Here is a 288,358-nt window from a genome sequence, read left to right on the forward strand (position 1 = left end):
CACCAACCAAAGGAGAAAAAAACCCAACCAAACAAACAACAGTCATCACTAACATCTTACATATTGTCTTTGGTTGTTTAATATCAAGAAATACTTTTTACAGAATATGTGGAGACTATTCCTTTGAAATTCATTCTGTGTCAATACCTTCCCTGTGGCCTCTCTGGTAAACCAGAGGACAGGTTTTACTTTCTCTGACAAGTTTGGTTTTTTCTACATTTTTATTATATCTCTCTTCAAAACTCCAATTTCTTCCATTTACAGGCCTTTTTACCAAAATGGTTTAACTAGAACAGACTTTACATTGTGTAGTGAAGGTATTTTTCTAGCATTAAAAACTTAGAACCTACTAAAACAATTTTCCACAAGATACTATTAAACTTACAGCAAGATTTAGAGACAGGAATAATGAACATTTGCAATAATAATAACTAAAATAAAAACCAACCCAAAACTCCTAAAGTTACATTAGCAGGGATTAAAAGTATTTTCTTTTTAAGATTTTAAAATTACCGCTTTAAAACGTCTTGTACCAGAAAGGAGTTTTCAATGCCCAGCTAGAGGTGCTCAGTAGTTGAAGAAAGAGGAATGGGAGGGGAAGGGATGTTTAGGGTTTTCCCCTCATTCCCTTGCTGTCTGGCCAATTAAGCTCAGAATGTTTACCAGGTGTATGATCAATTTAAGGAATGGAAAGTAGCATACAAATTTAATGGTATTTCCATTGGACTATGTACAGCATCTCCAGTGTCAGAATCAAAAGCATTCTGAGTAAAATCAGATAATAGTCACTAGGAAAAAGAAACCAACAGAAAGGTTATTAATACACCTTTAAAAAACGTAACACAAAAATAATTAACCACTGCTTCCTTGGCATGTAAAAGTTCTATACAAATTTTAAAAATTTTATTTGCAGGTACTAACCTCTTCAAAAGCTCACTCTGTATTTACACTAATTCTTTGAACAAGTTTATCTCAAATTAAAGCATATTTAAAACAATCATGATTGCATTAACTTTTCTGCTTTAAATTATTACCCAATTAGTGCTTTATTCACATTTTAAAAACTTGTACAATTTATTACAAATATAAAACAGTGCAGTTTTTCATACATTATCCCAACTCTGAGACAAACACTTAAAAGACATGGAAAAAGATTTTGATTTCTATAAACATAACATTTGCATTACTCATACCCCTTTCTTCACTGTCCTCCCATAACCCCAATTTAAAAAGATCAAACATACAACATACTGTAGGTTTATTTTTATTCAAAAAGTTACTGTCTCAAGACATAAATACAAATCAGAAAACAGTACAATTAGGACAATAGAATGTGGAGGACAACAGGTTAAGGTAAATATATAAAACATTTTTAGCTGGTTGAAAACAAAGCTGTAAGAACTGCTTTCACAAAGAAACACTCCTTCAAGAGTAAGAAAAATCAACTTAAGTTTAAAATCATATATACAGTCCTCTCAGCAGTTCTATTAAATGCAGTGGTGTGGAAAACAATGTAGGCAGTACTTTTAGACATGAGAGTATTTATTTATGTAAAATGAGTTAGGCAGATCTAGTTTTGATTTTGTTGTTACCCCATGACCTAGTAAAATAATTATATTTTATCATGATCCTTTAGATAATCTATGGTTTTTGGCTACCACAGCCGAATGTTTAATTTCTGAGTCTAAAAACAGGAAGCCTTTTTGTATTCACCCATTTGGGGAGATTCTTGTATTGCAAGCGTATTAAGGCATGGAATGATTAAAATAATATACCTCAAGAACTGAGAGACAACTGACAAAAAATATACATATGTAATATAAGTTAATATTTCCTTTAAAATGATGTCTAGCTGCCTAAGCCTTGCAAAATGAGTCAATGTCAAAATGGCATAGATCCACTTTCTATTTTAGACCAAATTTAATTCATTTGTGAATGGACACAAAATGAAGTTTAAAGCTTAGCTTTCAAAGAATATTATGGGTTGTTTATGAGTTTCTATTATCCAATCTAATTTACATATAGAGGAAATGTACTGTAACCTGTTAGAAGTATCTTTAACCTGAAGACTGCTTGCAAAGACAGATAGATAAAACAATATAAAATACAAATTTAAAAATCATTTTTAAAGCATGAATTCTCATGCTCTTCTATTTTTAAACATTGTTAAACTTTCAATATATTTCTGAAACCTCATAATTTTAAGTTGGAATTTAAAAGTAAGAAAAAACTAAACAAACTGCGCAATTATAAAATCAGCACCAATTTATATATATATATAATTTTATTTAAAATTTAGATCCCTATTCCCACACTCTAATAAGCTGTATAATTTTTGTTTAGAATTTTTCTGCAAACATACTACAATAAGCTTCTTTTATTTGGAGACAAAATACAGTGGCACTACTGGAAGGAATTTCACAACATTACATTTTTCTTAAAGGACAAGCAAACTTTCAGGGTTGGTAATGGGCAAGCAAGAGTGAAATCTGTTATGTTCTGGTAGCTTATAGCTTACAGACCTTTCTGAGAAGGCTAACATGAAGCTTTTGGAATAAAAAGTGTGTTTCAGATCAAAAAGCTGTTAAAATTCTGCTTTATGTATTTTTTTCCATGATTAATTAATACAAACCTTCTGTTGCTGAAGTTTGCATTCAATTGAAAATACTGACAACTCTTCTGGTTCATTCTATCACTGTGAGAAAACCAATCCACCTACTATTACAGTTCGTGGATGTGAACAGCAATCCAGCAGAGCTCATGATTATTTAGTATAGCCAGCAAATGTATAGAGAGGGGCTCAAATCTGTACCAAACACCTCTCAGACTGTTAAGATTAAAACTCAGGGAATACTTCTTATGATCCAGAAATAAACTGATAGCACATAAATAAAATATTGATTTTTTTTTTCCCAACAAAAAGTGTAGCTTATCCTCAAATTGTTTACTTGTCCTTTACATTTCTTTTTTTCTTTCAGGCAAACAAAACTGCCCCTTCAATGCACTTGATCTTGAAAGCATGTCATTCTCCTTAGAGAAAAATCTGTTCAGAATTTCACTGTATCTACCACAATTTTGTATTGAAAAACTTCCTCTTCCACTTAGAAAATGACTTCACCACTGATTTATTTGCTGCTCTGGTATTAAAACATTGACACCCCAAGAACCTAAAAAAAAAGTTAGAAATGGTGTCAATTTGTAGTCTAATACACATTTAACAAATAACAAAGCAATTAGTATATAATTTAAGATTAAGACACTTCAAGATATATTAAGGCATTATTAAGTTTATTTTTCTTCCAAACCAGATTAACCACACTTCTGATTTAGATAATAATATGAAAAGGGCTCCTCATTCATTAGAAATATTTTCCTCACACTTGAAATTAACTAGACCCAGAATGAATAAAGTCTGTGTTTTAATTATTTTAGGTAATAATTGCAAAAGAATTTTTAGTTAGGTGCCTAACTCAGACTTCTTCAACAATGACATTCTATTTGCGTTAACCTGAAATCAAGTGTGTTATTACCAGCACTAAACCTGGGACAAAACACTCCAAACACTGGCAGCTGCTGTGTCTGTGATCACATAAACCACAGGCAATCCCACATCAGCCAACCAGGACACAAATTTCACATTTCCTAAGAAATGTATTCACTCTGTCAGGAAGACAGTGAAAACTCAAACAATCATCAGATAAAAATTAAGCAACTGTACTTCAGGAGATTGTGTAACTAGAGAAAGAAAAAACTTTCCTGAAACAAAATCCTTCCCGTATGAGAACAAGCCATACAGTTTTCTATGCCAATGGAAGTATGTATGACAACTGATGTGTTTAAAAAAAAAAAAAAAAAAACACCCCCAGAAGATCCAGATTTTGTGACTGTCTTAGCTTTTATAGGACTTTATAAAATCAGCAAGAGCCAAAACAGACTAAATTTTCCTGACCCTTAACACCGTTGTTCATATTTATCTGTGTACAAACCAATTTTTACTCTTCTTTGAATTAAATTCACTTTGGGTACCTCCTATAACAGAGCACACAGACAGAACTGCCTCTGGTGTGATGAATAACTGGGCACATCACACTAGAAATCTGATCATAAACCATGTGCATCTGAATAAATTAAACAGCTTTATTACGTCTGTGCCTATTAAAAACAAGTGCAACAACTCCGAGAATAAGGGACCTCTGAAATAAATCATACGAATAAAGCAAATTAACTTTATTCTGTTTGCACGTATGAAATGGTGTTTTCGCACCGAACACCGAGTGCCAGATGCAGCTCTGCTCTCCTGTGTGCCCGTGCTCCTCCCGCCGGGGGCTCCCGTAAGGAAGCGGCTGCGGCGCAGCCCCGGCCCCGCCCGGCGCTCCCCGCGCTGCGCTGCGCTGCCGGCGGCTGCCCCCGCGCGGCCGCTCCCGCGCACTGCAGCGGCGCAGCGGGGCCGGGGGGAACCTGAGCCTGCTAGAGCGGCCCCCAGCTACTGGTACAGCTGGACAGCTAAAAGAGTTCTCGAACCAAGTAAAGCAACCTGGAGAAGGGCAAGCTTTCAGCATTGTCAGATTAAAAAGTGACTGGTACTTCACAGATCAGTCCAGGAAAAATCGAGACGAGGAGGGGAAGAACTATTTTAAGACAGAACGTCAGAGAACAGGCAAGGTATTTTCTTGGTGTTACTTCAGGAACAGAATACACGATAGCCAGATGCACAACCTAACTGATTCATTATTACTAAAGCAAAGCCCTCCTGGTACAAAATATATGGATTTGCATTTAAAACAGTATTTAGGACTTCTTTCTCCCATAAACAAGAACAGGTTCATGCTGCAACAACACTGTAAAAAAATGCATAACCATCTTCCAAATTCCACCAAGCTGTCCAAGATTCCCAGGAAGCCTTGTTGTACTGTCCTCTGCTGGCTTGCTGCAGCTTGTTATTTCCAGTGTAATTTGTACAGCTACCCAAGGTCAAAAATGGCTGCATACTTTACAAGTGGTTCAAGACAGAAGGAATCCCTCATGCAGATTTTAAAAAGAGAATAGAGACTGCAGATTTATCAAGTCGGATAAAGGGCAACTGCAAGCAGAAACTACAGACTTCGGATGTTTTGGACCTAAAACTTCATATGGAAAGAAAAAATACCTCTCATCTCATCTCTTATTTTCTCCATTATCTTACTTATGCACAAAAGTAAATATGCCAATTAAAAAAAAGACCACAAAATGCAAACCATCTAATGCTGACATCGGTAATGACATCAGAGTCACTGAACTAAGCTCAGCACAACAGGAAACTTGCCTTTAATACTCTGTATGCACATTTCTTTACTTTTCTAATGCTCTTTGCTACCAGCTTCTGCAAGGGTCTTTTCTGTAACAGATGTGTTTTCTGCTCAGAATCATAGGCTTTTAATTTTTACATAGGCAGATATAGATATTAAGAACAAAAATCCTATAAAATTTCAAGGAACACTGACTATCCTAGAATGTATGGAGCTGAATTACCGTACCAGTCTGTCAAAATAAGCTAACAATGATAGCCTGAAGATTGCATTCTTTCCATTTAAAATCTGAAGTTAGAGAGTATGGCAGCCTTAAGGCTGATTTGCATTACTTTCCCCTTACATAAATTAACCTACCGATTCATCCATGATTGAAGCGGGGTCAAAGAAATCTGGTTTTAGTTCCGTTCTTTCTCTCCTGTTCTTTGATGGTGGCTTTAGAAAGCAAACAAACAAACAAACAAACAGGTTAAGTGTAATTGCACCAGAAAAACAGAGGTTTCACACTTTAGTCAGTGAAGCTGAACTCTCAAGGGGTAAAAATACACAAGGGATAAATGTTACTAGTTATGACAGGAAGTGTTCTTGCTTTTTGTATGGCAGTTGGAGCAGATGGCTCTTGTATACAGACAACAGCACAGTCCTTTAACAATGCAGAAAGCAACCAGAATTATTTTTGTTTTATCAAAAGGAAAACTTAATTCAAATGTCTTCCTTTAAAAGCAGAAATACAAATCCCAAATACAAATCTTCACTAAAAGAGAAGCAAATTTCTTACTAGGTCTATGTCCATGGTGTCAAAATCCATGCCTTCATTAAGATCTTCAATCCGTCCTTCTGAAGACATCATCACATCTTCAACAATTGGCTCTTCATCATCTTCCATTAGACTTGTGCCACGTCGACTGAAATTAAAAGCAATAATGTTTAGCACTAAATCAAGTTAACTTTTATCTATTTAAAAAGCTAATGCTCAGTAAGGACTCCCAACAAATGATAATCCCATTAGATAAAACAGAAATGAAGTAATGAAATAAATGCATAACCACTACTAAAGAAAGTTGGCATTTAACCAGAAGATACTGACAGTGTGGGAGAATGCCTAACAAAGGTCAGTTTAGATAACTATGGTACATTGCTAAATGGGTATTCAGAGAGGGTGTAAGAACTGAGAAGCAGATCTACTCCATACCTAATTTATGCCCAAGTGAGAAAGAACTTAAGTTTTGCCACCTAAAGAAAAATTGTTTCTGCCTTATGATAAGGCCAGGAAATGTCTTTGAAATAAAGCAGATGTGTAAAACCACTATAAATACCCCCACACAGTCCTTCATCCTCTTTCCTCATAAATTCTACATGAAACATCAGATCTTATGAGAAAACTAAGGAGTCACTCTAATTATACTAATTGGTGTCACTGTATTAAAAAAAGTCACCACTGAAACTATGTTACATTAAATACTGGAAATGAAACAATCAAAAGTAAGCAGGGGAAAGATGTAAAGTTCCACAATACATATGGCCACAGTTTTTGTTTGCAACCTGCACTTTTTTCTGTATTACTACACAGTCTTTAAAAATGCAAAGAACTTTTAAACTTACCTCTTAAACCTCTTAAAAGGTACAGGTGTTATCACTGCATTTATAAACCCTCCCCTCCGGACCCACTGAAGGAACATTTCACTCCACTCACATGGCGTGTTGCAAGTTGCTTCTCAGCTTGACGTAGTTCATCGCTGCCCTCTCCTGTTGTTGTCGCGCGGCTTCTTCCTGTTGCCTTTGAGCCAACATCCACGTTACTTGCGTGCTTAAAAAGACCATTATTCTATTTTAAACATGTACTGGTTTTGTGTATGAACACTAACACAAAGCAGACCTACTCGTGTACGTACTTGTAGTCGAGCGGTGGTTGGTGGTGCTCGGGCTGCATAGGATAGACACCCATGTAGTTCTCATCAGGTCGCAATCTCTTGGGCTCCCTCATTATTGTGGAAGTGAGCTGAGGTGTCTGCATCATGACTGGTGTGTGCATTGATTGCTCCCTGTTCAGCCACATACTGTCACTACTGCTGCTTTCTTCAGCTGGAAGCAAACACAGGAAGAACATCCATCAAGTTGTGTTTCAATATTCACATTTAGCCTAGTTTGAAAAAAAACTAAATGCGTGATACAGACAATCAATTGCTTTACTTTTTGCCACAAAGTCTTACATGTGCCTCAAAGGTCCTGGATTTATAATCACTGGCTGGAGCATTTCTATACTTTTCTACTGTAAGACTTAACACCGTGTAGTGCCCTTATTTCCTCCTATGAATCAAATGAATACCTTTCCCAATAAGACACATACACAGTCAGAAGTTGCCTGTTCTGAGAAAATCACATTAAGGCATACCAGTACAGTCACACTAAAAAATACGGAACAATATGGGCAGTTTATATGAATATCTGTTCTAGTAAATTTTAAAAAGAGAGAAGTTCTACCTTCAGGTACTTTCCGCTTGCCTGTTGCTGGCTTTGTCTTCTTATTTCTTACTGTAGATCCTCGACTACTGATTCCACTAATGACTGACATGGTATCATCATCCCCACCAGCTAATAAAGAGTTTCGGTAGGACATGAGAGGAAGCCACACATCTTCTCTCCTTAGAGACATCTGAAAGGTCATGAACTTCTCCAAGTAAACATACCTTTAAATGAAACAAGAAATAGAGATGCAAAAAATCTGTAACAAATTGTTACCATGTCAAGATAAGAAACTACTGAAATTATCAGCAGACCTTTCTCATCTAGTTAACAGAGAGGCCTGACACCAGCAGATCTGGAATACAATTTCTTTCTTCCATCATAAAACGAAAAATCACAACGATAAATGCAATTTACCCTCTATGAGTATAGTTGACTACATTAGTATAAACTTACCTTGATGTGTCAAAGATTTCACTTTAGATGAATACAATGCACATATATTTATTCTGATGCACATCTTTTGTAGCTATCATTATGAATAATAAGAATATTAAGAAAATACTTACACTGTTCTTTTATCTTGTCTGAGAAGTTTCGAGGAGAACTCACTGAGAATATCAAGAAACGCCAAATTTAATGGTGGGTGGCTCTCACCTTGTGGATTAGGCTCCTTAAAAGCAAATTCTATGCCATCCCTAAAGAAAAAATTAAAAACTACATCAGAAAAAGAACAAACAGAAGTTCAAAGCACTGTGAGCTACCAAAACCAAACCACTTTCCTTTATGTCAAGAAAGCAATAATTTGATGTTTCCACATTCCAGCAGAAAAGTGAACACTAGCTATCAGTTTGAATCTGGACACACTCTTTCTGTCATGGAACTTCTACCTTGCATTGCAAGTTTTCTGCACGATACATTATCCAATGTGATAACCACTGACAATGAAGCGGATCTGTTCTTGGACAAGACATTGTCCATAACAAAAAGGCTTTTTCATTACAGCATCGACACTGCTATCACTTACATGCTTATACAATGATACTGGAGAATACCAGCGATATTAAATATTTAGGTTATACTCAGAGACAAAACTGCAGTCATCTTCTAATTAATATAGGGGCTATAGTATCTCTAGGGCTGATGAACTTAGTATTAACAAACTGATTTTCAATCACTAAAAATATTATCTTATGTTAATCAAGAAGTGTTTATAAAAATGGAGTAATACAAAGCACACAATTACTTGTGTAACATAGCAATTGCTTCTCTTGTTTTCAACTGATCCAATCCAAATGTTAGAGCAAAACGTCGAGCAAGTTCCTTTATGCCACTGAATGTCGGTGATGATCGGTCAAAATTATAACCATTTTCTTGAATCATTTCATTGAAGAGCTGTATGGAAAAAAGGGAAATTTTCATGTACTAAAAGATTATGCCAAGGTTTGGACCAATACACACAGAGTTAAGTTTCAATTTAAAAGTATGTTTCACAGCTCTTTTCTCCCCACTCCTAATCTGACAAGACCAAGAGAAACATGGATGTTTTGGACAGCAAAGTGAAAGATACTCTTGAAAAAGTCTGCACCCCAGAGATAAACTCTGAAATGCACTGTCCAAGCACTCAAACTGTAGATACACCGGATGACAGATTTCAGTGCTTCACTAAACCAGGTGTTCTAAAATTGAGAATACAAAAAATTAGTAGGATTCTCTAATTACACGCACTAACAGATAAGAAATAAATGGGGCAATTCTCACCTGGTCTTTACTATAATACTTTGTCAAATTACAAATTCCCAATTTTTTTTTTTTTCTTCTCAAAATACAAGTATGAAGAAGAAATTCTAAAATGGAAACATGTCTTCAGGGAAATTGTCAAAGACACCAGAAATTCTGTCACCGATTATGAGATTTTTAAGTACTCATCAATAGTTGTCAAGGTCAAATACTCTGAACTTTTAGTCTTTTCTTCGATCAATCCTTTTCTCATCCTACTACACTTGACTGTAATTCACTTCACTATAAAATTTCTGTTTTTTAAAATTTTGTGTAACACATCCTTTACACTTTTGTATCACAATGAATAAAACAAAGAGTATTGAATTACATATTTAACACTGCAGTTCCACCACCTACTCAAGAGTCATGTTGCTATCAAAAGGAAAGGCCTCATCCTCTCCTGTGTTGGCAATACCCATACTGATAAACCAGTCCTTACTTTAATAAGGACTATTTTTGTTTGGTCTCCACCAAGATCAATATCTAGATCTATATTCACTATGTAGCTTTATAACCTTTAGTCAAAAAAACAGGGATAGATAACATAAATTTGGGTACATTTTCCTTTCATGGATAGCAGTGATCTATGCTGTACTACAGTGTTTTGGAGATATATGTCCCTACTGTTCTGAGAATGTGAATAAAATCCATGCAGGTTTATGTGAGCAGATGAATCAAATGCTAACTTTAACTGAATTTATCAGGTTTCCAAACAGACAAACTTTACTGAAGAGAGTATTAAATTATGTTTTAATGTCAAATGTGTGAAGTTTCTACTAAACATTAAGAAATTACTATAATCTCAAATTAATTCCCAGAATAGTTAAAAAAAAAGAAAAAAAAAAAAACAACACACAAAAGGAAAACAAAACCCTCACAAGGCAGGAAGTATTTATCTGTTCACAAACAAGCAAACTGGCCATTTCACAATATATATCTCAACACATTACTTAATGCTTTAGAGTTATGAAGGTTTCATAGAGTTACACTCATTTTGTATTTACTGGCCTCTCCTACATTTTTGTGGTACAATATTTGGTAAGTATAAGAAGACCTCTGGCAGTCTTTCACATAGTGGCAGAAAATGTGTTTCAGTTTAGACCTATTTATCCCTACCATCCATAAAAATTTCTTCATCAATATCTCAAACTAGTTACTCAACAACTGGACATCATCTACAGTATGGAATTTCATGCATAAAAATACTGTAAATGCTTACCTGCTGCAAACTAAGAATAAGTGTTTTAGCACACTGGATTTTGTCTATTTGTCTTGTTTTACTCATTGTTTCTTTAATAATATCACCATAGTCATTGTAATACTAGGGAAAAAAAGGAAAAGGTTAACTGTCAATGTTAGTTGAAAACATTGTAACTACAGAATTCTTCTGAAAACAAAATCTAGGGTATGCTGTTTTAAAAAGAAAAATCAAGTATTATCTAAAGGAAAAAAAACCCAAAATGTTCGTGATTACACCCTATACCACCTCCAGAATAAAAATGTTTTAAAAAACTAAATGCAGAAATAAACCCACTTTTCATTCTTGCAATGAGTATTACTTTAGAGGGAGAATGACCTGTTTATCTTCAAGGTCACGACATATTTGTTAATGACACGTGTTCACCCCTTCAGGGTACAAGATTAGAACCTAAGCTTTTTAATAACTCCTGTAACTCTGGTGGGGAGTTTTATTTTCTTTGGTGAAAGAAGGCACTTATACACAGCATCATAGCCATAATTTGTCCAACAAAGACAGCTGTCTGTTCAGTTTTTTAAGTATTTCAGGTTCAGGAAAGACCCAGTTGGTTATCTGGAGAATCAAAATATATGTATGGCACTCAGATAAAAGCAGGCTGCCCAAATTTTAAGTTTTCTAAGCAATCACCAAGGAACAAAGCTTTATCATGTCCATAAAATGAGAACTCATATTAGTGTGTAGCTGTGAATCCCATGAGCCAGGAGAGTTCAAAGTTTTAAATTTGAAATAGATAGGAAGATAATGGGGGAAGGGGTAGAGGGGACTCAAGTTTACTTCTCTTCTACAAACTCTAAAATTAAATTATTTGATGAGGCTAGACATCATGGAGTTGATCTTGGGAAGAACAGTCTCAAAAGGCCTACTAAACTAGTAAGTGAATTAAAAATACACCATCAATCAGAATAAGCAAATAAAATAGTAAAAACAACGTTACATTAGTTTCCCTTCTTGGTCCCCACCACCCACACACTGGAATTATAAGACTTATCTCAGTAATTTTTGAGTTCTTCATATTTTGAACCTTTTATCTTGGAACACAAAAACAAGTAATAGTTGAAAATTCTACAACTACTACTGTCTTCTAGTAGTTTAATGAAGTGCCACTACTAAGTTTCAAATTTACCTTCATATATTGCTTGAATATGTCTGCGGCTGTGTTCATTTCCACCACAGTATATACAATGAGCTTACAGAAAGCTGCAAGTAGGTTTCTTCTTTTGTGCAATGCTTCAATTTTGCTGGCTTCATCATCCTGCTGTCCATCTAGACAGAGTTTGGAACAGGAAAATTGTCAGGTTTAAAGACTCCATGTTTTAAATATTTATATATCAAACTGATATGGGCTAGTGGTCATGATTCAGAAAAGTCAGATCACGCTCCACTGACATGTCTCTTACCTGTTACAAATATTTGAGCCTACTAAACCAAACTTTTACTGCAATTGTCTTACATGTTCCCAATACAGATAATCCTTTAATCAGTTGCTGATATTTAAAAGCCACACCCACCTCTGTGCACATGCACACCTCTCAATGACAAAAGAAAATTAAATCAAAAAACAACCAGGCAGACAAGAAAAAACCCAACAACAATACCACCACCACAAAAACCCAGAAATGCACAAGGAAACAAAGATATTAGTTAGAAAACATAAAGGCAAGTTAAGTTTTGTACAAACCTGCACTATTGTTATCATCATCCTGATCAATGAAGACATGATCTAAAATAAAACTGAGTAGTTCGGATTGCAAGGAAGAATCAGGAGTGTAAACAAGTGGCTCCAACATGTCACGTCCTCCTGTCATAATCTGATGGCTGAAGATCATCAACACATCACACAGAATTGTGAATGCCTGTTAAAAAGAAACCTTAGTAAATACTTGCTTGGAAAGTAGATTTTGTTTAGAATAATGCACTTGCGCTTGACAAAATACCTAAGATCTCAACAGCGTGCACAGGTCAATAAAATCCTACACAACTACAAAGGCCAACTGAAGTCAAAATGTGCATAGCTTCACAAGCAGGTTCATGTATCAATTCTGCATCCAAAATATTGCACATGATGATGCCAACTAAATATGAAAATACTGCATAATGAAAACATGAGGAGCATGAAACTTCCAAATTCTACCTGACAGATACTACATTAGGTTACTACAGAACTTTGTGGACTCTGACTATAGTACAATCTCCTTTTTGCTGCCTTTTCTTAAAATTGTTTTGATTTTTTTAACATATAACAGTTGAGATTATTCAATCCCTTTAAATCCTAGCGTCCAAAAATCCGAAAGTGTAACCAACTTTTTGTTTTGCCGGCTAACTTGTGCATCTGATATCAGATTTAAATGTCTGTACTCACTGCCCCTGAAGGCTCAAACACCTTAGTACCTGACAGAGACTGGCATTTTTCAAATTAACAGACCAAGGCAAGAAGCTGCTTGGACCTGTACCTTCTCTTTGGTTCCAACCTCCCAAGTACTTCCAAACAGGCCTGTTCTCTAAACCCTCAAAGCAAACATTACTAATTCTCGGCCACAAAAAAATACACATGCTCCTCTGAAGTCTCTTGTGGTCTTTCAGTAGATTACAGGAGGGAAGTGGAACCAACCCCAAGTAGAACACTGTACACTATGTGGCAGGTACCTGTGTAACTAGGCAGTTCTAGTTTCTAGAGCATTCACCAGAGTCTGACAGTCCTACAGACTCCTAGAGAGACCTGTTCAGAGCTTCAGTAATTTTTGTTACTAGCACTTTCACACCCTACACCTTGTGACTATTACACTAGATAGCTCTTTGACGTAGAACATGCCTATTAAGCTACAGGAATATTCTTGTTCTAGTAAGAGTTTCAAAAGCTGCAATTGTGCGACTCAGTGGACCAGATTTTCCACTTTAACCAGGTTATTATTACCTTCAGCAGCAAAAAGGCTCCTGGCTTTCTATTTCTTTAATTAAACTGCCTACCTAGAAGATAATCTGGTCCTTTCCCTGTAGAGACATACTTGATTTTCTTTCATTTTAGCATTTTAAAGCTTGTTAAGAGCATTTAACATAGACTTAACCCTGCTATCAGTAACCAGTGCTCATCACTTGAGCCTCCAAAATCCTGAGTGTCCTGGCCAAAGAACTATTTGCCCACAGATGGAAGAGACTCAGTCCCTAATTTTTTTTTTTTTGACTCTGTTATCCTCAAAACTCAGGACAAGTGTCACCCAATATGATGTCTCAATTCTTTTTGAAACAGAATCAAAAACTAAAGGACAACTCTTCATGTCAGCATTTAAAAAAAATCAGGACTTCAGTTTCCTACCTGAACTGTCATGCATTTACTTTACTTACTCAAAATTAACATCTACATATTTTTAATGTCTGAAATACTCAAGAACTTAGTTCCAGCTAAAACTCTCACCACAAAGGACAACTGTATGAGGGACTAAATACAAAACTTCTCACATCTTTTCCAAGCAGCATACCATTGTTGAGGCTTCCAAGCAATAGTATTCTAAACAACACTATTACCAAGAGAGTAGTGCGAGAGCACTCCTAAAGGTGACTACAAAAAATTCCCATTTCCCAACAACAAACTCTCACAGGTTACAGTACATACTTGTGCATGTATAAACATATACACACTCATCTTTTTTTCCTCTTGATTTTGAGACCCCCCCAATTCTTGGGACTCTGAAAAACTAGGAATGTATTGTGTTATGGAGCACCACAGATACGGAGAGAGGGGAAGCTGCACCTGCATGCTTTCCAAGAAAGAACCAAAAACCCCCTCTTTTAAATTGCCATCCTTAGCTCTTCCAGTTTTGAGCCTGTGAATCCACAGCTCCACAGGAGATGTGGGTCATTAGCACTTGGTAAGCAAGAGGTTTGAAACTGAAGTCACTCAAATTACACCCAGAAGGCTTCTCCATTGCACCCGCAGAGTCATTACCTAAAGAAACAAAAAGTTTCTTTGCATAAAACATTATGCTGCCTAAAGTTACCAGAAAGGATCAAGCTTAAATTGATTCTGAAATCCTTTGAACATAAGGAGGACAAGCATACAAGTACAGAGTGTATTCATACTCAAAGAGCACTCAGCCTGAACATCCAGGACATCACATTCACTCATAAGTGCCAAAAATATTAGCAGGAAAACTTTTCAGCAGCTTTAAAAGCACAGTATTAGAAGACTCCAAGTAACACCAGCCACTAACCTGTTCCTTAACAGCAGTATTTACATTGGTCAGATAGTGTTGACAGATTTGGCAGAAAACTCTCATCTGCTTCTTCAGACGTAGAAGATCCTCCTTTAAAGAGAATGATTTCATGTAACAGTTCTGTTTTTTCAATTTTATAGTCTCATTTAGTGCATGCACTTTCACAGAGCATTCCACCACAGACCTCAGTGGTGGACTTCAAGTCTACTGCATTATTTTAAAAAAACACTATTACAAACAAAATTATCAAGTGGTAATTTCTCTAATTTTGTCATTCTGTGTAGCACAGAAGAGATGGTAGTTGGAATGAAAATAGTATTATTTTATAAAAAAATTAGTGACTAAAAAACCCCACCAACAAACCTAAAAACTTTAACCTCCCCTCACCCCTCAAAAATTCCAGAGCACAAACCATTGTCTCCTTAAAATACCTACATTTTCAGCCTCAAGCATAGATTTTAGGCAGCTGTTCATAACTAAAAAAGACAAGCCTACACAATATTATTTTATTTTTTTAATTCATTGATTTGGGATGAAGTGTAGTATCAGGAGTTGGATTTCTTATTCCCTTTCATTAAAAAAAAAAAAAAAAGAAAAAAAGGTAGCTTTCTGAGTTGCAGTAACTTCTCAAAAAGTAGATTACTGAGCAAACAAAGTATCAAATTGGTGTAAGTACCACCCACATGTGAAACAGTTGGTGTTACTCAATCATGTGAAGATTTAGCTATGTAGAACTGGAGAAGCTGTAATAAAAGGCCACCTGTGTAACCAGCATCAGTCCAAAGACAGAATACACCTGAGGGAAGTTTAAAAACTATGCCTGTAATCTGAACTGAAACAAGTCTCTCCCTTCAAGAAAGGGGGTAACACACTGGGTACAGCACATCGCTTAATCCCAACAGGATTAACAAAACCTACAGCTACTTCTTGACAGGAATTAAGTATAACATGATTTTAGAAATCCTTTTCTACACAAAACCTTTTTTTTCAACATTTACCATTCAGATTGCTACACTGATGCTAAGAGAGTTATACAGGGGATATTTTCTTTCCTTTATACAGAATTGTTTACCTTTTTACTAAAATTGAACAATTTATATAGCCTTTTAAAGAGCGCATGTATTACAAAGCTACTTCCCGTACTTCACAAACCTGTTCACAAAGAGCAAAGTTAGCAGATGTTGACAATGTCAGAGGCCAAAAAAAGCCCAAATCAACTAAAAAACAACCAACTAAATCTTTAGGCACAGTACATGTCTTTCCTTTCTGTTTCTGTGCTGATTTTTTGCTGTTGTACATTCCATTTCCATTGAACAGAAGTCAACAGAACTTCTGTAGGTACCAGGCATATTTGGCAGCAGTCAAGCACATAAATATAATAAAATAGTTGTAATACAGAAGTTAAACCAATGAAAGCTTTAATTTACCAAATTTAATTATGTAGGAGCAGAAAAGAGTCTCAAAAGGGACCACTTTTCAATTAGGTTCTTTTCATTCCTGCTGAAAATATTATGAATTACATCTTGCTGCAAAACAGGTAGGTTAACTTCATTTCTAAACTAATTTGTCAGTATTTAGTTCATCTTCTGCCATTAGGCTTGTGATAAAGCTTTATACACAGATACCTCAAAAACCTCAAGACTGCTGTCTACCCTTCAAGGAATAAGGTAACAAAGCCTCCAAACCCTTCAGACACCTACACGCCTACCAACAACCTGTGCAGCCACTTCTCATCAGATATTTGGGGTTGGAAATGTTAAAAACCAGTAAAACACAGATGGGTGAACTAGCCAGTCAGTGGTCAAGTTCCTACTCATCTGTAACACCTTCAGACTATAATTAATCACTGGACTAAAGTCTCAATAGACAGGGGAAAAACCACCATAATCTGATACGGGGGTTCTCTGTTATAAGATCATTAGTACAAGTTACATAACATGATTTTCTACTCCTGCATCTACCAGAAGCTCAAATTACCATATCCTAAAATAGAAAAATAAAAAAAAATTAAAGGAAAAATATATGCATTCTTAAATTAAAATGAGAGCATTGTAACAATGGATTGCTAATTACTAATACATTATTAATGCCTTGAGTTCCCTAGTAAACTGTGACAGTCATATACTTCTTTTTCTTATATTAATTACAAGCATGATAATCAAAGTGTTTAAAAAACTTGAAGAATTTACTTGTCTCCACTCTGACATAAAGAAAGGAGTGTTAACAGCAACTCCAATAATGAACTGCAAGTCAAGCATAGATTTCCAGTAGAAAAAGCCCTCTTCTTATGGGACTGCAGAAAAAGTCTGTTTGATTACAGGGTTTACATTTTTACATTTTAGATGGAGAAATCATTAAAATGTTTCAGCACTTATAAACTCCATTCTAAACTACCTAGGCCTCTCAAAAAAAGTCTCTTTTCATTTGGCAGTTCACACAGTGAACCACCTAATCAACCTTTTCAAGCAAGGTTGGATACAGGAAACCTTAATCCTTTCTCTAAGATTTTTCAAGAAGTGAAATTGGAAAGATGACATTTGCCAGAGCTTTGCCCTTCAAGATTACTGTACACAGAACCAGAACAGGGCCTCTCATCATTCCCTGAAAAAATCTGAAATTTAACTTTATCATTTCACATTTTTATTTAACACTAAAGTAGGATTGCAACATACTGAGCAATAAGAATCCCATGGTAGTGTACAAATTCTTGGATCTCACTGACTTGTCACTGATACTTCAAGGTTTCCAAACAAATTCAAACCCACTATCTGAGAGTAGCAAGACTGACTATACTGTGTTTGGTAACTTCCATTCTACCTCTTCGTAGTACTGTTACTGTGCCTGACAGGTATCATGTTTATTTACTATTACTTCAAAATGCCATAACATTAAACATAATACTGACATTTAAATAATAAAAACAATTAAAGGAAGTACTAGGTTTGTAAGTAAAAATGTCACCATTAATCAGAACAACTTGTAAAACAACCAGGATTAGGTAGGTATCAATATAAAGAAAATTCCTAGTCTTAATTCCATCACAGTTTCCCACTTGATGATACAGCAGCTATGTACAAATGTTTATTTACTAATACAATTGGAACAAGGCATACCTTTGTGGAACTGCTTTCAGTAACTTTTGCTAGCTGCCAAAGGATTACATAATGAGTACACTGCAGTGCATGAATAACAATCTGAAATCAAAAGGGAAAAAGTGTTAGATGACAAGTACCAATAAAAGAGAGCAGCAAAAGCTATTTGTTGTTGTGCCTAAAGAACACAATTCAACTACAGACCTGTTCTGGCATGTCTCCATTTTCAATGCCAGTTTTTAATAGCTTGTAGTTGCAGCCAAATAAGTCCCATCTTGATAGGTCATGAGCACTGGAAGCATTAGAAATTAAGGAAAAAAATTAATAATTTATTTATTTTATACTTTTTCTGCAATTCAAGGTTAACAACTATTAAAAGTTTAACTGGTTAAAAAAAAAGTGTTTAAAAAACCCAGCCATTAAATACTCCCCACTGACACCAACACACATACACAAAAAATAAAAGCAAAAAAATCCCATGAAGTTGCATTAAAAAGTAAGATACATCATATTAAAAACAAACAACCCTCACCACAAACCCTGATACTGAATTAAAAACAAACAATCCTCAATCCCCCACACCACAAACCCTGACAGACACGTGCAGAAGCCAACTTACTTGTGAAAAGCAGTGATTCTCTTCAGTGTTGACAAGACTTGGTATGCATCATCTTCATCAGGTTCCTCCCCCTATTTAATAATCATATATTGAGTCAAGCAGTGTAGTCAAGTGAACTGAGAACTTACTAAAACCAAACACACTCTCAAACTGGGGGGAGAAGAGGGTGCAGACCTCATTCTAAATTATTTATCATGTCACATATGCTTTTAGAAGAGTTAAAAAGAGACAAGGCAGTTCACATCAACAGATGGGAGTCAATGATGTGGAATGTCTTTTCCAACCTAGACAATTCTACAATTCTATAAAATAGTGGTAGAGGAAGAGAGGGGGGAGGCGGGGCAGGGAGGAAGGAGAAGGGAAAAAAAGCCTAGGATAGCAGAACACAAGTATAATGTAGGTGCTTCTATTTTCTCTGAAGAATCCAGCAGAGGCCACTGTCAGACAAAAGACACTGGACTAGATGGGCCACAGGTCAGTACTTCAGTCTTACTTTAATCACAGAAAAGTCTTTGAATGAGGTAAGGGAACTGGTTTGTTTAAATCTTCCCATCAAACTTCCATTTAGTGAAAGAAGAGTAAATATAAAAGGGTCAAATAGGTATCTACTTGTACATAAGATAACCTGAGATCAAGAAACTCCACTTTAGTCTAGCAGAGATAATGCAAGTTTTACAATTCTGTAGTTGCACAATCAAAGAACTAAGGATTTCAACATTTCCACCAGAGTATTTGCCATTCCTTCAAGCCAACTTCTGACATCTCATTTCCTTGCTTTACCTCTCATTCTTTCTTTTCATCACAAAGGGAAACAAATGGACACATTTCTTATTTAGGATTTCTAGAATCGAGTTCTAGATCAGAACAAGAAGAGGAAAAAGGAGAGCTTGGCATGCATCTAAGAAACGCTGAGAATGAAGCTGTCAAAAAGACACTTCCTATACACCTTACCACAGATAAAAAGGAAAAACAAGCTTAGTCTGAGTATCAGAGATCCCACATAGTGAAGTTAAATACTCTATCAGAAGATTCTCACTTTTCAGATCAACACAGTAGATCAAAAATAACTTTGTTCCCACACTAACTGCATCTGCTTGCATTCAGGAAGGGAGGAGGAGTGTTTTCTAGAGATTTTGATATTTAACAACAGCAACACACAACCACAGGCAAGTCTAGCTACAGTAGTACATCTGAGGAGAATCCTAGCGGAATTACAATACTACAACTCTCAAAAATGTAAGCCTCAAAACTGATGAGTAAAAAGTTTATGTATTTAAATGTTTACTGAAACTTATCCTAAAGGACCCATGCCAAAAGGAGATCAAAATTAAAGACTCAGTGTCTTAATCTAAAAGAATAGTCTGTTCACACAATCACAGCAGTGACACTGTTGCATTACTGCACCCAACAGTTTTGAAAACCAGAGGGAAGCTTCCACCCCTAGTTCTGACTTGCAGAGAAAGACAAAAAAAATACTGTAACATTTACAAGGGCAGGAAAAGTTGATATTGCACACTAAAATACCTCTTGCAGGAAGTCTTCAAGAAGTCGATTAAACTTGTCTGCCAATTCATCTATTAACTGACTTCTTGCAATGTCAACCCTGTTAAAGATTGTGAATTCTTCATTACAGAGAGCATGGTAGGTTTTTGAACAGGCTTCCAAAACATCTATATCTGTGTGCTTCTCCACAATATCCCGGATTTGTCGCAGTAAGGCATCCAAATGCTACAAGGAAGATGAGCCAAAGAAGAAAATACGTATTTTAATTTTCATATAAATATAAATATATACACAAATACACACACACAAGGTAAATCATATTTATTACTTTTGTAGCTATGATACAGAACATAAACACGTTCTAGGAAATGAGTGAAGCTTCTGAGAAATTAAGTCTATCAAAAATTAAGTTGGAGCTTGTCAAAGACCAAATCACAGAAGTGATTAAAAATTTGCTATTATTGGTATGGTCTTATCTAACACTTGAATTTGCAATGACAACTGAACAACGTGCAAGTACTTACCTCCCACTCACACAAACAGTTATGCATGTTTGTGTGTGTCTTAAAAGCTGTATAACTGAAGATTTAGTTTTGTAACACTCTACTGTCTGCTAACTAAAGCCAACTTCAGCTGTTCATATATTCTTTCCCTCAACCTGAGTTGCTCACTGCTGCTTGATCGCTGCTGGCTATGCTGCCAACTACACATTTCATCACTTTTTTACTCTAATGATTTCCAGCTACTTCCTTCACAATGCAATAGCACATCTGAGAAGGAGACAAAAGAGATGAGAACAGCTTCAATTTCATCATCATAGCAGATAAAATGAGAGCAGTAACTACATCATTCGTGATCTGGTATTCTTCCTCTTTTTTCATGCAATGATGATGGTGGTTTTCTAGTTTCAGTGACAGAAAAAGAAAACTTACCGAGCTGTTTCTACAAGCTTTATCTGTGACAGTTATCTCAAATATGACCATAACCCAGCAATAAATGTTCTCAATTTAAGTTCATCTAACTGGCAGGATTTTCTGTTAAAACTGGCCAGACAGGTCTGCAAAAACTCAAATTTTCAGTATCTCTAAGAAGAGCATCCAGTCATAACTCTGAAATCAAAGCTGCACTATCAGTAAGAGTTCCAATAAATAAAATCTCCTTTACACAAAAAAAAAACACTCCTAAAATCATGACCACAATTCCAGTGATAAAATCTAAATTCTAGGACTTTTCCTTTTATATTAATGTGTGAATATTACTGTACCTTTTCTAATCGCCCCGTTGTATAAATTTCCAAATCAAAGTACTGTGGCAACTGCAGTAAGTTGGTCACCTTTTCTGCATCTACAGAATACTGTAAAATTGTCAAGGGAAAAAAGTTTAGATGAAAAATTCTTGGACAACACAATTCATTATAGAACAAGTAAATATAAAAAAAATATTACTAAGGGAAAAAAAAACCAAAAAAAACCAACTTGTGGCAAGCTGTATCATTAATTACAGAAATACACTAGTAAACATTTCAACAATCATCCAAAAGTGAGAAATGGAATTAAACCTACCTTTGCTAGCAACTGAGGAAGTGCCACTGCAAAAAGCTCAGTAATTTTTGTCCTGTCATCCAACTGGGTTTTCTTTTCCTTTGCTGTCAGCACCTAAAATATTGGAATTGTGAGGATTTTACAGCTAAAAGTTCTGGTGCCAAGTTTCATTATCATTAATGAAACAATGACTAGATACATGGACCTCAAAATCACTGTAACATATCAATGTAAAGCAGGAGGGAAGTAAGCAATTTTAAAAAAGGAAAAAAAACCGACATTCAGCATTCAAAAAATGCAATTCAAAGTCAGTCCTAACACTTTTAAGACTATCTTGAAAACTGAAGCAATAACCTAGAACAAAAGGTTCCTGCAACAAAATACCATGACTGGAATGACAATATAAGAACGGGAACCCCTTCAGTTTACAATTTTTAACAATAGTTAATTAATTTGTCAACAAGGTTGATATACAAGGTTTCAACCTGTTCTTAAATGGGTTTCTTACCAAAATATGCACCAGCCTTGAGAGAAGACAGCTTAATGGCTCAGCAAAACAGGCTGCCTTAACTCTGTACAATCACAGAAAAGCCACTTGGTGGACTGGCCTTCTTCCAAGAGACTATGGAGTGTGTTTTCCCTTCCCTCATTTTGCTCTTTCAAACTGAAAATAGTTTTAGCTTTTCCCAAACATTGATTCTTGTCCTCCTTTCAAATCAGTACTGTTTTCAAAATCAATTTTTATTATCTTTAATAGAACAAGCAAATGCAGTAGTTCAAACAATACTAAGCTCCTGCCAAAGCCCAGAAAAGAAAACTAGCCAGGGTAGTCAGATGTGCAGACCAAAGCTCAATCTCCAATCTCAGTCCCTTCAGCAGCAACAGCCTACCATCTTCTCCATCTTCCCACAGAGCCATTCCCACATCTCTAGATAAGTAGGTTTTCTGCTTCCTACCCTTTTCCCCGTTCCTCTTCCCACAGGAGGATGACATTCAGCCGCTTGCCGAATTGTACAAAGCATTATTTCAATCAGTGCGCTTTCCTGTCTGTCTGTTAAAGCTGAAAATTCAAGAAACAGATGTCAACACAAAACTCATTCTTCATTTTCCACAAGGATTAAGATATGTTAGGGTGTTTGAGATTTAGGGTTTTGTTTCTTTTTTGTTTAAGGCAAAAAGACAGACATGTAGACCAGCAGATCATTTCAAGAGTTGGGGGTGGCAGAGGGGATAGAGGAAGTAAATACCTTATAAAATAACACTAGAAAACACTGAAAAATTGAGGAAATATCACTGGATGAGTCACAAGATGGAATGAACAAACACTAATTTTACTTCCCTTCTATTTTTCAGAGGTCCATTTACTAGGACCTATAAATTACAGAATTATGCCAGGGGTTTTGGGTCTACTGTCATCACAGAAATTACTGTATTTTTCCACATGGTAGTTGTAACAATAAATAAACCAGTTTGACAAGCAACTCTTGTTTCTGCAATGCCAAAAGTGTAGCCTGGATTTGTGGAACACCAAGGCAACAGTGCATGCTGATTCCTTCTGTTTTCTTCTAACCATTGTTCTTGTGTCACACTTCCATACCAGATGGTGATCTCTTTCTACTCTCCCTCACTTTTCATTATTTTATAATTGGTATTAATGACTTCTTACAGTCACAGAAATGCAGAAAATATATGTAAACATGTTTTTACTTATTTCAAGCCTAACAAAAACTGCACCACAATATAAACAAAGATCTACAAAAATCTTACGTTCTTCTCCATTGAGAGGCTCCTCCAACAGAAGACTGTTCATACATTCCCAGTCCTTCAAGAGGTCTGTTGCACAGTCCCACATGCTGTCCACAAGATAAGCAGCATGTTCATGCAACTAAAACAAGAACAGATGAAGTATTTTATCAGCAATGAAGATTATTATAGACTTATAATACAGAGTATTGCTTGCACTCGGTTCCTGCCTGTGGCAAAAATACAGAGCGAGTTTTGCCAGCTCTCCAGTTAAACAGAAGAGTTTTTTCCCCAATTAACTTAAAAACATTAATCCAGACCAACAGCTACAAGGAGTAGTGCTACAAGATGTCAGAACTTGAAGGGTACGGTAGGTAGGTGGGTAGGGATTGCGGTGTTTCTTGCTTTTTCTCCTCTCTCCTTTTAAATCTATTAAATCACAATTTCTTTGCACAAACATTGTCATGTTTGTTAGAGTAGCACTCAGACCCTGTTTCAACACTGTATACTGACAGATCCTCCAAATGAGCACAACCACACAAGACAGTCTTTTGACCCTTCAGTTGCTCAAACAACAGGAAAGCTAGAACAGATTCATGGTTATTAACCAACGAGTGGGGAAAAGAAAAATAAACAATAAAATTTAACTGACCAAAATTAGAACCACAACAACAATAACAAAAACCCACACACACCACAAAAATAAGGACATCCCTGAGACACAACTTACTTCACTTTCCAAGAAGAAAAACACTAATGTCTTCACAAGATTAGCATTTGGACTTTGTCTTCCCCTCCTTTTCAGTATTCCATCATCTTCAGCATCTCTGCGGCTGAAAAGCCTAAAAGAAAAATTATTTCTTGAAAAGTTTCTTCTTCATTGTCTTCACCACAGTCAATTCACATCAAGATACCCATTTTTTTTACACACTAAATACCTTGTTGCTTGACTCCATATTTTATTTTGAAAGGCAGTAATTAGGGACAAGTATCATTTGAACAATTTCATATATTCTGAGTTAATAATATTCCACTGACTGTTTCCAGTGGGATGTATAATTATAACAAAATGCTTTACAAACATCAGTGATAATTGCAGGTAGTTGAGGTCCTATGCTCCTTCTCAACAAATGGTATTTTCTGAACCTCCCTACAGGAGACTTTAAAGCAGTTAAGAGATATTGGAAGGAGGTCTGAAAAGTATTAGATGGAAACTCTATTTTTTTCTCCTACACACCTGACATGTTGGATTTTTAGTGGATTTTTTAAATGAAAAATATTTTATGAATGGTCATATGGGACAATGGAGAAGAGGTGGGCACAGGGGAGGAACTACAAATGGGAAAACACTCATGATGCAAGCCCAACTTTCAGGCCCCAAACTACACAAGCATTTTAAGACATTTCACAGGAAGAATAGGAAAGGAAAAGACACAGGAACATTTTTATAACATTCCCTGAAGGTAAAAGTTTTCAAAGTGCAGTCTTCAAAACTGCAATTTCCCATATAGAAAAACTACAGCAGTTTAGAAAATACAGTAATGTTACATTGTCTCTTCTTTCTTAAGGCCACTTTATGATTCAATTTTTCCTTTTATTGATTAAATCTAATAAGAATCATCATATTAATGCACACAAATGCATAACAATCTACATGAGCAAGAAGTTAACTGTAATTTCTCCGTCTTACTTTTTATAAAGAAATTCCCCTGCGGCAACTGCTACTGGTCGATGAGCTGAATAAACCAGGTGGTAGACATTTTCACAGTCTTCTGCAGTCAGAACTTCTTCACTACTCCTAGGGGTAGGGATGGGAAGAAGGAAAGAAAGAAAAACCAAAAAAGTTGAGTCAACAAAGTATGAACTCTAATGAGGGAGATGGAAATGAATGAGAACCTAAACCTTTTCCTTCAATTTATCATCCTAAAATTCCAGAGTCTTAGGTCCAAAGTCCTCCTGAATAAAATACACTGAAAAAGTATGAGCTATTGCTAGAAGGCTATGCTCAAGAGTTCAGCTACTGTGTAATGCTCAAATTTTCCATGTTCTTAATTTCAAACATTCCATGATAGCTTTTAACCCTAAGGCTGAATTCAAAGTTCCTAGCCTTTACACCTACTGAACTGTGGGAGATAAGAAATAACACTGTTCTGGACAGATTACTTTTTCTCTGAGTGTAAGATGCACAGACATTTCCATAGCCTTCAGATTATGTGAAGTGTCATGCTCCTGGCCTCACCCACACAGACAAGAAACATGTAGTTTCAGTATTTGTTATATGTTAGATAAGGAATATACATGTACTTACTGTAAAACAAGAGTGAGTAATTTTATTGCTTGGACTGCAACATCATATTCTTTGTCAAGAGTCATAGATACAATTCTATCCTAAGAACACAAAAGAAAATATTTTTGAAGAGGAAAGAAGTGTAATCCAACTTTTAAAAAAATGATATACACCCAAAGTAAGAAGTAAGACTAACCTTGAACCGACTGGTGAAGAGTTCCAATTTGGAATTAAGCTCCTTATTATAGTAAAGCCCTTGCAAAGCAGTTAGGCATTTGAGTCTTACTTCTCCTTGCTAAAACAAAATTAAGAACTGAATTTAAAGTCAAGTATAGGATACAGATGTGATCTTCATGTCATAGAAGACAAGTTTCTTTTACAGTCAGAATTAATTCAAAAGCAAAGATTAAATGCTGTCACAATACACTACCAATAATTATGTTAATGATGTAAGGATATAACCTTGTTTGTAACAAGGCAGTGAATCAACAAAATGAACAAAACCTCCTAAGGTCTTATTGCAGTTACCATCTTCATAAATTAAAATTCACCAGTTTCATTCTTTCTTTCTAAATACTCAAGATATTTCTATCACTGATGACCATCCCTTGTTCACACAGAATTACAGAGTAGATAATGAGAGAAATGTTCCTCCAGAAATACAAGATCTGCTTCAGCAGAGAACATGTTGCAAGGTACAGATGACCTCACCCCACTGCCAGAGGTTACTGGGCTTTTACACCAAGCCCATGAATAGCACAGCAAGACTAAGCATCCCTCATTTATTTCACTTAGAATTCAACAGTTTGAAGCTTCCAAGGCAAGAACTGAGCCAATGTGCTGACTCAATAATGAGTCACGGAATATTTGTAAACTATATTGACCGTTCCAAGCAGAGAAAAGTCTCTAGGTGGTAGTTGGTAAATAACAGCTTGAGGCACTGAAGAGCACAAAAGGAGGCTTTTCCCATGCTTTTCACAGCGAAATGAGAATGCTAGAGAGTTTTGTAACTTGGTAAAACAGAGTACTGCCAGGCTATAGGGGTGATGTGAATTTATTTGCAGTAGTTAAGCACTATGAACTAAAAGTTTGCATCAGCAATAAATAAATAAATAGAAAAGACCATTTGCCTACAATACCAGTTCCTTTAAAAAAATCTATATGTACTCTCTGAAAACATTCAAAAGATTCAAGTCTAGCTTATATTTTGAAATGCCAGTATTTCTGAGTGATAAGGAAAGCAGCGATCGATTCAAACAGTTAAGAGACCCAAACCTAGTGTGGAAAGATCAATAACCAAAACGAAGGAGTTCTGCTCCCTTTGCTCAGTGCAGTTTACCTTGTCATGCATAGTCCACCCCACATATTTTAAGTAGCTGTCATTGAGAAAGGCATCACTGTACATTTTCATCCATATTCCAATCTCCTCAATGCAGATGGCTCTTATTTCAGCAATTGCATCTCTGTGGAGGGAAGTGGAGCAGCAAGTTCAAACACATGAATAATTAGAAATAACCTGCCACAGCTTCCAGAAAAAATTAATGATGCTACACATTACTTACTATGAGAAACTTACCGGTATCTATGCACAAAAACACCTTTAAATATTGCATTCATCATGTTTTCTATTTCATCCTGATTTTCTTGAAGCTGAAAGAACACAGAGAGTACATGAACAGTGACAGCACTTTTACAGTCAGATCAGATGGTACTGATGGTAGACAAACTAAATTAACATTTACAAGTGTGACCATTAAATCCTTTCTGCTGAGATCATTATTGACATTATAAAAGCAGTATTTTGCTCCAGGATCACAGAAACACTCTACATTTACAGTAATTTCACGAATACAAGCCGCACCAATTTGACTAAGATTTTGCTCCTAAACCGGAAATGCGGCTAATAATCAGGTGCGGCTAATACAACCTCAGAAGTGCCTGCCAGAGTGCTGAGCCGAGCAGCTGCAAAGTCGGCATTTTGCGATTGTTACAAATCGCTACTTTGTTGCACCGCGGGTGGAGCCTGGCACCGTGTAGGCAGAACGGGGGGCGGGGAGAGAGGCAGGAGAGCTCTCTTTCCTCCTCTGCCACAGCCCAGGGGAGAGACGGGGGGGGGGGGGGCCCGGCGCCGCCATTGCTGCAGCTCGGGGAGGAGAGGGGGGACCCGGGCCGGCCCTACCGCGGCCCGGGGAGGAGAGGGGGGACCCGGGCCGCCCCTACCATGGCCGGGGGAGGAGAGGGGGGACCCGGGCCGCCCCTACCGCGGCCCGGGGAGGAGAGGGGGGACCCGGGCCGCCCCTACCGCGGCCCGGGGAGGAGAGGGGGGACCCGGGCCGCCCCTACCGCGGCCCGGGGAGGGGGGGGGAAGCCGGCGCCGCCATTGCTGCGGCCCGGGGAGCGGGGGGGGAAGCGCGCGCCGCCATTGCTGTGGCCCGGGGAGCCGACGGGAGCCCCGCGCAGCCATTGCCGCGGCTCAGGGAGCCGACGGGGTGCTTTGTCCCCGCCCGCCGCCGCCGCGGCAGGAGCGGGGAAACTCCGTCCCTGCCCGCCGCCGGTGCCACGGGCGCGGGAAAGCTCCGTCCCCGCCCGCCGCCGCTGCCGTAGGAGCAGGGGAAGCTCCGTCCCTGCCTGCCACCGCAGGGCAGCGCCGACCCGGGGTGACCGAGCCCAGTGGCAGCGCCGGCCGGCCCCGAGCGGCAGCACCGTGCTGGCCCACCTGGCCCCGTCAGCGGCCCCTAGCGGGCCGAGCCTGCACAGCCTTAGCTCAGCCAGTAAACCCCGCCCTCCCGCCGTTCTGTTAATAATTGCACGCGGGTCCTCGCTGCGAACGACAGAGCGGCTTATATTCGTGTGCGGCTTATCTATGGACAAAAACCAAAATATTTGCCAACACCCAGAGATGCGGCTTATAGTCAGTGCGGCTTGTATTCGTGAATTTACTGTACTTCTTTTTACAGAAAACCAGACAGTAAGAAGCACCTTTCCAAGTTTTTTAAGCATGAAACATGAACAATCTGAAGAGTTAGAGAGACAGATAACTACCAAAACCAATTACAGAACAAGATTAATTATTAGTTGCCACTTCCAAACATTTATCATATGCACACACCAGCTAGAGTTGCACTAACCTCCTTTCTCTTCTGCAGTAAGAGTTCCAGCCTATCATTAGCTCGCTTCCCAATTATTTTATTTCGTTCTGCTTCATACTGCCGTTGTGTGTTGTCCATGTTAATACTTAGATTTAATGCCACATTCACTAAAGCAGTCATCAACTTCATGGCTACAAAAATAAGTGTAAAGAATAAGGATTATTTAAAAGGTTACCTGATCTAAAAAAGCTTAGAAGAAAAATCTTGACACCTCTTTCTGTCAACCCTTTTTGTATCTATGAAAATACATACACTGTAAATTTTTTGATACACACACTTATGCAACGTTTTACCAAGCACTGCATCATTATTTATCAAGACAGTAAGTGCAATATCGCTATTCTATTATTTTTGGTCACTTCTTTAATGCTATAAGCATTATCTTTACTATAAAATATATTATTATTGTGGAATTGAGATATAGGATCTGTTTCCTCCCCAAAATGAAGGTAAAACGTAAGATTTACAAACACAGCCCAAGAAATACTAAGACTTCTGTTATCAGGTGAATTGTGTACTTGTTTGTCTTGTAAGCTTCTGTAACAAGGCATAAAAGGGTTTGCACTGGTAGAGCACACAGAAAATTGTTGTGCATGTATCACCAGCATAAAGCTTATGAGCAAGGCTTAAAGATGCACAGTTGTATTAAAACATCATCTCACACTGTCATCTCCAAGATGAAAGAACAAGTCTGAGTTAATCACAGAAGCCAGAATTACCAGAAGTACCAGTAAATATGGATACAAGGATTTTGCTGGCAGTCTTTTCCATACAAAATATAATCTTCAGCAATATAAACAGTAAAACTCAGATGAACACATAAAAGCAACAGAATTGGCTACTAATGTGAACAAAGAACAACATGAGGCTTATAAAAAAATATTTTGTTTGACAGAAACTAAGATGCAACAGGGCAATTTCTGCAACTTTTTTCAGGCACCATTAAAAAAAAAAGACTATAAAAACCTGCTTTTTAAGACCTAGAATTTGTATTAGTCATATTGTACAACAGTCAGAACTGATGATCCTGCAGAATACGTATATTCTCCTGAAATGAAAGGTCTTATTCCTCTCTCCGTAAGAAATGCGCCGGCTGGAAGAAATCTCACACAGCAGCAACCCCATCTGCAGTGTGCTAATGTATATTCAAGAGAGCTATCAAGGATACTAAAGGACTGACAGGACAGTTAGGACTGAAGCCAGCTGTAAATCAGCCAGGTCAAGGGAAGCTAACAATAATTACTTCCAGTGTGCCAAAAACCTCAGTTACATGCACAGGCTAAGTTCAAAGTAAGTTGTTACAATAACCTCACATAAACTGACAGCCACACAATGCCATTCACAATCCTTCCTCAGTAATCAGTGCAAGTTTAGGAGTTCCTTATCCAAGAAGTTCAAGCCTTTGCCCATACAAAGACATATTTCTTTGAAACACTCCATACTTAACTCATAAAAATGTAACACATTGGGGAAAACATTACGTGAAAAGGTCAATTACATAAAACAAAGAAATTTAGAGACTGTATTACTGGTGAAAAAATTTTAAATTATTTCTAATGTGAAGACTGGAAATGCTACTTTACACAGCACCATGGTCTCAATATGTAGCACAATTTAAGCTTGTAGTAAAAATTGCATCCAACAAACTACAGCTTCTGTTTGACTTAATGCACAGCAGAACAACAAGTTCAACTGCATTTGAGACTAAAAAACACCTACACCTTTATTTATGACCAAAGACAAAATAATAGAAGCAACTGAAATTTTTCCTTCTATTTACTTCTCTACTAAAGGTAATAAAAATTAAGTATCAGACAGCTAGCAAAGAATGCTTTAAATAGTGCTGTGTTTCTCAGTAACAGAAATCCAAGATAAAAAGTTGTCCCGAAGCAAGCTGCGTTAGAAAAAAACTGTATCACACAATAAAACACAAGTTGAATGTTGAATATCAAGAAGTTTAAGCAGAGTAATTCTGTCCCATGCAACACAAAACACAAAATGTAAGCAGTACCCAAATTAATACAATTCACTGACCTGCCAGCGTGCTGGTGTGCCGAAAGGCTCTGACCTGCGAGTCTGACAGCCCCGTGAGCAGAGATATGACAGTATCCATCATGTACTCATCATAGATGATGCTGTATTGACATTGTCGGACAAGTACGCCAATGAACTCACAAAAACTGGATTTGAACTTTTTCCACTGGGGGCCAGCCATAGTTAGTGGATAATCTCCACTATCCTATTAAAACACACAAAAGGAAACAGGAAACTCTTTCAAACATCTTAGAAACTATTTCATTAAATAAAGATTAAGAAGAGGTGGCTACAATTTTAAAGCCAAAATCTCAGAGGCCTTAGAAATGATACCTCAGAAGAATATGATTCCATAAATATGAATATACTTTGCAGCTGAGACCTGTTGTAACACAAAGACAACATTCTAACTAGTTTTTCTCTTCTGTTTGATTAAAAAAACAAAAAGGGGAAAAAATATTTATCTTAGAAATCTGCTTCATTGCACTAGAACCATCACATGAACAGTTAGGTGACAAGTTCAGGAACAGGTTGGGATCATAACAAAGTCTACAGGGAAATGCTTACATATCCAAGTGAAACTTCTGAAGTCATAAAATTACCTACTACAACACCTTGAATATAACAAATGTGTGTCCTGTCCTGATATGGGAGTCTTCATAAATAATTGTAAAATGACAGGAAGAAAAAAATAATCATCTGTGGCATTGCCTTTGTGAACCATTTCTTTAAGAGGTTGAACAACAATACAGGTTGAAAAATAAAGCATCCATGAAAAGGGATTAGAAATTTGAGAGCTGCTCATTAGAATTCTGTTACAAGAAAAAGTGAGCATAACATAGTGATTCAGGAAAAAAAAAAGCAACATGTACCAACAGTCCCAGGTGTGGCTTTACAAATTTCACACAATATTGCCTTAGAGTAATCAAATCTATTTATGCATTGAGGTAGTTTTAAGGAACACTAAAATCCTTTTAAAGAAAATGATATTACATTTTCCCCTCAGTTGAAGTTATGGATTTTTTTAATTATTGGAGGGAATTGTTTCTGTACGAGACACATTTGGGGAGGAGGTTTTAAAGCTACATTTACATTCTCTGGAACACAGGATGAAAGGAACACCACTCAAATCCAGGAAAACCACAAACAAATGAAAGCCAAATGAAACCAACAAAAAAAACCCAAAACAAAAACAAAATAAAAACTACAACAAACAAACCAAAAATAACCCCACCACCCACCAATAAAACCCCCCAATATATCCCATTTACCAGAACACTCTATGGAAGAGAAAGTGACAACTTAAAGGGAAAAAACCTATAAATGCCATGAAAGAAAAAGCACTGGTCTTCAACTGGAGAATAATTAAATTTCCACAATTTGTAGATTAATGAATGCATAGAAATAAATTTAGTGACCATTTCTAGAGATAATTTAAGGCCTTATATAAACAGCAAGATAGAGAGGCATCCCCACAGCACCATCACAGTAGGGAGTTCCCACTATTTAAAACTTAAAAGTCAACATTGATTTCTTAAACCATTAATAAATTGCATACATGCAGAGCTTTACTTCCTAGTCCTATAAAGTTCAGTGACATAAGAGAGTTTAATGCTTTCTTTCATAAAGATCCTGTAATTTTTTTAAGTCTTTTATCTTTGAAACAAATGTCTAACAATGTAATCCAGCAAGATTAGGACAGGTAAAAAGAAAATAAAAATTAATTCATAATCACTTCATTAAATTACCTCATCAAATTCTTCAGTCATTTTTCGGATTATTTCAGAATTCTGCATATGTCGGAACATCTCTGCTGTAACAACTCCTACAATTTAGACATTAGGTCATTAGCACTGTTAATAAGAAAGCTGTAGATGGCAGATGACATACCTCCTGCTACAATGTCAAAATAACCCATTTTCACCTAGCCTACTGATTACACAAGTGTATTTTTAATAAATTTCTCTCTTTTCTTCTAGCATCCATGTATAACAAGTATTTAGCAGCATTTCTTTATGTGGGGTTTATCCTTCTTAAGAAGTATGCTTGTGTGCATGTACACACACATCTATTCATTCACTCATGCTCAGAATTCAAAGATACTTGTGCCAGACCTCTCTATCAGTGAGCACTACACCATCTGAAGTGACCTTTTGGGACTCAAGATTCTAAATGATGCAAGACAATTTTGAACAGCTGTGTTACCACTTATTATCTTCTGCACTGTAGTAAGCAGAGTGCCTTCAGGCAATTTCTATTTGCCTTGGTCTCAAATTGTTAGAGCTCCCAAAGTTTACTGTAAAATTCATGACAAGGATCATCCCAGAAAACATTAAAAGATTCTGCAGCTTTATCTTGTAACAAAAATCAGAAGGTCACTACTCTTGAAAGCGCAGATAACCTCTGAGGAACACTGTTAGCTTTCTGGAGATTTATATGTTAAAAGTTTATCAGGACAGAGAAACTTGAGCAGAACAAAGTACATCCAGTTCTCCTCTATCAAGCATAGTGACATTGCAAGGCAAGTTCTCTTGCCTTCTCTTCAAAAGAAGGTGAGAGGTAAAAGAAGGGAGGATGTGGAAATAAGGAAAGAAAAACCAGAAAATAAAGAAAAAATACATGGAAACACAACCTTACTGTAGACAGGCTACCATAAGGTTGTCCATAATATCTTTTGAAACAAGAATGTCTAAAAAAAAGCTATGAAGTAATCTTTATGACAAAAAATAGGTACATCCAAATTAGAATTCCAAGATTAAACAAGTTGAACTAACACTGATAGGAGAGAGGATTTTCTGAAATAAGGAAAGCAGGAACACAGGAGGAAGCACATGTTAAGTACCAGTACTGATTTCTATCTGCTGTAAATACAAAAGGCATAATCAACACTTTAAACTACAGTATAAGATTTCTAAATCTCCTGCTCCCACCTTTAGAAATACTTGCTTAACTTCAATAACCTGATAATGTAAACTAGGCTCTGGGGATTAAGCAGTCTTACAGCCTCAGTAGTATGAAAGCAAAGATAGAGAATCATGCAATAACATTATTTAAATGAATGAGTAACCATTTCAGCATCTTACCTTTGCAGCCTGAACACTGAATAAAGAAGTTAATGAGATCAAGAAGTGCTATATCTCGGTCATGTTTGTATGACTCTATCCAGTCATCCACTACAGACTGAAAGAAAACAAAAAAAGCACTGCTCAGTTTTCATAAAGTGAAGACATTGTTATTACCTAACTGTTTTCCAGTAAGTCATTCTTCTTCATCCCTTTAAATAACTGGGACCCTCTTTTTTGATTACTACAGAACTAAATGTTTAAATGATATTTTACTGCCATATGTTCTCAAGAACTCATTCTATAAACATATACCAGTACAAAACTGACACATGAACATGAAGCACAGGAATACCATATACTCCTACAGTAACATTTTTGAAGGCAGAATGGAAAAATAATTGGGATATTTTACAGAACCAGGTTTTTTATTTACACCTTCCCCCTGTTCTGCCAAGCCATTGACATTTCTCTGAAGATACTATTTGTCCATTCAATTCCAACAGCTACAACTCCCTATATTCTTTTAAAAATGTGCCCCCTTGATGAACTTTGCTTCATCCACATTTGCCATAACAGGATGAACAGCACTGCCCTCCACTCCCATGGACATTAATTACTCTGCAGTCACTAAGCCAAATACGAACAAGCACATTTTATTAAAAGACCTTAATGTGAAGCAATTAAACCTGTGATAATCATTTTGAGAAAACAGAATTTACATGCAATTATGTTTTAATCATCCATTTGTAGAGTACAAACCATCTACCACCAAGGTCATAAAAGCACAGGTTTAAACAATTTTATTAACACAGGTAACAAGAAACTTGCTTTAGTTTCAGGTTCTCAGGTCTGACTTTTTTTAATACATTAGTACCCTTCACTATATGATGGAATAATTCAAAGTTTCCAAAGATAGTTGGACTATGCAGAATCTCCAAAGCTTCCTGTCTGAATTCTCAGTGCTTACTCTCCCAGGCAATATTGTTGTGAGAACAAATAAAGCACGTCGCCATCGAAAAAAACTTCTGTACAGAGATACAGTTAAATCCCTCTTCCCTGAATCTCAAAATTGTTTCTAGTGTGATGCATAACTCGTGAGCACAACAAAGAGAATGAAAAACTCAAAGTGAAACTGTCTTTCCACTAGGAACAGAACCTATGAACTGGACCTGAGTGCATTGAACTGAAGGGAAGAATTGACTATGGGGAAAACAAACTTGGGTTCTCAAGAAGGTCACTATGCAAGAACTGAAGAATGATAGGAATGGAACAAATATTTCAATTAGGCAGCCTTGTTTTCAGAATCTATTCAGTTTAAAGAAGTTCCAGCAAAGCAGTTGTTTCTTGAAATATTTTGTCTCTGTGAATTAACCACTTCTCTTTGCCAGGGACCAGACACTAATTCACAGAATCACAGAATGGATTAGGTTGGAAAATATCTTTGAGGTCATTAGAGTCCAACCTATGACTTATCACCACCTTGTCAACTAATTCAGAAGGTACAGAACGGAATTAACTTAAAATAGTTAACGTAAAATCATTACCAACATTTTTCGATAAGCAAACGCTGAGGGTCATGGAGAAAACTTTGTACTCTGACTGGTGAAATGGACTTTAGTTTAAAAACAATTTGAGAAATTTTTTCTACTGAAGTTTAAAAAATTGACAGAGATTGAGGTATCAATTTTTCAATTCAACAGAGTAATCAGACCTGGCAAAGGTCCATTTTGCCCTTGGAAAGCAAAATATTTTGACTGTATATCAATTCAAACAGTTAAAAAGTCATGAAGATACAATTACTGGTGACTGGTTGAACAAGGTGCACACAGAGCAACAGTTAGAGAAGTATTGTTTTTCAATCTGCTTTGAAATAGAACAAAATGATAGGAGGAAAATGATGGGAGAATCAGAATTTCTCTGTGCAAATAAATCCAAGTAATTTGTTCTTGTCCCCAGCTGTAAGGCAGTAGCCTGCAAACCTTGAGAGGACTGCACACCAACCCAGCTTCCTGCATGTGTATTACAGGAGAAACTTTGGGTTTCCACTCCCAAAGACAGCCTTTCTTCCACACTGCCAGGAGTCCATGAGTGAGTCAGCAGGAAAGCTTCGTGGCTGACAGGCTTGTCTGTGAGTCTCTCAACTGGGAGACTCACAGACAAGCACACACTTTAGTGACTTTATTAATTTTTTAAAAAACAACAAAAACAGTGCTGTATTTCTTAGCAGTCTGACATCAGAGTGGGGTAAATGCCTAATGTAGATACTTGAAGGGGTTACATTTCCCCTAAGTTGACTTGGTCAGAGTATATTGCTATACTGTAATCGGCTAGAATTTGGGTCAGAAAATTTAAAGAGCCTATAAGTTGTAGCTAGTGATTTTACTTTGGATGAGAGAGGCAACTATTTATTTTCAGATAATCTAAGCTCTACGGAAAATGCAAAAACTACAGATTCTTATTAAGTTCTATGACAATAATAAGTCTAAACCACATTTGTGTTTAGTTACCACAACTTGAAATTTATGCAATCTAAAATAACTTTTCTTCATTCAGGACACTTTGAATTGTAGTATGAATTTATTCACTTCATATGTGATTATTCATTAATAACATTTAGAAATGAAAAATCAGTTAATTCAAATTCAAACATCAACAAAGCACAACCACTTTATTTTGATTCTTATATACAAGTAAAAAGAGCAATCTGAATAAAAAAAATTACTTTGGATTTCATTTGATTAAATTGCATGTAGAAGAAAATATTATTATATTTTAAAATTAAATTCTATCTGCATCCAAGTCATAGAGGTATCCCAGGTCTTACCTGCATAGCACTCTTGCCCATTTTAACTACTTCAAAGAGCATCATGTTTTCCACACCATTCTGTTGGTGATGTCCATTCATCCGATTCGGACCACCAGGTTTCCCTCCTCCGTTTCCACTTTTTCCCTTCTCTGCTGGTCCTTTTTTTCCTTTTTTACAGGTCTGCAATCACAGACACAAGAGGTTTTACTTAAAGTATCAAAAAAACAAAACCCACCAAAAAACAAACATCTATATTGACAAGGCCTTTGATTTTCAGCAACATATTTTTAAAATGTTTTATATAAATCTATGTGTATGATTGTATAGATATATGTAAAAAAAATTCAGAAGTTGAGATCTGAGTTGAACTCAGCAGATCCTGAGTGATACAAAGACCAGCAAGAACTCTACAGGTTCCTCTTTCTCTCATTTAAAATCTTTTAGCCACTAAAAATATGATTAGTGATAGATCTGTGTTATGTACTTTCTCTTGTTCCAATTGTAAAACAGATTATATGTATTTCCTTCAAAACAGCTAAGGTGATTCCCTTAACACATCACAAAGCCTCCTCTTCAATTCATTAATCTTTTGTTTTTTCATTTCAATATATATTGGCAAGTGGGGGATGAGGAAGAGCAGACACGTGTCATTGTGTTTGATTTCCCAAATCAATTATGACTTACAGAAAGAAGAAAGAACATTTAAGTACAAATTATTTGACTGTTGTATAAAATATATCACCAGCTCTCAACAACCAGGTGCTCTGCACTGGTTCCGGCTCATGGGGTGTCCAAAGAGGGATCACAGCCCAGGCCAGCACTGCAGGGAAGGAGCCACACGTGGTGGCTGTGAAATCTGTAAGAGGCATGGGGGAAGGACAAATGTCCAAGGAAGGGAGAGAAAGGCTGGGTTTAGACCTCCCACTCCACTATTGTAACCTCCTTTTGGCAACCTGTTAAAAAACCCCTTTTAACTGAATTACTGTCCTGTTCACTTTTCAAACTAAGAGACACAGAATACATGATGAATTTAAGTAAGGATGGAAAACATGCCAAGAGACTGATCAAATCAAAGCTTATCCTTTCCTCCCCTACCTCCCTCATGCCTTCAGAGCACTAATAAAGTATCACAGAAATAGTCAAGATGAAGCATTTCCACGCAAATACAAATATGAACTCTCGTCACAGAACACTTGCATTTTCAGAAAATATTCCTTGCTCATTCAACTTTAAAGCAAATGTTAAACTCTTCAATTCATAACACTAAAAATGTTTCAGTATCCCTAGAGATCAAACATACTTTGCCTTTGCCTTGTTTTTGGTTTTTTCCTTCAATATCCTCAAAGTCTGTATCAGAAGAGAAGTGTGTTTCAGACTCCCTGCAAGGATAAAAAGACAAATCATTCACACATTTCATCAAAAACATTCTGAAATATACTATATAAAATCACAGTATACTCTTAGTCCACTAAGTCAACACCAACAGTGAAACTTTTCCCAAGCCTACTGTTGAGGAATAGAGCATATCCCCACACTGGCAGCCTATCCTGTCTCCTCCAAACAATGTGCCTGTGAAGAAAGCAAGCAACAAAGACTAAAAGGTTTGAGGGTAGGTAGAAAATAGCAGCAGGTTGGGAACCATGTCTTTGACATGTGACAAACATGACAACATCTCAAAAAGCAAAGAGCTTTAAATATTGGCCACAAATACTTAAACAAAATAGAAGGAGAAAAAACTCAAAACCATCATTTCCCCTGACAACCAAAGGGTATCAACAGATTTCTTCATGCTGTTAGAAACTTTGGAAATAATTAAGAAGTTGGCACTTATGTTGAAAGGTACAGAAAAGTAGTTTAGGTGAGGTTCCTCATCAAAAAGATAAGCTGTAGATCTGTTTAGGCTCATAAGGTAAAAACATACTAAATACACAAACTCATTTGTTTTATTTTCTACATATTAAAATATACTGCATTGATACACAAATCCTTGATTTGCAACATTGACAGGAGGTGTATGAAATGACCTGAACTATTAATAGAGAATGCTTGGCTTGTGTATTCTCTGCTTCTACATTTCCTACAGAAATTAACTGAAATGATGCTACGAGAGATCATTTTAACACAACAAATGCAGTACAACGAATTTCAGCTGCTATCACAAATCTCTGATACATGCTTCCTGGTTCAATTAACAAAACAATCAGAAAGATGACCAGAGGCACAGGAGACTCATTCCTATGGATTAATTTATAACCTTCTGAAACACTCTAGAAACTTAGTCTCTCACTATTGCAAGTGTCTGAAAGAAGCATGCTGCCTTTTGACATGGATTCTGCCGTGTCTGATTTTGCTGACTATGTAAGCTCATAGAGATTGGAGAAGCTTGCAAACCAGGACATTGGGGGGAAGAATGGAAGAAAAAAGGTGGAAAAAATTTCCTCTTTGAAGATTCCTAGATGTTCTTATTTTCACAGGAAAAAACTAAATACAAATTTCAAATATTTAACTAAGCAATAAGCTGTATCCACAGAGTACAAGACCATTATAAACAGTTGTAAAAACATTATTTCATATTAAACCAAATTTATTTCTAACTCAAAAACACCCACACAAACTCATTGATACAAAACTGCAGCTTTGCATCTTTTTAGACTTCATAACCAGGTTAATCCATTTCAACAGCCTAGAGGAATGTATCCATGCCAATCCCTTGACAATAAAAGGGGATGCACTGGATTATTTTGGCCTGCTTAAAATAATCGCTTTACTTCTGTATCCAAAAGTGTAATCTGTACCTAATTCTAAATTGCAGAAACTCAAATGTCTATTTCTTAAAAACTGTGGGAAAACAAAAGGCTTAGGAAAAATACAAAAACACCGAGAAACTGATGCCTGAGGGAAGCCATTACTTTGGCCTTAACTAAAGCATTTGGCATTACATATTTTTTTAATATTAAGTGACCCACCCCAGTGGGTGCAAATATTTCAACTACTTGATTTAAAATCAGATTTCTAAAAGTATTTTTTAAATCTAAGTTACTGCTGAATACTCAAGAAAAAACTTAAACAATGATTTTATCAACATCTCAATAAAAAAAAAAATAGAACACTACCCTTTATTATCCTTCCTTGTTTCCAAGAGAAAGTAAACCCTAACACAAAACAGAGACAGTACATTTACAAATAGAACTACGAATTTTTAAAGCACTTACTGAAGGAGAGTAAAATCAGTTGGTATTTCTGGAGCTGCTATCATTTCTTTATCATCTTCTGGAACACCACTGTATTAGAAATATATTCAAAAAGCAGTCTGAAGGGCAAGCTTACTTTTCTTTCTTCCTTCGTAGCAGACAACTTCTAGAATAAAATAAATCAAAAAATACAGTGAAAATTATTCCACATATGGAAGGATAAAACAGTTGGAAACACAGAAAATGTAGATCACACTATCATGTTTCCAACTAACTTTTTCCTGTTAAAAGACTTTGAGTCCTCATTATCCTACTACAAAGTGACTCCACAAGTGGTAAAACCATTGCAGTAAAGTAGTAACACATAAACACTGTAAAAAAACCCAACCAAACAAAATGTAACAACAAAAACTCCAAACAAAACAAAACAAAAAAAACAACCAAAAACCCACCAGCCATTTTCTGAATAGGATGGGCAAACTGGCATGCTTTTCATTAACACCTCTAAGTCGCAGAGCCCAAAACTGACAACACTGGGTAATTTTTAGTTGACAAAACCAAACTTGATGTTGAACTTGAAGCACAATAGATGCACATTTCAGGATATTATATACAGCAACTTTTTATCTCCATTCTGCCAACTTCCGTGCAATTTTCCATAAATATAAGCTCTTGCAACAAGTTCCTATACCCACAATGCCTTCCAGAGCTGATAAACTAGACTTACAACAGGCTTAACATTTGAAGCATTTGTCAAGTCCCTTAGGAGGATCAAGGAAGATAATACTATCCACATAGTATAAAGGAAAACACTGGAAACAATTGCTTGAGCAAGAAAACGAAAGTTTATGAAATACTTGTTTTAAACTTCACTATAATACTGTTCATTATAATAAATTTAGGTTTTTATCTTATTTTTCCTATTCTAAAGGGGGGGAAAAATCACCCTGTATACTTCAAAAGCAAGTTTTAGCTATCCAGGCTAAAGTTTTCTACATCAATTGGCTCCCCAGGAAAACTCTTACACAGTGAAATTAAGAAAGCATGACGTTCAGGTATTTTAAAGACAGAATACCAAGCAGGAAAACCTTCAGAGTCACTCTGCTGACTCTACAGCTTTCTGGAGTGATTAGGTATTTGAGGGAAAGATTTAATTCTGGCATGCTAAACAAATGTTGCTCAAAGTCTGGTAGCTCTGCTCCAGAGTCTGCATTTCAACTGAGCATGTGGCAGAGAGGCTGGACAGGTTTTCTCCTGCAAGTGCTTATTCTGAATGCTAGGGGCCACTATAGCTTCCAGGATTTAGAGAGATGAGAGAAACCATAAACCCAGAACTTATTACATTCTCTTTCTTCACATTTTATATAATTACATTAAAGCGGAAAACCACAGTGGAAATAAATAGTGGCAAAGGCAAGGAGGTTCAAGCTGATCAGTCTCAAGACAGTATGCAATTACTAAAGCATGCTCCATCCAAAACACGACAGAAGATAAGAAGTTTCCAGAAAAATCATGCTGCAGAATGGCAGCAGCCTCTGCCACTGCTTTCCTCCGTTCTCTAAAGGCACCACACAGGCACATGACCAATGCACTCCATCTACATTCCCTGCAGAACCCATGTGCCAGGCATGGTAACAGCCCCTGCCCAGCCATTCACCTTTGTAGGCTCTGCCAATTCAGTATCATCCAATTAAAGTCCCCACTAAAAAGGGCAAAGAAGTGTTTTTCCCCCAGATTCTCAAATTAAACTGGTTCACCAGCAGATATCTAGAGTCAAGGCATAGGAAACACAAGACTGCATAGCCACCAGCAGGGGAGGAAAGGGTAAAATTCCCTTCTTTGGTGGCAATGTGCTGTTAACCATCCAGGCAGTCTGTGAAATGCCATGCTCAGAAGGTAACACATTGCAAAGTCCTACACTTTGGAATTTTTAAATGTATTTATTTATCTCTTAATATTTACTTTGATTCCAATCAGCAACTCAAACTTGGGAAAAAGGTCACACTTTAATGCAGGCTGACACCTACTCAGTTGTCAGTTGTACAGGGAGGGGGGAACAGGAAAAAGAAAAACACAGAAGAAAGGTAAAATCTACACAAATTCTTTTTGAGGCATGCTTGTGATTCAGTCCCAGTACAAAGCAGAGATGCAAACCTCAAAAACCACACTGCCCAGCTTCAAGTTCAACCTGTCTATCAACATGTTAGCATTTGATTATTTCCAGTTTATGTTTTCTAATGTTAAGAGGCAAGACATTTACTAAAGTGACAATCAGGATTCTTACATGCAAATTGGCTCCTTGTATGAAACCTAAACATACTATCCTACCAAACTTAGCAAAAATTTCAATGAATTCTAATAATCACAGAAATTAAAGAAAAAAACCCCAAAACTATGAAAAGGAATGGGCAAACTGTTAGAGTACTTGTTCTCTACATCAAACGAGACAAAAACTGTCTGCCATTCACACCAACTTGAACTTCTTGTCAGAACTGTTCATCTTAGTACAGACCACAAAGCATGAGAGAAAACACGGCATTTTTAGAATCATCTCCTAGAACAGAACAGACATATCAAGTTCATGCTTGATGCTGAAGCATTAAACTACTGAGATTGATTTTTTTTTTCCTTGAAGGTAGAACTTAGCCCTCATGAATGCAACTATATCCTGGTGTTCTGGAAAACAAAGAAGCTAGAGATGAACACCCAGCAACAGTGTACAAAGGAAGAGTGCAAGCGATCTCAGGTGTCAAGCTTAAGTCCCAGCAAAGACCAGAAAACCCCTTGCATTTGTCCTAGTAAAGAGCAATTTTACAAGATTTACACACATCCAGAATGAAGTCTTTTGATGCTCAGCCAGCAAGGTCAACCCAGTCCAGTAAGCCCTCTCCGGCAGAGCCAAGAGAAGCTGCCCAAGGAAGAACACTATTTCCTTTATAGCAAAGCTTCCCTGAATACCTTCCTGGCATCCAGAAATAATCCAGGGATTTTGCTGGCCAGGGAGGCTTTCCCTATACTTCATACCACCTTATTTTTTCCATTAGTATTTCCAAATAGTTTTTGAATTTAATACTCAATGGAGGGTCTTCCATCCAAGAACTCCCACAGTCAAATTCCATACTACAAAAGGGCATATTATTCTTTGCCTTGACTTTATCACTTTCCAATTTTATGTCCTGTTCTCTTGTTTTGTTATGGGAAAAGAGTGACACTGGTCATTCTCCAAAATCCATCATCTCATGAAACGCCTTCTGGAAATACAAGACTACCACCAGCCATGTCTTCTTCATGCCCACACTGGATGACTCATTCAAAGCATGCAGTTCAGGAAGCCAATAAGAAAGGATGCTTATATTAATGATTTTCCTACCAAAACTTTTAAAATATATCAAGTTCATAGATCACAATGAAGTCTGAAAAGAAAGAAATTAAAACCTTGCAGATGTCATTCCAAACAGTGCAAGTCCATATTATCTAATAAATGTGTTCTAATAAACAGACTGTTTTATGAACTCTAGGAAGTTAACGCTAAACCAAACTGCATCATAAAAATCAGCTCTTGAGTTTCTTTTCTGACATGTTCACAGAATTCAAACTTTAATTTTCCCAAGCAGATACTGAAATCTCTCAAGCCTGTGAAGACTTTGAAAAGCATTCGACTTTGTGAAATCATAATTAAATTATTAACTATAAAAAGAAAATGTATCCTGCTGAAGGATCACAAGGTGGAGCTCTAGCCTAAAGCTAACTGAAGAAACTCTAAAAGACAGGTCATCCAGAGGTTGACCTAGTTATTTCTCTGCAACAAACTTTACAACAGATTCCTAAAATTACAAAAATATTGTAGTACATTTCCTTTAGATTTGTATTTAGATTGGTAAGACACCAGAGGATTTCTTCATCTTTTGTGAAATAAAGGCACATATATGTTTGATTCCAATGACTTCACAAAGACAGAAATCCATATAGCTGCTATGACTAGTCTCAGTATTTAGCTTTCAAAACAAGAACTTAAAAAAAAACATTTTAAGAGCAGAAATAATGTATCCTTTTATTGTACCTTGCTATTTAAAACTCTGTTAACAAAACATTAATGAATTAAAAAACCTACTGGAACAACAGGAGCAGTCTAGCAACAGTAATCATACATAATGCTTCCAACTATAAATGTAGGAGGGATTTCTACTTAAAAGAATTTGACTGCTAAAAGCAAGAGACAAGCACAAAACGAAGACTCCAAAAGCATATGCACTGAAAAGCAGATTTAAATCTTAAAGGCTATTTGTCTCTATTACATGAATATTTAGGTATGGCTCTGATTAAATCAAATACACTGGCCAAATGTTGACTCTGCCAAAAGCTGACAGAATTCACCAGCACAATTCACACAATAACACATATGCTGTCATCAGCAGTTGCTGAAGGCTACCTGTCCTCCCACAATTTCTATTATATGCACAGATTTACTAATGCAAGTCAGTGAGCAGCATTTGCTCTAAGAAGGTACTTAATTATATACATATATATACACACACACTCCATAAAGAATCACAAAAACTTTTCAAAACGTCTTTGCTTTGTACACTTGTGCAAATGCAGTAACTCCAGTGTTACTGACCAAGCTCACTGTGAGGTTTCAGGTAGATAGGTTTTGGCTGGGGAGCATTTTCTACACAGGTTGTCTATTTTGGTTGCTGTTGGGCCTTTGTCATCTATCATCTGGAAGTTTTATAATGCAAGTAAGTAAAACAGTTTTTTTTGTTTTTTTTTTTGTGAAGGCAGAGATGCAAAGTTTAAAAAATGGCTACATGGTCAGGACAAAGATTTGGATAATGTCAGAGATGTACTGATTTTTCCCCTGTAATTCAGCCAGTCACCTGTAAAATCAAGAACCTCACTTCATTCAGAAAATTAGAACTTCGCAAACAGTGATGTTGAAGAGTATGGTTGAAGTTAATCTCTGAATTATTTACCTATCCATGAATGAGAAATGCTGATGCTTCAGGATCAATTATGCAGCAGCAACAATTAAAATGCTAGTCAGATAAAATTTAAATAAAGGATCAGAAATATGTCCAGTATTTTCCCTTAATTATTTCAGAACAGAAAGGCAATATCTGCTGCACTACACTTCTCACCCTTTTTTCTGATTAGCTAGAATGTGCCTAACCTTTTGTTTGATAAAATTAGGTTTGGTTATTCAGGGGAAAAAGAAATAACCAAAACAAACCCCAGACAAATCTGCTTCTTCATACTCCTTTTGCTTTTATCTCTGTAAGTGGACTTTCAGCAAGATTTTGAACAAGTGCATGACATTCCCTACAGACCTCAACGAGTGTGTTATTTCTACTAATAGTACACAGCCTAATATTTCAGCTGCCAACAAGCATCAAAGCAATTCTGCAATTTGAGTAAAATACAGAAAAGATACTTCAAGTATAATTCTGTAATGTAACTGTACTTTAATATTAGTTATTACCTATCACCAGTTTTGATCATATTAAGAAGTTGCAATCAAGACTAAACAGAACAATAATGCAATTAATACCTTTATCTGCGTGGATTTGTGCTGTTTGCTTAGAAAATGAGACTTGCAATTCCTTCACAGAAAGACCTGAACTAGACACAATCAATCTACATTCTTCCTTGCTTACCAAGGGAGACACAGTCAATATACACAGGACCAGCCCACTGTGCCAAAGCCACTGAACAGTTAACATGTCAACAACCTAAATGACTGAATTGATACAGCTCTTATCTTTTCAGTCTCTTTCTTTACTTGTTTTTTCCCTAACTTCCACTTCCAGCTGTTACACCCTCTCCACACCACTTGGGACCATGTATCTCTCCATCTTTCAAAAAATTTTAAGCCATATTATGACGGTTGTTGACTTTATGCCATCGCTACAGTTCTTTTTCCCGGTCTGCTCTTTATTCATTTTTTATAACATTTGCTCTTAAGTTCATACAACAAGTCTGCTGAATAAGTGGGAAAGAGCAATCTTAGAACATGCTTTCCCAACACCGTGGGCTGTTACTGAAAGCAGTAGGTTTTCCTTTCCTCTCTAAACACACGGGAAAGTTTCTGCTCCTTCCGGCACTCAGGAAAACCAGCAGCAAGTAAATTATAAAACCAAAACCATTTCCTTCCCCCATGATTAGCCCTCCATTGGATCAGCCAACCAAATCAACACCTCCTGCAGCCACACAAGTCACTGGATGGGCATGGGCAGCTGAACTCTACCTTCACAACAAAACCAACAAGGAGCTTTTCCAGGGTCAGAGCATCACCACCAGCAGCAGTGCTCTGCTGTGACACAGGACCTCTTAACAACGTGGCAAATTGGTGGACTTGCATGGTTCCTGTCAGGATTCCTACTCTTCTGTTGGGAGAAGCCAATGCCAAAAGCCTGCAGTTCTGTGGGGCTAAGCATGCACTAGACCCTAACTGCTCAAGCATTCTCTCACACCCTGCCAAGGGGGCAGCAGCCCCGCACACATCAGCTGTGACAGTACCCTCTGTCTCAAATTCATCGGGCACCTGCCCAGTCTCAGCTGTCTCCTCAAAGCTTTCTCCCTACTCCTTTTCCACATGCATTTCCTCCATTTTTATCATACAGCAGACAGCACATGTAGCTACAGAACCATTCACCTCTCACCACCCCTCAGACAGAGGCCCGGTTGAGAGTAGCTGAGGACCCTCAGAACCTCAGAGAGTCAGCCAAGAAACAGTCAAGGACATGAAAACACAGGCCCCCAGAGGTAATGCACACACTGGTCAACACAAAGTAAAATTCATTTTCATAGTTTAATGCTGTGAAAGGAAAATCTTGAGGGGGAAGAAGGAAGAATTAAAGAAAAAAAAATGAATGAAATCAAAAATGGCATATGAAAGAAGTCAGACTAAAATTTAAAGTGCAGGTTGAGACTTTATCCCAATTTTAGAGACTTGAAAAGTGAGTAATATAAAAGGACCTTTCTAATAAGTCTGGCAATCTCAGCTACACCACCAAATAATCCTCATTGAGAACTTTTTGATTTTTGCAAGTTTTATTAAATATGTGGAACAACTACTACAGAAGTAAAAGAGGTTGCTACAGTGAGTGTTTCACGGTCATAGGATTGCTCATTAAAGTACCATTAATAACATCAATATCTTTAATGAAGTTAAATGTTATTTTGAAACAGAAGTACACTGTTACTGCTTGAGTCCTATGAAATTTCTATAGTGGTAACTAGTATTCACACTGACCAGTCAGTGGCTTTAAAACACTCAATACCTGCATTACAATATCTGAAAGATTATTGAACTGTACAGTAAATGCAACTATTATGCTTATTACAGGTGAAAATACCTGTGTTAGTCTAATGATCCTGCCCAACAATATTCCCAACCTCTGCTAAAATGCACCTGGAACTCCCATATATCTTTAAAATAGTTTGGGCTTGGATGTCTTAAAAAACGCAAAGGTAAGATAACAAAAGTAGAAGTTACACCTCATTGTGTTTGTCACATCTTTCCTTGCCAAAGAATAGATTGCTTCCAGATGTTGTAGTCTGACTGAGCAGAAAATGAGGCTCTTAGGAAGAATAAAAGCTAAGTCAGATAACAACCAAGACTTTAAAAAAATAAATAATAAATAAATGGGGAAAAAAGTGGGGGGAAAAGCCACATATGCCTACTTCAGTCAAAAAAGGAGTACTGGTTCATTTATGATACAAGGCAAGCACATCCTCCAACCGTCTAAATGCTGTAAACTTCCAAACTAAACTACAGAATAGAATAAAATGCCTCTTCACATACTGATTTTTCAAAAATGTACTTTGCACATCCCCTCAAAATCTTTGCTCTTGTAAAAACCAGGGATGAAGACATACACAGTCCACAGCAAGCAGGTAACCTGCTCCACAGCAAATCCCTGAGCAGAATTAGCATTGTTGAAATGTACAGCCAACAGCAATGAATTACTTCAGTACACAGGGTGGAGGCAGGGTTTTCCAACTGACAAGGCATCCCCCATCTAGCAAGTTCTATTTTTTGTTCTGCCACTAATCAATACGAGCCTGCAAGTTGCCTCACTTTAGTGGAGCCCAACTGCACCCCCTACTACCATATAGATTTTCCCATTAGAACAAAGTCCAGGTCACTAGGGGTTTGTGCCCAAATCTTCGGGCATTTTTAAGAACAAGTGCATTTGATTACAAATTCTGGAGGAGGGACTATAAAAGTGCATATTGCAATAGCTTCAGCTGCTATTCTAGGACACAGTATTAGATGGCTCAAATAAGGGAAAATCCTATAAAATAAAACTACTGAATAGTGGAAAGTAAAATCTCTCAAGCACATCTCCCAGTCAGCTCGTATCAGCCCAGGTCACAGCACACTTTGGATAGTCCTTTGTAGAGCCCCCTTGTACTCATGGTGATCCCAAGCCTTCCAAGATCAGAAGGAAAAAAAGACCAACTCTCTTCTATGTTTGGTCAGCTGAGATTCACAAGTTTATTAGCTGAAACTTCACACTATACAAAACTGTTTGAACTGCCTCCAAACAGTAACAAAAAGAGACTCACAGAAAAAAACAGAAAACAATATTGACACAAGTCAAATTACAGTAATTTCACGCGTCTAAGGCGCACCCTTTTGACTAAAATTTTGGTCTGAACCCAGAAGTGCGCCTTATACACGGACAAAGTTCGGAAATTTGCCAACCCAGAAGCACAAGCCCACAGCGGCCCCGAGCGGGGCTGAGCCAGTAAACCCCGCGATCCTGTGATTCCATTACTAATTCGTTACTTTGCTGCGCACAGATCCTCGCTGCAAAAAAAAAGTGCGCCTTATACTCCAGTGCGCCTTATACATGGACAAAGTTCGGAAATTTGCCAACACTCAGAAGTGCGCCTTATACTCGTGAAATTACTGTATTTTACAGGTCCAGTCTCACCTGGACAGCAAGGGCATCAGTGCCCAGGACTCCCCGGGCTACCCGCAGCGCCTGGCTGTTCTGCACCCAGCTCTGGGTGCACTCCCACCCACCCACTCCATCACCGCTGCACCACAGTCCCACAGCAGCACTGGAAAATCCACTGAAAGTGTGGTTCCAAACACTGCCATTAGCTTGCCATTGGTGTCCATCCTTCCCTGGCCCAAATGAAAATCTATGCCATCAAAAAGGAAAAGGAATATTTAAGAAAAAATGAAAGAAATATTGTGTCACATTCAAACCAAGCAGTATGACTGCTAAAACCTAAGCCTTTCATAAGCAATAGGCTCTTTCAACAATCAACCTAAATAATCATCCTTACCAAATAAAATTCAAGCAAACTACACATGTATGCAAAAGTTGGTTTCGTTTCTAAAACATAAGAAATAAGTATAAAAATCTTGTTATCTTTCATTAAAAACTTATCTCAGCAACTCTGCCAACCTCAGAACATCTGTGCTCCATACATCCTCAGTAATAACTTAAACATTTTTAATACCCAACATTTTGTTCTTGTTCTCCCTCCTAACATTTGGGCTAAAAGCCCAATTGGTTTGTTTGGAGATCTGCAGTACTGAATACTAATTTTATATGAAACAGCAGTTGTGATGTGCATGGCTTTCCCACATACAATTTAAAGAAATGAATATATCCACAATGAAGAATATTCATAACCCATTAATTAATTAATTACTGGATGAAAAAAAGCATGCATTACCATTACTAAGTCCAAACACAACTTTCTCCTTTTTTCTTTATCCATTCCAAAACAGAGTTCTCTTAAAATAATTTTGTGGGAGAGATGACTGATACTGAAACCTCATTTATAGAGACCTAGAGTTAACTACTGACATTCAGTGAACATCCAGAGGAAAGCAGCCTGGGCACTTGTATATGTCTTGAGAACATTGCAAAAATACTGGCATTATTTAAGTTAATCAATTTCTTCAACTCTGTAATTGCTTACTTGTGGCAGGGAAAAAAATCAAGCCAACTGAGAGTGTTCTAAGAAAACAGGCCTGTTTTATTAAAGCTAATATGAAAAAGATTGTCAAACCCAGTTTTTGTAGAGACCAATCTCATTTTACCAAGTAATCTGACAAACACAGAGCAAGTCTTGATGCTTGTAAAATATTCTGAAGAAAAGGTTACTGAGACTTGTCCTTTTGAAATTATCTTCCATTATAACTGCCTCTATTACTGTGCAAGAGTATCCTTTACACAGGAGCATCTATTCTATACAGACCTAAAATACACAAGTAAAGCTTGTTAAACCAACCAAAATTAAATCGTCAGCTTCTTCATTTAATCTGAAAAGAAAAAAAAATCCATAAAGCTGTACCCCTACAAGTTTGCTCTTGAGTAAATTCATCATGCAAATAAAGCTAGTAGTTCCCTCCTCTTTCAAGACAGTTACACCCTACAGCTAAATTTTTATTATGTTAAAAATTTACTGATGATATTATACATCATATACATTGTATGATAATTCATAATAAATATTTTATTTGAGCTATGTTCAATACACTGAAAATATTAAAACTACAACTATTAGACTTACAAGCTCAGCAACACAGTAAAAGCTGTTGAGATAAGGTACTTTCAGCCTTTTTCCTGCATTTTCTTTAAAAAAAAAAATAAAAGCAGTAGTGCCAGATGTCTCTTAAACAAGCTACATGTGCTGATTCCTCCCCCTTCCCCCACTCCAAGAGAGCATTCTGGAACAGGGTGCACCCTATAGCACCAGTGAGCTGAATTCCCAACTGCCCCATGCACTTGGAGGTGTATGCAACCTGCACTTTCCCAGCACCTGGAGGTACCAATCCCCTCACCTCCAGCACACGGAACAAGGCTCACATGCTAAACATTGCTTTCTCTTTTCTTCCTTCCAGCTGAGACAAAAATGCTATCTTGGGCATAAGGAAACAAATCCAGCTATTGTTTTAACCTCATGTCAAACACAAAAAGAACATCCTTTTTTAGCCATCATAGTTTACTAGCTCACTCACTATAGGGCATACCAAAAACCATTTCTGCCTGCTAAAAGTTATTTGGTAAGTATACACAAAAGATAAAATAATGTTACATTGCAGCGTTGACTGAATTTACATCAGCTGCAGCTTAACTTGTACAGCAGTTTCATACTCATGATTTTGTGTGGTAAATTCAGATACAGTTACTGCTGACAAGCTTTTTCTAGGACTCTTAACAGGATGGTATTGGGGAGGGGAGAAACTACTAGATTGATAATTACTATTCCACTGGGGGAAAAAAAAAAAAACATAAAAAAAAAAATACCACACCAACCCAACTCAAAAAAACTAAAGAAACTGTTTCATATGCTCTGGCATACAGTCAGATCTATTAATGGCAACTCATCGGCAGTGACAATTAAAGCTAATATTCTGAACCTGCAAACAGAGAACACTGAAGAGCTGATAAATCCTATCCTGCTTTCTTTCATAGCATGGGAGGTAACCTCTGACAGAGGGATGGAAAAGTCAACTGCCACAGAGAAAGTCTTTTTCTTTTTTGTTTTAACTATGAATATTGTGTTGATAGTTTGGCTAACTTTTTGTTGGGTATATTGAAGTAGGTAAGTTATACATACTATAATATTATCATGATAATTAGTACATGTAAGTTCGGGGTTTGGGGGTTTTATTACAATGTTGTGAGCTTTAGTTAATTAGACAGATTATTTAATTATGATTCTTTTCCAACTTTGAGTTTGGAAACTCAAAAAAATACCAGAAGGAAACTAACAAATCTATAGCTGTCCAACAATTGCATGGAAAAACACTTCATTCCCCATAGTTTCAGCCTTTAATTTATAATACAAGCTGCATCACTTTCTTGTGGTTTTCATATGATAATATTTGCTTATCAGTTTGCAATTACCTCTAATTATTAAAACAAGAATGACCAGAATGCAAGTGCTGTATCTCTCACCATGTCTTCCCCAATAATTGCTTTGGTTTTGCAATTAAATGCACTCCTAGCAAAGGTTTCTCTGTTTTGTACCAAATACCTGCCCCCCATCTCCCCACATGCAAATCAGTTAACTCAGCAACTGAGAACACAACATACTGTTACATAGAGAGTTTTTCAATTCTCATTCTCTGACATTTCTCAGTAAATTAAAATCCAGGTATTTTGAACAGGTGAATAGAAGAGGGTTTATTTAAAACAGGCAATACCTCTTCCAAGGTGCTTTGATCTTTCTACTCCATTTTATGTTGTGCACTGATGCAACACTGAAATAAGTCCATAAGTCAGTATATTTTCTCTAAACATGTATTTGATTTTGAAATACAATTCCAATCTTGTTGAATCCTTCATATTAAGTTATTCAGTTCTCCTAGATATCTACTTAACAACAGTGTTTCCTTGACTTAGCCATCAATTATAAAATTATTTATTACTCCTGTGTTGAACTCAGCAGGCTCTGCTCTTACTCATGTCTAACACATTTAGTTCTCCAATTACTTTTACCAGAAATCTGTGATCACCACTCAAGACTTTCACATCAAATCATAACACCTAGTGGCAAATAAAAATTTCTTAACAAGGTAAGAATCTGCAAAATCATTTAGTGCTTACACCAAGTTCACAGCTCCTGAAACCATGATCTGCTTACAAAAAAAATTGTCATCACAGGGTTGGCTCATGGGAAAAGGGAAGACATTTAAAATTAGGTAACTGGATTAGGATTCATGCATGTTTAAATACCTTTATACAGAAAACAACCTAGGATGCTTCAGTATCATCAAGTAGCAAATTTTTTCAAGTCATCATTTTAATGCCCCAGGCACCAATTTCAAAAGAACCCTGGATGAACAAGGAGCTTGTTTTACTATCGTACTATAGTAATATCTTTACTAATGCAAACTGCCAACTTTGTGCTCTTACTCAAAAAGTCATTTACTGTTTAGAATTGCTCTGGCAATAAATCAACAGTATAGAATTCTCATGCTGTTGTACCACTAATTAGGATTGGTATAATATCTTGTTTCAACTCAAATGGAATTCCTACGCAGGCATGCCACTGGAAGTTAGTATCACCTGACAAAGTAGCTACACGTACTGTTTAGTTACAGTAACAGTGCTCTGACTGAAATTCATTTACCATCCTTCCTTTAGTTTGCCCGTATCACATTTAACGTTTCAGAGTACACTTAATTACTCATCTAACATATATTACAAAACTGTCATAGTGTAACAGATCATGACCAAAACAAGTGTCAAAACATGGTTACTAGTCAATCACCTGGTCTGGAGAAGTAACCATATAAACCTTATTGAAACATACTTAGCAGGTATGGCTGGGAAGACTCAAATGTTAATATCAAAAGTTATGTCTTTCCAAGATTTTTTCTTCTTTTTCATATTTCAGCATCATTGACTGATGCTTGCATATGGACATCACATTAAGAAGAGTTCATGTATTAAAATCACATTCTGTTTGGAGTAAGTTTCCTATCCCCCACAATACACAGGGACCATTGATATATATGCCTATGTCCTCTGTGATCCCATAAACTTGAAAGGCAAGACTAATATTCCATTCACAGGATGCTTTCTTGGCATCTGACTGCCTTGGTCTTCAAACAATATAAAAAACAATTTCCAGCACGAGTTAAGAAGAGGTAATATCATCCAATCTAATTGTTAGACAAGAACATTTTTATCCGAGTGTAAATCAGGTCTGGCGGTTGTTCAGCTTGACCTACACTTACAATAATCTTGCCCTAGGGTATGAAAATCCTAGATCATTAAATGCTACAAATTTAGTCTTGCAAGCAACCTAAAATGAGCCTACAATCAGAGCCACAGTTTTCAACTGCTGTTAAGTGTTGCAGACAATAGTGATTACAGATAACACGATGTCAAATTGGGCTCTTCTTTGACAGATTTTGAATTTGGGTTTTTTGATAGTCTTTTTTTTGGTTGTTGGTTTTTTTTTTTTTTAAAGAAACATGACTACTCTCTCTACCCTTAGTATATGATTTTTTTTTTAATTTCAGAGTGCTTTTGAGATTAAGGGAAAGTAACTATCCTTTAAATTCAGTGATCAAGAGAAAGACAACCTACTGTTTTTTTAAAATTTAAATAGAGAAATTTCAGTTGGAAGTTTTTGAAGTTTCTCTGAGAAAAGATGGGTTAAAATGAAGCTACCCACTTCTTTCAGTTATGAGAAACATTTTTAAATGCCAGCTTTCCTACAATTCTCTAGACAGTCAACAGACATTTTAGGAACTGCTACCAATTCATTACTGTGAAACAGATGCCTGCCAAAAAAATTAATTACAGAACATAAATTTTATTACTATGTGAATTAACTTAAGACTTCATATGCTAAGTGCAAAAACTGTCCTAGAACTGGAGATCCTGATACAATACACAGTACACTAAGAAAATAAGGCAGAAGGAAAAAAAACACCAGAAAGATATGTAAGCACTTCTTGCAGCTGATCATAGCAAGACAGACCTGCCAGGCCACAAAGTAGTAAAATTCCTCTTGTGCAAGTCTTCGCTGCAGGGAAGGAACAAAGGTAAGAGCAGCAGCCCAGCAGAGAGGGAGCCAGACAGCAGCACCGAACCTTTAAAAGGTCAGAGAAGACTGATGACGGCCCCAAACAAGCAGTAATTAGGTCCTCCTGAACTTAACTTACATGGTAAGGAAAGGTCTAAGGACACAGCTGGGGTAGTTGAAAGACTAAAGCATGAGAATAGCAAAGTCACAGCTGTTCAGCAGCAAAAGAAAATCACAGCACACAAACACCATCTGAGAAGTAAAAAAAAACCTTCGCCAGACCCAGAGGTATCATTCAATTTACAGAACTCTGCATAGGTCTACAAGGCAATTAACTCTAATTAACATCCATGTTTATTAATAAAAACAAAAAAGCATAGCAAGTGTTAAAGTTTAGGTATCAAATGTAAGTATGCATTTACACACAGTAAACATACCACCATGACAAGCTCTAAATGAGCCTTTTCAGCTTCACTCCCGTAGTGAGTGTACTCCATCAAAACTGTTCACACAGCTTTCTCACAAGCAAATGCATAAAACTCTTAAAACCTAGGACATAATTAAGGAAGTAACTCTGGCATTTTAAGACTACGAAAAAATCCAATCCACAAAGGACACCTTATCCTTTTAGGCCTAACACACTGTCCTCAGGATTCTCTGTACATATACAAATACACACCTCTTCCTTCCAAGCAAAATAATTGTATAATGAGTACAGACTAGCAAGATACATTCTGCAGCAAGGAAAGTTCAACCATTCTTTACATTACAGTATTTCTGTATTTAATTCTGTATTACAGCCCAACCTGAATATACTCTTTTTAGAACAGCAATCACAGCCCCCTAAAGCCCCCAAAATAACATTTAATGGAGAAAATTAAAGTTGCTATAATTGATATGTTAAGCACTGCATAGTATAAATTAAGAATTTTTACAGTATCAACAACTTGACTTCCCCAGGAATCCATATCCTTAATTTAAATAGAAGGAAAAACATTAATTTGCAGAGAAAAAGACAATTGTCCAACACTATTTCCAGAAGCAGATACCAAAATATTTTCATGTTCTCCAACAACTCTGAAGAAAACAGAGTGCTCACCAAGCAATTCACTTTACATCATCAAGCATTTCAGTTTACATACAAGGTACAACCTTGGAGCAACACATGCAGTAATTTCCAGCTCAAGAAATCTCCAAGTATTTGCTGGACTGCCATTGACAACCCTCAAGCACTGGCATAAAATGATGCTATTAAATGTTTCCCCTTTACCAGAACTATGTTCTTGTTCACAATGGTAGCTAATTTTTTGCAGGGGAGAGAAGACAAAGAAGTGCTCTGGCTGCCTATTTAAACCACATCTCTCACCAATTAACACATCAGGGTACAGACACCATGACAATTCAATTCCCTATTCTGAAACTAGAAGATAAAATACAAGTTTTAATACTTACTATTCCCAAAATCGCCATTAAAATAACACACTAAATAAATCTTATTTATTATTTACTAATAAATGACATGGTTTAAAACGTGCATCTCCTGCACAGTAGCATAATGTAAATTAAGTATGACCATATGGTGTGCTGGAAAAAACAAAACCAACGAGTAAAAAGTATTTCAACTGTCCAGGTAAAAAATACCATTTGATGTTTTCTGTGTTACAGTTTCTAATGTTCAATGCCATATTACTTCTCAGCAGTTCTCATCCAGGCAACATGGTGGTAAGAACCTAAGAATTTTTAAGTGATTTTTCCAGTTTTCTGAAGTACACAAGACTAACGGGGGGTCAGGGGGAAGAAACAACATAAAGCATCCACAGATTGACTGGTGACTAGAAAAAAAGACAGAACTTTTATCTTCCTCAGGAAAATTAAGCAAATGCATTTTGTATAGAGATTAATTTTGTAAAAATCTATCAACATGTCTGTCAGCAAGATTAACAAGCAGACAGAACTCATACTGGAACAATGAATACAAAAAAAACATCATAAGGACTAAACAGAATAGAGAGATCTTTAATGATGAACAAAAAAAAAAATCAGAGATGAGAAGGGAAACACTATGTAGTGACCATGTTTAAATATTTAGCTCTAATGGCTGATAATCATATTCTGTAAGCAGCAGGATCAGAGGTGTGATGTTGCAAATGCAATAAATCCCCAAGGAAATAATATGTCTTAAAGATGTTCTCTTGAAACTGCTTGTGGTTGATTGAAGCAGCATCAGTAACACGGATGCACACACAGGTAGCAATCCCTCCCCACTGTCAGGGAGAGAACAAAAAGTGAACAACAACACGACTTGGTTATCCTTCCAGTTCACATTAAAGGTGGGATATACAAGCATTCTGTCATGAGTGGAGAGATGGAGAGAACTTACTATTAAAAACCTTTGTTGAGCCATAATTGGCAAATTTCTCCTCTTACACAGGAAATACGGATATTTCAGTATTTTTAATACAGACAAAGTCATTCACAAATATTATTTTAAGAAAAATTGATATAATTCATTAATTTTCAGTCATGTTAAACAAACCTTTCACAAATCTTTATAAGTGACACCAGACACTGATTATCTGTGTTCCAATGAAACTATTTGAAACCAGAAATAAAAATGAACACAAAAAGCCCAAAGAAAACTGTAAACCTGGAACATCTTCCTAATCTTCCTTCAGTATTTTATAGCAGACAATTTTTTTGGCTATGGCTGCTTCAGTGCTGACTGTATTTTCATGTGGGGAGTAAGAAAAAAAAACCATTGTAAGAGATGATATCTAGTTCTTCAAAACCTTCTTGAATATTAACATATAGACAGCACTCACACTTGCATCCCTATCTATCCATCCTTGTAGCACAGGCTCCTTTATAATCTCTTCCTGATCAGAAGAAAATCAAGAACCAGGCATTCTCACAAAAATTTTAAATCTCACTTTAGCCTGTAACAACTGCTATGAACTCCTGGTAGGCTTCTGCAATTCCAAAATTAAAAATCCTACAAATGCATGGAGTATGGGCAGTCACATTACAAATCCAGGTAGTAACTCATCAGCTGCTTCATCAGTGGCTCTAATACCTTAAAGAGAATGACATTCTGTGAAATCCATTTGGAGAAAGTGTATAAATTCAAAAATATTGTCCTCCATAAATATTTGCTAATACGTAACCATTATCTTTATTAAAGTTAGCTTTTTAACTATATAAGCATAGTCTTTAAAACAGGTTGTTATCCTAACAGTTACCATTTAGACAAAGCAATCTTGTATTGCTTCCTAAAAAAACAGAAGATTGACAGAAGTGTTCTCAATAAATACTGTAAGACAATAATTTTTTTTTAAATTTTGTGATGGTTTTGAAAAGCAAAACCAGTGAGACTCCAAGTCAGAAATACAACTTAGTAGGAAAAAAGAGAAAAATAAAATACATGCAATAGTACAAAAGAAAAAAACACACAGAGTCAGAATACAACCTGACACCCTGCTAGTTAAGGTGGTGGTAGCAGTCCAGATGAAGTGGTCTTGCTGAAGCAGTGATCCTGTAGAAATCCTGGCAGTGAGATCCTGGTAGCTCTTGCCCTCTGTAAACCAGTGGGTAAGGGCCCCTTGGGTGTTCCAAATCTCAGTTTTTATCTAGGTAGGAAATGTTAGGCTCCTCCCCCTGGGTGGAGCATCTCACAATGGGATGAAGTAATTTTATCAGTCATGCAGTGGCCCATTAACAGGAGATACCCTCCTGGATGAAGGATGGGTCATGGGAAAGATAAAGAACATCGCCCCACCTGATTTTTAACAGATGGCCCATTAGCAGATGTAAGAATCACTGCCCCACCTGGTTTCAGCAGATGGTGACAGAATACATACTTTTGGGTACATCTTTACATTGTAACCAAGGACAAATTCAAAGCACAAAATTGTGGAAAACACTATGGAATCTTTTAGTAGCTACCCCCTGAATCTCACATGCTTTATTCAGTTATGTGAAAAAAACACTAAGCACCCGATGCACGCAATTTTTTTTCCTCCACAGCTGGACACCAGTGCAGTATAAATGCTACCTGACAAGAAAGCAGAGGACTTTTTAGCAGGATGTGAGTTTTACAACAGACCTTTAAGCAAGGTATATTGTACAAAGTTAAATATGGTTGGCCAAAGCCTAGGGAGTTGGATGACTACCCTCTACAGTCAATCTACTTAGGGGTTTTTGGCTACTCCAAAGTTAACTCAAATGCTTCAGTTCCAGGTTTCCATCACTAAAATCACATAAAGCAAAGAGCAAGACCACCAAAGCTCACACCTTAGCTTTCCAAGAGCTGCAGTGCCCGTCTGACTTAACCCAAACAAACCCCACCTCAAGAGCTCAGCAATCCACCTGCTTGCCCGTTTATTTGTGGCCTTCAACAATCACTTTTGTAAGCTTGAGTAGCACACATTATTACATGCCCAAATGAGATTAGAAGCAGAATGCACTTAAAAAAAAAGGAGAATGCTATGATCAGAAAAATTCTTACAAATATTTATTCAAGAGTACAATCCTGTACTTCTCACTGCAAGCCAATGAATAATTTCAATTAAAGCTGACTGATCTAATGTGAAAACCTTTCCTGACACAGTGAAAAAGTGTTTTCTTTTCACCCTCTCCATCGATACATACAAGAATAAAATGAAATTTAAGTTCAAGGACAGCTTTATCAACTTGAATTCATGACTAAGCAGATCGTGGGCCATCATAATCTTACAGGTAGGCATACCTATAGAAGCGTAAAAATTTATTTTAAAAAGAATTTTTAAAAGCCTTTGTAATACTGCACATCTAGTTAAAGAACTGTGAGTGACAAAAATCAGGGAAAATATTTTATTTCTCCCTTTCCAGCCTTTTGCCCTAACTGGTATTAAGTGATCAAGTCCACTTCCATAGCAATGAGCAGATCCCTAAAACCCCAGGGTGCCCCTTACACTTCCTCTGGTTTAGCAGATTTTTTAAAAGGTCCTGGTAGAGTTTCTTATGCCTTGTCAGTGGTACTGTTTGATGGACCCATTACCTTACATCTCCATTACTGACAACCTCCCCCTCCCTACTTGTTACTCCAAAGACCATTTACCTCACAAGATGAATTAGCAAACATCAATGCAAGAAAAAAAATATGCAATTAAATAAGGCAGCACTACCATGTCTTGCAGAGAATTCCAGAAGACACAGGAGTTAAGAGTGTTAAATGACAGATGCTAATCATAAATCTAAGTATCTGGGAGCAGGAATGAGAGAGCAGGAGGAAAAAATGAAAATGGCATGGTTAAAGAATTACTTCAGGAAAGTAACTGTTACCAAATTATGATCACAAGATTAATATTCTGCCATTATGACATGGACTGTATTCACCTAACATATAATTTAGTATTTATTAAGTAAAATCAGTATTAAGGAAAATTAGTTTTCTCTGCAGTATCTTTTGCCTTTATTTTAATTAAGTTCTCAGTGAAAAGCATTTTAGTAGTCTAGTGATACTTCACAGTTATTAGGAAGTTCAGCAATAACATAACTTACCAATTTCATTTTGTACCCCATGAAGCACTACAAGGAGGTAACGCACACCAAGGTACGCCCACCTATAGTGTCAACATGCACAGTCCACAAGCAACACGCAGGGGAACAATAACCCAGGTAGTTTCAAGCTACTGCACAGCATTTTCAGAACAAAAAAACCCATCTCATTCCAAAATTAAACCACCGAAGTGTCTAAACACAGACTAATTTACAACACAGTCAAAAACTGCAGCATGATACTTAAATCACATCATCTTCCAGGTTTCTGCACGAACATCTGCCTTCTGTGCTAACAAGACACAGAAGCACACCCAGGAGTCCTCTGCCAGTGATACCACAAGTGTTTATACCTGGACACAAGTAGTATGAGAACACACACTCACAGAATCTTGATGTCCCTTAGACTGAGGCCCACAACCGCATTTTTGTAATTCTGCATTAACCAGCTCTGTCTTGGACAGAAGATATGTGATTCATCATTAAACCTGCTGGATTACAGGTTGATTTTACAGTAAGAATAAATCCACATAGGAAGAATAAATCAACATCTTCCTAACGTGTAGCATTTTTGATTCTTTGTCACTTAAGAGTGCTGCCAGGCCTTATGCACAAAAGGTGGGCACTAAATATGATAGTTAATTATTTTATGATTTAAAACAATCTGAAGTAGTACTAAAAGCAGTATTACAGACAATGGAAGCTCTCCATTTACGTAGCACCAGTTGAGTTTCGTGCTTTGGGGGAAAGAGCAGTTTTCAAGAATACAGACAAAGAAAGAGAAGACACATACAGAACATGCATCTTCAAAAGTCATCATTACTCTAAAGAATTAAAAATACAATAGTATTTTTAGAATAAAAACCTCAACTTATATAGCAGACAAAGTATCTCCAAAAGTAAACACCTTATTTGTCCAGTAAAACAGAGACTATAACAAACCAAAATACTGTAGTATATACTCAACTACATTTTCCTTAAAGACACTCCTTACTCCCATGAGCTTATGTTTTCTTCAATACTGATTTATCATTACACTATATCATTAAAATAGTCTAAACCAGTGTCTTACCACTTTTGACAACTATTTCTCAGCAATTTACACTTCTCTTAATGTAAACAACCTATTTTTGCCCTCCTTTTGAACGCATTCCATGTATATCCATAGAAAGACATTCCTTAGCATCACTTTCTAAAATTTGAGGATAGAGTAACAACACTGGTGAAATACAACTTTCAAGTAACTTTTTTTGCTTGTTGTTTACTACCATAGTAGATAAAAACTTCGCATTCACTACGAGGTAAAGTTTCAGGATGTGACAACTGCAGTAATTAAGGTTTTGTATGATGTCCAAAACAGCAATGATTTTACAGTAATATGCAGCTTATACTGTTGATACCCAACTGATTTGTTCAGCCATTTATAGGTTCTCCAAAACACGTGAAGAATCTTCCTCCCTTTCATTTGGAGTAAAGCAGATTCCCAGATTAGTGGCTCCAGAGAACCACTTAAACAGAAGTAACACAGATAGCCTATGTTTCTGAGATTCTTACTATGTTCTAGGTACTGTGATACACAAGTCCAACATATGACCTGCAAAATAAACCCTTCAACTCCAAATGCTATTGTTAAGCATTTTGTACAGAAACTACCAAATCTAAAAATTAAATATACATTTTAAACCATCATGCCCTCCAGCAGTTAAAACGTTTTACACCACTATTATTGAATACTTTGAATATAAAACACGTTACATGTTACTCAAAATGTATTCTACAACCTAAGCACTTCCACCATTCCTGCTTACTTTCCTATTTTACAATCTTTGCCTTTTCTAGACCTTCTCAACTTGTCGTTGACCTATAGAAAAGGAAGCTGTTCAAGAGTAACTTGGCCAAATTCTAGTAATTTCAAATTTTATTGTTATATTTTTCACTTATCAGTGAAAGACAAGACGACATTTACACCAATTTTCGAAAAGATTGAATTAACTATCCTCTTTTTTTGCAAAATAATGAATGAAACTACAAACAATAACCACAACAGTTTGATAATACAATAAAATAGATGGGTTACTACTGGACAAAGAGCAGTCCCACTGCCCCCTTCTCACGTTTACTTCTGGCCATACTTCATAGTCAAGGGCACTTGTCATACCCTTTGTTGAGCAACAATCTATTAATTTCTTTTCAAATGAATTAGCTTTCCAACAGTTTAATAAGCTGAGCTGGCTCAACAAAAGAGTCCTGTGGTTGGTGCAAAACAGCTCTTTTGAAAATCAGTGACACTATGGCAGACATAATCGACCGTCCAATTCCATCAAAAGCAAACAGAGATGTCCATACTGTTCTGGTAGCTACAACTGCTTTAGAAGTTGCCATACACTGCTCCAAATCCAGCCTACTCTCTCTGGCTATGGCACTGTGAGGAATATTTAGTACAACACCCAAGTGCCTGTACCTAGTGAGCTAGGAAACAGAAAAGCCTGGCCGCACATGCTGTTTTTCCCACAATAATGAAAATTCTTAGCTCACTCTGGGTTGTGCTGACTGAATAAATTCAATGTTCTGATAAGGCAATAGTTGATTGCCTTTGCCTAAAGCCTAGATAAAATGGCAATGAAAGTGGCAGAGATGCAACAGAAATAGAAAATTGTTAAATTCCTGCAGAAAAATGAATCACTAACTCACTTTACCAAGTACAACCTAGAGCAGTCACATCTAGGTTCTCTAATCCATTACTATTACAAAGTTACTTCAACGCATCAGACATGATTAGAATCTACCATTCCTCCATGCAAAGCCAGGACTAGCTTTACTCCAACACAGACAGCACTCACCACTGAGTAGTTCAATACTCCAAGAGTATGTAATGCAAACTAGTTCTATTTCTAATTATTTTCTTCATTGATCTGTGTAGCTTTTACAAATAATGTTATTATGAATTAAAACAAATTTTTAAAAATTACATTAATTTAGCAAATTCCTCTTTGAATTCTCTGTTAAAAGTTTAAGACCAGTAAGCCTGATCCACCACTTCATTTCCCTTAGCATTCTGTGAATGTCACCAAGATGGAACACAATACAATGAAGAGCATCCAGGCTAGTCGTGGTGCAGAAAATGAGCTGGTTTAGCACACTACCACACCTATACTAAGGACCCTGACCTCAATACTTCTTCCTATTAATCCATCCTGTTTCCAGCATGCAATTCACTGTATGAACCTCTTTAATGTTTAACTTCCAAAGCTAAAGCTGGAATGACAAAATCTTAACTGTTAAGCCAGAACTGAGGACACACTTTAAAAGGTTGCTTAACATGAAAACACATCCAATCCAAATTGTAGACACATATTTATCACTTCATGCAAACTACAGCTGTAAATTACATGAAGAAAACTACTTTATTATCTTTATTTAAAAGATAATTTATTATTTTATTTATAAAAAGAAGCTGTAAAAATCTGGTTAGTAGAATGCAAAATGAACTATCTGCAAAAACTGCAACTCAAAAGAGACATTTTTATTAATCATAAATCTGTATGCTGATTTTTTTAGACACTGCTGCACCAAAACACTTCTATACAACACAATAGTCATTTAGAGCTGATCAACAGCATCAACAAAAAACCAATATAACAGTAATTTTCAAAGTAAAATATGGGACCCTAATAAAAACATCCACAGCTGCTTTAGGTTTGGTACTGCAAGAACCTTACAATAATTAAAACACTAACAGCTTAATGAATTTGTCATAGCAGTTCTACTTAATAAATACCAGTTAACTGAAAACTGCCATTTATAATGGCAAAACATAAGCAGGGTAAACCTTAGTTTAGGAATTTTCAACCTAACCGTACATTTTAAGATGAATGACAGCTCTTAAGCAACAAGCTCAGAATGAACATTATTCTCACAGCATTACTTGTTATGAATATGCTATGGCTCCCCAGACTGGAAAGAAATAAACCTTAACATTGCAGAAACAAAAATCAACACAGAAAAGCTTGAAATACCACACACAAAATGAATACAATGCGATTCCTTCTCACAGTCAGCATCCTAAAATGCAGACCTCCTGAAGAGCAGCTCCACATTCCATTTGTAACTTTTTTCTACACCACATGAAATCAGAAGGGTACAGCGACAAAAACCAGTATGTTAATGAGATGATAAAGATTATTCTTACTATTCTAGTTACAGCATTTTGTTCTTTTGACATCAAAAAAATAGGGGTTGTAACAGCCTGTTACTGATTTATACTGACAGAAATTAGGCTCAAATGTTAAATAAAGATTAGTTAATATTTGCAGAAGAGTTTGAACATACAAAATGCTATGTAAGTAGCCAGTATTAAGTCTTCCCACACACTCATTCTGGCATGCTTCCAAGCAGTGAAGTCCCACAGAAACATTTAAACAGCAGTAAGGAGAAACAGAGAGCTCAGGCAATTGCAGCTATATTCACAACAGTCCTTCTAAGGAGCACCTGCAAAACTGGGGAGAACCAATGCCCACTGCCTGCTTCAAATTCCAACACCAAAAAAGAAACTCCTGTTCCAATACAGCTTATATAAATGCATGCTGAACAACCCACATCTCTATAATCCTCTGTACAACCTAAAATGATCTGCAGAACTCCAAACATCTTGTAAATACGACTTTCCCGTTGCCTAGTATTCCTGACCAGACTACAACTTCACCAAGCAAAGTCAGCCTAGAGAGTAGGTGTCAGTTTAATTTTCATATAGAATCTTATTTTCAATACATCACAGTTCTGCCTAGAGCAGACTAGTTCTCCTGGATTTAAAATCTAAAATGGCGAGGAATTAGGCAATGAATCACAACATAATAGCCTCTGATCATTCAAGAGCAAAGCTCTTCCCAAACACATAAAGAAAGCCAACATCTTCTAGCTAGGATCCCATGCTGCAAAAAACACTCTGCAAGCTTTCTTCCAAGAGTGGAAGAAAACAAAATGGTCTCATATAAATTGAGCCAAAAGTGAGGCAAAGAGGAGAGGCACATGACATGTTCAGGCATTTCTCAGTATCTCTGAAGGACAATATTAATATTTTATGAGACTAAAAAAGGGTATGCCTGATTTAATTATCAGGTACTCTCAGAGATAAGACCTGTAGCCTCAGCATGCCCCAAAAATTTCCGAAGCTCTGAGGGATGGGACTTAGGATCACTGCACAGCACAGTCCATATTCTGTAAACAGGCCAAAACCAGACCTCATGTATAGAACTGGCACTGCAGCTTCCAGGAACCAGAGAAAATTCAAGAGTGCAAAGGATCATAATAAGATCTAACCACAGCTGGCTGGTAAGCATCCAGCTGAAAGAGGAGATCGAGTAGGGTCTTTAAAACAACATCTGATTTACCATGCCAAAGCTGCAAGGAAAATCTTTTATAACTGTTCTTAAAATCTTCTCTTAGCCCTTCCATCTTATTCCCAGTAACACCTGCACAACTTCTAGCCAGCACACAGACTGAAACCAGAGAAAAATGTACATCATCTTCCTGCCTGCATAAATTAATGCAAATCAACTGCAGTCCTGAATTTCCTGGTGGAACTCTAATTGATCTATGACAGACTTTGCAATATTTCGGGGTGGAAGATAAAATGGAGATCACCACAGAGATTAGAGGCCTACTTTTGGAATTTGCATGTCAGTCTGATGGTTTTTATCAGTAAGACCAGGTAGAAAAATAGTAGGCAACAGTGGGAATAAAGTCTTCCTTCCCTGACCCTACAGTCACAAAAGACATTGCTACTACTTTGGGACGAGGTAACTGATAAAACACTTCAGCTACTGAAATATTGAGTATTTCTGTGTTCTTACTAGCCAAAAGCTCCAATATCTTCTTTCATGCAGAAGCATCACACATTTGACTCCCCAGGAATTTAAATCACAGAAAAATACTCTCCTTCAGAGTTTAGCTTCTTAAACCAGTTCACCTGTAGCGTTCAAGTCATAAAACAAAGGCACAATGCTAACAACAGAGCATGTGGTCAGGACACAGAGACACAACCACCCTAGTAGCAGCACCTACTCATGGAAGTGCCCTGTGAATGGGAAGGCTCATCTTTGGTAGATACTAGTGAACAAGTATGGAAGCAAGAACACTTATGAATGAGAGAGGAAACTCTGCATGGGAAGTTATGTAGAAAGATCACTCAGTTACACAACTGCTCAATTCTGTTCTTTCACATCAGTGAAATAACTAGTCTCTCCACCAACTACCCTCACAGAAAACAACTTTTTAATGGATCACCAGTTTGATTTCTCCCCTCCAAATCCCATTCAAAAAGCCTTTAACGTTTGATGGTCACTAACTGAAAAATTAAACATTAGAGACAAACATTTGCACCTTTCCATATGTGGCAATGTATTACAAAATTAAGTTTTTACATTAAAGCAATTACTTATACTGTATATACTAAATAACTCAATGTCAACATATTCCACAACAGAAAAAAAAAAAAAGAGAAGATAAAACTGAACACACAACATAATTTTGAAATGGCTCTACTATCCGTCACCGTATTCTTACAAGTTCCTACCTTTCCTAACTTTCTTGCTCTATTCTCCTTCATCATAGTAATCCCATTTCATCTCCTAGGATGCTTAATTCCTTATATACTAACAAATAGTGGTTATTGTAAAGGAACTGAAAAACTTCAGTACATTTCCTAAATTCCCAAGCTACCAGGAAGACTGAGTCAACCTAGCATCCAAAAGAACCATTTCCATGCTTCCCTTCACTGGAGATAGGGGAAGACTAAGCCCATTTGCAGGATTCGGCAAGAATGCATAAATCCTCTATTATAAACAAAACTTCTCTAACCAGTTTTGAATGCAAGGTATGCTTTGCATAGTTTAAAGTCCCTTGGCACAAGAAGGAAAACCCTTGAGAATTCAATTTTACAGAGAACTGTCACTGCATTTGGGGGTAAATAGGAAAAATCCTAATGAGTGACCTACAAAGAGGATGATTTTCTGTGTTTTCCTCTAGCTGACGCTATTGAACTGAAAAAGTCTAAAAATGTTTTTGACATTTTTATATCCTATTGATATAAACAATTTGTGTCTTGCCACCTTTGAAAATTTCTGTTTAGCACCAACGTAAACCTGAGGTACAATCATATTCTAAGTTAACTTTCAGAAAACCACTGTATTCCTGAATAGAAATTGAGCAGTGTAACAATGACAATGCAATGCAGCAAGAAATGAAATTCCTAAAGGCTGATTTTTTTTATTACATTTCAACTGTCAAGCCACAACTTGTCTGTGTACAAAATCTGGTTTGTTTCACAGCAGCATGGTAATACAGCAGACACGTCACTGCATCAGCAATACTTTTTAACAGATAAACATTTTTAATGTTAATCAAATACTAATATATATCAGTTTTGAAAACACAGCTTATCAAAACTGGTTGAATGGAAGAACACAATAAAACAAGAACAGTTTAAACACAGAACATTGAAAATAAACATAACTGAGTGGAGAAGAAAGCCCAAACATTTTCCAATGTTATTGAAGCATTTGCCTTGTTAAACCATTTTTACGTTTGTTAAATCAACATGCAAAAGCCAGTTTTACCTTTTCTTTAGCCAATTGCTTCTTAGGCAAGCAAAAACAGACCTATACCACAGATCCAAGAGAGATACTTGTGCAGCTTTCCTTTCTGGTTACTATAGTTTCAAATGAACTGTAGATTTCTAGAAATAATACTTATGAGAAGAAATAAAAATATCCCTGCTTAAATATGAAAACTGAAAGAAGAATAATTTTGATTACTGTATGAATGACACTTAACTGAACAAGTAAATGCTTAGGAAAGGAAGTTTTATTTGCACGACTTTGTCAGACACAGTAAGTGAAGCCTGAGCACAGACACAAGAAGTATAAATACAGCACATGGAACAAGAGGGAAGAGAAAAGTAGGTACCAAAAAGTCATTCAGTAGCCATTTACCTGTTTCTTTCTCTAAAATTCCCAGCAAAAAAACATCACCAGCTCTAAATCAGGACATTATAGTGCCAAATCTCCAACACCTAGGGATACTTTCTAAACATATACCAGGGGGTGAAAAACATGAATCTTCACAGGAATTTAAGATAACTTCAAAATATGAAATAAAGAAGGACCTTCCAATAGGAACAGACTAATAGATTGTCAGAGAAATTGTGGAAACTACATCCCCTGAGACATTCAAAACTTGACAAGCGACCTTACAGGACAAGATTTAAGGAAAAGGCTGGATTAGACCTCCAGGAGTCCTTTCCCACCCAAGCAATTCTTTGACCAAGAACACAAATCATTTTTTCATCGTGGCACTACTTCTAGGAAGCAACTGTGCACTCATTATGCAAAGCTTTATTTCATGTGGTATTAAAAGAAAGTATTCTAGATGCAGTTGTCCAAACAGGCACATAAGAAACAATAAAAACAGCATATAGCCATACTCCAAACTGGAACTTTTCTGCAAGAATACTGCTCCCATCCCAAAATAGTTAAAAACAGCCAGGTTTTACAAATTCATGTTATTAACCCTAAATTATTAATATGATAGTCTTTCCTTTACAAATATATTAAATTGTATTCTTTACCCTATCACAACACAATGTATCAATTCTCTTCCCTATTTCCCTGCCCCAAGCACAGCTCTGCCATATGATATATAGACTACAGCCACTGGTCATTCCTGTTTGGAAAAAAAAAAGGCTCAGTCAAGTCTTCCCAGTTTCCTCCCCTGGAAAGAACATCATAATAATCAGCCCTTTGTTTCTAAGAAAATCAGAAGTGAAATGGTCAGTGGTCAGGATGCACTGCCATCTTACACAAATTAAATCAGTTCACCACTATAGCCATAATTATAAAAAATGTCTTATTCCAGGACTCCTGTCAGACAGTCACCTTCAAATTGAAAACCAGACACCCCAAATGCACATATAAATTATGCGGCTGTGCTCTTGACATTTACTACTTACATTGACGATTTTTGTAACTTCAGTAATCTATATATTCAATTACCCACAGTACATTAATAAAAGTAACACATAAAGAAATACAGACCTTCAATATTCACACCCCTACTCCATACAAACTCTACTTATAATGAGCTCTGCTTGCTGGAAGATTACATTCTGACAAAAAAAAAAACCACCCATCCAATTGTATCACTTGCTCATTATCTGCTTACTAAGACTTGATTTGGTCCAAATTTTCAGCGGATCCTTCTAAAGGAATGAACTGAGTTTTACATAAAGGAATAACAGGTAATAGCATGAAAGACTGAAAAAGCCTTAGCTTGAACAGCTTATTTTTATTTGTAAACAAAGCAGACTCAATTTTCTCTTGCCCAGATATGATGCTGCAAGGAAGGTCTTAAACTTAGGCTGAAATCCTGTGTTCAGTAAAAAACCGCAATTCAGTCATAACCAAGAACCGCAACATTAGCTCCCCATCAAAAATGTCCATCTTTTCCAGTCAGTTCACATGGACTAAGCAACAGGAAAATAACTGCATTAAGCCCTCTTTGCTATATGACCACACAAAGTACAACACACACCCTCCCAGGAAGCATCAAGTGTTCATCACATGATGCCTGTGCTCGCTGGGACTGAAGTACCACAGAAGGGAGAAACCTGAGGGGAGCCTGAGGTAATGTCAGGTGTCCTCCACATCACCCACAGCTCACTCACAGGCCACAAGCTAAGCAGCATTTCACCAAACCTTCACAGCAACTCCAAAGCCAAATCTGGAATGTAACCTCAACTAAATAAAACATGCATATCTAAGGTTTGTTGTTACCTTTTTAAAAAATAGTTTCAGAAATCTTTTCCAAAATATCAGTATATTCAAATTCATTATTTTGCTTATAGTAAACTCTGACATGTCACCTATAATTTTTATAAATGTAAACCACTGCAGAGATGTCCATTATATAGCAACAGGCACCATTTGAGACGTTTTGTAAAACACATGCAGAAATCATCAGCTTCTCCTATCAACCCCTGAACAATGGTAACAGATGCAAAAAATACTTTCCTCTCTAGAACTACACAGAAGCAGTAAAAAAAAACTACTTCAGAAAACAAAATGATTTATAGCATCCACATATTCCCTTGCTCTAATATAATAACTAATGTTCACTGAAAGAAAAGTAAAATGTGTAAAAGGTTGTGTAAGGACAGGAGTAATAAGCCATTAAATTCAGAGCCATAAGAAAAAAAACCACTCACCTACCTACCAAAAAAATTGTTGACAAATAAAAAAAGCCAACCCAAAACCAACCAACACATGTTCTCAGATACTTTTTTGGGCAGGTATTGTGATCAGCTTCTCAATCACAAACTACCCTGCTATATATGCCAATCTTATGACATCTACTCCCTCTTCTGATCATATTCTTTTACAAAAATAAGCCTTCCAAAGGCAGAAACCATAGCTAGCTACACAATAAAAAAAAAAAGCACAGAATAGACAACAATGAAGTACACACCTGGGCAAAGCAGCTATCAGACAACTCACTGATTTTCCCTCTGAAGCCACAGTAAGCTAGAGGTAGCTGCACACAGATATAGTTATACATGTCCTTCATTTCTGACTCAACTGGCATAAAGAAGTTTAAATACAGGCTAGTCTTGGGCTCCTCCATACAAATCTGTAGCCAGTAAAGCCTAACAGAAGCCAGCTGCCACATGAAAGCTACAGGAGTAACCTGAGGGATCAAATTTTCCCACATTGCTATCTCCAAAACTGGGTGCCAGATCTCAAAAAATGTTTTTGAAAGAAATGTTTCCCTTCCCCTCTTCTCCACCAAGATCTCATAGCTCTAGGGCAATTAAACAGTGGAAAATTTGGAAATACAGAGATATTAAAAATTGATTTGAGTATTCTGCGAAATAATGGAATGGCAAAACCCATCAAATCTAGGATTCTGGTCTAGTCTCAGTGATCTCACCCACCAAACTGACAGGACCAAGAAAAAAAAGAACACAGTTTATGTGTTGATACCCAAACACTGAAACACTTTTCTTGAGACAAGCTTCCCAACTTCAACAAACCAGCACCAGTCCTACCATGGTCTGTGATTAATCTAAATGAGGGTCATATTCAGAGACGTCCCTTACTTTGTATTTATTCTCACAAAAAAATAATTTCCAACTTCAGCAGATTTTTATGAACTTCAAGATGCGAATACTTAAGGAAAATAAATTCTAGTTAAAACAAGAGGATTCAAACTACAATTTTAACCTTGTACTCTCAAAATGAGTTTTTGCTATAGCACTCTTAAGCAAATACCTGACCTTGTCAAAAGTCACATCAGATCCCAAGGCTTACTCCTAAACCACAAAGACGCAGAACTTTTTGAAAGCAGATTTTTCTTGTAATATAAAAGGCCAACTGAAGTCACTGTACTAATCTTCAAACACGAAATCTGTTCAGTGAATGGAAGAGCTTAACTGGTTTACTCTTCAAAGCAGCCTTTTGGAGCGCAAAGCGCGCAGGAGCTGCAGTTCCGCAGCCGTGACCCTGCCCAGGCGCTGCCCGCGCCCCTCGCTCCGCGCGCTCCCGCCCGCGCGGCCGCGGCCCCGCCGCCGGGGCGCCCCCTGGGGACCGGGGGCGGCCGTTACAGCCCCGCGCGCGCAGCCGCGGCCGCCGCACTCGGCACGCCCCGCTCGGAACCAGGGCGGTCCGGCTGCCCTGCCCGCTCCATCCACCGCCCTGCCCGCTCCATCCACCGCCCTGCGGACTCAACAGCACTGCGCGGGCGGGAGGCGGCCCAGGGCACCTCACAACGCAGGACTGCCGCTGCCATCCACCCAGGAACTATGGGATCTTGAAGAATTCCCTTTTTCACTTCGTCTTTGAGTTTAAGAGGGGAGTTCATCTAACACGCTGCATGGTATACGATCTAAACCACGGCTATAGGCTGTATTACCACTTAAGTTTTTGTGATGTGCATGAAAAAGAGCTCTTTCCATTCCTCCATATACTACCTGTGTGCAAGCTTTTTTTTCCAGTGCAAAAGTTAAATTCCCTGCTTACCTCTGCTTTCCAAGGACTAGATTATCACTCTCCTTTGTCAATGATCCTCATCTCAGCTTAAGTCCTCAGAATATGAATGTTTTAAGTGATACTGAGAAAGAGAGCAAAGCTTTTATTTAAGACTATTAAACTGGTATGTGGATGGCTGCTATCAATCACTTCTTTCCATGACAAAACAAGTACTGAACCAGATGAAGCTCTTGGAAATTCTTGCATCTCGCTGACAGAGACCAAATCCACAACATATTCTTCTCTCCAGTATGTCTTCTTAATTACACACATTTTAAAAAATAAATGAAAGGGGGAAAAGGGAGGAAAAAACAAACACCACAAAACAAAACAACATTCTTCACCAAAACCCATTTGGGAAATTCACACTTATAATATTCTCCAAAGTTTTCGAATTGGTCAGAGAATAAACGGCCACTGTTGGCAGAGATCTCATTGAGTTGAAAATCTTGTCTCATCTCATCTCACAAAACACAGAATTCCAGTGCCACAACCAACAAGCACAAGTAACAAGCACAAATATTTGCTTATTTTCTGGGATTCATTTGGTGAAAGTAAGCAACTGAAGCATTTCAGGTTTTTGTAAAACATACAACCTGTTTTTACTGGCACACAAGTTTCAGAAAAGCTCATCTCTCCTAAAACATTTGCCTGCAGCAAAACAACTGAGACAGTAAGATCACAAATGAAAATGACAAACATGGATTCTGGAATCATTCTAAATTTGAACCATAAGTGACAAAGAGCAATCTCATTTTAAAAAGTTCATAAAGCTTTGATGTGCCAACATAATTTCATGACTTAACTATGTCTAACACAGTTGCTCCCACCACCAAGAGCAGGAACTTTCAAGTGGTTTGCTGCCTGCAGCTATTTTCTACAGGAGACTGCAGTAGCATGTAATATTCAAGAGAAGCTGTCTACATTACTTTTTTTTTTTAATAATTCAGTTGCTATTGGTAAGTTATACTGAGACAAAATAAATCTAGAGAGTATTTAACTGACATTTCTATTTACACTCCTTCCAAATGGAAATTATTTCACTCCAAACATTAAGACTTGAACACAAAGTCCAACTGTGATATACTTATGGAATTTGAGTTAGATTACCAACCAGCTAACTGATATACTAATATATAAAATGAATGCTATTCAAGTAATATAAGACATTTCAAACTAAGTATTTCAATAATCTATAAGCTAGCAATTTTTTGTCATTTCACAGAACCCAAGTTTTAAAAATATATTCAAATATCACAGAATCCTTGATTTGAACCAACTCAAATTAATTTCAGTTTTCAGTTGCAAAACATCAAGACTTTATATCCAAAAGAGAGCTGTACATAAATTTTAACTGAACTTCTTAAATACAAGTTTAACAAATCCTCACATTGCTTATTAACTTTATTCAGCATTGTCTTCCTGAAACTGTAAGCGCATGAAAAAGCTCCAAAAGCATAACACTGGCCCAAGTACATAACTTAAGCTAGGAAGTATCACAGAAAAATTAAAGTCTCTCCTATTCCTCAGTTCCATGCCTGTGGGTTTTTTTGGTTGGTTGCTTGCCTGAATTTAAGCTCATACAACAGTCAACCTGAACTTTATCACAGCTAACTTAATACAAACAACAGCAACAGACACTCAAGGGTTTGTGCCTCAGGTTGCACAAAGCCCCCTGTACACAGCACCATAAAATGTCACTGGTTTTGTAAAGGACCAACGTGACCCCATGAGATACAGAGCAAGATCTATTTGCAGAGATGGGATTCAATTAATATTTTTCTCCTTTGTATAACTTCTAAGCTATTTTAGTCTTCGATTAATCAGAACAGTGTGGGGATTCCAGCCCATTCACCTCCAGGGCTTTCAGCAGCAAAAATACTGATGTTTATGCTAAAAGCAAGGCAGCTCTCACACCATGTTTCAATTAGTAATTCAACTGTTACCATACCATAAAAGAAAACAAACTATGTTATGCAATAAAGAGCCCTATACCAGTTCTGTGGTACTGAGTTGGTGACTGATCACCAGGAAGACAGATCCACAAAATTATGAGTTGAGGATAATGAACAAGTGATACCAAGATGACAGAGATTAATGATGGCCAATTGCACAATCACTCGTGGTATTTACTTCGCACAATCAGCCAGCCTGCAAATGGATAAGTCTTGGGAGAATTCAATACCAGATAAATACTTCAGGAATAATAATAAATAGATTATTGATTTAAGAAAAAAAGACTATGAAAAACGGAAAAAGTTGTTTTGAGTGGCAAAGCACTACAAACGAGAAAGAAGCAATCAATAACAAATCGAGACGGAGCTGCCAAGAGTCAACAGGGAAACTTATGCTTGGAGAACAACACCTCTCTGTAGGAAACGCTAGAACTCTCATTCTTGGTCATTTAAAACAGGATTCAACTAAACTCCCAGAGAGCATAAAGGCGGTCGTGCAACGGCTTCCAGAGAAGCGATCCAAAAGGCGTTTTCCTCCGGTTCCGTTTCAGCAGCCCCGTGAGCCGTGCAGGAGGGATGCTGAGCGGAGCCCGAGCAGCGCCGGGCGGAGGGGCCGGTCGGGCCCGGAGGAAGCGGCCGCCTCCCGCGCGGCCGTGGCCAATGGGCGGCGGGCGCGGCCCGAGGCGCGGCGAGCAGGCCCGGCGGGGCCGCCGTGACGCACTTCGGCAGCCGCCCGCCCGCCCGGGCCGCGCCGGCACGGCCCCCCCGCGACCCGCAACCCGCGCCGGGCGGCGGCCCCGGGGCGCGCAGCGAAAACGCGGGGTCACAGCGGCGGCTCAGGCGGCCCGGGACACCGGACACGCCAGGGTGTGGCTCGGGGAGCGCAAAGGAAGGGACAGCTTTCGAGCGCCGGCAAGGCAGGCGGGGGGGCAGCAGCGGTACCCGGGCTGCCAAAAAGTAATTTAAAAATAAAACAAACGAAAAAACAAACAAACAAAACAAAAAACAACACCAAACCAAACCTCCCCCTCAGTAACTAGAACACCGGACTCGGAGGTGATCAAAACTTTGTGTCACCTCCTAACGCCGCATCCCGTGGGAACACAAGAAAGGAGAACCGTGCCCGGGCAGTACAATAAATAAATAAAAGCAGCCAAAGAGGGGCCCGATCGCTTACGCGCCCGCTCTCGGGGCGAGGAGAGGAGGAAAAAGGAAAATAAGAAAATGAGGTCGGTGGGTCCCGGATTTCCACGGGGCAGACGGATTATACAACGCTAGCAGCACAGAGGAAGGCATGGAGGCAGCGCGGCCGGGAGCACCGCGGCGCGGGCCCCCAAGGCCAGCGGGCCCCCAAGGCCAGCACGCCCAGCACCAGGGATGCGCTCGGCAGGGACAGGAATTCTCGGAAAACAGGGCCTCCCAGCCCAGCCATCTGCGGCCGCTCACTCCACCGTCCTTCCGTCCCTAACCGCAGCAGCAACTACACATATATATATGTGGTTGGGATATTTTAATCCATGTAGAGAAAATAAGCGTCCAGAAAAGAGAAACACCAGGAAAGCTCTCGTCTCCTACCTGGGCAGGGTTCAGCTCAGTTCAGTGCGTGCCGAGGAGGAGGGGGCAGAGGAGCACTATCTAAAACAAAAGTGGCGCCAAAACCCCCCAGTAAGAAGCATTCTCCTTCCTCCTCCTCCTCCTCCTGCCCCCCTCCCCCACCGGGGCCGGAGAGAGCCCAGCGGGGTTCCTGCAACACGCGGCTCCCGGCATCGGGCGTCCCCGGCACAAGTTGGCAAGCGCCCTTTCTTTACAAAAAAAATAAAGGAAGCCGAACGGAAACTGCCACAACTCTTCCTCTTAGCGGACAGCCGCCGAGGAGCTCGGCCAAAGTCACTCGGAGGGGAAAACTCGACCCACAAAGGCCTTCCCCGAGCTGGGCGCCGGGGCGGGGGGGCAGCGAAGAGAGGCGGGGGGGAAGGTGCAGGTCAGTCCCTACGTCCTCACTTGGGCCGAAAGAGCCCCGTTCCCGCCAGCCCTCCTATGCAGTCACGGGGAAGGGCGACCAGAGTTGCCCCAGCTCTGGGAAGAGAGACTGAGGAGACAAACCCCGATTCCTCGGCACTTCCCTGCGCGGGGAACCCGCCGGGAGCGGGCTGGAAGGAAGAGCTCGGCTGCTGGGCAGCGGGGAGCAGGGCAAAGGGAGCCTTGGCGAGCGCTGTCAGGGGTGCGAGTCCACTGCCCGCGGCCTCCCCTGACATTCGACCCCGGGACACCGGCAGCCACCCCACCATTTTCTCTGCGCGGCCCAGCGCTCCCCCCGAGCGCGGCTCGGGCCTCGACCCCGTTCCCCTCGCTTGCCCACCCGAGCGGCCCGGTCCGGCTCGCCCGCACACACACCCCACGCACACAATGCCCGAGTCCTCCATCTTGCCAGCAGCCCCTGCTCGGCTCGGCAGAAGGGGGGAGGAGGAGGAGGAGAAGGCGGTTCTCCATTTTAGCTCGCCGGGCCCGGCCTGCCCGCGGCCGGCTTTGGGGAGGAGGAAGGGGGCCGGGGCGGGCAGGGGGGCCGCTTTCGGCGCCCTCTCTCTCACTCGCACTCTGCTCGCCTCCCCCCTCCCCGCCGCGGCGCGCCGGGAACGGGGGGTGGGGAAGCGGGGGGCTGGAGTGTTTTCGCGGCTCGGCCCCGCCGTCCTCCATCTTGGTTGCGCGCAGTCCCCGCGGCCAGCCGGCCTGGCGCCCCGCGCGCGCCCGGGGGCCGCGGGCCCCGGCCCGGCCTCTCATCGCCGCCGCGCACCGCGATCCCGTGTCCCCCCGCCAAACTTCCAGAAGCTTCGCCGCCATTTTCTAACTTACCTTGCCCAGTGTCGGCGTAGGCAGCGAGGAGGCCCCGGCGCACAGCTCCGCTCCCGTAACCCCGGCGCGGCTCGCCGGCTGCGCGCCCGTCCCGGCCGGTGCCGGGCTGTGGGCGCGGAGGGGGCGCGGGGCGCGGGCGGGTCGGGGTTATTTAATTTGGCGGCGGCGCTGGGGATTGTTTGGGGTGTTCGCTGCTCGGCGGCTCGCGGGCGAATGGAGGGCGCAGGCGCCACCTGGCGGCCGCCCAGCGGGGCCCGCTCTCCTGGGCGTGGGGCGACACCTGCCGGCCGCCCGCGGCAGCGCCGCGCCGAGCGGGGTAAACAAGGTGCGGCGCATGCGCGGGGCCGCGCGCGGGGCGGGCCCGGCCGCGGATCGGGAGCGGGGCCGCGGCACGGCCTAAAAAGGAGCGGCCGCTCGGACACGGGGCCAGCCCGCGGGACGCGCCCGGCCGCACGCAGGCCCGCGGCCTTCGCCGTGGCAGCCCTGCAGTAATTGGACGTAACTGCCCGGCCGAGGCAAAGCTGGGCCTTAGCGAAGGGCCCCGCGGAGCCAGTGCCGCAGGGCCGCCCTCGCTCCCTGCGCTCGGCCGCCAGGACGCGGAGCCGTGGCTCGGGAGATAAACGCATGGTTGCCCATACGGATGCGAGGTGCTTTATCTTGGGAACTGCAGAACTGCTGGCACTGATGACAGCTCTCGTGGTCGGGAGCGTTCTCCAGAAACGCTTTCTGCTTCTGCCCGTCGCCCAGTATGTTCCTAGTTAAATAAGCATTTGTGGGATTCCTTTTTTTCTCCTCCCTGCATGAGGATTTTAAGAACCTAAATCGATCCATATAAGCAGCACAGAATTCGTAAAATAACCAAATATACAATTTGTGACACCAGGTGTTTTTTCACTGTATTGTGTAATGCTAAGCACATTGCTCATGCTGAATAGTTCCACGTATGATTATTTTTAGATCAGTCAGCACAATAGTTTTGTCCTGGTAGTTAGTCTTCAATCACTCTCTTCTGTTTATCTACTTATAATTTTGGGGACGGCGTTAATTTAACTAAGCAGTTGCTAAACCGAGTTACTCTGCCCACCTGCCTATCCTTAAGAATACTTAAGAGTATCCACCAGTTCCAGTCTTTTCAAAATTAATATGAGACACCCTACAGACAAAATAATGCTTACAATGGAAACTGTGATCACATTAGGAGTGTTTAAAATAAAAATTAAAAAAATAAAAGAAACAAACAAAAAAGTAAAGCCAGTGTAATATAAGTTGATGAGACCTAGGAATTCTAGATACAGTCTGTCAGTACATGAAACAGGCACAGGCTTACAAAAATAAATTATATTCTGTAGCTTGAATTCACATTTCAGAATAGTTTTGCACCTTCTGTCAAGTTCTGGGGAAACGAAAATGAGCAGAAAGACTGCCTTGTAGGGAACGCTTTAAAATAGCATCCTGAATGCCCAGTCATACAACTATGTTCACGGTTTCAGTTACAGCTACAGGTGCTGATGATGATCTTTAACGTTAACCTGATAGGGTCTGGTAGTTGTAGAAGAATTGTGTATTAAAACAAACTTACCAAACTTAATGTAAGCCTTAAAAATTATCTATATTGTTATAAAACGACACTTAGGAATAGATGAAAAGGAGCTGGATCCATTTGTGCTTTCCCCATACAAAGTCAACTTCTGCCAGATAGACAACCTTTCCGTAAAAATAAACTTAACATTTTACCTGCACACAGAATTCCAGTAATATGTTTTCTGCTTGAGATACAATAGGGATAACTCATATTACAACTCCAATCCAAAACTTTGCAAGATTATAGCAGTTTACTGCAGGAGCTGGCAGGAGCACAACACAAGACAGTTCCAGTCAACTGTGCATGAAATGCATGTACAGCACATGTATTTAGTTCTATTCCAATACTGTAGTTCACAATTGAGCTTACAGTTGAGAGGTTTTAGGTAAATGTGCTTACCTAATGTGAAAAAAACAAGACATATTTTTTAAGATGTGGTTCTGCAGGAATGAGCTGTGTACAAGCACTGACAATACCATGGCAGGGAGTTCAGACTTTTCCAAAGCTTACTCAGGCCTTGGAAGCCCAGATCCATAGCACTTCTGGGTGTCCTGATCCACATGGCAGAATTTGCTTTTTTCCTTATGACAAAACACAGAAGCGCTCTAGAGACCAGACTCCAGGTGCAGCAGCACATTACACACCCCTGGTCACAGAGCCTGCTAAGAGGATTTCGCACTCTCCAGTTCCATTTCCTCCCTCGCAGTTGTTTCATTCAGCTGTTTGCTCAGCCCTGTCTTAGCAAAACTGTTGCCTCACCAGACAAGGGGGGAGGGACATTTGTTTTCTAAGGGACCGGATTGATTCCCGTCCCCCCAACCCAGGTAATTTCTCTGAGCTGTTCCAGTCCAACTGCAGGAGCACTTCAGTCAGCACAGCTGAAGGTGCCGAGTGCAGCAGTGAGGACAGGAAAGTTTTTGCTCTGCTCCAGTGACCAGAAGGCAGGAATTTAAGTCAACTGAGCCCTGTAAGGATTCCTCATCTCCAAGGGGGCCAAACTGGCTCTCTGCAGAGCCTAACTCCTGCATTTTCCTCATGAGAAGATCTTGCTTCTGGGCGGAGCCTTCCAGTTGATATAACAGGGAAGATGATGAAAAGTAGTTCCTCTGCAAGCACACCACTTCTTTCTAAGCTAGAGTGGGCTTCTACCATCAGTTTAGACTTTGGGGGAAAAAAACCAAAGACCATCCTGAAGTTTCTGTATAGTTTTAGCACACTAGCATCCTTTCCAATACAATGAAAAATGCAAAAGTAAAGTAAGTACTATCTAAGCATTATAAAAAAATAGAGATATTTAAAATTCTGACCTGTCTAGAAAGGATTCATATCTGATAGAAAAGAAGTTCCATGAAAAACTAGGAGAAACTATTTCACAGGACTATGTCATCTTTTTCAAAAAAGCTACTCTTTAGGTGCTTCAAATTCCACCATTTCTGATATTGAGTCTTAATTTAGAGAGGATTTAACAAAGACTTTACAGGCACTGTTGTTATGCTTGATCCAAAGAGAGCTTCATGATCAGTCACACAGGAAACTGAGCAAGGAGAGGGCAGATACCAATTCTGAATTAATGGCCAGAAGTTCACCACTAGAGAAGATCAGAATAAACTCAAGCTGCCAGATGGCTGATTCATTTTCCCAGGCAGGAGATTCATGCTCATGCTGCTTCCTTTTCTTTTCATGCTTATTCCTTTTCTTTTTCCTGCAGAATAGGAACCCCCTATGTAGTTCCATTACCTTATTTGTATTATTTAAAAAACCTCAAATAAACAAAACAAAACAACCAAACAATAACAACAAAAAACTCTTACCAACACACCACCCATAATCCTTTATTTATTTATTTATTTATTTGAAGACTTTTCTTTTGAGAATTGGAAAAAGAAACCAGAATTTGTATACTGGATTTGTCCCAAGGTGAGGTGGTAGCTTTGATGGCCTATACTGAATAAGCCATACTTTGTCTGTTGAGATGAGTACAGAGGGAAAAAGCAGTCTTCCCAGTCAAATTTTTTCCCCCAGGTTTTTGAATCTGGCTTAGTCACTCCAGGGAAATCTGCTCTAAATCCTTTTGAAGACGAGCTATTACATAAGAAGCAAAAATAAAGACCAAAAAATGGGTTACTTTCCCATAATTTGCAGGAGAGAGATTGCACATGAGTAGCTCCTTAGGTTTTTCCCCGCTCTGTGAATAATTTCTTCCTTTTTTCCATTTATGTGTCCCTTGTGTGCCCTTATTTCTCACCAGATCTTTCCAGAACACCCAACTCATGTCTGAATTTTCTTTGATTCAGTAAGTTTCTGCCTGCTCCTTCTGTGAAGTAGCAGAGAAACACAGTTTGTCCCATACCACTACAAAGGAAGGCATTTTAACTCCCCTTCGTTATCAGCTCTAAAAATGAACAGAATCCCAGTAAGTCGCAGATGCTTTCCTGCTAATTGCATTATGAGCAGCAGCTTTACTCAGTCCTCTGTGCCACTTGTTACCCAAAGTCTCGTGTTCATTCCCCTGTTTGAGTGAGGTGCTCTTTCTAGGTCTCATCCTTTGAGATAAAAATCCCTTAGCCAGGTTCTAAAGTTCCATCAGCAAACTGTGTAAAGGCCACAGCAGTTTTTGGTAGGAAATCATGAAAAGCCCTTCTCCTGGCTGCAGTCAGCATGAGCTGCTTTCACTTGAGGAATCACCTCACCCTAGGTACAAGTGTTACCAATCAGGCCCCCTCTCTTGGATTCAGGACACAATGTGCTTCAGTTTCCAGATGTGTAGGGAAGTTTTGGAAGACACAGACCTTTGCAAGACATTATTTGTGTCCTGTGGACTTAGGTCTAGGCAGAGGAACCATGAATCAAGGTCCATTTTATGAGTCAGGCACTATGACAGCATCAGTGACAAAGTCTGAGGAGGAAGCACAGGAACCAGAGAAACATGTTTCAAACTGGGTAAGCCAGGTAAGTGGTAGGGCCTGCTTAAAGGCAGCAAAGAACAGGGTGCAACAGAAAAAGGGCTGGGGTGACAAGCTGCCAAGAACTGAAATAAAGTCATGCAGGCCAACAGCACAACTGATGCCAAGCAAGGGAAGCAGCTTTAGCTGAGAAACAGACTAAACCCAGTGCAACTACATCATACTGTGGATGTGTAGGGCACCTAACCCATTAGGAGCACAAAAGCAGTTCTCAGCTGGTCAGAGCTTGTAGTGCTCCAGCCTCCCAGAGACTCTGACATGGAGCCAGGGCTTGTCTAAAAAGGGGAGAAAGGAGGCTGGCTTGTGGTTAGGTGAAATTAGAGTGGAACTGAGACAGAAACGGCACTATTCAGCTCAACCTCTGCCCAGGATCATAGAGCAAAACAATTATAAACAACAAAGTCAAATACTTTTGTGTTTAAGCTCTGAAGAAAATCCTCTTTCAAATGTATGGGACAGCATTCCTCTGTATGTGCAGGCAAACACAAGATTTGGATGATGTACCTTGGCCTTTTCCCCACAAACTACTGAGGCTGGAACTTAGGGGCTTAAAGAGGAAGTCTGGGCAATGGGGGCTTGTTACAGACAGATAAGGTCAAGGAACAAATTACTCTTTCAGACAAACTTGTAAGGTTTTCTATGGCTGACCTACCACATTCCTAAGGTTCTCTATATATGTCTGTCCCTAACACAAGTTTCCTTTGGTTTAGTTTTTCACCATCAACCAGCTGCAAGGTTTCTTTCAGACTGTGTTTCTCACAAGTCACTCCCCTACTGCCAGTTGTGTCTGGGGCTCAAGGCTTTTTCTGCTGCCTCAACTCTGACACAGCGGGTGGTAGAAGCAAAGCAAAGTGTGATTGTGTCATTAGCCGAGATTAAATGGCACAATGCATAAGAAGTAGAAAGGAATACAACAGTTTATGACATGTTGATGGGTTGCACAGATGTTCAAAACCGTTAAGATAAAAATACTTCTTTTACAGTGCAACAGTAGCAGTCCTGCAAAGCCTCAGTGCCAGCAGCTGTTTTCCCCTCTGTGGCAAAGGGCACACCTGGGATGCTTACATAAACACTGAGGACAGCAATTCCCACTCTCACTCCCCCAGGGAGTCCCCACTTCTCAATTCCCTTGTACCTCTGGTCCCAGCTGTAGGCCTAGCAGAAGGGAAGCTTCCAACCTGGAACATGGGTCTTCCAATTGCCAATTAGGCCTTTAGGAAAGCAACTGTTGGCAAAATTATAAAAGTCCTAAATTGAGATGCAGATGTTAAATTGTTATTTTTGGCACATCTATTTTGCAAAACATTTGAAGCAACAGTTACTTTTCTGGGGGCTTGTACCCTGTGGACACAGCTCCCAGGCTTACTCCAGTAACATCACATGGGTTGGTTATGCAGGACAGGGAGGTAAAGTCAGTCCTGGACTCAGAAGCTTCTCTCTGTAACACAAGAGTTAAAAGAAAGAGATCCCTGTGGCTTGGCACCCACTTCTGAAAAACTTGTATTCAGATTAACTATTTGGCTTAAGTGATAACTCTCATCATATACTGCAAAATTAAGTTGCTTAAGAGAAATTGTGTCAAGAGTTTTACAGCACGATGTAACTATATAAAATCAAAAAGACATTAGCATGAATAAATTTAAATGCTGTCTTGGTAATCTTTGAAGGTTGTATTAGTTCACTCTCCAAAATTTGAAGGCGATGCATTTATACTAAACCTGGCTTTTCAGCAATAACTGTAATGATTCTTCTAGATGTTTTCATAGTAGGGCTCTGCAAATGTGTTTTTCATTTTTTGATATTAAGCACCATTTTTCAATCTGAGAGCAAAACTAATTCCAGCATCTCTCCAATACATTTCCAGTAATTATTTCTTATCAACCGATTTATCTCAGCCAACACAATATCCAGGCTATAAAACTGTAAATTAGTCATTATCTAAAGGCAACCAACTAGTTTTTGATCAGCTTTAAGTACTATATTCTCACAATATAATTAATACCATTTTGTCCTAGATTTTTCCTGGGGTTTTGTTTACCCAAATCATTCATAAATGAATATAGACCATCTTCTTTCCTGTCTTGGGAAAAAGCAAGTTTCTTGGTAAGTTAGTCACAGAGCCATGTTCTCTGAGTTCACACTTGTACTTTAATGTTGTCACTATTGCTTAATAGGAATTAATGGTTAAGAAAAAAATTAAGACAAAATCTGGATTTCAGCATAGGTTATCATCACAAGCCATTTGCCTTCTAACAGAAAGTCACAATATAATTACAGCATATTAATCACTGTACAGCAGCATTGGTAGAGCTCTTGAAGTGACATGACACAGTGGCATTTGCCAAGATGAGAAGGTACTTTCAACAACCTGAATCAGTGCAAAGCCATGGCAGGAGCAGAGGGGAGGAAAGCTTTCCTTGATCAAGTTTTCACGCTACACAGTAAAACAATGCATGTAAACCACCAAAAAAAATGGTAAGAGGGAGAGTATTAAGAGGAATTAAGGTGGGTGTGGGTAGACTGGCTCTTCCCATGCGACCCTATGGAGAAGGGGACCAGCACCCTTCATGAGCCACATTCAAGAACTGAGGCGAATCCAGCTGTTCTGCACAAGACCAACACAGAGAAACCTCAGCAGCTGCACTGGAAACACCTCTCTCAGTCATGCACAACACAGAGGGTAACAAAGAACATTATATGACAACTCACTGTTCAAATCCTCACTGCTGCAGAAACACTGCAAAAGCCAGAAAAACTTCCAGCTCCTCCTTTGTTCTCTGAAGAGCTGACCTTCACACATCAGGTGCTTGACCGTGCAAACCTTGTAAGGCAGAGCAGATTCTCTTCCCAGTAGTTCCTGAAGACCACAGCAGCAAAGGTCACTGCCCCAGGTAATGCTCCATCCTAGAGAATACCACTTCAGCTTGGTTTCACATGAACACCATATTCAAGTGTCAGCATTAACCTCCCACCCATTGATAATTCAATTCCAACCACCCACTGTAGTTACATTTCAGTTAATTACAATAAAAACAAATCAAAAAGGTAGCTTTAAAACCCATGCTGATGAACATCAACACTTTGAAAACTTTAACAAACTATTTGTCCTGTAGCTTCAGACTGCACATACAGCTAACAAAAAAACCCACTCAAGAGCTGTGGTCAAAATTAACCAGACAATGTTAAAATTAATATTTAAATACTCTAATCAAAACAGAACAAAAACACAAAAAAACCAAATGAACAAAAAAACCCCCAAAACCATAAAAATGAAACAAAGCAGACAAACAAAAAACAACCAATCCCCAAGCTATAATATTTAAAGAAGTTTTCATTGTATTAGGAGCTTAAGATCAAGTCTCAAAACAAATATTAAAAAAGTCCAGACAGCTCCAAGCTGTAGAGACACAAGCTGCTGCAATCAGCTAAGTCTGTGTGTTCCAGATCCCACATTTCAAGGCAGTGAGAAAAAGCTTCACACATAACAGAAACATTGACTCTTTGGGTTCTCCTTATTTTAGCCTTCTGTTTCTAAATCAGCTATGCACTTCCCATGCTTTCTAAGCAACACACTTCCAGGACCCTATTGAAAACCCTTACAAATTTCTCATGCATCCAGAGTAGCAAGTAGTTCTGCTGCTACAAATAACACTGAAGAAAGATAGTATACAGAAGCCACTAGAAGGAAGTTAGAGAATACTGATACTTGAACATATTGCACAACTCCCAGGTAACTCATAAAAATCAACTCCCAGGGCATCTGCATCCCGCTGCTAACCTCCTTTTCAAAGCCCCTGTGCTTCCACTCCATTTATTTACAACCTTCATTTCTGTCTCTTTAAACACTCAGCTCAGTATTAGAGGTCATGGAATTTCTTCTGTTTCTTTAAGATAATGAAAACCAAGGTAATTGGAAAAAAAAATCATCCTAAATCAAGCTGTCAGAATTTGATGACTATGCTAATTATTTTTTTCACATTTAGTCTGAATAGAACTCTGATTATAGGGTTTTTAAAAACAAAAAAAAAAACCCCTAAACCTACAGAGTAGTTATTTTGTCATCTCACTAAAAGGCTTTTAACCCTTTAATGTCCTTAAGTGCTTACAATTTGAATTGCTATATAGTTGTACCTTTTATAATATTAATGAAAAAGTTTTAGTAAGGGATATGCCTATAAAAATATAAAAGTATACCTTTAAAAAATTAACAAGCTTTGCCATGAAGCAATCGTGCAAGGTAGGACAATGTGTTTGCTCTCCATTGCAGTGTAGAAGGTTCTGTGTGTGACCTACTTCCCAGCTTTCTTCAGACAATTTACATACTACATTTACACTGCAAATCACCTCCTTGCTGAGATTCAGTTTTGTAACAGTTTAAGTTAAATTTGGTCCATCTCTTTTGCAGACAGGACTTTGAGCCGCTTGCCAGGTTCTGCAGCCTGCGAGTTGGATCCAGCTGATCCAAGCAACCTCTCTCACATGACTCAGGTCAAGCTTAGGTAACCAACCATCTGCTTAAACAAGTCAGCAGCTCACGGAGTGCAGCCTTAACTAAACAAGCTATTTCAGGCAAGACACACCAACCAGCTCAAGGCTAACAACCCCCCTTTGATTTCCCTAGGTGTGGACAGAAAACCCTCTCTGTAAGGAAGAGCTGGTGCTAGGAACAAGGCTGTCAGGATTGCCAGTTCATATCTGCCCCAAAAAATCCCTGTATGCATGTATTTTATGTATTTTCTGAAATGCTAAGCTCCTCACAAACACAGAGAAAGGTAAAATAAAACTGAATTCTTTATGAATTTCTAGTCACTATCTATTCCCAAGACCATATTCAACCATAAAAAATAGCAAAACTAATGTCAGATGTATAATTAACAAACTTTAATTATACAAAGAATAGATTTTATTTCCTCTCCAATTAAAATATATTCATTACTTTAATAGCACTCAGGTTAAATTAATAAGTTTAATTACAAAAAAAAATCAACAGAAAGCAAGCTTCTGCTATTTTTTTAATGTGAGAATCAAATACACTGATCAAGGAACATCTGGGTTGCACTTTTAAATATTCATGCCATTACACAGCACAGATTTAAAAAAATAGAAAAAGTAGATAATACATTTCTGTGTATTCAAAAGTTTTATAACATTAAAATCTATGTGCTGTATATTCTATATTCTAAATCTTAGTGTCTAGAATTCAAATATATATATACAAAAGATATCGGTAGTGCCACAAAACAAGGAAGTGACATAATTAAGCAGAGATCATAAAGCAACTGTACTTAAATACAAAGCTGTGATACCTTCAAAATCAGAAATGGAGGATCAGTCCAGTAAGGAATAGTTTAATTATTTTAAGGTGGCTCTCATTAGAATAGTTCTTAACTTTTAAATTTAAATGGTGCAAATTGACATGAACAAAAATAAAAGATTTCTAACACTGCTATTGAGATTTCTAACACTGCTTTTTTAAAAAAGCATTTTCTAGGAGATGAAATTTTATCTTCTCCTATGAAAATATAAAATACAAAGCAGTGCAAAATATTAGCAGATAAATCAGGTAGGATGATGTTAAAAAAAAAAACCAAGAAAAATGTCAAATAGAACATCTTTTTGTGTAGAGGGCGAATTTAAAATGAGCCTACTCTCATGCAGGGCACAGAGGTACATAAAATCTCCTTCATTTCTCTTGAGTTCTCTTTTAATTAATAAAATTAATGTACATTTTATATAAAGATGGATCTGTAAAAAACAGATGGCTAAAACCAGTGTACTGAAAACAATTTACACATCTGAACCAGAAAAGTAGATAGACAGGAATTATATTAAAATATACAAATCTACAAAGTAGCAGAAGTAACCATAATGTTACAGCAGCAAATTTATGTGTATTGTCTGAATTATGTCACAACCAAAGTTACAGGAAAAAAAAGACTGTTTTCAATCCTACATAATTTTAAAAAAGCTAAAATCTCAGGTATAATATACATGTATACAATTATATTTTGAATTAACTTATTCACAAATTTTATATAGGGACAGGCTCTTTGTGCAACTCTCTTTGCTCAAACATCAGTGATACAGAGTACTAAGAAAGTGAAGCAAAGGAATGATCACATAAATACAGTTTTGCATTACTTGGGCTTTCCCGTATCAGGTCTATGAACTGAAGTTACAAAATATACATATTTGCCTTTCATACATACTGCTATTACATACAAAATTCACTTAAAGGACAATAATTTGTAAAGTGTTAAAATGTGTAGAGGTTGACAGCAGAAAAATCTAAATCCTGCCATATGGTTACATTCTGGAATTAACTGCATTTTTTACATTACATTTTTAAAGTAACAAAACAGGAAACATTTGTATCCACAGTGCTGTACATTTCACTAATACATAAAAATTTCCTGTATTTTCATAATATCTGTACGACAAAGAGGACATTCATTAAGTAATCGAGCACATTCCTTACAGGCAACTAGGTGACCACAGGGAATGAAGACAACTGACACATCCTTAGCCATACAGATTTTACAGAGCTTTTCTTCCTGTAAACGTCTTAACTTCTCTTCAGTACTGAGGTCTAAGGAAAATAGACACATAAAAAGAAGTTAACATACTTACTACCACTGAATCACATTCTTTTTATTTCTCTTTACACACAAGGACAAGGTTTTCTTCATATGATTTAAAGGTCACACCCTTAAAAAGAACAAATAAAAACTACAAGAGAAGGCATCCAAGCTGCAGCAGGGAATCCTCTTTTTTGATTTCCCCTTCTATCCCATTACATCTCCCAGGCTAATGCAAGCAGGGAGCGCATCTTTTTGCATTTGTAAGAGCTTGAAATACCTATAGAATTTAGGATATGCATGTTTCAATCAGGAACCATTCTTTTCACAGATGTCTCACTGACAAAATTTCCCCAAAATTTAATCAGAAGGTGAAAGAAAGGCTCCTTGCTATTCGTTAAGTCATTTGGATTTTCTTTTTCTGAATTTTCCCTATGAGAATAGTAAGGATGTGACCTCCTTCCCTGCCCCATTTTCAAAATGCCCATTTTTCAAATAGCTTAAAATCTTTAACACAGAAAGAGTCAATCTGGCATTGCACATTAACTCCGTTATTCCAATGTGCCCCATTTGAAAACACAAAATTCAGACACCTTCCCCTGCCACTTGGGGGAAGCTCTGCACAGCCAACCACCAAAATAAGGTCCAGCTGCAGTGCAAGTTCTTCTTCCCCTACAATGTCCTATTAAAAATCTTATTAAAATGAGTGGGTTGGTAAGATCTCTGCTTATCATGCCAAGCAGATGGTCTTTGCCCTCCCTATGAATTCATCCATATGCTTGTCTTAAATTACAAGTCTCCTGAATCAGATCCTGGGTTTGGTCTATTTGCAGAGTGCACCACAAGGGCTTTCTGAGCACGACATGCATGTCCCAGCAAAGCTGGAACATAAATAACTGAATAGAAACACCATTTAGATGCACACTTTTCCTTATTGGCCAAGAACAAAAATACTTCTACCCCAAGCAAAATTATATACTGGAAAATAAATGCCCCTCCCACTGTGACGTTTGCATATTGAATACACTGAATGTCCCTGTGTGTATTTCATTTTGCCACATCTATAGTTTGTCTTATAACTATATTCTTGTAGTTATTCTTGCTTTTATTTTTAAATATACTTGTCTCAACAATTTTGGCTTTTTCTGTCAGCACATACAACCTTTCCTAGAAGCACGCTAGACTGTCAGTGTCTGAGTGACGGTCACCTCTGAGATCCCAATACTACTTATTTTAGAGATGACATTTATAAATGCTGCTACACTCAAATATTTTAACACTGTTTGTTCAGGGCTTTTTTTTAAATGTTCCAAACCAAATATCTTAATTTTAATTTACAATACTGTCAGTTTACCACAGGTAAGACTGGGATCAGAGGGTAGACTACACAGATAACATTAAAAAATATTTCACATACTAAAGAACTGATATGAAAGTACACACAGAGGTTTTGTAACTGAATAAGCTCATCTTGCTCAACTGGGATTTCATTTGGTTCTTCTTCCCTTGTATTTTCTTTATGAGCACTTAAGTCTGCTACCAGATCCTCAACAGATGTGTGACTTTCTCCAGTCATCTGCAATCTCTTTTCCATGGTGTTCCTAATCTCAGACAAACTGAAACCCATGGCTATGGCACTTTGTACCAAAGGATTCTGTAAGAGATCATCTAAAACAAGAAATTAAAAACAGAACAAAAACACTTTAAGAAAAATGAATCTGATTATCTGACAGTATTGACTACAGTACTCTAAGACACATATTTGCAAACAAATATGTAGCCAAAGGAACTATATTTACAATTTAAGAATTTTGCTTATTGTAAAGACTGCAGATTTGAGATTTCTTCTATCCTAGTTTTCCCTAGCTTTCTCCCCTCATCTATTTATATTACAGAAATCCTCCTAGATTTGCTGTTCAAATCAACTACTTCCAATTAAATAACATCTCATATAACTATCATTACAAATTTTGTAGCTGAATGTTAAATGAAATTAATCCAGAATTACAAGTCACAATGGATAAAGAACGTTACATCAACTTTAATTTGGTTCAAGGAAGAAAAACAACCACATATATATGTTGAGAGAAACCAATAATTTGAATTTATAAAACCAAAACAAAGCACTACCAACAAGCAAGCAGGTCTATCCATGGTAAGACACAACACTACTTGGGGAAACCATTATTCAGTCTGTTAGACCTTCCCCTTCCTTTTACTTATCAACACTGTTTCAACAGCAAAATATTTCAATTTTTAATTTTTAAAAACTAAGACTTTTTTTTAAAAAGTTTTTTTTATTTTCACTCTCATAAACAAGCAGTATGGGAGAGATTTCTAAGCAGGTTTTGTGTAGCCACCTTTACCAGCAATAGCTCCCATTCCCCGGCATGAAGCTGCTCCTCTGGCCTCCTACTACCCCTTCAACTGTTTTGTCTTTTTATTGCTTGGTATTTGTGAAAAGCATTGCAGGAATTTGTAATACTGGATCACATAATAAACTGCTTCAGCTTGCTCAGCTTCTTAGTCCTTGCCATTAGACAGACTAACTCTCCTGCCTCATGAAAAAGGGCTGTTTCTGTTCAGTATTCTTTAGCATTCATCCCACAGCACTACAACTTCAATATTTGATGCACACTTACTGCATCAAATAAGACTGCATCCTATACAAACTTCTTCCATAGTTCACAACCTTTACTTTACAGTATTTACCAAATTATATTTATATTTCCTCTAAGAGAAATAAAATACTTTCTGCAGTTCTTTAGAAGCAATAGAAGTCATCCAACAATTTGCCTGTCATGCTTTATTTTAAAATCTAATAGGGTTATTTTTGAAATTAATAATTCCTGTCACTATACATTCAAATAGGGATATTCCAAAATAGAGGGGGAGGCTGTTTATTTTAAACAGATACCTTTAGAAAGTACTGTCCCTTCAGCAGCTTCTGTCTAAAAGTGAAATATAAAGAAACAAAATTACAATTCTGGAGAAAGTAGAAGGAAATGCATAGAGTTACAACATTAAAAATAGTTATTTGATCTCATGTTATTTTAGTGACAAGCTATTCAATCTGCTCTGAACAAAATGATCAGTATTTTGTTATGATTTTAACCCATCTCTGCAATATTCATATGTACATGATTCTTAGTCTACAAAATTCTGAAACATTATCAGTTTACATTTAAGTGACTACGCACAAGTTTAACAATGCGCTACTAACAAGAAAAAAAAATTTATCTGCCATTATTCATCATAAACCTTAGGTTTCCAGGCTATAAAACAAATGGCACTTCTTCAGTATCCAATATACAACATTCACAAGGTGCCCTGGCTGTGATCTGTAATCTAGCTATGGAGAACTAGGAGATGGGCACACTCTGATTGACAGAGCCAAAACATACTACAATTCTTTCACTTTTTGCCAATGATAGTAACAGCAGGTGGATTAAATGATAGGCACGTAATTAAAAAGTAACTTCATATAAAAACTATGTTGATTTTTTCTATTTTAACGAAATTATTAATAAGCAAGAAACTTACTGTTGAATCCCTACACGCATCTCTTAAGTGAACATTATTTATAAATTCTATTCCCTTTTCCTTGATCACAAATCTGCACCTAAAAATAAGAATATTTAGATTTAATAGAACTGCATTAGTAGCAAAAATTTGTTACGTAACTATGGAAGATTTTATAAATTTCCTTCATCATACAAACTGCCTGCTTTTAAAATCTCTAAATATTTAGTCAGCATCTGTGATGTCACTGTAATATTTCTAAGAACATCTTGAAGACAGCTCATGACATAGATTTCTAAAAGTAAAAGCTTGCTCAAATGAAAAACAAACATTATGTTAAAATACTGCTTCTTTTAGTCTTTCACAATCAAAGCAAACACACTGGTCAGACAGGTGCCTTCCATGCTTTCTTTCATTATTTTCCAGTCAGTCTTAGCCACTGGGCAGAGCTCTTCCCTACCAGAAGATTTAGGGAATGCCATAATTCCCTGACAAGAGCTCTCCAGCTCTAGCAGTCACTTCACCTTCAGGAATAGACAGCTGCTGTGAGAGTGACACACTGCCACTGAAGCTGATGTGCAAAAAGAATTAAAAACCAGAAAAGACTCTTTATGATCTGAGAGGAAGTAATCAAGCATTATTCAGGCAATCTAAACCAAAATCAAGGTCATAAAAGAGGAGTGAAATGTAGCAAGAAAACATTCCTTAACTATTCACTGCACCACGCTAAAAACTTGGAATCATGTCTCTCAAGTCACAGCAGTTAATCATTAAAATCTAATAAAAAAGGAACAGCTAATGCATAAATACCAATCTCCAACTTCCAGAGAGTTTTTCACCACAGCAGAGAAATTTGGGAGTTAATGCATAAAAGATACTAATATTATCAATATAAAGTAAGTATATAAAGTAAATATAAGTCTTCATATTTGGATGGCTTCTGTCCACTTGTGAGAACTACTGAGTCATACTATTCTTCCTTTCCTCAAAACAGATTCTAGACAACATTGGCAGTCTTTCTAAAGATTACTTCTGGTACTACTACTACACTATTGTCTGGAATCCTTAATCCTTTCAAATTAGACAGAACTATGTTTTATATTCCATGCCACTACCGACCTCTTCAGGAATGTTTGCTCTGCGGCAGCCGTTTAACAATTTTGTATCTTGGTATAAGCCACAAACTTTTACATGTACCAAGCTATTACAACAACCATCACAATGTAGCACCTGGATAACAAGAAAAAATCCTCAGATACATATTGACAAAACTACACAATTCTTTCTGCTGAGAAAGCAAGCCTCAATTAAATCCAGACACAGATATCTTCCCTTTAATAACACTACAATTAAGACAACATAAAATTATTTGCATAAATCTAAACAGTGTTTAGATTCAACCTTCTCGAGGCTTTATTAGTATGCTCTGTCATTACAATGCAATGTACTGTAAATAAGACTCAGACAGAGACCAAGAAAACCCTAAAGAGACACCTTACCCAGGAAACCATTTGGCATGTTGATCCCAAGGGTCTTCATTTTCCTTCCATTCTTGCAATCCTCCACCACAGTGGAAACACACAACATGATCACCATTACCTGAGGAAACACACAAGAATAAAGTTACAAACTTCGTGCAGGCACAGTACCAAGTTTCCAACTAAAACGTGTTAAGAAAAGAAGCATTTCTTTTACTCATTTACAATTTCAACTGAAAATAACTCCATTTTAATAGAGGACAACATATGATTTGAAACAAATGTTCAGAGGAGAATTAAGCTTAAAGAAACACAAAATAAGAGAAACAAGTTTCCTGAATTTTATTTTCATAAGTAATTATACAAGTAAAAAACAGAAGCTGAAAATAATCTATTACCATGGAACTCAATCCAATGGTAAACAAGGCCTGAAGATGTCTGTCACAAAGAATCAGAGATCTTTACACGGCTTTTTGGTGCTCCATTTCCCATTAAGATCAACAGGCCCCAACCAGCAATAGCAAAACCAGCTGAGAACTGCATCCTCTCTGTTCTAGCACTGTGCCTACTGAGATACAACACTGTCCCAGAAACTGCTTCAATATTGTTTTTATTGGAAGAGATGTGGATTGTGTTTCTCTAGAAAGAGAAATTCTTCTCAGGCCATAGGGAAGTTTTCACAGAAGTCACCTGAAGAGCTGTCAGTCTGATAAGTTGGTGCCCAGTTACACAACTCCACCATACAGATCTTTTGGTACTTTTATGAACCCAAGAAGAAATAAATACAATAGTTCTACTGGGCACAAACATTGCCATTTATAACCCAAACAGGGAAATAGCAAAGATTTTATTAATGGCTACTTTATTTATTATATAAAATAAATGGAATCATACTGTAAAGTTCTGAGACCTACTAAGAGAGAAGTCAAGTAAGATGAGAGCAAGAAATTATCCCAGATAATCCCCTTTTCCTTGTGACCAAGTAAGAGCAATGTTTTGCACTTGTACAGTATCTCTCAGTGAGGAATTTCAAAGGCCTTTAACAGTGCTGTGCAATTCCACCTAACTGAGAAACCAATGCACAGAGATGGTGGCTCATCCAAATCAAACACTACACGTCTAAGAGTACAAGCTCCTCCACTGGAACCACTGTCTTCATAAAGTAGGCAATAGTGGTATTTGCTGGTTTTGGGTGTCCACATGCCATGACAATGCAAACTCATGTACAAAAGTACAATAGCACACAACCTGGATCATCTTTTGTAGTGGTTTTTGTACAGGTCCATTCCTTACACTTAAAATCTAGAGGGCAGCACTTTGTTTCTTAAAAAATATTGACTCAAGTAATTGTCATTGTGAAAGACGTATTACAAAGGTTTTAGCAGGCAAGAAAAATACTTGGCTGTTTTACTGCTGAGAATAAATTTATGATCAAGTCTATGCTTTGTTAGTAAACATACATGATACAATGTATGCAATTTTACATAAGAACTGTGAGAGGTAGTTTACAGAGCAAACAGATTATGGCAAATTGTTCCATATAAAAATTTTCAAAATTAGGGATTTTTTCATAACATGACACTTCCTCATGTACAATTTCTTTGTAAAAGGTATTAGTTATTTCAAGATCTGGCTTACCTATGCTATAGAATCCAGCTTCTGCAAGTTGCTCCTTGTCAACAGGATATATCCACGATAAAAATGTTTGTAAACGTTTTCCATATTTTGCCATAGAGGGATTCCTTGGGTGTTGTCCATTATTCAGACCACTTACGCCAAGCTCAGCAGGAATAGATTCACTTGGAACATTTCCAACATCCTGGCCCAGGACAAAAAGGCATTTGGGAAAATGCCTCTTGTGTTCTGACCAAGCTCTGTCAGCGGGTTCCCAGTTCTTCAATTTTCCACCACAACAAAAACATGCCACTTGGTCACCAACACCTGTATAATAAAACCCAGCATTAGCTAATTCCTGTGGTGTCAACTGGCCATTAAGGGGCCAGTTGTGAAAAGACTTTAATCTTGTTTCTTCACTCCACATAGCAGGGTTTTTAGGATACAAACTATCTGACATATCCACAACCTGCCTAGTTCTCAAAAGGTAGTCTGCCTCCACATCAGGGTCATCCAGAGCACATGGGAGGGATGAGTTGCTGGTACCATTTTCAGTTCTATTTTCATAGTTCTGGGCAACAGGATCCATGTTACTTTCCAGATAAGCAGATTCAGCAATAAACTTGCAGCTGGGGGCAAGCTGTTTGTGTCTCTCAAGTGCAGAATCCCCAGGCATCCATCCTTCAACAGTTGTATGGCAGCTGAAGCACTTCACCTTGTCACCTTCTCCAGTATAAACAAAGCCAGCTTGTGCTAGAGCTAACACAGAAACAGGACAGTCCTGTGGAAATCCAACAAAAGTTCTCTGTCGGTCAAGTTCCTGTGCCCATTCCTGGGTACCATCAGTGTCTGCAGAGGCACAGGCTTCTGAGTTCTGTGGGACATTACACGTCATCTCTTCATCAGCAGGGCTCCCCTTTAGATTTCCTAAACAAAGAATATATGTTTTAATTTCCCAGACAGAAGGATAGATCATATCCATATACAACCCTTGAAGCTGGTTAAATTCAACTACCATCCTTTATGTATTAAAATAACAACTCTTCCTCTTCTCCCCCATTTCACCCTTGCCTGCATTACCTGCCACACAGAGGCAAATACCAAGGTATTAAAACCAAAATAATAAAAAAGTTGCAAAGAAAAGCAGAAAGATCAAGATGTCTTCAAGGCCTATAAACATTTACCTGGAGAACACATAGGTTTATAGTTTTTAAAGTATGTTCTATTTCTTAATAAAGGTTGCAAGAATGAAATTAACAAAATACTTTAATAAAGTTCCAGCCAAAACCCTGTCAAAAGGCTTCTGAACCTGAAAGACAAAGTTACTAAATTTAAAATACTGATCTGAGCCAGACTATAGTTACAAGATTTTAGAGCTCAGTTCTCAAACACAAGTATAAATTATCCTCATATGAAGGCCATGACCTCCATGCCCATTACAGATGGACAGCAACTGGTAAAACCATCATCAAAAAGAAAAAAGCTTTTTTACTTGTGTTATTTTGTAAAGACATACATCAATTTACATTTTAGCAAAATATCTTGTGAAATAAACTATCAGATATTTCACTGGGGCATTTTACCAGAGTGCTGGGCATTGCTTTTAAGATCAGTGTGTTGGAACTACCCAGCATTAGTGCTTCCACTTTTCCACACCCTGCCTACACCCTCTACAAAAATTCCTGTCCCTCTGCCATCATCATCATCCCCGAAGGAATGTCATTCTTCGCACTGGTCACACATTCCTATCCCTGCCTATACTTTTCCAGAGTGAGTACCAGCTACCAGTTCTGTCCCTTCTGCACTAGAAGGTTGCTAAGAGCACTCAAACAAGCCCCATCTTTGCCGAGAATGAAACAAAGCAGGTCCTGTGCAAGAACCACACATTGACAGTCATCACCTTCATCCCAACGTGAAGTCAAAGCACACTAAACATTCACCTCTTGTCCAGACAAGTGCAGTGATACTATTAACTTGGCTACTGCTGATACACATCTTAGAGTGGTAAATTAAATTATAATGAGAATTCCCAAATAAATATCTTAGCATGAAGCAGTAATAGTTCAGAAATCAGTAAAAAGAAAGACATAGAAGGAAGAATAGAGTATGTACTTAACTGAATAAGTGTTCTTCACTATTTTCTAAAGGAATCCTGAAATACATCTCTTTCCAGCCTATATAAGGTAGGCCAGCACAGAAGAACATAGCTTCCTCAAGACCTGCATTAATACTGATTACACATTCTGTAACACCAATTCAGAGGTTACAATGATTACTTCTATAACACCAGATTTAGCTTCTACAAAACCTTTTTAAGGGTTCAGAAAGGGGAGGGGGAAATTAAAATGCCTATATATTGTAGGATTACTGCATCCTCTACCAAAACAAAGGTAATTAAGCTATAAGCAGGTGGCGAAAACATGACGTCAGACACCTGGCATGGGTGCTTCATGTAAGCATGAATACCTCTGAGCACCAGCTTTAATTTCTTCTGTCCATCAGTTCATGACTAATGTACTAATACTAGAAATTATACTGTGGCTCTCTGTTTTAGCTTAGCAAATTCAAAAATAGCATCTGAATAAATTACATTGACTGACCTACAAATCTGATGTGTATGCTTGTTTTGACTTTGAAGGGCAAAAAAGCCCAAACCAGTAATTGCATTCAGTAATGTGAAAGTTATCATAAAACATGCTGGTTTTATATGTATGTATATACATATATTGAAAACAATTGTCTTTATAATGAAATTTTAAAAGCTTTCATGTTTACTGCCCATGTTTATTTCCTTATAAAAACCTTACTTTAAAGCCTCTAGAAATGTTCCTGTAAAGATCTCAACTGACCTTAAGCATCTATCACTTCTACACTGCTTTCATGTCATTATTGGTATTACTCAAAACCATTTATATGCATGCCTGAAAGACTTTCTATAAGAACACAAAGCCTACCTCACATCCTTCAGAGACTCCTTCTCAAACTGCTCACTGGAAAAAAAAATTATATGGCCTTTGCCGTATGAATAGCAGTATACCTCCATTTCTACTGCATTTATATAGAAATGAGTTCAAAACAGTGAAAAAAATCTTCCCATCTAAATTTTTTACATTTTAATTTTTTTGTTTCATGTACATTAGTTTTTTCTACAATGCTATGAATACTTTAAAAAAATCCTGTTAACATGGTGAATAAAAAAGAAATTATGCCCTCCCCATGGTGATAACGAAAATATTTGCCACATTTGGATTTTCTGGAGTCAATCCTCACAATCAAAACACTAAGAAAAACATGTACCAAGAGAGTAGTAAGTACTGACACAGAAGGTACAAGCACAGCAGATCAATTCTTTAATAATATGAACTACCTTTTTCAAATTATATCAACCACATAATTTAATCATGAACACTTGGAACACAAAGGTTCAACTATCATTCTAAAAGCCAAGTCTAAATACTGCAATGACAGAAGTAGGACCAGGTTTAACAATGTTTCAGCCACACTATGAAGCCCTTCCCTTAGAACAGCCCCTCAAAACACAGCTGGTTTACGTTTCACTATCGTTTTATCCATGAGAAACATCTTCATCAAGCATTGAGGCAAACTCCTTGTCTGTGTAAGTACTGTTTTACATACACTAATACTACTTTGAATAAAGCATCATGTTCAATTATTTCTATTTCAAACAACTGTTAAATGTGTAAATGTGTAAGATTACAGCTAGCTTAGGAAGAGCATTTCTGCACAGGTTTTTTAACAGTTGCCTAACTCCAGTTAGCTGGAATGATGATTTAAAACAGTATCTGGCATCATAACAGCAGTCAGAGATATCAACTACAGCAGAAAAATGAGTGAGGGTAAATTTTTGAACAGTTTACAGCTAAGAAACAAATTCACAAAAATCTGCCACCTAAGATGGGCACACAAGACTTTACAATATATACCAATAGCCAACCTGAGGTCAGAGTATACTCTGTGTATACTGAAGTTAATTAAGCCATTTGCATATGAAGGTAAAAGGTCCAGAAATGTTAAAGATCATCTTCACTTATAAAACTCAGATATTTTAACAATTATTGAAGCATTATATATATTTTCATACAGTGAGTAAACAAAGTCTATTTTAGCCTGAGAGGCTTCCAGAAGCTGAGCCAAGTTTAATCCTGCTTTTGAACATCTGAAGGTTATTTGCCACAAGACACCACCCTCTTTCAAGCTGAATTACCAATTTATACAGCCTACTGATTATGTTTCAGAAGAAAAAGTAGAGACAAAAATATATAGCAAAAATATTAACTTATTCAAAATGCAAAATTGTACACTGTGGATCTGCAATACAAACATGTTTAATTCAGCTTTAAAAATACTGACAGGTATTGATTTTATGCAAAAATACAACATGATCATGTTGTCTAGATCTGGAAAGCTCCAAAGGAAAAGGACAAAACTCACTTTTCCCTTTCAAGTATATTTTACTAGATATGACTATTTCTATCCTTAACCCCAAACTATATTGGCACTATAAGGAGTTATTTTTAACTCTTTTACATGATTAGCATGGCAATAACCTCCAAGTCAGAAATATACTTGCACAGCCTCATGTTCCTGACCAAAGGGTACACGTTAGTGTTTATTGTTGACTGAATTTTGAAATGTGAGTAGTGCACCAAGTAAATATCAAACAGAACATAGTGTACCAGCTGACACACAGATTATGCATGTCACTTCAATGAACTTCAGTTTCTGCTTGCTCAGCTGCAACTGGATCAAGGAAGGTGCATGCTGTTAACTGAAAATCTACTTATAAAGATTAAAATTTCCACAAACATTATAAATTTAAACAGCATTTGCAAATTTGCATCTAATTATCAATAGCCCTTTTTAAAAAAAAGTTCTGGTTAGATCTATTTGATTTATTTCAGAAACAGGGTATGTATCTACAGAATGCCTCCTGACTCAGTGCCAAAGCTTACATAACCTTATCAGCTCAGCTTTATATGTCTGCTCTTCCAACAGGTCCTACTTAGCCTCCACCAAAGTTTGTCATCACAGGAAGTCAGTCAGCTGATTAGGGTTATAGTAGGCTATTACACCCTCCTGATTTTTGACTTAAGTCACAAAGACTTTTATGCTCTCCCTGTCTTCAAAATGTACATAAGCAGGCCAACAGAAAAATAGCATTTTGAGAAGTATTTTCACACTGCACTTTTCTTCATATGGTATGGAATAGAGAAATAAACAAAAAAAGATGTATTCATGGCTGCTAAGGGCAGAGGAAAAAAATCCTTTTTGAGAACTTCCAAGTTAAATGTCATCAGAACTTTAGCTGTAGCTATGAGAAAAAGTAGTAAATACCAGCTGCTATAGGAAAAACTGGCATGCTGTAGCCAAAGTAAGATACTACTCCTGTGGCTAAGAAACAAAAAAAACTACTGAGTTAACAGTAAAAGAACAGCCAGTAGTAAATTAAAATCTGCAGTGCCCTGAGATGCATCTTCTTTCCTGAGTATGAGCTGTGCTTCAGCTTTTAGTGCTACATCCTTCTTTCACAAACAATTTCAACTTCTAGTTGAAGAAAAATATGGAAAAGGAGGGCGTTTTTCATCAGGGAGATATTATGATAAGAAACTTCAGCTACAGCAACATGATTCATGCCACAGCAAAACTGCTGAATCTTCTGGATTCTAAGGCAAAGTTGGAGAAGTACCTGACCGGCACCTCCTGCCTCAGCCCCTGGCTAGGGCGTTCCTGAGCCTCCAGTGCTCCTCCCCACAGCAGCCACGCTGAAATCACCACTCAGTCACTCAGCTGCAGCCTGAGAGAGAAGAGCGTCCTGATACTTTCTGGTGTCACAGCACGAATGTTTCACTATTAAAGAATGGGAAGAATCTGCCTATATACATATATACATTTATACATAAAGTGTGTGTATTTACACACACACACATCCCTCATTATCTTGTACACCCCTCGTGGATTACCCTCTATATTTTATTTTTGTCGGGAAATGGGGATGACTTGGGAACTAATTCGAATATTTTACCAGAAATGAAATATGAAAGTTGAAAATAGTCAGCTTGCCCTTCTATTTAATAAGAAACTCTCCAATCATTGAAGGGGAAGGACAATGATCTGCAAGACATGTGCAGCTTCATTTTACATTTTATATGACAGGAGTGATACTCAATTCAAGCTTTGCAGCATGCCCTCTTCATCTTTACAACCTTTCAGTCTCCACACACAGCTACATTTTTCATGTTTAAAAATCTTGTGATTTCTCAAGCCTGACTTTAAATCATCATGCTCAGAATATTTTGGATAGTTTGGAGAACTCTGTAAAAGAGACCCCATGCTATAAAAAACAAAAAGCAGCAAAGGACTGTACACTGTTAAACAAAACAATACAAAAGGTACATTAAACAGTTTTCCTTAAGGAATTAGTATCCAATCAGATCAAGTGTAGCAATGGATTAATCAAAGCAGATACTGGTTTCATTGCTATTTCCCACCAATCCCTAGAACAAATTTACATTCCTGTTGGTAGAAAAAAAAAAAAGAGGCTAAGAACATTTTTCACATAATCTTCAACATTGTTTATGAAGCCACAGCTTTGAAGCTGACCAAAAAAAACCCATTTTTAAAATTCTCTCCCTTGGCCAAGAAATCCAAATTAAAATATAATCTAAAGCTAAAAGAGTCTGAGGTCATGGAAAGCCTGAAATGTAGATGTTTTACTAAAACTAGCAAGGGACATAAATTAGGATACGCCAGAACATCCAAAGACAACAAAACAAAATCCTGGAATGAAGAAGTAGAGGGCAGCAAAAAAGAGAAAGAATATAAAGCAGATCCCATGATCCAGACTTCTCACTCCTAAGAAATTCTGTATCTGATTATAAATTGGATTTCTGGAACTCTTCAGCTCCCTGCAGCTGTACCACCCACCTTGGGAGGACAGCAACAGAGAGAAGTCCTATCACAGGTACACATGGCCTGAATGAAATCAATTTTCATACTTGTAAAACTGAGATATGAACACATATTTCCTTTCTTTTCTGATAACAAATACAAGTCTGTGTCGTATCAGTGGGAGTAGTCAAAAAAAACTACAGCCAATCATCCTCATAAACATTCTTTCACTTTTGCTGCTGACTGCAAAGGGCAAGGTCAGGGGAGGTGCAGAACAATCATTAACCATTAATCAATTAATTAACTAATTTGCCCTTCTTGGTCAGTGCTGTAGGGACCAAGCTTTTCATAAAAGCAAGTAGTTGGGGATTCTTTAAAGGACCTCAAAGAAAACTGCAAATCAATCAAGTAGACAGCAAAAGGAAGCAATTAAGAAAATGAAAAATATCCAAATAAAAGTTTAATCAACCAATCCATCACACAAAAACCTGCTTTCTTAGAGACAATACTTCACTGTTACATGACGGTTTACTTCAGGATAAACAACGAGTAATTAAATTAATCTGTATTCTACTGCTCTTTGTCCAGGTATTAGATTTAAAAAAAAAGGTAAAATAGGGGTTTTCCATGCAGATGGTTGCTTTTCCTTCAAAACTGGTTTACTGTAAGACCTTGTCGTTTCTATATGTTAATTTAGGAAACTAAATTCTTCCAGTTAGCTACATGAAGTATTGGCATTAAAGTTGCAATGTAAGACCAGCAGTGAAAGGATAATGAAAGTAATGCTGCAAACACGTTTGCATTTTACAGCAGACACAGATTAAAAACAGTGCAAAAATTACCCAAACCACAATGCGTACTTACACCCATTTGTAGGGCTTTCAGCAGGAAGACAGAAGCATCCAACGAGTAGTACAGAAGCAGAAATACACCATGTTAAAGAGAAATATATAAACATACTATCACAGACATTGTTCAAAAAAGAACTGCTTGAACTTAAATTACCACTGAAAAAATCAGTTTGAGTGAACTTCTCCCTACAGAATTCTTAATAACTACTGTAATCGGACAAAACTGCCCTTTTATTAACAAGAAGCAGCTCTAGAAGGTGATGAGACTAATAAAAATAATAAAAGAGGGGCGCGGAGACATAATATTCAAATATAGCAAAAGAACCACAGACACCATAAAAGCGGTTATTAGCACAGAAATGTTTTCATCCACATTTGCAAAGAGCAGCACAGAAGGTTCGATCCGGGGCGCGGCTCGGGACAGGGTCTGGGCTCCGGGGGGCAGCCCCGGCCCGGCCCGGCCGCTCCCGCAGGCGGCGGCGCGCCCGTCCCCATGGCAACGCCCACCGGCCGCGACCTCCCGCGGCTCCGCGAGCGCCCGGGGGCAGCGGCGGCCGCACCGGCCCTCGGCATCCCCGGCACCGCCGTGGGGGCGGGGAAACATCCGAGAGACAGAGCCCCCGCTCCACGCGGAGAGCCCCGCCGAGCCGCCCGAAGCAGCGAGAGCCCCCCATCGCGGGTAGCCGCGAACCCGGCCCACCTCCGGGCCCTGCCGTCACCCCGGTCCCGCCGCTGCCGCGGGCACTCACCGGGCGCATCCCGTCCGGTCCGGTCCGGTCCCCGGCACCAGAGCCGCTCTTAGCAGTGCGCTGGACAAGATGGCGGCTCCCGGCAGCCTCAGCGCCGCGGGGGAGGAGCAGCGCCCCCTGGCGGGCTGGTGAGGGCGGGCGGGCTCCGCCGGCGGACGGCGGCGCGTGGCGGCAGCGGGAGGGAAGTGCAGAGCGGCCTCAGGCCCTTTGGACACCACAGCTCTGCTTCTCCTTCCCCTCAGCCCATTCGGACCCCACAGCCCCGCTTCTCCTTCCCCTCAGCCCCTTCGGACCCCACAGCCCCGCTTCTCCTTCCCCTCAGCCCCTTCGGACCCCACAGCCCCGCTTCTCCTTCCCCTCAGCCCCTTCGGACCCCACGGCCCCGCTTCTCCTTCCCCTCGTTCCCCTCATTCCCCACAGCCCTGCTTCTCCTTCCCCTCAGCCCCTTCGGACCCTACAGCCCCGCTCCTCGTTCCCCTCGTTCCCCTCGTTCCCCTCAGCCCCTTCGGACCCCACAGCCCTGCTTCTCCTTCCCCTCAGCCCCTTCGGACCCTACAGCCCCGCTCCTCGTTCCCCTCGTTCCCCTCGTTCCCCTCAGCCCCTTCGGTCCCCACAGCCCCGCTTCTCACCCCTCTCAGGCCGCTCAGTCGCCAAACCCATTCAGTTCCTCGGCCCCACTCAGCTCCTTCGTTCCTCCGTGCGTTTCGTGCCTCCCTTCCCACTGCTCACGACTCCGTGCCGGCTTCGCCTCTTCTCCCTCAGCACCTCCAGCAGCCTCTTCATGTCACACCATCTTCTCCATACGGTTTCATGTCCGGAAAATGCTCATCCCAACGCTCTCCTTGCTCTCACCTCTTGTCCCCGCAGAATTACAGCTTGTTATGATTTAAGTCTGTTAAACGAGAATTTTTTTGGGACTTGAATTTTCCAACTTAGACAGACACCTCAGGCTATTTTCTTTGGTAGTTTTAGCCAAAAACCATCTAATCATTCTCATGGCTAAGACTAAGATGGTCCTGAACATTACAATTTTACTTTAAGCCTTTTTCTCTTTTTTAAAATATTTGTAAATTTTTTTAAGGTGACCTTATTGTTGACCAGCACATTTAACATAGCCAGAGTACTTGGTTGTATGTCAGGGACCTGCTTCCTGCTATCCTCAGGAAAACTCAGCTGCTTGGAATACTGTTCTCAAACGTCTTTGGTTTTCTCCTTGCGCATGTCAATAGTAGCGACTCACTTTTTTCAGACCATGTATCTCCAAAGACTTGTGGCAGAGAGTGTGGACAATTTCAGGAGAAGCAGTGTAATTATACAATGTATTAGAATGTTTGCATATTCCAGGGCTTACACTGAAAGCCTTTTTGATTAAGGATTGCTTCTCACTTCATTGTCCAGCACCTACTAAGACCTCAGTTTGATTCAAAGCTTCCAGTTACTACAAGCAACTACAGTATATGGTAAGTAATGAAACAGTAACAAACGCATTTTGATTGATTATAAAAAACATGTAATGATTATTCAGTAATTAACAACAATACTCAATAACTTAGGATGCAATTCCACATACCACTTGCTCTTCGTTCAGAAAAGAATGACCTGAAATCTGTAACATAATATTTAGTATGCAGCATAATGCTGATGCTGAGCGTGTAAGAAATAAACAGCTCTATCACAGGACTGAGTCACAGCCATCTAAACTTATTCCACATCAGTCCAAAGCCAAGATCATTTAAGAATCTTTGGCACAATAAGAGGTTTGCACCTTAACACTGCAATGTGAACGTGAATATTTAATCTTCTAAGTCCTTGTCATACCACATTATTAATACATTCATTAGCAGTGATTTTCACAAAGGCTCTTGCTCTGTTGAGGTTTGATATTTCTCCAAATGAAGCACATGGTTTTCAGAGGTCACAAAGTGATTTTGCAAAGACCCACTTTCAGGTTTTGATATCTAAATCCATAACTATGGTAAAAGTTTAAATCAAAAAGCTCTCTCACCTCTGCAGGAGGTTGGATTGGATCACCTCCCGAAAACCTTTCCATCAAAAAATATGAGATAAAACTGAAAAAATAAGATCCTACCAAAAGTACAGTCTCTTTGAAATTTTCTTTACACAATCATGTTAAAATTTTCTATCAGTTACAAGCTGAGCCAGATAAACATAAACTGGACTTAGCACACAGTTCTTTGACACAAACTGTTTAGTCAACAATGGGTCAAGAGTCACAGAGGTTCATATGGGAAACTCTGTTGACATAATCCCTAAGAAATTAATGTAATTTATTTCCTACTCATCTCATTGATTTATCAATTGTACCAGGTTCATTAGTACCAGATTAATGAATGGAGTAAAAAAAGCTATGCAATCCAGAGCTGGGATTTCTGAGATGCAGCAAAGAAGAAAATCAAATACGGAAAAATGACAAAATGGTGACTTGACAAGGAATATTTTCTCATTAATATGACAATAGAAAATCGAATAACTAATAAGTAACAGATGTCTGAAAGCTGCCTTTTCCCTTGAATTATATCCAGTGCTTTCATCACCATTGGAAGAAGAGATGCAGTCATTTGATGGGAAAGCCATGTAGTTGTATGCTGGTCCACAGAATATCAAATCTAATTCTCTCTACCAAAACAGCAGGACATGCTTTATCTACAGCATTACTGCCCATTCTTTCTTTCTCGTTGTTGCAAGCAGGTGATAAATGTCATTCTTGTTACATTTTCATGAAGGCAGTGGAGGAGTCTGAAGAGAAGTTTGAGAAAAAGAGAGGCATAATTATAGTGCAGAAACAGGAAAAGCTGAAAAAATCTGATGAGCCTTCTCAACTTCAGCAATGAAATCTTATGCAGGACAAACATTCCTATAACTCCCAAATCCATTGTTGGTCAGACAATGACCTTCTCATTAAAACTAAAACCATCAAACAATGGCAGCAGTACTGAACTTGATAATACATGCCTGTGAAAAAGTGAGCACCTAAACATGTAAAAACTGATTCTTCCTTTGATGACAGTATTCTGCTGCTGAAACTACTTCTAAGTTCTCTTCAGTGTGATATCAAATCAGAAACAAACTGTTTACATTCTTTCACAATCCACTGAGCAGACGAGCTAAGATAAATACCAAATGAAGAGGAAAATGCAACTAGTGAATTATCTTAGTTCTGTTTGAACTGATTGCAAGAAATAATTATCTAGAGCCAGGACTTTGGACTTAGCAAGCATGTGACATAAAACTAACTACATACATGGTTTTCTATTCATACTTCTTTCATGTTGGAATATTAGTGCTGGCACACAGGTTTCTCCATTGTTCAAAGCTGCTGCTGAAACAGATTTTGGGGGGTCTTTTTGTCTTTCCTTGTCAATCATAATTAGAAAAAACCAATCAGGATTCTTTAGAGCTATATGCTCTGATGGGAGAGAAATACACATTGAAGCAGTGAAACATATTGTCCAGCAAATAACTGATCTGGTTCCTACCAAATGCTGTTCCAATCACATTACCCCAGGAATTGCTTCCAGCACCATTTTTAACAAAGCTCCTTCTTCACAGGCATTACAGAGAAGAGTTTAATTAGTCTTTCTACCTATCATTATTCACCAGCAGGTTGCATGAACCTACACAGAACTGATGAGTTAAGCCTTGACCAGAAGATCAATCAGGTCTGGAAATGGAAACTAAATCTACATTTGGCTCTTGGCTGTGTTGGCAAGTGGTAAGAAAAGCAAACAACTCTGCCTGAAACAACGCTGATTTCTGTGATTGAAAACAAGCAAAGCTCCGTCTCAAAGTGATCCTCCATATTCACTGATCTTAATTAAATCTGGGACCTTTTATAGCTCAGGATGATGCAGTGACACTGAGTTTAGCTATGAAAAAACCCAAAAGTTGCAAGATGTGTTTGACAATCACTGTCTGAGAATGTTTCTCATTTCAGTTGTCTAGATGAATGGAAACAGCTGGTATTAGCTAATGTTTAGGATTCTTACTTGCCTAAACAACATTTACCAAATGGAAATCATCTGAATAATATGGAATCATGTCTCCTTTGTACCTTTATTTCTTCTGTGTCAGAATTTAGCAAATGTCTACAGAAAAAAAACAGGACCAATCATGAAACAATTACTGTTTAAAAATTAAAAAAAGAGGGAATTTAGAACAACTAACGCTTACATGGACATGATACAAATGCCAAATAATAAAAGACATTTTATTGCAAAAAGTCATTCTTAATTGTCTGTGCAGAAAAAGTAAACACTCAATTGTTTAACCCTCAGAGCAGATAATAAAGTTGTGCCTTGTCACACGACTTCCATGGAGCTGGTTAATACAGAGGAAATGAGCTACTGAATGTTTAATTTCTTCTGCTTTTGTATATTTCCAGCTCTCTCAATGGATGTCTGTAGTATTTATTTAGAAAACCAGGAATAAATATATTTTTATAAGATCAAATTACCACTGGTATTTTTCTAGCTATGTATTTGCTGGATAATGTACTACACCCTTGAAAATCTTGTATTCACTGTTAAGTAACTTCCCGCTGCTATCCAGCTGTTACCATAGTAGTGACACAGGCACTTCCTTTAATGAAGCTGGGCTAAAACCTTCAGAGTACTTCTTTCTTCAGGCAGGAAGCACAGTAGGTGACTTAAGACTGTGCTGTGACATATCCTGCCTTTGCAGGTATCATTTTTCCTTCTTTACAAGATTTTATTTTATTCCATTATTTAGCAAGGTAAATGTCAACCTGTAGAAATAACAGAAGGAAACACAAAACTGTGCTGGCTTTTAACAAGGTTCTCTGACTTGTTTATACAAATCTTAGAATGCCCAGGATAGTTTTTCTAGCACACAAAAGCCTCATGAAAAGATGAAGAATAAACTATAAAGGCTGCTTTATAGAACTAAAATATAAATCTTATTTTATAACCTAGGAATTCCTCACAATTCAGCTAACATCAGGTGGTACTGAGAAAGATGTGTCACTAAATAAAGATGTCCACATCTTGCAACAAAAGTACGGATAAGTCAAAACTGAGTATGACTTCATAGCTGAGAACAAAGATTACTCTGTGTCAAAAAATATATTATTCTGAAGAGGAATTGGTACATACTTATTTAAAAATATTTTTATTAAAATGCATGACTGTCAATGTTTTAGAGCTCATATATAATATATATAATGCATATTAATTGAATATATTTAATATAAATTCTACCACTAAATGTTTTGTACGGTACCATGGAAATATTGTGGAATCAGGCTCTTCTCAGAGTAGATTTTAAAATTGTTTCTGTCATGTGCATTTCTATATTGCATATACTATCTTTTATTTTCAGCCTGTCCCAGTCTATTACTAACATACAAGAAAGAAGTGGTTTAGATTCTTTAAGTAAATTTGGGATTTAACTTGTTTGTCCTGCAATGACTTGATGGCTTTATTCTACTGCGTTTCTCCATGACTGACTCTTCCTCCTCATCAAGAAGGCATCCTTGCACCTAATATATTTTGCTAGATTCTTGTTTCTGTTTCTGTGTCTCTTAGGCTTATCTTCTAAATAGACTTATTGCATTTGCTTATAAAACCCTCTCAGGTTATTCCTTTGGCCTGCAGTTCTGTGCCTCTTATCATCCACACACGTTTTAAATATACTTATTTAATTTTTCTTTTGAAAATAACCTATCATAAATAGATTATGCACTTGTAAACTGAGGGTATCTTCCATCATATAGTATGCCTGGAATGTGGTTGTATCTAAATTAAAATGGAAGTATGAAAAGCAGAGAATCTGCCTCCTTTATTACTGGTGCTAGTGCAGAGTTTAGGGGCTGTAAGGGATTCCCTTGTAGTAGGTGACGTTCATAGGACCCAAGAATAGCAGCATTCTGCACAATATGCAGCTTGCAGAAACTGGCTGAGAATAATAATGGAAACAACACTACTCCCCCTATCAGGCAGAGTTATAGAGACTTGCTGAAATGCTAGACTTCCTGATCAGAGCTATTTTGCAAGTGGAAAACTGTTGCACCAAGGGCTGGCAAGCTGCACACTTCAGTCCAGCATGGAGAGCACAGCACAAGGCAGAGAGCACAGCAGTGCTGGCACTGACACAGGCACAGGAGCATTGAGGCTTCACATTTTGATTTTATTTCAAATTCCCTGTTTTCTGAAGTTTCATCATATTTGTGAAACAATTTACACTACAGAAAGGAGGAAGCATGTATGAGACTGAGAATGTGCAGGTGACATTAGGTGAAATAAAGACTTGAGAGGAAAGAGAAATGTCTTGAAAGACTAAAAATACGTGGTACCTCATAAAATGGAATATTTAACCCTTATATCGCAATTAGCAACTGAAGGGAACACAGAACAACTTGAGGAAACTTAATGGAGACGAGCTACATGTAATAAAATAGGCACACGCATTGGGGGTCCATACTATTGTTTGTCCTAAGTGCTTGTATCGGAAAGACCATTTAAACGCGCCACAGTAACTTTTACACAAATCCTTTTTTAACCGTTCATTGATTCAAACGATTTACCGTTCTCGCTATCTCTGCGAGCAGATGTCTCGTACCCGGGGCTGGCTGCGCCCAACGCACACGCGTAGGACACCGCGCGCCGCTCTGCAACGCACACGCGTAGGACACCGCGCGCCGCTCTGCAACGCACACGCGACGCGCGGAGCACCCCGCTCCACAGCGCGGCTGCAACGCGCGCACAGCGCTCCACGACGCGGCGCTAGAACGGGCACGGCGCTCCACAACGCGGCTGTAACGCGCGCACGGCACCCACAACACGGCTCTAGCACGGGCACGGCGCTCCACAACGCGGCTCTAGCGCGCACCCAGCGCTCCACAACGCGGCTCTACCACGGGCACGGCGCTCCACAACGCGGCTGTAACGCGCGCACGGCACCCACAACACGGCTCTAGCACGGGCACGGCGCTCCACAACGCGGCTCTAGCGCGCACCCAGCGCTCCACAACGCGGCTCTACCACGGGCACAGTGCTCCACAACGCGGCTGTAACGCGCGCACGGCACCCACAACACGGCTCTAGCACGGGCACCCCGCTCCACAACGCGGCTCTAGCACGGGCACGGCGCTCCACAACGCGGCTCTAGCGCGCACACAGCGCTCCACAACGCGGCCGTAACGCGCGCGCGCAACTCCCCACGCCCCCCAGGGGTTTTAGCGCGCACGCGCCCTAAGCGCCGCGCCCCGCCCCGCCCCGCGGTTCTAACGCACACGCGCGGCCGTGGCACCGCCCCGCGGCCCCCGCGCGCAGGCGCACTCTGCCCCGCCGCCTCCCCGCACGGCGCGGCCGTGTCCCGCGGTTTCTCGCGGCCCGTCTGTCCCCTCTGACCCGGCGCCGCCGCTGCTCCATCCGGGCCCTTGGCGCTACATAGGGAAGATGGCGGCGCTGCTCCCGGCTGAGTGGATAAAGAACTGGGAGAAAGGCGGCAAGAGCGAGTTGTGAGTGCGGGGCCTCGTCGTGGAAAGGGATGGGGCGCTACGGCCTGCGGGAGGAAGGCGGGGGCGCCCGGGCCTCGCCGGCCCGGAGGGGCTGGGGAGCGGCGGAGAGGACGGCGGTCGGGGCTGCGTCTTTGCTGCTGGGCGTAGGGTCGAAGCCGTGGTCGGGAGGAGGGCCTGGGCCGCCCTCCCGCCTGGTTCGGCCGGGTGCTGCCGCCCTTCGCCGACGCTCGGCCCCCGTAGCTAGGCCCGGCTTTCCCGGCGCCCCGAGCGCCCCCTTCCAGCCTCTGGGCCAGATTTGTCGGGGGTCGGGCTCCTCTTCAGCCGCCCCCCGTGGTAATACGGACCCTGAAGCGTTTCTGTGTCGCTGGCTCTACGTTACTGACCTTTCTGGCAGAGGCCTAAGCCCCCGTTCCCGTCTTTTTATTGACTCTAGTGGGACTGGCCTCGTATTCTTTGATTCGGGCAAAATATGATCAGGTAGTCATGCTTGTTCTATCTTACAAAGTAACCTTTGTGCACGAAGGGGTCCGGTTGCAATCTCTCAAATTAATCCAGGTGTGCCAGGAGTTTTCCATTCTTGGCCTCTGTTTTATGCCATAATGTGGCAGGTTCACTAAATGTTGTGTTTCAGGAGTACAGCTCTTCAGTACAGTTTAGTAATTTCATGTTACTCTGTTAGTTTAAACAGGGGTGTTCTCTGCATTAACTATATGTTTTTTGTATGCTCTTATTTTAATTCTTCCGTGTGCTTTTGTTTTTTAAGTAAAAATTCCTGCAGGTTTAAGTGTGGATATTGAAGGAATTACTTAGAGAAACTCTTTTTAGTATTTACTCATTTTATTACTTTCTTTTGTTCGTGTTTTCTGAAAGGTCGTGCAGGTTTGGCAATGAATCTTCCTTGTGCATGAAGGAAACAGCAGTGGGTTGGAGATTAGAGAATCCCTGCACAAAACACTGTTCTCTCCAGAGCCACCATTTTGTAGAGAAGGGGGCCCCCTTTATAGCCATGTAATTTTTGGTTTGGGTTGTGCTGGAACCATTATCGTGTTAATATGCAAGCTGAACATGTTGAGAGGTTATGTGGAGTTTGCAAGAGGACAGACATTTCTTAGCTGACCACGTAATGGCAATTGTACTGTTCTCACTGGCTTCTCAGCACTCTGAGCTTTGTAAGAGGCAATTTACCTCAGCTTTTGACCATGAATAAATACTGCTTAAATGATGTTCCAGGCGCAACTTAAAGAGCAGTTTACAGATGAGGCCATGTGTTTTAAAAGAAATGTAATTGTGTCTGGATAGCAGTTGTCAGGTTTTGCAGTGGTAGCATTATAAGTCTGAGGAATATGCATGAAATTAATTTCTAGAATCTAAAGTATATACCTGTAGACAATATTTAGAGAACTGTTTAGGAAGCCAACTTTATTGGAAGAGTCTTCAGTGCATAACTTTTTATTTCTTTTTCCAAAACTTCCTGTCTCTTGATTTACTAGAGGAAAATAGAGGTAGGATGCTATCTTTTCAGAATGAAACACATGAAATGTTTTTAAACATTAAAGTAAAAAGGGAATAAATACAATAACACTACTTATTTTTATTGAATTATTTATCTAATACCAGTATCCCCAAGAATAAAAATTAGGTCTAGACCTAAGTTCACGCTTGGTCTTTGTGGTTCAAAGTGAGGACAACTCATTATAATGATGTTAAAGAAGTGGGAAGGGGAAGAATGCTGCAGAAGGACAAAACTGACATTACTAGCAAATGGAAGAATTACAGAAATCTGTAAGGTTTTTTTTTGTAGGGGCATTTTAAGGGGATAAAACCCCTTAATAATTAATAGAAAAGATAGTTGTTATAGAAAAAATATTTAGTTGCTGGAACATGAAATGGCTTACGTGATCTGGCTAGATCAGTTGAGATAGTATTTTGGCAGTCAGTAGTTACCTAAATGAAAACACATTTCTATGTTTTAGGGAAATATGAAACTATATTGAGAGAAGTAAATGGTTTGTTTTCATTTCACGTTTCAACTTCTACAGGGATTAATAATGGATGCTTAAGATAATTGCTCTATTTTTTTTTAATAGTGTGAGATTTTTGATTATATGATCAACTTCTCATGATTTAACAGTGCTATTTCAGAAATCAGAAAGTAAGGATTTTGTCTTAGAGTATCATAATGTTAATTAGTAATGCAGTGGTGACCATTTGCTTCCAAGACATTGTTCAGAGACATTGGTCAAAACTGTACAAGCTTTGAATTTAATTAATCAAGCTATGGATGTGTAATAATATCTAATAAAAATACATAAATATGATAGTTTCAAGTGTATGTACCTGCAAAAACTACATTGGTCAGGCTGTGGTTATCTTGCATGTTGCTTTTCTGTTCAGATCGTTCTCTTTGTACGTACAGTTTACTAAATTATGTTCATTTGCTTGCTACTGCCAGATACTGGTGTCCAGATGAAGTTGAAGTCTGAGGGTGACTACTTATGCTGCTCAGTCTGGACTCCTTGTACACCTACTCATGTGTATGTCTGTAGGAAAATTGTGTTTTCCACAAGAAGATGCTGGTCTGTGACTGCAGCCTACTTGGACATTTATAATGCTCATACTAACTGGTACCTTACCTTGTTTTGTGGGAGATTCAACGCATCAAGGAACCTTTAGCATGGATGGAGGGCTTTATTAAAGTGCCTGCCTGGCAGTTTATGCAATGTGTTAAGCCTCAAGATAAACTGAGGAAGCTTAACATTCTGTGAATGTGAAATTTTGAGACTCGGTCTTGCAGGCACTTCCACCTTGTTTGTTACTTTAACTCAACACTGTAACATTGCTCCTGCCAGTGCAGGACCGAGAATCAGCAAAAGAGTTTGGTTGTAGTCGTGCTTTCCTAATTGCAAAATCCAATTGATTGTACCTCATTTCAGCCAAAGAACTACCTGCATCAGTTGAATTATGCATAAACTTAAATGCTAGCAGGATCATGCCCTTTGTGATAATTACTGCTTTAATCCATGTGTGGGAGTGAAATGGAGGTTATAGGATGTGGTGTATCATCTGGGAGGCCTCAGTTCCGGTGCTGCCTCTGCCATGCAAACTTGTTCACACCACTTCAGAATTTGTGTTTTGAGTAGATCTATCCCATCATAGTCCAAAGTAAATTTAATTTTGAAACTCTGATTTTCAAAAGTACTTCTGTGTGTTTTTTAAAAAATACTTTATAGGTTAGTCTATTTTTAAAATCGTATTCTACACACATTGCACAGATTTACTTTCAGATGAAGAGATACAGGTTTTAGTAGAGCAGGGAAATTCTCCTTCCTGAGCTTGCAGCAATGAGCTACCAGGTCAGAGTAGATTCCAGATTGTGTCTTGTGAAGGTGCAACTGTTTTGATTTTAATTTCATGCACTTAGCTGTAACTAGGTGAACTAATCTCTCAACTGCTTGTTACTGGAAAGGAGGGCTTCTGCCTTGTCTTCAGTCACCAGAGTGCCTCAGTGGCCTCCTGGTGAGTGCTTCAACTTGCAGAGGTGGCTGAAGACTTGGGTTTTGTCCAGTTTTCTGCCAGGTTTGTCAGCTGGACTGATGTAACTGATGGGAGAGCTAAAACTATGCTGCTGAGAAGGGAGGAAGTGTTTGTGAATGTGTCCCATTTCTGCATCAACAAGCCATTAAATCAGTGCAGCTGTACTGCCTTGCAGCACCTACAGGAAAGGTGGTCTTCCTTTGAGAGAATGCCTCCAGAAAAGAAGAGAATAATAGAAATATTTTTGCCTTCTTTTTTTCCCTCCAATTTAATAATTCAGGGGGTTCTATTGCAAATATTAATGTTGTTTTGCAGATTAATCTTAGCATTTTTTACTGTATTGATCAAACAGATTCATGTCCTAAAGTAATGTGGTTTTGTTAATACTATTTTGATACTTCTGGAAAGGGAATGGGAAAGGATTGAAACTCTGATTTTGTATTAAGATGTACTTAAAAGAACTCATCAATCCAAGCAGACAGGATTGTTACTCTTGTAACCTGGTTGAGGATACCATCTTAGGACATATGGGCTGAATGTGTATCTCAAATAATTTTTTTGGAATCTGATGTTTCACTTTGCTGTTCTTTGTATACAGAACTAAGAAATGAGTACTTATAGGGTACCTTCTTTATGAAGGAGTAATTAAAATTTAAGAGAATTGTTTTTTTTTTTAAATTGATACACTCTTTGGGGACAGCTGGGGAAAAATCTATTCTTTAAAAAACCATTTACTTACTATTAATGAAAAAAATTTACCTGTTCCCCTGTTTTGCTGTCTCTGTTCTGGTTATTTCCAAATATATTGCATTTTCTTCAATAGCATTTAGGACCTCTTAGCCATACCTTTGATTTTTGCTGAGGTTCTGTTTCTGCTGATTGTTATATGTGAAATTCCCTATCTTCCAGTTGTCTAAAGGGTGTGTGTACCTTATATTTGCTAATTATAATCCTTTGATTGCTGAAACAGCTGTTTAGTCCTGCTAGAGAAGTTGAAATCTATACAGGATTCAAACAGTATGAGTAATGGATTGCTAAAGAACTATTTTTACTGTTCTTTTTCGTGATAAACCTCTAGTAATTGTACATATCTGTCTTACTTGAGACAGCTTAAAATGGCTCCCACAGCAAACTGTAGTCTTGCCATCTTATGTAGGAATGAGACATAACTCTGATACCCTCATCAATTTCTGCATGTGAAAGATACTCTGAAAAATATGGGAACTTTTGGTTGAAAATGTACAAATGTGACAAAAGTTCTTAAAATATTCCCTGGTGTCTCTCATGATAAATTACTACCCTTTTTAAATGCTGTTACTTTTTAATATGAAACTGCTTTTGAAACCCCATGCTGGGTGACAGTAGTGGTAGAGACAAGGGAAGATCCTTGTATCTTGGAAACATGTCCATTTCTAAGCTGTCAGGGTAGTGAGGAAACCTGCTCTTTAAGCATTTATTTTCTAACACAGAGAGCTATTAATTTTTCTCATGTAACAGTACTTGGAGTGCTTTTTGCATATGGTTGTTTGGTTGAGGGAGCCCTGGGAGCAACCAGTGACAATGCAATGTGACAGGTTTTACTTCCTATAGTGAATTTTTTTAGGGGCTAGAATAAAGAAAAACTGTCTTACTCTTAGTAAAACATTGCCTGAGGAAATCATGCATATAATTTAATGTTAAAAGTTTTTTACATGCAGGAGTTTGAAAACTGCCATAGTCATAGTAATTCTATGAGAAGCATTTCCTGCTTGGATAATGACAGTAGGTTATGGCAAGGACTTCCATGCTTCCACATTGCCTCATGTTCTTATTTTCTCAAGGAGGTGTAATGTTAGGAAGAGTATTTACATGTGTATGAAATCTATCGGGAATCTTGTGTTTCTTTGCTCTGTAAGTTCTTTGAATTAGGTTTAACTTTGGAAAAATTGTCGTCATCTATATAAACTGCCCAAATTTAAGGCTGTTTTAGCCAGAACATTAACCAAAAATGAATCTCTAAACATGTGTGCTAATATCTAAAGATTATTTTAAATTTGTTTTATTTTAGTGTGCAGCTGTGTCGTGCTCTCAGTGAAAACAAAAATCATGATGTGGGTTTCAGAGGTAAGTTGTGTGTTTTGTTGGTTTTAGTTAAATGAAAACCAAGCCTGAAAACAGTTCATTGTGGTACCTTTGCATGTATGTGCTTGGAATATTCATGTGTGGTGACCATTAGTAGGTGCTAAAGGTGAATATTACAAATACAAACATCCACTGCATGGATTGCTTTCAGACATCCAGGGATTTCTTTGTAGTAGGTCCTGGCAACATCGTCCAGTATTTGATCTGTGCTATAGAAAATGGAATTCCATTTTGCAAACTCAACATACAACTAGATTTTATTTTAAAAGTTAGAGATAAGAACCCTAATGTGTGCAAGTGTGAAATTATCCTATTTAAAAAAACTGTTTCAGTTCACCCACAGTTGTCTGTAGTCACCACATTACTCACTACATGATTTAAGGCATTAAGATCTACATAACTTGTTATTGAGTATAGTTTATTGACCAAACCATGTGGTAAAAGTGCAAGGTGAAAGCATGAGGTTTTGTTATTTTTCATATAGTAAAACCAGAAAAATTTTATGTATTATTTAAGAACCTTACAGGTTTCTCACCATGTTTACATTGCAAGGTTTTTCTCAAGTGGAATATCTCTGTTTAGTGCTTCAGCTTATTACAAGCATTTGTAAGGTTGCATTCTTGAGTTGTAGGAGACTTTCTTGAAAATGAAATGAAAAATAATCCTTATTGAGCATTTTTTTCCCAATTAAATCTTAATTTCTTCTAGAGAAATGGATTTTGAAAGCATATCTGTGATGAGATATGACTAGGAAAGTAGTGTAATGTTTTCTATGTATGTATAATATGATATTTGTGTGAATTAGAAGGTGTCTTTGTTCAGCCAACTATCAAGACTTGAGTTACTATATGCAGGATGGTAATTTTTCTTCCCATTTTACTGTTACTCCATGAACTCTGCAGAACATTACTCACTTCATGCTTGTGTGAAATCTTAGATATTGATGATCAGTTTTAAACTATCAATGATAACAAAGTAATCCCCTTTATTGGTGAGGGAAGCATATCCCCTTTATTGTCTGTTGTCTGAAGTCTGCAGCATTACTGTAAACGTTGTTTTAACAGTTAAAGGATTAGCTATAATGTTCCTTAGTCATCTCTTGTCTTTCAACAGATATTCAGCAGGCTTTGTATGAGCTTGCTTACCACGTTGTAAGGGGAAACTTAAAGCATGATCAAGCTTCTAATGTTCTTGGTGATGTCATAGTAAGTATACATTTGTAATAATTGCATACTTAGTAAAATCTTTCTTATAAAAGCCCAAATGAAACCCAAGCAGGAAAATACTCAAGAGATTTTTCTTTGATGTGTCTAAAAAGTAATTTTTGTCAAATTCTTCATTTGTGTACTTGATGTATATGTAAACTGGCAGGGTTTCATTTTTTTGGTCTACTTTTCATGTTGAGGAATAGATGTTTCAGCATAAGTTAAATAAGTCACTTTTTAGGGGCACTCGAAGATGAAGTTGTTAATAAATGGTAGAAATAAATGTCACTTGCTCATGCAGCACATCTGTGATGCCACCTACTGGTTTTTATAACAGTCTGACAATGTGCCATTTTACTGTTGGGATGTCCAAGTTCTGTGATGGCTCTTGAAAAAATGCATTAGACTTATTTTTTGTTTGAAAAAGGTTTTTCTTGAAGTGCTTTGAATAAGTGGGGAAAATAGGGAAAAGAGTAATTTCCTTTAAACTCCCAAGCTTACCAAATATTACTGTTTCTTAAAAAAGCAAACTAGGAAAAATTAATTTAAAATCTTTTAGAAATAATTTCTTATTTTTGGAAAGTTGCTGTTCTGACATGTATGGAACATGAGGAGAAATGCTTTTTTGCAATAAAATTGCAATAATCTAGTGTAACCTTTTTGAGTTTTTTGAACTTGAGCACTGGTGTTGAGGGAAGGCAAGGCTGTAGGGCACCTTGCTGTTGGGGTGGCAGGTGAAATGTTGGATCTTTGGTTGCTGTAGGAAATCATAATCTGTTTGGTGTCTGAGAAACTGCAGGACACTTTCTGAGCTCCTGCCCCTCACACAGGGCAAAAGAGATGGAGGGACTAGCCAGGGGGTTTTGTCCCTGGTCACAAAATGCACTTAAATTACATTTCAAGGTTACAAGGTTTCACCACAAATCAATAATTAAGTGCTATAATAAATAGCACTTGCATTAGATACTAGTCAGTAATTAAGCATCTTCATTATTATGAATTATTAATAATATAAATAATGCACATTACTGATTAATCTGAACTTTATGATGAAGTGTTGTTTTATATAATGCAAAAACTTACTAAGCATGCATATTGGAATTTCTGTGTTCATGAAATGGGATCTTGTTTCTTCTTAGGAATTCCGAGAAGACATGCCATCTATCCTAGCTGATGTATTCTGCATATTAGGTAAGCTGGGTTACCTTCCTTTCAGCATTGCAACAGATTCAGAGAAATTCATGTTTTGTGTATCTGCTTGTTGACTTCTTCAGGAAATTTCATTAAATCTGTAGAGCATGATTTCTCTTTACAAAGCATGTGTTGATTCTTCCTCAGTGTATCTATACCTCACTTGTTAATGTCTTTTCATTCTGCTTTGTTCTGTTATAGTTTCCAGAAGTTTGCCTATTAAAGGCAGTGGAAGTTGATCTGCCAAGAATAGTTAAAGGAACTAGCTTGTAAGAATGTTGGATGTTAGCTAATGGAATCAGTGACTTAGTGATGTTATCATTCTTAAATATTTTAAATAAAAGTTGACTTACTGGTAGGTAGATCCTTTCTCCTCAGAATGTGTTCTCTAAATATTTTTGTCTGTACAGTCACTGTTAAGTGAATTGGAGCTTATGCTAATTGTCCAGAAATCTAAAGGCAAATGGCATTGAGTCTCTATCTGCCAGCTGAGCAGGCTTTAAAGATGTGTGCATCTTATTCTGGTGATAACTTCTGGATTTTTATGTTGTAATACTGATCCAAAGCTGTTGCTCTCGTGTCTTCCAGCTGTAACTGCCTCCAGTTTCTGTCTTGTTCCATGTCTGTGTTTTTCAACAAATTTCAGAAAATTCTTTTGCTGGTCTACTCATCACAGATCCTATGTGTTCTGTGTAGTGAAGGAGTGGGGCATCTTCTGTGCTCTGCTTACCTGTGAAGAAAGGCACCTCATTAAGTTTACATGTGCAGCCTTGGTTTTATACATCTGATTGATAATTTTATAATTTATTATTGACTTCACTTTATTTTTACTGTTTCATTCTGTGTACTTGTATCATCATATAGTAACTAGTTTTCTGATGTCCTTTCCTTTTTAAATCTGCATTAGAAGACTTGAATTAGCTGCTTCTTGAACTACTTGAATAACTGAAGCTAATGTAACTAATGTATCTGTCTGCCTTTTTCTATTTATTTTTCTTTTCCCCCTTTCCTTTAAATTAGTGTGTGGCCAAATGCCATGCTTTCACTAGTAGCAGGGAATAGTATGGCTAAGGAGCTGGTTTTCAAACTTTGGAATAAAGGACATTTGACAATTTCTTGCTTGCTTCCTCTAACCCCATTTTTTACTCTAATCAGTGTTTGCTACTATCAGGATATTTTTCCCCTCATTGTTTGTGTTTCAGTATATGAGGATTTTGGTTTGTCCACTCATCCACATACCTTGGAAAAATTTTTAATGCATCTTGTTCTTTGGCTGAGAGTCTTGGCTGCTAAGGTCTCCATGGATCTTGCTGGTCTGTTGCCTCCACTTCTACCCTGCTACATCACTGGTTTTCAGTCTCTTTAGGATCTTCTTTCTCACTTTTTTGTTGCTGATGTTTTCTCTGTGGGTCTGATTTTAATATGGGTATGTGTGGTGGGTTTTTTGTTTGTTTTTCTCATTGTAATGTTTACCTTGCATTCTTTTATGGAGTTTTCTACTCCTTTGGCAGCTCCTCACTTTTTGTAATGATGTGCTTTTTTAAAACTACTTTAGAAGGTTTGCTTCCCTGGCCAGTGTTCCATAGCCTGTCTTCCCATAGGAGCGAATTGCTTTCAGTAGTAGACAATGCAGAAGGAATTAATGGTAATACAGAAGCATAGCTGGTAAAAGACTGCAGGCAGACAGTAAGTGGCAGTTCTCTGAAGCCACAGAGAAAAAGATTAGAACATTACCTTAAGGCCAGGATCACACAGTTCTCTTCAGTGGTTTGTATTTCTGGTTTTGTGCTTATTATTGATATTTAATGCTTGCCATAAGTGTTATTGCAGCAAAGAGTATGGCAAGAAACGTTACTGCAGCATTCCTCTTTTTTTCTGTTTTACCTTTTCATGACACTAGTGGATTTGTGGGAATAGTCATCAAAATACTACGTGAACCCTGTTGGGGACGAGTGGGTGGGAAGTGGCAAGAAGCTGCCATGTTATCACTAAGTTTCTTTGCCTTGTGTTATCATTAGCATTTATCAGAATAGTTACTGAAAGAAGAAACTCAAAATGTCACAAGTAAAAATTACTTTTTTCCCCTCATCTTTTGTAGATATTGAAACAAGTTGTTTAGAAGAAAAAAATAAGAGGGATCATTTTACACAACTGGTTTTGGCCTCTTTGGTAAGTTACATCTAGGAAGACTTTTGGCAAAATTGCATGTTAAAATTTGACAAGAAAAATAAGTGTTGAAGCTTGATTTCTTTTTTTTCTCCAGAAAAGACTCAAAGAGTGTTTTCAAAATGCCCAAATAATTTAAAAAATTGTCTCCATAGTGTTGCAATAGAAGAATATAGTACAGTTCTCCCTTGAGTTTTTTAGAGTTTTGAGAGAACTTAAGTTTTTCCTCCTTTAAGTTCACCAGAAATTTTGCTTCTGAAGTATGCTTTGGATTGCACTTCTTTATGTAGTAACCTTGTGTTTAGAAGTAGCATTCCTAAATACATGGAATAAGTTCGATTTGTAGGAAAATTCAGCATATGAAAATAAGACATTTTAAAAAATAAAGAATAAGTTTTATAAATATGCAGTTCTTGGTAGTAATGTCCCTGGATGCTATAGTGTGTATACTTGGTAACCAGCAATTAGACTCTAGAGCTTGTTTCTTCAAGGTGCTTTTGTATATAAAATCTACCACTGTAAAACTCCAGTTTCAGTTCATAGTGTGTCAGTTTTGTCTGCTGTTGTTTGAAGCAAAATGCAAACTTTTTTTCTGCTGTAGTCAGGATGCACATGTAGCATAAACTAATACTTGTGTGGTTTCTAGGTCTTTGTAATTGACAAGTTTGGTCTGTATTTTTGGTGTTTTTTAGTATCTTGTATCTGACACTGTCCTAAAGGAGCGTTTGGATCCAGAGACCCTGGAGTCGTTGGGACTCATCAAGCAGTCTCAACAGTTCAATCAAAAATCTGTTAAAATAAAGACAAAACTATTGTAAGTTCTGGGGCAAGGGTTGTTTGGGGAGTGGGTGGGGAGGGGTAGTGATAATTAGTCTGGTAAAGTTTTCTACCAAATACTCAGTTTTCTTTGGGAAATATGATTTGTTGCACTTTACTTTGCCATTGACTAAAGAATTTTGTTAGCCCTTAGTTTTCAAACTCTTGAATAAAATCTCTCATGTGAACTATGGCTTTTGCTACAGTGATTCCATACATGCAGATTAATTTTTATTTGTGATATGTGAATTTACAAAGTATAACAAAATTAATTCTTGCTCTTGCATCAGTTAAGAATAGGTTTTGTTTTCATAAGTAGGCAAACATACTAGTTTTGGCAACACGGGTTATGTTTTGTTGGTATATGTTTGGTTTCTGTCTCTGCAGCCAATGTTTCAGTGTCAAAAACATCATTTGAAACAAGAATAGGTTCTTAAGTATAGTCTGCCACAGAGCAGTTCTCCAGAGTAGTGTGTAGAACAAGCTTTGCTGTTAAGAATAAGTCTAATCTTTTTAATTGTCTGCATTTGAAATAAGAGCTGAATTTGGAGAGTGCTTGCTACCTTACAGGTATTCATATGCTGTATTTAATAGTTTTTGCAACAGCTCACTTAAAAATGTGTTCAAAATTAGCATTTTGTATAACAAATTGCTAAGAGCATAAATAAGTTTCACTGAATGCATGTTACACAAAGGTATTTAATTTCCCTTTATTTGCAGTTATAAGCAACAGAAGTTTAATTTGCTAAGAGAAGAGAATGAAGGTTATGCAAAGCTCATTGCAGAACTGGGTCAAGACTTATCTGGAAATATCACTAGTGAATTAATCCTTGAAAATATCAAATCTTTAATAGGTAAGGAATTTATTGAAAGAATATGGGCATTGGTTTTCCTGTGTTATGACTACAGAAAGTAGATCACCTTGGATAGAATTATGGCGTCTTGAAGTTGCCATTTATTTAGAAAAATTAATTTTGGGAATGCTGTGTAGGTATAGTTAAATACTGAATTTATGGTTTAGCCTCAGATATACATGCTGTGATTTTAGCATCTTTTGAAGGTGTGCTTGTCAGATAGATGGAAGCATAACAAAGTAATGCTTTTTGCTGTTGAATGTGTCAGTTCAATGCATGAACATTTTTTTATTCTTGAAGATATTGAATGAATGATTCCTTGTGAAGAGAAATGAGGTGTAGTAAATGTTCTTCCTTTATCTTGTTATTTTAGTGATTTTTTCCGTATAAGTTGAGTCTTGATGAGAATCTTGCAGTCCAAGTGGAATGTTAAAATGTTGAAAACAGAAAATACCTGTATTTACCCTCGTTTTACACTTTCTTTTTGAATAAAGAATTTTGTACAATATATTGATGTTTGTACTAGTGCCAGTCTCATGTGGTGCCAGTGCAGTGACGGGCAAAAGGCTGTGCTGCCATTTGATTTTAAAAAAAAATTATTTTTTCATTTATCGGAGTTGTCAAATGCCTGTAACAATAACACTTATTTTGGGAGAGATCAAGAGAATAGGATAGTTTTGTTACTTCAGTGAAAAAATACACTCATTTTGAGGAATTTTGTGATGAAACATTTTTCTTTCTGGAATTTTAGGAATTGCAAAAAGGCTTCCTGCAATATGTCAATTCTTTTAAAGTACTAACTTGAATAGGTTGTTGTGTAATTGAAGTGGCTTGTGGGAAAGAAAGACTGATGCAGTTATATATCTGCATAGGGGAGGTGCCTGAATAAAACATGGCACAATGAAGAAAATAGTCTAGATGTGGATTTTTTGGATAAAAGTAATATTTCTGCCTCAAGTATGTCTCCCAGAGATTTGGTGGAAAAGTTTATATGGTAAAATACAGGTATGATTTCAGCATTAGCTTACCTGATCTGTATCTTTGCTCTTGCTCCCCTTTAAATGAAGAAACTTCTCTTCTGGCAATAATGCTGAATTGGCAGGACAGTACCACCTGGACATACAGGATCTAGCTCAAACCAGAACAGTTTTTGGGGTGTAAAATAATTACTGACTGACTGATTTGTGTGACTGAATATGTGGCAGCACAAGGAAATAAGCAGCAGCCCCTGCCTTTTGCTGGCCCTGTGGTGTTGGCAAGGTCAGGTTTTTAACTATTAAATGTTCCCTTTAAGGTGTTAGTTTCTACTTTTGCTGTAGTCTGCATTGCAAGTCCTGTTCAGTATTTTTGCATAGTTCAGTATCCAACAAATCAAAATTATTGGTGCTGTACTTAGAGATGATCCAGATTATTTTGCTATTGATAAATCAGGTTCAAGTTTAACTGAAAACAATGAATTGCAGAAGCTAATGCATTTATGTTTTTGAAACAGAATGAAGATGAAAATTAGCAATGTTAAACTTGTCTGCTTTGTCCTTTCCACTAGGATGTTTCAATCTTGATCCTAACAGAGTTTTGGATATCATCCTGGAGGTTTATGAGTGCAGGCCCGAGTATGATGATTTCTTTGTACCACTGATAGAGTCTTACATGTACATGTGTGAACCTCAGACTCTATGCCATATCCTTGGGTTCAAATTCAAATTTTATCAGGTAATGTACTTCCATTCTTAATTTTTGGGTTTTGTGGTTGGTGGTTGAACTGCCATCAGTAATAAGAGATTTTCTGCAGGTGGTGTGGTTTTTTTGTTGTGAGTTATTTGTTTGTGGGGGGGGGGTTTGTTTTTATTTTTTGCACATAGAAATTAGTTTTTAAATTGTAAAATTCTGATATTAAAAGCAATAATTTCGTTATTTGAGTGGGAGTCTCTTACTGTATTTTACAGGAGAATGCTTAATATTCTCTTAAAAGAGCTGAAAACAATCTTGATACCTTCCACTTGAACTTGTAAAGTTATGTAAGGACTGGCTTGAATAGAGACTGTACATTATAAACAAGATTTATCCCCAGGAATGAGGAGCATATTTGCAGGGGATAGTTAATAATGTACTCAAGGAGATTTTTTAAAAGGTGTAGTTAGGAAATTACATACAAGAACCACAGGGTGTGAAGATAAAGTTTTTGTTTCTGAAAATACTGAATGTGTATTGCAGTTACATCTAGTGACTTGGAAGCAATAGCAGTCAAATAACATGGTAGCAAGGAGAACTTAATAAGTTTCATTTGAGCAGGAATTGAGTGGTTCCTGTTTTGTAACCTTCTGCTGTGATCTGATTGCTGTTTTCTTAAATTTCTAATGTTGTCCATTTTAGGATCCAAGTGGTGAGACCCCTTCCTCCTTATACAGAGTTGCTGCTGTCCTTTTGCAACATAATCTCATAGATTTGGAAGATCTGTATGTTCATGTAAGTGGGAGTACTACTCTGCTAGATTTCTATTTCTAAATTTTCAGATTCATGATAGTCTGTGTAATGCAGATACCTGTAGGTGTACAATATGTAGCGACTCTTAAAATTTTCAGGGCTTTCTTAATGCCACATATTTAAATAAGCACACATTGAAATATGAATGCTGATAAACTTTATTTGAATTATCTGTGTACCATCCTTCAGATTATTTACCTTCTGGCAGAGTAGAAAGTTGGAGGTAAGTAACCTTCCTTAAGAGCTAGACCTGTCAAGCTGTGCTTTACAAGATCAGTTTTTGAGAAAAGTGGTAGGACAATCAGCTCCAGACCTTCTTTTCTTTTAATAGTGGGGTTATTTTTTTAAATGCTTACATGTTTCTGAATAGACCTCTCAACTCTCTACAAGAATTCTGACCATTTTTTAGGTTGAAGGAAGGAAATGGACATATGTGTTCAGATAAAATCAGACTTATTTTCTGCAGTATGACAGGCTTATCAACCACCAACATTTTGGTTAACAGAATGTTGTAGTTATCCAATTAATTTTACATTATGCAAGAATTTTAAATTTCAGAATATCCATAGATAGTCTTAAGAAAATTTAAGATTCAACTCTTCCACTGAAATCAAGGAAATCTAGTTAAATCTGTGGAAGATTTGGAAGGTAGTCCTGCCATTAATTTGTGGGGCATTTCATAGCCTTAGTCACCATCTCATCAATATTGACCCATCAGTAACTGTCCCTGGCTTCATAGGAGTATTTGGGCTGAAAATGTGTTGGGTGGAGCAAGAGTAGGAGTGCATGTCTAAGATAACTGGTGTGGAGTGAGGAATGTGTGATGATAATGCTTGTTTTTAAGAGTGTGTTTGTAAGCTTACAAAACACACTCAGACTTGGAGTTATATTTGCCTGTGCAATCTCAGCTCAGACTTGTGCAGGTATGGACATGTTTCCTGCCAGTCTCACAGCTTGAGGGTCCCTGCAGTCATTTGTACTGTTCACCTGCATGATGGTGATTTTCAGTCTCATTCCAGAATCTTTCTACCAGTCTGTCTTCACATGGTTTTTTTTAATATCTTTTCAATTCGGGCTTCATTTAACTTGCTATGAAATTTTCTATCAAATAATTAGCATGTGGGTGTTGAGTCTGGAGGGATGTTTGTTATGTGGCTCCCATATGAGAGCACTGCCAAGATTATCACTCATATTAAGAATGTTCTCTCCACCTCTGCCCTCCATGCTCTTCCAAGCCTGTAAAAACTGTTCTCAATTAGTGTGAGTGTGCACAGAGCCATATAGAATATATGGCATCCTAAAGATACAATTTAGCCAATGAAATTCCATGCTTAGGTGCTTCTTGGTGAAGCTCAGTTATTTTCCTGTGTTTTCACATGGGAAAAATGCAGCTCCTTAAACCTTTTACCTTTCCAAGTGGGATTTGTTCTTCCCCAAATTTCTGTGAAATGGAGGAATTGTTTCCTCCTTCACTGGTCAGTTTGGGCAAAGAAAAACCAATAAAAATCTTCTCTTGTTAAAAACATTAGAAGAAAAGATGAGCGTATTTACTTTCAGGGAAAATGCGATCTTGGTTTCTGGAGCTAAATTGAATTTGGCTTTGTCAGAAAAAGAGATTTTCTTTTGTCTCATAACTTGGCCTTTTAATTTCTGAGTGTAGGTTTATATTCCTCACCCTGATGATTCTCAAGTACTATGCTGACTATGCTGAGGTTTTTTTATGCTAGTTACTTTATCTAAGATGATTTTGAACAAACAGATATTAAGTGTATTTAACCCACATTGCTCATAAATAAAAGAATTGGTAGGCTTTGAATGGTATTTCTTTAAAAAAAGGTGCAATCAAAATGTGTGGCTAAGTAGGCTCCCTGGTTTTCCTTGGTGATGAAATTTTTTTCCCTTTAGATGAGTAATATTCTGAATAGTCACTTGGATTAAAGGTGCTGAGTTGTGTTAATGTTACCAATGCTAATATTAAAGCTACAACTGAATGGTAGATTGGAGGGCAAGGGGGCTCAGACATCAAATAGTTGAGAAGAAGTAGCGTGGTATTATTTCTCATGAGTCCTTGATTTCAGAATGGTCTGCTGTCAGTGTAATTCCCTGTTTGGGATGATGGCAGCAAGGAAAAGAAACAGATTCCTTGAAAGACTGTCAGATTAGTAACCAGGAAGGACAGAGTTCTCCAAGCTCAGGTGATCCACAGTAGCAGTTGGTCACTTCAATTTTCAGATATAATGTTCTGTTTTTTCAGCTTCTACCAGGGGATAATGCCATCATTGAGGAACACAAGCGAGAGATAGTGGAAGCTAAACAAATTGTCAGAAAACTTACAATGGTTGTCTTATCATCTGAAAAGACTGAGGAAAAGGAGAAAGAAAAGGAAAAAGAGGAGGAGAAAACTGAAAAGGTGGGACTGAGTAGCTTTCTTTTCAGTAAAATTATTTTAATTGCATTAAACAAAACAATTATTATAAAAGCATACTTGTATTTATTTGAAAAACAGTTACGTACTTCTTGGATGGCTTGTATTTGTCTCCCAACTGCACTTCTGTTATATCCAGTGTGCAAAAATGCTTGGTTTGTTCTGGATTTCTGTACATGAAATATTCTTGGCTTGATGGATAATTGATTTCTTCCATCTTTTTTGTTGTATTGGCTCCACTAATTATGCCCCAGCATTTATACTTCACAACCTTTAGCAACTGCCCTTCTAGGATTCATGGTGGTATAATCCTAGTTGATTTCATAAAAAGGACATTAGTTCTCCCAGTCAAGAATTGGGACATAAAGAATTGCCAGACTTAGGAATGTTGATATAATTATCCTGCATTGTAGAAAAAGCTTATAACTAAAGGGATTTAGTTGTAACTGCTCACTGTGCTTTTCTTTAAGCCTGTATCTCCATATGTGTAAATTTATACTCTTGTTTAAGTTCCTACTATGTCAGATTCATGTTGCCCTGGGTCTAATTTGATTTAGTGTGTCCAAACCTTATTTTAGAAACAAAATTATTTGATGTCTTGGAGGCCATTCTGTTGTCATCTTCATTTGAGTGCTTAAGTACTTCTTAAACACATTATTTAAAACAAATTTAAAAAAAAGAAAAATAAATACTTGATATATGCATTTTTAAGTTGCATGCTGGACTGGGGAGAGGGATCCATCAGTCTTGATGGTTTCTTTTTTTGAATTTCTGTTTTGTGCTGTATTCCTTATCAATCTGATTTGTCTTGCTTTTCCTACTTCTACTCCACCTTGATTCTGTTAATCTCTGACCTTCCTTCCTACTTTTATTTTTCTTTCCTAGCTTGAAAAATCTAATTCCATTTTCTTCCCCAGGCACCTGATACAGTCACTACCCTCTGGCTCTCAACTGCAGCTGCTCCTTAAACAAATTCTTTTCACTCACTTTAAATTTCTGGTTTCCCTCCCTTTTGCTTACACCACATTGCTTTAGCCCACCTTCTCTGCTGTCAGATGGGGCTGCCCAGGATTTTCTGAAGTGTGCTTGTCACTCTGTTCTGATGGAAAAATAAACTCTTGGTGGAACATGGGGATTGTATGCATTGCAAGTAATGTCAGAGGAATTAAGACAGCTTTCATGGCTAAGCTTTAAAATTAAGAACTAGGGAATTTTAAACTCTAGCAGAAACTGCAGCATTTTTCTGAAGGATAAAAATCTGAGCCTGTGTGATGGGAAAGAGCTGAACTTAACAGGAACCAATCTCTGTGACTGCACACATCATTATGCAGTGTGTGCTCTGTCTTGAAAAGCCTGTTTCTGTGTTAAAAATATTTTTTGTATGCTTAGCTGTGCACTTCGTAGCAGTTAGGGCAGTAACTACATGTGAAAGCTGTTGTTAGCCTAAGTTTAGGCACATTGTATTATCCAGCATGTCATTTTAATGTACTATTTTTAATACAGTGTCATGGAATGAATGCCTGCAGAAGGAAAGCGGTGTTTAAAAATTATTGACCTGATTTTTCTTTTAAATCCACCAAGTGCTTATTTTATGTGGTTAAAATTCATTATTATCTCATAACTCTAATATGAATAATTTAGTCTTGACAAATGTGCTACCTACTTTTGCCATTTTAGATGCATTTACCATAACTGTGTGATGGGACATCCAGACAGGTCAGAGTGTGGGTAGCAGGAATGGGTTTGACAGCAATTCCAGACTGACTCCTCTGTGCCAGACACGTTTTGGCTTTTTGGAGAACTCGTGTCAGACCTTGCTTACCCAAAAGTCAAGCAGCATGTGAGCTCCATAAGTTCAGCATGAATAGAGACCTTACTTGGTTTTGCTGTGGAGCTTTCCTCTGCATATTACCATGTGCTATGCCATTTTCTATTTTTAAAACTCTCAGAAAAATATTTGCCAGTGTAAAAGTTTTAAAAGGAAAAAAACTCACTAAAACCACACAAACTGTAGAACCACAGGAGTGTCTTTTTGTAACTAATTATTGTTCTCATCAGTCGACCTTCTCTGCTTGTGTGATTTAAATAAAATTATATTTTGCTCTAAAACGTTTTGTCCTAGATTTGTAGTCTTCCTTCCCTGGGTGTAAACATCATCTTAGGCTTGCAGTTGTTCGCAGCTAGTTTTCCTTACTGTTGGTCACTTAAGAATAGACTTTTACCTTGGGGGCCATGGAAAGCAAATATATAACAATAAAATATATCAATACCATGTCCTTGAAAAACTGCTTCAAGGCAGGATCTTAATTGTAGAGTCCTGCTTTCTCTTATGCCTGTATTGCAAAAGGAATCTTTGGAAAACTTTGTGTGAACTTGCACTTTAAAAGTTTAGGGTCTCCTGGAACAGATGCTAATGTGAAACTTCCTGTACACGCACACTAGGACAGAGGAAGGATTTGAGTGTGGCTTAGACTTTTTTTTTTTTTCTTTCCTAATCTGCTTTTTGCAAGAGAAGTTTGTGCTTTTAAATCCAGAAAAACACAGAGCATTAATGATTCTTAAGTGCTTGCATTGTGCTTAAAATGTCCTGTAAGGAAATAAGCAGCAGTAGCTTGTGACAGCTTGCAAAGTACATGATCAGGCAACTTTATAAATTTCTGGGTTTTTTTAACAACTTTGATCCAGATGTTAAATTCTATATGGATTTGTTTATAATTTCTTGAGGTTTGCTGATTGTCTAAATGTCTAACTAAGTTTTATTTTGCATAGGTTTTTATTACATGGTTGATATACAAGGCTTTTTTTTCTAGCTGTGGATTGCAGCTGCTTAAGGAGAAGTATTAAGGAGACTTTTTGAACACACTTTTTCTTTATTATCTTGCAGCCTCCTGATAATCAAAAACTTGGCTTATTGGAAGCCTTATTAAAAATTGGTGACTGGCACCATGCACAAAGTATTATGGATCAGATGCCTCCATTTTACTCTACTTCGCACAAGCCGATTGCGATCGCACTTTGCCAGCTCGTCCACGTGACAATTGAGCCTCTGTACCGCAGGTAAAGTGACAGCCACACTTCTGCTGCTGCATGGGGGAACACCAATTTCTTTACAGTGTGAATTCACTAATAAACCTAGTTATATGTATGTTTCTAAAATTTTCACTTCTGTTTCATGTGAAATGCTGCACATTTTGTTTTTCAGAGTTGGCGTACCTAAGGGAGCTAAAGGATCACCAATTTCCTCTTTGCCAAACAAGAGAGCACCAAAACAAGCAGAGAGCTTTGAGGAATTGAGAAAGGAAGTGTTCAACATGCTTTGTTACCTGGGTCCTCATCTGTCTCACGATCCCATTTTATTTGCAAAAGTAGTACGCCTTGGAAAAGCATTTATGAAAGAGGTTGGTATGAAACAGCACCTGGTCAAAACATGAGAAATGCCAATTACTCTGATATCAAAAAATGCTTGTCCTGCTAATTGTGTGATATTAAATGCTGAAACAAAAGAAAATTTTGACCAAGGACAAGCTTGATAATTTTTGACCTATTTTATGATCTGTAAACATCTTTATGAACAAGTTAAGGCACTTCAGGTTTATGGATATTTAGTGATACCTAATTTCCCGTTATGGTATTAATATTTTAAAGTATCATGTCTTGTGTATAGTTAAAAAACCCAATGGACATATGGTACTGACTACCTGGAAGCTTTACATTATTACAGCTACAATGTCATCAACAAGGATTGATAACCTAATACACATGCAGTACAAATAATTTCAGCTTACTGTTCCAGCTGTTAGGTTACTTGGGAAGCAAGGGAAGTTGCATCCTTTTACTTCATGTTTTTTTCCCCTGTTCTGCCTCGTTAAAATCCTGCAGGATTGATCTTGTGTCAGTGACAAGTCTTTAGATGCTGCTGAGGATGAGTTCAATGTGGAAATTGCTTCAAGTTGCCAACTCGAGAAATTAACTGATCTCTTGAGATGGGTTACTGTCTTTTGACTCTATCTTTACCATGTGTCTTTTGAAAGATTGGCAATATGACCTATTTTAAAAGGCTCCAAGTTGAATTTATATCCTGAACTCCCTTAACATGTACTTGGTAGTTCAGATTGAGGCTAATGATTTCTCTTGCTGCTTTTCTGGCAATCTGCTATTTAACCAGCAGTTTCAGATTTATTCTCAAGTTGACAATAGGGGTTTAATTTTTTTTTTTAAACAGCAGCTCAGAGAAACTTTGGAATAAGTAATTTTTAAATTGCTATTGTTATCAACGAGCAAACAGTCCACCTTCCCAAAACTTGTTACCCAGCATTTTATTTTAACTTAGGACAGAAAATTGGAGGAGTTGGTTGATCTGAGTGGTACTGGAGGGGAAGTTTTTAGTTTTATAACTTGTTTTTTTCCTTAGAAGTATTTTTATTTCAACTGCAACTAACAAATAATTGGAATGCTCGTAGTTTATACACCACCTAAGGGGAGGCTTTTGTGTCCAGCTGTATCTGATGATGCAGAGCTGAGAACACAGCTAATTCTTGGGATTGAAGATCTTTTTGTTAAAAATAGCAGATTTTGTCAAGATAATTTATTCTTGTTAGGTTCCAAGATGCAGTGGTAGGGTGAGAGACCTACAATTTTGGGTTCCATGTAGTCTTTGTAATAAAATCATGGAAATTTCAACTATTACCCTAATTCCATAATGGTTAGATTTCCCTGTGGTAAATACTCTGACTTACAGCATGCTCATTTCTTGCTGGCCAGTGAGAAGACTGAGATCACTTCAGTGATGGCTGTTTTGCACTGACAGTACAGTTAAGTTGGAAATTATAATTTTAAGGGACCTAATGCATTTCATTGCTATCAGCAGACTATTAGGACTACTTTGCAATTGAAGTATTGAAGGTTTGTGAGAAAGCCTTGTTTCTGAGAATATGTACACTGGAATGGTGATTACTTGGTTATAGGAATCTCTTGTGCAGGTTTACTGTAAATATGTAACAGTTTAATGTGTTTCTGACAAGAATGAGCAACATTTTAGCTATTTGCTCTAGGTTGGAACTGTGAAGAAATTCGTCAGTGACAGAGTGGCTAAGGTAACATAGGGAAAGTTATTTTTAATGCATTGTTGCCATCGGCATGTTCTAGTTGTGAAACTACATTTAACACACAGTAGAAATACTTGTAACTGAAGGTAATTTGACTCCAAGTTAACCCATACAGTAGTTTAAAAGTTAGACTACTAACATTGCACTGCAGCTTTCATGCTAAAGTGTACCTTTAAGATAATTGTGCACTTACTGTTATGATAGCTTAATATGCTTTTCATGGGGAGTGGAGCAAGCAGAGAGAGTCATTTCCTAACGAAAACTAAAAGCTTAAGAGGGTGTTACTGTGAGAGAAATATGAGAAATAATCTATGACTGTTGGTAACTGCCTTGGGAGTCCTCAGATTTTTTAGGTAGTAGGTGAATGCTTAGGCATTGTTTTTCCTCTCCAGTAAGAAAATTCAGTATTTCATATGTAATAGCAAGTTTCCTTGTAGCTTTAGCTTTTATTTCTTTTTGGACAAAATAGTACAAAGGCCCTCTGTATGTAAGGAATGCATTTCATCCATGCATTTGAATTTCTGTTTAAAAATACTTTAATGCTGATGTGGCAAATTAAACATTTAAGAGATGCTTGGCCCTTCAGGTTTATGCTTTTGCTGAAATAACCATGTGTAACTAATTGTTACAGTAACTGTGCTACACCTTAACTTGGTTGTCTTTGTTATAGTTTCAGTCTGATGGGAGCAAACAGGAAGATAAAGAGAAAATGGTGAGTTTATTTTGGAAGAAGGTGTTTTTATGTGAGATTGTAATGGTGACCAAATGCGCATATTATTTGCTTGGAATCAGCTGGAAATCTCCAGCTGTTTATTCTATAAATACACTTCATGGTGAGGAAAAGCCTAGAGAAAAGACAAATTGGAAGTGGGGAAGGTGTTTATTGGTACAATGATTTTTTTTTTTTAATTGCTGAATTTATTTACTTCAAAATTTTCTAATTTATTAACAAGATTGTTCACAACGAAATCCACATATCCAGTAGAAATCTAACATATAAAAATGAATTTTTAAAATGATTTATGATGGGAGATACTTCTAGGTCCTATTTAGATTTCTATTCTGGAAGTCTTAATTTTGTTTTTTTGTTCCATTCGTGCACTGCATGTATAATCCTGCTTCTGAGGCACTTCCTGATTAGTTACCTTGGGGTTTTGTCTTTATCCCAGGAGACACTGTTCAGCTGTTTGTTGAGTATTACTGATCAAGTCTTGCTTCCATCTCTTTCCCTGATGGACTGCAATGCATGCATGTCTGAGGAATTATGGGGAATGTTCAAAACCTTTCCGTACCAATACCGGTGAGTGGAATGATTTGTTTCCATCCTTCGGAATGGGCTGTTGAATTGTCAGTTCTGAAATTCCTTTTCCTGTGTAACTTTTCCAGGTACCGTCTCTATGGGCAATGGAAGAATGAAACATACAATAGTCACCCACTTCTTGTGAAGGTTAAAGCTCAAACCATAGACCGAGCCAAATACATTATGAAGTAAGTAGTCTATTCCCATAAATAATGATGGACTTTAGTACAGTGTATTGCATATCACCAACTGGAGGAAAAAAATGCATTCCCTGTCTAATGACTTAGTAATTTTCCCAATAGTCTTTGTTCATAAAGTATTTAATGTATTGTGGTTAAAAACCATCAAATAAGTGAGGATACAGACAAATTTGTTACCAATAAGGATATATAATCTCTGAAAAATGTCCCATTAAATGATTTAAAACCTTTTCCATGGGTAAAGTTTTTGATAAATTGCTTTGTTTGTGAAATGTACAAGTGCTACATATTTCCTTCTCCAAAGAGTCTCAAGAATCTTGTTACGTTCTCTGTAGATTTGAATGTATGGCAGTAAGTTGAACAGAATGATTATTCTCATCCTCAGGTGGGCTCACAGCAATTTCAGATTTACCTCACATTTGATGTCACTGTCAGGGAATTAGGTTCTCCTTTTTCCAGAAGCAAAGGATGTGGTGTGACATTGTGGATTATCAGAATCTTTCCATATAGGCAAGACAGTAATTGTTTCTAGATAAAACACTTTGGACTCAGAGCTGTGAAAGCTAGGAGCAATTGTTTTGATTCCCTTCTGACTTGCTGCATACACCATAAACCTTCCCCTTCCCCTGTACAATGGATTTCAGTTGGGCAGATGAACCACAGTGCTGTCAGTTTTTGAAGATTGCTATGTGTATAATTTAGTGTCAACTTCAGCTTCAGTAGGAAATGCTGTGGAACTGCAACACAAAGAAAGAAATACTGTTTTTCAGTGAACAGAATGCAACAAAAAATGTCTGATCTATGGCTAAGTTAAATTCCCAGGAACAACTAACAGCATCACGTGGTCGTTTGGTGTATGTGGTGCAGGTTTCACTGAGGACTTCTGAAAGCAAAATGTTCAAAGTTGAAGCTAGAATAGCTTCATAGCAATAGAGGGACACTGGACTGGTTGTACTGTCTACATCTTGGAGGATTTCTCAATTTCCAGTTCTCAGTGGATTAGTATTTATATGCTGAGATGTCTTGAAAACACGTTTGCTGGTGACAGTTTAGTCTCTGAGACTAAGAAAGATGTTTCTTCACTGAAACTAACCTGTTTTAATAATCTTCTACCTTGTCTTTTGTATTAAAATACGTCCTCTTTTACAGGCGTTTAACTAAGGAAAATGTGAAACCCTCTGGAAGACAAATTGGGAAACTCAGCCACAGCAATCCTACAATTTTATTTGATTATGTATGTAGTTCCATGTGTTTGAATGCTATTTCATCCTGACAACAGATAATTGAAGTTCAGGAAAGGACCTGCAGTTCTAATTTCATTATTTTTTGCTTTCGATGCAAATTTTAAAATATAGTTATTTTTTAGTAGCACACATAGTAAGATACTAAACAGGACTTAATAATACTTAGTGAGATATTAAATATGGAAATATCTCTTGAATAACCAACTGCAAAAAAAATAATTTGAGATAGCAGAGGTGAGTCTCAGGTACAGGGATGGCTGATTCAGGTTAAGTTGCTCTGACAGTTGTCTGTGAGTGGGGTGGAGGTGGATCAGGGTCGTTTAGAAGAAAACTTTAAAACTTTGGAGTCTGAAATACACCTACAAAGATGGCAAGGATTTTTAAGATTGCTTGGTGCTACTGAGTGGTGGAGAGGTATAAAAATGTGTTGATGGGCCTCCATCTTATTCACAAATGTGACCTAAGGGTATTGATTTACCAGTTTTTAGACTGAACTTGAAGAAATTACTGCTGCAATGTACACACACACGTGTGTCATGTACCAAAGAGAACATGCTAGAATTTAATTAATAGAGATTACTTGTAGTCTTTCATGACCTAGATTCATGGTTTTGGAGGTTTTTTTTAATAGTCTTTTATTACTCTATGTAACAACAGGAAATCTTGCTGCTAAGGTTTAGGATTCTTAAGAAATATTAGGAGAATTTTTTCATTATTTTATTTGCTGATAATTGAAAAGAAATATTATTCAGAATTGTTTTTACATGTTAGAGATACCATGTTTCACTGGTATCTTTAAGGCACTAGTTAGATTAATGAGATTACCTATGTACTTTGACAGTTGTTTTGGACCTTTGAAAAATTAATTTTAAGCATGTTTTGTGTAGGTTTTGAAGACAAGTATTGTTAAATGGTTTTATTATGTGCAAGATAAGGAACACTGTCCTTGTTCAGCTGAATGTCTGTTGTAACTTGCAGATTTTATCGCAAATACAAAAATATGACAACTTGATAACTCCAGTTGTTGATTCGCTGAAATACCTCACTTCCCTGAACTATGATGTCTTGGCATGTATCCTTTGATATAAATTACTGCATCATTTATTGATAAAGCTGCAGGTGTAGCCAGTTTAAATCTGTTATCTGTGTGTAAATATTGTCCCTGTTTTCTCTTCTTGGTACTTTTTGCTGGAAATTTTAGTGAAGTTTGCAAATACCTTTGCGCTTGTAGTGGATTATGGAACCCTCTCTATTAATTCTTTCACACTATGAAAATTATTCTGTGTTTTTACTACTTTCACTCTTGAAGGCATAGTGATCTTGTAAATAGTGAGGTAAATACTGTTTTTAGGTTACTATTCCATTGTTTTATTTTTTTTTAAACCATAACTATGTTAGTGCTTGCTGTACTTATACATCCTGTTCATATATTACAAAAGCCAGAAAAACAGGTCTCTGTAACTTTTGTGCTTGTAAGTTGAGGAAAAATACTCTCTTTAACTCCACTAAAGATTGTATCATTGAAGCATTGGCAAACCCTGAGAAGGAGAGAATGAAGCATGATGACACTACGATCTCAAGCTGGCTGCAGAGTTAGTATTCTTGTTTTATTTATTACAATAATGTTTAAAATACTTACTGCCCCTCCCCATGGTCTTTTCAACCATTGATCATTATGATCAATATTTCACTTGTACCCACTGGCTGATATTTTAAACAAAATGGAGAGCTGTCAAGTTTAATCAATAGGATTTTTTTTTTCTTCCTTTGTGTTCCAGAAATGCATGTATTGCTAAGATGCCATATGCACTTTGGTAATGTTTATTTAATGAAGAGGTGCAGTCACAGCTCTTTCTCTTTGCTTTAGGTCTGGCAAGCTTTTGTGGTGCTGTTTTCCGAAAATACCCAATTGAACTTGCAGGCCTCCTGCAGTATGTAGCCAACCAGCTGAAAGCTGGCAAAAGGCAAGTATTGCACAATGGATCCTTATAAACTTAGTTTTTGTAAAGTGCTATTTAGGTGTTTGCTGATACACAGACACTCGATGTAACCAGTGGTTAAATCCATTCATAGCACTGGGAGGGTTAAATAGCAGAAAGAAAGAATGATACACAATTAGAGGAAAAGTCATGTACTAAAGAGTGTATCTGTGACATTCTTGAAGCACTGATTTTTCATCTTTAACTTATTTTAATAGTTTTAACAGCTAACCAGACAGGGGCAAAAACCTGCCCGTGTGTAGTTTCATCACAGATGTTATTGTACGTTATTTAAAAAATAAGTATCCGTTATATAAGGCAGTGTGACTGTTAGTTTGTTTTTTCTTTTCTCATAATGTCTTCTCTGCAGGGATGGCTCTTAACATTTTAATATTATTTAAATACCCTCTCAGTTTTATTTAGCGGTAGTTGAATTGCTTCCTCATGTGTCAATGTCAATCATAACTCAAAATAAGATTTCCAATTTGACTTTTCATTTTATCTTTCCATTGTCATCACTTAATATTATTGTTTCATTTATTCATTTAATTTTAATTTTATCACATAGGTGAGTCTCAACTTTCTTCTATTAGAAATTCCCATATGGTTATTGCAAGGCAGCTTACCAATGGTGATAACACAGCATGTTATTTTAGTGTAGTTATGTTGAGAAATGTAGGTTTTTCCCCTTCGCTGCAACGTAGACATTCAGTCTCATATGCTCCTCTGTCCCTACTTTTTGTTCTGATGATGGCAATCACATTGAGCTGCAGAGGAAGGGTAAGTAATGTTTACTGTCTTTCCCCAAAATCATGGCTGTAAGTATTTTGGGAAAAAAAAATTTAGTACTTGGGATCATAAAAATAAACTGGATTTACTGGTATGACCAGTTTCATAGGACTGCAATATTCAGGTGTTTGAATTGGAGCTTATCCTGGTATTGCACAGTTCCTAGACAGAAAACATACTTATGGTTGGAACAGCAAACAAAAATACAAGCCACATGAATTATTAAAAGATGAAACTTGTTTTCGAAGGCGTGGGTCAATGATTTTACGAGTAAGTCACACAAATTTCAGAAGTTAACTGAAAAACATTGCTACTTTGTGTGGTTGAGATACAATTTGCTATACTTCTGTTAAGGAAAAGTCATTGTCCTTATGGTATTCAGAGCAGGAAATAAAAGCTAGTCTCTGGGCAGGATGATTATTGGAGTATTTTATATATTCTGTGTTTCAAGTAAAAATACAATGTTTTCCATGTTTCCACGTAACTTTTCCAGACTAACTTTGCCAGTACATTTCTAAGGCTGTGTACTATTCTAGAAACTCCTAACAATATATAAAATATTCCATATTAATGAAATAACTGTATAGATACAGTTTGACACATGGAAAGCAACAAAAGGGAGCAGTAAACTTTGATTAATTTGCTGATACTTAATAGCACGACATTCACTACCATCTTCAAAGACAATTAAGTTTTTCTGAATGGGTTCTGAAATCCAACTGATGAATGACTGCATTGCTTTTAAGTGCTAGCTTTTTACTTGCAATAAAGAAATCCTTGTGCTTGACATACCAGTTTCTTCTTGAATAAATGAAAATGTTGTTTAACATGCATTGTGGTGCTGCTATGTAATCTATGTTAAATGTCATGACTTCCAGTTCTTAAACAACTTGTCTTGTTTTTACTCTACTTTTCTGTTTTCTTTGCAGCTTTGATTTGCTTATTTTAAAAGAGGTAGTGCAGAAAATGGCGGGGATAGAAATTACTGAAGAAATGACCATGGAACAATTGGAAGCTATGACTGGTGGAGAGCAACTGAAAGCTGAGGTGCGTTTGTGTTACATTTAATAACTATTGCTTTTTATTGGTTGTTCTAAAGACTGGTTTTAAAACTCTGACAACATAGCTGAGAAAGATGTGTGCTTTACATCTTTTGAGCTTAGAGGCCTTGAGACAGGCAGCCAAGGCAGTGTAGGTGTGAATCTTAATTCTCATGTATCACAGCATCTGATATTCAGGAGAGAGTGTTACATGACACACTTCTGCATTCCAGCAGCCACTTGGATGTGGTGCAGTCCTGCTGGCTCTGCCCTGCTCAGGCAGGGAGCAAAAACTAATTAAAGCAGGCAAGATAGGTTAGTTTCTGATTCTTCTATACATAAATGGCAGTACAGAATCCAGAGAGTTTTACTGATGGGGAGGAAACTATTGCTGTTAGTTCATCAGTATTTCTGCAGTCAGCACACACAGATTCCATTTGTGATGCACTGTTTTCCAACTTGGCTAACTTTTTCTGTACTGTGCAGGGTGGATACTTCGGCCAAATCAGGAATACAAAGAAATCATCTCAGAGATTAAAAGATGCATTATTGGACCATGATCTTGCCCTCCCACTGTGCCTGCTTATGGCTCAACAGAGAAATGGTGTCGTCTTTCAAGAAGGAGGGGAAAAACATCTGAAGCTGGTGGGAAAACTGTATGATCAGGCAAGTAAAAACACCTGCATTCGAGATCCCCTCCTTTTTGTTAACTTCCAGCATATCAGCACAATATATAAGGATTCAGCTCATAAATAACAACATCTCTAGACCTATAGATGAGAATCCAGTACAATAAATGCATATGAATTTTAAAACTAATTGCAGGGTTGCTCTATTCAAATTTATGAGTATATTAAAAGTATATTGACAAGTGACCTCTGAGTAAAAGAACAAAGCATCCTTTGTCATAAAAAGTTAAATTTTTATTTTTGAAGTGTCCATTGTGTTTTTATGGTCTTACTTTGGTAGTGAAGTTTCCCTTCTTTAAAAAATAATTCTTTCACTGCCTTAGGCAGTTGGAAGTACTTGCATTCCATTCTGGTAAAATAGAGTGCTCTTGAGTTCTGCTGGCTTTTCTAGGTGGGGCTTTTTATTTTATTGTTCTTTCCTCATGAGAAATTTTTTGGTGTTAGCATTTTTAACAAGAAACAAAAATGGGAAAAAAAGCAATCTCTGAGACTCTCCCTAACTTAATTGCTGAACAAAATAATAATGTTTGCTAATTTTTTGTATTTTTTACTTGTAGTGCCATGACACCCTGGTACAATTTGGTGGGTTTTTAGCATCCAATCTAAGCACAGAGGATTACATAAAGCGAGTGCCTTCTATTGATGTTCTCTGTAATGAGTTTCACACTCCTCATGATGCTGCATTTTTCCTCTCAAGACCCATGTATGCACACCACATTTCAGTGAGTACAACTCTTCCATTTGTCTGCTTGTAGTGCTGTTCTGGTACCTGTTGCCAGTACATGTGGTAGGTTCCAGATAAAGTTTGTTTGCTAAATAAAACTTAGGAAGTTTTGTGAGTAGAATTGGAAATAGAAGCTGTGGACTGGAACAGTAGTCCTTAATCTCCTAAGAAAATAAGGCCCATGTGTCATCTTTCTCACACCTGACAAGTTGTAGCTAATGAAGTCACCTTTTTGGATGTTTTGGATTATCAGTAGGAATTCTCTCCCTCCCTGTTCCCTCAAAGGTGTAAGTTCTTCTGCAGGTGTTTTAGATGGATTTTTGCTGTGGAGGAAAGTGTTGCAGCTGCCAAATGGTGTGGTATCTCAGGAACTCTCAGAAATGAATTTGTTCCTGCATCTAAAAAGTTCTCTATGGAGAGTAGTTTTTACTTGGTGTAGTATAATGTGTTACTATAACAACAGATAGCAGTGTCATTGAAGAAAGATAAATCCATCCAATAAGGGTGAAGACTAAAGGTTTTGTATGAAGTTCTTCAGTGCTTTATGTACTGACATTTCACAAGTAAATGTTGTATAGAAAAGTTAAATTATATTATTAAGTTTAATTTTTCTATATATAGATTACAGTTTTTAATTTTCTATTTTTTTATCCACAGTCAAAGTATGATGAACTAAAAAAAGCTGAGAAGGGAAATAAACAGCAGCACAAAGTTCACAAATACATTACATCATGTGAGCTGGTGATGGCTCCTGTTCACGAAGCTGTGATTTCTCTGCACCTCCCTAAAGTATGGGATGACATCAGCCCTCAGTTTTATGCTACATTCTGGTCTTTAACGATGTATGACCTTGCCGTGCCACACAGCAGCTATGACAGAGAAGTCAATAAACTTAAAGTCCAGATGAAAGCCATAGATGACAATCAGGAAATGGTATGTTGATAAAATGTTGTGGTTCAGTTTAAATTTTCCAGCCTTGAGAGAGTTTATTTTCATGATGTATTATATTAAGGTTGTTTAGATCTGGGAAGTTTTGTCACCTGGTTCATCCATTCTGATTTGCCACGTTAACATAATTTGGAATGACTTTCCTTCATAATTCCCGTGTTAGAAGTACTAGTGACTTCACTAAGTGAAAGTTACAGGAAAATCAGTTTCAGAAAGCAGATCTTGACACCTGTATCTGTGGTTTGTCTGTTCACTCTTGTCTTAACTGTAGTCAGCCAGCATTCATAAAATTAGTTGATTATTAGAGCAGAACATTTCTGAGTAAGAAGTTTTTCAGGCATTCTTCGCTATTACTTACTATTTGTCTCTCTATAACAAGTTTTAGTATAATATTAAATGAGTTAACACTGACATTTTATAGCCTCCAAATAAAAAGAAAAAAGAAAAAGAACGTTGCACAGCTCTGCAGGACAAGCTCCTTGAAGAGGAGAAGAAGCAGTTGGAGCATGTGCAGAGGGTTCTACAGAGACTGAAGCTAGAGAAAGATAACTGGCTTCTGGCAAGTAAGTGTGTCTAAGGGAAATGTGGATGTTTCTGTAGTTGTCACTGTTTCCAGAACTTTCTTACACTAATACTCTTAATGTTGATTTGAAAATTTGATCTCTTTATATGTTGAGGTCTATTAGCAAGGTAAATTTTTAGTTAGATCATAATGTGTCTTTGCAAATGCTGGGTAGTTGGTTTTCATAGAGAAGCTTTTTGTTTCTTGCCATGTCAAGACCTTTTAAATTTTGCCCTAATTTTGAAAATAAGTTAGAGATCAACCAGTTCAGTGGAAATTTGTAATTGCAAGCTGGCTTGTACTTGCTAACTGCAATTAGAATGCTGCTAAGTAAGTATAATTGCTTCAGGACAAAAAATAGGCATGTAAAATCTCCATGATTGGTTTGAATTAACTTGAGTCCTGTGATTAGGAGCAATATGCCAGGGTTTGGGTGGTGGCATAAACTCTATTCCAATGACAAGATAATTGTTGTGCCAGTCTCACAGCCCCATGCAGTGAAACAGCATGCACATGTTTCATAAGGCAGTATGCAGTAAGCAGAATCAAGTTTTTTCTCCTACAAAACGTCTGTAATGTTTCATGTTGCTTGTGAACTCTGCTGGTATGGTTAATCTGAAATGTTTTTCTCTGGTCAGTTTTCTTCCCTGGATGAACTTTGAGTTTGTAACTGGAAGTAGTAGTTCGTCTGTCCCAAGAAGCCTAGCATAATCCAGTGGAAAAGAGTTTTGTTGTCCACCTCATGTAAGATCCATCCAACTGGTTTAATGAAGAAACACTGTTCCCTATAAAAACACTGTTCCTGTTTAATGTTCTGTAGCAAATGAACTACAAGAAATTACTGGTTGAAAAATTCCTGATTAAAACTTGGTCTAGAGATGACTTGGTAAATTTGTCTACTTGAAGAAGCACCCAGAAGTGTGTAGAAAATACTTTGTGTAGGTTTACATGTAACTCTTTGTGGGATGCTGGGAATAGCTTATTGCTGGCTCTTGTGCTCGGGCTTCAGCTGAAGGAAGTTTCCCAGCATTGTATCCAGAGGCAAGCTTAGTATTTCAGCAGTTTGCCCATTAAAATATATGATCTGTAATTGTACTACATGAGGAACTAGAACAGCACATCCAGTGTAGTAGTGAGGTTTATTCTTATTTTTAAAATTATTGTTATTTAATTTTTTTTTTAAGACTAGCTTCCTGTCTACAAACTTTTGATAGTGTTTGCACCCTTGAGAATAGCTAATTTTTCGCAGAGTAGCCTGGTAGTTTTAATTGGAGACTACCTGTTCTGGCTGGCTGTTCACTTGCTTTGTTCACTTCTGATGCAGCGCATACTTGATTGTCCTATCAACTGTGATTCCCTTGATAGCTGTTTTCTTTTTTTTGGTTATCAAATGTTTGTTATAACCTTTGAGGGGTAGATAATAAAATTAAACAAAGTCATCATAAAGTTTTTAGTTAAGTAAAAGCTGACAGTCTTTTCTTGAGCAAGCTTTATTCCATGAGCATCACAAAATTGCAAGTAAACCCTTGGGTATTATGACTTGTGGCCTGTGCAAAACCACCAGAGGCCTTTGTGAGGATCATGACTGTTCTTCCTTTGAAGCCATCCACTTGCAATCTTTAGTTCTGTACTTTCCTCTGACCTTGCTTTCGTGCTGTACATTCCTCTCAGCTTGTTTTTATGCTCGTTGTTGCCGTGGGACCAGTTTGGGTATGTGTTGGCCTGTTGTGTTTGCCAACCTGTGGTTGGTCAAACAGAAAACAGGTGACTCTTGAACTTGATACTGTGCAGCCTTTTACTCAGTGGTAGGATAAAACTTTCTCAAAATGTGTCTGCATTGGGGTGATAGTTTATTGAAGGCTGTTCTTTAAATTCCTCTATGTGTTTGATTAGTTGGAAAAATGATTATTAATTGATACTATAGAGACAGAGTGTTCTTCAGTTTTGAAGGAAACCAAACTGAAAGTCAGTGCCATGTAGAAAGATGTGTTCTAGGAAAATAGCAGGTGGTGTTTGCTTTGCTGATGTGCACAATTTGAGCAGGTGGAGAAGTTTACTGAAGTTTCCCAGCTGCTTTTAGCTCTGTTGTGTGAAAGAAGAAATAAACATTTGCTACATCCACCCTGCTATTCTATCCTCACCCTTAAACAGTTGGACTTACATTGACTGTTTCTGGTCAATGTCAAAGATATGTCTGAAATACAAGTGGCCAAATGTACAAACACCAGAGTATGGATCTGTCATACTGAACTTTTTGGGAAGAGAGTATTTGAATGATAAACCATTAATTTACTTTATTTTTCTTTTCTTTTTTCCCCCCCTCAACTTTTGTTTTTTGAAGAATCCACCAAAAATGAGACCATCACCAAATTTTTACAGTTGTGTATATTTCCTCGGTGCATTTTTTCCGCAATTGATGCAGTTTACTGTGCTCACTTCGTTGAACTGGTGCATCAGCAGAAAACACCCAATTTCTCCACCCTTCTCTGCTATGACCGAGTAAGTAGCTCTGTATTTTCATCATTACCACTATGAACATCCCAAACTAGTGTCCCCCCTGCCTCCCAAAAGAGGTAAATGAGATCATTACTTGTTTCATTCTAGAATCTGTGACAATCAGAAGTTCGCTTTTGTGCTTCAGATCCTCTGATCAAAAGTTTTCTTAAAGCTTCAGGGGTTTATTTTCAAGAAATGTTGTTTTACCCTAGTGAATCTGGAGTTTCAGAGCAAAGTCATTAACTGTCATAGGCATTGTTTTTGGGTTTTGTAACCTTTAAGTGGTCTGCATTTCCATGACCTGCTCTCATTCATCCCATTTTAGCTGTGTGTGCCCTTCTGCTGTGGAACCAATTTTCTCATGCTTGTCCCCCACCAACATCATCCTTGGGACCCTTCTGACCCTGGCAAATGGTGCTACAGACAGTGGGCTTGTTTGTGTCTACCCTGATGTCTAAAAGAGCATTTCTGTCAAGTAGCCCTATCTGATGCAGGAAATAAAAACTTTTTTGCATCAACTTGGCTAGATGTTTATTTCTACCAGCTCAAATCATTACTAATTTGAAAATAAAAGTTATGTCAATGAAGACACTTAAGCTGTCAAACATTGTGTCTGCAGCAGCTGTATGCTTGGATTCTGGGCTAAGTGTGAAGGACCAACAGTTGGGAAACTAACAATGTTTTATAAGCAGTGTGTGTTGTATTTAGAAACCAGCTTAATGGTGGTTTTGATGAGAGAAACTTATAATCTTTGTTAGGTTTTTTCCTTCTGTAATTTAGTAAGGTCATAGTAACAGTTTCTTGCTCTATTCACAGGTTTTCTCTGATATTATATATACAGTTGCAAGTTGCACAGAAAATGAAGCCAGTAGATATGGCAGGTTTTTATGCTGTATGCTGGAGACCGTGACCAGATGGCACAGTGACAGAGTCATATATGAAAAGGTATAGGAAATTACTGAAATGAATTTGCTCATTAGAGAATATACCAACCATTTGTGTAATTCAGCCCAGTAAAAATGGATTTAGTGAAACTGTTTGATTTAAAAACAGTGCAATTGGATTTTTCTGATGCCATAATCATAAAATTGACATGTATTTTACTGTAATTTACATAATTTTGATAGAAGTAATTTTGTATGGTGTTAAAAATATATATGCTAAAAAAACCCCATTACATTTCTGATTTTCACATAGCTTACCTCGAAGATAATTTAGGGAGCATATGGAAACTCTTAATACTCCTTGCACCAGCTAGTTAAATTATGAAAAATCCTTTCTCTCACCCACAACTAAAATTTCAACATAAATTAGCTAAAAAAACCTCTATGTGTCTCATTCTTTAGAGTTTAGAATTTAAATTACCAGTTTTGTTTCCTGAAAAATAACTTTGTCCTATTTTTTGATGTGCATGTAGGAATGTGGCAACTATCCAGGCTTCCTGACTATATTACGAGCAACTGGCTTTGATGGTGGAAATAAGGCTGATCAATTGGATTATGAGAATTTTAGACACGTGGTACACAAATGGCACTATAAATTAACTAAGGTAAATAGAGATGCCTAAAACCTTAGGTTTTTTTGCTTTAAAAAAATCCCAAACTTAATTAGATTTGATTTGTGTTTTAGGCTTCTGTGCACTGTCTGGAAACAGGTGAATATACACATATCAGAAACATCCTGATTGTGCTGACCAAAATCCTTCCATGGTATCCAAAAGTGCTGAACCTGGGTCAAGCCTTGGAAAGAAGAGTACACAAGATATGTCAGGAAGAGAAAGAGAAGAGACCTGATCTATATGCATTGGCTATGGGGTAACAACAACTTATTTAAGAAAGTGGTTAAAAGTGGATCATGAAAGGCATCTAAAGACTCGGAACTGTTACAGTCCTAACATTTGATTTTTACCTTATCACAGAAGATTTCGCTATCCTGCATCTCGGTGCTGGCAGTGTGAATGAGAACATTCATTTTGTGCTGGATGATCACTAATTTCCTTTACAAGACTCTAGTAAAACCCTTAAAGTAGTAAAGATTTCTACTCACGAGAGCATAGCTTAATTTTAGAGAAATAGTATAGCAGCAAGGAGATAGGATGGATAGTAAAAGGAAGAAAGCCAAGGGCTATTGCTGCAAGACTGGTTAGATATTAGAAGTGCTTATGATTCTAAAATGCTTAGTTACATGTTGCATCTTCCTGTGGTGAATGTGGAATCATCCTCGTGTGCCTGAGGGGCAGTTCAGGTTTGAAGTTCTGTCAGTAGTTGGTTTGTTCTATGTGTTTGTCCAGGAGAGAGTGTGTGTGGTGGTGAGGAAGAGGGTGTGGAAGTAGGGCTGCTTCTGTGTCTACTGGGTTTGTTTGTTTTCCTTTTTCTTTTGAGCTCATCAATATAGGGGGAAGAAACTGCATATCAGTTAGGAAAAACTGTGAAATAAATAACAGATGAACTGTTAGATTAGATCCACATTTAAGATTCAACCCATGTTTTGCTTTATGTTTGTGCATATTTAACAATCTGTGCGACTTGCAGCTATTCTGGACAGTTGAAAAGTAGGAAGCCTTTCATGATACCTGAAAATGAATTTCACCACAAAGACCCACCTGCCAGGAATGCTGTACCTGCAACACTACAAAATGGGCCAGGTGGTGCTGGGATACCTACGTCTCTCACAATAAATACAGTTAGACTGGAAGAGGGCACTACTGAGGAGACTGGTAAGCACACCTATGATTATTATGTTTGTTTTTAGAATTTTTCTTCTCTCAAAATTTGCCTCGTTAAGCTAAAAAGAAAAAATATAAATGTGATACTAAATAGGATCAGTGCATGCTCTTTATTTTTACTTGGTTTTGGGAGAGAGAGATTTGCTGTCTGTTTTAGCTGTTAGCTACACATGACTTGACATTAATATGCTCAGCTATTTGTTGTATTTTAACCAACTGGATGTAGATTAACTTGTTGAAATAGAACTGTTCTTTCTTTTTTTAAGCAGATAAACTAAAGGAGAAGTCTCAGGGTGTGGTGAAAGTTATTAATAAAACTGTCAATGCTACACCGAAGGTGACAACAAGCAATGGAAACAGTGCATCTAATAGGTGAGAAAAACTGTTCTCACACATTCTCTGTTTACTTCCTTCCAAGTAACAGAAATGCACTCAAATGATCTGCCTTTTATTTTTACTTCTGGGATCTGTCTAAATAGTTTCCATTTCTTTAAAGTATAAAAAAATGACATTATTTCTTTCAAAATGCACAGTTTTACTGATAAATGCATTTCATTTTAGCTACAAAAGATAAATGAGAACATTTGCTTATTGCTGTTCTGATAAAGAAATCTTAGTGTCTGCTTCAGGAAATTCTGCCAGACATTCAGGAATAAAACTTCTGTGATAAAGCTGGAGCTCTGTTTTGTATCCATGCTAACTGGCCATTTTATTTTTGATGCAGCAAAATTATTAAAGAGAAAGATGATAAAGAAAAGAGCGGGAAGGAAAAAGATAAAGAAAAAAAAGACAAGACTCCAGCTGCCACTCCGGAGATGAAGGCACTTGGGAAAGATGGGAAAGATAAACCGAAGGAAGAACGGGCAAACAAAGATGAGAAAGCAAGAGAGATCAAGGAGAAAACGCCAAAATCTGACAAAGAGAAGGAAAAAGTGAAGAAAGAAGAAAAAGCTTCAAAAGAAGAAAAGTCCAAGACGGTTGTTACCATCATCGAGTCAAAGTCAAGTGTAGAAAAGGAGAGAGAAAAGGAGCCATCCAGAGAAAGAGATCTAGCAAAGGAAATGAAATCCAAGGAAAATGCTAAAGGAGGAGAAAAGGTGCCAGTTGCTGGGTCCTTGAAGTCACCTGTTCCCAGATCAGAAACATCAGAATCTGAAAGGGGTAAGTTTGAATATTTAATTTCTGTTCTTGTCTAGAAAAATCACTGAATGTCAAAAAATACTAGAGAAGTTGAGAGAGGATTCCTATATACTAAGTAAGATTTGGCAATACGGTCAATATCTAAAGGAGGTGGTCAGAATATCTCCAGAAGGCAAACTATGTGGATGTGTGAACTTCACATATCTCCAGTGAATGCTTGTTCCCACAAAACCTACAATTTTTTTAATGTAAGTCTAAATGGTCTTTTAATAAAACTTAGTGGTATAACTTCAACCATGCAAATTTTGCAAAAGTGTAATGCAAAAATTTTGTCTGTACTTTGAGAGCTTCATGACAACCTTTGAATGGGAAGGAAACAGGAAAAGTGAAAGATACAGGCTTTTGTATCCTTTAGAAGGATGCAGAAAACTTTATCAGTCCCTTTTTATATTAAGGGTTAGCAAATCCTTAAGTTATTATCTGAGACTGATGTTGAGTTTTATATTTGTGCTACTTAAGGCAAACTGCATAAGGGAGGGCTATAATACTTTTCATATGGTTTGCCTGTTCACGGTCTTCATAGCAATTCTGAAATTCAGATACTGACTTCCATAAAATGGAAGTTTGGAGTGAGTGTAATTTTGCAGCAGTTTGTTCACATTACACTTCTACTGCAAACTTTCACAATGATTGTCAAGGTATGCCACCAACTGTAGATAGTTTAAGGAAAACAAAATTCACATAGTGTTAAAAAATCTAGCTGTAATTCTGTTGGTACTTCAGAAAGTGATATTATTTGATTCTCCTCTTTGAACTGAGTTTTAATAATGTCATTGTTCTGTTCTTTCCTCAGAACAAAAACGCCGCAAAGTTGATACACATTCTTCTCCGTCACATTCCTCAACAGTAAAGGTTAGTATAGCCTGAGGAAGGCAGCACCCATGTTAGGCTCACAAGTTTGGGATGCCAGTATTCGACTTCCTTCAAGTTTTGTGCCAAGTATACCCTGGAACCACTGGAGGTTTTATGTTGCATTAGAAAATGCATTCCTTTTCTTTATTGGCGGACTGTCTTTTTTTCTATAAAAATATTTTTTAATTAACCAAAATAATGCTTCAAGGACCTAGCACAAATTTTGTAAAATAGTGTTTGGAAATTTCAAGAGAATTTTTACACAGAAGTGCCTCATTGCTTTAAGCAGTCAGTTTTTTTGGAGTGCAATGGTAGCTACAAGCAAATGAGTCTTTGCAACAGAGTGGAGCATATTTTTCTGCACTTCTTTGAAGAATCTATAGCACTGAAGATTCCTGGATGATGCGGGATGTACGATACCTCTGAATTCATCAGGCTTCTTGATGAGCATCATACCGATATGTGCCTTCTAAGGAGGAGTCTTGAAAGGAGTTCCATTTTAAAGTCTCCTTGGTGATCAGTTCTCCTGTAGTTGTGTATATTCAGTGCGCATGCAGCTTCTGTTGTACCTTCCCTTCGAGGTTTGTTTATTTCCAATGGGTTCCCACCATGTTGAGCCCTGCGTTACGATAAAACCAGATGTGGCCACCAAGCCTCCTACCCAGCAAAGAGAAACCCCAAGCACTCAAGCGCAGCACAAAACCATGGGCGTAGCCTACTTGAAGACTCAGGGTAGCCATTCCTTGCTCCATATTTATATTATTTCTAAACCATCTATATTCATGGAATCTTTGAATTTGCAGTACGTTGAACATTTAAAACTGTAAGTTACCAATATTTCATCAAGAGCACTGTGATGGATTATGTGGGTCTTTAAACTTCACCATCTTACCAACTTTAGAACAAGCTCTTCTCTTTTTTCTGTTTTTTTTCAAAGTACATCTTTTTCTATGTAAGATTTACTTGAAAGATTTAACTTAATTTTGCAGAATTCAATTAACTTTTACTAGTTTTGAGGGAACAGGTGACAGTGATAACTACTCAGTGATGAAGTTTTTTATTAATGGCAGCATAAGGTCATTCTGGAGTGACTTCTACCACATTTAACTGAAAGTGGAGAAGATACAGGTTTAAAAGTATTTTAAACCTGTTTCACCTCTTGTTCAGCTGTATTTAGAGTTAAGACTACTTTTTATTTATATTTTTGTCTAGGAAGGAGAGTGTGTTTTCACTGTTTTAGGAAGAATTAGATACGGACTTATTTTGTAGTTTATTTTATAGCAGAGTCTAGAGAATAGATAATGACTGTCTTTCCCCCTCCCCCACTTTCTTTTTAAAAAGTATTTCAGTTTCTAGCTTTTTTCAGAGTACGATATTAACATAAGATCTGTTCCAGAAGGAGTAGCTGTTTTTTTCAAGGGCACGGCCGTGCTTCCCAAAGTCCCTCTGGTTTCTGAAAACTATTCCAGCTCATGTGTCATCTCCGTTCATTTTCTACAGGACAACCTCAACGAACTCAAGGATTCTTCAGCAAAGGTTTGAATCTTTTAGAAACCAGCCAAGTTTATTTTCATGTTCTGTTGCAGAGAGAAGTTAACTTTTGCTCTTGTAGCAAACTCCCATCAGAAATTCAAATTCCATTACTGTAAATACAAGCATCATGATAAAGGGATGGGGTTTTTTTTATCCTGGTGTGCAGGACAGATTTATAGGAGGGATGGTTGATAATGTAGAAGCAGCGTAACAAAAATCACCTGAATTTACCTTTCTGTCAATATTTTGAAGAAATGGGATACATCGGTGTCTCTTCTATCCCCTTCTAAAACTTGTGAATACCCAGAAGCGTCCTTATGATTAAACCATATTTAGCTAATAGAGTAGCTAAAAGAGTTCTTAGAATTGTTTGAGTGGTTTTGAATATATCAGTTAAAGAACAGTAGTTAAAGAATATTGGAGACAACTTTGGAATGTTGATACTCTTTACCCTCGCAACTGTATTCATGTTCTAATACTATAGTATTGTGTTTCTAAGCATCAGAGACTTCTGAATTTTTGCATATTTGCTTCCTGTAAATACACTTCAGTTTCATTATCTTAGGAGAAGGGATACTAAAGAATGCTCTCAGGAGTTCATAGAATCAGAATCCCAGGCTGGAAGGGACCTCAAGGATCAGCTGGTCCAGCCTTTTTGGCAAAAACATGGCACTCTGTCTAGCCAGATCTTAAAAGTGTCCAATGTTGGGGAATCCATCACTTCCTTGAGGAGAATACTCCAATGGCTGCTAGTTCTTGGTGTGAAGGGTTTCCCTCTTGAGTCAAATTGGAAGCTTCCCAGGAGTAACTTTTTGTCCATTACCCATTATTTTTCCATGTGACTCCTTGTTAAAAGGGCATCTCCCTTGGTAGCCACCCTTTAAATACTGGGACGTGATGCTAAAGGTCTCCCCTAAGCCTCTTCTCATGGCTGAGCAAACCCCATTCACACTGCCTTTCCTCTGTGTCAGGCTTCCCAAGCCTTGATCAGCCTTTGTGGCCCTGCTCTGCAGCATCTCCAGCCTGTCCACATCCTTTTTGTATAGCAGGGACCAAAACTGAACCCGGTGTTTGGGTGTGGCCTAACAAGCACTGGGAATATTGTATTTTAGATTCTGTAAATATTTTTTTGCTCTTTTTAAAACTCAGACACGTTGTAACTGTTGTACAGTAACAGTCACAGCTACTGCACACCTGCTGATACATCAGGAGATGTGACTGATAGGAGATGGATCAAATCTAAAGTTGCTGTTAAAGTCTTTGATTATACAGTTGGTACCAGTGAGTAACTAAACTGCACAGAGGTTTATCACTTGGAAAATGCTGACCATTTGGACTTTTTGGATACTTTTTGGGTTTACCTAGGATTACTTATAATCACCTCATTTAAAAATGTGTCATGGATTTCCATTTTCTGTTCCATATTTACACTGTTGTTTTAGTTGGAGTTATCTTTATGCAAAGTGTTCAGAACACTTTGTATGTTTTAAATCAAAATACTGCCATTCTGTTATGGACACTTGCTGGTGGATTTTTTTTTTTAACTGACTCTTTCAAATACCAATTGTATCTGATTATAGAGATAGTGTATATGGGAAACATCCTTTAGTCTTACCACTGATGAAACTACAGTGTCTGTAGATTTAATCGAGATACTTTTATGAATCATCATCATATCTTGTATATTTCTTTTTTAAATTAGAAAATGATAGTATTTGTCTTGAGCTTACCTCTGCCATGAAGGGACATATATGGGAATCTGTAAAACCTCCCTTTCCCTTCCTCACTGTATGAGTCAAACTACAGCTGATTAATTGAAATTTTGCTTATGTTTTCATTATTTAAGCTGAAGTTGCATTTTAAAATACTTATTTTACTTATTAGCGTTAATTAAGCAGGCAGTGGAACTATTTGCAATTGAATTAACAGCAAACAGCTTTATTCTTCTAGTTAATTTGAAAAGTTATGTTCTAGAATTAACTGTAATCTGTTTCTGTAGACTTAGCTGGAAGTGTATCACAGTTGTGTGACCTTTTAATGGATTTATTCTTTAAATGTTTGGGGAATGGGGAGTGTCCAACCCATTCCTTCCTTTTCTAAATGTGCTTTTCTAATCTTTCTTACCTAACGAACTAATCTTTGCTCTTCAATGCTGTTCTAACAGACCTAAAGCACTTCACGACAATGTTCCCTGTACATGGTGCAAGACAAGTTAAATGTTCTTTACTTCCATGTACTTATTTGGGGAAGAGGTGGGATGTTCAGAAGCCTGTAAGATTTATGAATTCAGCTTCCACTGAAAGTTAAAAGTCTGGTGCTGTTGTCTGCTTACAGACTTTTTTATTCCTGACTTGGCTCAGTTTCTGGAGCCAGAAAATGGAAATAGTGGTTTAAACTGCAGGTTAGAAAATAAATGGTGCCAGACTTGAGTTAGTTTTTTTTTTTTTCTCCCTTGCTTTGGCATTTGTCCAAGTTACAAACCACACCAAAGCGCCCAAAATTTGATGTGTCGTCAATTGACAGCATTTCTAGAGGCAAGTTGATAAAGTCTTTCTGGTAAAGGTGGGGGAGGATGGATGTGGTTTTCCAAAACTCTGCATTGGAATGGTAGAGGAGCAGTGGAATCTGCTGTGAGCAGTCATAAGAACACAAGAAATGGAATAGGAGAAAGCAGAACTATGAGTTCACTTTCTCCTGTGGAAAGCAGCTCTGGGAGACAACTGCATGGGGCTGTTTAGAGAAAACATACTGACATGTCATTGTCAGCAAAATAGAGAGCAGGGATAAATTTACTTGTGGAATGGGATTGTGGGAAATTGAATAAGAAAAGAAGAGTGGGGGAAAAGAGCATAAAGAAATATCTAGTGCAAGAAGTACTGAAGGTTCAGTCTCTGTTGTAGGACAATAAAATTCCAGTGAAATAATTAAAGGAAAGAGACCTAAATTTTGTTACTGTGGCTTTTAACATAGGATCACTAACATCAGGTTTTGGTAAGTTGTTAAGCATTTACTGAAACTGGGGAAGGAGAGGATTGCTTTAATTTTGAATGTTTGAAACACTCACTGGTTTGGTTCAAGTGATACCTTTTTTTTTTAAACTAATCTTCCACTTACCTCTTTTGTTGGTGTTCTTTTGAGTAAGGTGTCTCTCTAAAAAGAAATACAGAGAGCAGTTTAATAAAGATATTTTAGTCCCCAGATAAAATTGTTAACTTATGGAACTGGAGAAAGATTGAAGTATACTGATTTAAATCTGTATATAAATACCAAGGGAAGTAGTTTTAATTTAAAATACGCTCTTAATATTTCTTAGATCTAACTATATAATTGTTTTTAAAAAGACAGATATCATCACTGTAATGCATCCATATTTATATAACACATGTGCTACCAGTTTTGTGGAGCTTACCAGAATTGGTTAGAAGAGATAGTGGAATAACAATCTAGAACACATTACAGAGAAAATCAATTATTTTCTGTGTTCAGCTGTTTTTCTCATGGGAAGGTTAGAAATTAGATTAAAAGACATTGTTCAAAGTACTATCTTAAATACTTTGTTGATAAAGATTATTCTTTAAAAATAAACTATAGCTTTTTTAAGCAGCTGATTCCATTCATTTGTTGCAGGCAAGAGTGCAGGTATTAACTGAGTCCAGTAACCTTCATATCCTGTTTCTGTAGCCTTGTATCTGATTTGTGTTCATGCATCCAGCTGTCCTGGTGAACGGTGTTGTGTGTATTTAACATAAATGTTTCAGTTAAGAGAAAATATGCTTAAATTGAGTAAATAAGCAGAAGGTTCAATTATGGATGACGAGTTTGAACATGTCTTCAATTACTCTTTATTTTGCTAATAAAATATTTATGTTTAGTATTTGAGCTAGATCGGATATGTTAGAATAAGACTTATTTTTATTTACACATCTAGGAATACATATTAATATTTGGTGATGTTGCCTTAATTTAACAGCACTACATAAACCACACTACTCCAACACTGTCCAAGAGTAAGGAGAGAGAAGTGGAGAAGAAAGATTTGGACAAGTCAAGGGAAAGATCCAGAGAGAGAGAGAAGAAAGATGAAAAGGACAGGAAAGATCGAAAAAGGGTTGGTGACATTTTTAATAAACTAGTTTAGACAGTTGGTATGTGGTTGGAAAGCTTTCTGTTCCAAGCCTTTGCAGTAGTAATTGGTTGTACAGCCCATCTGAGCAGAAGTGATGTATATCAGATGTGATTTTTTCGTTCTGTTACTCTTTCAAAGGTTGGTTTGCAATCATGTATTCAAACCTCTTCTCCCTTCAAACTCATCTCCAGAAACTTCACACGAGATGTAACACCTCAGTTACATTCTAATGATTCAAAAATTAGTTCTCCAAAATAAGAATGCAAGCAGGTGCTCCCTCAGAGTATGTTTTAGTCTGCTAACATCTGCATAATTGTGTTTGGTGCCAGGATCATTCAAACAGTGACCGAGAGGTACCACAGGATTCAACTAAACGACGCAAAGATGAAAATGGCACAAGTATGTATTTTACTTTTTGTGTGTGTGTTCATCAGGCTTTTACTTGTTGTGAGTTACAACTTTCTGCTCTGTTTTTAGCTGGTTCTTCAAAACACAGCAAAAGTGAAAGTCCTTCTGATTCCCCTCGCTTAAATGAAAAAGAGAAAGAGAAAAACAAATCAAAATCTTCAGGAAAAGAGAAAGGTGACTCAATCAAGGCAGAAAAGATGGAGAAGAGCTCCTCTGGTAGCAAAAAGGTAAAATAAGCTGTTCTTCTCTTGTTTATTTGTTGTTGCTGCTGACAGAACAAGCTGATATTTTTTCCTGAAATTTATTGCTGCTTTATAGCCTAAATTTAAAAGATGTGGTGTGAATGTGTAAAAAAATGCTTCTGAGACTTCTGGTATCTTGTGGCTTAAAATATCTCAGCAGTCACTCCTGGCAGGAGTAGGATAGTTCAGAGGACTAGTTCATTTTGGCAGTAGCCAGGAAAATTCAGAACTTTTACTTTAGGTTCTGAATAATCTAAAATATTTGCAGACTGCTTTGGTAAGCAAGTGGATGAAAATAGGCTTAATTTATATATAAACTAGGCTGTAATTCAGATTTCCATGTGCATGTGTCAGCACAGCTGCTTTTGGTGAAAGCAGCTATGTTGTAGTTACATTGGTATTCACCAAACAGTGGTTCCCAGTTGCTGCTCTGCTGCTGGCACTTGCCAGAGAACTGGATGAGAAAGATGAAATAATCTCAGAAACCATAGAAGATGAGTACTGTCATTTTGAGTGACGATTATTTTTAGCCATGTCCAATTATAATATTAAATGTTACAGTCCTCCTGAATATCCTGTACAGTGGGTGCCAAAATAAGCTGTTTCCCATATGTGTATTTTTAAAGGAATCAAGACATGATAAAGAAAAAGCAGAGAAGAAAGAAAAACGGGACAGTACTGGGGGAAAAGAAGAAAAGAAACAATATCCTTTTAAACATTGGCATTTCAAAAAATTTCTGCAAATGAGCTTCTCTTTTTTATATGTAGCAAAATATCTTTTTCCTTAACGCTGAATTTACTCATAAATCTTCAGACAAGCATAGATAATGAAGATTCTTTCAGGAAAGGTAAAAATGTTTGTTATTTAGTTTGTTTGATTTGGTATCTCCCATGGGTCCTGTTGACTGGTAAAGGCTATACCGACAAAACAGCACAGTGTGAAATCACCCAGGGTGGCAGGGTGGTGTTTTGGGGGTTTTTGGTTGTTTTGTGGGAATTTTTTTTAATTGATGGTATTACATGTTTGGGCGTTCTTATGGGCATATGTGGTTTTGGGTTGGGTTTTTTTTTATTATTACTATTATTTTAAAAGTATTATTGCTATTATTATTTGTAAGTTTTCATTACTTACTTAGGGGAAAATATTTCCCCATCATCATCACAGAGATTATATAGATACTCAGATTTTTTTTTTTTTTTAATAAAAAAAAGGCGGGGAATGTGGCATGTCAGCAGAGTTTGGTGGAGTTGTGTCTTTGTTACTTTTTCCAAGAAAAGTTGCCATACAGAAGCACAGGTGGATTCATGTCATTCTGACAGTCATCACTCTTGATAATCTACATGTTACTTAACGATATCTTGCCGAATATGTGGCAAACTCACGTTTTGCATCTTCTTACTGCAACAAAAGCAGTAGCTTTTAAACCATAGTGCTGCATAATGCAATTGGTCAGATCAGTGTCTCTGCATAATATTTTATCTGGTCTGATCTGAGAAGGAAGAAGATAAAAGTAAACTTTGGCATGGAAGCATGGACTATATAAAGAAAGAAGAGAAACTTCAGGGTTTTTGAGTAACCCTTATGCAGACTGGGTCTTCTGGAAAAATCAGTTTTCTTTGAAATTGATGTGGCTCTGAATGGTTTGGGTTTTTTTCAGACCTATGCAGCTATGTGGACATTTAAATTTTGTTTTGTGTACATGAGGGCAGGAGTTTTTTCTCCTATACATTGAGCCATTTTAGGAGTCTTGAAATGTTTTGTTTTCAATTATTTGGGAAGGAAAGTGTCCCAGTGAACTGAAATTAGTTCACCTGATGTATCCAGCTTTAGTCACAGACTGCTATTGATCTTTATGCATAAGGCAGTGTACAATTTTACATGTTGAGGAAAAAAGAAAAAGCAAAATCTAGATGTCTGGGAAAAGTTTCCACTCATGGATTGTGACCTCAGAGCAAAGGGGGCTTATTTCAGAAGGGATCTCATGTCCCATTAGGTGTCAAGGCTTATTCAGCCACAGCAGTCAAGGGCACATAACTGAAGGGATTTGGGTAACAAAGCTTGTGCTGATACCAGGTGCTCTTTGGTGGTAGAAAGATGGGAGTTCAGGTTATTGCTTCTTAGTACTATTCCTTTTTATCTTCTTGAAATAATGAAGGATAATTCTGTGAATAGTTTCTAAACTGAAAATTACAAATTCTCTGGAAAGAATTTGCTGGATTTTTCTTGACTCTTTGTCCTTCACAGCCGTTACTGTTTGATCACTGTAGAGGGAGCCCAGCTTTTTCCCTATTCTTCTAAATGCTACTTTGGAACAAAAGAAAAAAGGCAGTCTTGGTAGATGAAGTTCACTACTGAGCACTTACAGCTTCTTTAGTAATAAAATACAAAGTTTTGTCTTGACTAGCAATTCAATATAAAGTGAGGATTGTCAGTTAAAAAAGCACAACTGTATTCTGCTGACTGTAAGTAACAAGTGCTCAGGTAAATGTCAGTTTTACTGTGGAATCCACATCCAGCTGTGTAATGGGCTGGAGCTTCTGGCCTGGAACTGACAGCATCCCACTGTGTGCATAGTGAAGTATGAGAAAGTGCTTTGTATAGCAACACAGCTGAGGAATCTCATCCTGTGCTCCTGTTAAATCTTTGATATCATTCTTCCTAATGTACAATGTCTACTTGACTACATTTATTTCTTGTCTAATTTAGACATAGTAAGATTTTTGGGGGTTGCACCTCTAAATGAGTTTATTCCCTCACAAATGACTGCTTGTTTTCTATTTGTATGTTTAAATCAGCATTTCACTACTTACGGTGCAGTGCTCATAGTAAGTAGTTCTTGCTGTAGAATAAGCTAGAGTTAGGGAATGATATTTTATTTCCCTCCTCATTCTTTGAGTTGTGAATGGAATAAAATGTGAAGTTGTGAAATCAGTGTTCATTTGAACATCTAATTCTAATTATGTACACCTTTGTTGCAGGTGACATTGAAATGGGAAGATATCCATTATATCAAAGATATCTGTGACCAGAAATGTATTTTCCAGAGTATAGATTGCACAGAAAATTGTGAATGAAGAGGACCCATCTGCATCTCCTTAAATTATTCAGTTCTCTGCTTTATTTCCCCATGCTAAGGACTTAATTGTTAAGTTGTACATTACTGTATTTTTAACTTGTTGCTTAGTTTCTTATACATTTATTTTCAGTACCTGGCTGAAAGTGTTACCTATTCCATATTTTAGCACAATGTGCTGCAAACAAACAGTTGCCATAGTGCAAATGAGGTTTCATGTGTACATAGTTCCACTTTAGTTTGTTGAAAATACTGCCTGAGTTTAGTAATTCTTTCAGTTTGAAATTGCATTCTTTTAGATGTTTGAAAACCACAAATAAACAGTTATTGAACCTTTTTGGATTTACCTCATTTAAACTCAGTTTTTATTTATTACTTGGCCTGTTTTTAATATCAGTAACTAAAAAAAAAGTTAAGTGGGAGCACTGTTTTCATGCAATGCTTAGGGATTATTTGTATATTGTGTATAATGTTGACTTGTTTAAAAAAACAATGAATGAACCCTGTCCCATCCCAATCTAAACCTGTGCTCAGTTGTCCCCTGTCAAACTTTTTGTTTGTCATGTTGTTTTTAGATTGATTGGAAATGCTCTCTTCAAAACTGAAATAAATTACGTTTCAGTTACAGCTACAGGAGCTTTGTATTGCTGAACTTTAGTCTGGAAATTTCACAATGACATTTTTAAAAAAAGAAAAAAAAAGAATTTTTTTATCTGCTAAATTCTACCAGTGTAACCTTTTTTCTAAATAAACAATAGTTTTCTCAATGGGTCGTAAATCATTCTCTGTGTGGTCACTTTATTATTTCTATGGATTGTTAGGAAAATTGGATTCTGGTTGGAATCATAGCAGGGGTGGTTCTTGTCTTTGCTGAGGAGCCCTCTGTACCTGCCCTTTTTCAGATGCCAAGGGCTGGTGGCAGAGTGTGGTGCCTGCTGTGGCACGTGCTGCCCTTCTCCAGTGGTTTCCAGGAGCTCTGGATTTGCCTTCCTGCCTTCAGTCAAGTTTACACCTTTCTTAGGAGCCATTTGTCCCTTGTCCAAATGCCATTAAAATCTCGGTTTTGTATCAAATATTAATACTATTAAACACAGGGACTTGTCTCTCAAATATTTTGGGGTTTTGGTAAGATTTTTTAAAATACAATATAAAGAAAATTTTGATCAAGAGTTGAGCATCACTGATGTATGCTTTCAGTAATCTGGGATTTGGAACAGAAGCATGTTGTCTTTGTCTTGATGCATGTATCCAAAATACTAAATATTAAGAAATTGTAGTGCTTAGGGATTTGATCAGTAAAACTCTTCTGATGAGCTTTGTTCTTATTACTGAGTGACTCATAGAAGATTACAAGTCCTGGTCATACATGGAACAAAGACACAAGACAAATTGGGAAGAGAATTGGGTAAGAGTTATCCATCTACTTAGAGGTGAGAAAGAATGACTAAAAAGAAGAGTAACTAAGCTAAATACTCCTTTTAATTACCTCATTGGGGCAGTCTAAAATCAAACATTTCTATCAAAGTCTGGTCCTTGGGCTTTATTGGAATGTGAATAAGGTGGTGCTTTGGGTGGGGCTGCAGCCACCGGTGGGTGAAGGTCACCAGGGGGCTCTCTGAATACAGGGTAATCTCCAAAGACCAGGAGACAGCTGTCATTCCGGACACTGGCAGGGAAGTTGAAACAGTAATCTAGAATTCAACTTGGAGGAAGAATGTACCTGTCCTGGCAGGAGGGTTTGTCCTCACCTGTGCTGCTGCTGGCACAGCAGGAGCAGTGTGGCTGCACATCCCTGGGAAGCAGTAGGGGGGAGATGGGATGTGGGATGTTACACTGACCCTGTCATGGGTCCGGCAAGTGCAGACACACCCCCAGCCAACTGCAGCAGTCGAGAGGGAATGATTTTACTTTGTGCTGTGGCTGGGATAACGTGGATTGTGTTCTGCAATGTCCTGATTTCCTGAGAGGGACCACAGGAACAGTTTCTGGCCAAGTTCATGCCTGTTGGGAGGGTTTTCTCACCCAGCTGCAAAAGACAGCTGGTCCTTCTAATCCTTCCTTAGGTGGGTCTCTGCAGGGACTGAGCTGTATTTGTGGAGGCAGCAGTGAGGGTAGGATGATGGGTGTCAGATACAGAGTACAGCCAAGGGGAATCAGTGAGTCCCAGAGGGCTGGAGAAAGCCTGGACCTGGCCAGGCTGTGTGGCTGTACATGCCCTGGAACACCCGTGGAGTTTGTGCTGAGGTGGCTGGGAAGGCCAAGGACAGCCTGGCTCTCATCAGCAATAGTGTGACAACAGAACCAGGGCACCGACCATGCCCTGTGCACATCCCGTGTCCAGCTCTGGGCCTCTCATGGCAGGAAAAACATTGAGGTGCTGGAGCCTGTCCAGAGAACATCACCAGAGCTGGGGAATGACCTGGAGCACAGGTCTGAGAAAAAACAGCTGAGGGAGGCATGTTCAGCCTGGCGAAAATGAGGCTTGGCAGTGACCTAATCACTTTGTGCCTCTCCCTGGAGGGAGGCTGGGGCCAGGTGTGGGGTCAGTCTGCTTTCCCAGGCAGCAAGGAACAGAACAAGAGGGAACAGCCTCAAGTGCTCCAGGGGAGGTTTAGATTGGATACCTGGGAAAGCTTCTGCACTGAGGGTTGATCAGCATTGGAACAGGCTGCCCAGGTCTGTGGTGAAGACACCATCTCTAGAGGTGTTCAAACAATGTGTGACACTCAGGGCCATGGATTTTGGTGATCGTGGCAACTCGGGTTAAGGGTTGAACTCAATGGTAAGTCTTCCCCAACCTAAATGTTCTTCTGATTTGAGAGGATTGGGGGGAAGAATAGACAGGGCTGAGAGAGTGGGCAAGCAGTCCTGCACTGCTGTGGTCCTAGCCTGGGGGAAAACCTGGTACTCAGAACCCATTAAATAAGCCCTGATGTGATATCCTAATTGCTCTGTATAATCTGCAGCATCTGTGATAGGTCACAGCTTCAGCTATTTCATAATAAAGTGTTTTCCCACAACACTGGAAAACGTCCCTTGTTTAAAGGGCAGGGGAATATTAAATAAACACCATTTATATTTATTTGCCTCGGATCAAACCACAGCTCTTACATTAATTTTGGAGGATTTTTTTGGCAATTAGCCTGCTCAGGCCATATTTAGAAACCAAACGCAGTATTTGTCGAAGGCTTGGAATGATATTAAAAATCCGCTTCAGGAGCGAGCAGGGGAAGGAGGCTGCTGGGGCTGGCGGCGAGGGGCGCTCCCCCGGCCCGGCCGCTGCATGGCGGTGTTGCACCGAGCACGGCACCGCGCAGCGCTCCCCCTTCCCGGATCCACGGCTTCCCGGCGGAACACAGCCTCAGAACGCTTCGGGTCGGACGGGATCTCTGCCGCGGTAGGGATGCCGTCCGCTAGACCAGCTTGCTCTGAGACTTGGATGCTTCCAGGGATGGGGCAGCCACAGCTTCTCTGGGCAACCTGTCCCAGCGCCTCAGCACCTTCACAGGGAAGAATTTTTCCCGCATAGCCAATCTAAACCTACCCTCTTTCAGCTTAAAGTTACTCCCCCTTGTCCTACCGCTCCATGATTTATAAAAAGTCCTTCTCCAGCTCTCTGGTAGCCTCTTTACGTACTGAAAGGCGCCCTAAGGTGTCACCAGAGCCCTCTTTTCTGTGTGCTGAACAGCCCCAACTCTGGGGCTGTTTCCAGAGGGGAGGGACTCCAGCTCTGTGAGTTTCTTTGTGGCCTCCTCTGGACTCACTCCAGCAGGTCCATGCCCTCATGCCGTGGTCCCCAAAGCTGGACACTGCTCCAGGTACAATTTCAAAAGAGGAAAGAGAGTACAATAATTTGCCTCGACCAGCTGGCCATATTTCTTGTGATGTTGTCCAGGACATGTCTGGTTTTCTAGATAAATGTTCACTTGAACATGATGTTACCCCTTTCCCCCACTGCCCTTCATGCCCCACTCTGTCCCTGCAGCAGGCACCAAGCCCTTGTCTCCTCTCCCTGCTCCTGTGGCCCCAAACCTGCCCACATCAACTGGCCCAGGGCCCAGGCACTGCTCTCCCACACTCTGCTATGCTTCTGTATTCTTTTCATCTATTCCTGGTGTTATATCATACCCTTCCCTACTTATTACAGCATATCAAGCATCTGCCACATGCTCATTAATTGGTCAATTACTTTATTTATGTGCTAAACATTATCTAAAGCACCAGTCATTACCAGCATCATGGCTTCGGTTTGTGTTGAGCATTTTTTGTAGGCTTTAAGTGCCTTACACTCTCCTTGCCATCAAGGCTGGGGTGTGTCCTGCACCCCTATTAACACTTTGTGGTCCTGTCATTGGCTCAGTCCCATTCCTGAGCCCTGTGCTGGTCCCCACTCTGAGAGGGCAGGTCAGTAATCACTGCCAAGTTTCTCAGCCCTTCCTCAGAGCCATTTATTTTGGATTTATCTTGTTTTCTGCTGCTGCCTTCAACTCCTCCCTGCCTGAAATTAGGATGAAGTAAGAAAACCCTGCAACCACAAAAAACAGGTGATGGGAGAATCCCCCATAATGGTCAGCTGGGGCAGGCCAGGTGCCCCCACTCATCCTGGTTTTGATTCTCATCTGCTGCTACAAATCAGCTCCAAGTTCACCCTGAGGTGTCAGCTCTGCCTGTTTGCTTGGAGGTGCCAACAGCCTCCCCACCAGCGAGAAACTGCTGCCGGATCTTCTCCTCTTGCTCTGCTGTAAGATGTCATGTCACCCTCAAAATGGCATAAATAATTTAAGGCTGTACCACTTCAGTGATAGAAGCAGCAATAAATAAATAAATAAATACTTGGTGTGTGCACCAAGGTTTCATTATCCTGCCCTTGGTGTCAGCCCATGGAGGCACCACCATCCAGCTCGTTAGTCAGGCAGTGCCATGGTGTCCAGCAAAACCAGCACTGGTGCTTCCAGTGAGCTTTACCAGCTGCAGCAGGGATGGGCAGGGTTTTACTGCTGCACTGGCTGTAAAGGTGTGTGCGGCAGCTCCTGTGCTCAGCCTCCTCTCTGGGTACTGTGTGCTATCTGCTTCTTGCCTGGTGGGGCAGCTGCTGCCGGTGCCTGTGCCTGCACTCAGGGAAAGCTGGAAACCATTTTTGTTGGTGCTGTTGATGGTGCTATATTACAGACCAGTCTCAGTAATTTCTCTGTTGTTATCTGATGAAGTAAAGCCAAGAATGCCCAATCACAGAGCAGAGCAGGACAGAGATGTTGATGGGCAGATTTTGGCCAAACCTGCCTCCTACAGGGCACACATAAGAGGGGTGTCCCATCGTGGTGCTGGGCTCCTGGGCTGGGAAGATGCAGCAGTGGAGCCCTGGCCCCACTGGTGCTGTCCCATGGTGTAATGCCACAGCAGGCTCTTCCTGCAGCCACGGGGCCACAAGCATGGCTCAGCAGCACTTTGGGCTTTGGGTGCTGCTGCTCCTGCAGACACTGTCCTCCCCAGATAGCAATTTCAGATGTATTATATTCTTAGTAAAGACTACTATGAAATTTATAATATCCATGCAAGTATTATCTCTGTACTTAAATTCTTTAGGTTAATTGAATAGAGCTATCATTATCCAGATCTTGTTTATGTATTGCTGCCTGCAAAATAGAGGCAATTTTCCAGACTGAAATGATGAATATGGGCACCAAAGACATTTTGTAATTTAATTTTAATATCCATGACATATTATTTTAATAACCATAAAGAATAATTATTTTTGAAAACAACAAATGTTGCAGTGCTTTGCACAAAACCTTGGAAGGAAAAACTATGCCGCAATCATACACTATGTACTTTATTTTGTTGTCAGGTGTGGTGTGCCATGGGGAGGAGTTGCTATTGGTTTGGATTTTTAGACTCAGACTTGAACACTGCTGAGGTCCTTTTGCTACCACTGATGGCTCTTGGAATTTGATGTGTTACTTTGAATTTTTGCTTAATTATTGTTCTTCACCTGCAGAAGTCTAGAGACAGGGTCATGCTGGGTGTGTCGGGGCCCAGCATTCCAGGGGTGCTGTGCAGCCCTGCTGCCATTGCTGTAATCTGTGTAGCAAGTCCAGGTTTTGGCCCAAAGTGCACTGCTCTTACTCCCCAGGGAGGTTCCAGACTAGATCATCTCCCACCTCTCATCCCTGTGGCCACAGACCTGTGTGAGGTCACCCTCCCTCCACCCCATCCCAGCTGGCCAGGCTCTCCCAGCTCACTGGGTGCAGCTGTGCCACTTCACCACAGCCCCAACCTGTTACACCTGCCACATACCTATTAGACAAACTGGACAGCCATTGTGCAGGATGTGGTGAGCCCCTGGTAGGGCAGCACTGCAGTGACTGCTCACTCCGGGCAGGGGTGGCAGCAGCCTGGCTGACGGGCTCATTACCCTTGCTGGGGCTCAGCAGGCACACAGAGCCCCGCTTGCAGACACATTTTGGCAGGTTCTGGGGAAGGGAGCATAACTCACCCCCGTGGCTGCTGCAGGGCTGTGTGGCTGTCAGGCAGTAGGGAATGGGTCAAGACAGCTCTCCACCCATGTTGGCCTGGATGTTGAGCATGAAATGAAAGCTGAAGGACAGAACAAGATTTCTTCCACGCCTCCCTGCCTTCATTGTGTGGGCACTTTACACATAAATAGGCTCATTTCAGCAAGGCTTCTCTGTGCCCTGTGGGAAGGAAGGGTGGTCCCACATGGAGCCCAGTGTGCTCAGCACAGCACCTTGCTTACACACAGGTGTAAGTAGGGTCTGAAGATTGCCTGATCTGCCTCACAATCATCACCAGAGACTCTGAGATACTGGGACCCCTACCACTCGATTAGGACAGGCATTGCCAGGCCTGGCTGAGGCAGATGCTTGCCAAGGGACCGTGTGTAAGTGTGCTTGGTGCTTTGGCATGGTACGCTGCGCTTGAGCAGGGTACTGGTTATAGCGTCCTGTTCCTGCATCTGGTTCTTGAAGCCAGTGGCCTCTGAACATAATAGTCCATAAATCTCCCCACCCTTTGGCCAGAGGCCACTTGCCTTGGAAATGGACTATGAAATGATTACAGTAATTTCCCGACTGTAAGGCACACCCTTTTGACTAAAATTTTGGTCCGAAGCCGAGAGTGTGCCTTATATTCTGGAGCGTCTTATATATGGACAAAGTTCAGAAATTTACCAACCTGGAAGTGTGAGCTGTGAGCCAAACCACAGCTGAAACAAACCCCAAACCCTGACAAAGTGTCAGAATTCCACAACATTCCCAGCTGGAGCCCAAATCCAGCACTGACCCAGTTCCTGGGAAGAAAGGAGTTCTCTCCCAGTCAAATGCAGAAAATCAGAAGCACTCAGACTGCTCTTTGAGGGAACACTAATTTACTTAACACCTATCCTAACTTATTAAACACCTATCCTAATTTATGTTCACCTATCACAGAAGGGCTCTCCCATGACAGTGAACATCAGCTTGGAGCCTGGGGGCCGTCTTGGGCGAGCCTCCTGGAGACCATGCAGCCTCCGTGGTCTCCTGGGCGCCGTGTGTGCCACCGAGCTTGGGCTGTCCCCAACTGGCTCTGGCACAGCATCCTGGGAGCCCTGTGGTGGACACTCATGGCTGCAGGACCCTTGTGGCTCTGCCACCTGCTCCTGGGAATGCTTCTCTGCTTCCAGCTTGGCTCCCATTTCTGCTTCCCGGCTTTCCCTGGCTGTGTCAACGTTCTGGGTGGTGCCGGTGCTCTCGATGTCCATGGGATGTTGTTGATCTTGAAGGGAGCAGGAAAAGCTGTCCAGGCATTCCTCGGTGTTCATTAACTGGAAGGCATTCCCGAGAGGCTGGGGGGGATTGAGGCCTCCAGGAGTGAGTCTTGGGAAGGGAGGCAGGAACTTGGAGTGCAGGGTGGGTCGTGCCATGTGGAGAATCTTGCAGGACTGGGGGCTCTCAGCAGGAGTGGGGACTGTGGGAAGCTGCTCGCAGGGACGCAGAGTCTCAGTGATGGGGAGGTTCTCTGATGGAGGGAGGTGGTCACCATCAGGGAGGGTCTTGCAGCCTTGGCGGCTGTCAGAGGCAGTGGAGGCTCCTGGAGTGCTGGATCTCTGACAGCCTGAGCTTCTTGGAGGCATGGTGGGTCCACGATGGAATCTCCTCAGAGGTCTGGAGGCTGTTCCGAGGATGGCCAGTCTGAGCGGGAGCAGGCTCTTGCAGGGACGGAGGCGCCGGGAGCAGCGGGCCGAGGCACAGCAGGGCAGGTGGCCTCGCTTCCACAGCTGCTGCAGCTGTACCCAGAGCGCCTGCCACATCCCGGAAAAAGGTGAAGCTGATGTCCCACACGGAACCCAGAGCAGCAGCAGCAGCCTCTGCAGCTCCTTGGCCATACTCAGGCAGGGGCCGCAGCTGCAGGGGACACTTGGGGAATTCGCGGGGACCACCGGATGTTTCCAAGGGGCCGCACGAGGCCTGGAGGCCCTGGGAGCCGCAGGGGCTCCTGGGCTCCTCCGTGGGCCCCTGGCTTGGACTCTGGGACGCTTGCATAACTTCTGAGCCCTGGCCTGCTGCCCCCGTGGTGCCCGGTGGCCAGTGGCCCACCAGACAGCCGCGGTGGCCAGCAGCAGGACAAGTGCAGCCAGCAGGACACTGAAGTCAGTCATGGCTCCAGCAAGTGCCACTGCAACTGCACTGGCGGCTGTGGGGCTGGCCCAGTATTTATAGGGATGGCCCTGTGATGTCACAGTGACACTGGCTACACCACAGCTCAGCCTCATGCCAGTGTCACCCCCTTTGTGCTGTCACGGCTCCGCCCGCCTCAGGGCAGCAGGACCGACTCAGCCCTGAGGGTGCTCATGGCCAGGAAAGGCCTAGAGTGGAAAGGGGAGCCCAGCCCATGGCAGTGAAGCATTCCTAGGAGCAAGGGGCACATCTGGAAGAGGCCTGGTGCCACCACTGCCCACAACATGGCTGGCAGGACACTGTGGCAGTGCCAGCTGGGAACAGCCTTTGCCCTGTGCCTGAGAAAATCCTGCAGGCACCTTACATACTGGATTAAAGATTTGGGCCAGCAGATAGCCCTGCCAGAGTTTGTCATATTGAATAGAAACTTGATTTATTGATAAAGTGAGAACCAGGGAGTCCCTGCCTGCAGCATGACACAGGCATGGTGACACAGATATGGTGACATGGGCATGCTGACTGGCACGGCCCTGTGGCAACCCAAGTACAGTAATTTCACGACTATAAGACGCACCCTTTTGACTAAAATTTTGGTCCGAACCTGGAAACATGCCTTGTACTCCGGAGTGCCTTATATATGGACAAATTTCAGAAATTTGCCAACCTGGAAGTGCGAGCTGTGAGCCGAAGCACAGCTGAAACAAACCCCAAACCCTGACAAAGTGTCAGAATTCCACAACATTCCCAGCTGGAACCCAAATCCAGCACTGAGCCAGTTCCTGGGAAAAAAGGAGTTCTCTCCCAGTCAAATGCAGAAAATCAGAAGCACTCAGACTGCTCTTTGAGGGAACACTAATTTACTTAACACCTATCCTAACTTATTAAACACCTATCCTAATTTATGTTCACCTATCACAGAAGGGCTCTCCCATGACAGTGAACATCAGCTTGGAGCCTGGGGGCCGTCTCGGGCGAGCCTCCTGGAGACCATGCAGCCTCCGTGGTCTCCTGGGCGCCGTGTGTGCCACCGAGCTTGGGCTGTCCCCAGCTGTCTCTGGCACAGCATCCTGGGAGCCCTGTGGTGGACATTCATGGCTGCAGGACCCTTGTGGCTCTGCCACCTGCTCCTGGGAATGCTTCTCTGCTTCCAGCTTGGCTCCCATTTCTGCTTCCCGGCTTTCCCTGGCTGTGTCAACGTTCTGGGTGGTGCCGGTGCTCTCGATGTCCATGGGATGTTGTTGATCTTGAAGGGAGCAGGAAAAGCTGTCCAGGCATTCCTCGGTGTTCATTAACTGGAAGGCATTCCCGAGAGGCTGGGGGGGATCGAGGCCTCCAGGAGTGAGTCTTGGGAAGGGAGGCAGGAACTTGGAGTGCAGGGCGGGTCGTGCCATGTGGAGAATCTTGCAGGACTGGGGGCTCTCAGCAGGAGTGGGGGCTGTGGGAAGCTGCTCGCAGGGACGCAGAGTCTCAGTGATGGGGAGGTTCTCTGATGGAGGGAGGTGGTCGCCATCAGGGAGGGTCTTGCAGCCTTGGCGGCTGTCAGAGGCAGTGGAGGCTCCTGGAGTGCTGGATCTCTGACAGCCTGAGCTTCTTGGAGGCAAGGTGGGTCCACGATGGAATCTCCTCAGAGGTCTGGAGGCTGTCCCGAGGATGGCCAGTCTGAGCGGGAGCAGGCTCTTGCAGGGACGGAGGCGCCGGGAGCAGCGGGCTGAGGCACAGCAGGGCAGGTGGCCTCGCTTCCACAGCTGCTGCAGCTGTACCCAGAGCGCCTGCCACATCCCGGACAAAGGTGAAACTGATGTCCCACACGGAACCCAGAGCAGCAGCAGCAGCCTCTGCAGCTCCTTGGCCATACTCAGGCAGGGGCCGCAGCTGCAGGGGCCGCTCGGGGAATTCGCGGGGACCACCGGATGTTTCCAAGGGGCCGCACGAGGCCTGGAGGCCCTGGGAGCCGCAGGGGCTCCTGGGCTCCTCCGTGGGCCCCTGGCTTGGACTCTGGGACGCTTGCATAACTTCTGAGCCCTGGCCTGCTGCCCCCGTGGTGCCCGGTGGCCAGTGGCCCACCAGACAGCCGCAGTGGCCAGCAGCAGGACAAGCACAGCCAGCAGGACACTGAAGTCGGTCATGACTCCAGCAAGTGCCACTGCAACTGCACTGGCGGCTGTGTGACTTGCCCAGTATTTATAGGGATGGCCCTGTGATGTCACAGTGACACTGGCTACACCACAGCTCAGCCTCATGCCAGTGTCACCCGCTTTGTGCTGTCACGGCTCCGCCCGCCTCAGGGCAGCAGGACCGACTCAGCCCTGAGGGTGCTCATGGCCAGGAAAGGCCTAGAGTGGAAAGGGGAGCCCAGCCCATGGCAGTGAAGCATTCCTAGGAGCAAGGGGCACATCTGGAAGAGGCCTGGTGCCACCACTGCCCACAACATGGCTGCCAGGACACTGTGGCAATGCCAGCTGGGAACAGCCTTTGCCCTGTGCCTGAGAAAATCCTGCAGGCACCTTACATACTGAATTAAAGATTTGGGCCAGCAGATAGCCCTGCCAGAGTTTGTCATATTGAATAGAAACTTGATTTATTGATAAAGTGAGAACCAGGGAGTCCCTGCCTGCAGCATGACACAGGCATGGTGACACAGATATGGTGACATGGGCATGCTGACTGGCACGGCCCTGTGGCAACACAAGTACAGTAATTTCACGACTATAAGACGCACCCTTTTGACTAAAATTTTGGTCCGAACCTGGAAGCATGCCTTGTACTCCGGAGTGCCTTATATATGGACAAATTTCGGAAATTTGCCAACCTGGAAGTGCGAGCTGCAAGCCGACATGCAGCCGAACAAACCCCAAACACTGACAAAGTATCTTGGGTTACAATACAGGATGTGATCAAAGTATCTGTTGTATCACTATCTGTTGTGACCAGGTGGGGCAGTGATCCTTATCTCTGTGGGAGATACTCTGGTAATGGGCCATCCATTGAAAGCAGTAGGGCATTGTTCTTTATCTTTGCACACCCCATCCTTCCTCCAGGGAGTTATCTTCTGCTAATGGCCCATTGAGTCTCACTGTGTGACTGGTAAAATTACTGCATCCCATTGGGAGTTGCTCCAGCTAGGGGGGAGAGCCAAGCCTTTCTTACCTAGTTAAAAACTGAAATTCTAGGACACTGAGTATCCCTTTCTCTACCAGACTCTAGAAAAAACAAAGATTTCTCCCCCTCACTACTAGAGCTCTGGAAGGAAACTGCACCATCTACAAGACCAATGCTTCAACTGACCCACATCTGTCACTGCAGCCACTATTTAATCAAACTGCTACCAATACCCTGACTGACGGGGTGTCAGGTTGTACTCTGACTTTGTCAGGGTTTAGAGTTTGTTTCTTTGTAGTGCTGTATTTCTATTTTAATTTCCCTAGTAAAGAACCGTTATTCCTAATTCTTATATCTTTACCTGAAAGCCCCTTGATTTCAAAATTATAATAATTTGGAGGGAGGGGATTTACATTCTCCATTTCAAAGAGAAGCTCCTGCCTTTCTCAGCAGACACCTGCCCTCCAAGCTAAGACACAAAGTCAGAGCACAACCTGACACCCTGTCAGGGTGACACCCGTCAGTCAGGGTGTTGGTAGCAGTCCCATTAAACGGTGGCTGCATCCTCCTGCAGTGACAGATGTGATTCAGTTGATGCAGTGGTCTTGTAGAAGTGTTCAGCCTCCCTCTGAAGGTCCACCGACAATATGGAAAAAAAGTCCAGTTTTCCTCTGGAGTCCAGGGAAAAGAGGGTGACTTGGTGTCCCAGAATTTCAGTTTTTATCTAGGTAGGAAAGGCTGGGCTCTCCCCCCTGTCTGGAGCAACTCTCAATGGCATAAAGTAATTTTATCAGTCACACAGTGGAACTCAATGGGCCATTAGCAGAAGATAACTCCCTGGAGGAAGGATGGGGGTGCAAAGATAAAGAACAATGCCCTACTGCTTTCAATGGATGGCCCATTAGCAGAGTATCTCCCACAGAGATAAGGATCACTGCCCTACCTGGTCACAACAGATGGTGATAGAACAGATACTTTGATCACATCCTGTATTGTAACCCAAACCTGCACGGCTAGTGTGACTGCCACTAATTCATTACGTTGTTGCGCCCAGATCCTCGCTGCAAAAAAAAGTGCACCTTATAGTCCGGTGCGCCTTATATATGGACAAAGTTCGGAAAATTGCCGACTCCCGGAGGTGCGCCTTATAATCCAGTGTGCCTTATAATTACTGTACTTTCTGAAGACTCTTTGAGATCTCTTTCTCCCCACGGATGGAAGACATTGACGGATGACCAGAGGACGACGTCCCATCTGTTGGTAGCTATTCCCCCCATTCTCTCCCTCTCTCTCCCTCTCTCCCTCTCCCTCTCCCTCTCCCTCTCCCTCTCCCTCTCCCTCTCCCTCTCCCTCTCCCTCTCCCTCTCCCTGTCCCTCTCCCTCTCCCTCTCCCTCTCCCTCTCTCTCCTTTTCTTAGTTTCCTTTATGTCTCTCCCTGTCCCCTCTGCCACAGAGTTGTTGGCACTTAATAAACTGCATTGCTGCTTGTTGCTGAATAAAACTTTAGTCTCTTTCTCATTTGTCTTTTGCACCCTGGGGTCAAACAAACCATCACAACCCCCGCTCAGGTTTTGTGACAACAGGACAACCTGAAACCTTCATTCTTGTGAGGTGGTTTAGGGCTGAATAGTTGTTGTTTATTGCTCTGATTTAGTCCTTGCTTATTGCTGAGCTAATTTGCAGTTGCTGTGTAAAATGAGCACCAATGGCAGCCCCACAGGGATTGGGGCTGGGCTCAAGCAGCCCCATGCTTGGGAGCCACTTCCAGGCACCACGTTGTGGGCTGGGAAAAGTACCAATGACTGCCAGTACATTTTTCCTGTTTGCCCTGCAGCCAGAGGCAGTGCCACAGGGACACTCCAGGTATCTCCTGTTTTGCGGGATATGTTTTGGCCAGCAGATACCAAACTAATTGGGTCCATGCCCACCTGCTCTGCAGCAGTGCTACTGCCCAAGACCTTCACTGGGAGATTTTTTTTATTTTTCAGAGGTTGATCTTTTCATCCCCAGTCATCCAAGGGAAGCATGGTGCTGCTCCAGCTCAGCCCCAAAGGCCCTTGGTGCTAACAGCAGTGCCTCCCTCAGTGGTCCCTGGAAGGAGCCCAGGGAGCTGGTTCCTGATGGAGACCATGAGGGTGCTGTGGCCAGGGGTAGCCCCAGAGAGGCCTTCCCCTACTCAGGTGTGGTTTGGGTACACACCACTGTTTAACACCAGGATTATTTCCCAAGGTTCACAGTTTGTGGTGACTTGGAAAAACTACACTGTGGGTGAAGTAAATAAATTAGAGCTGGGATTAGTTGCAATGTTGGGTGAAAGTTTTTTTCCTTAAAGAAGGATTGCTGAAAAGCTGGGAATTGCAGGAAAATACATCTGTTTAGTGAACATTTGAGAAATTTATTTGTCCATGCTGCTGCCCACTGCAGTGGCAGGGCAGAGCATCTGCTACCCTGGCTGGAGCCCTGAGGCTCCTCCCCTGCTCCTCACAGGGTGCTCCTTGCTCCTTGCAGGATCAAACAGCAGGAAAATTAAAAATTAGTTGGTTTGCAGGTTACCAAACCAGAAATACCCATTTCCCAGCAATGTCCTCAGTTCAGTGTGGGGCCCCCAAACTGGCTAGGCTAGAAAGGCTTTGAGTGATCCTTCCAACCCAAACCTTCCAGGGTTCTGTGGTAAATATCTGAGGAGTATCCCAGACTGGCCAAAGGCAGAGTAGTAGGAAGGGACTCTTTCTCCCCTGAAGAAAAGAGAAGCAAGCTCTTTAATACTATTTTCTTTACAGTTTTATTTACAAAATGTATTAAAACTCTTTGTACAACACCTCATCAAAATGAGGCTCAATAATTGATGCCCACACATGCAGTTTATGCTTTTACAGCCATTAGTTTGCTTGGCAATTTTTCTGCTCACTCAAGTGCAGTTTCAACGACCAAAAATAGGAATTTAAATTACTAAAAAACAAAAAAGGAGAAAAAAAAAGAAAAAGGAAAGAACCCCCAAAGCCCGAAGCAAAACAAATTTTAAAAAATATACCAAAACAAATCATCATGAGACTACTGCCAAACTTCTGATAGCTTGAAGTTGGTAGCCAGAATTGGTAAGCACTCAACACGTTTTAGATTTACATGCAAGTTTAAAAAATATCGAACCATTTACCAAACTCCCTTCACTGGTGTGAAGCCTCCACTCTTAAAAATTGATCTGATAAACATACATCTTTTATACAGCTTTTAAGAAAAACGTTTGTTTTAAATACAACTCATAACTGCACAGCTTTAGCTCACCCTTGCTGGGGATGTTATCGTGTTCAGAAGTTGAAAAAAAATAATCAGAGTTTCATGGAAAGAAAATGGAAACAAATTTTTTTGTCAATATTTTGTTAAAAACTTGAACAATAAATTATTCTCCTATGAGCTTTTAAAATTATTTTATATTACATTTTGTTGGAAATACATATTTTTAACAAGACTTTTTCTTTTTTGTATTTTTCTTTTTTTTGTTGTTGTTTTTAAATCCTATTAGAAGTTCAAATCTATCATCAGCAAACTAAACGACTAAGGGTCAGACTGCTTTAAATGAGTTTCTTTTTCTTTGTATGTTATTGATGAAATAAAACTCTATCATAAACTACGGAAAATACATATTGTCGATTAGAGGTAATTAGTATGCAGATATTCCATTGAACATTTCCCATGTGATTGACAATATGTTAAAAGTTTTGTGGGTTTTTTATTTTTCTTTTTTTATTTTTCTTTTTTTTTTTAAATTTTTTTTTTTAAGAGATGCAGTTAAGTAGTTTCCAGGCAGAGGTTCAAGGCTGAAATGCTGCTGCTGTCTAAGACGTTGGATGTGAGTAATAGTGAGTTCCTCCTGGAGCAGAGGTGGCCAGAGCACGGCATCCTCCTCACAGAGAGGCATCCTCTCACCAGGCATGAAACAAGAGTTGGCAGGAGCTGATATAATATAACAGTACTAGCAGGAGTCATGTTAGATCGCTTACTATTACTCTGGAACTGGAGCTCTAACTGGAGTTACTATCCTCTTCCCTTGCTTCTGTTTTACAGGACCATTACTGAGAAGCATTAGCTGAGCACAGTGCTAGGTGGGAGAGAACTGGGGAGAAGCAGAAGCAGGTTTGGGAAAAACTAACCTGCCCTTCTCTTGCTTCATTGCTTGATATTAAACAGTGAATTAAAATGCAAATGCACAGCAAGAAAAGAGATATATGGTCTGAACTTAAACAGCAAGTAGCTTTTCCTTTTTTTTTAAAGTTTAAAAGCCACCCAGTGTCATTTTAATAAAGCACCTGTAGGTATGCCTGATGATAGAACAAAAAAAAAAGGAATGCAATATTTTCTGCCCACACTATAGCTACCTTGTCAAGAAATTAATTTACTGATCTGGAAGCAAGACATGCAGTTCCACAAATTACTTTCTTTTGGATTTACAGATTCTCAGTCACTGACCTTAATTGGTTTGAATGAACGGATTCTTTCCTTCAGGTGTTACACCTTTAGATGCTATACAGATTTGCTCAAATTAGCTGGAGAAGTTAAAGTGGCTCAAAAAAAAAAAAAATCGCACCACTGTAAGTAAATACTGAAACATCTTGACATCAGCTCATACAAGCAGTGGCAGGCCAGTCCGTGTTTGCACGCAGATTTCTGAGGCTTTGTGTCAGGAGGTGTTTCATAATTTGATACGATTGGGGTGGCTGATGAAACCAGCTGCGGTTGCTTTCAGGACACAAGTTCAGTTACTGTGCAGTGGTATCAAAGAATGGCTTTTGTTGCACTGATCTTTTTTACAAGAATTTTTATTTTTCACATACCAATATCTTGTTACCGGTCCCTTTCTTTTTCCCTTTTGATTGTTTTTGATTTTTTCTTTTCTTTTTCTTTTCCTCTCTTCTTCTTTTTCTTTTACTTCTTTGAAGCAAAGCAAGAATATTTCAGTGATGGTTTGCATTGTTGTGAGTCTCAGAGTCTTCCATAAGGCACTGAAGGAAAAAATACCAGTTTTTCCTATTAAAAGTACATTGCACCATCATCAATGCGTGTCATGCCTGACACCTCGGAGAGAGTACAACTGGCTCAGATGGTCCAAATCCATGAAGTAGCCACATTCTCTGCTGCTTTTTGTCTTGCATGCTGTCAGGGTGAAGATCTAAAAAAAAACCAGAGAGATTTCATCACTGCCTGGCAGCGAGGGGCAGGGGAGCTCAGCCCATGGAGAGGCACAAACTGTGGGCAAGGGGCTAACCAGGCCTTTTCAGAATCATTTGTCAGCAATTCAGCTCTACTTTTCCTGCTTTAGAAAGCATGAATTCTAGTGTAGAAGGTTTGATTCTATTGCAAGTTTTTTTGGAAACTGCCTAAAAGCACTTACCTGACCTGATTATAGCTTACAAAATGAAGGGGAAGAGATCAGCAACAAGAGAGGTGAGAATTCTGATTATAGTGATTTTTTAAAGCAATTAACAAAATGCTTTGATTTGAACTAGCATAATGCTGGAGAGAAGAGTTACTCACTTCAGCACAAAGCCAGCTACCTCCATGTGTAAAACAGAATGGTACCTTTCTGATCCTACTTCTGATCAGGGAAGAAATTTAAATGACTGATACTTAAAAACCGCCACAAGATGGTGTTTCAAAAGCCTCTTGCAGCAGCCCCCTGGTGCACACAACAGAACAGCACAGACAGCTAAAAAAGGAAAGAAAGAAGAAAACCCAGAGGGTGGATTCCCGGCCCGCAGCCATACCCCTAGATTTTCACACTTTCTGTGCCGTACACGTTGTAGCCTTCTCTGTAGGTAGCGTAATTCTGGGTGTTGGTGGCGGGGGCAGGTTTGAAGTTCTGAGTGTTCTTGGTGAGTTTCATTCGCTTGGACTCGGCCCGAGACTTGTAGCAGAACTCGATCAGTGCCACCATCATGGCCAGCCCCAGGCCTCCCACCAGGATATAGAACACGCCAGCAACATTGCTCAGGCTCAGAGCGCTCGTCTTGTCCTAAGAGAAACGAGCCACGCTGTTAGTTCTGCTGTAAGGAGCAGACAGACAGACAGACAGACAGACACAACAGGCTGCTTTGCATTAGCCCTAGCTGGAATAGCTACACTCATGGTGTTCAGTGTCCAGTCCATGGACCAGTGCTGTCCCCCCATCCCCGCAGCCCAGGGCTGCACAGCAGTGACTGCTCTGTCCTCCACCCTGTGGTGGCTGAAATCGTGGCTGACTCCAAGAAAATGAGGCTTCTTTGGCCACTGACTTCCCCAGGCCTTCTGCATCCCAGAACAAGGTTGCCCATGGCCAAGCATCCCTGGTAGCAAAGGCGCTGGGGGAAAGTTGTGCCAGTGGCTGCATAAAACAGCAGGATTTACAGAAGGCCATGACAAAACTAGAAAAAAAAAAAGCCAAACCACTACACACTTGGGTTTGGTCAACGTAGGAAAAATTCTTGAGATGTTGCTAAACTTAACTACCTTTTTTCAACAGTTAGGAAAAAAAACCACCCTAGAAAGATGGTCGGTTACTTAGATGTCAAATAGCAGAGCCCTGAGCTAAACTAACACCTTCTGGAGAGTGAGTTATTGAATGAAACCAGACATTGTAAACAAAAATCACTGGTCAGGGTTTATCTTCCTTCAATACATGTCAGATGGGGGAGAAGCTTGCATTTTGCAAAACAGGGTTCTGGAATGGGATTAAAGAGAGCTGCAACCTTTCTGCTGCTGCATGGGTGGGTGGCTGTGGGTAGGAACAGCTCCTGGCTGGCACAGCTGCCTGGGCTGCCACACAACACTGTCAGGGTGGACAGGCAGTGCCAAAGAAATATGTCTATGCCCAGAGAAGACACTGCTGACAAAGCTTGGTTATGAGTCTCTCTAGGGAGAGCTGAATTTGCATATAGTCAGAGTAAAATATGATCTACCTTGTAAGTATCTGTGTGTTCCACAGGCAGTTTGGATAAATGTGGTTATAGCAAACAACCTGCCATTTAAACTAAAAATCTTAATCATTTATACCTCTTTTGGATCACAGTTCCCTTTGGCAGCTGCTGTGTGTTCAGATATCCTGTGATCCCAAATTTATCTGATACAATAGCTACTGGGTTGTGCCCTAAACAACTTCCAGTCCCACTGAAATAAATGAAATTTTATTATTGGCTTCGCTGGAACTTGAAATTGTCCTCCGACACTGAAAGGGTGCTTTGAAATTACAGTTTTCTGTCTGAATGATTGCAGAGAGGACTTCCAAAGGCACCAAAGGAGTTAGGCACTCATCTGAGACCAATTTTAGCTGGAGCTGGATTCCTCCTCCTCTTGACGCCTTTGAAAATGTCCTTCACTCCAACAAGCCCAGCACTTTTACAGAGTTTTTCTCCCCAATGGGTCTATAAGCATTAAAAAAACCCAAACAAACCTCCTTTTAACTGAATGGTGTAAACAATTTAAACAATTTAAGTGTGCAGCTACTGGGCCTGGGTGGGACCTGCCCTAGGGTCTACAGTGGTTCCTGCATGAGGTTGGACAGCCCCACAGCATGGTTGGTGGATGACAGGGCAGTACAGCAGCAAAATGGTTCAAAGCAGTATAAAGAGGAATATACAATATTTAGGTGATGATTCACCATTAGTATATCTACATTTTTTAAAAAATCCAACCAATTTCAGAATGAATTGGCAAATAGGGCAGGGAAGGTGTTTTTTCCTTATTAGCTGTCTCTTCTGAAAATTTGGGCCCTTAGCAAGCATGTGACTGTTTCCCAAACTGACATGTAGAGAACCTAGGTAATAATTTTGAAACAAAAATGGGTTTTTTCAATAGAAATAAGAAAAAGATTTGGCCTGAATAATAGACAGTGACTGTGCTGAAACTTGCACATTTAAATGAAGACATCAGCTTGGGAGGCTTTGTGGGGGCTTCTCTTAGCCTGTTTCTAGCAAAATACTAACACAGTGAAAAACATACTTACAACTACAGTCTGTTACTGCATATAAGAAAAATGCTGTCATGTTCTGAGACTTACTTTTTTTTTTTCTCTATTCTTTCCTTTCAACCTTCAAAATGTAAATAGCAATTTTTGAAAGTCATTCTTGGAATAAACAAACAGTGGGTCAAAATGTGATTGCTAATCAGTACAAAAAGACCTTCAGCGACTGACCTTACTTCCGGAGTCCTTGGCTCCACATTCACCCTTATCGTACCACCATTTGTTTTTCAGCTTGTCTAAGATGCCTTGTTCACTGAGTTTCAATACTGCAAGGTTTACAGGAGTTCTTCACGTGGGAAATAACATAAATAACATTATATTATGTTATTTTATGTTATTCAATCTTTAAACTACTTTAAAACTATACAAAGCGATAAAGCAGGGTTCCTGGCCACAAAGTATTTACACTGCAGGCAACTGGATCATCCCCTTAAGTTAACGCTAGAGCATCTCTACATTACCAGGTCCTGCCCATATCGCTTTGAGTAATCGGCACTCACTGTTAAATGAAGGCAGTAGAAACAAAGCAAGGCCAATCTCCCACTTTGGTGCCCCACAGGCACTTGCAGTAGCTTTACACATCTGGGTGGGTTTATCCAGCAGGACCCCCTATTGCACTAACAGACAGAAGCCCCCACACCAGCCACTGTGGCTTCTCACAGGGGAACAAGGCTTGTAGCCCCCAAACTCCGGCAGCCCCCGTGCCTGGCGGGTCCCTGTGCACATCTGCAAAGCAAAAACCCCCGGGCTGGATCCACGGAGGGGGATTTGGATTTTTCCAGCTGTCACAGCCACTGCCCTGCTGGCGCTGCAGCAGCTGTGCTTGGAGGCACCGTGCTCGGCTCCACTTTCCAGAACTGCTGCATCTCCAGCTCCCCCAGTCCAGGGAACTGCAGCAGAAAATAAGCAAATGCAGACCACTATGAAGCGAATTAATGAATATGGAAACTCTGGCTGAAAGTGCTCAGGGTGGGAAACGTTGGCAGGATAAACAGAGTTGCTGACCGGCGCTGCCAAGAGCCCACATCCCAGGGGGGCTGAGCTCATCTGCCCCTTTCTGTGTGGGAAAGCAGCACCTGAGGAGCTCTCAGTTAGGTTTTGTCATTTCCACTTCCTCCTTGTGTGATGTCTTGGCTTTTTTTCCTGCCTGTTTTCACGAGACAGGCTCCCTGTTGTAAGGGACATCTTCAGGTACTGCTCCTGCTTGAACAGCTCTGATCCCTGCTCCACAGCTGTGCAGGGCTGGGTCCTTATCCTTAGCAATGCTGTGCCACATTGCACGGGATGACACCAGGCAGACACATGCACAGCCAGCTTGGGGTCCATCCAGGCCTGCTGTCAGCAGAGGAGACACAGGAGCCCAGCCCATGTCTGCCCCAGTGCAGCCTCATCTCTGGCTCTTGCTGCTCCCTGCCTTTCTCCCACCCCTGCCAAGTGCCTGACTCTCTGCAGAGCAGAAAAGACTCAGAAGAAAGAGCAGCAAGACCTATACAAAACACCTTAAATATAAGCTAAATCGCACAGTGGCATTTAGGGAAACACCCCCAGACTGGGAGAGCTCACAACTCTGAGCAACAGGAATGGCTGAGCCCTGCCATGCCAGAGGCAGGGCAAGATGCTGGAAGAAATAGCTGGTAAAGAAAAGTCCTGCTCCTTCACCTGCCAAGAAGCTGCTTTTGAGATGGCTGTGAGACTGTTGGTGGCTGATGTTGGGAAGAGCTGCTCTTGGAGATGCTTCATGTCTTGGAGATGCTCCATCAGGAGGGTGGCAGCTGAGCCCAGGAAGCTCATGGGGTATCATGAGAAAAATGATTATATTCAAGAGTTCTTGAGCTGAACACTCCATGGGCTGCTCCTACATTGCCCTGTGTGTAGTGCTACCCAGGCCATCAAGGAGGCAAGTGCACGGAAAAGCCATCCAGGTGGGGACAACCACTGGTCCCAGCAGCAGCACTGTCTGCAGAGCTTCTCAGCTGCCCAGGCAGAGGCAGCACCACTCACTCCTGGCCTGCGGGGGGCTCAGCTTAACACCAGCCAAGACTTTATTTTTATAAAATGGCTATTTTTAAGCAGCAGCTGTAATCTAATTAAGTATCAATCAGGGCTGGCTGTACACGCTTAGCTGGACACAGCCAAGGGGTGGTGGGGACAAGCCACATGAGACAGACCGTGTTTGCTGGCCCGGCACTGGCAGCAGGCAGAGCTTCTCCATCAGGAGCCAGCAGCATCCTAAAAAGCCAGCTGAGCTGCAGCTATGCCTGCATCCTCCTACAGGTAGGGCTGCAAAATATTTACGGGATCAAAGCACGCTCCGAGACACGGCCAGCACCCAGGGGTGCAGGTAACACATCTGCCCCACCTGGGCACACCCATGGTGAGCAGCCAGGTCCTGGCCCAGCCACCACCATGGACCTCTTGGGCAGCTGGGCTGTGTTGAGACCCCTGGTGACCCCCAGAGGAACACACTACGAGCAGCTGTGCCAGCCAGTGAAAGCTCAGTGCATTTACCTTCCCTTTACAAGCCCCTGCAGAGAATGGGGTGAATTATTGCTCAGACAACAGTATTCTCATTTTAAATTTCATTTAAAAACTATCCAATTTGGAGAGATTTTATGCAATACACCTCTCAGCTTTGAAAAGCATTGTGCAGCTGAGAATACACAAACAATAGGAAGAAGGTTATAAACACCTTTCCTCCTACCTGCATATTTTATTGTGCAAATTTTCCCCTCCCCCCAGTCCTATTCTGAACACTATTTTTAATTTGCATGCCTTTGTAAACCCCATACGGAGTACTGAGAATTTGCATAACATCCAATACATTATAGATTAGCTTTCACAACATTATACAGTATTGGGAAATGAGGAGGCTTAATATGCTAATTAGGGTGCTTTATTTTTTTTAAGCCAAGATTGCAGCTAATTGTGCACACACAACTGCCAAAAAAAAAAAAAAGGGAAAAAGAAAAAAAAAAGAATAACTAGTAAACTAAAATTATTTTAACTAAACAGATGGGAATTTGCCTAAACTGAGGTTTTCATTATTGTTTGTCCTGGCCTTGTTTACCAGGTGAGGCACCACAGTCCCTCAGCCTGGGTAGGAGAGAGGTGATTTGGTCCATCCATGTGTCCGAGCATGAGGAGCTGAGTGGAATGGGCAGACAGGTGCCAAGGAGTCACTCCTCACTTCAGACCCACCCAGGCTCTGCTGGTGGAGCTATTTCCATGCCAGGAAATAGCTGGTGCTGGGGCTGTCCCCATCCAGCCTGGCATGGGGGCTGAGCAGGTGGCTGGTACCAGAGGGTCAGGTTGTTTACAGGGGGATCAGGGGGGACAAGTCAGACATAAAAGAGTAGTTGGTGCCTGTCTCTCCCCACCTTGGCCTGTTCCCTCTGCACACAGATGACCTGAAGATTTGCCTCAGCAAGTTCCCAGCCTCCCTTGGCTCAGCTACTTCACTGGGCAGGGCACTGGAAATAATTCCAGGAAATAAATCCCAAAACCTCCTAATGCATGAGCTCTTCCTTTGCATCAGAATTTGAGAAACCTTATGGTGGGAGAAGGCGTGATGCCTCTGCAACCCCTGCTCCAGGACTTCAGGAATGCAGTATGAGCTCATGTGGGATGGACTCTTCAAATCCCAAATTCTCAAGATAAGTAGATATATTGGAAAGTGAGTCTGGTTGCTGATACATTTTCCCATTGCTCATCTCTGAGTAGCTGTCTGGCCTGGTTCAATTTAATTGTCAGAGTCAGTCATGGCTTTGGCTGAGATCCTGATGAAGTGCAGAGAGCCATGTCTGGATCCTGGCATTTTTCACTGAGTGCTCAGCACTGCCCATGGAGCACAAATCCTCTGTGTCACCCCTCAGCTCACAGCCAGCTGGTCCCAACGGTGTCCCTTGGGCAGTGACAGCTCTGTGCCTGTGCCACGAAGTGTTCTGTTGGTTGCTGTAGAGGGAATTGCAGAAGTGATGGCTGCTGGGTCTAGGAAGGGCATTGTTCGTATCTTGCCCTGGCACTGCTTGACTGAGGGGGGATTTTTAGAATTGCCTTAGAGGCAGAGGAATGGAGACACTAAATTACTTGCTTGGGTTCCCACAGGTGGCTGTGTCCCCAGCCACCCACTGTCCACCTGTCTGTCACTGTCCACCTCAGAGGATCATTTCCTCATTTTTTGGGGCTCTGACTCAAAAGACTTCCACTTCTGGTAGTTTTCTTGGGATAGTTTTGTGCTTTCCAGTTTTTTTTAAAATTATGTTGCTGTTGGGCTGTATGGGATATCCTGTGAAGTCCTCGTCCCTTTCATAGGTGGCTTCCACTGTTTTTCTATGCTTTAATTTATGATGGGATTCTTTTTCATCTCCCCTGTGTGGTTTCCAGACCTCTCCCTGTTAGTTTGGTTGCTTTGATAAAAGTAAAAGGTTCAGAGGTTTGAGAGCTGGTGTTCTCTTGCTGCACTCTGTATGCCAAGAAAATTGAGATGAGGCCATTTGGATCGGGACGTCAGCATTTTGGATTCCACAGGATGGCATTCTTGTCCAGAAACTTGCAGTGCTTTTCTTCCTTCCCATAATGGAAGGATTTTGTTGTTTCCTTGCTTTTGCTTTTCATCCAATATATCTGAATCATCCAGGCTTAAACCTGTGAGGCTGGTTTCCTTGGACAGCTCTATCAAACACTGCTAAGATGTTCTTCTTCAAATGACTGGAAGCCTTGAGTTTAGAGAAACAATACCATGAGCCTCATATGGGATAGCCTTATCCTTAGAGGGGAATTAAGCCATCTGCCATGGTTGTTTCTTTAAGAGAGGCATGACTGTAAGATCAGGGCCCACCTGTTTTATAGGCTTTACAGAGACTGCCACAAACATGATTTTATACCTCGACAGAAGTGGATTTTATTGGTGTTTCAGCTGTCTCGTTTCTCTGCCACCCTGTTAGCAGACTCTGTTCAGGTGCTGGCAGCATGACCTTCCCCTCTTCAGTCATCAGCTACTGCTAGAAAACAAGCTGTGCCAGTCTTTTTTCCAGATTTAATATGACATCATCCCAAAGGGAACCTCCTTTTCCTTTTGCTCTGTGGCCCTGGGCTTCCTCCCTGCTGCACTTCAGCCCGTCTGGGTGCAGCACACCAGACCCAGAAGCCCTTTGCACCCTTTGCTGCTGGTGGCCCCAGATGACAGGATGATATTGATGGAGCGAACTGATTTTTGAAAAACAAACTCATTAAAATCTCACCCCTCAGCTGGGTCCCCAAAGCTTCAGGTTCAATTTAAGAACTGTGGCCACCTCTCCCTCAAATTCAGGAAGTGCTACAGTACTTTGTCATGCAGGTTGATCCCATACAAAACGTGGCATTGTTTCCAGGCTGAGAATTTTCACCATGCAGATGCTCCTTCTCAGTAGAAGGAGCTGCTCTGTGCTCTTTGAAGAGCATTTATTGCATTTATCTTTCATTATTACCCATCTTCCTTTCATGCAAATAATATGGAAAAAAGGGAACACAATGACTTGGAGGCCATCTGCTCTCTCCTCTTTGAGACAGCTTTATTTGTCTGAGGGATATCTTGCCTTGCCTCCTCTTACCAAAGCCCCAGTTTCAGGTTAGTTGCAGCAAATTTTATCTCCACTGAGAAAACCGGTGGCATTATAATATTTCTTTCCATTCTTTCTGGCCAGAACAAGCTTGAAGTAGAAGACAAGTAAATTAATCATCAAAGAAGTAGATCTCTATTAATCCCAAAAGTGGGAAGGTAGAACTACTGACCCTTTCAAATTATAAATCATAACTGGTTTTTAGTAGCATGATTAATGGCCTTTTGGGTTAATTGTCATGATTTCATCTGCACCTATTTAAAGAAGATAACCCCAAACCAGATGTTCTATCTACTGCCATCACTAACTTCCACCACCTTAAGACACATGCCCAGCAGGCTGCAGTCCCACATACCGCTGCAAAAGCTGGCCAGGCTGCTGCTTTTGGCAGTTGGGTTCCAGTTACAGCCATCGTGTTCGTGTGCTGGTGCTGTAAACAGGACCCTTCCTGAATGAACTTGGACTGCAGTGAAGAGTCTGAGCAGTTTCTTGGAAAAGCACTGTAATTTATGAAAAGAACACTGCGGTCTTGCCAGGAAAGGGCCATTTTCCAGGAAGGATGCCAGTGCCTTTGTAGTCAGTGTTTGGGTTGGTCCTCACAAGTTGCAACAGGTGATATAAGGAGTCAGTGACCACTAGAGGTGAGACTTGGGAACAGAAGTCACTTTAGGACTTGAACATCTCACCCAATAATCTGCAGACTTTTTTCAGCTCTGTCTAACTGGTGTTTGAATGGCATGAAGTCTCAGCAATATTGTAGTTATGTTTATTACTTGCAATCTATAAAGATTTAAGTGATGATTGGAACAGCTTTGGATAATTCACATCCCATTCCATGCTCTAATGGATGTAATATAAATGTTATACCCAAACCCAATCCTTGCCAAGGAGAGTGAATGAACTCGGCAGACAGCACGCTGCTCCTTTCAAACCAGATGAACCATCGCTCAGAATTCATTTAGAATTTTTAGATGAAATCTTTCAGAAAAGCAAGCTGCAAAGTGAAAGTGTAACAAGCAAGGCTCTTCAAAGCACCAATTAAAGGGCTCCTCAGGATGGCACAGGATGGGGAGGGCAGTGCCTGGGCTGCACTGAATCACCCAGGCCGTAGGACTGCCCATGGGCTGCCCTGATACCTCTCACTACCTGGGTTTTATAGCTGCAAGTTCCTTCACCCACCATCAGCTGGTTCCTGATTTTCTGTAGTGTATCCACTGTACAGGGCACAGTGTGGCATTCTTGCAACATCTGCAACAGTGCTGCTTGCAGCATCTTGAGAGTCCAAACTTAGCTTTTTTAGGGGGTAGAGGGTAAAGTAATCACACGTGAACTTGAAGGAAGACCAGAATAACATTCAGAATTGAGAGCTCCTCTCTGGTCTTGAAAACATCATTTCTCCATGTGCACCTGGGGCTGTGGCTCAAGATAGCAAAGCACAGACTTGATCAGCACCTCAGCCATGGAGGGATGCCTGGCTGGCTCATGAGATGTCAAACACCGGTCAAGAACTCCAACCACTGCAGCTTCACTGCTCATGAGTGACCCCTGCACAGGTGAGCTCCACAGGCTTCTTCAGGGCTTCTTGGCCAAGACATCCATGTCCCCAGCAGGGGAGGGACGTGGGACATCTCACCCAGCAATACAGAGTTCATTTAGAGGTGAAGCTGAGAAATTTATAGCCAGTGGCAGTGGGCATCCTTCTCAAAAAAGCAGATGGATGCTGGCTCCACACAGCAAATATGGTCACTGGTAGAACCGTCCTTTGCTAACAGACCTCCCTGTGCACTTAACACACCACAATGCACAATCCTGTGTGGTCACCAACAGGCCCTTGTTCATTTTTCCCAGCAGTACAACAGCAGACAACAAATTCTTCTGGTTGGAGAAGTGTGGAAATGGAGGCATGTCACTTGGGATGCAACACTTACAGCAGAGCTGTTCATGGTTCCCTGTACCTTGGTACTGGCCCTTGGGTGCACAGGAGAAGGCAAAATCACAGTGCCAAAGACAGCCCTGGGCTCTGTCTGTGTCACACTGCACAGCATAGAACAGCTGTAAATCTGGTCTAGTATCTGGCTGGGCCAGATTTATTGCTGATTTGTGGCATCAGAGAAACAGAAAGCCACAGAAGGCTCCTAGCAAATCTGTCCTTCCCAGTGAAAGGTGACATCTTCCCTCTGTATCAGAGTGCTGCCCCAGCCAAGCCCCATGGTGGGACCCAAGGGCTCATTCCCCTCCTGTCCAAATCTAAGTGATGTGAAGGAAGTGAAAGTCCATGGTAGTTAGTATATTATAAAGCGGTTTTTGACTTGTTTATTATTAAATTATAATAAACTTGTTTTATAATTAAATAATCCCTGTTGGTTTTGCCTAATCTTTTTAATTTAGGAATCTGACATATTCAGAGCACTCTCACTTCTACAGCAAGAAATGTTTTCCTTTGTTCCTTACGACCAGAGCTGTCCTTGCTGGCTGGAACATCCCTGGGATTGTCGACACCGGCACAACTCAATCAAAACCATTATAACATCAAAGAATTCAGATGTTAAAACACTTGGGTTTCTAAAATCTACCTCACAGTGTCAGAGAAAGACAAGTGGGAAAAGGTGCAAACAAACAAGCATTTTCTAAATCCAAAATGCTTCATAAAAACCTCTTGGGTAAAAGTACTGAAAACACTGAATCAATTGTTCCTGCTGGTGTCCCTGGCTAATCCCCACTAACTTCAGGGATAGCACTAAGGATAGCTTGCTGTAGGCATGTGGGACATGTCACATTTACCACGATCTGAGAGGCAAATACCTGAGGAGCACAGAGATTACAGAACAGAAAATTCTGAGCTGGAAGGGACCCACAAGGACCATTGAGTCCAGCTCTGCAATGAAAGGCCCATACAGGGATAACCTTGGTGTTATTAGCACCCTTCTCTGACCAACTGAGCTGCCCTCAGTGTGACCCTGAATGATGGCACCGCTACCTGGCAGTGCATCCCGTCAATCAGAGATATCTCTCACTGCCACACGACACAGAACCACCAGCCTTCCCTGCCCTGCTGGCAGGAGGGGGGCAGGTGATGCTCAGTGGGGCCTGCAGCCCTGTTGACTGGAGCTGAGTGGGTCAGAAGGCAAGTGGCCACCACTGGATCCCTGAGCCAGCCCTCCCAGGCACATGGTTGTGCAGGGACTGACAAAGACAGAAATCAAGCCCAGGCTCTCTGCTTAATTTGACAGGATACCATAAAAAATGTCACTAATAACTATCTTGGTATTGTTAAATTATAAAGATAGAAACGACCTAGGAAGATACACCAAATCCAGCACTACTCTCTAGAGGGCACTGCTTGAGGTTATAGACCCATCTAAATCAAATAAGGCACTTTATTCCCCCAAGCTGTATAATGGACTTTTTGTTAGATGTTGTTACTGAAATAACTTCTGAATAAATACAAAACCTGTGGGTGAATGCATTGTCCAAGGGCTCTGCTCTTGCTCAGATCAGATCATCCATCTGCCTGTTGCAATTTACCGATTTAGCAATGTCTCTGTGCCATCACTTCACGTTTTGTGACACACCCACACGTGAGGGATGGGGAAGACTTTGTTTGGAAATGAGCTCACTATCCAAACCCACGATGTTTGTTTAAAGACTACAGTTGCCTGGTACCTCAAGCAGGAGTGAAGAGCCCTGAAAATACAGGCATGAACCCATATGGTCAATCCCCGTTCCTTCTTGTTAATCACTATTTCCTACTTCCTGTCTCAAAATGTGATCTTTGGCATTCCACACTGAATATGTAATATTCAATGAAAAAATGCAAAAAGCACCAGGCATTTATTTTTCCAGTAATGAGCCCTTGGTTGCTCTTTGGTACCATGTCAGATCCACACCACTTTTTCCCTGCCCTGTGTTACCAGCAGTTGCACATCTCCAAGATTTAACATTTGAGGGATTGAAATGCTTTATGGGTGGGCAGAGGAAGGGATAAAAGTGAAAGCCATCTAGTTTGAAAAGACAAAGAGCTTGCAAAATTAGAAACTTAAAACTGAGCACCTCAAGTCCTATATATCCACCAGCCACCTAAGAAATATGCTGCTTGTTGATGGCTGGGGTAGTGCTTGGAGGCAGACTGATAAATCCTCTGGCAGAGGATGTTGTTTTTCCTCAACAGCAGAGCCAGCAGCAGTTCCCTTTGCTCAAGACCCTGGGGCTCTGAGTGATGGTGAGGAGCACCCTGGGGCTGCAGCTCCCTGGCTGCCAGGGGATGGGTTTAGTTCCTGCTGAGCACCCAGTAGCTGCAATATTTCTCTGTAACAGATTTTTGTTATAGTCTCCATTACTGGGCAGGAGTAATCTACCATTACAGGTTGGAGCATCCAGTTTATCTTTGCAGAATCTGAAGCATTTTTCCTTTGATCACCAGGGATACATTTTAAATTTGGGTGCTTGAATGAGCACGTGATGTCACTGCATCATCTATAGACACTTTGTGCTCACCTCTACAGAACCAGATGTGTTACCAACTGAGGCTGCAAGTTCCTCTGCTCTCTGCAGGGTTTGCAGCCTGTGTTTGACAGCAGCAGCTGTCTCTGTGAAAGAATATTTGCACATTTCACAAATGTAGCTCAAACAAATTAAACTCTGTACTAACAGGATCGTAATTTAAGCGAAGTGCCAAGTGCTAATGCAATAATACACACTGATTGGATTAGGAAATACAAGCCATAACAAGTCACTTTAGCTCATTTACAGCAATGCCTGACACTTGAGGTACGGATCTGGTGAGAGGGTGGAAGGAAGAGCAAAGGAGGGCAGGTACCTCACACTCAAACCTTCAACACCTGAAAGAGTGGCATGGACCTTTCCTGCCATTGCTTGAGACCTTTCTAACCTAGATGGGTATGAGAAAGAGACTCAACTTACCTTGCATGCCAGCTATCCCCTCACCTTCTCTTTATCTTGTTTCTAGGCACATCCATTTTTCCCCCCATCTTTATTTTCCTCTTGAAACGGCTTCTTCTGTGACTCCTGCTCTTGGCTCCTCAGCAGGCTGCAGGTAGGTGCTGCTTAGTCCAAAGGCTACACAAGACATTCAAAGAACAGCTACGTAGTGTGTACAAAAGCCTGAGGCATTCGGCCCACAGTTACAGTGCCGGCAAACACAGAGAAATCCACAGAGCAGCACCAGTGCCTGTGTCCACGTGAGCACAATGCTGAAACGTTAGAGTCACTTTGAAGAAGAAGAAAGGCATTTACTTTTCCCTTTGTATGTTAAATGACAGCAGTTACTATTAAAGAGAAACAACCAAGCCCAGACCCCCAGGGAGATGTTCAAAGGAAAGGCCCTGCTCCTGCTACTGGGAGCTCCAATTCCAGCTGCTGGTTTTCCTTTTTTCCTTTTCCAGTACCACAGAGCCTTCTGCCTTGACTTTTCCCATACTGATACTTACAGTGCAGGATAAATTACTCATGTAAGCAACCTATGGAAATTAACTGTTAAACACCACAGACATTATCAAAAGGAGTGCACAGTTAACAAGTCTTTAAAATTTCTTGCTGCCACAAAAGCAGGACAGCAGGAGCCTCAGGTCTGCCACAATTAATGCTGCACAAACAGATCTCCTTGCACACTCAGGTCTTGAGTTGACTTTGGCAAGGCAGCAAAGCCAGTCTCCACAATGCTAAAGGTTATACTGGCAAAACTAACAGTTCCCAATTCTTGGACACCACTGGTTCTGACTCCACCAGCTCCTTCCCAGTGTAGGCAACCTATTTTTCCCAAACAGTCGTGCTGCTTCTCCCAGTTCCACTTCCAGGAAAATACCCTCAACAATCTGTGCAACAGCATCGTTGTTTCTGCAAACCAGAGTGGATTCTCTGCACTTCTTGGCAGTGCTCTGAGATGCTCCAGTGAACTCCTAGAGCATTAAGACTTCATCACTGGCACAAAATATCCACAGTATTATTTCCTAGTATGCTATAAAGTAATAGCTGTCAATTAAACCAATATTCTAGTGCCTTCCTTTTAAAGCATTATTTTGCTTTGTCACTAATTTGCACAATACAGTAATTTCATATTACTTTCCCAGCTTTGAGCATGAATTAGCCCTGTGTTACTGTCACTGTCTCTGATCAGCCATTTCATCTTTTTCCAGCTCATAACACAGGCCTATAGAATAGATGACAAGGAAATTCATGCTGATGAACATAATTTCAAACAAATTGCTCAAATAAATCGTGCTGCATCTTTTTAAGATAGCCGTTTCCCCAAATGTTCTCTTTTATGCACGACATGTTTTGCAATGGTGCTCTTTAGGCATCAGGTATCATCTAAAATAAAGCATAACAGATTTTTTCTAAAAATATGCCACTTAAAAAAATTATGCTGCAAATGCTAACGGCTGTGCTGAAAATGTATCAAGGCAAAACAGCACATGGACACAGGGGAACAGATCCCATCTGCTAATGGCCACACTCACAGCTCCGAAGGTCTTGGGAATGGGATATCGTATGGAGCACAGCTCTGAGAGCAGACCTCAACTAGCACACTGGAAAAGTAATTCTATGATTAAAAAGAAACAGTTGGAAAATGAAATAATATTACATTGCATGTCATTTCTCTGATGTACTCCAAAAGAAGTATCAGCCTAAAAAAGAATATATTAAAAAAATTAAGTAAAATAATTAGCAAGGAATCTTGGCAGTGAAGTTGGTGAGAAGCTTCATTCAAACATTCTCCTTCCATGTTGGTTGTCATTAAACGTTACCATGAAGGTATAAGAATACAAGAAATTTATCAACAGCAGAACCACAGAAATTCATCTTAGCAGAAAATTGTTCCTATGCAACTGAATAATTAATTTCACTTAAGTCATTCAGCCTGTGACTGCCATCTGAGTCCCCTTTTGTCTAATTCTTGTTAAATCCCTATTCAGCCATCACTCAGCTCCAAGATTACAGGACTGTATAATAAACGAAATAATTAGTTTCCAAACTTGTAATACACTGCAACATATTTCTGGAATATATTTTTTTTACAACTGCTATTTTGTATTCTCTCATGATTGAGAACTCGGCTTGCATGTATAAGAGCATTTGAAGAGAGGATAATTTTGCCATGAAACTAAATTCATGCTTATTTAGGAGGGCTAAATGAACAAGTTTTGATGCATGTACCAGAACGTCTCCATTGGGCAAGTCAGTCCCCATGTATTGACATCCATCCCAGAAAAATTACATATGGGTGGAGCATATTGCCCTTCAGACTTGCTAAATAAGGACCACTACTGAAATCAGGTAATTCCCTTTGCCAGGGTAGTACCAACAGCTAAGGCACTGTAGAACACACTGGCACCCCCTGCTCCACACCAGCACTGACACAGACTGGCAGCACTGAAAACAACACATGTCAGCTGAGGCTTTTAAAACAAGCTCATTAAAATGGCACAATCTCTTTAGTCTTGCATTATGAGTGAACCCCAGGAACACGGAATGCCTGCAAGCCTAACCTTACACTCTGGAAACCAACAGATTCAAAACCTGCAGAAAGCCAATTCAATACCTTTACTTTTTCCTGCTGCAAGACCTAAAATCCTTGTGAAAATGGAAGTCACTGTTTTCCAGAGGTGTTAAAGTACAAGAGACAAGCTCACAACTCAGAATCATTCCTCTCCAAGCACAGGCACACCACATGCGAGACCGCAGGAGGACGAGTGAGAAGGTGAGCGGGTCCTTCGCAGTACAGCCGTGGCCACTGGCACAAGCAAACAGGCTCATACTTACCTCTGCCTTCCAGTGGGAGCCCGAGTATCAGAGTCACAGAGGCATTGAGCTCAAGAAACTGGCAGCACCGCTCTGCCATGGCTCACACACAGCCCATGGTCAGAGGTAGGAGGCGGCCGACTGTGGACTCGGGGGCAGCGATTCCCAAGCCGGGTCTCTACTGGGGAAGCTGAGAGAGGAGTCTGTCAGCTCAGCCGGTAGAGAGAGCTGCCCCGAGTGTGCAGTGGCTGCCATGAGATGGAGGGCAAGGTCTGGATCTCCACCTCAGGCGCCTTCACCACCCCATCCTAACAAAACTACACTTTTGAAGCGACTCCTCTGAATGCTCTACAAATGAAGCCGTGTCGATATAAACAATTAACTGGAGAGATGGGATGAGATGATGAGGGCAACTCCTGGTGGGAGGACAGTGAGGAGAGAGAGGCCAGCGAGACCCTTGGAGCTGCAGTGCACAGGGGCAGCAGCAGAGCTCATCTTTCCCGGGGGCAGCAGGGCTCCTGCAGGGCTGGGCAGGGCCTGGCTGGGGATGGGCTGTGCTGGAAGGCACGGCCTGTCTGCTGCAACAACTGCGCACTGCACTCAACAGCGCTCAGGGCCTACAGAGCTACCGCAGAGGAAAAGCACTTCTTAACAAAAAAGCCCTTTGATTTATCACACCTCTAGAAACACACTAACCCCTTCCCTGCTTCCCTCAGCCTAATCTTCTGTGGGAGGTCTTCTACATGCCCTGCTCTCCTCTCTGGGCACTTCTGCCAGCTGAGCTGTACCCCAAGAGCTGATGGTTATAGCTCAAACAAGTCCTTCAGCACAGCATGTTACAACAAACTGCAGACAGACATCACTTGGGACTAAACTAGCAAAACACACATTATTGTGCTTGCTCCCCTTTTCTCGTGTTACCAGCTCATGCTACCACAGCAGCCCAGACGCCACTCCCTCAACACTGCCTGACCAGGCCAAGGGCCTGCCAAATAGACAGCATCGTTCTTTGCAAAATAACTTCCAGCACAAGCAAAAATAGAAGGATGGCCCTGCCCTAACTATGACCATTTAAAAAGCCCTCTTTAGTTTCCTTAGGGCTGAAAGTGTCACTGGCTGGGTTTAATTCAATTAAATTGAAGCAATGAAGTTCATTGAAACTGGTTTGTAAGAAGAGCTTTCTCTCTTCAGAGAGAGCAGCATTAGATAGTGAGGTGCTGGATCCCAGGAGGATATTAAACATTTAATATGCTGGCAAATATGACATATAGAAATCTTCTGTGTAGCATGAGTAGCACAGCTAAAAAGCATAAAAAAGCTTGTGCTCATCTCCAGGCTCCTGAGCACTGCAGACCTCCAGCTACTGGATCAATCCAAATTCAAGAGCTTTTCCTTCTTTTAATATTACATAGTGGCTTTTGCTTGCAGCACGCACAATGAGCTGAGCAATTTCCTATGTAGCCAACTGTATGAAACTCGTATTTTTTTATTATTAATAGATTACAGCAGTAATTTGCAGTAATTGTCCGAAACTGCAGTTTACTATTATTATTGATTTTGGACCAAATCTGAAGGATTTTTATTGGAGACATTAGGAGTTACTGTTCTCTAAAGATCTGGTTTTACGAGATGTAGGAGTGTCACTAGAAAAATGAATTTCAGTATTTTCAGTATAACAATGTCATTTAAATTAATTTTCTTGGTAATTCCTGCATCCAAGGTGACCAACAGCACCCAGCCAACTCTAGTTACAGCTTATCCTCGCTGGGTTAAAGACTGCAGAAACTGCCAGTCCTACAGGGCAAAGCTGGCAAGAGGAAAGCACATTAGCTAACATTTGCAATACATGAGCTCATTGAAGCAACTTTGTGAAGGTACAGTACAGGCTGCCTGGAAGGTGGGGGGAAGCCTCAGCTCAGCAGAAGGCAGTGATAATGTTGCCACTGGTGCCACTGGAGCCAGATTAGAGTCCACACCTTTATCAAAGGCATGTCAAACACAGATACAGGGCTCCTGCACAGGAATGTGTAGAAGACTGGTCAGTGCTGTACAAAATGTGACAGTTGAATACTCCAGGCAAAATTTCCAAAACCTCCCCAAAAAGGCAAAGGAAACAGGAACTCTTTCACCTCCATGTCTGTGCTGGCGCAGCTGGACCTGGCAAAAATAAGGCTCATAAACCCTTGTCCTCAGCGACCAGAAAGCTGAGTCTCAGGGATGGTGACCAGAAGTGATCATTGGTTTCTTGTACAGTTACCTCTCTGATTTACTCTGCGTAGGTCCCACCAACACTAGACTTTCTATCTGTTAGTCAAATAAGGTTTCCAAGCTTGAACAAACCCGCTGATGATATTAAATAAGACAGTTTCTTTGAAAGAGCTACTGAACAAGAAAATAGCTTTTTTCTCCCCACCACAATTAGTGAAATAGTTTTCATCTGCTTTCTTTTTGAGTTTTTTTTCTTGAGAAGCAAAATAACAGCCTTGCCGATTACTCTTTGCTAAGGTACCCGATTGTGGTGACATTGAGGCTGACCTTGGAGTCACCTCCCCCGCTGCCGCACTCTCCTTTGTCGTACCACCATTTGTTTTTCAATTTGTCCAAGAGGCCTTGCTCATTCAGTTTTAATACTGCCAGGTTAACAGCATTTCTTGAAACGATAAAACATAACTTGTAAGAAAAAATGCACAAATGCTTAGGAAATCGTAACGTATAAAAAAAGGAGCACAAGAGGACAAATTGGCTAAAATTTCACAGAACGTGGAGCTATCAAAATGTCTGTACAGCAAATACAGGGTTAAATATTGGAAGGTGGCATGGAGGATAACATTTGCTCAAAACTGAAGTGTGCGGGATGGGGAAATTGTCTTTGAGAAAAAAAGTAACAAGAACACCACATCATGCAGTTAACATTCGTCACATATGGCAGGTTAACTTGGCTTTTACCATTTAAATTGAAAAAGCCATTGAACTGTAAAATTAAAACAGCAACAAACAATCAGAGAGGACAACACGAAGAGAACACAAAAAAATGGATGCATTAAATAAATGAAACCATAATTTACCGTCTTATTTAACTCCATGGAATATTGAAGATTTTAAACTTTTAAGTTACCTCAAAATCCACAAGAAAGAAAATGACAACACAATACATCAGGGTAGGTGGAATACTATAACAACATGGATATTGTTATATTATTCCACCCACCTTAATGCTGAGCCTTTGGGGGTTGCTACACCATAGCCCTTGGAATCCAGGTTGCCTCCAACTTTCATGGTGTCGCAGGGCTTGCGCTGCTCGATGTACTCGTTCATGGTGGACTCCAGCAGGAAGGCAAACTTCCCCTTGGACTTGCGCACCCTCGCCACCCCGTCCGCTGTCGTCTTGGTGAACACCGAGGGCTCGGCCGACTTCATGTATGACCACATTTTCTCATAGACAGCTATTTTTGATCTCTGGGAGAGATGAAAGGGGGAAATGAAGAGTCATGTTGGCAAGACTGAGCTTCTTGGGCTTAGCTGGCTTAGAGGTATAATAGCACTCTCTAACTGACGAAGGCCAACAGATAAAAAAAGTCAAGGTAGCTTGGAGAGAGATATATTGTCCCCTGAACAAAGACCAAATGACAAAATATTTGGGGAGGAAGAAGCATACCTCAGACATTTATTCTGCTGATTGCTGAGTAACTGGCAGCCTCAGAACGAGCAACAGTGTGTGCCCAACCCAGCCTTGGCTCCTGTTCTGTGCTGGGTTTATGCACTCCGTGTGCTGCTCTGCTGTTGAGCCAGAAGGAGGATGGGAAATCCCAGTTCATCCATCATGGCCAACAGATGCAAAAGGAGCCTCTTCACGCAAATCCTCAGCCTTGTTTTTTTTTTTTTTTACAGTAACTGCAGCTAGGAAGGGCTGGCATTTGCTTATTACAAGTTTTCAGCAAGGCAGGAGTGTGTTTTTCACAGTGGTGATGGCAGGTCTATGATACAGGAGACCATGACATTCTGGTGGCTGCCAACAGAGATGTTCAAACCAGGGATATAAATAGTAATTACAAAATCTTTTATGAATCAATAATCAAATATTCAAAATTTGGTTTCCCATTTTCCTAAAAGAGCGCAAATACAAATATTAGCAATAAGCTGGAAAAATTGCTGGTTAACTTCCTGTCACCCATCTATATTTCTTCCTGATTTCCCTATTTTGAGACTGAGCAAACCCTAACAGCCTCTAGCTCAGCATACCAGCTTTGTAAACCTGGAAATGTTGAGAAATGTGTTACTTCTCCTTCTCACTCTTCTGCACCAGTAACATTTAAGCCACCCTCAGATCTTAAAGCCACCTCCAGTCTGTCAAGAATTTGTATCCTGGACTACCGGTTAAACTTTTCTGCTTGGTCAACAGAAGGTAGCAATGCCAACTGCATTTCTCCAGTCTAGAAATCCTAGGGTTTTATATAAGGCTTTCAGTCCAAGTTGTGGGTACCTCAAATTTATGCCTCCTATTCCTTGCCAGTTCCACAACCTTCCTTGCAGAATAGGAATGACGGAGGCAGTAGCTAAATCTAGTTCAAATTTAGCAAGCCTGTGGTGGAAGACCGCTAATGTCCATCAGCTTGATGATTGAGACATGTTTCCTCCTCATTCAGGACAATTTAATGCATTTTGAATAAAGTAATGCTTAACAATTGGCCTCCAAACACTTCACAGGGGTTTTAAACCCTGCCTGCACTGCTCCTCAGATTAACATGCTCAGCTGGTGTTGCTATGGTGGATAGAGAGGAGCATGGAGGACAGGATTTTATTTTATCCTTCCTGATGAACTGAAAAACAACTGAAAATGCAAACCAATTAAAATCATCTGAATTAAAAGCCCATCTGAAACAGGAAATCAGAGACACAACAATACAGCCCAGTTATGAGAGGGGCTGGCTGGGTGGTGGGTATGAAAAACAAGTCAGAGAGAGCATCTCCTGGCTAAAGAGGGGCTGTACAGCTTTGTTTGCCCAGCATCAGGACAAATAGGGACGTAACTGGGGTCTGGAATGGTCCCCCACGCAGCTGAAAGAAGGAACCTGGATTTTCCTGGCTTTCCCCTGCAGCAACAAACAGTGGATAGCCTGAATGAGGGTGGTGGCAGCTCTAAAGCTGAGTGGGGAGTGCAGCAGCTCAGGTTCTCGCAGGGAGTGCTGAGCCTCAGCTGACTGCAGGACCATGGATCCTGCCCAAGGAGGGAATCTCACTGGGGCTCAGAGCCAAGCACCCATGGGCTGGCAGCCAGAACACCCTGATAGCCAATTTATCACTGCCTGTTTGAAGTGCCCTCTCTGAGTACACTGGCTTGGCACTCCTGCTTTTCCAACAATCCATTTGATGTATGTGGGCCCTTCCTCATCTCATGCCCTGCTGGGAGCTGCCCAGGGCACAGCTTGGCTCCCAGGAACCTTCCAGAGGGGCTGCAGGGATTCCAGGGGTACCAGAAATGCCGGGAGGTGGTGGCTGTCTCAGGGTGGGCAGCAGAGCAGGGTGACAGCTCTGCACTGATGCAGGTGGCAGTGCAGGCAGTGTCCCAGGCACTGCTCCTGGCCAGCCTGCCAACCCTTCTTGCACAGCTCTCTTGGGTAGAAAGGGAACATAAAACAGCCCAGCTGGCCAACACAGAGACTGCAGAGCAGTGGCGATCCTGGCGTGTCTTAGTTTCAAGGTTCTCTTCCTTACAACCTTCATTTTCTTTTAACATAAGTAATACAAATACATCTGGCCATTTTTATTTGCAAATAGGCACCCAAGGGACAAAAGGAAGGTAGAAAACCATCTTTACTCTTTATAGTTCTCAGCAAACTGAAGTCATGCACCTTTCAAATTGTGCATGCACTACAAATGCTTTTGCTTGTTTTCCTCTGCAGAGCGTGCCTTTAATTACTCAAATAAACCAGAGTTTCTTTTACTTACAATCTTTTAACTCATATGTTACCTGTCTGTAATAAGTTCTTTCTTACTCTTCCCACCTGGCCTGACTACCTGAAAGCAATGGCATTGTTAATAATCACAGTTATCTGACGAATGCCAACAGCATGCTCAGGGCTGCACATGGTCCAAACAAAGCATGTTCCCTGCTCCAAGAGCAAAGGGTGAATATCATCATTCATGCTTCAGAAAACCAAATTCTACAACTGAAAACCTGATCTCTTCTCAACTTCAACAACCCACCTAAACTTTACAGTCCATTGCCTTAATTTAACTCCTCTGGATGACATAGTTAGAAATTAGCTCCCATTTCTATATGGTTATTGCCCACCTCTTCTGACAAAGGGGATTTTCATAATATCTTGTTATTATCAAATTAACTAAATAAGAATAGCAGTCTGATCTAGTATAAATAGACAAAAATTCAAGCTAGAAATGAACAAAGCATGTGTTGACTGGGAAAGATAAATCTAAAATGCATCAGGCTTGTGTTGGTTTTGGAGCACAGTCTGGCTGAAGATCCCAGGGGTCCTGAGAGAGAGGACCAGGGATATGATGCGCTTTGGTCACTGAGTCCTGCATGGTTAGTGCTGCTTTTTGCATCCATTCATAATAAGGTGAAAGTAATTACTTATAATGAGGCTTCTTGGAGAAAGGGACAGTGCCACCAGACGAGCTGTGACACCTGCACGTGTGCTCAGCGATGCTTGAGGGCATTTTCTGCTCCTAGAGCTCTATTTTAAACCTGCTTCATGCCATGAAACAACCAGTTGATTAGAGCTGGTCAAAGATGCAATGGGATGAAATGACAGATGGTATTTCTAGCAAATACTTTTTTTCCCAATTTTTCAATTGCCTCAACAAAACCCAACCACCTCAGAAGCCCCTAAAAGACTTTCAGAAAAGAAAAATGTCTTTCCTAACTATAAAGCTCCAAATTCTGTGTTGAAAGAACATTCTTACCCATCTGTCCCCCTCTGCAGACATTCACACTGCCTCTCCCTGCCCCCCTAGTAGTCTGACACCCGTAAGAGAGGCCAGACAGCAGAAGCAACCACAGAGAAAGGATTTATACTCCAAAGTAAGGCAAGGTCTGACAGCTCTGCACTGTTGCTAGAGTTTAGTGGCAGTAAAACATTTTCCCTGTCAATAAAGTGTTACTTTGAAAGAGATCCTTAGGAAAAAAAACCAACAACTTAAAAGCAAAGATTTAAGCCAATTCAAAGCCCATAACTGCAGTAACTCCCTATGCTCTGCAACTCCTATTTCTTTGATATTGCTCTCCAGAAGTCCGCCACACGCATTTCCTCGGGGTTTCAAGGGGATATTATTATAATTTTTTTCTTAAAAGCAACATTTTCAGTGTTTCATCTAGGCCCTGAGACACATTAAAGCATCTTTTCATTATTGCAGCCTTAATGCAGATATAAATAGAACCGGCCTTTGCTTTGTCAATAATGCTGGCCTTTTTTTTTTTTTTTTTAATTGGGATATGTTTATGCAGAAGTATAAGCCACAAACGCCACAGCCAAGGGTGCAGGCAGCTCCTTTCTGTGTCAGCAGAGACAGCAGCTCTCGTGCCAAGGACTCACTTCACTTGGCCCATTACTAATCAGCACCCAAATACACGTTGCTTCTGGGTACCAATGCATTCATTTGAAAAGAAGATGCCAGTTCCATCAGTTCACAATTTTAACACTGTCCTCCTTTCTAATTCTCCTAGTTTTGATGTGTGGCTGGCTCCAGCAGTGAAAAGAAAAATCAGCCAGTGTGTGGTAGCATCCCAAAGTGTGGCTGGGTGAGTGATATGGGCATGGGAAGGAGGGAAGTTTGCCTCTCAGTTGTAGCTATTTCTTCAACCCATCCAACAAGCAAAAAACCCAGCAAGCACACATGTGGCTCCAGCTGAGCTATACCTGGTGCCTTGGTTTCACTTTTGCACATTCCAAACCACCTAGAGATACCTAGCATATCCCAGCACATCTTGGACAATTCCTTGACACTGGTTAAATTTAGCTTTAAAATATGAAGCCTTCTCCCAGTGACTGAATTCCCTTCCCCCTCTGCAGACATCTGTCTCACACTTCTGCTAAAAGTGACATTGTGTCACCTCCCCCACTGCTGAGTGGGGTGAAGCTGCTGTGTTTGAAGGAAGCAACATTTCTCCTTTGTAGTTACAGTATGTTATAGGAATGTCCTTTATCTAATTTAGAATGTTTAACTCTCCCTACCACCTTCTCCACAACCTGGTCTTCTTCCTTGTTCACCCCTTTGGGATATTTTATTAAAAATTATTAAAATGATCCCTAATTTCTTATGACAGGGACCAGAAAGTTGAGCAGTCAAGCTCAAATTCTTCTCCTATAGTTGAGGGTTGTTGATCATCCAGTCATGAGCCAAATTTACCCAAATAAATTTTATTTTTAAAATCCAGTTATATATTCTCTGCTTTATACTTAAAAAAAATTATATTATACTGATGTTAATTTTTTTATCTCTGCCTTCAAAACTAATCGTGATAAACAAAGTGCAGCAAAACAAAAAAAGCATGTGAAGCATCCTGGTTGCAGCACACACATAAAGGTAGACAGAGTTATCAGTAAAAGTCCCAAAGCAGCAGACTTACCACTCTCCTCTGCTGCATGGGCCCTATGACTACATTATAGCTCCTTAACAAGGGAGATTTACAGCCCTTAAGTCAGACAGATGTTGCTGATACAAAACACAAAGGTCCATACTAAAATCAGTGCAGGTATTTAATCTGAATAATACATGCTGCCTTTATACAGATGCACGCCTCATTTTGTATAGATGTACACCTCACTGGAATGAACTTGGGCAGTTAAGTGTGAACTGTAGCTTCATCATCATCACTCATAGCTTTTCCTCCATGTGTGCAATTAGCTCTTCTGCAGCAGCTAATGAGTCCAGGAGCCTATGAACCATTTAAAAGCAAGCTACTAAACAGGAATGCAAAAACTGCCCAGAGACTGCCTCGGTTCTGCTGCTGCTGCCTGGCTTGGGCCCCACTGACACCCACTGGGTTTAGGAAGCTGCTTGACTGAACTTCTAATATGGCAAATTGCAATGGAGTGGCACCACTGTGTTTGCTGTTTGGATATGGCTTTGATTTGATGCCTTTCCACTCCCCACCAAGCCTGACCCTGTCATCCCTGGCACAACAGGGATGGAATGAGGGACACTTGGTGGGAGCCCTCAGCCCAATCTCAGCCCTGGAGCACATGGAGGCCAGCCTAATGATGATGCTACATAAGAACATGATAAATATTATTAGTAGGGTGCCTCTTCCTGAGATTTCCAAGCTCTTTACTGAGAAGGTAAAAATAGGTCTCATGAAGGCCAGAGGGCACCATTAGTCCCCTTTCCCCAGTGAGGACATGAAAGCAGAGATGTCATTTACTGAAGGTCATAGGGCAGAGTCTAATAGATCAATGTCACAGCTTTTAGCCACAGATAACTTGTGATGCCAGCAATTCACTTACCTATATGGACAGAAAAATCAATGCCATCATTACATGAACCTCTTGCTTTTATTACATTCTCGGCAGAAGAAAGTAGGTCAGGGCATTTTTCTTCTAGCAAGGCCAAATCCCGAGTTTACCAATCTCTACCCAAGGTTTATGAATTTGTGGGATGCCACAGAAAAGCAAGATTCATGTAAATTAGTCTGTATGTTTGTAGGAACACACAAATCTTTGAGTGTATGCACACATGTAAAACAAAGGGTGACCTGGTGACTAATAATATTTTGCAGCGAAGTATGTGATGGGAGACATTGTCATGTTATTTATTTGCTCAAATGATAACTTAGGCTTTAGAAAAATGGCATTTTTCTTTCCCAGCTGGAGCAAATGGAACCTACAAAGCAGAAGGATCTGCAAACTCCTGGGCTGCTTTTCCCTAGAATCCTCTATGTCAAGATGCCCCTGCATGGGGCTGAGAGATGGGGAGTCCAGTAGGGGGCTAATGGAGGTGGTGATGGTGGGGAAGGACAGTCCATAGCCGTGCTGCCCACCCAAACAGCTGGGGAAGCAACCTAATCAAACCTCTCCAGGCTTCAGCCTGACACAGACAGTGGACTGATTACAAAAGAGTCTTACAGAAATAATACAATATTTTAGGAGTTGTGTTTTGAGACTTTCTCCCTGTGTATCATGGTCCTTTTCAAGCGTGACCTTTGGCAGTAGGCGGGTGATGTGCTGTAGCTGCTTTAACAGGCATCTTTTCTGCAGTGAGCTCAGCTCACACAAACAGACAAGCAGAGTCACTCCAGCTGCAACCAGACATTGCTGACATGTCAGTAACAGTCTGAGCAGCAGACTTAAAATCAAGATTTTAAAATGTCCTTTCCTGGCACAACACTGAACTTCAGACTATACTCATCTCCTCACTTTAGTGCTGCCATCCATTCCTCTTTGTTGCAATGCTGATTGGGAAATTAAAATGAAAGTCTTTACCAGAGAGAAGCTGCCTTTGTAAATCCTCTGTGGCTCAGGGACAGAGCCAGTGCTCGGGCGGTGCTCGCCCCAAGGGAGCAGTGCTGGGGGGGTGACAAGGGCTGGGTGGCACATGCCAGCTGTGCTGTCCTGGACAGCTGTGCTGTGTAAGGCTGTCTGTCTGTCTGTTTGTCTGCCCGGGGAGCAGGAGCACACACACTCGAGCTGGCCGCAGGGAGGCTTACGTCAGCCTTCAGGCTAAGGGGCATCTTTCCAGCAGTGACATATTCAGCAGAGCTGTCTTGTCTGGGCAACTGAGCAGCACAACCAGCCCTGCTCTGGATTTGGCCCGTAATAAATTAACAGAGAACAGCATTTCCAGCACATGATCTGAACACTGTCATGTCTAATGAGTTTTCAGCTCCAGACAGAAAAGGCCAATATACAGGCAATGATGGAGAAATCCCAGTGGACTGCAAAAAGGGGATGTTTCATATTCACATCATTTGAGTTTCTAAACCTTCATGTATTTTCTAACTATGCAAAAGTAACAGTAGCAGTACTGTGAGACATTTATCATCACACATGCATTTTAAATGAATCTCTAATAAGCGTGTTACAAATGTGATTACATAAAGTAGTAGAGACTTGAAAAACCAGGGTCCTTGCTGTCTTGAGCAATGTCATTACCATTATTATAGAGTTGCTCTCTAAAAAGTAGAGCATTCAAACAGCAAGTGATTTTCCCCCCAGGCACTCTCTGCTTCTCCTCTGTGGTACAGACACAGTTATGGCATTAACCCACTGCAAGCTTCTGTGCCACGGGCTGCAGCCCCTTTGTGCCCATCTTCCCACAGGCCGCAGCCCCTTTGTGCCCTTCTTCCCACAGGCTGCAGCCCCTCTGTGCCCATCTTCCCACGGGCTGCAGCCCCTCTGTGCCCATCTTCCCACGGGCTGCAGCCCCTCTGTGCCCATCTTCCCACAGGCTGCAGCCCTTCTTGCTACCTAGCCCCCAGAAGCCACAGCCCTGCTCTTACAGAGGGTCACTGCTGGGTGGTATGCAGACACAGGTGAGCTGGAAAGCCTAAACCAGGAACACAAGAGCTGACAGACAAATGCCATCTGTTATTGAAGATAACGGACTTATTCAAATATTTGTTACTAAGTGTTGACTGAAAGCTTTGCTAACTCCTGGCTTGCCTGCTGAAATTAGTAAAATGGTTCAGCCACCTTAAGCCCAGCATCATTCAAATGCTTCCTTTCCAAGGAGTGGATGATGGATGAGCTGTTAATTTTAGTTCCTGTAAGGATACATTTTCCTCTCCAATCTATAGGCCTAAAGACATTAGATCACTTCATGGGAAACCATTTCTTTTGCAATTATGTCACATTTGATTTCCTGTTGCCTTTAAAACTACCTGTTGGCCATGTGGCAGAAAGGAGATTCAAGAGATTAAACGAACCCCACAAGCAGACCATCTATCATCCATGCAGTGGAGAGGCTCTGATCTCTCTGCACACATACATTCACCTTTTAATATTTGTATATGCTCCCACCTATAGCAAATGGGGGAAGAGAGAGAAAATATATGGGTGAATAAAATTTTCACACCTTCTGTGTTGAAAACAGTTAAACTACAGCACTTTTAATGATTAACCACTGCACATTGCGTATCTCAGATCTGTAAAACTCTCATCTTTGAAGCTACCACTTTTCTGTGATGTTCTATTCTTTAAAGCCCATAAATACAATCACACTTCAATATTTTTGTCAGGAATTTGTTATGATGACTGTGTTGTTTTGCTCGATGTCAAGAACACAGAAAGCTCCAAACTGCTAATCATAGTTTCATCCTAAGGCAAAAACAAAGCATTTGTATGACTACTGTGCTAGAAACAAGTCCTTCATCTTCACAAGCAAAATAAATTTTGAAATTAAAAATCAAAGAGTTTAACTACAGATGAAACCCTCAGCGCTGCGTGCACAGAGTTCACAATGGTGTTTTTAATAGCCGCTAATGATGATCTCAATATCGTTTGAGTGCATAAAAATCGTACGGCAGCTATGGGTGTATAACCCAAGGCTTCTCCTTACCTAAACTGCTTGCTCGTGGAATTTATTTCCCTCTCGTCTTCAAACAATCTTATCAACAGAGAAAAGCAATGAGCTCTTTAACTTATAACGGGGTGTAACACACTGGTGCTTCTGAACTCATTACAGCCGTAATTCGTCACCCTCTCCTGAGGCTCTGGGATGGAGTTGTGCTCCTCCTTGGCTGCCTGACTGGCACTGGCCTTGTCTGCCACAGAGACACCTGAATGGGGAATCCTCTCTGCATCAGCTGGGGGGGGCAAGTGGCACTTGGCTCTTTCAAGCCAGGAGGGACCCACTGGTGCCACCACAGCCCCTCTCACACAGCCCAGCAAAAGGCTCTACTGAACAGGAGGGGAGGTCTGAGTTACCCCATGTGCTTTTAGCGGAAGATATTTCAAAATCCTTTTGATGGGTTAAAGGAATGTTTTCGTTTAATTTCAATAGAATTTGGAGTCATTTGTTCTCTCACTGTTCTTTCAGATAAATGTTCATTTTCTGTTTTGGTGCTAATCTGCCTGGTGTTTTCTTCTTTGCTCTCAAATGATTTTTTTTCTATGTTGCCTTTTGTCTTACCAGCTAAACAATTTGATACTTAAGTTTCTTTTCAAGACATATCTCACCAGTCCCCTTCCCACTTACAGCTTTTTCTGGTAGCTGTTTGAATGTCAAAGCACCTCTCCTCAGTATGGGCAACCAGAAACGCAAAGCCTCTTGCCAGTGCATCTCATGCTTTTCTATCTGTCCCTGCTGAGCTATTCTGATTTGATGAAACCAGGAAGAGACCAAAATGGTGAACATGTTAAGAGACCATCCTTAGCATGACTTCCTGTGTCTTAGAAACTGTGGGTTTGTATATATTTTATGTATAGACAAAGTCCAGAAAGGACTCACACCTGAGCCTGGTTTGCAGAGTCACTTTCTGAGGAAACTAAAGAACCAACTGTAAGAGCTGGAACAACCATTATGCCCAAAGGATCTTCAGCCTTTCCACTGAAATTTCTAACAGATCTGGCAATTAATGACATTTCCAGGAGGAAAAATCAGGAACTGACTTCAGGGCAGCAAGTCATTCCACCTCAGGCATGGGAGAGCCACTTGGTTGCTGAGTTGTTTGGCTGGGGACATCCTTAAACTTGTGCTGAGAAATACACAAAGAAAAATTTCTACAGTAAAATAACATTCACTTGAGATCTTCTTTTCTCCTTAATTTAGTTAACAGTGATTAACTACACAAGTTCTCAGTGAAGTGTACTAGCAGGTCAGCTGTGTTTGTCAATGATCAAACATACATCTGGCAAGCTATTTTGCAGAAGCCTCTTAACAGAGATATCTGCTATCAATTAAAAGAAACCACCATAAGTTCAAGGGCAGTTTATATTTCTAAACGCCTACAAACATGTTTTGCTTCTGCTGAAGTTCAAATACAGCCAAGTTTAGACAAGAATCACTAACTGGTTGTAAAGGTCATGCCTTTTGAATATATGCATATTGGAGGTGAAATGTATTAGAGTGTGGTATTATACTTCGGCTCAGTGCTAAATTTGGATTAATTGGCATTATATTGATTTGATAAGTTCTTCAGATATGCTGAAACTTTAATTGAATGTATTATAAGATGTTAATTCTAACACATGCACCCTTAAAAGTAGCTTAGGGATTTGAAACTTCTTTCTCATATAGGCCTTCACAGCCTTCAAGAAAGAGAAAGAAGAATTTTGGAGTCCTTAATCTGACCATGTGTTAATAAATACCTCAGGAGAGGTTCTTTCTTTTCCTTTTCAATATGGATGAGTGCCCTTTGAAAGCTAAAAGGGAATTGATGTAATCTATTGATTGCCATTTAAACGCCTTTATAAGCTAATTAGTGCAAAATGTAAGATGTTTCTGAGCAGAAACAAGCAACAACCACGCGAATACAGGAAGGTTCCTCTGAATCTTAGATATACTGGGAGGACAAACACCCTTATGTAGAAAATCACCAACAAATGAGGAGTGTAAATAGTGTCTGCTGTGAAACTGTTGTAACAGCTCTGGCTGGAATTGTGGGAGCAGTGTTGGAACCGTGAGAGCAGTGCTGGCACTGTGAGAGCAGCACTGGTGTACCCAGCCTAACCCCCAGAGCTGGGAGAGCGTCTGCCTGGGAGACACTGCGATGTTCGGGGAAACCGCCAAGGCTGGAAAATAGGTCAGGAGCTGGAGTCTGCCCAGGTCTGAAGTGGCTCAAAGTCATTACCATCTGTTCATCTGAATTGAGAGGCTGGTATCAGTCCAGTTTCAGGTATTCACACTGTAAAAAGAACCTTCAGAAGAGATCCTATCTGGAAATGGGGCTGGCAGAAGGGAGCCATGGCCTGGAGGTTCTAAAGGAGCTCCTTCCAACACAGGCAGACTAGACGGTGGGGATCTGAAACTCACTTACATGACATCCCTTCATGATGCATCAGGAGGCAATTTTTCCTTTCTACTGTCAGTCTGGCACCTTCCACTGGCCAACAGCAGCCATTAAGATCAGTATATGATTAGTATCTTTGAGAAACATTTTAGCCTTACAGCTCTAGAAAGAGATATACCTACACAAGTTTCTTCTGAACGTCCTGTGTGTAGCCATGGCCTGGCTATAAACCAAGTTATGCCTTTCTCATTGAGTAAATGATCATGAACCACTCAGCTAACTGCTGTTAAAACTAGCAAAATACCAGGAACAAATGGGGGGAAGATACTCCCCTTACACAGGGGATAAGCATCACCCTGTACCCAGGAGAAATGGCTTTATCCAACTCAGAGCACTGTCACTCCCACTGATGCCTCTGGTAGCAGAGTGAAAAGAGATGCCAAGGGAGAACAAGTCCCCTAAAACACAGAAAGGTGCCATCTATGCTGCAGGACCTCAGAAAGCAAGAGTCCTCTAAGTTATTTCAAGTTTCAGCCACCTTTACCATCTTATTAAGTAACTAATAAAGGCTGTACAATGAAGTATTTATGTGAACACACACTTTTTTTCTAAGGCAAAGCTCTTGCCCTTTTCAAATCAAATGAAGAAGACTCTAATTACAACACTTTCATGGATGCATCACTCTATTCAAATTAATTACTCGGCAAAAGCTAATACAACTGAAATTATGTTGTTTGCCTTGAGAATGCCAAAGAGAGAGAAGCACACTTAGGGCTCATTCTTCTTCCCACTTGGCCCATACAGCCTTGCTCCACACTGCTCTGCTCTCATCCATCCCCATCTGACTCCTGTCCTGGCCTGATGGAGCTGGCAGCTTCTGACAGATCAGCTCATTTACAACCCTGCTTTTCCCAGCACCAGCAGAGAGACACAGCTCATCTCAAGATTAGCAGCACAACAAAGCATTCACACATTTACCAGGCTTTGTATCCTTTCACATGAAACACTCATTCCTTTGATCTCTCCATGAGAAGGGGTTTCCTTGTCATGTCAAACTATTCAGGAAATGAAGGAACATCCCCATACAATCCCTCTTTCTATATGAACTGCAACAAGAGAGTCAAAGAAGGCATCTTCCCTTCATAAGATCAGTATAGTGATGATAAACAGCACCAATATTTCTAAACAAGTTGTTCTACCTCTTTTGACAGGTTCACTCAACTTATTTTTGCTGAAGAGATAATACTGCCTTGGGTTGATAATTAGGCAGAATAAAAATTTTTATACACTAATGTCACCCTTACAAGGTCATCGTTCATCTCACAGGATTTTAACACAAACAGAAGCTGTTGTAATGTACCTGCTACCAGAGTTAATTAAGAACCACTGAGTATCTTTTTTAATGTAAAGACATTACAGGCAGAGTGCAAAAGCTTCATAAAACACCTTTGCATTCCCTTTCAGGTTTACATCAGATGTTTATGTACATGTATGTGTGAGTGCAGTCATGTATTGAAATTTTAAGTAAATTCAAGGAGCCCTGAGTGTTTCTCCAAGGAGCACTCAGTATTTCATCAGCCTAGAGCAGCAAGGGGTTTTTTGCCTCCCTCCTCCCTCCTGCTTGCACCTGGCCAGTATCAATGACAGACAGTAATTAGTCCTGCAGCACTGACCCCTTTTCTATACAAAAAATGTTGGTTTGAATGGCATCTGATTGGCAGTGCTGAGAGAGAATCAAGAGCTCCCTGAAAGGCCTGAGCATTCCAGTTCGCCCTTGGAAAGGAATAAGAGCTTTTCAGGACGACATTTCAGAGACATAAAAGTGGACTGAGATCATACTTAGAGTTCCTAATGCCTCTCACCAAACTCTCTGCAGTTCAGCCTGTGGCTTGACAAGAGGAGAAAGAAAGGATGATCTTAAATAAAAGTGTGCACCTGCACCTAACCCCAAATATTGCAAACCCTGTGTCTCCCTAACCAAGGTGAAAAACAACCACAGTTCTGGGGTACAAAATTTTTACCCAGCTGTCAGATACAGTCAGAGCCAGATGCTGGCGAGCAATGAAGACACAACTATGGCAGCAATCAATGCTCCACCAGGAATGAGCAGCAGCACAGGCCTCCCATCCCCCTTCATTCTGGCAAGTGAGCACCGACGTGGGATGGCATTACTGCCTGCCAGCTGGGCATGCACAGCAAGTAGGTCAAGAGCATCACTCCTTGCAAGAGTTTTCACTGCTGAATATTGTGCCAACGACTGCATTATTGCTCATCAGACCAAAGCTCTGAAACTGGTGTTACAAAACCCTTCCTGTGACAGCAGAGGTCGTGTTTTCCATTTTGAGATGTTTCAGGTTAAGCAAAACCACCCATTTTTGATACAATAATATTAAAATCTGCACTCAGGCCTGTCCTGATTGCACAAAACAGGACAGCTATTACAGCTGGGTAAAATGAAACAACTGAAACCCATAAATTAGGCACTTAAAGGAGATTTAACAGACTTACTCTAAAGAATTCTTTGGTTGAGCCTGAATCCAAAGTGCCATAGGCTATTTCAGTTTGTTTAGCCAAGTCCTCCGCACTCTCTATGGGTGAAACCATCCTTTCCACCGTGAGGAAGGCAGCGAGATTAGCAGTGTAGGAAGAGATAATGATGAGAGTGAAGAACCACCAGACTCCTCCGACAATTCGCCCTGAGAGAGATCTATGGAAAAACACACATCATTAAACTGCTTTGAAGACAATCCTTGATTTTTTTTCTTTCTTCACTGAAGAGAAATTCACATGCACAACCCTTTTGTCCAGATCTTCCAGGTATCTGTGAACAGGTGGACTGTGAGCCAGCTCCTGATAACCTTCCTCAAGAGTGAAAAATCAGTGCACACCTGGTCCTAACTGGTGTAAACTGGTGTTTAACTCTTCTTGTACTCTTTCAGGGAAAACAAGAGACATTTAATCTGAGGAGAGGAACAAGCTCTCCTGACTTCCACAAATCCTTTGTTGGAGAAGGCTTTTGCCGGAAGATTTTTATTATCTCTGCATGTCCAGCCTTTCCCTGTGCCGGATATGCTGGGATATCATGTCCCTTTGCCCAGCTTGGAGGACAAAAATGCACCTTTTACTGCATCCACTCCCAAAATGTAACATACAGTAAACTCGAAAAAGGAATCTGAGTAAACATGCATAAGAATGTACCAAAAATGGTCCAGTATCCTTCTCTCATTGCAACCTAGCAGTAATTACAAATTGAATCTGCATATTGAAGTGAGAAGAGAGGCTCATTTGGTTTATGTTTTATGCTAATTGAAATTTGCATGTTGTGCTATTCCAAGTCAAGCACATCCCTGCTTTATAAGCAACAGAGTAACAGATAAGGAAATAGAAATAAATCGGTGTTTAGTTTTTGTTGCAGTCTTTGGTTTTTGTTTTTTTAAAGGGATTCCATAAGGACTTAAGAAAAAGCTTATTTGCAAACATGTAATTACAAAATGCCTAATGGTCAGAAGGTCTGGACCCTGTCAGCAAGAGCTCTTGATGCTTTACAGCAATTTAACATCAGCCTCAAAGTACTTGATCTAGGCTGAAGGATGGCAGTGACACATCACTCAGCTGGGTGGGGAGTTTCATTTCCAGGTACATTGCTCATTCTTCAAATACAGCATATTGACCAAGAAACATCTGAAGTGCTGAGAAAAAGCTATTTCATGTTTTCCCTTAGCTCTACTGATACCAATGGAGGAAGAATCAATCCCAGACACATCTGTGGAACTTGGGTGTTGTAGTCCTCACTTCGTGTGAAGAGAAGAAATAGAAAACTCTTACCTCTTTAACTGTTTCCTTCAAGCCCCTCAGTGCCATCCCCAGACAGTGGGTACAAGTTGTCCTACCAACAGATGGAGATAGGCAAAAACCAAAAGTCTCATGATGTGCCCCCACCCCACCCACACAGGGAGGTTTGCTGGAAAGTGCCCAGTCTTGGCCAGAGCTGAGATTGCCTGAGCCATCAAAAAATACGATTAAATTATTCAGGGAAAAAAAAAAAGAAAGAAAAAAACTTATTCATCCAACATTAAAGATCATAACAAATTAAAATATCACCAACACAATAAAAACAGACAGCTCAATCAGGAATGTGTGAGAGGAATGTGGGGAAAGGTGAAGACCACTGCCCTTCACTCTACTCTGCCCAAGGAGCTGAAGCAGCAGCTCCCACTGAGAGGGCAGATGAAGGCTGGTTCCTCAGAGTAGGCACACATCCACCAGATCACCCACAAGTGGAAGAGGCCTCCCTGCCTTTCTTGAGGGCCTCCCAAGAGGATAAAAGACTTCCAAGTTTCAGCGTGGGCTGTGCAGCATTGTGCTCGCTAACAAGGTTACTGAGTTGCTGCAAAGGGAATTTGCAGCAATATAAATACAGAATAATGTCTTAAGGAATATACCTACTTTACTCTACATTCTTTGTAGGTATCATATGAATGGGATTTTACAGACGGGTGCAGGCCTTTTTGGTCAGCTTCCTTAACAGGCAGGGTCTTGGCTTTAGTTATTTGGTAAAGCTTGATACCTTCTTACTTGGGTGGACACAATTTTCTTCAACTATAAATTGGTACCTGCATGAACTTGTCACATAAGGGTTCCTTTGGAGCCAGCAGAGAAAAAGGGAAGAGCCTGACACCCTCAGAGAGAGATTTATCTCGCTGTAGTGTGGGATAAATCTAAAATTGTCCATCTGTCTCCTGACTTTGGAGGGAACCAAGATGTCTCACTAAAAAAACACAGTCTATTGCTTTCAGGTGGCTGTCAGGTGAAATTCATCCTTCTTTAGCTCCTTTTTTCACTACACACTTTCCATCTTCAGAGAAGGCCTGGAGTTGAACTTCTCCTCCCTGCAGTGATGTGGACAATTTCAGAGCCAGACTGAGGAGGAGTTTGGCTAGCAGGTCCAGCAGATGAAACATCTACTTCCCTACAGCAGGACAAGCTTTATCTGGAGTTTCCAGGTTCCCAAGGCCCTCTTGCTTTAAGGAAGGTGATCTTGAAATAGGAAGATGAAAAAAAAACTTATCAGGGTGTTCTGATAAATTCAGTGGAAGCACTGGGAATAAAATAGCATGTGTTGATTTTCCCTGCAGTCCCCTATAGGAAATGTCTTACTTGCATTGGTAGCTGCCCCTTCTGTTGGTAGGACAGATGGGTTGCTAGGATGGAGATGTGCAGAAGACAAGTGTTTTCCAAACCAGTGAAACCTCAAGCTCCCATTGCTGCAACAATAAAAGGTTTGCGGCAGGCTGCATGTTCAGATAGCATCCTACACACTGAGAAAGGCAAAAATACCTCGCCCCAGAGGTCTGGCAACCTGCACGGACCAAGTTAGACAGATACAGGACAAAGACCACCTGAGAGGCAGGAGAAGATGGGAATGGGGGGATCCCTTGATGAAAACAGCACTTGCCCGAGGGTCTTACATGCAAGAGAGGGGTCTTGCTAGGTGGGGACTATGGTTGTCCTCAGAAGAGTTGAGGTCACTTCAAAGAAAACAGGATGTCACTAGAGTTGTTTCTTCCAGAGTCTTCCAATGAGCACAGAAAGAAGGATTGAACAGCAGCTACTACTGAGCAGTCTGGGCTGACATAGTTTGCTGTCACTTGGTATCACAGGATGAGGCAAAAGAAAAATCAAATAAACCACAAAGTTGACACTGAAGGAAAGACAGACAGACAGAGAGCTGAAGAACAAGAACATGGCCTGGCAGCCTCCTTGACCAAAGAACTCCAGTTCCCCCCATCCATCTGCTCAAATGAAGACTCCTTATACCCACTGCAGGGGCTGGTGTAGAGGGATGCAGGAGAAAAAGGGTTAGTACAGGTATACCAGGCTGGTAATCAGACAGTGCCTGTTCGGTTTATACTGTGAACCACAGAAATGCTTTTCTATTACTCAGATAATAATTATAGAAAACTCAATCACAGGTTTTAGCACCAGCACCACTTTTTCTGAAGTAAGTCATACCTGTCCACATGTGCAATAATGTAATTAAAAACAATCAATTAATGCTTTAGCTTAATATAGTTTTCCAAATCACCTCAATTTGTATGACATTATTTTAAAGCAAATTAGAGTGCTAACAAATGAGAGGAGCAACATAGATCAGGAACAACAGGGTTATAACTCAATTGTCAAAACAGTGTCAGATGGTGTTTTCAAAAGAAGTAAACAGGAAGAGTGCATACCTTGAGAGGAAATTTAAAAGGAAGCATGGAGTCAAATGAGAGCAAATTAGTAACAAGAGAAAAAACCAAATAAACATTCAAATTCACATTCAGTTTCCAGGAGAATAATACATATATTACATTCAAACAAAACATCATTTATCAAAAGAGCTTGGATTTTGTTTCTGCTCAAGGCCATAAAAGATATTTGATTTCCTATATTACAGATACATAATAAGCTTCTCACACTGCTCCATTTTTAATTGGGTTGTTTGGATCGATATAAGATGGTTGTTATGCTGACAAATAACCCTGAACACCTGTCCTAGTGTGGAGCCCCTCGATATGCTGAGCACACCTCAGCTGATCCCCCAAGCTCTGGGTCCAGCCTTTTGATGCACACCCAGCCAGCCCTGGCCCTGGAGACACAACGGGCAGGCACAGCATCTGAAGCACTGGCTTGAGATGCTCCATCACAGGAATGGCAGTGGGAGTTTCAGGAATGTCAGGTTACCTTCCCCTTGCTAGTGTGAAAGTCCCACAAAGTCATTCCCATGGTCTTTAATAGGAGTCTCTTGAGTCTTCTGCTGTGAAAGCAGGGACCTAGAAATACACCCTCTAAATGACCAACCTCTTGAGACAGTTTTTAATAACCCCTCTGTCTTTTTCCATCAGCAATTAATTAATGTAGCCTCTTTGTTCTACATGAATAAAGAGCAAAATGAAAATACATGCCCTCATAGAGATTTCAAAGATACTTTTGCTCAGAACAGTGTTACAAATTTGACTGTTTTTTCCTGATACCATTTGCTGTACACATCTTACATAAAAGTGAGTTTAATAATCTACTTTTGATCCCTCAAAAGTGAATTTTCAATGCTTTAGCTCACTCTGCAGAAAACACAGCAACCTTTGATAGCAGAACAAAACTGATGAAATAAATGTTGATTACATCAAGGGATGCACTAACTCCCAGCCTTTGGCTGCACTCTGATTCTGTTTAGATGACTCCTATTAAATAGAGAGAAGAGAGTATAGGGATATATCCTCTGGAATATCCACACAGCATACTCACCGAGGACAGATCTAACTAGTCATTAGATGTCACAGCTGTTCCACACAAAGGCAGCTGAAAGAGCCTTTATCAGCAAGTACAAAAGTGATCTCTCCAGACTGCTTGTCGGCATCTCTCTACGAGTGCTGTACGCTCTCATATAAGAAATTTATTCAGACAAAACTCACAATGGAAGAATGAAGCCCCTTTTAGTGGCAATAAAACAGTACGAAACATTCATATAGTCAATGTACTGTGAATGGTGTAACCTTACAAAGACACAGATTAAGAATGGAATACTTGGGAATAGTCCCTTCTATGGAAAAGAAATTTGACATTTTAATCAACCTAAATCAACACATCAGGTCAAAGGAACAGTGTTTCTGGAATTTAAACCAAGGTATTAAATTTCTCTTTTTATTTTCCATAACAATGCATGTAACAGCCTGGAATGCTATCATGGAAGGTTACAAAATAACTGGCCCTCTTCAAACGAAAGACATATATTAATACTGAGCTAAGAGCTTCTCATGGACAGATAAAATAAATAGATATACTGCTATCTTCCTCCTTTTTTTTTTTTTTTTGTAGGTATTTCCAAGGCACTAATTGCGGCTGTATTGAAAGAGCCAGTTTGTTCTACTTATTATATAAGGTAAATGGCTGACCATGCCAAAGAGTCACATGAGAGCTTCCCAAAAATCCTATGCACTTCTATTTAAGTGTCAATAACCAGACGTAGCGGAAACAGCGCGATGCCTGCAGCTTTCCATGTGATGTCCCAGTGCTTATTTCCCGGTCCTTGATATTGGCACACACATGGTCAACAGCAATTTAAATGTTGTGACTGCTCATCCCCTTTAAGAGCAAGCAGTGGGGCAAAGTGTCAGTGCAGGTTTGAGGCACAAGGCAGAATCAGGGAATGCAAACAGGGGCAGGGAGCCAACAGCTGTCAGTGCACAGGGAGGCAGCACACCCAGACACCAGGAACCGGAGAAACTAACACAAATTTATAGGATGATTCTTGCACTCTAACAGACAAAATCATGGTCCTTCCCAAAAAACTTCACAGAAATTTTGGCACTTGCTTCAGTAAGGCAACTCAAGACTCCTAATGCTATATGGGCCAGGAAAACCTGGCACCTTTTCAATGATTTAAGTATTAAAAAGGGCAACCTGGAGAACAAGATGCATTTTGAATGTCAGCACTTAGGAAAAAGATCTCTCTCTTCCACTAAATAGCAACCTAGTTAAATGGAAAACTGCATTCTCTTTGTCTTTGCAGGTATTTTTAACAAATAAAATAGCTGGAAACTTGTTATTAAATTATTGTCATACAAAACAAAATTATTGCTCCATCACTAAGAAACTAGATCATTTTACTGCTTATAACAAGCACACCACCAAAGTATTTTACCAGTGTAAATGCAGAAACATGATAGATGTTATTAAAAAAAATCTGTGGTATGAATTGTTCAATTAGAGGGAGCTAATTCATTTCATTTGGTTTTTAAAATACTTCTATAAAAAGAAATATAATTCTACAATAGTTAATAACACTGCTCTCTGTTAAGTTGGTGCTAATATCAATCATACATTATTACAGCCTTATCCAGAAAGAATATCTTCATGATTAAAAAAAATCTTTATGGAAACTGGCAGTGCTTACTAGATTATATTGACTATGAACAGAGGGACAACAAATTAGACTGGACTGAAATAACAGTACACATAGAGGACAGTAGCACAGCACATCTGGAGACATGAACATGTGCAAAACGGTGGTAAGCAGAAGGATGAAGAAGTTCAAGAAGAACAAAACTGGAGAAATTAGGCTCAAAAGGAAGTAAACAGACTAGTAAGAGCTTGATGGGAGCAGAGATGCTTTAAAGTGCTGTTGCATGTGACTTTTGAAAATAAATCTTATTGTGCAAAGCAGAATGTGTTATGTGCACCAAGGAGATGACCGCAAAATGAGATATGCAGCAAAAACACGGTAGCGCTCCAAGCATTGCTGAAAACAAACCCTATGCATTTTACAGCCTCAACATGGTGAATATAAGTTTGGCAGAAATGCATAAATGGCATTATAAGCAATGCTACTTACTTTGGAGGCAAATGTTAGCAAGTATAGTGGCTTGATGAGGATGCTGAATATTGAATGGAAATGTCAAAATAAAAATGTTGAGAAAGCAACATATATGCACCATGGCATCAGAAAATGACCATAAAATGCAAAAAGGTGATGGAGTGATATGGAACAAACCTTGGAGAAATATCGCATCCTTGCTGCATAAAGGCACCCAGGGAAAACCAAAGGCTGTTAAATATTCCAAACTCATTTGGAGGGTCAGGAGGATTCTGAGGGTCACGTGGTTCTTCAGTGTTGTCTTCCAAGTGCCACTCATAAGGGCTGAATCTGCTGACTAGGAAAAGAACTACGCTGACGCCAATGTAAGCAAAGACTATACACATCCAAATTTCATAAGCCAAAGGATCCAAGAAAGAGAATACGCCTGGCTTAGATTTCTGAGGCTTCTTGATCATGATGGAGATGCCCAGGCTCATAAAGGGTTTTGAAAAGTCTATGACTTCTTCTCGCACCAATGTTATGGTGAGGGGGGCAACAGCTATATCTGCTCTCTGAAAAGGGAAAACAAACCCAAGTCAGTTACAAGTCAGACACAACAGAATCACAATCTAGAGTCCCAGGCTAATGAATCAGATGATAAATTACAAGACTGAGTGGAAATAAATTCTTTGCAAGCTATTTTGCAGTCACTGAAGTTAAGGACTACATGATATTAACAGAAAATTGTTAACAAGAAAAATTGCAATCAAATCTGTGCAAGGGGCTCATGACAGCAGCAGATACTTCTATTAAATTAAAACAGATGAATAAACACTACACAGACTGGACAGTGAGATGGCAACCAACATAGTATAATTTTCTTGTAATGGTCTATAACCACTCATTTGTCTTGAAGACTTTGGATAAATTCTGTGTTTGCTATGCTTTAATTCTCTCTTTTGTGTTCTTTCAGCAAGTTCTCTTGCTTTACTGATCAGTCCAAGATCTTTAAAAGGAACCTAAGTAATCAGTCACTGAATTTCAGCTGCACTTGGGTGCTACTACTTGTGTGCTCCTTTAAAATTCCACTGCAGTAAGGGACAGAAGATAGTAAGTACTGGGGGGATGGAAATCAGACAGACCCTTTCTGTGGCCACTGAAGAACAGTTAACACAGATTTCTGAATCCCTGAGGAGCAAATAGCCTGGATAATCTGAGAAGAATGCAGTGTCATGTATGCCCTCCTGTCTCAGAGATCCTGGCTGTACAGGTCTGTAAGAGACCTTGCTCTGGGGCTGTGTCACCTGGAAGCACAATTGCATCTGTTGCATCATTCATGTTCACCTGTGCACTGGTGAACAAATACCCTTCCCTTCAATCTGTACACCCTTGCTGGGTTCCATGGGTAGGTAGGCATGGATAAACAAATTACTTAGTTTCCTGATTAAAAATAACATTCCAGAACAGATTTTCAAGATACTTAACTGTACTTGTATTTCTATGATACAAAGATTTGAGTCATGCTACTTAGATACCCTAGCCTTGATCCAGCCAAGTACTCAAGCAGGTGTCAGTATTTGTGAGTGGAATGTAATGCTAAAAATAGTTCTTTTCATTTGAAGTATGTTATGAGAGTCTACATACCTACATACACTATTTTAAACACTCAAACTACTCATGTTATTGATATTTTTAAAGAAGGCCTTCCATTAGTAATTTAAAATTTCATAAAGAAAAAGTGGTTCTTAGGGAAACCTTAATTTATCAGTGCCTAAACCACTATGCATCTTTTAAATCAGATTTTCCCCCTCTAGTAATGAGGCATCTTTTTCTGGTGTAAAGCCTGATTAAATGGAAGCTTGTAGAAAAGTTAATGGGAAATGTTAATAAGATACAATTAAAACCTGTGCCATAAAGTAATTGAATATGCCTTTATGTAAATCTGATGGTGATGTACGTGACTGTCATTACTGTCTGGTTTGCTCCTCCTCCTAGCTATTGGTTTAGGTTTTACATTGGATAAGCAGAAATGGCAAAGGCTTCTCATACAACAGATCAGAGCATCGTGGGCTAGGTGCCTGCTGGAGCTTGGTAGCACCATGCAGCCATCCTGGAGCACTGCTCAGGCTTTGCAGTCCAAGGGCAGTGACAGCCTTGTCAGATGAGGGCTGGCCCTCCCCACTGCTGCCTCTCTCTGCAGGGCACCCATTTGCACACACAACCTCAAGGTTTGCTCCAACCACCCAGAAATATCTCTCTACAGTTCATAGTGGCATGTGCAGCTACAAGGTATGTGCACAAGTTCACAGTTTGGAATAAATCTGATAAAGCCATGCCTGTGCATGTAAGAAAGCCACTCAGAAATCATGGCCCTGGGTGAGCCCTGTGACAGCCCTGCTCAGCCCCTTTTGACAGGCATGTGTACTGGGACACTGCCTTTACCCTTGAGTGGCTGTTCCTCAAGGAGAAAACCTCAGCTGATTTGCGGTCACTTACTGCAAAAATCTAGCTGAACATGGCTTGAATATAAAAACTGAAAATGTGTTTGGATGCCTGGATGTTTACTGGCTTTGCAGATGACTGTGTTCATCACCTAAGGAATGAAGAGACTGGAGGGGAGGACATGGGCAGAGTGAGGTAACATCTTTGGAAGATGTTGGAACTTGTTGACTGAGGAATTCCCCCAAAATGTGCATTTCTCTTAGAGCTGCTGCTTGTTGAGCTCCTGTTAATACTAGATGTCTGCAGTCAGGGTGAGCTCCACACAGAATATCAGTTTTAAATGTAGTCAGAGTCCACAGCCAGCTGGAAGACTAAGCACTTTGACCATGCCACTCTACTTCTTGTTGAACTAATGAGGTACTTACAAATTAATCCTTATTAGAGCAAGCTAAATGGATCAGGATCCCTGCAGAGACTTAGCAATGGCTCCATGTGAAGTGGAGCTTAGGTGGGAGGCAGGTGCCTTCCCACCAGGCACTTTTGAACATGGACTGCCAACAAGGGAGGAAAAGGCTGCTTCAGCTCTAAGAGTATTTAGTTTCTGGAGCATTTTCATGGACTTGGAGAATTTTAGTTCTCCTAAAGTGATATTTTAATTGCCGAAGTAGACATGGTGGAACTCTTCATAAGTGCTGATGCAGCATGCAGTAAGGTCTGTATCTCCTTCATGCAAACTGATTTCATGCAGGATGTCCCTATGGGGAGGTGAAGCTGGGATGCTGAAGCCCTGAAAAATCACTTACTAAAACCCTGATTGTTACCATGCCCATATTATACAGTACAGATTTCTTTGTAAATAATTTCGAACTGCATTTTAATGTTGAATGGTATAGAAATACTAATTTTCTGATACATTTCAGTCTTCCTGCTTTCCTACCATCCCCACAAAAGGAATTCACTGTAATGAAAACACCAAAAACCACCCTCATCCCTCATGGCAGCAAATGGTTTTTGCAGAGGGAACAAGCATGGGTTCACACACAGAGCCTTGGGAAACCAGGGCACTGAGAGTGGACCAGCTACAATCCAACACCCAAGCCTGGTTGCTCACCACTTCCCTGAATATTAACTGCACTAGGGAGGTTAAAAAACACTTCTCTCTTTGCTTATTTATTTAGAGATATAGTATTTGAAATGGAGAGCTTATGGAGAGCTCTAAGCACCCTACAGGATCATTAATAACTGCAGTGCTGTTGAGAATTTCTCTCCCTGTTATGGCTGCAGATAAGCAGAACCCATACAAATTGAGCTCGATTAAAAAGAACACAACCACAAACATGCCCTTCTTCATACAGAAGTGGAGAGGGGTTTAAGAACCTCAACAACTGAGCTTTGCTAATCACTCATGACTAATGGCGTTTCAAACATCATCTTCACTGCATTTGAGCCGGGCAAGAAATGTCATGCATCCCTCTGAGGCTTGTTCTGTCTTTGCCTACTAGTGTGGGAGGGATGGATTTAGAGAGGACAGGCAGCACAGAGGCGCTGCCCACTCTGCTCAAAGATGACCCCAGGGAGCTGCAAACCTCCAGACTCTTAAGGGGAGGGAGACAAAAAATAGCAAATGGAAATGTCCTTCTACATGGAGAATGAAAAATGATAAGATGTTCCACCTCTGTAATCCAAAAAGAGGGATGATTCTGTTTACAGACCTTCAGATAACTCTCCCAAATTCAAATCTGTGCACTAGAGACAGTGAGACATCTGGGCTGTGCTCCTGCCTGCACATGCTTTGGGTTAGTCCTGCTCACAGAACTGAACACCTCCTTTGCTCGAGGGTTACTCTTCAAGAAGTGGGTCTGGACTGCAGTCACTTTGTGTGATGGGAAGCCAGACTTCACCCCAACTCTGTGCAGACTGAAGCAGAGGGACACTGACTGACTTCCATTGGCAGCCAAACCTCTGGGCACCCCAAAAATGCTGAATGCAGGTACACAGGTACACCGTGAGAGACTGCACTGCAATGGTGACTGCCTCTGAGCATGTTTTAACACTTCTCAGTGCAATCTGAGGTTTCCAGGTACCAGAAAATAGTGTCAGACAGAGCAACACATCACCTGTGGTATCAGTTTGTAAGAGCTACCTTTGTAAAGGCAGTCCAATATTCCCAAGGATATTCAGGGTGTGTTGAGAGGCTGAGTCACGGGGGCAATGTGGTTTTAACACATTAGCTCACACTTATTTAAAGCCAACAGGTCATATCTGACTAGCAAGATGATGCACTGAAGTCTTAATACACCCTATCTGAGCAGTGTAAAAAGGTATTAAGGTGTTAAAATGGCAGTTGGCCTTGTCTGCCACAGTTTGTCAAAGTTAAGTCCATTTGTGGTTTCTGTGGATGCCCACAGCTCATTCTGACACACTCCTGCCATTCACAGATGGAGACATAACGGGTACATCTGTTTTTGGGGCTGTGGACATATGTTACTTCCTCTGCCTGTGCTCGGACCCAGGTCAGACAAAGCCCAGGACCTGGCAGTGTGGCTCTGTGCCAGGGCTGTGATCCCACCCCCACCACAGCTCAGCCTGGACAGGGACCCCACATCTGTCCATGTGCACAGGATGAGGGTCTGTCGGAGCTGCAGGACAGCAGCATCACACAGCTGCCCTTGGGGACCTGCACCTGGGCTTGCCCCCTGCAGAAACCTGGAGTGAGGAGCAAAGAACAAGCTTCGCCCACTTATGGCACAGTCAGGCTCTGCCACAGACGAAGAGCATGTGGGAGGTTTCAAGGAAAAGTAGGAATTGAATTAGTCTGCCTCTCTGCTGTGATTCAAAGGCTGCATGTGGCATCTTTAGTATTTCTACGCTGCTGGTAGAGCCACAGAGGCCAGCCCCACACGAGGCTGGTGAGTCTGCTAAAGGCAGGGAGATGTGTCAGCAGTCCCACTCTGACAGACTGTGGAGGCTTCTGTGTTCCAGGGACCGCCTGTCCTTTACATCCCTGCTCCATTCCTTTGTGCTATTTTACATATTGAGAGGTCTTTATAAAGGCTTGTTTTAACCTGAGCAGAGTTTTAAAGGCTGTAAGGTCTGGCTGCTCTTTTCATTCCCAAAGCATTTGTAGTTACAATTAAGATCTGTGTTAGAACTACTGTCAATTAGCCTCAGTGCTGTGAAAAGCATCAGGCCCGGGGAGGGATGGCTTCCCCTGGCTGAACAGGGAAGGAAGAACAGCAGCCTGCATTAAAAGGGGAAGAAGAAATAAAAGCCTACAGAAAGAGGCTGACCCCACAGAAGAGAAAAGACGACTGTCTAGTGCTCAGCAGCTGGTGGGTACAAAGCCCCGAGCACAGGGGCCGAGGGAGGTGCTGCTGCTCCTCAGCCCCAGCCAAGGACACGTCCTCAGCCTCTGGGTCACTGCAGGACAGCACTTGCCTTGCTGGATTGCTCTACTGGTTAGATTTAAATAGTGATTCAGTCTCCTGGACTGAGAATGATTGAGCTGCTTCCCTTCTGAAACGTCCAGGAAAAAGGTTTTACCTATTTTCTATTTTTATTCTGTTGAAAATTTCCACTATTCTTTGGAAATTTTTCTTAGTTTAAAAAAATAACAGTGCTTGAATGGATATCTAGTAGGATGAAGAGTTTTACTTTGATGCCATCAGAGTGAAAGAGCAGAATTAAGGGGCTTTTTTCAGCCTGAACTGATACTTCTTGTTTTATGAAAAACCAAATACATTTCCTTTCATGACAAATTTCATTATTATTATTAATTAGTATTACAATTATCATTACTACTACTATTACTACTATCACTAACACTTAAAAATTGCTAACAAACCACAAAGCTCTGTTACTTCCTCTCCAACAAGACTGCTGGGTTGTCCTGCCTGAAGCAAAGGAGTTTGGGAATACATGCTCAGGAAGAATTCCCTGCCTCTGGGGTTGCAGTCCCTCTGCAACCAGGTGCATAGGTGTAGCCCCTTTTCCACAAGGAAAGGCCCAGGGGGACAGCTGAGACTGTCCTTGGCTTCAGGAACCCTACAGTACAGCATACTGTTATGCCCTTGAACCAGACCTGATGTGATATGAGACAGGGCAGGCAGAATTTCTAATGGGAAGCATTTCAGTGTGTAAATGGCAATGTGTAAGCCTTGTGACTGCTCCAGTTGGCCCAGCTAATGCTGATCACAGGGAGGCTTACACTGGAGTAAGGGCTGTGCCACCCTCCAGAGCTGCAGCACGGTGACACATCACACCTGTTGCTTTGGGTACAGCTCAGGGCAGACTGAGGTCCCTCCCCTCCAATGCAGGGGTCTGGAGGCTGCCTTTTCTCTGCACTCCATAGGAAGTGAGAGCAATAGTAACAATGAACTGGCACTACCCAAACATTAAATACAGTTAATTAGGCTTTTAACATTAAAATGACAAGCCATTCATTTCCTACGACTGTCCTAAGAGCAATTTTAGAGAAGAGTTGCATGCATGGGGCTATGCAGAAAAGGGCTCAGTATTCAAAAAGCCAGCTGAGATGCCCCAGCAGTGCCAGGTGGTGGCAAGGAGGCTGTTGGGTCAGGAATATGCTGTATTTGACAAATGACCGGTCACTGGTTATCACTTGAGACAAATGCAATCTAAAGGATTGTGTTTCTGCCACAGCTCAGCTCAGCTGCTGGATAACTGGTACCAAAACCAATCAGACCCCTTTTATCCTACCAAGTCTATCTTCCATAGATGCTAACAAAGGTACTTAAAATCTAATCTGCCTCTTATCTTCCCAAAATGGAATCCAGGGGAGCCAAATTTGAGTCACTTTGCTGACAAGATTCACAGGGGCATTACGTTAATATAGTTTTAGTTCCCTAATAGAGTTTTAAGCCAGTGAGAGATGAAGGAAAGTCAGCACGCAAATGAGGTGCTTGCTCCAAATAATTAGCACTTGTAGAGTACTTCTCATCTTCAAAGGGCTTAGTGCACATCCTTGTGAGTGTGGTACACAGCCCCCTCTCAAGGGATGGAGAAAAAGGCCAAGAGTATTTCACAATGTTTGCAAATAGAGTGCTGGGAAAAGGTCTGGAGAGCTGGTGAGGTTTGTACTTGGAGTTCAGGGGCTGTTTTCCCTGCTTACAAAAAGCCAGGTGGATTTCCATGCAGCTTGCAAGCTCAGTTCAGCTGGACAGTTTGGGGAGCTGGCTCAGCAGCACGGGGCTGGAAGCATTAACCTGGGTCTGCACTCAAACCTCATGGGACACATCTGACCTTTGAATAATTGAGCATTGCAGTGGAGAGGCTTCAGTAACAGAGCTCACAGCATGAGTACAGAAACTGTTGGGGGTCAGGGAGGAAAACATTCCTCAATTTTTCATTAACGAGAAAACACAGATGAAAACTGTGCTCAGAATACAAAGGAACTGACCTTTTTTTGCAGGGGAAAATGAGAATGGTGGGGTGGTTTTGAGGTTGTTTTAAGGAATGGTCTGTGGCACCTGCAGGGCTGGTTTTGCTGGTGTGGAAAGGTCACAAGTGTGGTTAGGGCTAAGTTTGATGCTAAGGAGGGAGAACTCTCTGAGTTAGGCTGGTCCCAAGAGGCTGTGGAAAATGCAGCTGCAGCCAACCTGCTTATCACACATTGTTTAGGGTTGGAAAGGACCTTTAAAGATCATCTAGTTCAACCTCCCTGCCGTAAGCAGGGACATCTTCCACTAGATCAGGGTGTTTAAGAGCCCTGTCCAGCCTGACCTTCAATGTTTCCAGGGATGTGGCATCCATCAGTGCTCCGGGCAACCTGGGCCAGGTCCTCAGCACTCTCTCAATTAAGAATTTCTTCCTAATATCTAATCTGAATCTACCCTCTTTCAGTTTAAAGCCATTCCCCCGTGTTCTATCACTACATGACCCTCTACAACATCCCTCTCCAGCTATCTTGTAGCCCCTTCAGGAATTGGAAGCTGCTCTAAGGTTCTTTGGAGCCTTTACTTCGTGAAGCTGAAGAGTCTCAACTCTCTCAGCCTTTCCTCACAGGACAGGTGCTCCAGCCCCCAGAGCATTTTTGAGGCCCTTTATGCAGATAGATCTTGTTTGGCACAGCAGCCACACAGACAAATCTTACCGGCTCAGGACACAAAAGCTGTAGCCCACATCACACCTTTCCTCCCCCAGTGTAGACAGTCTCTGTGCTCTGACTGCTACCAGCTACTTCAGGTTCTCTTTTGCTATGCTTTTCCCACATGGTATGGTTATTTTTTGTCATTGGCAAGTACATCAAAAGGACCCAATTACAGCTGATACTCTTGATATTTCTGGAATCACACACAGAGCAACTGGGGGTATAGGTTTCTGTGCAATGCAATTTGCTTGGAACTAAACTAAACCTTTGCTTCAGAGGTTCTCACAATGGACTTGTGTTCTCTAAGACAGGGAACATCAGTTTGCCAAATTGCACAACTGAGTCATGGGGAGTTCAGAAGATTTGCATAATGTCAAGCCTCAAAGCAACAGGGAAACAAAGAAGCAATCCAAGGGTCCAGAACTCTGTTTGCTTTCTGTAATCAGTAGATTTCCCTCCCTGCCATAACACAATACAACAAAACCATTGTTATTTCTATAAAACATTTTCAAGTTGAACAGGCTACCAATTACATAATAAGGCATCAGGACTGAGTTCTCCAGAGTAGGAAAACTTGTGAAAATCTAGCAATTACTTAAGAAAGACTGATTCATTTGAAAAGAATTCTCACCAAACATTTTGCAAGAATGATGATGCATTATCCCAAGGAAATTTTGAGGTGACTTTTAGAAATTACACTCAGCCACAGAACAAAAGGAGGCAATTGAAATATGCGCTTCTGCTCAGATATTTTTAATAAAGGAAAGCTTGTTAAAAATAAACTGCAAAAAAGATTTGGGCAGAATCACAAATCATCTCATTAGCATCTGAGGGGAAAAAAAGATGAAATATCAGCTTGAGAAGTCTTTTCTGCAAAGCCAATTTTCTCCCCCTTCCATCTGGTTTATCTGGATTCCAAAATTCTCATTTCCAAAGAAGAAAGAAGTTTCTAAAATGGCAGTTCCGGACTGTTTTTGTTCTTACTAAACAAAGTGATGTACACCCAATATAGAAATATAAAGAAGAATGCAGTGAATAAGCTTTTTTTTTTTTTTTTCCGTCTGACAGTTGATTTTTAAAGCCAAACCCAGGTTTAAAGAGAAAAAAAGAAAAAACATGTGATGTGAGCAATTTCACACCTGCATTGCTTCTTACCCTGAAAAGCAACCATGGACTGAAATGGGTCTGATCAAACACAAACCAAGACCAGTGACCCAGCAAGGCTCAGCATCCCAGATCAGACCTTTAATGACAGGGATATCCCCCCAGCACTTAAGAGACTGATACAGAAAAAGGAGATCTGGCAAATGAAGAAGAAGCATATGAAGAGCAAACTGGAAATTCTGCTGTAAATAAGAATTTGAAGTTTGCTCAATGCTACTTCTCAACATTTTGTGGACTCTGATTTGGAGAACAGAATAAAAATGTGATGCTTTCCTGCAATGAAACAATTAGAAAAGTAGACTATAAAAATGGCAATACAAAGAAATATCTAGAATTTTAAAGGTAGTATTCAAACAGATAATCTTTATTTTGCAGTTTATTAACTTTGAGCATAATTTTTTATAAAGAACATTAAAATGAAGGTTAAGAGAAACTTACCCCATAGACCAGTTCACCCACCATGCCATTCCATATCTTAGTCTCAGGGTCCCTAGCTCCATATTTCCCATCTCCAACAATTGACAGTTTGTATTTTATTCCAACATGTTTTGCTATTTCAGAAGCTAAGTCTACACAATATCCTTCATATCTCTCATTCCCTTCTAGTTGTTCATGGTTTTTCTTATACATTACATATGGTGATTCCTTTGAAACAAAAGTAAAGATCAAAAGTCTATGAATGTAAAACACAGCTGTAAATCACACAAAATGAGAGCTGCTATTATCCTTTATATTACTGGCAAGTATTTACAATATTTCCTGCTTTAGTACAGAAATTAGAAAGGCAGTCTTCTGCAGCATACAAATCCTTGGCTGATCCTACAGCCACACATACTATTGATTGTATTCCTAGTAAGGAGCCATTGAAGACAACAAGATTTTTTAACAAAGTTACAATTCTATTTGCAAAATTATGCCTGATTAGACAGTTAAGTAGCATCATTATAGCAATAATTCAAGTTTTAATGTTTAAAGACTGACATATCCAATGCCTGTACCATCACCACAATTTCCTAAGGCCTTGGTGGCCAAGAATGGGGCTCTGATGGAGACATTTTCAAAGCAGCCTAAGGGAAGTTAGGTTAAAATCCTCAGCAGCATTTTTTTGTCACTGAATTCCCTTAGCCTTCTTGGAAAATTCTAGTTGAAATGCTCACTAAATCCATAAGAAAATAAAATACAATGCTTCAGGAAACAGCATAAAATTGACTCATGCTTAGCAGAACTGTAAACAGCTCAGAAGTCCCAACAAAAGCTGTACAGAGCAGGTCTGTAGGGGCGTTGGGACTGACACAGGTGCTGCTGCTCATGACACACAGGAAGAGCTTTGCTCCTTTGGAATTGCACAGGTAAAGGCTGCTTTTCACCAGTGCTAGAGCAGTTCCAGTTCTCTAGAGGCTTCATTGTGCCACCCTTACTCAGTCCACAGGGGTTGAGTTTACAGGAGCTGTACCTGAGTGAGGGGTGCAAGATTTGACTCTACAGCAGAAAGGGCAATCTCTGTGCTCATTTACACGCATGCATAATTACTTCACTTACATGAGGCACTTAATTTGAGTTCAAGTGTCTGGGAAGCATCAAAGTACAATGGTGAGCTCAGTGAGCTCCTCCTGTGAGCAGACTATGGATGTATAGCAGGGTCAAGCCCTCAGAACATCTCTGGAAGATACAGATCTTTCCAGTCACTTGAATTCACACAGTATTCAACATCTGCCTCCTGACAAGGTGTCTAACACACCTCAGGAGTTGTGTGCCTTGTTTCCTAAACACAAACACACTAAGAACATAAAACTTACCAAGATGGTGGTGACTACTATAGTTCTGTTCTCCACAGATGAAGTATCATTAGAAGGCAGCTGATCTAATGTTGGCACATATCGTTCATATTCATTCCAATAACCAGCCTATAAAAATGGAGATTGTTACCTCATTACATACCTTTATAAGGACTCTGGTACCTGATCTTACAAGAGAAACTGTCAAAAACCTAAGGCTTTGTAACATTTCTCATTCACTGTTTTTGTCATTAAGGGACTACATTAGCTTTACATCTATTTCCTTAAAGAAACAATGTTCTCAAGCCCAAGAGCAAACCAGCACAAGTCAAATCTAAGTGAAAATACATATTAAATTCCCCCTATCTCAATTCACATCAGTATGGTGCCTGTGGAATAAATTCCCATATATCCACAGCATAAGAACATACTACAGACAAGAAAATATACTTCACAGCCTTCTGAGTAAAATTCCCTGATTTTGTGATTTTTATCCAATCCAGCCCCTGCAGATCGGAGCTGTCTTTAGAGCAGATGCACAGACATCGTTAGCAATGCAGGCACAGCTGCATTATCACCAGTGTGGGACACAAAACCCTCTGTGAGCACGAGGTGACTTTATCAGCTGGCTGGTGCTGACCTTTGGCTGCATCACCAGGCTGTCACAATAGCTTTTGTATTTCTTCCCAACAGAAGCAACACTGTTCTCTGCATTGTACACCTTCCTGAGCGGCTGGGCCATGTTTAGAGGCATTTGGTTGTCAAACGTGCAGAAATGTTTAAGGAGTCTCAGCGGTGATCAAGCAGGTGAAATCAGGGGATTTAAGAGACTCATCCACACACATTCTACTCTCAGTAGTTTTGTCACCCTGCCTACCTATTTTTTTTTTAACATCTGCCTTAAACTTATTTTATAACACTGATCCAGGCAACTATCCCACTTAGGATCTAAACTTTATTTAGGAGACAAGAGAATTAATATCAAATTCTAATTAAAACCAAACTTATTTTCTGTTAATTTCAGAAGGTTGCACTGGTTCCAGCTTCACTGTGGCTCCAAAGCCCAATATGGAGAGGGAGGGAATGATGGAGAGAAATTTAGAAGATAGGACTAGGCACAGGACCATGACAGCAGGTATTATGCTTGGCAGTGAAAAAGCTCCAGAAGGATTTTAAGGGAAAAAGTTGTGTTTGAAGTTGACATGGAAACCAGTGAAGATGTTAAGCAGAGTGAGTGGTTTAGTCCAGGAACTGAATATAACAAGGTTCCTGGAATAGGAAAAACAGCAGGAAGGGGGCACTCCCTCAGGACCCTGTTATTACACTGCATCTCTGGTACTTTTGAATTTCATTGATTTGTTGGAATAAATACTTGTGAAGGTGTGGAATCTGGATCCATGCTTTGACACTCACCTTCCGTGATCCAGCAGCTTTCATTTCATACACATCAATTGTATAATTTGTTCTCCGCCCATAGGTGTCAAACTGGATGTTCCCTGTCATTCCTTGAACTTGCACCTTGAGGGAATAAACAGAAAAATATTTTAACAAAAGATTCACTGTATTTTTTTATCTATCTAAGACACTTGTACTGCTTCTGACACAGCCAGCTGTACTGCTCAAAACAACCCCAGTCCCCATTCTCTGAGTTCCAGCTGTACATATTCGTTAGAGCTCAGCTGGTGACTCACTACCAGAGTGAACTGCATTTAAGTGAAATGAGCCCTGCAGGTATGTTAAATGTAAGAAAGACTGATTCTGCCATGCTTGGTCACACTGGGATCACTGGTTCAGAATGGAGCATCAGCGAGGCACAAGCAACAATTAGTGCAGTTAAACCTCTCACAATAGGGCACAGAGTGATCTGTAGTACAGACCAGAACAGCAGATCATTGCTCATTCTGGGGAGTGCTTTATTTTAGGATCAGTCCCAGTGTAGGAGAAAGGAACAAATGTCTTCTCTGAATGAGCACAGACAATTGTCTCTGCTGCTTATGGAGTTTTGGTCTCAGTCAGGATGGATGGGTGTACAGACAGTATTATCATTACCTACTCACATGAATCATCTGAAGGGGAAGTATAAAGTACTTTGTCTAAAAAAAAGAGCATTTCTTATTTCCCTGTATGAAAGGATGAGGAATTTTCATTTATCACTTATCAACAATGACAAGCTGTCATCTCAGGCAGAAAAGGTAAGAGTCTCAAACTTCAGCAGGGGCAAATTAACATTAATATTTCGCAAAAACTGTAGAAGTTACAGGAAGAGGTGACGCTAGGCTAGTCAAAGGCAAACTGTGACTGATTTGCTGTTTGCTGTTTAGAGATGAGGTGCAAGGCTACAAAAAATAACAATTCCATGGACTCCAAATTATCCAGTGAGTCTAATTCACACTGACATACAGGGAGTTTCTTTTTTTATCTGTAAGTAGATTTGAACCTTCTTCAAAATAGCTTGTATCACTACAGGGGCTGCAAAAAATCTGAGGTATTCTTGTCTCCAGAAAGCTAGAGAGATGAATTGCACTTTGAAAACCAAATTTGAACCCAAGATGTCTTACCAACTGTGGACTGAGCAAATGTCCTTGTAGGGCAGTTGACACTTAAGTTGCATCCAGATGTGAGCTGCTGCACCTGCCTTTGGCATTTCCTGGGAGCTGTCTGGCTACCTTAGCACAGCAGAGACTGGGTGTCTCACAGAGCTTGTTACACTGGCTCCATCCTGGTGCCCACTGAGACATGAGTTTCATGCACTGGACGCCTTTTGGTTTCAAATTTAATTTGTTTCTCCTTGGTTGGAAAACAGCAATTTGCAAAACCTGGCTGCACTGAGGCAGGAAGGCTCTCCAGGACTCAAACACTTTTGGTGGGAGTGTGTGGAGGCAATTGCAGAGTGACTATTTATAAGTGTCCAGATCTGCCACTGACCTGATGTATTAGAACCAGCTTCAGAAACAAAGATATGCACAGTTTTCAAGACTGTGGGGAAGAAGTTGCAAGTAATGCCAAATAACTATAGTGAGGCACTGGATCTTCTGCTGGCATAGATATTTCAAGGGTGTCTTGGAAAAAAACATTCTTATCTGAGTTGATGCTACAGAGTGGAGAGGAAAAATTATGAAATCATTGTGTTTTTGGCTTTTTTTTTTCCCTGAGGAAAGATTCAAGATCATTGTCTGAACAGAAGGAGAGAAGGGTATGGACAGGATGGGTACTGGAAGGACATGTGAGATGATCTTGGGTAGCTCTCATTGGAGATGTATGTAAACCACTCTTACATGACTCTGAATGGCTAAAAAAATTCAAGGCAACCAGCTAAAAGTCTAACTTCTGCATTTTTTTGCCAATCATGCCTTTTTATATCTTTTAAATATGTTTTTAAAATAAATCCTTCTAAATAAGGAAGTGTCCTATTGCAGTGCTGGTTTTCTCTACCGACATGAATACCTCATACATCAGGACAGTACAAATCCTTTAACTATTGTGAAGATTGAATTTATTTCTCTTCAAATGTGTGTAATGATACACTAACAGAAGTGCAGTTAAGGAATGTTAGGAGGTGAAAAAATGGCATAAAAAAGAGCTCTGTCTCTTTTTATGTGAGATGAAATCATCTCAGTTTCAAGAGTGAGATAACCTGATTATAACCATCCACAACTCATTATAATATTCTGATACAATTCTTCCAATTTGGTAGCTGAGAAAAAGCAGCAATTAAGCTAAATGTATGAAGATTGACCTAGGATTTGTTTGCACCTAACACAGGCTTATTTCTGATCTCACTCACTCCAGTTCTATGTCTACATTAATATAATCAGTGATAATAGATTTGTTTGAGAGTTACTTTGAGCAGATTAAAGCAATCTTGTATTTTGTATCTACAAAACCATTATCCAATTTTTCACATTTTTTCATATTTTTACACAAATAGCAGACTAAAAAGAGTTAAAAATGAACAAAATTAGAGACATAGTGAGGCAGGATCCCATAGCTACTGTTATGCCATAAATACTGTTAGGGATAAAAATTTGGCCATGCAGAAGGTAATCTGTCTGAGTGCAAAGTTATGCCAGGAATCAGAACTGCTTGGAGGCTAAACTGTTCTTAGGTTCAGGTGCTGAAATCTATCAGTACTGCTATGACAACAACAACTTTTCCACTTTTTTAAACCAATCTGAGTTGAATTTTTACTGTCAAATTATCAAAACTGCACACATGCATTTAAATTCATAAACACATCTATCCCTGCAAGACCCAGTGTAGTTCTCTTAGTCTGATTTGCAGGCTCTTGTGACTTTAGCAACCCCCAGTACGTGTTTGAATGGCTCATGCTCACACTCCTGGGAAGCTGGGGTGCTATGGGGACCTGGGGGATTGTAGGTGCTCTGGTGGGGACAATCAGGCAGCTGCTGCATCAGTGCCAGAGGGGTTTTGGCCAGAGTTTTGAGAGCTAACATGTTACGCCTTGCCCTCTGTTGAATACATTTTATGCATCCTGTGACACTCATCATTAACTTTGTTTTTACTTTGTTTCCCCTGTTTGTGTAAGTAGAGAAGCTCCGAGGGGACTCAAGAACCAAAGAGTCGCTGCTGATGCTCTTCAGCTGTTTTCTTTGCACTCACCATTTTCAGCGCTCTTTCTATGTCGATGCCTTGGCTCCATGGCACGGCAGGGTTAGCGAGGCAGTCTCCAGCGCTGCCTCTCCTGGAGACATCCACGCGCTGCCTCCGCAGGTACCGGAAAGCCTCGGCTATGACCAGGACGGCATCATGGGTCAGCGCAGATGTGTACTGCAATTGAGACACAGAAAATATAGTGACAAACTGCAATTTTAGAATTGCCCCAGGAGTATTACATCCTCCTTTTTTGTTAGAAGAATCATGCTTGCAGATCCCTTTGCTGGCTCACTGTATTTCAGCTGGTGCTTTGTAACAATTCCACCTATTTCAAAGAACAAATTAAAAGTATAGTAATTTCACGATTATGAGCTGCACCTGATTATACACTGCACGTCTGGGTGTCGGCAACATTTAGGTCTTTGTCCATATATAAGCCACACTGGATTATAAACTGCATTTTCGTTCGCAGCAAGGATCCGCGTGCAACTTTCACAAAGTTGCCAATTGGTAACAGAATCGCGGGATAGCGGGGTTTATTGACTTGGCTCGGGGCTGTGCACCTCGGATTGGTGCTGCCCCACCGCTGGGACCGGGGCGGGCTCCGGTTGGGCTCGGGGCTGCTGCGGGCTCGCACTTCTGGGTTGGCAAATTTCCGAACTTCGTTCATATATTGGCTGCACCTGATTATAAGCTGCACTTTCAGGTTCAGACCAAAATTTTAGTCAAAATGGTGCAGCTTCTAATCGTGAAATTACTGTATTTTCATTCTATATAGCATATAGCAGCAAAATAACAATACCAGTTCATAGTTGCATAAAATTTCAATTTAACTGGAAACTTGCTCATCTAGACGAGCTTAGCACAAAAGTCTGAAATTCTGTGCTGGACCATACTTGATACCTTATTTGAGTTTTTGCTTTAGATTTTTTGTTGTTGTTAACAAGATTGCCAAGAGAGCTTTGACTTGAAGTTAACATAAATTATTTCTCTTTATATCACAATCCTTATTAGGTAGAATCTGTGGCAAAGAATAGATAAAATTACTTTTCTTATAAAACAGCTATACAAGCAAATAATCACAAAATACACTTTAGGCATTACATCACCTTGGTAATTCCGCATTTGCCTTCCTTTACTCCATGATAAATCTGCAGAGGTTGGTAAGCTCTGTGTAGCAGCAGCTCTTGAACAAAACCCCCAGACAACCTATGTGTTCCTGCTGCTGTCATCTTCATTCACTGCTCATCTAATGTTATCTGGCAACACCTCCACCATGCTATACATTTAGTATTGCCTAGCAAACACCATCAAAGAGGGGTTTTTTGGGCATTTTTTCCACATGTATCTGCTGTCTGAAAGTTCTTCCCTCCTAGAGGGAAGCCTGGGCTTTGTATGTGACATCCCTGGGTTCCACTGGCATTACAGCAAACCTGTAATTTCAGGGTCTGTGCATAGGAGACCCTTGCAGCATGGATGAACATGCTCAGTCTGTAAGAGCACATTTCAAGTCCCTTGTAAGTGATCCTCAATACCTCCACATCATTTGCAATAGAACAAAGGAAGAAATGAAGAATGGAAGGTGCACCTGCCCTTCTTTAGCTGTCTGTGGCCCCATAGAGATCCTGTTTTCTGAGGAATCTCATGCTGGAGTTCAGGCCACAAGACCTACTGCCCACATGCAAGTTAGAAAGGCAGAAGTCCAAGTTTCAGCTGCTTGTTCAGCTACTGTCTTTGTGGATAAGATTTATTATAGTCAGAAATTAATTCTATTCTGTAGGGCAGGATAGCACAATTGGAGGTTCTGCATTTCTTAAAACTGAGCATTATTTTACTGCAAGTTCTTCAGTTTGATATCAAGCCATAGGAACTCTGCACGGAACAAGGCGTGTCTACACGTGCAGATCAAGAGAATTGTGTCTGATAAAAGAGTGCAAATGTAGGGCTGTGAAGAAGGTTATAGAGCAGACATTACACTGAGCTTTAAATGCAGCTTATAAATTTACTGGGAATGGGTGGTTGCTCCTACTCTGACTGTACAGCACAGGCACTCACTCTCCTGATCCTGCCCACCTTTACCTCTCCCTGTGATGCTTTGCAATAATCAATCTCTCCTCTTTTAGAAAGTTAACAAAGGTTATATGTCACAATCCACAAAATAAAGCAGAACTGTAGTTTTAAGGTATTTGTTCCTGTATTTAAAAAAAGTATTGTAATAGCTGCCCAATCTAGCAGTACATAGAACCTACACATTGATAATTTTTTCAGCAGACTGCGTCAATTGTCAGTAACCTTAATGCAGTCCCTTCCAAATCATGCCAAGAGAGCTATCTAATTTTCTACTTTATTTGAATTCTACTTATAAATGCATGAGCATGCAAAGAGAAAAAAGAGAGAAAGAAGGGAAAGGCTGATAAAATACAGAATAAATTAAACATCAGGACTTTGATCTCTAGGCAATTTTATTTCCTAATCAAAAATATTGTACACCAATTTTTAAATATGCTTTTTGTCTGATTAACAAATAATGTGCACATTTCTAAAATGAGCTGTACATTTGTGGAAAGGTAACGTAATCTTTGTGTTTCTACCATATAAGTAAGATCCTTTTTTAAGGAGTGACAATAATTTTTTCCTCAAGGTAAATTGCTTTCAAGTGGAATAAAATAATTTCAGGTTAACTTTGTATATTTCAGAGCTTTTAAGATTAGTATGATGCTTATTTTCACTTCTGCATCACTGCTAGAAAGCTTTACTAAGCAGGACTAAGTCCTAATCCCCAGCAACAATACACTAATGTGGTTTTTGTGGGCCTCTGTTTGCCTTTCACTGCTTCCTCTGAAATGCCAGAAAGGCTGTGGGATGGTGTGGGATTAAGATAATTTTCCTCCCTCACAGAAATGACTTGATCCCAGGGATGGAAAAGTATCTCTCCAAATCACCAGTCATCCATGAATGGCACTGCCAGAAAGAGCAGACCCTTGTAAGTGGCTCCTACTCTGTCTGTAAGCCCAGCCCAGTGCTACTGCCTACCCTGGTGCCCCCATGCAGGGAACTGGACTAGATTTTCCCTTCCCACCTTGTATTTTAATGCTTTCCTGAATTTTGTCTTACTCATACTAAGCCATTACTACAGTTTATCAAAGTAATTTTGAATTCCAAATCCATTCCATCAGTTTGCAAGTGTCCTTCCCAAATCAAACATGAAAGACATGAACTTTCCCATCAGGACAGTGGTAATTCACATTTTGCATCTAAAACCTAACCTAACTAGCCCCCATATCCAGCCCAAGACTAACTGAAGAGGTTCACATTAGAAGTTTTTACATTCACTGCACAGTGACAGGATTTGCAAGACCAAGCCTTTGCTTCTGAGGAACTCCAACCACAGTGGGCACTTGTGTGTAACAGCCTCGGCCTCTTTCTTCTGGAAGGGCACTGAATGTTGTGACATAATCTCATCAGCAATTCTGTATCATACTCATGAACATATCTGAGATTAAAAACTCCCAAAGAATTGTTAAAAGCATATAATGTCCATCACTGACAGATTAAAAGAAATACCTTTAATGGTGAGTTTTTGGCTTCAGGGAATTCCCTTTCATCAAGCCTCATCCAGCGCTGTAGAAACTGTTGAACCATTGGGTTTTCATTATTAACAATCTGGAATCCAGTAATGTTGGCACCTCCATGCATTACTCTCTCCAGAACAATGTCTGTGAAACCCTGGGAGGACACAGGTAGGAAAAGAGAATTATTGTCATCCAAAGCCACTTTCCTCTGGCTCAGTTTTGCCTGCTACAAGTGCAGCACAAAAGACACTGCTTAATGTCCATCTTGTTAGCTGAAAATATTCTACCAAGGAGACAACTACTATCACAATTAGGATTTTGATAGAGGCATAGAATAGAATTTAAAACATCCTCTTGTTCTTGGAGTAGAAAACTTCCCTTTTGTGTTGTGGCAATGTGGTAGGTAATGTTTGCTGGTCAGAAAGAAAACAGCAGGGAAACTTGAAGTACCATTTCCTCTTTTGTCCTGATCATGGTGAAAACTGGTCAAGGACCTCAAATCCCATTTGTACAGCAAAGTGAACACAAAGGTTCAGGGCAGGGAAAGAAAATCACTCAATGCTCTTGCCAGGCAGTTCTCCATCACAGCATTACTCAGCATGTCACGTGCAAGCAGAACGGGATGATTCTCTCCCACTCTGTTGTTATTTATACCTGAGGCAGTAAATTGGAGTCTTTTTGATTAGTATGACTTGATTGCAGTCATGTTTATCTGAATGTCAATGGTTACACATACTAAAAGGCAACCCAGAATAAGAACCTCTGTATTTCTATGCACAAGCTAATCAGTGAAATCATGACTGCTTCTTATAATGCAAAATGATGCATCTTAAAGTCATACAGTACTTACACTAAATAAGAACATTTTAAAAGTTGTCTTTTCTGCTTTAATTACACAAAAACATGGATACAGAGAATCTTTGAGTAATTAGGATTGCCAACTAGAAAGTGAGAGTTTTGGAAAAACGTTTCTCCGCTTGCAGTAGACACAGAACCTAAAAAATGAGTCTTCCTGTAGAATTAATTACAAGACAAGACTTTTTATAAGGAACTTAAGTAGGTGGTGTTTCAAAAGCATCACAAACGTCCCTGAAAGTCAATCCTGAAGAAGCTCTGATACAGATAAAAATGTACAGCCTCTTCCTGGTAGGTCAGCACATATACAGGTATAACCCTACACTCTGAAATACAAAAGAAAAGCTAAACAGCCTTGGTGGTTTACTGGATAGAATTGTTCTAATTTGCAGCTTTTTACCCCTTATACAGAAATATGCCACCATTATTTTTCCTGGAGTGCTTAAATTCAAAATATGTTATATAGAAAATTACAGTCACAAGTGTCTAATTTATGAGGACAGAAATTAGTGTAAAAATATATAATTAAATTATTACTTTAAATTAGTAGAGGACATGACATTTTCTGACAAAAGAAACTGAGTAGAGATGACATACCAGTTATAGCATTTACTGAAGTAATTTCTCAAAATCCAAGTACTCATCCATGCATTTCCGCTTCCTGATTAAAGTTTCCACAACCTGAACAGAATATTTTACCCTCTAAAATGTAGCTATACTTTCCATGAAGAAAAGTTCTTACCAGGTTAGCTAACATGTAGTGATAGCCTCTAGAATGTTTGCCGAGGATTACAACCTGTGTGGAGAAAAATATTACGTATTATTTGTTTGTAAGAAGATGACTCTTAACCAGTGGAAAAGAGACAGAGAATTAACATCTTCAAAATCTTCCATGTTCAATCCATGGGCAGCATCTGTGCCATTACAGACCAGATGTAGTAATTTGTGTTTTTCAAACACATGGGTAGGGTACAACAAAGAATAACTCACAGGGCTGAGAAGACTCCGTTTTTGAACTTACCTGGCAAATTCACTCTTGTGGTCACATGTCCTCCCTGCTGACCTGGTTAATTTTAATTATCAGTTCTAGTATTTCTGCTGTGAAATGAGCTAATACTGTATCTACCCAAAGTAAACTCCTGTTTACTTCGTTCCTTGTTAGTGGAGCATAGGAGAGGGGCAGGACACTGCCAGGCACTCACTGTGTTCACCAACCTGTACCAGCACAGCAGCGCTGGGCAGGCTCCAGGTTGTAAAGGGAGTTCCCTACAAGAACCCTGGCCAAACCTTTCCGTGTATGAATGCCTAAAGTTAAATTCCCAAAGTTATAAGCAGTGACCTTCATTGCCTTTTGACAGGTTTCAAAAGGCCTGAAAACTTGTCATTTCCAGTGCATCTCAATGGATACATCCGACCTTACAATGCTGTGTCAAAATTGCTACTAAACGTTATGCTGCACATTCCACTAAGCAACATCTGCTGCCCTCGCTGACCTCACTTGGGCATCTCTCTGTACAAACAGTCAATAAATGGAATTGTTAAGAGACAAAAGGGCAGCAGGATGAACTCAGCAGCTGAATTCTCTGAGGGTAATGGGGAACAGTGGAGGCAGCACTGTCTGGCAAGCCTGAACTCTGCCATTCTGTGTGCTCCCCCCTAATCCAGGAATGCTGTACTTTTGCATAAAGAAGGAAAACACAGACTTCCCATGTCTACACAGCTGGTAGCTGGCTCACCAGCAAGGCCACTTGTGCAAGACTGTGCCCTTGCCTTCAGATTATAATCTCAGAAACATCCAATCAGTCCCACAGCCACCAAATGGAGCAACATCCACCAGTAAGAATTTAATTTATAATTGTGGTGATTGCATGCATGTCAATACATAATCCATTCTACCCAGACTTGCTGCCTTAAATACAGCAAACATAATGCTAGCAACACACACAAGTATTATCATGGTATATATCCTACAGCAGCAGCAGCAGCTCAAGCAAGCAGATGATGCTTTTTGATGGAGAATCATCTGAAAATCTATACATAGCCACACAAATGAACTCCATGATCACAGAAACACACTCCAAATGCCAAACTTTGAAAGACAACATAACCATTTACATTTTTGCTAAAAACAGACGACATTTGAGTCACTGACTTCAGACATACTGCTGAGCCTGCTCAAGTTCTTGATTAAATTATTAAGCTCCCAATTGACTCTTTGGGTAGTATTGTCCTTAATAGATACCATTTCTTTTAAATTCACATTTAATTCTGTTGGAATTTGCATACTTCCAGCAGCCTGAAAATAAATTGCTGTTCAGGTCCTCTTGAGAACTGTATGTACACTCTGTTGGTAGAAAGCATCTGCTTTCCTATACTCACATTTGTTTTCTGTGGAAATGTGCAGGCTTCCTTCAGATCGTCTGGTCTGCATGCTATTTGCATACTGAATTCTCTGTATGTTTTAATTTCACCTTAAAGGCAGGTTACAGACAAAAAACTTACTTAAGAACAACAATTGTGGTTTTAACCTTAACAACAAACAAGAAAGCCTTTACATTTCTATTCAGAAATGTGTTTATTTAAGAGGAAAATATCACCACAGATGAAGTCAGAGGCTGTAAGAAAAATACACATGGAACTGCTACAGGCATCAGGAGCAACACTGCAAGGAGGAAATGTAGGACTCATTAGCATAGATCAGACTCAACTTTCGTCTCATCTGTTGTCATGTGTTCAAAATGACTCTGTTTATTAAACCTGAGAGGTCCAACATATTAGTAAAGCTTTAATTCATAAAGCATCTTTCAGAAGTGATCTGTCAGCATTTCTATTCATACAATCAACCATGTTGGCTCATAACTATTGAACCGGATCTTAACAATGTGTTTAAAATTCACTACACACTACACAGCTGTCCTAAATCTTAACAAGTGCAACTCTCCTCCTCCCTCACTTTCCACCCTGTACCAACTGTCCAGCATATTGAAGGGAGCTGCTGGATTAGCAAACCCAGCAGCAACAATCACAGACATGTGTTACTCCCAGGGGACCAAAGTGATGGATAAAGCTTTTTTATGAAGAAGGAAAACAGGAGTATAACAGTATAACAGGAATATAACAAATAAATCTCATCAACTGCTGATATATTGTGAAGCTTATACAGAAAGTGGGATATTGAATAGTGGTGGTGAATAGAAAGCCAGGATTACAGGGCAAGGATTTCACAGAGCTACATGTCTTTCGTAAGTTTGACTTCCGAGACTTAATATTGCTTTCACCTTGACTGAAAGAAAAGCTTATAAGATTTTACACTGAACAAAGGAGAAGAGAAAAAAATGGCTGGGAACCATAATGAATAATTCAGATTTCTGATCCCACATAATTCTTGCTTTGTAGATAAAAAGATCATAATGTCAGGTTTGATAGAGAATCAAATAAAGTTTGTATTTTTAATTACTCTTTGGATATTTCCAATTAATTAAGAGAACATCTAGAGGGAACATAACTAAAATGTATCTCCTTTCAAAATAAAAGTAAAATTAGTAATCAGCACCAGGATTACTTGAAGTACAGACTACATGCCAGACTGAGAAATTAAGTCAGCATTGGTAATTTAACTTTTTCTTCTGCCTAGGGGAGTTATTTTTTGAATGCAAGCATAAAGACAATTTGGTTTCCATTGCATCAGTCATCATTATAATAGATAGCAACTATTTTTTGCCTTAGCTTTCAGATTTTTCTTGAAGTTTTGGAAGATAGCACTAAAGATATTAACTGGCTAATACTAAGCTGGTATGAACCACTGTGGTATTTTTAGAGCAATAATGACAGTTCTCTCATGAGGACACCCATGTCTTTCCTACACTGGTGAGCTCAGAACTGTACACAGCACTTCAGATGCAGCCTCACTACTGCAAAGCAAAAAGGCAGGGTCACCTCTAGTGACCTGCTGACCATGCTGATCCAACGCCACCCAGCATGCTGCTGGCCCTCTTTGCTGTGACAGTACAGTGCTGGCTTGTGGTCAGCTTGACTGCCAGGAACCCAAGATCCTTCTCTGCAGAGCTGCTTTCCAGCCAGGAAGCCTCTGCCTGGTCTGTACAGGTGCATGGGGTTGTTCTTCAGGTGCAGGGCTTTGCACTCCCTTTGGTGAACTTGATGATGTTCCACTCTGCTCACTTCATCAGCCTGCCAAAGTACTGCACACAACTACTTGGTGTATCACTCCTCCTAATTTGGAATCATCTGCAAACTTGCTGAGGCTGCACTCCATCCTACAACCTTCAGATCACTCAGAGAGAGGTTAAACAGGATTAGCCCCAGTACCCTCAGGGTACCCCAAATAGTAACCAACCTCCAGCTGGCCTCTGTGCTGCTGATCACAACCCTCTAAGCCCAGCAGTTCAGTCATTTTTAAATCCACCTTCCAGCCTTGTGGGCTTTAATTTTAAAAAGTCATTGAAAAATACAAGGTGAGAGGATATGCTTGCACCTTTACTGAGAGAAGGAGCTATTATGACTTCAGCAGCAGTGAAAGGAAAACTACCATGGCCAATATAATACTTGTTAGGAGCATATCTTTCCTACACTTGAATCCACTGCCATCCGGTCAGTTTAGTCTGACCAGGATGTGAGACTAAAGGATTTATCATCCTTTATTTACAAAAGAGAAAAGAAAGAAAAAAAGTAGATCACAAAATACAGTCTACCTCATCTGCAGCTCAAAATCACAATATTTTATGAGTCTATTAGATCTTTCCATCACATAAAATACTGATGTTGACATGCACTATTGCCATAAAAAAGTCTGAAAATTTTTACTGTGCTTTTCATACCTGACAAGTGGCAGAAATATGCCACTTCAATGGAATTACAGGCAGAGGTCTGACCTGCTGTAACGTGTCTTTCCATTTTGACCGTATCTGGGAACAATGAAGCAATGTTAACTCTAGAGCTTTCCTAGGTTTTAGTACAACAGTAGTAAGAAAAATGAGATTTCCCATAAGATCAGAGTTTTAAAGTATTTTGTTGTCTTTGTTCAGGTTATTTTCACAATAATTTGGGTTCCATTGTTGCAAAAAGCCCACACTTAAAAAAGAACCTACTGTTTTTTAAGTACATGCACATTTCTGAGGACAGGAGAACTTAGCTACCTGTAGTTAGACAGTAATGTGCCTTTACACCTTGCTATAGAAAGACAATTATGACACCTTTGCCTTCAAAGCAGTGAGCAAATGTCAGAAGTGATGGCATAATTCTTTCTTTCCCACAGCAAACAAGCAAAACTGATAAATGGACTCAGGGATAAAAAATTTTAACAGCATCATGAGGATGAGCTATCAGTGTTGACTGCACTTAATGGGAACAGAGGGATATCAAGCATAGCAACAAGTGTCTGGCAAACTTAAATTGCTGTGGAGCACACTGCCTTCTCACCTGGGTCAGGTGTTTTCCAGCTCCTATCCCTATTGAAAGCATTTCTGTTCTGAGGATGGAGTTACTTGAAGCTTATATTGGATGTGAGCAGCTCCCACCCATATTGGATTGAATGACTGTAAAATTGTGCCAGATGATGCAGCACCCTACTGAACAGTGGTACTGGCTTTGTCTTCAGGACAGCATGAAGAAAGGAGAGCAATAGAATATCAGGGTGACCATCCAATTAGTTTAATAGAAACTGAAGGCAAGCCCCAAAAAGTTGTCAGAACATTCGCAAGATGTTTAACCTCTTGAGTGCCACCTGCAAGTACTACATCTCAGCTCTGTTCCTACCCCTCAGGAAAAAGGGGAACTTATGAAGCACTTCAGAGTCCTTTTTCTGGCCTCCTGTTCACTCCTGCTGACCCTTCCTGCAGTGGGGGAGCTGCCTATGGGGTCTGCAGCCATGCACTGCAGCGCTCTGCCTCAGTGCACTGCAAGCAGCAATGCAGCCACCTTTGGGGCTGTCAGCATGTGAGCAATGGACAGCAGCACATAATCATTCCCCACAGTGTTTGCTGGGCACAGCTCACCTCTTGTCACGTAAATTTTCCAGATAGGAAAAGGAAAAACAGGAGTAGAACAGAAAACAAAACTTCTCCTGTGGGAATAGGATTTTTCTTATCTAACCAGATATGACAATAAAATAAGATCCCTTGTGACCTCAGTAGCTCAATTTTACTGTAAGCTTGCAGAGCCCACTTCTCTGTTTTCCTAGTTACACACAAGCCTCTGAAGGAAGACCAAATTCCCTTTGAGGATTATAAACACTAGACAAGGTTCAATCTTCTCTCAGTATACTTCTAAGAAAGGGCTTTTTTGGTGTCATGATTTTGTCTCTTTCTATCACACCAACACCACCAGTGCCAATATATGAGGTTCCACAGGAACCACAAACTCATGGTGATAAAAGATAAATCTCAACTACTGGTGGCCAGTCACTGCCAAACAAGTGGTGTCTGTCCTGCCTTTAATTCTGCAGAGACAAAACCATTCCTACATTCTGCAGGAGCTGCTTCCCTCATACAAAGGGTCAAAACCTCATGACTGTAACTGTAGTGCAAACCCAGGGAAGGTGATTTATCTCTTCACTTGGTATTAGTGGGGCAGGAATCTGGCCACCAGGGATAGTGATGTTGTAAAATATGCAGTAAACAATGATTTCATTTATATGAAGAATAAGTACTATATTAGAGTTAAATATTAAATGAAGAATGTTTTAAATATTAAGATGAAGATTCCACACACATATTATTTGTTGCAGATAAAAACAACTGAATATATATTTGAGATTAATTCATCCATCATCTCAGGGTCTTCATGCCCTTTAGAGAATGTCACAAATCTACACACAATCCCACTTAATGTATTTTGTGCAGTATATAGACCTAAGAATTTTACTTCCATGCTACGGCCACCTTATACATTTGTGACTACACTTTATAATCAAATCCTCACTTTTCTCTACAGCACAATATCGAGATCATTTGTTTGGGCATATAAAACATTCTTCAAACAGCTTTTGGCTGTTCTGCAATGAATCTCTCACAGGAGATTCTCTCCTAGAGAACTGGAATCTCCGAGAAGAAGAGGACAATAATGGTGCAGGGAATTAATGCCTCTGAAGCACTTCATTAGGTTTTCCCCCTCTGGCCCCTTCTTGTGCCCTTCTGTCCCTTCCCTCTCTCCCTCATGATAGTCACATCAAGAGTGAAATTCTGCTTTTAGGCCATCTCTAGATAGATGATGGTTGTACATGTTAGTCCTTAGAGGCTAATTAAATGCAACATCTGAAAGCTGTGCTGTGTTTCATTCTCCCTTCATATGGCTAAAAATTCTTTTCCCATAACTAATCTGACATTTACTGATTGACAATTGTGTATTGGAAGACACATTCGATTTGTGCATAAAAGGTTACATCAGAAATTATTTCAGAAATAAAGTATAAACTGCAACATTGGTTCTGAGGGCATGATTCTTTCTCCTAATTTCTTTCACTGTGCTGACAGAATTTTCTGTGCCTTGAAAAAAATTTTTAAGCTCATTTTTCTGCATATGACTTGATAATATTGTCAGATTAACTAATCTGTTGTCACAATTATTGTTAAAGGCCATACTCGACTGCAAAAGATCAGTACAGAGCACAGATATGAAGAGTTTTATGATCTCTGGTAACTGCCGTTCATAATCACAATTATTTACTCTTTAAGAGGAATAAAATTAATTAAATAAAATTTCTATTAAAATTTCTTCTTGGTTCAGACAGACAAAACCAATGTTATATCTCTCAGGACTGCATCTCTCTTCACAACTCACATCATTCAATACAAAGACCTTCATGTCAGAAATAATCAACACTTAAACTACCTTTCATCACTTGAAGCTAGTTCTCTAAAAACAAGATCAGATACAAGGAGATGTTACAACCACAACAAAAACTCTTTGTACCGTATGAAAACGATACTCAAAATTGCTGAGACCTTTCCCCCTTATTTTGCCAAGAAAAGATACTTGTTACCAGATAGCTTTTTTGAAGAGATCTGTCACAAAAAATTTTAATTAGATTAGAAATTAGACATTTTTCTTTAGATTCTTATGTAAGGGTAATGAACTAAAAATCCAGTTGTGTTCTGGAGGAGTTTTTGAAGCTGTATAAATGGGAAGCAAATGACTTATTACATATATTACTCTGCAGCAGTGGTTTTCTCACACAGGTAATTCTAAGGAGATAATATTTAAATTGTCTACGCAGTTCTAGTATATTTTTTGAGAAATATCCTCCCTTGAGAAATGATCATGAAAGATGATTTAACATCCAAGGAAGTTTCAGTACTTTTTCAAGCCTCTGTAAAATCCTAAGTTCTCCAGAAATGTAAATTTCACCTAAATTTTCACCTAGAGGCTTTAGATCTCACAGAAATCACAAAAAAGTTGCTTTTGAAGCAACATTTGTAGTTACATTTCCTTCAATTGACAGTGCAGTCAGATTGAATCCTGTGTAACATCATCCCACCACACCTTCCTCATTTCCAGCTTCCCATACCCTCTCTTTCCTTTCACTGCCTCCTTGCTCCTCAGCAGCTCTTGAAGACTTACAAGTCCATATCAGGTAGATCAAAACCACCACTGTCAAAGCTGACTAAGCTTAGGGCGCTTCTCTAAATTTCACAACACTTGAATCACTTCCACAAAGATTGCTAACAGTAGTAATGCTACATTTATTCTTAGTTGTCCAAAGCTTCTGTGGAAGTCAGAAGTGCTTCAGCACTGTCACACAGTTTGATGGAGTATCCTGAAACACTAATCTTAAAGAAATAATGATTTTAGTTAAAAGTTAGAAGAAATTGGGCTTGAGATAGTTACCTGAAACTTAAATAATTGTTTGCCTGTCAATTCATGTTTGTTTAGTTGTGTTTGCAATGCGAAAGTAGTAGGTAGGTCCGAAGAACACGAACAATTGCAACCAGCAACTCATTCTTTGCAAAACTGGAGTTGCCCCAAAAGCCATTTGTATTGTCATTATTAGAAAAGTTCAGGGTGAGGAAGACTTGCCTTACTTCCTCCTTCTAAGACTCCTCCCCACAAAAACGACCCCAGACTTAATTCAAGAAGCCAACCACGCTGCTTAATAGCCATTCAAGCTAATTACCATAGGAAGTGGGGGATGGGAGGGGCTGTTATTTGAATATGTATTTATTTAAACCTTTTGTCAATAAATAGACTCTGTGACCACCTGTGATTTTGCAGAGTGTATTAGGGGGTTACCCCATGCTGCTGCCCAGTGCTGAATAAACATTCACTTTGTAACTTTAAATTGTTAGAGAGTTTTTTGTCCGTCACAGTTGAGTATTGGTATTAGACCAATACTCATATTTTGGTAAACCATCCACATCACTAACAGCAGTTCTTCAGGGCCCTTAGATCATGTGCCTGACCCCTGTGGCACAGGAGATATCCAACTGTCCCTTTTTGTTTTCAATTCCCTGAAACTGGACATCCAACACCCTTAAGAGCACACCCTTGCAATCACAGACACAAATAAACAATGCTCATTCTTTCTTTTAACATCCCATTAAAAAAAATTCTTCAGCCTTAGCTGCTCAAAACATAAAAAGATCTATATCCACTGGGGGAAGAAAGGAAGAAATTGAGTAAACTGAGTCACACAGTTTTCATTTTAAAAACACTAATATTTCACATTTTCTCCATACTTCCCACCTACATGTCAGAGTAAAATCCCAGTGTTATTCCCAGGAATTGGAAGAGTCCTTGGAAAAAGAATTCTGCTTATATAAACTATTACTGCATGTCAGGATCACTTCAAACTATTATTTGGATATAACCCAGAAGTGTCGCAGTAATTCAGTCCCAGTGCTCACACGAGAATTTTTTGGAAGAGGTTTTATACTGCAGAGCACTGCCTTCAAGCAGACCAAAAATACTGAATAGTAGCCATTCTTTTTTTTCTCTTTTTTTCCCCCTTTTTAAGCATTTAATTTGCTTTTCAAATGCCCTACAAAATTAAGAAAAAAAAGTCAGTGCAATCTCCTCTAGGAAAGACAAGGTTACTTTTTCTTATTTTTTTTATTATAAATAGCATTTTACTGTGACTGGAATTGCACTCAATTTGCTTTTTTCAGTGCTTTCAAGGAGTCTGAAAGGTTTATTCTGCTTCACTATAAGCAGCACTCTGCAATATTCCCATATAACTTGGTGCATAAACCATGACCTGAAAAAGATTATGAAGAGTTAAGTTATTTCCATTAGATTTAGTTTATGCAGCAGAGGTGACTGTTTTACTCATATAAGGTAGCAGAGATACAGACATGTTTTTCTTTTCTGATTCTTTGCATGCATTTTCTCAGGATAGAAGATACTTAGGGCATTTTTTAGGGTCCATATGATAATTTTATTTATTACACATTTTGGAAGAAAGAGCTTCCAGTAATACATGCACCGTTATACCTCCACATGCATGCCTATGGTGTGACACGAGCAAATTTAATTTAGTAACATGGGCTTTTTTAAAGCCAGGGAACATTAGTTCTCACTAAAATTATTATGCTGCTTTCCAGCTCACTGGTGGGATACTGTGGGTAAGTTTGTATTTGAGTTGAGTTGATTGATAGGGCCTGATTGTCTACAAATTGAGCTCAGGCTCTCCCTGATGTCTTAAATCTTCTCCCCAGAGGTAGGTGGAATTGAACAGGTAAGAGGGTGGGATAAGAGATAGGAATCCCACATGAATGTAAAATGACAGCAGTGAGAGACTGCACTGGGATGGTACTGTGTGCCAGAGAATGGCCTGATCCAAACCCACCTGGAGCTGGAGCAAACACTCCCCAGCTCTGGATCACAGCCCTGCACCTCACATCTGGACTGTAGCTATGAACTGTCAGGTGTTCCAGACTGCACCACCAGCAGCTGGGCTCAGAAAGCTGAGCAGGGTGCTCCCCATTCTGAGAATCTTGCTGTCTGAACCGCAGGGTAACTGTGCTCTATGGGAACACCTTGGTCCATGAGGGGCCCTGAAAAGCCCCAGCGGTTCTCCTCCTCCCCTAGATATGTGATTCATGCCACGCTGAAGACATTAATCCCAGCTTAGTGAGCTGTGAAAAAAAGACACACACTCTCGTGCAGCTTTTCTTCTACTGAGCTGGGACTTCTTCCCTTGTAAATGAACTGATGAGACACCAGAACTCCCGTGCTGTCTCTGGTGATGCACAACGCCTGTTTGCACAGTGGTACTGTGCTATTGCTATTCATTTTGATAGTGTGTTTCCTTCCTCTCCCTGCAGTTAGTTCATCTGAATTGTTGCCAAGATGGTTGGTTGCCTTGGAAACTAATTAAGGAAAGGCTTTGGTTAGAAGCAGAGTTTCAAGCATTAAACTATTCGAGAGACAGATGCAGAAATTAAGGTAATGTCTGCTAAGATGAAAGAGGTTATCCTTTATGTATAAGAAGAAAGAACCACATTTAAATGCCAGGACTGAAACAAAGCAACTTATACACAAACTGATTTTTAAAACCTGGAAGAGATGAGTGAGAGAGTGGTTTCAAAATCAGTCAGGAGCTTAGAAGAACCTTAGAAGATTCCCAAAGCTATTAGAGATGGAGAGATGGAAAAATAGGGAAAGACAAAAACTCAGGGGATCACATGATGAACAAATTACAGACAGCTCTCTTTCCCTCAAATACTCTGTGTCTTTAAAACACTTCTTGTGAATGTTGTTTTTGAAAAATACCTGTAGAGCTAATGAAAGACCAAATCCTCTCCTCCAGTCCAGATATGGCATAAGAAGCATCCATGAATAGATCTGCTCCCAAAGCCCACCAAATGCAACAGGGAAAGGTGAGGGCCAATGGCCCTCAGGACCTCTGCACCTGAGACTTGTCCACAAGGGTAACAATTTGAGCAGCTCAGACAGTGTGGACACAGGCTAAACAGTGAGTGAGACCCTCAGAGGGCTCAGGGCAAACACATGCACCATTTCTGTGCACTGAAAAGCACAGAAAGGTGAACTATGCAGCAAATTGAGCTTTCATGGCTACCTATTAACTGAAGTTCAAAGCAAATATAATCTCTGTATGAGCACAATGATATCCATTGAAATATCATCTCCAGGATAATGGTTGACTCTCTATTTGCAACAGTATAACTAAACAAAGACTTTGGTTCTCTGTACATTTAATGGCAATGCAGAGGTTGCCATATAAATACAGCTGTAACAACATAACTGCATACTACAAATATTGTGGTAAAAGTATGCAAAGTATTAAAAGCAGATGCCTGTGTGTGCATTGGTGTGTGCATTTATATCCCATGAATTATCATTAAACATGAGTTACTGCTGCAATCACAGAAAAATAAAAACTCTAATGGTGACTTCAGGTTCATATGCCCTGGCACAAGAAACAAGAGTTGCTTGGCAGCAATCTTCAGCGTACAGCAGTTTCCACATTTACAGTGAGGTGTTCCTGGTATTAATTATTATTACTACTGATCAGACACATTTAAAACTATGCTTTAATATCTTTTGAACACTTAAAGCTTTGTGTGCCATTACTTCATTCATTCTGCAGGATGACTAATAATGCTCTGACAAATTCCTGTCATTTAGGTCCTGGCTTGTTTTATGAAATCTGGATGATGGCTTTGGAGAGACATTCCTTTTTACAAGCTAGAAATTCTTTCCTCAGGTATGTGTGAAATGTGCTGTATGTGGGGCAATTAACCCAAAACATTACTCTCTCTGCTTTGGCAATTCATCTCCTGATCTTTATGAGTTTCACAGTTGACAGAAGCAGGCCTTTTAAGGCAGATACAGCTGTCACTTTTGACTCATGCCCATTCTTACTCTTCTGCTGGCTATGTCCTGAGGTTGCCTGGCCTAAGTAATTTCCCTTTCCTCCCCATGTGCCCATACAGACTTGTGACCTGCTGAAGCTCCCTGGGTGTGAAAGGAAAAAGTGACCTTTCATTATGCTTTACATCCTGGTTTCAACAATACTCATGGGCATCTAATGGAGAAACGTCCTAAATTTTAAGTTTCTAGTTCATTGGAAATGTAAAAATGAACTGTACCAGTTTCAGAGTGATGTTACACAACAGTCTACAAAGCACATACTCTCCTGGGGCCTCAACTGAACCCCACAGCTCCACACAGCTCCAAAGAGAGGACAAAATCAGCCTGTGACAAGGCTGTGACCCTGAGCCCCGGAGAAGGCGACGGGCACACTGCTCTGGAGGGTCTGCTCCCAGCAGTGCAGTGCCTTCAGAGGACATGGCATTGCCGGGCTGCAAAGCAAAGCAGAAGCTGAAGCTGCTCATAGCTCTGCTTCAAGTGTCCCTCAAGTGGACTCGTAGGCAATTGTATTTTAAATTGCTATGGAGAACACAGGAAAACCCCCAGCAGACCATCTGTTTATAATGGAACAGATAAACCAGGACGTTTGTACGACAATGATTTTGAATTTTTTCAATTAATTTTTTCCCCCATTGTTATTTTTAATGACTGTTTGTCGACCCAACACTGCAGTCCTGTGTTTATTCTTATGACACCCTAAATGTGAAAGCTGCTGTGCAGTGAGCTCACTCTGAGATCTGAGCAGCTCTGCAGAGGCAGCTGGGGCTGTACTGAAAACCTGCACACCTCCATCCTAATCTCAAAACTTCAGACTCCAAGATTGTCACAGCGTGTGCACAGCACAGAGTTCAGTCCATCAGACTACCCTTCTTAATCCTAGAGATGTTTCACTTTAAGTTGTCATTGTAAAACTTTGGGTTCTGCATTCTCTACTGTAATATTGCTTTTGCTTTGTGAGATGCCTTCACTTAATACAGACACTGGCTTGGAGCCTAACCTTCATGAATATGTTTGGAGATAGTGTCCTTTTGATAAAAGCATGCAGTCTCTGGAATAAACAGGTCTTTTGTAAAGTTTCATCATTTTGATCCTGAATGGAGTTTCTTTCTCCTCATTTGCCCGCAGGAGATTTTCTTCTAAGTGGACATAAAGCCACTCTAGTCTGAAATACAGCTTATTATCCTGGGAATAAGAAAAACATATTTCTTATCTCAAAAACATGTCTTTAAAAACATGGTCAAACAGGCTAAGGCTTACTGTTAGCTCCCAGAAGAAAATGTTCTTCTGTTTATGAAAAAAAAAATTGTATCTATCTGTGAAGAAATACAGAATATTTTACCATCAAGGGACAAGAAGTGTGGGGAGTTTATGAATTTTGCATGATATAAGTGTCGCTGTCTGTATGCCTGAGAGGCCAGTAGATGATTGAATTGGATATAGTTTTGTGCAAGGGGGATATAGATCCACATGCTCAGTGGTTATAGAACTACAGGGCAAGTGAACAAACAGATGGAACTTACAGAATGACTACTGACTTCTCTGCTTCCCTCTGTTCTACAGCTGAAGAGGTTTGGGAAGGGTGTCCACCTCCAGGACAAAATACAAGGCCCATTACAGAATCTTCTGAATAGGGAATGAAAACACATCAGCCAGCAGTATGAAATTTGGCACAAAACAGGTAACTAAGGCAGAGCAGGAGCTGAGGTGCCCTCTTTCCCTGACCTTATATTTACAGCTGGGAAGATCAGGTACCAGACAGCCCTGAGAACAGAAATACTTCATATGACAGGTTACAGGTCTTGGAAATGTAGGGACATACACATGGGCCATATGCTAAAGGCACATGGAATACTCAAGGTCACTGACTCACATGTCTGTACATTGCTGGAGGAAGGTACAGAATATTCCAGAATGACCTGAAGTCTCAGAAGAAAATCCCCAGACGTAATTGTCTTTGGATGAGCCTGAATTTTTGGAAGAGATGTATACCCTGCTCTGAAATGATTGAAAAAAGGATCAAAGGAAGAAAAGTGCACACACTGACCAGCCTGACACAGGAAAAGAGGTCACTCTTACTGAATCCAAGCACTAACACAAAGCCATGATACATGGCTCCTGGAGCAGAGCACTGACAAGCTTGCTGAATGGGCTGGCCAAGAGCCCAAAAGTCTGATAGTAAACTCCGTGCGTGTGTAGACTGTTTAGTGGTTTACAGTCTGTTTATTTCTGCTATGACTTTTCTTCTTGAATAAGTTCTATTTAAGCCTCTGAAATCCAGGGTCACTGGCAAATGCTGCTGCTGACTCAGAGAAAGAAATGGCAGGTGCCACACAGTAACCACATAAACCCCTTCTCTGGAGGGAGGCATCACTCCCAGAAGCTGATGGTAGGGTTGACCTTTGGAGTTCTGCTCCTAGGAGGCCAAAAAAGGGAGAGGGATGGAGAGGGAGCTGGGTTGAGGCAGCCTATACCAGCCCTCTATGGCACACAGTTTGTCCATCAGTATTCTGACACAGCAGTCCAGAGAGGTAGAGTGTCTTGGTTTCCTTTTGTTCTCCCTGGGAAAAACAAACCCATCTGCAAATGTGCATCAGCAAGTGGTAACAGGCTCAGATGTTACTGCTTCTCAGCTGAGCAGCCTTCCTAGACTCCACACATAGCACCAAATTGGCTTCTTAAACTGTAATAAAACGCTAGATTTTAAATATGCAAATCCAGACTTATCTCTCCCCTCAATAATATGCTATCAGCAAACACACTTGGCTAAAAAAAAGACAACTCTCCACTCCCTTGAGCAAATGGGATGGATGGATTTAAATATGACACGTTTGTGAAAACTTTTAACTAATGAGAAGATAACAGGGTAAGCAGGAGAGATGGAAGGAAAAGCCTACAAACAATAATTGTTCAGCCATCGACCTAGGGTCCATCCACCATTACTGACTTTCCCTGAAGAAATTTAAGTCACTACTTTCCAGTGTCCAATTAAAAACCCACTGGAAACTGTTGACAGAAGACATTTTTAGTATCAGGGGCACCAGCATGTGCTGTAGAGTTTGGGGAAACCTGGAGGCCCCAGTAGCAAATTTTTACTTAACAGATGCTAATCACACTGACAGAAGACCAAATCATACATTTTAACAGAATTTAAACTTCACTGGAGTTGAATTTAGAATAGCAGCAGAAGAAAAGAGTCGTCAATTTTTTTGCTATATGGTTTGCTTGGCATACAGCTTTTTTTTCAGGCACTGAAATACTTCGACTTTTTTTTTCTCTTACTTGGACAATTGAAGAAAAATGGGAACAAATGTAAATGAAGTCAGATCAAACAAAAGGCTTGCTTCTCAGCTGAGAGTGGGCCCAAAATGTTCTTTAAGCTTGGCTCAGGAGTGCTCTCCTGCAGCATTTTCAGAAGAGTGGGCTGTGGGTAGGTATGGTGTTTTGCATCTTTTCCAAGAACATGAGCAAACGAAAGAAAAAAAAAATAGAGAAGTTTCTTACACTTTCCAGTATGAATTTCCCTAAAGAGAGTACTCACCATATTGCCTAAAAATACAGTGTAAAATGCAATGTTGTGTATTAGCGTCACAACCATACCAGCTGTCAGAGTTAGGGACCAGCAAGTCTGTGCCCTGTTCTCTTAAGCACCTCTTTCCTTGCTCTGTAAGTAGCAGCTATGGCACCTGGCTGTCTCCACAGACTGACCCTCAGTGATAAACCTCAAGGCTTGATAGGAACTGAATATTTTGAGAAGGAACGCAGTGAATATATTTTTCTTGTTTCCCAGGGTTTATGGCAGCAAGGTCAGTTTGTCCGTAGTTTCCAATACATTTCTAAGAGATATGCTAATGCTTCATGAAATTTAAAAGTTACTCTTAATCTATTCCATACTACGAACCCACAGTTAAATTTACAAAGTGGCAGTAATCAGAGGGTTTTTCAGTCTTAATGCAAGTCAATTCCCACATGCCTGTGAATAACCAAGCAGCACAGATTTGGTGTCACACCAGCACCAGCTTTACTGTGAGCCCAGCCAGCAGGGAGCTGTCCTGCATCTGTTCCAACAATTTGTATCTGTTACTACACCTCTTCAAGCACATTGCACAGCCCAACCAGTGACACAGGCATAATGGGTAGCACCCTGGGATGGCCAGAGGGTTCACAAAGCAAACACTGGAAAAGCCATGCAAGAGCAAAACAGTCACTCCAAATGCATCTTCCCCCACAAAGGTGCTTTAGACTCCATCACCCACATTTTAAGCCTGTCAACAGCAATGACTGTGCTGAGGGGAGGGCTTTATGTACCAAAATGTACTAATGAATTGTTTGGACTACCAGCTGAATTTTTCATTAGCAGGATTTCCTTCTGGGAATTCTTTAAGATGATTCTGTGATACTTCACTAGCCTTTTATTTCTCGTTTCATGTTCCACTTAAAAAACTGCACCTGTCTTGCAATCCTTACAAGCAGCCTTGATTCCAGTAATATTACTCTGTCAGCTGAGGTTTTAGGTTCCTTACCTACATAAAAACAATTAATTGTTAACATTTGGGAAAAAATATCACAGTGATGTTTCCTAGTAGATTACATGTAAGTTCTGCCACCAAGTATGAGCATCACTGTGGCATTTTAATTTTACTAGGCAACTGGTCAGCATTTGGGACTTACATCTCAAAGGATACTTAATAATCTCTAGAAATAAGCAGTTCTGGAAATATTAATGATGTCTGTCACAGAGAGACCACAATTTCTGAAAAGCAGATACCTGTTCCAAAATGGTGTTGATTCTGTCTACTTCACAGTCAATTAAGTATCTTTTTTCTTGTCGCCTGTCCATCTCCTCTATAATTCTTCTGAACTCTTGAACATCTTTTATGCTTCCTACAGATCTGGCTGTCACTTGCCAGTTGTTCTGTACTGCTGCTTCCATAATGGCCTGAAGAATGGAAAATCCTGTGGGGGAAGAGACAATACAACCATTTAAAAGCAGAACAAAAAAAACCCCGATTTTGAATGTTTGACAAAGGGTTCACAAAAACTTGCATCATGTAAAAGGACACAGACTAGCTGAGAGCCTGCAAGTGCTTCACTGCTTGAGAAAACAACAGCATAGGGACCAGTTTCTTCTTTCAGCTATGCCACTGGCAAAGTCACTGACTTCAGCAGAACCTCTTGGTGGTATATTACTGCAAGGCATATCAGAATCTGTCCAATCTACCATATTATGATCCTCTCAGGGATGTTTATGGTCATGCTGAGGTCTGTGCCAGCTGAGAATAAGATCCTGCAGCCATTACTTGGGCAGAAGTCCATCAGCCTGAGGAGTGGGACAAAAGGGGAGATCTGCCTGTGCAGACTGCAGCAATGGGTCATTAACTGGCAGGGATCCAAGCACTGCACAGGAATGTCAATTAAGTCATTGTACGGTCATTGGAGCCACAACCACAAGACAGCACTTCACTGATACTCACTTTGATTTCAAAAAATGTTCTTAAATGTGGAGTCTAGCAAAATTAAGCACACTTTCAATGCGTTCCTTAAGGTAATACCAACTCATTTAGCATCCTCAGTGCAGGAGAGAAGCAGCACAGAATGACCAAGGACTACACAGTAGGAAACTACAGAAGCAAGCAGCATTTCAATTTCTCGTGAACAGCTGTGCCTCGGCAAAAAGCAGAACCCAAGTCAGGTCCCTAAGTGAAGATTGGTGGAACTAAAGACAGAACCTCTTTCAAGTCATGCTTGTGTAGGAATCATCAAATATTGTTTTGCAACTCTTTATTTTAGTATGTAGCTAGGAACCTGTTTTCATTCAGGAAATTTACAGTAATTTCACGACTATAAGGTGCACCGAAGTATAAGGTGCACTACCAGGTGTTGGTAAATTTCCAAACTGTGTCCATATAAGGTACTCCGGGGTACAAGGCACACTTCCGGGTTCAAAACAGAATTTTAGTCAAAAGGGTGCGCCTTATACGCGTGAAATTACTGTAATTTTGTGCATAGTTCTAATTGTTTCAATTATGAGCAGATGCCAAGCAAAGACAGAGGTCATCTACCTCAAGCACACCCAGTGGTTTTCAGAGTTTTATTGTAGTGAAGCATATCTATGTGAGTGCTGTTTCTGACCAGATTATTTACTTGCAAAACTTTCAGTCCAGTTATTTAGTCATACTGTGGATTTCTTATCCACAGCCAGATTTAAAAAGGTTACACACAACCACATAAACATACAGGATCAACAACCAATTAATCGTGCTTTGTGATAACCAGTTCTCTGAAACTGAAAGGAGTTTGAGCTACAGAGGAACAACATGTTCACTGCTGTGGAGTACACCAATAGCTGAACTCAGACATCCTTGTAGAGGTACAAGAATAACAAAGAACTTGTGCTGCAGCCTGATCTTGCACACCTGCTGTAAATCTGTAGTGGCTGTCTGAAGCCAGAGGAGCTGCACCATTACCTCATTACAGACACAAACAAGGGAAGAATGATTTTCTGGATTACAATTAGATTATCATAATTTACCGTGTGACTTCCTTAGGTCTCACTCAAATGCCCTCACTTTCCCTGTGCAGCCTCCTTGATTCTTAATGCTTTCCTTTGTATGAATGCACTTTACTATCCCATGAAAGGTGGTGACAATTAATATGAACACTGGTTGAGAATTCTTTCTGGCATCTTCTTTCCTCTGAGACTACTGAAAGAGAGGCATTTACATATGTATAGTACAATGAACTCAGTCTTCCTTAACATCATATTTTACAAAAATGGTTGTGATGTCTGTGGCAGCATTGTGATTGCATTACATGTAGCACGAAGATCTAAGCCTAAGATACTTTGTTGGCTGCAAATGAGGAATTTTTATGTGGAAACATAAATACCACTAATGGGGATTTACAAATGCTGTGTACGAAGATGTGCTTTTGAACAGACACGATTCCACTAAGTAATAAATATTTACAACTTTGTTTCATCATTTGTATAACATCTAAGTATGAACCTTGAGCTTCCTGTAAACAACAACAGTCCATAAGTCCAGGATTTTTTACTCCAGTTTGAACAAATTAGTTCAAAATATTATGAAAAACTGACATATCTGCCAGAAAAAACAAACTTATCTGTAGTTCTATTTTTTGCTAATGACACATAGAAAGCTTGTGAACTATCTCAAGGAAAGAAGGAAAATGAATATGCTGGAGTGAAGATGCCATTGGTTAACTGCCATGCTTCAGCTAACACTGAGTCAGAATTTGCTTTGTCAAACATCTCAGAAGAAAGTTGGAGAATTTTCCTAATTTTGTGCAATTGTATGTTTGTGTGGGTGTGAGTATATGTGTATTTTCGTGTGCATGTGTATTAGTCAGTAGTTTCCATTTCAAGAAAGAGAATAGCAAGATTACTCAGCAGCCTTTCTCCTATGCATGAAAATACAATTACAGTAAACTAAAACTGAAAAGTTTCAGAGCTTTGTAATTTCTGTCTTCTCGGTCTCCTATCTCTCCTTGTCACATCAAATCTTTACAATCATAGTCCCCTCTACCCTTGCCAGTTCTTGAAATCCTCCCTATGGGCACCTTCTGTGCTGTGCCAGCTCCTCTCTCTTGGGCCCTCTCCCATCCTTGCCCATTTGCCCTTCCTGCAGCAGCTTGTTAGACCTGTCCCCGATGACCTTTACAGAGCCCACTCTCCTGGTTTACTAAAGCCTGGTTTAAACCCCCTGCTCTCAGAAAGGCAGCACCTGCATCCTCACTGTTCCAGTCTCAGGTCTCTCCCCATGTCTAATGCTTTCAGCACCATTTACTGCATTTTACATCGTTACCCATTATGTGGTATTCCTGTAAACAACATGTTCCAGGCTCCAGCTGTACTTTGCCGTTAAAAGAGCTGTTGCATAAGCAGCATGATTGTTTAACTAAAAGGACCATTTTATCTTGAAATATGAACTTTTATTCCTCTTTAGCATAACAATGCAAGCTCTGCCATTTTGGGAGCACTGCACTTCCCTGGACAGGGACATTATTTTCCATGTTGTGTGCACTGCCAGTGACCATGCCTGCACATGGTGCTTTTCCATACCCTGCCCTCAGGACACACACCTGTGCAAGCTCCTCAAGAAATCCTCACCCCTGAGCACCCTGGAGGTGCAGAACTCCTGCAGGTACCTCTCATCTTGCTCCCCCTAAAGGACGAGGGAACAGCCAGCCAAGGCAACTATCTCCATTCTGAAGTCTTTGTCTGGTGTGCCTCACATTTACTCCAAAAGACTAAAGAACTGATAATTCACCACAGGTCTGTGGAGAAGTCATGCAGGAAGGACTTTCATCAATACTTTCGCCAGTTCCTACTACTTCCATCAAGTCAGCCAAAAATATTAGTTAGGGCAAGAAAAACTGTCATCTTCCTAGAAGATGACAGCAATGGGATTATCCTGAAAGAAGGTGCATAATATCATCACCAAAATTCAGTGTCTGCCCATTCTGTAGTCATTAACATCAATACAGACCACAACAAAAATTTATTTAGACCCCAATGTGATCTTTCAATCTTTTTTTCAGTCATACCTTGGATGTGAAAAATAGTAGGATGAAAGGGAGGTATTTTTCTGGAAGCACTGTTTCTGAGGTTAGTACATATGAAGGCACCACATTCCTTCTCTGCACTATGTCATTAACAAGCTGCCATTACAGATTCAGGAATAGTCTGGTCACATCATGGCTGGGGCCATACTTGCCAGGTCACGTAACACAGAGATTGCTCTTATCATCTCTGAGTGCAATCTCACAAGTCAATCTGATCTGCACCACTAAAAGGCCTTAACATTCAAATATGCCATTGTCTGGCTTATTCTTAAAATATTGATGAATTCAAAGAACTAGCCCTCATCTAAATAGCCTGCAAAATTACTGTGCTGAAGGTAAATACAGTAATAAAACTAGAACAAAACAAGTGCCCAGCTTGCCTCTTAGTCAGCTGAAGCAAGTATTTTGAGTTTTGCAGACTGAAGCTTGCAAAGAAGCAAAACATTCCAAATAAATTTCTTGTAAAGCAGAGAAAATCTTATTTGTTGCAATGTTATCTCTGTACTTTAAGCAACACAGATGGAATTACATTCTGGCCAATCCTCCCTGAAGCTGGACTAAGAAACAAATTCAACCAGTATCTTCCTACTTCTGCCAGGGAAGTAAAGTCTGTGCCTGTCTTTCCAATCATTCCTTTGATAAAAGCATCTATCTCTCCACTGACCCTGCTAACGCAAGTGAAGAAGGACATTTCATTCTTTTGCATCTCTGAAAGCTCACAAAACTTCTTCCACACCCACACCCACACTGGCAAAATTCATGTCAGCAGTTTGCTCAGCCATATGAAAATGTATGTATTACATCACTGAACTCATTCTTGTTTAAGTAACAGCAATCATTAATGTGACATGACTAAATTATCAGACTAGAACATCTGTAGTACCACACGAGCCTTTGCAATTGGCACCAAAGCACTTACTGAAAAATGTTATCACTTACGTAAATTTCTTTTCCTGAATGTTCTTGCTAAGACCTTGGACCTTTAGCCTCCTACAGAAGTAAAAGAGCACTTGCTCTCCCTTTTGCCTTGCTGAGTACCAATGGTCTATGAAGGGTATATTTTCCTGACATGCAGCATGCTTGTGCCACCTGAATGAACATTGGCTGTGATCTGAACGCTTGTGTTTTGAACTATGTATCTGGGACATGATACTGAGATCTACACTTCTGGACCATGAGTGAACTCCAGGGATTTAAGTGTTGAGTTGTATTTGTCAAGGGCACAATGAACTCGCCAAAAAGGAGACCATCCAGGCTAGTGATTCCCCATGACAAATACAATTTCTATGATGTCAGCTTACACTTGAAGTGTACCAGAGGTTGGTAGGTTGAGATATATTTGGATATTCTGTGTGTTTGGCACTGAACCTAACACTAATTTGTAAGCAAACAGATCAACATGTTAGGCACAAGTGAAAAAACAATTAGCCAACCCCAAAATTCCCCATCATCCAAAATCCCAGCATGTCTGTGGGGCAAGTATGCTTTGCGTAAGCCAGGTCTATCTAACAACTTCATAAACTACTAAACGAGGCACCAGGAAGCAATTCAGCAAATGATGAGGACTCTGGGATGCTCTTTCAGCCTAACACACTTACGTTCAAATTATTAAATAAAATAGAGTAAGTGCAGTCCATCTGCTTTTGACCTGAGCACTTCTAACTGGCAACCAACATGTAAAGTGTTACACCCCACTACTCTGGTAGCAGACAACCTCCTAGATCAAGTAGCAAATGCACTCTATTTTTTTTTTTTAAATTTATGCCTTTTCTGTTCTGTAAACCTCTAGTTTCCCCTGTACATACACTACACTACTGCAACTTGTCATCCATAAACAGAGAAATATACAGAAATAGGTATGACAGCTTGGTTGAGTGAACATGAACTTGCCTGGCTCTAAAGGAGAATTTACAGGAACCATCTGGTTCATATTTGTCAGGGATAGGATACAGCTAAAACTGCAGAAATTCAGAGCTGCTGAATTCAAGTAAAATACCATTTTTTCCCCCTAAATAGATATTTCTGAATCCATTTCACCTTGATCTATTCTTTCATAACAACCTTGTGTCTAACTCGCCTCTCATTTCACTCAAGTTTTAGGTCAGTGCAACTATGTTGTTTTTGAATGAAGCTGTGCCAGTGTAAAATGAGAGCAATGTAGAAAGGGATCAAAGAGTTCAATAACCAAGGACAAGACAAAAAGATGCCGTAAGCAATGCTGTCACTTCCACAGGGGGACTTATTCATATGACTTTCACAATGTTGTGGGCAAATCTGCTGGTGCAGGACAGATAGGGATACCTCAGTACAAGGATATGATCCAAAGTTTATCAAAAAGAGCTGTGTTCTAGTTTTAGCTTTGCTATGCAAATCTTTATTTAAATAATGTTCAAAGGAATACTAATTGAGTGAACAGCTTCTGGATACAGACTGGCAACAGAAGATGGAAGCACTTCATCACCAGAGTAGACTCCACTTGAGGAAAATATAACACATGAACAATTGTGTGGAGAAGGCAGAATTAGCACTGAAAATCAGAAAAAGGAATAATGAATTTTGAGAGGTGATAGAAGGTGAAGAGCATTGTGCTGTCCAGTGATATGGGCTGTAGGGTATCCTCCACGTACTGATGTTGAGGAAACTGATACGGATGCTACCAGAGTTGTGAGGGCACTTTGTCACCAGACAGTGCTGAGATCTGGGACACATGGGCCTAGGAGTAGTGGAGAGCTCTCTCAAAGGTAAAACTTTTTACATACAAATGGCAAAATTGTAAAACTACATTAGCATTAAAAGTAATTAGCTTCCAAGCTTTAGAATATCTGAATTACAAAAAAATAATTAAAATGCCTAAGTACAGATCCTTTGCCATGGAAGCTCTACAGGGTCCAGGGCTTTGTCCAGCAGATCTCAAACCCTAAAACCAGGCAGTAAGCACAGTACTGTTACATATGCAGTCAGATACACAGATACAAATCTATGGAGTTAAATTCCTATGATATTTATCACCGACACCAATTTCTCTGAGTGCCCTGAATTCTCCAGTAAGGACACGCTTCAAATGCCATCAGCAAATCCAGAATAAACCATTTGCTGAGCATCCTGCATCCTACTGGTATCAGGAAGCTAACACCATAACTTTAGCACAGCCTTGCCAAGATGCAGCTTTCTGTAGAGGCTTTCCCTTGTCTTCACCTTTGAGCTCTTCTAGCTCACAACCAGGGTTTTGCAGCCTCACTTACTGACTCTGGCATGGAACAAGCAAGAATCTTTGCTGCTTGCAATAGACCAGCCTTCAGCTGAAAAGCTTTGGAATGATATAATCAGAAGTTTCTTTGGGTAAAAATAGAAGAAACCAAGGTATTACCAACCATTTCCTTCAGACCCACCAGAGAAGTTTTGTTTGTTTATTTGTTTTTTTCATTACCCCTGTGGATAGGTTACTGAAAAAAACAGATCTAGTCACTATGGATAGAAAGTATCTCCTCCTGATATCATGGTGAGCACAATGAAGCCCAAATGCACTTCACCTGTCCTTAACTTCAGGCACATTTGGATGACAGTCTCTTATACTCTCTTTCTAGTCAGGGAGAGAGAGATTCTGTGTAATTTTTCTGTGTTTGAAACATGCATGGAAACCAATGGAAGAAAGAACATAAAAGAACAAAGCTGTGTAAAACATCATCATCAGGTATCATTCACAACCTCTATCTGCAACTGAAAAACTAAACCAGAAGAAAAATCCCAATGTGTTGACCAACACTCAACCGATGAGGCTGATTTACTGCTTGTTAAAAATGTGTATCTTGTTGTGTTTACATATTTATCTCAGAAAAAGGGATCCTAATTAGGAATCACAGAGTTAACAATTATCAGTCTAGAAATGGCAACCTGTCTTTACATTCCATATAAAGTCACATTCCATCCATATGGCATTTCAGAATACATTTTTCTCTTTTTTACTAGAGCAAACTGAATAGCTACAAGCTGCCAGTGAGCTGGGATACTGACGGAAACCATTATTTATTATTCTAGGTGAAGTTGCATAATTGTGATACAATTACAAATAGAGTTTAAAAGGAAAGTATTGTGTGGAATTATCATCTGAGAAAGGAAATAAAAATGGATTATTTTAAAGCTTAAATAACTTTTTCAGCCAAATGAGAGAATCACTGCCTTTATTCTGTTAAAGGCCATAAATATTCTGGAAAAAGGAAACTTAATTATCAACAGCAGAGGATTTTGAAAATACCTAAAACTTGGCTTCATATATTCAAAGAGTGAAAAACATAATCTCAAAGTAAGCTGTAAACTTAAAAATATTGGTAACACAAGTTAACTCTTCATCACCATACATCAGGGTATTTAGCATGAGTGTGCAAGAGTATTGCTGTCTGCCTTTTCTTAAAAACATGTTTGAACTGCTGAGTTTAAGAAGTGATAAATATTGCTCCTTTGAAGAAACAATCACAGAAGATTATGGTAATCAGACTATGAATTGAAATACATATTCATCACAAAAAAACCCTGGATTCACCTCAGATAAACGCCTTGGAAAAAAATAATGCTAGTTGAATTGTCTTCAGACATACAAAAATTATTCTTTCTATCTGACCTTCAGTCAATAATGCTAGAAAAATATTTATTCCACTTCCTAACCTTTATCTACACTTTCAGTTTTCAAACTACCTGAGTAAACAGATCTTATGCCTCTGAGAATTTTCATTAACAGATGCTATCAGCTTTTCAAAGTCTCTCTTCATCAACATCTCACCCTATAGTAGCCAGCATTTTAACTGCCCTTGCAGCTGGAATGTGTTTCATATCTCAACCCATAAGTTAATTTCCTTTTATTTATTCTGAACACAAAAAAAAAAGAAAAAAGAAAAAAGGAAAAAAAAATCAAAGGGTGACTACCAAGCTTAAAAGTATTCTGAAATTTAAATGAGTTTTTATGGTAATACAAATGATAATTTATGGATCCATATTCACAGTCTGCATATGTGTTTCATTTTTGTCACTCAGCTGGCTATTTCTGCCTCGTCCTTGCTAATAAGTTGCGATTTGGAACTTTCCTATATCACTATTTCTTACATTTTTTCAGTACATTTCTCTTCATAACAACAATGTATTTGTTAATCACAAGGCCTCATATTAATTCTAAATCAGTCTGTATACCTGCTAAGACTCGGTAATTTGGTCTGAATTGAACTTGAACATACAAACATGGTTCACCTGCATTGACCAGAGCACTGGATGTATGATCTGATCTACTTTATACTGATTCCTCCTGATGGATGACATTTACAGAGGTACTGGAGAATCCACATGGCATCAACAGGCAACACCTGAGCCAGCACAAAGCTTGGGGGTAACATTTCAGAACACTTCATACAGATGAGTTTGCAGAATGAGGATGGACTGGCTCAGTGCTCTGTATCAGTGACGTAACTCTCTCCTTCTTGCAGCGTAATTCTCTGTCTCAAAAAGAACCTGCGTTATTCTGCTGGGTGGTGACACACAACAGGTTCATGTAACCTGCAGATTAGAGACTTTCCACTGCCTGCCAGTCAGGAAATCCCTTTGGCTTTACATGCTATTCAAGAAACAGACTAAAGGGGAAACAATGTCTTGCTCTTCTTATTTAACCTTGTAATACCATTTGGCTATTAGAAGTCTGGAATATTTTCATTGCACCAAAAATCAGAAATTTAGCATCAGATATCCCTTCTCTACTAATACAGAGAATATTTTTTGGCTGCTGTGTTTTATTTTTCTCCTTCTAAATACAGGGGTTGGAGACAGTAAGCTCAGATGGGGGAAGAAACCCCAGATGTGTGTCAGACCTCTGGGCACTTACAGCACATGCTGTTCCTGATTTAGCTCAGGAAGGCAGCTCACATGAAATATTAGGCTGGATTATACAGAAACGTGCAAACATTTCAGCATAAAGATCCACTAAACAGAGACAGGGATGTGATTCAAACATTTAGCTCTGGCTTCATCTCTCCAAGTTTCCATGCACTCTGTTGGGGAAGGAAGCAGAGAGGCATTCTTGGAGCTGGCTCCACAAATCAGCAAGGTCTGGGCTTCAGATCCAGACTTCTCTACAGCACAAGATATGTACAAAAAGAAAAAGAAAAAAAAGGTAACGTCTCTTAGATATGGGAGGAAGCTTTCTAATTTACTGCTCTGATAATTGTCATTTGGAAATACCAGTATGACAGGCTTCACAGAGAAACTGGGCTCAGGTAACCAATATGACTTCAGAGGCAACGTCAGCAGAAGCTCAGCCCTACTTTACAATCACCTTGGGCAAAATCTGGTCCTGCATACTGAGAACCTTTTGACAGACATGCATATGCCCTCAAAATTCGTCCAAAAATTAGCATAATGGAACTGTGCACTGCTGGATCACCACGGAACAGTATCAGCAAAAGGTCATGCATTCTTCATGAATCCATGTCCTCTAGATGTTTGTTAATTGCTGCTGAACTACAGACTCATATCTATCCATGATGCTACTGAACATGTAAAACTGTGTTTCCTAGTTTTATATGATAAATAAATGTAGAAAAAAAAAAGTCTTGTCCTTGCATGTGTGCACGGTAAATATTAAAGATTCTGTTAAATGATCTAGAAATGGCAATAACCAGAGAACTTGAAACAGCTTAGACATTTGCCTATGATTCTCTCAGAAACGGGTTCACTTCACAGTACAGCAGAGGTAACACTTCCACAGATATCTGTCTTTAATTTCCAGAAGTGATTTGAGTAGGGTGGTGGTAGCAGGTTATCAGAGACAATTAAGATGCAGATGCTGAAGAACCTCAGCAGGTGAGGTATCTGCATTCCACTGCCTTCAATGACACACATAGCTCCAAAGCCACACATTGCTTTTCACAATGTCATTCTCTGTATGTTGAAATCCTGAATATCTCTGAAAGACCTGTCCTGTGTGCCTTTGGAAACCAAAATAGGATATCTGCATCTCAGGATACGTACTCTGTGGCCTGCTTAAAAAGTGGCACAGAATTCTCTACAGAATATGCTGTTAATTAGTTATTTCACTGCAACATGTTCAACAAGTGTACAGATAAGGACCGTCTGACTAAATGGGATGTACACATATCTGAGACAGACTATCAATTGTTAGCTTGAAGTAGAAAAGGAAGATAGAAAATTCCCCTCCAAGGCTGCAGAGCAGTAGATTGACTATTACAAGGAAGAGGCTGCATGCAAACCACACAGCCCCTGTTTTCATAGGTTCAAACTCAATTGTTCTTAATGTTTTCTCAGAATTGCTTTGTAAAATTAGGCAGCTGTAGCAAACACGTCCTTGAGACCAGACAGGCTGAGTATTCCAATTATGTTGGGCTTTACACACAATTATGCTGCCAAGTGCTTATTATTATTTAAAATACTTATATATTATTTGAATATTCAATCTGATATTCAGTGAAACAAAAGAACTGTTTTATTCCATTTGCTTTGATACTATACTGATGCATGACTACTCTTCCATGAATACAAAGCCTCACAAATCTGATTGACTGCATGGTTAGCAAACTACAATGGTTATCAAATTAAAATATGCAAGAACTTTAGCATTATCTAATATGAAGGAGAAAATACACATTTACTGACATACACAGCTGGAGACCCCAGCGCTGATAGTTTTGATCTCCCAGTTTACCATTACTGTAGTCATTCCAGCAAAGCAAGATTACAGAACAATGGAGGGCCCTGGTATGAAGAGTAGAAAAGTTGTGTTTTGTACAAATCAATACTTTAAACCAAAAGGTTCTCATTCTATCACTGCCCCCCTGCAATAGGGTGACACTTCTTGTTGACTTCTGTTTTTTACCCCTAAGTAAACTAAGTAAGATTTCTTTAACACTTCCTGCCACTGTAGTTACCTCTGTGCAGGTATGAAATACAAACTAAAATCAGGTCGGTCACGCCTGCAAGCAAATGGAGTTGACTTCAATAAGAAATTTCCATCTAACCTTACTAATTATTAATGTACAGATGTCCTAAGCTCAAAATATGATGCCTGTGCTAACTCCAGGGAGCTGGTCCCTCCTGATAGTACTCAATACTAACCTACACTCTCCCTGCAGTGAAATATCAAGCCAACATCTTTCTTTTTATAGCAAAAAGTTCTATGCTTCTAAAAAAAAAAAAAGGCCAATAAAAGCACAAACATTTATAAAGTACACTCTTTGAACAATGGATTATGACTGTGCTATGTAAAATAGTGTAAAAGAGGCCTAGAATCACACTCCAGCTGTACTGCTATGTTTAACAGCTCCCATTAAGGTCTCAGTTCTCTGTGCCAGATATTCTTGCTCACTGTTTTGAGCATGCCCCATCACTTCATTGATCCCTTTTCTTTATATTCTTTTAAATGCAGCAGAAGTTTTGTCCCTGTTTTAAAAGGTCTACACTTTGCATCTTTGTCCTCGCTCTTTGGATATCCCTTTTGTCTCTCCTGTAATGGAAGTCCTGTTGTCTTCACTCCTATCTTTCAGGAATAGCACTATTCTCCTCCGCTACACTTCATGGCTTCTACTCCATTTACTTCTGCATTGTGATTACCTCTGTCACTTTGGATGATGTGGAGTTGAGGGAGAATCCAGATAAAGGCGTTGTGAAACACAGAGCACTGAGACCATGGTCCTATGGGCATGCAGTGAAGCACATCCCTTCTAAACCCCCATTGATTTTGTTACATCAGTGCTCCAGGTACTCTGGGATAAATCAGACCTTCAGGCTATCCTAAGCACACTCCCAAACGTCCTCTTTACTCAGGACTCTGGAGACGAGTGGATTTATCACATTATCTATCCCTAATGGCAAAAGAGAAATAACTTGACTTTTTAATTCCTCAGCCTTCTACATAGTACTCCCACCTCATTTTCCACATATAGTAGTATTTTATTCTCCCTCTTACATCCTGGAACTATAACACCTTGGGAGTGAAGCAGGAAGAGAGCTAAACTGTGTATGTTCTAGATCTTGCCCATTGCCTGTCAAGAGTTTTAAAACATTGAAAATTGATATTAGCCTAAATCTGCTTCAGCTAAAGCCATGTGGAATTTTTGCGGGAATGCAGAGATTATTTGCAATTATTCTAGCTATATTACCAAAGAGATTGGTGTGTATTATTCCAGGAAGAGTTTACAAAAATACTCAGTTTAGCTCTAAACATCTAAACCTGAATGACAGGAAAGACTCTTTGCCATTCCAAATCTAAAATATATAAAATATACTGTCCAAAGAAGGTAGAAAGGGTAAATTTGAATCCAAATTATCCCATTTTAGAAAGTCACAGAGATCAATTCATGGCCAAGTATGGAAAAGTCTAATACACTGGACATACTAACTCCTCTAGGAATTCTGAATGGAGCTGCACATCTGGTGTGGCATGGGAAACTGTTCCTTCCTATTATCTGTATTCTCTTCAAAGACTTTCCTGTTAAACAAAATACATTACTGACAATTTGAGAAAGATTTCATTCCCTACTGAAGCTTCAGTTCCTGTGTCCTTTACATAGTTTCTCAGAGCAACAACACTGAGCATGACCTTCAAACACTTCTGGACCCAGCTTTAACACTCCAGTGCCATGGGATTGCTTTGAAATACTCAGGGAGGTTCTGCACCAGCAGCTGTCTTTGAAAGAATGACTTAAATTTTCACTTGGCATTTGAAGACCAAAATTGTGCCTTTTCTCCCAAGTGTTCCAGAATAACATTCCCAGTACAAAGAAAGGTGGGAGATGAAGACTGTGATGTAGCAGCACTCAGACTGCATTAAAGCAGTTGTTCCACACTCAAGTGGAATGTGGTGGAAGCCAGCTTCCTTACTTTGATGGATCAGGCTGCATCCCTCTACACTGCGTAGTAAATAAAACTGTAACACCTGCATCTGACATACACATATTGACCTCAGTGATGTATTGCTAAATGGCTATTTCAAATATTCTTTCTCTGAAAAGCCACATGAATAATACACTTCATTTATTTGGATAGAATCCCAAGAAAAAAAAAAGAAAAAAAAAGGTGACATCTTTAAAGAGAAGAGATTTCCATGGTGTTCCATGGTGCCCTTTTTTTTTTTTTTGGCCAGAAGCCATATAATTCTTTTCTGGCTGGCTTGCTCTGTAACAAACAGAATGACCTTTATTGAATGGTCAGCAAATGTGATGGTTTTAAAACAGCTACAGTTGTGGTGAAACTGATGCACCATGATTGCACCCTTGCTCACAAAATGCAGAGGCTCCACTGGGTATTGTCAAAGCAACTCACAGCATCAGAATGTAACAATCCAATTAGTGAAACAAGCACAGTTCATGCATAAAGCCTCTTCCAGGCACCATTAGAAAACAAGACTCCAATGTACAGTGACTTGCCTTTTAAACTACATATTTCTACTAACTTCATAAGAAAAAATGATTACCTTGCAGTTTGACTTATCTAAAAAGACCAGAGGCTTGGAAGTGGCCTTCTTATAACATTGGTAGAACTGGCTGCTAGAACACAATAGCATGCAGTAGTCCTCTATGATCAGAGCCACAGCTGATGGTAGAGACATCAACCTCTCCATTCTCCACAAGGAATACAGAACAAGTTTAATTTCCTGGCAGAGCAATTATTTGTTATGTAGCTTAATGGATTTTGGAGTCTCTTTCCTGTTGCTTAGGGTTTTTTGCTTTGAAAAGTGAATATGATGATGGAAAAGGTCTCAGTTTTAAAAGGATTTTCATCCTGGTATTTGTAAGGGCTGGTGTGAGAATGAACAATACATGCCACCAGCACTAAGAGATAAGAGTCTTAACACTTCATTTTGTCTAGGTGATCTACTCCATCTGCAAAAACATGCTCACCACTAGAAAATGCAACTTTTTACCATGGCTTCATTTGACTCCTGTGGTGCCATTCATCTTCTGTATGAGGCAAGACAAAAATAACATAACTTAGGTTGCTTGTCCGGAAAGTAACAGGCAAGAAATATGACAGCAAGCCAACCTGACTGCTCATTGCCTGGTGGTTTTTATGTCTGGCTAGAACCTATACCCACCACCCAAGCCTCTTGGGTAGATCCACACAAATAGACATGGTTCTGGCAAGTCACTGATAATAATTCCTAACAAAACACATGGGGCAAAGGGAAAGCATGTCTCATTCACACCAACAAAACAATGTTTAAGACGTCTACAAAGATAATGCACAATCATCACTATACAACAGTATGGAAATGGCATGGGAACGAGATTACAGTGAACAGAAAACAAAAAAAACCATGGAAAAGTTAGACATTACATTCGTTGGAAAGAACAGACCTTTAGGAGAAAAAGGAGCCAGAATGATAAATTAATGCAGGCCAAACTAAAACTGTAACTCAGGCTTAAAAAAAAGGAAGAAGAAATATTTTTTGAAATGAAAGTTAAAGACACTCATTTCAAAACTGAACAAAGATTAAACTAAAAGTTAGACTTGAGATAGCATGGACCAGATTTCTTGCAGAAAAAGTAACATTTTTTAGCTTGATCCAACATGAATTTTAACAATTTCTGTTTCACTCAACATTTCCCACTCCTTCTCAGGTTCCACTTGATTTTAAGTTATTTTTTCTGAGCTTTAATTCTGTCAGGCGGAAAAGAAAATATACATTTTTGCTTATGTTAAAGAGCCTATGTTATCACAGAATAAAGTACAAATTCCTGGAAAGGAAATGAGAAAAAGACTATGAATAGTAACTTGAGAAGAAGACACTGCACGAAGGAATATTCTGTACAGCACGGTCTTTAAAAAAATGAAACCAGGGAAATGCAACTGTTTTCAGGTTTCTTTAACAAATATGTCCCTAAAAAATCCCTGAGGGATCACACAGAAATCATTAGAACATCATTTTTATTAGTTCACCAGTTTCCCTTGTGACACAGCAATTTCCACTTTTGTTGCTTCTAGACTCTAGGTCTCTGTGCGACAATTGAGGCTGCAATTCTTCTTACTGTAACTCCCATAAACACACCCCAAGTGATAAAACTGAAGCTAATTCTCAATTTTCTAGCAAAATGCCCACTGAAGCCTCCCCATTTCCCTCCACTCTACTGTAATAATCTGCAATTATTTGTTTAAAGTAGTTCTCAAGAATCCCCATTGTGACAGATGTTGCAGAACTGAGCAAAAATGTATTCCCTCCCCACCTTCAGTAATGACTGTAGGTTAAATACAGTAATTAAGTGAAGTTCTACCATTTGACCTCCAGAGTGGTGTAAATCATGACAATCAAAATATTACAAAGTGGTCCACAGCAGAACTTCTCATTATTGATACAATGAACTCATTGTTCTTAAGCAAACATTTTAAATAGCATCCATTATTCATGTGGAGTACAAAAGATTACCTATCTGGGATTTAGAAAAAAGAGCACATTTGAATATCAAAAAATGGCAGATATTTTCATCTCTTATAAGAACAGTTTTGTACAAGTTCTTATCCCTGTGTTACAATTCTGTTGTTTGAAATGGACACATAAATAAATTATTTTTAAACACATTAGGTCAAATCTTCACCTGTGCAAATCTGCATAGCTTCACTTCAAAGAAATGCAATGAATGGTTTTTGCTATGCTCTGAGGCATGTGCTGATTTTTACGCAATTGAAATGACTTGGTTACGTCCAGTAGCAGTCTGAATTCTCTGCAGTAAAAGTTTTAATGTTAAAACATTTTTACAAAACCCAGCTTTTGAGTCAGAGGGAGGTCACTAAAGTCACAGAAACACTATCTGCAGAAAAATGCAAATTAATATCTCATAAAGCAAGAAGATATCTATGCAAAATAAATAGCACTTTAAACTTAAGAACAAATAACATCATAGCTCATATTATCTTTTTATCCACAATTTTCATAGGAGACAAAATAAAATGTTATGAGGATGCAGCTGGCATCTAGAATTCACTATGAGACAGACAATAATGTGTTTACATTGCCTACTGCAGCCAGTTTTTGAAGAAGGTCAACCCAGAGATTACCTAAATTAAATCTAAATTGCTATGGTCTACAGCTGCTTACAGTCAGTATGTTATATTATTCATGAAAGCTCAGTGTAGTTCTATACACTTCAAAATTCTGAAGTCATTGTTTTTATTTATGCTTCCAGATGTGTAGCTTCACAATAATTTGCTAAAATAATGAAAATTACTAGTCTATAACTGAGAATTTATAATCAAATAGCCAAGCTGAAAACTTTCTTATAAAGAAATGGTGCTTTAATACAGAGATATTACTATATGGTCATGTCAAAAGAGAAGCATTGTTTGGACTTACATATTTTGAATGCTGCGTGCAGTTATTCTCTACTCTGATTTAGAGGATAAGGAAAACATGAAAACCAAATGGATCACTATTAAATGTCAGCCACTCACATCCATTTTGTTGTTTTCTTTGAAAAGTGTAGCTAAACGTTTCCAGATAGGATGACTACAATAGTAACTACATAAAAACAATATAGATGCACACAATTTTCACTTGCATCAACATATCTAAAACCAGACAAATAAGCAATGAGACAATGGCTGCAAAGTGCCTCAGGGCGCCCAAATCTATGTTAAGATGTGGAAAATAAGTCTGCTTTTCCAGCACTCTTTTTTCCTTACTGAAACAGGACAACTACAACATTGCGATGAGCGTGTTCCAAAAGTTTTTCTTCAAACTGTCTCCATGATGTGGAATATCTCTTAAAGTACCACAGACACTTGTGTAACAGAGACAGTTCATTGTAAGGCTTTTTAAAATAGCATAGCATGAAACTCAAACTGTCAGTGCATAAATTATTGCTGCCTTGAGGCTGCAATTACTTATGCATCCCTGTATTTCCCCTCAAACACCTCCCCTTTCGAAGAGAAGTTCAGCTCCCCACTCCCACCCTCACTTCTCCATCTCTTTGTGGCAAGCGTTACAAAGCCATTAAAAATCCACAGGCCTGCCCAGAGAGCTGTGTAACCAATGTCAGGAAAAAAAAACCAGGAGGCTTTGGGGCTTTACTTTCAAGAAATCTCTGCAAAAATGGTACTGCAATAATTATGTGTTTATATAATTCATTATTATTTGTCTACAGTCGGGTATAATTTGATTTTATTCCTTTAATAAAAACTTGATCTAATTTGAGATTATCACTGTCAGTTCATGGACAAACCCAACTGATCGATAATGGCAGCACTACTGAGCAATAGGCAATTCTACCTACAGAGAATTACTGACACCAGTGTAGTCAGCTGAAAGGCTTGATCTTGCTCAGCCAAACAATGTCAGGAGACTGACTTCTTTGTTTTTCATATCCCTATTTTTGTTCTTTTTTCCTTTTTCATTCCCCTTGAAGAAGAATAAAGCCTAATCTTTAGTAAAAGATGTGCTAAACTGCACAAACTGTAGACCAATATTGGCTCCTAAAATCATAATATCTCCTTTTTTAAGCAGGGGAAAAAAGCCAGTAAGAACTAAGATTGCAGCAAATAGCAATCTTTGATCTAGAAGCACTTACAGTATCTTCATTTGTAGCAGCAGATCATGACAGAATCCAGTTACGGTGATGTCATGTGTATATAATGCTAGCAAAATAAATAAATTGCACTGAAAGGATTTCATACTTCACTTCTGATTTAAACTCATCAAATTAAGCTGTTGATGAATTAATAATGCACATAGACTGAGGTCAATGTAGTATATGACTGGCAATTCATAAAATAAGTGACAATTATGGATTCTTTGAAATATTTTAAATGGCTCAGCAGGACATAATGGAACTGAAAATTACGGGCAATAGAGAAAAGATATTGTTTATATCACACCTCCATCCAACATTTTAGTTTATTTTATACATTCATCCATTAGAACCACACATACTTCTGTATTAACTACTCCACTCTAGTTGAAAGCACCCAAGAGTTTTAACAAACACTTTCCCATGTTAATTCTCAGGCTACATGATTACTTTTATATCACCAAGGGGATCATAGAATGAATTTACAAAGCCATATATAGCTACAAAAATTACAGTATTATGTCCTCAGAGTGACCAGCATGAAACACTTTGGCTAAAAAAGACACCTGAATGTATCTCCATTATTTGCCATATTTATTTAATGCCTTCAGAGTGCCTAAAATATTCTAAGGTACCCTCGGAAAATCTTTAATGACCATTGTCATGTACTTTCTTCTCTGGGAAAGTCCTCTTACCTACGAGATCTAGACAGCTTAAGAACAGCTCAGAACCACTGTTTAGACTGCTTTGTACACCATGCCACAAGAGCAGGAAAGGAGTCAAAGGGCTTTTCACTGAACAGCCTTTCATTAAGCTGACAGAGCAGCAGAAGTGTCTTTTACTTTGCAAAGGGGAAAGAAGCCTCAGTTAAATGCTCACAACACATAGGTGTTGATTAAAAAATGTCACAACTGAATAAAGCAATTTGGATGTGTATTAGGCCCTGGGCAGGAGGGTTCAATGCACTGTGCAGAGTGGTCCTGCTCCTTTATAACCCATTCCCAAGTACGGCTGGGCAGATTATCAAAATGAATTACTGCTCTTCTGAACATGAATATAGATTGGAGAAATAACTCATAACTTCATAAAAAACAGAAGAAATGTTATAAAGATATTAGCACTTTATGCAAATAAGAGTAGTCTTCTTACACCTAATATGAGCACAGCCCTGACAATTCACTGCATGTAATTATTACTATTGACAAAAATATTCCCTAAGCAAACAACACCTCAGAAGCTCCTAAGAAAGCTCACCAACCAGTTCTTGTATGTGCTAACCTTTCCAGACTGCTGCTGGTAGGTGCCAGCACAGCTCTGGGATGCTCACACGTTCCCAAGCACTCACAGCTCCAGCACCAGTCCCTGTGCACAGACCAACCTGAGCTGTTTCCAGCAGTCACAGCTCTTGTTTGTGAAATATTGCACTTTCAGGTTTGTCACAGCAGCCCACACCACTCACCAAGCTACCACCTTGGCAAAAGCACCTTACTTAGGCTCTATATATTCAGCTGGAAGGAGCACAGATGTACTTTATGTGCAAATCCAGACTCCAGGGCTAACCTGCACCATGGAGCAGTGCCTGAGGAATCTGATCCTCAGGACTGGAGAGGAAACCCTTCAGCATTAAAGGGGATACTTTGCTGCTGCAAGAGATGACAACTCTGCTCAGTGCAACAAACTGAAGAGGGGTCCTGAATAATGCTGCTAAGCTGTGCAAATCATTGACTGCTGATTTGTTTCCTTGGGCTGCTGACAACCAAGGTAAGTCAGAAATACTTGTAAGTGCAAAGCAACAGTCTGTGAACACAATGAGCTCAGGCTGAGGAGGAATAAAACCTCAGGTCACCTTTCCCTCCCAATGATTCTTTGCATCATGAATCAAAAAAAAAGAGGTGGTCAGGAAAAGCTATGCATCTAGAGTTGAAGAAATAAATAATTACTTTTTAGTGAGTATAAAATTAATGTCAGGAACTTTTAACTTTTTTTTCTTTAGAGATTAATACTTACTCACTTTATGGAGCTATTCTTCATCTCACTCTACTACCATATCTTATAAACATCCTGAAATGCAGGCTCACAATGCTGTCCTACTCTGAATTAAAAGAAGGAGAATTAAAAAAAAAAAAACAAACAAAAGAAGGTCTGATATTAAATGTATTAAATGTCTCAAGAGAAACCAGAGAAAAATCTACCTGTGAGAGAAAAATCCTTTAAAAACTCCTTAACCTAAATACAATATGAGGTCATTTTACCTGCTAGCTGAGTGGGTTTGTCACAAATGCATTCACATTTATTCTCCTTCTACAAAGCACTCGAGTCATCTTTATGCTTACTGAAACAGCTGATATTTTCTGGAAAGAAAAAGGTATGTGGTCAAACTAGTTTGGTAAATCCTCTGAAGTATGAAATAAACTACATCTAAATTGTCCAAGTGTCATAGATTAAGGAAAGTACTGAAGACATAACCAAAGGATTCATTCATATAAACTCCATGGCAAACATCTTTAAATAACTACCTTAAATACAAGGCTTCTAAATAATCCATTATGACTTTCTTTAAAGGCTTAAGTATTTTTTCTAGGTGAAAAGGGAAATTCATGGTAAAATTTAAGGGAATTTTTGTGCAGAAGCATGAAAAACTGCTTTTCATTAGTAGTGATGGCCATTGCATGTCCATGACTTCCAGCATGACATTCTACACTTCTCTTAAGTCAAAGTTCCCAGTGCTTTCAACTCAACAAAAGCATTTCCATACATGTAAGCAGATGAAGACCAGGTTGTTAACCTGCTGATCAGTACATCAAATCTTCCATATGAAAAATGGGACTGGAACCCCCATACCAGCATTCTCTCATTGCTCTTTGAGACCATTGAATGAAAACTACTTCAAAAGCACAAAGGCTTTAACAAAGCTAAATTCTTACACACCATTCACCCAGCAAGGTTTAGTTCGGTATCAAAAGAAAATCAAACTGCTTATGAAGTCTCTCTTTTAGGAGTGAGAAAAGAACATGTATATCACTGCTCATCTGAGAAGCTGTTTTGGGAGCATCTGAGGCCACTCTATGAAAGGAAAAGCTTTGGTTTACTAACTCGTTGAGATACTTCATTTTATTCACATATTTCTCAAACACTGGAGAAATCTCCTTTGTGTTTGGTGTTTTTTCTACTTCCAACTATTATAGTCATTCTATTAAGCTACAGCAGCCTGTGCTCATTCCACAGAAGTTCTTCACCTGATGAATGGTTCATTTAATGGGCTGAAAACCATCTTCTCACCACCACATCAAGTTTAAAGGAGTGTGTAGTCTCTCACAGTGTATGCTGGGAACCCGTTCCCTCGTTGTGAATAAGAAACAGCCTTTCTTCCATAAATACCAAGGGCCACCAGTAGCAGTTGTCACTCAGCCTAACAAAGATTGATTTCTAGGTGAAGAAGGATGCACAGGAAGAGCAAACACATAGTCAAGATCCAGTGAAGGATGATGACATTTGCAAACTTACAAGAATACTAATATGCTAAGTAACTGCCACCTTAACTTCACTAAGGAACAAGGTGTCAAAATGTCCCTCCTTCAGAAAACTTGTGATAACCAGAACATGCTACTCCACTGAAGCAGTCAAGTTCACATACTAATGCAATGTTACACATCTCTTTTTGTACGTACTTGAAAATCACTTCATCTTGATTTTGCATTAAATAGTGCTGCTTTCTTCAGTCCCACTGAGAGTACCAGCTCCCTTATGCAGATTTAAGGTAGCAACAGAGTTTACTTGCATAGTCAGAGTCAGCCCAAGTTCCCAGGTGAAGCCAGACTGGGAAGCATGGTTTCTTTCTGGAGCATCAATATGCCAAAGACACTGAAGATTTCCAGCTTTTAAAGCTGTACTGCATACCCAGATGCAAAATAATAAACTCAGGAAAAATAACTTTCAGACCCTCCTAGATCTGTTGGGTGAGATGGACTAAATAAATAGGTTTGATAAAAATTTACCCACAGTCTTTTGCATACAGGCTTTCTTTTCTACAGACTTCCTTTCTAGTCCAAAATCATATCTCCTTCCCAAGGATCCACAAATTCCACCTTGTCTCCTCCAAGCAGAGCCTGTCCATCACCGCTAAGGTTTGGCTTTGTGTCAAGCCCTTGCCTTTGCCTCAGAGCAAAAACAATGCTTCTCATGTATCTTTTCAGTCCCTCCTCCCTCCACCTCCACTTGGAAACTGTTGAAACTTTAGCTTTGTTTCAGGAAATCTGGAAAAGTGAGATTCTGACCATTTAAGCCTTGTTGTTGCAGACATAAAATCAACTGAGAGCAAAAGCATTTGCCACTTAAATTACTTGTGCACACAATGAAAAAGTTAAATGTTATGGCTTGAACGAAAGTTGATAAAACATGCATATTTATGAAAATATAAATATTTAAAGGCATGCATTTACCCAACTCAGTTTATAAATACAATGATTTGCAGACTTATCTCTGCAAGGCTTTGGTGAGCAGCCGTGCTGCTGGTTTTCCTGTTTACTACAAAAGATATTCAGGGCCTCAGCTCATGATCCTCAGGGTTCTGATTGCTTTCACTAAGACCTCAAGGATGGACACATCCTGCTTTAGACTTCCAGACATCATTTATCCTGAACCTGCCCATTCCTATTCTGTACCCAGAAAGTTCCGAGACTCAGATTTATGACCAGATTTCACGTAAGGTCAAGACAGATTCTGAAACTTTCTCAGCCACAACTGGATTCACACTCAGTGTGAATGTGGGTATGAGGATACCATGATACCCTTTTCTTAAAGAATGGACGGACACATTTCCTTATTTTCCGATGTTCCATGGAGCAAGACACAAATGTATTGTGCATGTGCAGTTATTCCTGATGTTGGAAAACACTGCTGACAGTAGCATGTGCTCCAACAGCTTCAAGGGATGCTCAGGCATTGGGCCCGGGCATCTCAACACCAAATGAGCCCACTGTGTGCACACAACTGCTGTAAAGAGGCACAAAGCTGCCATACAGAATATCCCCATGAACTCTGTGCGCTTGGTCTTAAGCTGCAACTTGCCAGCGTGAAACATCTCATGCTGGATGACTTTCAAAGTTGATTCATTCCTCTTGTTCATAAGCTAGAAAAATGGTTTAAGGGATTATCAAGGGTAAGCTAAACAAATAGCAGCTAATGGGAAAGATCAGGACAAAAATGCTTAACGACCTCAGTCCACCTAAAATCTGGCCAACATCCACTCTCCCACACAGGGTCTCAATGTTTGTTTGGGCAGGGATCAGTGAAAGGACTTACTTCTGCATCTGTGTACCACAGGGACCAAGATAAAAGGGGTCTCTGAAGACACTTCAGAGATTTCAGAAGAAATAAATGGAAAGTGACCATCAAAAGCTAGATTTAATTATTGAGATTCAGATTATTTCTGAACACATCCAGGCAGTTAAATCAAAGAGCAAAGTAATCCTGAAATAGTTCAGTTAAGGTCGTGGCTTGTTTCCTGAATAGTTTTGGTTCATACATTATACTGTTACAAGCAATGAAACAATATGCCCTAAATATAGGTATGTCAAGGTTTACCTCCTTGTGAGGTAAAATTATTTATATTTTATACAAGCATTTCTAAACAGTATCTATGACTTTCAACCCTACATAAATATAAATTCTAGGTATTATAATATGGTAAAACCATTCATGCCCAAAAGACTGATAGTGAAAGAAACAGATCATTTTCCTATTGCATGTAAGTACATGAAGTATTGTGTGTAAGTACATGAAGATTGTTCTTTAAATCTAAATAATGGATATTCTGTCATAAGGATCTTTACACTGTGTGTGTTCTCTGCTGTAGCAGAGCATGACAATCTGAAACTACACCACATCCTTTCAACAAAGCCATGCAAAAGATGCCACATTTTGTGGCCATGCTGCAAGTTGTTTTTGATCTAGAAGAAAATTTCTGCATGGCACTTACTGGGGCACATAAGTCCTAAAATGTAGAGACCTGTGACACCTGTCCTGTGACATGGGAGGTCTTGTCAGGATTTGACTCCCTGTTGCACATTTCCCACTATGGAAAGTGAGAAATGAGAATGAACAGTTTTATCTACATAGCTACCTAAATGCCAGCAAATGATACTGTCTGCATGTCACTCCCATGATCCTGGACTGCCGCCCACAACACTCCTGCAAAGAGCCAAAAAACTCAGAAGAATCAAAGTTTGCAGTAACCCTCCCTGTTTTGGTCACTTATGGTATTCTATAGGCTCCCAAACAAGTTTTGTATGTTGTTTTATTCTTCACACTGACATTTACAGAAGGAAATGTAAAAATTTTAAAACTCTTCATACTTTTGAAAGTGTAAGCAAAACTCAATGCATCAACCTCACAGATGCAACTGAGAAGAATTACAGAGGTATAAACATACTAGCAAACAAGAATTTTAATTTTTAAATGGACCAAGTCCATGTTTAATTCTGAGAAAACTGTAAGCTGGCGTTAATTCCTTTTTTCTTTATGTAAGGAATTCAGAGTAGTTTTTCAGCTAGTGGGATAACTCCCCTGCTCTGAAGAATAACCATGTTAATGAGCAGCTCAGTTATCAATTCTTTGACATTTGACTGAACAGCAGGTGCTGAATTTAAGGTTTGCTAATGCTGGTGTAGCTGCTACTACTATTTTTATTTTCCCCTTCATTGAAAAATGATCTTTATAATAAAATAAAACTTCCTGACATGCAGAAAGACAGTACAGAGTCTAAGAAATGAGCTACATGGAAGGAGGAGTTTCTTTTGCACCTCTCTGCTGATGGAAGGTGCTTATAAACAGGAGTCAGTCACTGTCTTAGTTTACATTTTTTGTTGCTGTTTTCAGGAGAGAATCTGTTCACTAGGGCCCAACATTCTAAAATCCCTAGGAATTCACCCATATAAGTAGCTTCCAGTGCAATTTTTACTTAATTATGAAAAATAAAAATCCATCAATTTAATTTTGTGGAAGCTATAATGAGCCTGGTTCTACATACCACTTCTTTTATCAGCTCCAATCTCTCATTCTCCAGGGAAAGCAGTACAGAAGTGTCTTGTCCTTTGATAGCAACAGATAACTAACCTCATTTTGTAAAAGCAGAACCAAACAGAGTTGTTCTTTGTCTTCAGCAGAGGCAGGGAGTCAGACCTCATTGCCTTGTACTGAACCCATTTTCAGGCAATTTGATGCCTTACACACGATCATTGAAAAGTTTCCAGTCATAACTTCTTTTTCTTCCCCACTCTTTTTACCTGGCATTACTTTATGAAACAGAGTACTAGGAGGTTTTATATTCAGAAGAAATAGGACTGGTCATATTTTCTGAACTTATATTATAAGGCCTTCTGCATCCTTACCTATCCATTACATTCAGGTCAAATATTTGTCTTTTGGTAGCAGTAAGTATTAAAGGTGTAATTGCTTTTAAAGCAGATATTTTCAACTCTCCTTAGCCAAATAACCTGGGGCATTAGATTAACACTTGTCTCAGCCTCAAGCTAGCCACTGCAAGCCAATGAAAAAAAAAAAGCCCAACAATAAAATATTAAGGCTTTTTTTTCCTTGACTTTAGATCTTGCTAGATACCTACTACCTATTGATAGACTAAATCAAAACCAAATTACTTCAGATTTAGTGAGAGGTTTGGTTACAATGCCCCTGAGATGTCTCTATACCTCTGTCCAGACTGAGCTGCCACTGAGTAGGAAGGCATTACACAAACACTGCTGGCTTTCCTGCCTTTTGATGACTCCTGTCACTGAAGAAGATGAAGATTTGATGCAAATCACAGGAATCACTTGGTGTGGTTTTGTTTAAATGATCTGCCTGACAGAAATCAGTCTCTGTGCACAGCAGGTATGACAAATCAAAATAGTTCAGGAAAAAATGCCTGTGTTGGATGGAAAGTGAACAATCTGCACAAAACTGTGTTTCTCTGGCAAAACTAAACCAAAATGTTACTTAACATTATGAAAATTTAAATAAACAAAAGCACCAGTGTTATAGTTCACCATACCATTTTTATAATTAAGAAGTATTTCATACTTTCGAGTAACAATAAGACGATGGTGAAACCCACAAGTTTAACTCGCACACATTCACACCTCTGTTACTTCAGTTCTCTGATTTAAAGTAAAGTAAGAGAAGAAACAGAGCTGAAGACTCAAAGTAAACCTGAGGGTTTTGAAGAAACATAAGCCTCAGCATGAGATACAAAAGGTGACTTTCCTGACAAGTGCTACCCAAATTCTTAATAGCTTTCTGTACATAACCTCACCTCATTTCATTTCATCCTGACATAATCTTAATTAGTCTTAGTCCTACTGCAGAGAAGCCTACTGAGGCACTTAGCACCATACAATTAATCAGATATTTTGCACGCATCACAGCAACCAACAGTGTCAACTTACTGATAGATACAAACAGAAATCACCCCTGCCTTTCCCTTTCACTTGAACTAGAAGTATGTGGCATGGAGTGAACATATGATTATTTCTTCTACATACCACTTCCTTTCTTCCCTTAGCAGCCATTTCCTAAGGCATCACTGCTCTCTGTAAACCATGTTTTGGGTTTTTACCTGCTGTACTAAAAGAGAAATGTGATTTGGTATTTCTCTTAAATTTCTGCTTCTTCATAGAAGAATAAGTTTATCAACTGAAATGAACAAAGAGAAGACATAATTCTTGCTGGTGAAATTAGTGAATCTCACCTTTCTTTTTCCTGTGTGCTTCAATAGTTTTTAAGAAAATGAATTTTACACCTTCACATAAATATATATTTGAGAGCACAATCTGCAGCAGTCATCTCATAGCACTAGAAAATATTATTTTATACTTAAGAATGTAATTATATACACTAACTCAACTGATTAAAACCTTCACCACCTATCTATGTAGTTATACATCCTAATTTTATTCTATTGTTTGAGATTTATCTTTCATCTTCATTGCAGGAGCCAAACATAACAGTATTGTACATAATATCACTGAGGAGAAAGCCATATGATTACACAACTTGATGGCAAAGAACAAAAAAAAACAAAAACAATTTTACAAAGCTGCACTTCCCTAAGCTTAAAACAAAAGAGTTCAATAAAACTACAAGAAGGTTTAGTCAGTTTTGTATGGCATGTGTAATATGCTGCAGTATTATTAGCATATGCAATGTTTAATGCAAGGTGGTGTTTCACTTCAGCAGAATATGGTAAAGCTACTTGCAACATCAATCCAGTCCATAAATAATATTGAACGTAAGAAAGAGTAGTACAATATTTAGTGATTTCTCAGGTCCTCAGTGAGATTATAATATTCCTAGAACAGCACTATTTAAATGATAGTTTATCTCAGGAACTGACAATTAACTGCTCAACACACTCTCTCTACAGAATTTGTGCCCCAAAGCAGTAAAGTATCTAAGACAGGAATTATTAAAGATTGGGACAGCTCTAGTGATTGCATTTCTTAGCTAAAGAACATGCACAGTCTATTCACCACCTGACACAAGCACTCCCCGTTATTACTGTCCAAGATTTTGGGGAGTTTTTTGGTATTTGAAGGCCTATCAAAAGAAATTGGTGAGTTTACTGGAATTGCCAAATGTTTCAGGTGCAGTCATATCACTCCTCAAATAAAGGAATCTAACCTCCACTTCTCCGTACCTAATTACTCTGCACATCTCCTATAGTAAATTTCTTAATTCATTATAATACTAGAAGAATTAAAACTCTTGATAGGATGGTTACCAAGTTTCTATCAAGCAAACTAAAACAGCAGTAAGTGAGGGTAACAAATTGTCCTTTTTTTTCCCATTTTAGCAAATAGTAGGTATGTTAACAAACAGCAGCAGCTAGGAAGAACAGATAAGGTGTTCTAAGTTTATCCCAAACAATTTAAGGCCCATCATCAAGCAACCTACATGTACTGATGTTCCTTCCATCGTAATGACACTGCTGTCCTTTATCTTCTCGTCCTGTGCTACATTTTCTAATCCTACAGTGACCTTCACTGTCAGCTCATTCAGATTTGTCACTCTGACTGGCTGACATAACACAGGGCCAGTGTAACACCACTGAGAGATGCTGAAGGTTCACAATAGGATTTTGGCTAGTCATTGTAAGATTATGAGTAAAGTGCTCCAAAGGGATTAGCCATCATAATAAATTCAGACTGTGTCTACCTCAAGATTGTACACACTGAGAACTGCAAATAAATGCAGGTTTGAGGCTGCAAGCCTCCCCTCCTCCTGACTCCCAGTATTATCTCACCTAATCTGATAATCATGTCATCTAGTCAAGTTCTAGTGAAACTCTTATTGTTTTGGATAAGTTTTCCAGTCTAAAGTGCCAAATTTCTTGAATGAGTGGTGAAACTCTTTCCAAAGCAAACTTTATTAGCCCTAATCATGATAAGTTTCATCAGTCCTGGAACTAAGGCATTTTACTTCATCACATACTATAAGTTCATTGTATTTGACCACATCAAATAAGCCTTTCTTACTCAGACAAATCACTTATTCACAGGAGTTTTCATTTAAAAGTAGACTAAGCCTGAAAAACAGATGTATGGGGAGTGATTTTACGAGATTTAGGAAGTAATGGCATTCTTCTCCATATTTTCCTACTTAATCTCACAGTTAGTGTTTTTCATTGCTAGAAATATTTAACACCTCCAAATCACTCAGAAGATCTGAAACTCTGGGCACCCACCTAAATCAGACTGAAAATTAATTTTTTTCAATATATGTTTTTTAAGGTTTTAGTTGGGTTCTTATTTGTGTGACGGTACTATTCTTCAGTGTGAAAAGCACACACACCAAAGACTTGATCCTTAACAATATGCAGTAGCCTAAGGAAATTTTGTCATGGGAGCCAGGACCAGAATCTAAGCTTCTTTGTCTCTATTGAGATCCCTTTGATCTGAAAAACTTCTTGAAGTAGAAAATCATAAAGCTGGTAAGAAGGGCACTGGCACATCCATTTGATACAAAAAATACTACCCAGGTGAAATCTGTAACAGAGCAAATTCAGCAAATGCAGCAAATTCAATACACTGAGAGCAGGTGGCAGCTGAAAGATTCCTCACAGAAAATGGTTTCTGGTGTCTAGATCTCTTTTTGACAGTATTTGCTACATTTTCTTCTTATTAGTAGTTAGCAATTGGTTAGAGTGAAAACAGTGGTTTTAGTGTGTTTCCACTTAGTTAAACACAACTCTGGCATTTTTGGCATGTGTGTCAATTTGTGTCTGGAATGTGAGCTATCTAGAGCATCCTTTCTCCAGCCAAGCACAGCTGAGTTACCTTGCTCCTGTTGTTGGATTAGTTTTGGCTTGCTTAGGCAAGAAGCTTCTTTTTTTTCTTTCCCCACCTTTTTCTCTGGACTCCAGCAGAGATCTTACACAATATATGCTTAGACCATTATTAATACTTAGACATCACCAGAGCATATCTTAGCATGGACTGTCTCTGTCCAGTGACAGGAGAAATGTGCATTTATGTAAAGTAGTGTGGGATTTGCAATGTCATGCACAGTAGAAGGTCCTGCTTATCACTCTATTTCAGTGTTGACCTAATTTATTTTGCAAGGATTCAAACACCCTGGCAAGTATGGAGTCTGCAGTTCAGTGGAAACCAGGCACACCAAACTGAATACTTACACTGCTAACACTATTCTCAGACAATCTCTTTAAAAATTATAAGTAACATGAAGATGCCTCCTTGTTATTTATCCATTATTTTAGTTCCTTCACAACAAACTTGTTTTCTAGGACCACCAGAATGCTCTACCTAAATCCAGAAGAAAACTGGGCTGCACACACTGATGCTGGCAGTACTTAGAGCAAATTATGAAACACAAAATCAGTTGAAATGATAGTGCTTACCCCGTTCTGTGTCATAGAGGTACACAAACTTTTCCCACTTATAGTAAGTCAAGAGACTCAAGATGGCTCCTTTTAATGCTGGCTGCATCTGGATGACAAACTGCACATCTGCATCTGTGGGGAAGCTCGGTGTGATGAAGGACGTGTGAAGGGCTCCACAGAACGACGTCAGGGTGTTCATTGACATCTGGTCATAGAACCCAAAGATGGCATAAACTCCTCTGGAAAACTGTGAACAGACTAAGAAACACAGACAAGGGTGTTAAAATCTGAAATGTAGTGAATACAATCAAACTTTCATACTATATTTGAGGTAAGCCCTCTAACCATTCCTGAAATTATTCTGTAAGATGCAGCAGATGGAGTGAATTAATGACACAATATATACTAATCTCAGTGTAGCAAGAAATTGTACCAACTTTGTAGCACTTAAACTGGTCTGAACACATTTACTTTTGGTTATGTTTTGTCCTGTGCTGCTACAATCCACTGATCTCTCTTTAATCTTTAAAAATTAACATGGGATTACATTACCTGTCTATAAAATACCTTCCCTTCCTTGAGTAGCACCTTGAGAGCTCTGTGAGGAGCTACATGACAAATGTCAGGCCTGCCTAAAAGTCAGAAAGTTAAGGTGTATTTTTTCCTGGTATCCAAACTTGATTCAGATCTGATTCAAAGAAATCTAGATGTTTTATTCCTTTATAGTCCACAACTCTGAAATCTCTGTGTGGTCTTTTACAGTAAGAATTATGCTGGCTTCTTAACAGAGTGTTAAAATCTTTCAGAAGCAATGAAGTCTGTGACTTATTATATGACAACACAAATGAGAAGCACATACTGTTGCTTCATGGGACTAAAGCTGATATGCCTTAAGCTGAAGGCTCTTAGTCATTAACCATTCTGCTGTCCTGAGGGATTCATCTTGTACCAGAAAAAAAATCAAAATGCAGACAAAGATTATTTTTTTTTACATGTACTTATCTGGGAAAACATTTCATTATTTCCCATCCTTTTACAGAGATTGAACAATGACCATTTTGGACAAAAAAGAAAATACTTCAATTTGTAAACATGGCCAGTTCTGTAGGCATTGCAAGAAAAATAAATTCTTTGTTGTTCAGCTCTGTAGGAAAAGTGCAAAATTCTTGTGACCCTGGGTTCATTCCATGGAAGGAGTCTGCAGCACAGAGGGTGAGGGAGCCTGATCTGTGCTGGGGCTCTGGATTATAAAAAGACTGTACAACTGCAACACAATACAGCACAGCAGCACTTCCAATCATACCACTGCTGAACAGTGATGAGCAAGGCCCATTTGTAATAAAAAAAGGCTTCCTTGGAAAATGTTAATTCATTAACAATTAACATTAACAATTTCACTTCTCAAAAAGTGGATTTAACAACAATTTACAACCAGCCCCATTGTCTTGGGGTGATTTTATAGTGATACTCTCTTCCTTAATAATCTGTTTTATGCCCAGAAATGGCTGCTATAGATTTATTGTGAACCAGGGGCAGGGCTGGAGCCTGGGAACCCCAGTGGGGAGTCCAGGGGGCTCAAACACTGGGGTGTGCGTGGGACACCATGGACCATGACATTGTTCCTGTTGCTGGATTAGTTGTTGCTTGCTTTGGAAAGAAGTTTCTCTCTTTTTTGCTGCCCATCCTTTTCTCTGGACTTCAGCAGAGATCCTTCAGGTTTTTGGTGGTTAGTTTCTTTTTTTGGTTTGGTTTGGGTTTTTTCTTTGGGGGAGGAGGGGTGTGTGTGTGGCTTTTTTTTGTTGTTGTTGTTGTGATGGTGTTTTTGGGGTTTTTGGGTTTGGTTGGGTTTTTTGGGGGGTGTTTTTCCCCTCCTTGAACTTCTTCCCCTGCTTTTTTTCCTGTCCATTCTAGGAAGCATGTGGGGGCTGTGCTGGGCAGTCTGGCCCCAGGACAGATTAAGGTAGCAAAAGAAAGGACACCAAAAGCCAGGATGTTTGCCTGCTGTGAGGAGGAGACCAAGGCCAGAAAGGTTCCCATCTGCTCTGCCCAGCTCCTGTGCCTCCCCTTCCCCAGACAAGGGGCAGTCACCACCTCTGCCCTGCCAGGCCTGGTGGGGTGTGGGTCAAGGATTTGAAATTTCCATTCTGAGCATCTATTCAATCCTTTTCTGTGCCTTGTGTACATCCTTTTTTTAGTATTTTTCATTTTCACCCACTGGTATTAATTTCTTTCATTGGTAAACTCACTTCTCTTTAGAGGAAATGCTAATTCCAGGACATTTTGTCCTAAAATTTGTCTCTAAATCAAGACATCCATTAAACACTTTTGCAAAAACACTGCATATTTAACTTTTCAAAAAGCAAAGTAATTACCAGCAAGGAAGACATGGCTTCTACACTGAAATGTAGTGCATTGCAATAATGTAATACCATCTCTGCTGAAGTACCATCACATTTTCCACCATAAATGCTACCATTCAGGATCACTAAAAACTGTTAAAGTAATTTTATAAAGGATTCTCCACAATATCAGCTCATTGACACAGCATCGCGGAGAACATCTAAAATCAGCAGTCAGGTGTGAAAATTTGATTTTCTTCCTGGAGCTCTAGATGCAAAAACTAGAAATGCTGTTAAGAAATTTTTTTAAGTATTTAAGTCACTGTAACAGGACATGACCAGCTGTGGATACCAGCAGCAAATAACGTCTGGTAAGACACAGAAAGGAAATAAGAGGTGGTAATTTCTGAAAGGAAAGTTTGCAGAGGTTCTCAACCACAGAAAAGATACAAAAGATACAGTAAAAATTTATTCCCAGAGGCATGACTGAGGAATTAAATACACTGTTATAAAAGGCATTTTGTTAAATTATATACCAGCAGGATATAAAGCAGAAAAGCTACCATAAAAAATTATTTGCTGAAGTTACAAATAAAAAGCATTAACTTACAGGTGGAAAAAAGGGAAAAACAAAAATTACGTTAGAAAGTCTGGCAATCTCCAAATGATTGAAATGGTGTGTAAACCCTCTAACTCCATGGGACTAATCAATGAAGTGGGATTAATGGAGGTGAGTGTCCTCACATACATTGAGCCTGTACCCCACAGATCAAGCTTCTTTTGTGTATATATTTAATGGCATAGTTTTTATGTAGATTCTGTACTGCAAAGAAAAGCAAGTATTCCAGGAATCATCCCTTCTTGCAATGTAAACAAACACAAAGATCTCTTGATCTTATAAACTATGTCAAACAGTCCTGGATTCACCCATTATTTCTTGTCCCGCGTAAGACTCAGGAATACTTCTGAACTGTGACTCACCTGAATTAAAATATATTTTCATAGCAGTTTGTGCTCATTTATGCCAAGAGCCCATCCTCAATTGGTGAGTAATCAGAAAAAAAACACAGTCTGTGAACAACCTGACTGAGTAGGACCTTCTCCAAGTAACACCTTAGAGCCAACACGGAGTTGCTGCTCGCGTGGAGGCGAGAGCTCTGATTTGGTCCTCCCAGTACTTGCAACTATTTTTCCTACTGGAGGATCACCAAAAATATCTTTCAATAAATGCAATTACCTACCCACTCTTATTTCTCCTGGTTCAGGCTTGTATTCACAGCAGATATTATAGATTAACCCTTTGATAGTCTGTCTTCTATTAGTAGCTTATTATTCCTGACAATCTATTCTGCATGCACTGCAAGATGCTAATTTAGTTTTGCCAGCCTATTTAAAAGGCAAATAAACCTTTGTTTTTATAAGGAAACACTAAAAGGCCAATTATCTTGGTCCTCAATGTTCATTTGCATTTTGAACTCAGTTTTGTTAAAATTTTGTAGCATTAGGTTTTCCAGTTTGTGACC

The 288,358-nt window shown here is 39.8% G+C and overlaps 4 protein-coding genes and 1 long non-coding RNA gene across 21 annotated transcripts in view; 2 read left to right on the plus strand and 3 right to left on the minus strand.

The window, feature by feature from the left end:
• Positions 1–1,248: 1,248 nt before the first annotated feature.
• Positions 1,249–77,021, minus strand: STAG2 (stromal antigen 2). Of its 3 annotated transcripts, none has more exons than XM_033072305.1 (34): positions 76,961–77,021; positions 40,048–40,192; positions 38,136–38,214; positions 36,854–37,015; positions 34,048–34,144; positions 32,713–32,789; positions 30,965–31,169; positions 28,910–29,061; positions 27,358–27,431; positions 27,121–27,244; positions 25,978–26,076; positions 25,803–25,882; positions 25,185–25,292; positions 24,225–24,336; positions 23,519–23,636; positions 22,708–22,811; positions 21,773–21,865; positions 21,475–21,564; positions 20,232–20,435; positions 18,708–18,778; positions 18,293–18,380; positions 18,110–18,190; positions 14,994–15,086; positions 12,467–12,641; positions 11,912–12,051; positions 10,750–10,851; positions 8,995–9,143; positions 8,318–8,446; positions 7,767–7,972; positions 7,178–7,367; positions 6,979–7,062; positions 6,064–6,190; positions 5,643–5,720; positions 1,249–3,167 (listed from the first exon to the last, which is right to left on the minus strand). In XM_033072305.1, exons 2-34 carry the CDS (start codon positions 40,089–40,091, stop codon positions 3,144–3,146), a joined length of 3,759 nt encoding a protein of 1,252 aa, XP_032928196.1. In that variant the 5' UTR covers positions 40,092–40,192; positions 76,961–77,021; the 3' UTR covers positions 1,249–3,143. The 3 variants fall into 3 exon arrangements, with proteins under 3 accessions (XP_032928196.1, XP_032928194.1, XP_032928195.1); XM_033072303.1 differs by having other exon boundaries at positions 6,979–7,092; XM_033072304.2 differs by lacking the exon at positions 1,249–3,167 and adding an exon at positions 4,454–5,123 and having other exon boundaries at positions 6,979–7,092.
• A 3,346-nt stretch (positions 77,022–80,367) lies between these two features.
• On the minus strand, positions 80,368–103,303 carry LOC117002849 (X-linked inhibitor of apoptosis). 6 transcript variants are annotated; one of them, XM_033072334.2, is made up of 8 exons: positions 103,207–103,282; positions 102,471–102,484; positions 94,722–95,624; positions 93,105–93,204; positions 91,627–91,705; positions 91,001–91,034; positions 89,527–89,751; positions 80,368–88,094 (listed from the first exon to the last, which is right to left on the minus strand). In XM_033072334.2, exons 3-8 carry the CDS (start codon positions 95,590–95,592, stop codon positions 87,901–87,903), a joined length of 1,503 nt encoding a protein of 500 aa, XP_032928225.1. In that variant the 5' UTR covers positions 95,593–95,624; positions 102,471–102,484; positions 103,207–103,282; the 3' UTR covers positions 80,368–87,900. The 6 variants fall into 6 exon arrangements, 4 of the variants coding, with proteins under 4 accessions (XP_032928225.1, XP_032928224.1, XP_032928228.1 ...); XR_006163045.1 differs by lacking the exons at positions 102,471–102,484; positions 103,207–103,282 and having other exon boundaries at positions 80,368–82,943; positions 84,215–88,094; positions 94,722–95,643; XR_006163046.1 differs by lacking the exons at positions 102,471–102,484; positions 103,207–103,282 and having other exon boundaries at positions 80,368–82,730; positions 82,828–88,094; positions 94,722–95,643.
• On the plus strand, positions 103,265–107,326 carry LOC117002850. The gene is made up of 3 exons (XR_004419423.1): positions 103,265–103,334; positions 104,605–104,666; positions 106,828–107,326. It is a non-coding gene; the product is annotated as an uncharacterized LOC117002850 (long non-coding RNA).
• Positions 107,327–110,523: 3,197 nt separating this feature from the next.
• Positions 110,524–159,514, plus strand: THOC2 (THO complex 2). Of its 5 annotated transcripts, none has more exons than XM_033072126.2 (40): positions 110,524–110,704; positions 116,286–116,341; positions 117,473–117,564; positions 118,704–118,755; positions 120,854–120,924; positions 121,614–121,735; positions 122,458–122,591; positions 124,138–124,304; positions 124,965–125,057; positions 127,330–127,485; positions 130,385–130,557; positions 130,703–130,898; positions 132,552–132,593; positions 133,276–133,317; positions 133,775–133,905; positions 133,992–134,093; positions 135,255–135,339; positions 136,328–136,421; positions 136,861–136,941; positions 137,217–137,313; positions 139,047–139,164; positions 139,644–139,823; positions 140,404–140,568; positions 141,228–141,503; positions 141,940–142,081; positions 144,422–144,579; positions 145,393–145,521; positions 145,994–146,125; positions 146,206–146,390; positions 147,108–147,292; positions 147,568–147,673; positions 148,026–148,462; positions 149,295–149,353; positions 150,854–150,889; positions 154,857–154,994; positions 155,342–155,411; positions 155,490–155,647; positions 156,289–156,365; positions 156,463–156,510; positions 158,642–159,514. In XM_033072126.2, exons 1-39 carry the CDS (start codon positions 110,643–110,645, stop codon positions 156,488–156,490), a joined length of 4,827 nt encoding a protein of 1,608 aa, XP_032928017.1. In that variant the 5' UTR covers positions 110,524–110,642; the 3' UTR covers positions 156,491–156,510; positions 158,642–159,514. The 5 variants fall into 5 exon arrangements, 4 of the variants coding, with proteins under 4 accessions (XP_032928017.1, XP_032928018.1, XP_032928020.1 ...); XM_033072127.2 differs by having other exon boundaries at positions 147,571–147,673; XM_033072129.2 differs by lacking the exon at positions 132,552–132,593.
• A 13,756-nt stretch (positions 159,515–173,270) lies between these two features.
• GRIA3 (glutamate ionotropic receptor AMPA type subunit 3) overlaps positions 173,271–288,358 on the minus strand; it is a 145,234-nt gene continuing 30,146 nt past the window's right edge. For 2 of the 6 annotated variants that reach the window (XM_033072264.2, XM_033072267.2), the window contains exons 3-15: positions 284,515–284,754; positions 254,237–254,424; positions 237,368–237,421; positions 235,763–235,924; positions 232,205–232,372; positions 228,998–229,102; positions 227,606–227,713; positions 226,248–226,454; positions 216,290–216,666; positions 209,266–209,464; positions 195,061–195,308; positions 178,669–178,783; positions 176,269–176,514 (exon numbers count right to left, since the gene is read on the minus strand). In XM_033072264.2, coding sequence (XP_032928155.1) covers positions 176,269–176,514; positions 178,669–178,783; positions 195,061–195,308; positions 209,266–209,464; positions 216,290–216,666; positions 226,248–226,454; positions 227,606–227,713; positions 228,998–229,102; positions 232,205–232,372; positions 235,763–235,924; positions 237,368–237,421; positions 254,237–254,424; positions 284,515–284,754 — 2,417 coding nt within the window. The other 4 variants (XM_033072266.2, XM_033072265.2, XM_042779721.1 and 1 more) reach the window with 4 other exon arrangements.

This window comes from Catharus ustulatus, chromosome 14, assembly GCF_009819885.2.
Source record: "Catharus ustulatus isolate bCatUst1 chromosome 14, bCatUst1.pri.v2, whole genome shotgun sequence".
In the NCBI taxonomy this organism is placed as follows: Eukaryota; Metazoa; Chordata; class Aves; order Passeriformes; family Turdidae; genus Catharus; species Catharus ustulatus.

Bases quoted from the DNA above. Each gene is read 5' to 3' on its own strand.
- STAG2 (XM_033072303.1), bottom strand. From the start codon at position 40,091: ATGATAGCAGCTCCAGAAATACCAACTGATTTTACTCTCCTTCA. The intron at 23,637-24,224 runs GTAAGTTGTGTC...TTCTTGTTTTAG, and splicing joins TTTTCTTCTTGGAAAGTGAA to TTGCATGAACATGCTGCTTA. The intron at 10,852-11,911 runs GTAAATTTGAAA...TTTTTTCCCTAG, and splicing joins TATTCAAGCAATATATGAAG to TATTACAATGACTATGGTGA.
- LOC117002849 (XM_033072333.2), bottom strand. From the start codon at position 95,592: ATGACGTGTAATGTCCCACAGAACTCAGAAGCCTGTGCCTCTGCAGAC. The intron at 93,205-94,721 runs GTAAGCCAGATC...GTGTTTCCTCAG, and splicing joins AGCTGGATTCTATAGCATAG to GTAATGGTGATCATGTTGTG. The intron at 91,035-91,626 runs GTAAGTTTCTTG...TTTCACTTTTAG, and splicing joins ATGCGTGTAGGGATTCAACA to ACAGAAGCTGCTGAAGGGAC.
- THOC2 (XM_033072126.2), top strand. From the start codon at position 110,643: ATGGCGGCGCTGCTCCCGGCTGAGTGGATAAAGAACTGGGAGAAAGGC. The intron at 116,342-117,472 runs GTAAGTTGTGTG...GTCTTTCAACAG, and splicing joins TCATGATGTGGGTTTCAGAG to ATATTCAGCAGGCTTTGTAT. The intron at 146,391-147,107 runs GTAACAACAACT...TGCGACTTGCAG, and splicing joins CTATATGCATTGGCTATGGG to CTATTCTGGACAGTTGAAAA.